At 38.8% G+C, this 268,777-nt stretch overlaps 2 protein-coding genes across 34 annotated transcripts; both read right to left on the bottom strand.

The window, feature by feature from the left end:
* Nucleotides 1-9,920: 9,920 nt before the first annotated feature.
* On the bottom strand, nucleotides 9,921-66,462 carry CGNL1 (cingulin like 1). 11 transcript variants are annotated; one of them, XM_065075984.1, is made up of 22 exons: nucleotides 66,005-66,449; nucleotides 64,947-65,101; nucleotides 64,060-64,175; nucleotides 55,308-55,431; nucleotides 52,807-54,403; nucleotides 52,179-52,273; nucleotides 51,140-51,233; nucleotides 50,014-50,115; nucleotides 49,164-49,312; nucleotides 48,517-48,652; nucleotides 46,253-46,465; nucleotides 31,554-31,760; nucleotides 31,150-31,254; nucleotides 28,093-28,245; nucleotides 27,265-27,435; nucleotides 24,860-25,021; nucleotides 23,288-23,377; nucleotides 17,456-17,539; nucleotides 15,540-15,664; nucleotides 14,883-14,991; nucleotides 13,808-13,971; nucleotides 9,921-13,226 (listed from the first exon to the last, which is right to left on the bottom strand). In XM_065075984.1, the coding sequence occupies exons 5-22, from the start codon at nucleotides 54,382-54,384 to the stop codon at nucleotides 13,088-13,090; spliced, it is 3,876 nt and encodes a 1,291-aa protein (XP_064932056.1). In that variant the 5' UTR covers nucleotides 54,385-54,403; nucleotides 55,308-55,431; nucleotides 64,060-64,175; nucleotides 64,947-65,101; nucleotides 66,005-66,449; the 3' UTR covers nucleotides 9,921-13,087. The 11 variants fall into 11 exon arrangements, 7 of the variants coding, with proteins under 7 accessions (XP_064932056.1, XP_064932054.1, XP_064932059.1 ...); XM_065075982.1 differs by lacking the exon at nucleotides 55,308-55,431; XR_010475239.1 differs by lacking the exons at nucleotides 55,308-55,431; nucleotides 64,060-64,175 and having other exon boundaries at nucleotides 24,841-25,021; nucleotides 66,005-66,462.
* Nucleotides 66,463-98,919: 32,457 nt separating this feature from the next.
* On the bottom strand, nucleotides 98,920-258,866 carry TCF12 (transcription factor 12). Of its 23 annotated transcripts, none has more exons than XM_065076967.1 (22): nucleotides 258,695-258,866; nucleotides 257,461-257,559; nucleotides 256,555-256,627; nucleotides 217,259-217,332; nucleotides 215,932-216,000; nucleotides 205,234-205,336; nucleotides 169,881-169,945; nucleotides 151,909-152,044; nucleotides 148,858-148,910; nucleotides 128,346-128,451; nucleotides 127,001-127,140; nucleotides 126,536-126,680; nucleotides 124,992-125,056; nucleotides 120,761-120,839; nucleotides 116,052-116,125; nucleotides 115,068-115,139; nucleotides 114,158-114,364; nucleotides 107,323-107,437; nucleotides 106,334-106,505; nucleotides 104,856-105,088; nucleotides 102,845-102,998; nucleotides 98,920-101,220 (listed from the first exon to the last, which is right to left on the bottom strand). In XM_065076967.1, exons 2-21 carry the CDS (start codon nucleotides 257,533-257,535, stop codon nucleotides 102,856-102,858), a joined length of 2,199 nt encoding a protein of 732 aa, XP_064933039.1. In that variant the 5' UTR covers nucleotides 257,536-257,559; nucleotides 258,695-258,866; the 3' UTR covers nucleotides 98,920-101,220; nucleotides 102,845-102,855. The 23 variants fall into 23 exon arrangements, with proteins under 23 accessions (XP_064933039.1, XP_064933040.1, XP_064933041.1 ...); XM_065076968.1 differs by having other exon boundaries at nucleotides 104,856-105,085; XM_065076969.1 differs by lacking the exon at nucleotides 258,695-258,866 and adding an exon at nucleotides 257,926-258,083 and having other exon boundaries at nucleotides 104,856-105,085.
* Nucleotides 258,867-268,777: the final 9,911 nt, after the last annotated feature.

The raw sequence follows: 268,777 nt of genomic DNA, 5'->3' as shown, positions 1-268,777 counted from the left end.
ATACACAAAAAAGAAAGCACTAAAAGACAATTGCCCTACTTCTGCTCTCATTTTTCTAGCATCTGTCTGATAATAACTGAGAAGTAGACGGAGGTGCTCTGGATATTAATGTGGGTTAATAGAATTAAAGTAGTACAAAGGAAATATCCTATTGGTTTTTATAATTAACCTGGAGATCCATTGCTGCTGCAGGTCACTGAACAAAGAAATTATAGCGTTGAAAGAAGAGAAAAATACAGATATGTATACAGGATCAGGTTTGGGTCAGATAAAATGGTGAGCTTGCTAACATGCCATGAGCCAGAGCTATCAGTGAGGTCTGCCCCATGGCCAGCAACAATCAGAGGGACTGACAGGAGTCACTCCTGTGACACAACTGACACTAGCTGTGGGGGGAAGGAAAGGAGGGGATTTGTCTTCCTATGAGGCCCTGTGAATTTGCCACTGTTGAAAACAGGATGTTAGACCATCACTCTGCCCCTGGAAGTTTCTATATTCCTACCGTTTAGAGAAATATTTACCAAATGATTAATATAGTAACATGAGGTCAAATCTTCCTCCCTCTAAAATCAATAGCAAAATCCCCAGTGATTTCTACAGATGTTACACGGAGACTACAATACATTAGTACATTAATACACTAATAGCATGCACTGGATACATTGAAAAAACCTTATGGTTGTTCATTTTCTAGGTTGATTTATTTGAGTAAACCATTTGGGGGAGTAAGAAACACTCTGGAAATCTTCAATCCGCTGTCTTACGACACACAGTGTACTTTTGCTGAAGCATTAGAATGAAAAATACACCAAAATATTCTGACAGCAGACAGGATAGCAAGATCTTAAGGATAAATTTTAGTACATTTCCCACTTCTCATATGACTGGAGTTATAGAGTCTCCGTGAATTTTGGGGTTCTCCTGTATTTGTAGACACATTTAGGATTTTGATAAATTAACAAGAAAGATAAAATCCGTAGACAAAAACTTCCTATAGAATTAAATATTGGACAAAAACTGTTGAAGTGCCCCCTGGAATTGTATTCCTGCTGAGTAGTTCTGTCCCTGTCTTTAGGAAGACAATGTTGAAGCATATTTCTCAACAGAATATTGTTTTTCTTTGCTTGGCTTATGCGAGGCACAGTGGCCAATGTGGGCATAAATTGCACTTGGAAGACTTTATGAGTACAACCCAGTTGGCCAAATCTTCCTATTTATTGGTATACCTTCTCTACATAAATCTGTTGTAACTATAAACAGGATCTTGTCCTAAGATTTGGAGTAATTTCAGTATGAAGGTGATTCTCTGATAGCAATGTAAAAATCTAGAAAAATAATGAGTTGAAACATACTTGGATATTTGGCTGAAGTTTTGACCCTGATGGGAACCTGACAATAACTTCCACATTTCTAGGTTGGATTTTTGCAGTGCAGGACAGCCACACAAACACACATACAAAGGAACAGCAGCTTTAAAGATACCTGAAATATAGTCGGGGTTTTTTGCATGCTTGCTGCTGGCCCACATCCACAGATTTCCTGAGTGCATGTTGTCAGCCACACAGCTTTAAGATCGAAATCTGTTTCTGTATTGTGAAAATAGCACTGCTGGCATAGTTCAAATACCTTTTGTTTGTTTCACCCATCTATAGAACCTATACTATTTCTTCAGTTTTTAGCCTTTTGTGACTGATGTTGTTTATTAATTTTCTATTAATACCGCAGTTGTTAGGTGTAGTTTCCACAGATCACATCAAATTATCTGGAAAGTTTTCAGCCTGTGGTTAGATTGCTCTTTGCCTGACAGTACCAGAAATAGCTGCAGCTAGAGGTCAGATTCCTAGACTACCTTTAAGCTAGTATGTTTGGGTACCAGCAACCGCTTTGCAAGAGCGACACTAAGGTTATAATTCATTGTTATGTAGATATAACTTGAATTCTACTGTTTCTGTAGCCACATGTGGTCTAGACACTTATAATTGCTTTGGTTGAATTTTTAGCTGTCTTTTGGTAAATACCATCTGATCATTTTAATGTAAAACCTTCCAAAAATATAAGGTTTTCCCTTTCTAGAAATTCTGAGGCTTTCCTTAGGCTAGAACAGCCTGATTTTGTACAGAGCTTGGTGATATAAAGTGGGGAACCTGTTCAAGTAGAAATTGTGGTCTCATTAACCTACAAAATATTGCAGATTCCTGATGACATAGCTAGTGTAGGCCACCAGTAAACAAATCACAGGCATTTCAGCACAGTTCATTCTGCCCTGTGTGATTTCTGGAAAAGTGGATGAACTCTTAAGGCCCATACTGTGAAATTGTGACTAGTCAAAACTTATTAAACTGCAGACGTTGTATTATGCATGTCTCAAACAGTATCTCTGCAACTGGTCTTGATGCATATTCCAGTAAGGAAACAACAAACAGATCATGTTTTCAGTGAAAGATACTAGGATCTTACCAAGTCACATGAAAAAAGGGAAACTTCTGAGAAAGATCACAACAAGAAGTGGAAGCACTCCAGTCCCCAAAGAAAGCATGAACATACCTGCTTACACTTTTCTTACACTGTTGACATCTTCCTTACACTGTTGACAGCTTCCTAGGTCAGTGCCTGAAGTTAGGTGGAATGAACCCAGCTCTAAAGTAGTATTGAAAATAATTTGTTTGAGAATACATTAAAATGTCGAGGCAAAAGACAACTTGTTTTCGGATAAATTCTTTTTGTCAAGTCATAGTCCAGCCATCATCATTAACTACCTCATAATGCCTTCCAGGTCATCACTCAGTACTAGGCAGAGTAGTACAAATGCCCAGACTGCATAGGAGCTGTTGTCTGTCTTGTCTGTCAGCAGCCAGGATTTCCTGTTTCAGAAAGACACGCAAGAACTTCACATGAGATAGATGTTAATTATCCTCCCACTCCTTCCAAATATCTCCCTGGATTTCTAATAATTAGAGACTGATTTACTTCCTGAACAATATGTTTAGTAACTCCTGCTGACACATTTTCACAAATTATAGGTGTTCTTACCAGCTATGAACTTTTATTTCTCGCTAAATTATCAACATCAGCACCAGCATGTTTCACAGTCTAATCATGATGTATTAAAAAGTACCAATTTTGATTCTCCTTGATCCATTCTGGTGATTGTCTCCTTGATACAGTGTTACAAGATGGTAGAGTAGATGCTATCTATGCTTTCTCTGTCCTTCATAAATTAATTTATCCAGATGCAAGATCACTCAGTTTTCAGTCCTCTTAGTCATGCAATAGTATCTGAGTACTTCTCACAGCAGCAGCACTTTTATAGGAAAGCACCATACACCTCACATCAGCCACTTCATGCACCTTAACATCTCAAATGCTATTTTAACTGTGGCTCTATACTGAAAAAGATCAACCTGGCAACATGGCTGTTCTGTATTATACTTCATTGCTAGGGAATTGATATCCAAGGAGGATTAAATAATTTCCCTCCTCTTACAAGAAAATTGTACTCTGGCATGAGCTCAGTCTCAAGATTCCAAAGCTTCAATATACCATTTCGCTTGTCAATCTCTCTTTTAGGTTGGTTTATAAATGAACCCTCTTTGCAGAGGGAGCATCACAATTGGCTCCACACCAGTTGCTGCCTGGGAAAACAAGACAAAAGTTGCACTGCTAGGGTGTAATTAAATGAAGTTAACAGGGAGAGTGCAATACCTCAGCTGCAATGACAGCCACAGCAGGACTTGCTGGCTGCTTAGCAGTGCAGAGGGATGAATTTTGCCATTCTCACTATATTGAAGGACGCAAGCAATGAAATATGGTGCCACTGGGCAATTTAATCACCCCCATGGGAAATGGTCACTAGCTTCATGGATATAGGTGTGAGATTCTTTCCAACAAACTACTGTAGTTTTGCACAATGCATACAGTCATGGTATACAGAGGGCATTGCGTAATTAAACACAATTCAGGATGTATTAAAACATATCTGCAACGTGGCACTAAGACCCATATTTGCAGGAGGACTTTTGAGACTAAGGCAGGAGCAGCGACATGGCTGTTGCCACCCACCCCACATGGCATCGCCTGCTCTCTGCTGCCAGCTGCAGGGCATGCTCCCCAGGCACCTTGGGTGGGAAGGGTGACTTCTCTTGGGCATCTCAGTCGTGACTGCAGTTCCCATGTTTAAGACAGCCGACCGTTTTCTGTGGATAGCCCTTCTCTCTCAAAAAAATTTGCAGCTTTCCCTTTTTGTGGCCTTTTTCTTTTTTTCATCTTTCCCAAGAGCCAGAGATGCCAAGCCTGCTAAGCACAGAAAAGCTTCAGACGAACAGCAAAGTTAACGGGTATCAATCTCCCTTTTCCCTTCCATAATACTTTTAAATTTGTATAAATTATTAAGGTGATTATAACAATTGCACTGACTAGATAAAGCACCAAAGTTAAAACGTGCTCCTTTTATCTGACTCTGCACTCAGTTTCCTCACAGCTCGTCCCTGGCAGCCATGCACACTCATGTTTCTGGTCAGCATCACACATCACAGCATATACGCTTCAGGGAAGTGTTAACTGCAGTGTGTCCAGTGGCTATCACCAGTCTGCTCTGTGGCTGGTTGGTAACCTTGTATTATTGAGAAGAAAATCGAAAATGACCAGACTTACAGAAGTTTGTGGTATCAAAGCTCAGTTACATGATATCTGATGCGCTGGGCTTGGCAGGTATAGGAGATACAGGTCCTATTTAATCCCTCGGTGTGGAGACCTACTCTGTGAGTTACTCATCCTGTGAACTGTTGGTAAGCTTGACACCATGTAGAACAGATCTAGACAGACTCTCTGCTCCACCAAGTTTCCAGGTATCCGATTCCCTCCTGCCACCTGCACTGCAGATACTGCCTGCCTCTCACTTTACTTGTGGACAAAAGGTAAGCTAAAAACATATGTAAAATAAAATCCCAAACATGCAGTCAAGATTTCATGCACAAGAGAGTACAGACCTGGCAGACACCCAGAGAACACAATCAGGAGAGGAACCTCCCCAGTCTCAGTTTTATGTTTTGTTTTTGCTTTGTTTGTTTCCTTTGATCAAAAGAAAAAAACCCACTCACCCCCCCTCCCAAAATGCCAGACTTGCCCCCAAAAGCAAAATCTTCCAACAGCCACCTATCAAACAGCTAGACCTTTCTATCAGCATCTGGCAACATGTGTTTTCTGTGAATAAACTAATGTTAACCCAAATATCTGGTGGTCAGGAGTCCACACTTCCTTTATGCCCGGGTGCACCTAATGCCATGCATCAGTGTCTGCACTTGTCACTGACGAAGGAAGCACCACAGCTGGGAAGTGCAAGAGAGACCATCAGCCAAGTACCAAGTTAGAAAGCCCACCAGAGTGTAGCACACATTGGTAGTCCCAAGATCTTACCTGCACCTTTGTAGGGCTACTGTGCTGTAAGCAGCTGGCCCAGCAGGGCCGGTACTGGGGCTTGCTTCATGGCAGTTGTCACAGGGCAACAGATCTGATGAAAATCCAGTTTTGTCTTTGAAAAAATACTTTAATGGGACCCACTGCAAACATATACTTGTTGATATATACATGTCTTCAAATTGAATCTGTTTCATTTTAAAAACAAATAGTTGAGCCTGTGAGCATTTTGAGCTGGTTTGCTGTGTAGTACAAACTTACAGCTACCTTTCTCCTGCAAACAATACAAAAGACTCCAGCTTACTGAGCAGGGGTTTCCCAGTGCCATTATAGCTCATTTTCTCAGTAGAGCAGCCAGCAACAGCAATAAGGACAGAAGAGGAAAGGAGGTTGATTAAGTAGGCTGTGGTTTTCCTTCTGCTATCCCCACTCCATATCAATAGCACCATTGTGGTACATGCATATGAGGCTTATCATGTACATACCTGAAAAGATTCCTCTCCCCTTATACAGGTAGAAGCTGTAGTAGCCTTATTTCTTACTCATCCTACTCTGCTTATCCCTTGATGCTTATTAAATTCAGTCCATCTGAAAAAGCTTCCTAGCTAGAAGATGCCACGCAAACTGAAGAGATTAATTCTCTTGGGCCCTCTAGGAGGCTCACACTGCCCTTGGACTTGGTATTACATACAACACCACAGAGACCATGGTTTTCCATTGTGACTCTCAGTAATGCTTAAGAAGTTCACAGTTGCGAGAGGCATTTTGATCTGAATTGTGAATTGGATCTTACCTTTAAAATAGCTGGATACCACACACAGTATGTACTGAAATAGCAAGGCACAGAGAGTTTTGTTTGAAGTAAACGTAGTCTGATTCAGGAAGCTTCCTTTCCTTGGTGGGCTGATGTTACAGCTTTTACATATTTTTATTGGATTTTATTTTTTACTTCCCTCTTTCATAACCATTCTACCTGTTACAAAGTAAACCATTTTCTTATTTCAAGATAAACAAATTTGAAACTCCCTGTAAAGCAAGAAAATCTAGACTTAAGGCAGTTGTTCTACAGCAAAGACACTCCACAGAGCCTGCTGGCTACTGCAGAGCCCACACAAGACCTTCAATATCAGATGCATGGCAAGTAAAATAGCTCCCCCCTTGGAAAGCATTGCAGCATCTCACAGATGGGGAGTGCGAAGGGCTAAACACAACACAGAAAGCAGATTTGCTGAAAAATCAGATCCTTGGCATTTCCTCCCAACATTTTCATTCAGCAAGTTTCAACACAGACACAATATCAAGTTTTCAAGGTCTAGTTTTGTGCTCCATTTTCTAGGCATCTTGACAAAAATATGAGGTGGTGAAGGACTGAAGCAGCAGCTCAAATGGATTAGAAAACAGAATCTTCCTGGTTCTCAGTGCTCTACTTCCAACTATTAGACCACCCTGCCTTCTCTGGATGGCTCAGTTTCCTTTGTTTTCCTTTTGGTAAAGTGTTTAAAAGACAAATTAAGAGGCTTGTTGGGACTCTGTCAAAAAGCTCTTTTACAGAGAAGATATCCAAGAAAATGCCAGAACCCAGATGAAGATTGTCTCTGCTGGGAAGAATTTACAGTAACTACATAGCCACTGGATTTGTGCATCAATTTTAAACAGGTTTATGTTTTCAGACAGGCAACAAACCAGCTGATACAGCACTTGAAGTGATGCACACCCATCTTTCTCTGCCTTCAGAATGTGTGTATGTGCACATGTATTTGCTCTTGCATGCTTTAGTCACAAATACCCAATGAGTCTTTCTTCCTTAAATAGTATTTGCTGTACTTTAACCAAAAGACTTGAAGAACAAAATTAAAAGTATACCAATCTCAGTCTCATCTGTAGTACAGAAATCACATGCTAGCAGCCTCAGCCAACTCAAATTCCAGGTCTGAGTCCTTACCTCCCAGGAAAATAAAGGTCAGGCTGGGCTGAGAAGAACCAGTTCTGTGTCTGGGGGAGGCAAACTTCTAGTGAACAGCTCAGCTCTCCTGTGCACAGTGGAAATGCTTTCTAGAAAAGTACATTTCATTTCTGGCACAGCCAGAGTTTTCCCAGGGATGAATGCCAGACAGTCTCTTTCCACTCCAAAGACAGCGATGTTTTCTTTCTCTCTCACAAAAACACACAGAAGTAAACACATCTTTGACAAAAAAACAAATCCAAGGGAAAACACAGAACTACACACACAATTTCTGGAAAAAAGATAAAATGTGAATCACACAAAATAGACATATCTGATACTGGCAGGCACTTGGTTATCCAAGGTTTGAAGATTCTGAAAACATTTCTGCAAAACAGAACTAGCCGTGCTGCACAAGGGAACGCGACTAATCAGTCTCCATTAACAGAGCAACCACAGAAATATCAGAAACATATGCTGCTCCTTTTTCAGCACTATCATTTGTCTCAGCTGCACTCTCTTGAGAATCTTTGCTGCAAATGCATACAGGAAATAGGCATTTCCTAGCACAACTTCAGTGTGCTCCCCACCATCCTGATCTTGAACCTTCACAGTCTTTCCCTGGAAATAAAACCTTACATCCATCCCAGCCCAAGTTAGGTATCTGCAGGTTTAAGATGGCTTAAACAATATTCAGTGCCAGGCTCTTTAAGAGGAGTGAAGCGAAGGGTCAAAATCCAATTAATCAGAACTGGATCCTGCATTTATCTTTCTTACCATGTATATTTTCTCTATTCACATTATGCCATTGGTAGGTTTCATCCTAGCCAGACTGCATGCAACCAAAGTAAAAGGACTGCTTGAAACTAGTGAAAATAGCTTTGTAACTCAATATATAAAATGTTGGTCAGAAAGCCCATTCTGCCGAAGAAGTACACAGAAAGCATAGAACAACTCAAGTTACCTGTAATGGGTCCCTTTTCTGCACTCACATCAAGTGTTCCTACAGTTTTCCTACTGTAGGAGGAGGAACTTGGAGAGCTTAAAATTTAATCATCCACCTGTGCTCAGATTTTAAGTAAATTTGTTTTGCCTGTTCTTCTGCTAATGGCATGAAGCTTCAGGATCTGAATAAAACAGCAAATTATTATAAGAAGTGGAGAAAAGATCAAATGTTCCCTCTTACATAAAACACAGTCTCTGCTGACCTCACATGAGGCTCACTGGTAGTAACCACTAAAGAGCTGTCAAAATGCTACTGAGGTAGGTGAGCCCAATTCACTACCGCACTTGACCTTTTCTGTTGAACTTTACGCCCCTTCTTATTAAGTCTTTCCTTTCTTACTTGTTAAAAGAAAACCCTATAATACAAAACTCACTTTCTATTCATTTCTATACCTTTTTCTTGATAGCTCAGTGCTCACAAATAAATTTTGAAATAACAATTAAGTTTTCCCCACTATAGCATAGTAGGGTCAGAGGGTTAAATATGTGGCCTAATCAGCACCTTATGCAAAAAAGAACAAATTAAATGTGCTATAAACCCTGGCAATCGCTACAGAATGTTGCTCTTTCAGCAAAGTCTTTGAACATTTTGCAATGTTACTTGATAACTGCAGTTGGTAGAAATTAAGCAGCTGAAATGTGTAGCTCTACTCATAGGACAGGAAGCTCCAGTAAGCTAAAAGCATCAACATTTAATTACTGAAATATGCTGTGTGATCCAGAAAAGGCCTAAAAGCTGAAGTTGTTGTACTGCGAAGCTCACTCAGCAAAGCACACAGCTGGCCTGTAAAAAATGAGGAATGCACATGGCTTCTGGAATAATTTAGAAAATCGGCCATAAATCAGAACAGAATATTTAATCAGGAAAAAGGAAAGAATTAAGAAGAATGAGGATAAATTGGAGGAATACGCAGATTAATCAACAAGTTATAGTCTCATCACCAAGAGACTACATTGTGTGGGGGAAACCTGCCTGGTGATTGAACAATTAACAGCAACTGGCACTGCTGAACTGAGAAACTATTTGCATAGTATAGGATTTTCCTTAAATGAAGTACAGCACAAGGAAGCAGGTACAGCAAGAACATGATGACTCTTACTTTTTCTGTCTCCATGCACGAAAAAGAGATATGATGTCTGAAAGACCTTAATGCTTTTATGAACAGAGATGCCTTCCAAACTCCAGGGCATTAAAATCCATTATATGTGACTACCATCCCTAGTTTTATTACTTGAACAGTGAGTGAGGAGTCTATGGAGGACAGAAGGATTTTCTTGTTTGTTTTACATTTACACATTTTGCACTGTATAGCAATTGCCACTGAAAGACCTTTCGAGTACTTTCCAAAGGTTAGTGATATAAAACATCAAAACACACCTGTAGAAGTTACCTTGTATTCTCTTACCTACAAAAGTAGGCTCAGAAAACCAAGATGTGCCAGGGTGTAACATATTAGTGAAAATGCTCGAAATGGAACATGGGTTTGATTCTCAAAACCAGGAATAAGTCTTCTTAAGGCATGAGTTGTCAGGAATTGAATATAGCAATCTTACACAGCTGTTTGAAGAACATGTATATTTAGGCAGAACAAAATTTATAACAGGAAAAAATATTGTTTTTATAGAAAATCTCTCACCACATAAAAATGGTCAAAATGTCAGTGGGCTATGAAAGGCCATTAATCCCAGAGATGACAAAAAGATCATTGTTCATTATAGATTACTTACACTGAGAGAAAAGCACCCACTATGTAAGTCATCAGGTCAGGCTTATATCAAAAGTGATTTAGCTTCAGTCTGTTTATGAGATATTATGGTATCATCAAAGAAAACTGAAGGTCTCTATAGCTCAGAATTCAAGCCATGTCCCTCTGTAATACGCCAGAAATTCTGGTATTTGTACGAAGTTCTAGGGACTGAATGTCTCACTATCATCTTTCTTCACATATTCTCCATCTTCCTTCTTTTTATGGAGTAAGAGCTTCTTCTGAAATTCATTTATTAATAGAACTAGATTACACAGAAATATCAGGGAAGTTTTTCTAAACTAAACCTTGACTTAAGATGAGTTTTGATCAAAAACTGCCATGAGATGGAGTAAACAAATCAGACATCCTTAAACTATTAGCAATGTTTTTTCATGACAATCAAGACCCAGACCCTACCCTCACCATAGCTAGCATGTCTCAAGAAGCACAGCTACCGACTGGTTTGTGAACGATTTGAAGTACCCTTTTCAACATCTTCAGATTTTATTTTGATTTTACTCATATCATTTGAGAACTCTAAAGAGGAAATGCCATTTCCAAGCCTAAATGAACAAAGACCAGTTATTTTTATGAAGACATGGGGGGAGGAAGGTCTAATAAGCAAGATCTTTCCCACTAGGAGTCCACAACAATGTGTCTCCTTCCTTCTAACTTATTATAAGTTCAAATGAGAAAAGGAGTCTTCTAGATTTTATACCAGCGACCTGCTTTCCAAGTTACAAAGAAAGTAGTTATCCAAAAAGAGGAAAATGCAGAGACTTGTTTACAGCATCAGTATTCCCCAGATTATTATTTTCTTTTATATTTTAAACACATGCATCTTCCATATAAAATTCAATTGTCATATCAAGCTATGTGCACGTACAAAGAACAGAAAGAGCTGACTGACCGTTTATTTTAAGTGAATTTTTCTTTTACAGTTTAGTAACCAGAGGTAGATGTAATATTAAGTGACTTTCTTCCAGTAGTTTGAAATAATAGTCATCTGTGAACATTAGGACAGAGTGCTGGAGGTTGGAATCAGTTGTTTAAAGTTAAGCCTACAAAAACATGCAAATGAAGCAACAACAAATAAATCACAGCAGGCTATATGATGATTATCAGTACAGTATAGTGCAGACCTTCTTCAAGGAAAGGTTGTTTCTGTGTTGTTCAAATAGTAAAACTAGTACTGCAAAAAATTATATGATGTCTGCTATTTGAAAATATATACAAGGTTCAGAGACAGAGTATTACAAAAATGCTGTTCATATTATTTCCCATATATCTCAAACCACCAACACCAAGTTGAAGGGAATTACACAGCAGAAGAGTCTATAATCTGCAATGTATGAGCATATTTCTGATCCTGCAGGCAGGAGTTTCATTTCATATAATCATATGAAAATGGATACTGCCATTGTCAGGACTTTTGCCTTAACCAAGTCCATCAGCCTCACTTTCAGAGCTGTTTAATTTGTCCTCTTCAGTAGATGCCTTTGTGGGCATAATGGAAGCTCCCAGCAACTTCAGTTTAAAGTATTTTTTACAGTGACATCCCACTATGAAGTGGCCCACTAACCTCTAACTGGGGACAAATACTAATAATCAGATAGCACCTAACTATGCTTTCTTAACAAAATTATGTAGTAGTGCCCTTTACTTAGAATTCTAGATTTGTGAAGGAGCAAAAACAGTCTGGTGTAATATAAATTACAAAAATATTTTTAGCAATAAAATGGTAAATGCTTTTAAAATAAAATCTGCAAAGCTTGGGGTTTTTTTCCTGTTAAATTTCCCACAAAGTTTGTTGAACGGATGGATCACCCAAAATGGAGATACTTCTGCAAACTGAAATACTAATATATGTCTGCATATATGACCAAACACTGCAATATACCACAAACTGATGCTGAAGAACAGCTTAGAGAGAAAATATCAGATTACATACTTTGTTTCCTTGGTGCAATTTCTTGCCAGGTGCATAAAATTTTGGGAAATATTAACAAATAGATTTAAGCATGGACCTAATTCAAAGACCACAAGTAATTTTACAGGAATGAGTGGAATTCCTTAAAGACTTTAAGATAAGCCTGCCCTGATGCCCTCAAACCAGCAGGCCTATAATGTCTTGCCTCTGGCAATATGGAGTCCGTTTCAGGAAATGAAAAGACGCCAAGTAATAACTGACCTCATTCTCACCCTCCCCGACTACAAACAGAAAGCTTCTTAAAGGCAGTTTACAAGAAAGCTGTAGGCAATCCTCACTCATCACGCAGATGTGATGGTCCTTTTAAAGTCAACAGGCAGGATTAACATTTGGTCTCTAATATAGGGAATACATACAATAAAACTTGCACTGGTTTTAAAATGGGAATGTTCTTCCGGGCTCAGGACCTGTGAATCTGCTCTGTAATGCACAAAACATATTAATTTTGTTTTCTTCTTAGACAAAACCCAAATATAGCATTCAGTATAAATTTAAGTACTTTACATATGAAACTGATTTATATAATATTAAAAACTTTACAAAATAGTACTAGGCAATAAAAAGATCAGATTTTAAATATTTACATTTTATACATAATTTCCCCCTGCTTACAATCATTAAATAATCTCCTGTGTTTTCTTTAATTTTAGGGAAAAGCTTTTAATAACTACAAACTAATTTTGAAATATTTTCAAATGGCTTTTTACTTAAACAGAATATTAGCAAAATCACATTTCCATCATGAAACATTATCCCTCTGTTTTCAGTAGCAGTTATATATATATATATATATCCATGTTTTATAGCTGTTTTATAATGCAATCCTGTTTTCTATAATAGACAGTGAAGATCTAAGTAAGAAAATGGCACAGTACGGATGGAAACATTATATTCCCAACACTTAAATCCCTTTATGTCATTTGGCTTCTAGAACATCTAGTTCATTGATAATTTTCAGTACTTTCGAGGAATCAGAGATTCAATACTTATTCAGATTTTTGTGTCATCATCTTTTGAAAAGCTATTCCCTGAAGGTACTTCACAAAGACTGTCACCATCTGTGCTGAAATCGTCATCGTCATCATCATCAGAATCGGCCAACACTTTACTTGGTGACTTCTTCAGTCTACTAAAACAAAAATACACATATCTTTGCTATTAAAATTGCACAACTACTTGCAGAAAACTTATGCAAAGCTTAAAACATTGACAGGCAGGTTTTTCATTTTTAAAGGATGTTGAAGAAACTTGTGCTCCAATAGGGTAGTTTATCATACACTGTATCTTACATGAAAGAAACATGCAATAGAATAAAGATCAATCAATCATATTTTCAGGCGCCTCTAACTAAAGTCACAGAGAGGGGAAACTGTGAACTTTGCATACTGAGATGTTCAAAGATGGCTGGGGAAAGCTAACACAGGATAGCTGTAGCAGGAAATTTTTATTACCACCAAAAGAGTGTTGAATGCCTTTTTCCATTTTTTTCTTCCCTGCCTCAATGACTTTATTCAGCAGGAAAGTTGGAGAACTTTTGCAGAGAAAGGAAACACAGAAGAGTTTCACAGGTTTGTCTCTTAAATTCTGTCTGCTTATGACAAACTCAAAGTTTGTTAGAGAAGCCCTCAGTTTATGGACTAAAGGAGCAAAAGATCAGTCTTGTGAGTGGTGGTGTGATCCGTAATTGTAAGGTCTGACAAGTCATCTTACCTTAATTCTTTCTTTGCAGCATTAAGCTGTCCTTGCAATTGTTCATTCATGTCTAGCTGCTCTTCCAGTTCCCTCTGGAGTTTCTTTTTAGCACTTTCCAGTCTGTCTATTTCTTCTTCAGCTTCTTCAACTTGACGTTTCATTGCTTTCAAACGCAAATTCAACTGAAATATTTACATGTCAGCTGATTAGAGGACTATTTTAATAAAGGTATTTTATTCTTCCAGCATCTATGAAAGGGAGAATAAAGACACAACTTTGCCAGTGTAGTGACACTGTAATGCTATGCTTCAGAAGTATTTGAAAAATCAGCATTAGACTTTGAGAAAAGTGACGGGATATAATTTCTTAAGTAAAAACAGCAACAAGCAAACATACCTTTGGTAGAGTAAGACAGCACTATGTGACAGCAAGAACTGTTTATCAGTTAGGGAAGACTGGAGCTATCAGTGTGTCTAAGGTAAGCAACTTTACCAGATAGATACTATAAAATATATTTTAAAAACCCATAGGATTTCAAAAGGTCGTTGCTTGAAGAGATGTTTGAAACAAACTGTTAATTCTCTAGGCAGAACATTAACTATTTGTCTCACACACTAAAACAAACCACGTTTGAAGCAAGGAATCAACAAAGACCACAGGAATAGCAGAGTACATTGCTATTACAGTATCAACTTATGCTTAGTACTTATAGCCTATATTCAACAATAAACAGCTTATTTCTTTAAACAAAATTTTGTGATGGCAAAACAGAACATATTATTAGTTGGTGTATATATTTATGGGATCATATGCTGGTGTATATATTTATAGGATCACACACAGTCTGTTATTTGCTTTATTTCTTAAAATAATTATAGCATTGTTTTATAAGTGTTTGCTTTTCATAACTTTAGAAATTAATAACAAATACTAGATTAAAGAACATCATGACAATGGGAACAGGAATCTCACTAAATTTGAGTTCATAAACAAGAAAGTAATCAGTTATCTACCTCTATCCTTCTGATGTCTTTTATATATGATGAATTATGCTAGTAGGATTCATATCAGATATTAGCATATTAGTCTTTACCTGGTCCTTTTGATCAGTCAAGGAGAGATGTTCATCATCTACTTGCAACATTAACTCCTTCACTTTTCTCTCAAGTCTGCGGTTACTCAGTTGTAAATTAGCTCTATCCCTATTAAACAAAAGACAGGCTTGTAAAAAAAGCAACTGAAATACTTCCAATCATGCTGACATGATTCCTTAGAAATCTTGTAAGAATTCAAGAAATACTAATGGCCCCTGCTTTGATTTACTGATTCCATGCAACATTTTAAGAAATTTGTTCAAAAGCATGAACCACTAAAGGGAATTTCTTCCGGCTCCAGAGCAACTCTTAGAAAAAAAAAAAAAACATTCCTCCAGGATTAAACAATGAAGTGAACAATGAAGTTAAACAATGAAATTAAACAATGAAGTGTTAAAATATAGCTAATATTTCTAAGACTGTTATTGATATTAGACATTAACGTTAGCACTGTGCCCACTTTTTAATTTATAAGGCAACTTCCAGTTTACTTTCAGTCAAAAAGGAAATTTGCAATAGTTGCATGAAACAGTAACCATTTAATTTGGTGAGAAAAAAATAACCAAGTTAATTGTATTAGAGACTTAAATATTAGCAAGAGGCCATATTAACAAACATAAACATGCATGTTTTGATCTTAAAATAACTGGTTTCACCTCTCTTCATTTTCAAGTCGTTCTTCTAGCTCTGTGATCCTCGCTTCCATTTGAGCAACAAGTCCCTCTTTACTGGATCGGTAAGAGCCCTCCAGGTGAAGGATTCGGCTCTTCAAGTCTTTGTTCTATGGTTAGAACATACTTGATTACTATATACATGCTCATATTAACAAATACTACCTTAACACAAAATAAATTTCTCCAGGCAAACATAAGGTCATCAGTATCTTTTTAATTTAGTAAATACAGAAAAAGAGTCAGTGACAACTTACTGTTTAGTACAAACAAATCTTCCATTACTGTGCTTTATTTAAAATAATTTAGTGTTTAACAGGAGTCAAAATTTTAGGCTTAAACAGACCCTTGAACTTTGGACAGCATTTTTTAATAAGCCAAAATTTCTCAAATAGCCTTGGATCTGTCTTACTCTCCACACAATTCTTTTGTCAAATTCTGTATCCTTCCCCTGTCACTCAGTAGTGTACAGCTAAAACAAGTAGACAAAGAAATTACTTGCATCCAATATCACTTTATCAAAGCTGTTACTGTGGGGTTTCCCCCCCCTTTCTTAACTATCCAATGCTACTCCTACTACATAAATAGTTTGAGAAGCTTTGCAAGCTGCAGTATTTATGAAAACAGACTTCTTCCTCAGATACACAATTTTATTTTTATGAGGCTAGGTAACTGAGGTTTTCAATGGGGACCTAATGAAGAAGTTGCCAGAAAAGAAGAGTTACATGAGGAACAGAAACTAAAGCTCTTTGTTACAAACTTCAAACCATGATATCAAATCATAAATAGTAAAAAATCTATGATAGAAAAGTCAGAACTAAAGTATAAGGATACGCATCAGATATACCAGTAGGTGGCATTCTTTATTCTCAAACAATTAATTTCATACCATCTAAGGCACCAAATTAGGTGTCTGGTATAAACATGTTCTCATTACAATTTGTTTTATGTTCTTGAGACTGTCAATAATACTATGACTTGTTAAGATAGCTTTCCTCTGGATCTCAGTGGGGGGTGATGATGATAATCTTGCTTTCAGAGAGCACTGGGAGCAGAATAAAATGCTGCAAAAAGCTAGAAAGTATTTTTAATGTACTTTCCATCACAGATATTGAAGCATATGAATAATATTCCCTTCCAGAAAACAGAGTAGAAGTTCTCTACCAAATCTGTATCTTTTCTTTCAGAGGCATGTCATTTTTTCACCTGTTTGCTCCTGTAGAAGGAAATACTCAACGAAAATTGACTGGAAAAAAAAAAAAATCACTAAAATTGCTTGAAATTATGATCTACCTTCAGCAATGTTCCTAAAGTACTGCTAAGAATTTGAAGAACAGCTCCTCCACAAGTGGTCAAAGGATTTACAGCTAAACTGGATAACAGTGTCTTTGATATTCTATGGTCTTCTATATAAGTGCTTTTTAAAAGTTTCTGTATTGATATTCAGTTTTATTCTAAAACAAGTGTACCATATCAGCTGTCACATTTCTTATTTTTAATTTCTTTGATCCTCAAACATATAGACAGAATTGTGTGGTAGAGAGATGCCTGTGCTCACTACAACAAAAATACCTTATTATATAAACAGATGTATGCACGGCATGAATGTTTAGTATAGGAAATATATAAACTATGACAAACCTCAAGCTAGAGTGGGGGGGTATAGAAAGAAAAAATACTAAGAGAAGACTTAATTCTGAATATAATAGTTTGAGTATAAATATTAAGATACTCATGGTTTTTAATCTATTCTTCCTAACACATACTACCAGCAGCACACTATGGTAGGAGAGTGTCAGCTACCAAATACTGTTTCCTTACATGTTTATTTGAATTTCCTAATGAAGGCAGACACCAAGCCTATTACCTTGCTAATGTGATGATATGTCAGCCATAATTACCTGTCTTTCCAATGAAATCTTGTCACACTCCAAATCTTGCTTTATAGCTCTTTCTTGAAGTAATTCTGTCCTCATTTGTTCAATCTATTACAGAAAGAAAAGATTAAAAAAATAAATAAAATATTTAATTTACATTTATCTATATTATACATGTGTATATACATATACACATGAAGTATTTATACCTACACAATGAGAAAAAAAAATTGCTTTTTCTTAGAACTCAAGACATATGCATGATTTCAGATGAAGTTTACAACTACAATCTTCAACACTTTGGGAGGCCCATGTTATTCCCAGTGTTTATTGTAGGCATTTTCCAATCACAGTGCGCATTGCTGATGTTCAGTATATATATTCTGTAGCAGGGAACTGCACTCTAAAATGTTGCATGTGACACATATCGTGTGGCAGGGAACTGAGTTCCAGACCATCCCATCATTCTTCAAACACCTTCTACCATGGTTTTCTTCATACCTATGTATGAAGCTCTGAAATGGCACCTTACCTTTAAGCTGCTCAGTAGTCTACTTTAAAGTTTCATTTTGTTAAACACAAACTAGTAACTGCAGAGAAGTGTCTAGAACTCGAGACACTCTACAGACAATTACAGTTCTTTATGTCTGTGAGAACAGTAAAAGCTCTTTTTCAACAGACTCTGATGCATACTGGCTATGAACATTGCTTCCCTCCTCCAGTCAATTTTATGTCTGTCATACCAGGAGAGCACTGACTTCAGGATTTGGGGAGGAGGTGGTTTTTGTTTGTTTCATTAAAACACATGTTTTCTGTAGTTTCTGGAAATACTTCAGTTCCATATTCAATAACCAAAAGGAAATTATATTCTCCATCAGTAAGATGTTAAAAAATGACCTGATTAATAAAGAATCAAGACAAGAATACAGAATTAATTTATCTCCCTATTGGACTTGACTGGAAGAAAAGAAAGAAAATTCTGAGGATCCAAGAGAAACTAAACTGCCTAGAAGCTGCTACTGAAAATTTAGGGCTGAAGAAAAAAGTTCCTAGTGCCCAGATACATTTCTTGCTTCTCATTCCTGCTGAGGCTGCCCTCAAGTCTTCACAAATGCCTTTCTACTCACAGGCAATGTTACCACAGCATTTGTGCTACTCCCTGCACAATGTTTACTATGATGAATATCACCCGGGGAACACAGTGAACCTCTATGCCAATTACTGTACCTCCAAAAAGACTGACAAAGGTTTCAGTGGTCACAGCATTCTTCCCTGCTTTACAAGAGTTACACATGGACTTGCATAAATGCACCATCACAGCTAAGCAGCTCTAAGTTACAGATTTATCTCACTAAAGGTATTTCAAAAGCCACTGGGAATTCTTGCATACAAAAAAATCAAAAGCAATGCTAAGAATGTGAAGGTTAAACAAGTACTGCACATGAAATTTTACCTTAGGCCTTTTTTTTACCACACCATAATATTAAATGATATATTTTTAGTTAATCACATGTTTAAAAGAAGTCATCTACACTGTTTCTGTAGCTTTGAAATGAATATATGAATACAAACAATGGCAGCAATGCATGCAGTTGCATATGTTATGTCACAGTATAGTTTCAAAACAGTAAAAGGCATTCCTGAAACCTAAGGTCATAACAGTTACTGTACTACAAACGTTAGCAGGTGGCTGTGCTCTCAACAGCTGGGTAATTTCCTAAAAGCTCTCATTGTCACATAGAAACCTAATAATAATAACGGTGGTTTATATGTTTTATAGTAAAATATTATTTTATATATAAAAAAATTGAATCACTCATATATACAATAGCTGCATTTATTCATTAAATATATGAAAAAGTTATAATGTGAGAATTACATAGAATTTATTCCACTGTAATCGCTTTAGCTATTAAGACAGACATGGGGAAAAAAAAAAAATCAAGCAAAATTTGTAGTAAAAGGAACGACTAATTAAAAATGCAACTGTTAACTGAAGAAAGGGTTGTTGTTTTATGTAGGAACTTGCCTAATGGACCACTCTGAAGTTCTACTGTGCTCTCACTGTGCTCAAAGGCTGTGACAAATTTGTGCAACCTTCCCAAGATCTCACATTAGGGAATTATTTAGAGGACAATTATCATATTTCCAAGATGACTGCCACTGTTGTTGGACATCTCATGGTAAAAGCAACCTCACAGAAAAACAGTGGGAGAGAGAAAAAGTACTGTATCTGATTAGGATCAGGAAGCTACGTGCAAATATATACAAGATTATAAGAAGAGAAGGGCAGCAGGACACAGTTCTTGCTGCGGGAGGTGGAAACTGTTTTCACTTATCCCCTTGCACTATTCATTAGTAAACACATAATTAGTATGCACAAAGGAAAAAAGCAGTTGTCTGCCAAAATGTGCTCAAACTTTTCACAGCAGCTAAGATAGGCTCTGGGTATGTACCATGTGGGACTTTGTGCTGCACATTCTACCTTTCCTATATCTAATACATTCTCTTAAAACAATAAACCATTTCTGCAGCTTAAGGCAACAGTTATCACAGTTGGATCTGAAGAATGCTAACGACAAAGAATTGAGAAAAGCAATAGTATCAGGTTTTACAAAGGTTTATTAGACATAATAGTTCTTTGTGCCAGCTTTAGGATTAAAAGCAGCTGTTGAGTTCATTATGAGTGAATGTAATTTGAGTTCTAATAATATTTTAGATGCTATCACCTTTGCTTACCATCTTGCACTAGGTTCACAGCCTATGTTGCTTTTTAATATCTAAGTGTGGGGGGGGGGAGAAATCCATCTGTCTATATTTATATAGACCTACACACACAGTTCTCAAGTATGTGACCAAAACCCCTTGTGTTTAGCAAACAAACAAGCTAAAGCCAAGCTAAACCCCTTTGATCCTTCCTAACTAAAAAGCAACCTTCATGTCCACATTTTCATTTGTCTGCTTCCCACAGCTGGTACCAGCTAAAGAGCAGGTATACAGCTGGCCATTGGGAACACTTCACCAAAAGGAAGTGAATTACAAGGTCACTACATTTTTTCCGTTCTGTATTTATTCTAAAATTGTCACGGAAACTAACTAGTCCATTTTTCACACTTATTGCAAACAACTCTGAAGTCAATAGACTCATGTTTGCATTTTCACAGAAGACAAGAATTTATGAGGGTGGTATCTTAAGTATTTTTCAATTATGTTTGCAAAAACAAATGGCAAGAGGTACTTCATTTCACTTGTTTGTAGGAAGAAAGCCCATCACGTAATAAAAAGTGCCCTGTCCTTGCTCACTTTGAGACACAAAAGAACAGCTGAGCGCTCCAGCTTTCTGTGTGCGTGTGTATTGTCTGTTTGTTGACCATTTTGCTCTTTCCACAGTTGCTAATACCTTATTGTTTAAAAACTAATAGAATATGATCCACCTTTCCCTCCAATATTTATTGTTATTTCTACTTGCTTGTGGTATTTCTGGAGAATGAGACAGGGAAGATGAGAACAGTGTCTCACGCAGAAATTCCCAGATTCAAAAGGGTGTTTAAATTAAAAAGTATAACATTTCATGGTAAATGAAATGTGCCAATGTTTATTCAAACAATTAACTTTATATAAAATAGAAACAGTTGTTTCAATTTGTTTTTACTAGAATGTTGAGTATTATAGTTCATTATCAGTATATTAAAATAACACATTTATAATAAAAAAATTACAGAAATACAGATATTACCAAAACAAATCCATTATGATTTCTCATGTCATTATAAATGCTTAGCAGACCCTGAAATACTTTAGTAATTTGACTACTTAGTCATTCTGGCATGAAATCAAAACAAAGCAACCCTTGTAACTCATGTGTGAAATGAGGAACTCCAGACCTCAAAATAAACACATCTTTTACCCATTATGTAACATTTTGGTCACCCATCTGTATTTTAGGGTTCCATTCAGTTAGCAAATTAACTTGCCATAGTACCCACTGGTGCGGCTATGACTAAAGTTCTTTTATCCCAGGCTTACAGCACAGGGATAGACTCCAGTATTAAAGGCTTCCTAAGTCAACAATAGCATGACCCCACATTGTTATGGGTCCTTTACGTTCTATTTCACTCACTGACTCAGAGTCTGTACAATATCAATGGAATAAGAGCAAAAAGACTATATGGCGATCAAATAAAATCTCAGTAACCTGAGTCCGAAAACATAGTAATGGTGCCTTGCTGTTTGAAGGATGCATGAGGAAAGCTGAGCTCTAACTCACTTTAAAACTCTCCAGCTGTCTAAGTGAGAGATAGAATTTCATTGAAAAGACATAGAAACAAAGATTTTGCTCTTGGTTCTCCCTCTGAAATTAAAGCTATTAGAAAGAATGTCAGCAATTCTTGTTTTCTGAAGAAAGAGAGATAAATGAAAGCAGAACAGACTACTATGGATTGTGCCTCCATGCAAACTGCCTCCTGGACTTGCAGGAAATTACTAATGAGGTACAGTACTTAAAGTAAAGCTACAGTAGTAGACATACTGTAATGAGCTAGGCATCAGTTTCACATCTTTCAGAATGTAAAACTAAGGCAAAGAACACTGTCTAGGCTGTGATATTCTAAGACAGCCACATCACCATATTCCTTTCCATGCACTTATCAAAAATTTGCATACTGACTACTCGACCATGGATGCTCTTGTTACTTTTTCAGTCATCAAGCCTTATTCTCTACTTTTCTGGTTTATTATAAGTCTTTTTTACAGAACCTATAATTTCATATGTCAGTTCTTTCAGAAATCTTTAATGATATTATTAAAGGCCTCTTTCTTCAGAACTATTAGCTCCTAATTATCTTAGATATTATGATTTCCAGCTCAACAGTCTAATTTCCACCAGCCCCACTCCACTTCTTCCCACCTGCACATTCACTAGCCTTACTAAGACAGAGGCAAAATACTAGTTTATTTCAGGAGGCATACCTAGCTTACTTTTTATCTTTATTGATATCTCATCACAAGTTTCCACAACTTCTTTCTTCCACTTATACAGTCAAGAAGCTTTTTGTTACTTGTTTGAATTACTATGATAGGTCTTACTTAGCTTGGCAAATCTCACTAAGACACAACCCATGATACACAACCCTATTAATAAATCCTTCTTCCCTTCTTTCTGGGCTATCATATAACACTTCTGGAACTAATGACTGATATTTTTATGTGGAAAAAGCCTTCCAACTGTCTTACATTTGATAAACCTTAATCAGTCTGCCATGGTTTATTCCCACCTTGCCTTAAATCTTGACATCAGTTTTTATACTTGTAATGAAAATAAAGGTTCCCCTTTGCTGAAACCGGCCAGCATCTTCACTTCAGCTGACTTCACTAATTAATTCCACAATTTCTTAAGCTCCTTCTTCACAGAATCACAGAATGTTAGGGATTGGAAGGGACCTCAAAAGATCTTTCTTTGAAATCAAGATTCTATTATGCTGGGCTAGTTTTCAGTAAGGTTAAAAAATTGTGATCTTTCAGTCTAAGACTTTCTCTGATAGCCTCCCCATCTAAAACCAAGCTTAAGATAGCATCATCTCTGCATGCAACAATGATTATGTGAAGCTCACTGCAATCTGTGTCAGTTTTCCAGTTAGGAAAACAGGAAAAAAAGACTCTGTGATGACATGGAGGAACATATTTAATAATGTTTGTCAATCTGTTGTTTGTTTTTGTTTTTTAATTTATTTACATACTCTGCTTAAGTATAGAACATAAACACCATTGCTAATCATTATTTAGTTAATCAATATTGGTTTCAATCCTAATAACACTGTTTCCTGATCATTATATAAGTCAGAAAACTTGAACAAGTACCTGTTCTCTGCATCTACTGATCCTCTCAGACAGCAAATCTGAATTAGTCTTTTCTTCATCAAGCTCAAGTTCCAGGTGAGACAACTTGTCCTAAGTGGAACAAAGAAAAGTAACTTCAACAAACTACTTTATCTTTCTTTCTCTTCAGATTGCTACCAGAGTATTTGTTCTTAAACTTCAAGGACTTAAACTGTCTGAAAGACTAGGCTTGAAAAGTGAAATGCCTCTGAAAACACATACAGAATCTAGAAAGAGAGATGGCAGGCAAATAAGCCGTTAAAGTTAATATGTTTGACTGAGAGAAGTAAAAGAGGAATTTCATTTCCTTTTTTAATAACTCCCACCATTTTTAAGAAAATAAGAGAAATTCTGTAATGTTTCTAGAGACTGTTTTTAGAATGGCTAAGTAACATGATATATTTGGAAGGCAAATTCATTTTTATATGAGTACAATGGTATAAAAGTGTTTGTTTATGGAAGTCAAATGACAGCTTGGTTGAACTGAACAGTTACGAATCTAACCCTGTAACAACATAGTTAGAATAACATTGTTATTTAGGCTCCTGAAATGAATCAATATTAGACACTAAATAGAACTTACACTTCTAAATACTTTTGAAGTTCTTAGTGATGGGATGTCCTGGTTTTGTTAAAAACAAGTCTCTCTTTTAGTGAATTTGCCTGCCAGCTAAAGCCTTCATATTAGCTGCATTTTCCTGGAGAACCAGATACATGTTTTGGTAAACACAGCAATGGAATGCAAACTTCTTGATAAGCACGGATGGACATCTCGCGAGAGGGGCAACGAGAAACAGGTGACCAAGAAACTGACCAACTGTATATAACATTCCATTCACGTGAATACTTCATATAAAAGTGGGAGATCACAAGGATCTTGTCTGTTTTTTTCCCTTTTTGCTTATGGCCAACATTAGGAGAGGACCTTGCTAGTCGTCCCTGCGAACTGAGACCTGGTGAGAGACTGAATCCAGCTCCGATTGGCTGCAGAGTCCAGTCCAGGACTTCGGGTGCAGTCTCTGCAGTTGCTGAGACTTTCAAGATTGGTTTTGTATATTTTGTATTACTTTCTCTATTCTTATTAGTAGCATTAGTAAAACATTTTTAATTTTTCCAAGTCTCTTCTCTCTGTCCTTCTTTTCCTCCCGATCGCCTCTCCTTAGTGGGAAGGGGGGAGAGGGAGGGGCAAAAGGGGGAAAGGAGGCAGGAAGAGGAGGTTAACAACACATCTGCCAGGGTTTTATTGTCACCCCGCAATCAAAACCCTTGACATGAGCCTATAAATGAAAAGAATACAATTTTGTCTGATAAACTCTAGAGAAAATGAAAAAGTTAATTAAAATTATGAAAGAACAACTGCATTTTAGAACACATCATGACAGCAAATATGCTAACAGATCACCTTTAGAATATGCCAGAATAATTTCTGTAGTAGTATTACATATATTTTCAACATGAAGTTATTTTGTTACTTCCCACACAGAATACATGTGAAATATCAAAATTATTTTAATCAGTTCTAATAAGATACCAACCCTTAAAAATATCTTTTACCTCCATTAGTTTGATTTGTCTTGCACGATCATCTTTTAAGTGGTTTTTGGCTTCAAGTTCATACTCCAAGCCTTTCACAGTCTGTTCTAGCAGCTGAGTTTTTGTTATTGCCTCATCCTGAGCTCTCTGGTGGTCCCTCAAGTTTTCTTCCATGAGGCGCATCTAAAACAAGATTATGGTAATACACTTTATACTGTGCTTTCTAGAAATAAGTGATGTCACTAAGGGGACTGACTACATGACAGATCTGGAAGCGTGACAAGGAATTGCAATCAGTTATATGCTCTTCACAAAAATTTTTGGTTTATCCACAAGATGGCACCAAGAAAATAAACTTGGATTAAATATCAGACCTAAAGAGTTACTTCACGCTACAGGTTTTACACTGACAATTATATATAGTGGGTTTTTTTTTGTTTATTTCTTTTTACCCACTTACAACAAGCCAAAGTTTTTACAATTTTCTAAATGGTTCTATCTTTGGAACTTTTGCAATACTACTCCTTTCCTTTTCAGACTACCAATACTTTACCTTTTAAATAATTATGTAGTTTAGATGTCTGAGGTGTTTTGATGACAGAATTTTATCTATTTTATGAATTGTACAATTGATAACATATATATATATATAAGTTTTAGATGTAGTAAGGCTATCTGCTGAGGACAAAAGCTTGTTATTCTTACAACAGCATATACTCAATAAAATTATCTAAAATCTTCACAGTACTTTAAAAAAAACTTATATATATATATATATAAAAGTAGTGAAAGGGGTTTTAGGTGAGACTGTGATCATTCCTTATTCTTGTAACACATATATATGATTTTGTTTTAATTCAACATACAGTCTTCCTCTGTTTAGTTAAGTGTTTATTTTAGTGATGAAACTAAAATAACGTATTAGTGACTGTTTACAGGGTTTTCTACCCACTGCTAAGTCCTGACATCAAAACACTGGACAGCTGCATGACTTGGTGAACAGCTAGGTAAGGGAGACATCTGTATATTAATAGCATTTCATGGGCATTAAACGTTTTGGAATGACATGGGACTGCCAGCTTTCAAGACTGGTATCTTTCATGTATCCACACAGAACTTCCAACAGGGGCATCAATGAAGAACGCCCATACTGCCTTGCAAGATGCTTTCATAATTTTTCTTCTAGAACAAGAAGATGATACTCATGTTGCCATGATCACTACAATCCTTGGCTTTTGATGAGACTCTCAGAAAGAATGTTGTGTGTACTATGACACCTACCCAAGAGGATTTTGACAGACAACAGACTCTTTCATGTTGAATGGAAGAACTATCTATTTGTACTTCTTGTTAAACACAAAAGAGGAAGAGATAATGAAGACTTTCAATTATCCTGAGTATTTAATCTGTACAGAAAGTCTGCTGTTTCACCTGCCTATCCTATATTTTCAGATTTTGTTTCCTCTTTGCAGTTTGTTGCTGTACTACATTTCTAAAGCCCAAGGATTTTAAATATTGCCTCACAGGGATGTAGAATTCCACCACCAGTAATATTTTGTCCTTTATATACTGGTTAGATTATCTTTTTGTCAAATAACAAAGGTTTATTTTGTTCTGAAATTTTTCTTTGTTTTGTAGTTGTAATAGATAACAGTAGAAGTAATTTTCATAGCAACTGTAAACACTGTGTATACATATTTACATACACACACACACATTTTATTTAGGCTCTCTATTCTAATTTAACCAACTTAAAAGCCATTTTCTCAATATCACAGCTCTATCTTTCACATTTCATTATGAGTCTTCATCCTTTTACAAAGGCTCTGCAACCCTGAATGGAATGAATACAGAAGGAAGACAGAATAATATATAGGAACTATACTTTCTTCTATTGCTGTTCTTTTAAATTGAATTACAAACAAGTTTGTTAAGGGGAGAGGGCAACATAAGAGAAGTTCTGAAGTGGAAATTCAAACTATTAAAATATTCTACCTAACAGAAAACAGTGTATTCTCATAGCTTTTCCAATTGCAGAACAAGTATATGCAGATCTTTAAAAGACTGGATTGCCTTTATGGCAAAATTTACATTCTAAGAGGCAGACATTCGGTTGCAGACACCTTTGTCATTTAAATCTGCAACTTGGCTCATACGAAGCAAGAGGAGAATGTATGTCAGATTCTTTAGAGATGGAATTTGGTGGGGTTTTTTGGTCCTATATAACCACTGGTTCTTTTTTTTTCCTAATTCAAAAATATTTCCACATTATCAATCCCTTCAGTAGCAGGCATTAAAAGAGCAGCAGAACATCAATGGAATCCTTGTCATATCACTTAAGATACATCTAATTGTCAAACACTGCATTTATCTGTCATAAGCAGGAAACTCCATTAGAATTTGTTACTGAACTTAGGAGTTATTACCTCATCTTGCATTCGCATGGTTGTCAGGCGTGATTTTTCTACCTCAAAATTTTTTTCTTTCAATTGTCTCTGCACATCTGCAAGTTCCCTGCGATTTTTCTCCTTGTATTCATCAAGCTGGTTCTGAAGCTCCAGGGTCGATGTTCTTGAGACTTCTACCATTTCAGACATCTGGGAAAAAAGTACATATAATTTTTTTCCTAAAATAGTGCTACAGAAGGTTCTAACATGCTTAATACATCAAAAGGTTTTTACCTCCAGCTTTGATATTTGACTCAGTATTTTCAAATGGAAAATTTATCAAACATGTTCCCAAACAAATGAATTTCTATGCATAAGTGTGAGAACACAAAACAGTAAGGTTATTTACTAATAGTATGTGACAGGGCTCTTCTCTTAGTGTCTGTCAGCAGTTCTTCCAGCTGACTGATGTAATGAACTGCACAGTCACACTTCAGTACATCAGTATTAAATTGTATGGTTTACCTACAGATGGCAAAATAAATCTAATGCAATAGCATTTTCAGAATTGTCTGTAAAACTCTGAAATATTGCTGTACTGTATATTTGAACTGAACTAAAATCTAGGATCTTGTTTCAACAAAACAGAGCTGTTTTACAAGAATACTTTGAGATAGCAGTGTTTCAACCACTGTTCCAGTTCTGAAAGCTTTTCTTGATAGTCTCTAGGTTAAAGAGACTAATAGTATAGTTTGCATTTCACTTTGTTTTACACATATTAAAAAAATCTTCACAATTTGGCAGCTCATTTGCTTCTCTTTGTTAAGATATTCAGATTCCTGCAGCCTCTTTGGAATGAACTCGTACCTCCTTCTGTAACTTTTCAACAGTCTTGTTCAGTTGCCACTGTTCATTCTCCATTTCTCTCTTTATCTGCTTCAACTGTTCCTTCTGCTGAGTTTCATCTTTTAGTTGCTGAGTTAACTGTTGCTGCTCCTGCGAAAGGCAACGGATGTTCTCCTGCAGTAGATTAAAAAATATAGGCAATGAAAAGTAGACTCTCTAATGCCTTAAAGGAATGTTTTGTAACGCTCTCTGTGCACCAGGAGTATCACCAGCTGTTGTAACATTAAGACAAACTTTAATTTAAAACAAAAGGAAAAAAAAAAAAAGTTACAGTTTGTTAGCCAGTACAGGACAAACACTATGTTAGTGATGCAGTGAGTGCTTTATTCTTCCTATAAATTCCTAAAACACTGTTGCAACATTCATAGGACAAAATGTAGACCCTTTTCATGATTTGGTTACATGCAGAGCATACATACATTCCTCTGCAGTTGCACACGTCAGTAAATCCTACCTCCAGCACAAGGTTTGAAACAAGTCTGTTTCTATGATGAGTGAGAAATAACTAGTGGAATTTTTTTTTCCATTGCTGTGCTTCTACAGCACCCAGAGTCCCTAATCAAGATGATGTCTCATTGTGACAGATGCTGTGCAACCAGAACTTTGCAGCTTCTAGCACAGAAATCCCCTTCCTGAAAGAACTTTTGCCATTAATGTTGAAGACAGAGCTTTATTATCCAGATTAAGTTTTGAATGAACTGCAGAGCCATGCTGCATGCTCATTTGTGAGGAGCTCCAAATGTTTCTGCTACCACATTCAGGATGCTTAAGAACTTACCACTCTCCAACTTCTAAATACTGTCCATCAGCAGAATAACTGACTCTCACTAGTTTGTTGCAATACAAGAAAAACAGCTTATCTTCCATCTGCATGTTGGGACTCTCACCTCTTCCTTGTCCCTCCATAATAAAGTAACTTAATGGCCTTTCTCCAAACAGATACTGCAAGACTAGAAAAAGGCCTTGTTTTATGAAGTCTAAGAGGTACCATGAAATTGATTAAAAACAGATTATGGACAGCTTAAATAGTTCAAACAGAAAAATACAAATAATTTAAATCACCATAAATTATAAACATAATTTTACGTTTTAATTTTGGAAATATCTAATATCTATGATGCTTACTTCATTACACTTAAAACACAGTAGTATTTCTGTAGGTAACAGAGATCAGAATCTCAAAAAAAAAAAAATTCCATTACAAGAGAAAAGAAAGAATATTGTCAAGTGCTAGAAATTTGATATTTCCTTATATTTGTTGCCTTATATTTGTTTTGTAAAACCTAATTCTACTCCAGAATTGGTTTAGCTGACACCGAAGGATTTCAAGCACCTTGAAAAGGCTCAATTTTAGCACTTTGGTTCTAAAAGCTGCAAAATCTTGGGACCCTGCTAATCTGCATATTTGAACAGGTTATAAAAACCCCAGGTGCACCCCCTTCCATCAGCCTTTCACAGATCATTTAACTTTACTGTTTGTTTACACATCCTTGAGAAACAAACTGTGCAGACACATGTCAGTGAAACACATTGTGGCAGAATAATGGTGCCAGCAGGATGCTGTTCTGCATTTCCAGTGTGCTGAAAGGAGAAGCAAACATCAGAGCAAATTCGGTCACGCTCTTTACTGCAGTTATCAATGAAAACAAACAAACCAACCACAAAAAAAATCCCCCAAACCACAAACAAACAAACACCCCCACACAAACTAAACCACCAAACAAACAAAAAATCAATCACTAATATGAAAAGAAATTTCATCTACTAACTAGGGCAATTTCCAAAGTAATAATAGGTATGAATAATTACAATATTTTAAAAAAATAATATTAGGGGCTTGATGCAAGCAGTGGATCACCTCAGTTTTCAGATATGTAGCAGACTGAGAGAACAGACTGAAATCCAGATTCTTCTCCTTTGAGTTATATTGTGGCATCCTGTACTTGGCTCTTACCATAATCAGCTGAACCATAAGAACATGCTGGTTAACACAAACTTCCCTTGGTTAATAACTCACTTATGGACAAGTTTCATTTTCAGATTTTCAGAACAGTAACGTAAAATTGTGTTGAAGACAACAAGGGAAAACATCTGTTCAATTTAAAAGGGGTGGTGACAATGTACGTGTACCTCACTTTTGAGTATGACTTGGTTGATAAGAGTCACTTGAAAACTTTGCTTCTAGAAGCAAAACAAAGAGAATTCTAAACTATCTGATACTGTAGAAACAGGTGCTTATTCAGTATATGTAAATGATGAATTACAAGATTAGGTTTGCAACTTTTTCCAATACAGGATATGACGTCAATAAGAAGAGTTTTAAGATTTATACACATTAATGTCCTCACCGAACATATCTGAATTTTTACTCATACACAATATTGCCAACATCCCTCTCCACCACTCTGAAGTAGATGCAGTCTCCACATGATTAATTTCTGGGTTAATCTGAGAGAAATCATAACCTTTCCTGGATACTAAGTATACTACGGAGCAAGGTGGAAAGACAACGTCATACACAGTTTAAGAGGCTGCAAGTCCTAGTGACATGTGTTAAGTTTTTTCTGGTTTTGTGATGAAATGTACCAGTTCCATGAAACGCTTGCAAATAAGACAGGCTTGTAACAATAAAAAGCTTATTTCTGGACATTTGTCTACTACCACTATTTTTATTTATATTCACGTGCCAGATTTTTATTCTTTCACATATAAATACCTACACAAAATTGGAGTTGAATGATCATTCAAAAATACTAAACTAGATTTATAAAAACTTAGTCAGTTTATTTTGTAATTCACCTCTCTGAAATGTTGGTACATCCATGAAAGACAACAAACTAAAGCAAACAAAAAGCTTCAGCAAGAGAAGTATTTTAATTAGATGATGCTGTGCCGTGGACTTTAAATCAAAGTGTACTTTAAAAAGAATGAGACGTTACTCTGCAGAAAGCAATGGTGACTCAGGTAAACAAACTGAAAATTTAAAATTTAAATGTCCCAAATTGCTCTTGTTCTTACCTGCATATCTTCTACTTGGCTTTCCAAAGAGCTTTTTAACACTACCAATTCTTTTGCCTCCCTCTCAGCATGTTTCAAAGCTTGTTCTAATTCTTGCTTCTCTTCCTGCAATGACACAATTTGATACCTTCAAAAACAGTGGCAAGACCTTTAATCCGACAAGTAAACTGCTATGAAGCAACGTTCACTTTGGCCTATCACTGATGTCCCCTGTTCCAAGCTATGACTTGCTTTTACACTGGGGAAATCTTTCCCATCCACATCAGCAAACTGCATCTTGCTTCTTGAAAACCTGCTGGCTTTGCTCAGCCTTCCCATTCTCCTCTTTGTCAGTTTGTGCTCTACTATGTATGCTTTGCAAATAGGAGGGAGACTACTTAAAGGGGCTGGTTTTCTTCACTTACCTCATATCTCTTCATTTTTTCCTTCACTGAATTTTCTTCTTCTTTCATATTACCAATTTGTTTGTGCAGCTCTTCAATTTTACTCTCTAGCTCATCAACTGTTCTCTTCAACAGTTCGTTTTCCTCAGTCAGCTCCTTGACTTGATTTGCTATACTGTTTCGCACCTCTTGTGCAGTGTTTCTTTCACTGGCAAGGACAGCAGCACTCTAGTGAAAATAAATCATGCCACGCTTAAAAAAATAATACTTGGTGCTGTTTTCCAACAGAACTTTCATATGGTACCACAGCAAATATAGCTAGGATTAAACATTAAAATAACAACAATTTAAACTAAACCCTGTATGCATTACAAACATATATTTTTATTATTCATATTACTGTGGGAGGACAAGGAGCATTTTTTTTTTCCCCAGGCATACCTACATGGTAAAGTAACACACAACACCTGAACAGTCTCATGCCTGCTGTCACATATTTTCACTAACAACTTGCTCTTTATTGCCCTAAAATATTTCCATTACCAAATCTCACTGTTAGGTAATTCCAAGTAATCTAAAAAACTTAATGGACATCAAAAGCCATATGGACTTTTAAGGAAGAACATATTGATGAAGAATGTTTTCCACAGCAACATAAAATTTAGGCTGTCTCATCCCACTGTTTCTTCCAAGCACTAACGTAATTTACATCCATGCAACTATTTGTGGAGCTGCCGAGTAAATCAACTTAGGGAACACTATCAGCTGTAATATATATTCACACACACATAAAGAGATCTGGACACCAAGAAACAAACAAACAAAGAAGCAAGTGTGGGGGGAAGGTGCTACTGGGAAAAAAGCCCCAATTTGTTTCCAACCACAGTGCCATGGAGAGCTGTGCCAGCACAAGAGAGCAGATCACACAGCCCACCCCTGGGGCTAGACTTACTCAGAGGTTCTGCTTCGTTTTCAGTTACTGCCTGAGGATGGAAGGAGTTTAGCTACTGAGTTCAACTCGTATTCAAAAAGATACACTGTGTAGTTTTTCAGAAATTCCTACAAATATACAGCACAAAGACAAATTATAATAAACTTCTCATCACAATTTACCACATCTGCTGATGGATTTTATTATTTTGGCAGGGCAACTGGCTACAGCATGCAACTTCTCAGAGCTAATCATCACAGCCTCACCACTTACCTTCCCTAAAACACACTAGCATTTATTATGGAAACCATGAGTGAGAGTACATCTATCCAGTCCTAAAACTACATTCAGACCTTTGAAGATAACTGCGAGGCCAATGTGCTCCCCAGCAAAAATGAGTTTGACACCCCTGACCTACACTGGTAGACAAAGTATGTACTTGTAAACATAAACATTTAATTTCATGGAGTAAAGTCCTGGAAGCATTTAACATTTGCTCTTCACTGACACTTCCCAGTGAGAATCCCCTCCAAAAAAATCATAAACTAATCCAAGACATCATTTGTTGTCACTGCTCTTGGGCATTCAGGGTCCGACACAAAGTAACACTCTGTGCAGAGACGTGGTTCTCATGTGTATGCCCACTGCCTCCTACATTAAGACCCTAAACAATAGTAAGGACACCAGAACAGACATACGAGTCAACCTAGACCAGTATTCTCTCCAGTGGCCACAGATGATGTTTATGGACAAAAAGAGGCAGAACAGCTATAGGGTGAGCCTTTCCCCACCACACACAAACAGCTCTCACTGTTTTTCCTCCATGAATGTATCATCCATTAATTTCTCTAATCCTTTTTTAAACTATTTGTGCTTTTGGCCTCTACATTATCTGGTGACAATAGGTAATTACACATTAATTACTGAAGCATAATATTTTTGCATACAAAACTGTGTTTATCTGGCTGAAAAAAAAAAAAAAAAGAAATCCTACAGAGTAAGGAAACTAGGCTGTAAAATATTTCACAAAAGCAAGAAAATCACTTTTCAGTTATGCTCTTTTTCATTGTAGCTCCTAATTTTTTCCTTCCCATCCCCCAAAAGGAATGAGGAAATTGATATAAAAGGCTGTTTACTAAGTGCACCCTCACTAGATTGTTTTCTAGCAAGCAACAGCTTTAAAATCATGCAAATTAGTTTGATAAAGCGGTAACTCAGAAAACACTCAGACTGTCTACAGGGTCAATGAACTTATTATACAAAAACTGGCAGCCGAAGTAGGCTGACAAGTTTTTGAAAATACTGAAAAAACTTGTTCTTCTAAGTACATGACTAGTTAAAAGCTCTGAAATAAATCTCTGTTGATGCTTTATGTTCCCACATACTTAAATATCAATAGCATTTCTATATTCCTTTAATTTTTGCTTTTTGCATACAGCAAAGTTTTACTAATTAGCAAGCACTCCACCAGTGGCTCCTTTTTGTCTCATTTCCCCTTTCTGGAGCTGAGTGAAAGCAGCTGAGGCATGCCGGGGAGTTCAGGGAAAAAGGAATGTTGATTTGTCTGTTCTTTTTCATCCAACCGCCTACGCAGGGCTGCACAGTGGGAGAGGACTGCAGCCAAGACACACTGTACCTGAAGATTCCGCTACCTCATCTACCATGGTTTGTTCTACTTTCCCAACACAGAAAGAATTATTTACTTAGAAGTACATGCACACACACAAAGCAAACAACCAAACAAAATCCCCAGATCGACATACTTAAACATACACATAAATACATACGTATGTATTTAACCTAACAGGTTCAAAATTGAGTTCAGTCTACAGTGATGTAGTCATATCTAGAGATCTGGTCCAGCCTGCCTTTTGCTGTATATATCTTAGGATCCTGTTCTAGCCACAAAAATCAGACTAAACTGGTATTTTCTCTCCTTTTCGCTATGTATTTCAACAAGTTAGCAACATGTTACGTGAACACCTATGAAAGGTAGAGAAATATAAATGGCAAGTTGCAAGTATTATCTTTATGGACCTAATTTAAAATTTTGGAAATAAATTGGGTATATAAGTAAACCTGCCTGAAGTTCCAGCTGCCTGAGTGACTAACGCTCAATCCAGCAGACCTCCACAGGTCTCTGATGACCCTGGCATCATCACAAGGGTTACACCTTCACATGAACAAACTGTTACCAATCAAATTATCTAACATATTAAGTACGAAACTCCTTCCCTTTCACCTGCAAGGAGTATGTCTTCAAAAATACCAACAATAAATATATACACGCACACACTTTTTAAAGATGATAGGAAAACACTCTTAGTATATATGGGGAGTTTTCCTGTATTGTAGTTGGAGTGGGCATTTATATATCTTCTGGGGAGAGTAAGAGACATTTTCTTCATAATGGGTATTTCACTGTACACTACTGTTTCAACATGTTTTCAGCTTGTTTCAGATAAGACTGAACAGAAACACAGGAGTATCTAACCTATCAGTTTACGTTGCACAATTGTACTACACACATAAAGCATGGAAGATCACCTCCAGGATTTCATTCAGGAAAAAAACATACACAAGTATCTTCAATTTAATAGTGAAATTTAAGCAAAGTCAAACCACACAAATTTGGTTTTGATGTTCTTTGAGTAGAAAATGCACGCATAGCATTGCTTCTCAAATAGTGTCAGATTACACAGCTGAGTTTAGATATAAAAAAGCCTATATTCATTTGTCCCCAGTGTAATGAGAACTGCATGCAGAGCATGCATACCGGCATAAATGAATCTTCCGGATTATAACAGCTCTTGGAAACACATGCCATACCCTTTAGAATATTGCCACAGAAAGTTAGGATATCAAAAAAGCCCACAACTCTTCCCTTCTCCTATTCTCCACTGTTAGTCTTATCTGGCACCCCATGACACCTTCTACCTCCCCTCCAGGTCTTCTCTTGGGAAGACAGATGAACATGATAGAAAAGAGCCTGGGTATCTTTAGAAAGGATATGCAAAGGAAACAAGCACTGAAATGTAGTTTTGACAGACCTTGTAGCAACACCATTAGGGTAGAACCCAGTGGAGAGAGATCCTCATCCATATATTGAACAGTTATATAAGGTTCACGCCAGCAGCTATCAAATCATACATGGACGCTGCTGAAGCAGAAATAGATTGTTGCGTCCTTTGACTATGGAACTCTACCACAGAGGTGGTGTACTCAACCAGCCCTAGGCAACTAGAGGGCAATATTACTCATGTAGAGACCATACGTTAAATTTACCACTCTGTCGTTAGAGATGGCCCACTATATTCTGCATAAAATTCCCCTAATAAAAGATGCCAGTAGAAGATATGAAAACCTGTGCACTGACATGACAGAGACATTACTATGCACACTGATAAATTTTGCATACCAGTTATTGCACTTCATAGGCTAAAACTGAAAGTGGCAACAACACAGTTTAAACCATACAACAGATGGTATTTGCTAACTGTGTGGGGCTCTGAGCAACCTGGTCTAGTTGAAGATGTTCCTGCTCATTGCAGGGGGGTTGGACTAGATGACCTTTGAAGGTGCCTTCCAAATCAAACTATTCTATGATTCTATAATCCTAATCTCTTTGGTTCTGTCTAAATGAGCAAGAAAGCATAGTTTCCATTTAAAATTCAGTGACTGGCTCACACATTCAAAAAAGGAGTTGAAAACTGTTTGCAAAGACATTGGAGTTAGAGTGGGTTAGAGTGACGAGCATGAAAGCAGGGGGATAAATCAACACTAAAGGGCATTAAAGTACAAATCAGGAGGAAAAAGCCAGACAGGGAAAACTCACATGTACAGATTGTGCTGTGGATCTATATCCTTTAGTCCACACATGACTTCTTTGTAATGGTGCTGTACATAAGCAGTTTGAGTTACCAGATGGTCCTTAAGGCTTAATGACACTACATCAATTCATTACTACTGTTGGCACCCATTCATAAATCCTTTCTATTGCTACATTTAATATTTGGGGACATTGATAAAGCTTCAGCAATAATTTAAACTAAGTTTATATATATTGAACCTATAGTAATAGAACTGCGTAAAGGTCACAAAGTAATGATTTAAGTTGAATATGAAACATAAACAAACATGCTGTTAATATAACATGATCTTTAGTTCACAGAATTGTGGGTCAGCCTCTTCCAAGAGTTGAAATGAGATTACGTATGTAAACACATACATAGCACTTAATTGGTTAAACAAGGTTCTTCAAGACAAAAGCTGGAATGAAATACTGTATATCCAGATATATTTGCCACACAAAAATCCAAACCAAACAAACAAACCAACCAAACAACAAAAAGACCCCATGAGCTCCCCAAAATATGGGGAAAAAAAAAACATGTATCAAGCACTGAAGTGGGCTCTTTGGATCTTAATATATCTCAATTCCAAGAGTGCAGTTTCTTTCCCATGACCTATAGAACATGCTTATTTCTTTTCACTTCCACTTCCAGTTGTGGCAACATGTTTTGGTAAACCAACTTTTTACTATATTGTATTATGGAATTATATTTATGTAAGGTAAAAACCCTATAGCATTTTCCTTGTTCTCTTTGTTCGCCTGCATTTGCTTTGACCCTCCTTCCAATCTTTCTGCCTTCACCCTGTCTTTCAAGGCATTCAATGCCTTCTATTCCCTCCATTTAACCTGTTTCACATTCAGACTTCCACCTCTTCAATCTGTAAAGGAATAATATCCTCCTCCTCTTAATACCCACATCCTTGTAGACTTCTTAAGCACACTCATAGCTTCTTCTCATTTATTATTTTTGAATACCAGATGTATTTTTTCATGTTTAAACTCATGATTTAATACTGAGCAACCCTTATCAGCAGACTTAAGCTACAGACATTAGGTGAAAGAAGCTGGAAATGGGTTGCAAATTTCTGAAAAAAACTTGAAAAAAAGGAAAAAGATGCCTGTCTAGAAGAAAAAACCCCCATAGCTATAATGATGAGGTCCCACAATAAAATGTCCTCTGTGACTTCTTGAATATAAGCTTCTGCATTCTGACATGATCACTGTACCATACTGCACATGCAGTAGCTTTACTTATTAGCCCAGCAGTGGACTCAAACCACCATGAATAAAACAAGTTATCAAATGCTAAAAGAAAGGTCCACTGCAAAACATCAGTTTCTGACCACAAAAACAGAACAAACATGGAGGAAAATAATCTATGGCAGTCAATAACTTCTGAATTTTTTTAATAGTTCTCATATATTTTAATTCTGAAGCTGAAAGCATTGGCAGTTAAAGCTTGAAAACAAGTCAAGAGTTTACAGTGAAAGAGGCTGCTGCTGCAGAAATAAAGGAGTGCTGCAGAAATTAAGTGAGGCAGTAAGAGAAAGGATAGTTTCACAGCTGAGGGACCCAAATACAGCCCTAGAGATCTGGACTCCATTCTTGTCTCTACCAAAGAGCTCCTGAGGCACACGTGACCAAAACTGTCCCGTGGTGATCAGTAACTGCATGCTCCTCCACTTCCTTGGTGCTTGATTTGATTAACTAGGGCTTGGTTTCCAAAGTCTTGAGTGCACAGTTGCAAATGAAATCAGCAGAAATGGTACCCTGAATATATCAAGGACTATATAATGGTTAACATTGTTAATCTAGGCAACTCAGTTTGAACATCCACAACTAATGGATCCTTCTGACTGTAATCTCTCTACCCCTTACTTTCCTATACTTAATATGGGGAGTAACATTAGTCATGAGTTTGCAGCTATTCTGAGAAAATAAACTGAAGTTTGTGAAATAATTGATATAATTCTTTCTTCAGAAGTTTTTAATAGTGTGTACTGGGTGCAGGAACAGAACAAAGTCTGAAAAAGTTATAAATGAAATAATCTAACAGGGTGTCAGAGTACAAAGCTATTTTTGTCACAACAGATGGATGAGAAAAAAGAGAATGCATGCACATATAGATGTGCACTCTTTGATTTGGTATGTATATCACAGTATCACAGTATGTTTGGGATTGGAAGGCACCTCAGAAGATCATCTAGTCCAATCCCCCTGCCAGAGCAGGAACGCCTAGATGAGGTCACACAGGAACATGTCCAGGTGGGTTTTGAATGTCTGCACAGAAGGAGACTCCACAACCTCCCTGGGCAGCCTGTTCCAGTGCTCTGTCACCCTCACTGAGAAGAAGATTCTTTTCAAATTTAAGTGGAACCTCTTGTGTTCCAGCTTGATCCCATTACCCCTTGTCCTATCGTTTGCCACCGAGAAGAGCCTGGCTCCATCCTCATGGCACTCACCTTTTATATACTTATAGACATTAATAAGGTCCCCCCTTAGTCTCCAAACTAAAGAGACCCAGCTCCCTCAGCCTTTCTTCATAAGGGAGGTGCTCCACTCCCTTAATCATCTTTGTTGCCCTACGCTGGACACTCTCCAGCAGTTCCCTGTCCTTCTGGAACTGAGGGGCCCAGAACTGGACACAATACTCCAGATGGGGTCTCACCAGGGCGGAGTAGAGGGGAAGGAGAACCTCTCTCGATCTACTAACTAGCCCCCTTCTAATCCACCCCAGGTACCATTGGCCTTCCTGGCCACAAGGGCACAGTGCTGGCTCATGGTCATCCTGTTGTCCACCAGGACCCTCAGGTCCCTTTGCCCTACACTGCTTTCTAATAGGTCATTCCCCAGCCTATACTGGAACCTGGGGTTGTTCCTGCCCAGATGCAGGACTCTACACTTTCCCCTGTTAAATTTCATCAGGTTATTCCCCACCCAACTCTCCAGCCTGTCCAGATCCCGCTGGATGGCAGCACAGCCTTCTGGCATGTCAGCCACTCCTCCCAGCTTAGTGTCATCAGCAAACTTGCTGATAGTACACTCAATTCCCTCGTCTAAATCGTTAATGAATATATTGAATAATATTGGCCCCAGTACTGACCCCTGAGGCACTCCACTAGATACTGGCCTTCAACTAGACTCCGCACCATTGACTACCACTCTTTGGCTTCTCTCCTTAAGCCAGTTTGCAATCCACCTCACTACTCTGTTGTCCAGACCACATCTCCTCAACTTATCAACTAGGATGCTATGGGAGACTGTATCAAACGCTTTGCTGAAGTCAAGGTAGACCACATCCACCGGTCTGCCATCATCCACCTTGTTACATTCTCATAAAAGGCTGTAAGGTTGGTCAAGCATGACTTACCCTTAGTAAAGCCATGCTGACTGCCCCTAATAACCCTCTTATCCTTGATATGCCTTGAGATGGCACCAAGGACAAGCCGTTCCATTACCTTCCCAGTATACCTGATTTATAAAGTTTTACTTAGCATAGGTCTGCTTATCTGAGCCCACATAGCCACAGCCACTGGAGTTCATATGCATGCAGAATTTAGTTTTCAGCTTTGGGCCTAAGGAAGTTAATCTTCACAACAGAACTTCAGTAGTGAAATGCAATTCCCTCACTTCTCAACCTGCTCCTTCCAGGTATTTTTGCCTAACAAGGAATGAATTTAATAAAGCTTGGGTGTGAGTACTTGTATATACTTCTGTATGTGTCCAAAAATATTTTAAAATATATTAAAATTAGTCAACACCAAATATAAGTAAGGAATAAATATTGTTCCAACTCATTTGTTGCAGAAATCTTGGTAAAGCAAATATATTTATATATTATTCCACTCTCAAATTTGGTGCAAGCAGTGAACAGATTTAAAGAATTGGAGATGAAGCTCAGTTAGTACAAAAGGCACCAAAATCCTTCCCACCACCCATTATCATGTATAGCCAGAGAAACTGGACAGAACACACAGTGTTCTTGAGATGCAAATATTCTATTTCAACCTGAATACAGCAAAAAACTTCTTGAATAGGAATGCAGAAAATGTTCTGTGGCTCCACACCTTTTTTTACCACACCCTCAACACTGGCAAGGACATGAGAGTGGTTGTGTAACTAATCATTAAAAAATGGCTTTGGCTGACTTCAGTGTTTCAGCTGGTGAAATTCCCCTTTGGCAGTGACTGCACGGCACAGAACCTTTAGAGTCCTTTTACAAAATACAGGAAGACTAAAGTGACGGGAAGCTAAATATCTCATGCACAGCTTAATAGAATTGTTAAATTTTGGCTAGATTGCATTTTTGTTAAGCATAACTCAGCCAATTTTTCTAACAGCCTTTACATTTCCTTTCAGAATCAAGTTCAACTGAGTAACATTGATTTCAACCATCTGTCCTTTAATTGCCATACTTGAAGTACAAATCTAAAGAATACATCTCCATTCAAAATGAGCTAGAGCACAAATAGAAGGGTTTTTTAATATAAAGAATGGAATTTCAAATATTCTTTCTATATTCATACTTGTGGAATCAAAGTAAATGGCAAAATTCCAAAATCTTTGGAAAGAAAAGGCAATGGTGTGGCTCCTCACCTCATTCTGTTCCTGGTGTGGAATACTTAAGGTATCAAGGAAAATATTGTCTGCTGAAACCAACTTTAAAGTCTCATGGGCCACCTTTTTAGGCTGATACTGGACTAGCTTAACTTCTTGAACTACATGTAAGAAGTTTCATGTGGCTTCAGGGATTCAGATCTACCCAGCTCCCTCAGATATTCCTGAAGAGGTAGCACTGATAGAGATATCAAATCCCTTTCTATTTGTTTTTGTCTCCTTTTTGTATATAAACAAATCAGGTTTAAATAAAACAACTACACACTGATTTCCTTGATTAACATGCAGGTGAATTCCAAAGAAAGAAAAAAACCAAAACCAACCTACAACCAAAGACTGACACCCAAGGTAAAGAGACATAGACATACTGATCTCAGCATAGGGACAGCCCTTTAATTGTAATCCTTATTAGCTCTTCGGTAAAGAGTGCTTCTGAAACAAGTATTATTCAGGCATAGTCATCTAGTTTTTAAAGCTCATGAACGTAAATAACAGGTCTTTATTTCTCTTTGTAGCTCTGTTTGTAGTTCCGGTTTTTTTCCCCACTGTGTTACCTTTAGGCAATTCTTCTAAACTTGACACTACTTCTTAAAGTAGTTGGAAGTCCTGGGATGAATAACACAGTAACATTGGATAGGATGGATAAAACAATCTCATATCTCTAAAAAAGGAATGTGAAAACTCCTTAAAAGCAAAATGAAGTGTTAGGCTACCAACCCTGCCCTGTCGAAACCCCAAAAAAGCAAAAAATCCCAAGCTTCTGCAAAAGAGACTAAGAGACCTGAACAGCTTTACTTACTACTTTTTGACCTTACACTGATTATATTGTTTCCAGCATCTCAAACTGAGGCCAAGCCTACTTTAATACACGGCTATGCCTCTGGAAGTTAACTGTCATTAGTTACCTATTAAAAGGGTTAGCGTGTTTTTATCTCTTAGTGAGGTATGCTGCAACAAACCTAAATCCTCAACTGTACTTCAAGAGATTATTCAGTAAACAAGTGCTCAAATACACAAGCAGGTCAGACTGTCTTTTGTTCCATTTCAGCTAGAGCCATTCTACTAACTGGTTAAAAATTACTCACTTGGGAGAGTTTAGAGAAGACTTGTTTACTTGTAAGGCCATTTTCACTGATCTAAAAGGTACCACATCCCTAATATTATTTCCAAAACTATTTAGGTTTTTACTTATGAGATGTAATGAAAGATTTAAATCCCTACATTTTGAAACCGAGAATGCACCTCCTTTTTTACATAGAATGTATTAAACAAAATTCCCAAGTACAGACATGACCTAAAATTTACAGTTATAAAATCCAGTGCCAGGAAAGTATTAACCTCACAACCAGTAGCTCTATCAATGCCATATTATCTTCTTAGCTGTGTATCATCACATACTCAGATTGACCTACAGTAACACTTTTTTCAAAGTCAAAAGTTGTTGCAAAGACTAGAGTAAAATATTAACTAGTTCTGTGTTCATACTGTACTCCACCAACTGCACTTACACAGTCAAACGCTTCACACACATACATAAGCATATACTTTCACATGACAAACCACCTGAATGTACATATACCATCTTCCGCTGATAAGGACTAGAGGTCCTCCTGATGCCATTAAACTATCTCACTGTACAGGCTCTGCCCAACTTTCAGAAACAAAAAAAATCCACAAGCAAACAGCTCCCCTTTCTAACCCAAACAAACTGAAATAGTCCTGGATGAATAAGGTTGAGTGCTCAAAATTTAGTATTATTTTCTTATTTTAAAGAAGTACACTTTTAGTTCATAACATGTGCAGAAGTTAACCACTGTCTTCTGCTGTTCCTACCACTTGCTCTGGTAAAATTTCTCATTCTCTTCAATAGTATCATGTCTTAGCACATACATATCAGTTAGAGCTCATGTGATGACAAGCTTGATTGAATTCTTGAATGCATTGATAAGTGAATCAACTTCTGAACTCTAAATGTCTGTTTTATCAGTTTGAATGCAAGGTCAGAAGTATACAATGAACTCTGAATAGATCAGTCAAGGTCAGACTTAGATAAACGTCTTCATAATGTGCCAAAGGCAGCTTTTTCTGAACATTATTTGTGCAGACTGCTTCTCAAAACATACATATATTTGACAGTGCTGTGCAGTTTGCTGCTGCACTCTCAAGCTGACACAATTTCAGTGGAATTTGAACAGTAGTAGTTGCAATTTGCTACAACCTTTTACCTACAGTATTACGTTCCAAAAGCTATTTCCAAATTTTGCTGAAACAGTGGCACTTCATCTGCAGTGACAGAGCACTTATGGTTAAGTAGCATAATTCTGGCCTGTTGTGTTGTAGGGTTGGATTAAATAATATAGTTTTTTGTACTACATTAAAACCAGGAGGGGACTCACACTCATTTCTGCTCTAGCACTTGTGGTAAAGGAGAAATAATTCTTTAATTAGAAATGCATCATTAAAAAAATTACTATTAAAGGCAATTATTACCCCACAGCGGTATGTTATAAAAGAGTAAAACTTTTACTGTTGTTACATGGAAATAGTCCAATCTAAGTCTTAATAAACAATCAATGACGTTAAGAACAATCACAGCCATCAAGATCACCACAAGCAAAAATCATACCACAAAAATGAGTTTAAAAGGTAAACTGTAACAAAGAAAATTAAAATTTTAATATCCATGACTTTCTAGAACAATGTCTAACTAAAAAAAAACTCAAAGCAAAACAAAACCCAAAAACAACCTACAACCACCTTAGTGAGCATCAGAACAGAATTGCACATGACAACCCCGCTCTGTTCTCCAATCAGATAACCTTGAATATGTTTTAAATGTGATTTCAAAACTGATCTATGTGGCATTCTAACCACACAGATTAAATGCACTGTACATTACTTGCCAACCTATCTGATGTTTCCAACAGCTGAAAAACTGTTGATTTAACATTGGCACAAAACCTACTTCCTTTCTCCCTCAATAAACTTCCTTTTCAGTCTAACACACATCACAAAACATTTTTATTCAGTGCACCAATTTGAATGATATAGAAGCAACACAAGAATTAATAACCTTTTACATACAGTCTCCAGTATATCCTGATCTATCAAATATCAGTATCCATATTTTCTGTATGATACGCTACTATTGCAGCACTTACACACCTATTTTCCTCATAAAATGCACCAGAATGGCCCTTTCCACTGATCTTTGATGTAAATTTCTTGTATCCCACCATCCAATAGAAATCTTTCCAGCTTGTAATAATAAAAAAAATAATTTAACAGGTCAAGCAGCTTCAGCTATATAAAACATGATTTTCACACACACTGTTGGGTATTCCATATTAAGACCAATAATTAAAAACATATGTAAGACCACAGCAGATCACTCATCTAACTCCCTGCAGAGACTGATTCTACTTTCCTCATAGATGATATATCAAACTTAACAATTAATCTCAGCCAGCAAGCGCAGAGATAATGCTGGGCTTCGAAAAATCATTAAGGGTAATAACACTAATAAGATAAAAAACCCCCGACACCTCCCAATTAAGCATGATGTAAGTTTTACTGACAATAAAACCAACGAAAATTGCTTGGAGTAAAATCAGGACTGGTGCTTAGAGCAACATTAATTAATTAAATTTAACTTTTGAAAATCTTATTAAATTTACTATCAGATAGACTATGCCATGCAAGTAAATAAATGCTATTTATAACTATCTCTAAGCCACAACAACCCAGTCATAGAGCCATTTCCCAGACTGTGTCATTGTTATGCCAAACAGACTACTCTTTCATTTCTTGTCAGTTGTAATTACAGTTCCATAATTGAAATACGGTAAATTACCATGCAGTAACTTTGAAAGATGGTTCACTGAGGTTAAGCTGTCACTACAATTACTGTATAATAAAAAATTATAATTTAAATGTTCTACTTTTCTCTCAAAGGAAAAAATGAATTCAGTTCAAGCAGCTCAGATGAGTCGAATATCTTCATGATGATGTAAACAAAGAGAAACAACACATTTAGGCAAAGCCAAACAATCTCAAGTAGAAGTCCTAGACTGCATAAAGAAATCAATGTGTGTAAATTTTTCTAAACCCTGAAGAAAATTGCACATTCAAGAACAATCCTTTAAAAGAATACTCTTTATCAGAATTCAGACATAAAATATCTATCCAGCACCTTCCATATGTGCTCCTACTTTCCTAATAAAGCATACAAAGTTTTGAAAACTTCTTTCAAGTTTCAAGCTTGATTTTAATTCAGATCCACATTATGTTTTTGGCCACAACCAGTAAGATAACTGCAACTCACCTAATACCAGTGAGGTGTAGCTAAAAGATACAAATTAGCATGACATTTCTAAGAATAAAACTGGGCCTACAATTTGACTTACATTGGTAGAGCACAGCTTGCCTTCAGAAATTTTCTCAAATGTATGACAGAAACAAAATGAGGGAAGGGGATATGGAGAAGACACAAATAACTGTCATTGTAAAAAAAAAAAAAGAGAGAGAGAGAAAATTTTCAATACTTTCCTAACGGCTGTCTCTGCAAAGATAGCTTCACAAAGAATACCTTTGGAAAATATTAACAAATATGTACCTCTGAATACTGTTCCTATTCTCCCCCTGAGAAAAAAATCCTGCTGATGCTGGACAAGTCAACTCCTTCAGTTTTGTTTTCCTCCTGTCTCCTTCCAGACACCCACTCCCTGCTGTTTCCCTTGTGCTGGCATTCATTTAACCATTCAGTAAACAAGATAAGCGCAATAAATGAAAAGGACACAGAATAAAACAAAAAACCCTACTATTAAGTAGTTGAAGAGACAAGGTGGGACAATGTAACCAGGGACATGACACAAGGAGCTGAAGGCAGAACACTGGGCTGCAGAGAACTGCAAAGAACTGCTAGAAGCTCCAAAATTGTAATTTCAACAGCATCACTGGCAAAACACACTGGCACTCTTTGGGACATCCTCAGGGTTTCAGTGATTCCATCTAACCCAAGACAAGTAAATAGTGCTCTGTACTATACTCCCATCTATTCCTTCTCAAAGTCTGCAACGAAGCAAACGTAGTAAATAACCGATTGAAGAAAGGGCCACAACTGCAGCTGTGACAAACAATCAATACATTATATAAGTACATGAAACAAAGCTCATTCTCAGCAGCTAAGAATCTCCTAGCCCAAATCTTTACCTATTTATTTTGCTAAGAAAATATTGGTATCTGAAAGCATCTAGTATGGGACATCTGAGCAAGATATGATTTTTCCCTGTAGAGCTTAACTGTAATCACTAATTTCACCTCTGTTGCTTTCTCCAGTCTCTGTTGTAGATCAAGCAATTCTTTATCATGTTGCTCTTTAAGTTTATCCATCTCCATGTCATGGCTAGATACTTCTTCTTTTAGTGCTCCTTTTAAAGCTGTAAGCTCTCTCTCTCTTTTTCTCAAAATCTCTTCTTGTTGATCTTTGGCTATTAATACTTCTTGCAGATCCTGCTTCATTTGCATCAGCTCCTAAAGAACAAAATTAAACACAATTACATGACAAATAGCTCCAATGGATGTTCTGTTTGTGTTTCAGAGAAGGAAAGCATCTAACAGAAGCTCCCCAAGGCCAACTTCATTTTATATGATTGATGTATTTTTTGCAGCTTACATAGTAAACTAAAAATTTACTAAACCCTAAGATTATTGGAAGTACACGTTTTATATGAGTCAACATATCTGAACCTGCAAAATTATGAAAATATTTTGATGGCATATCTTACACTGTATGTAAATAAAGCAGGAGTCAAACTAAGGTTGCAATTTAACAACTCCCTCAGTCCTACCTTCTGTAGCAAAGAAATAGATAAGAACAAAGAAAAACCTTTGCTCCCACACTTCAAGAGAAGTGAACCCAATGATAATTTCTTGTTGTCTTTTCTGCTGGAAAGAATAAAAGGAGTTGCTTCTGAAAGTGCTGAAGACAAAACAAGTGCTGAAGACAAAACAAGTGCTTCCCAACTGAGTCCATGCCTTTACACACTTCTTCCTCCCAACGTGTTCCCCCTAGAAGTCATTCCCCCTCTCCATATTGCTGGGAAGGAAGTGGGTAGTCAGTAAATCTGAAGAATAAATACACAAATGCATGTATACAAACTCAGAATAAAATAACAGCAACAATCAAAAATGTACAGCTTCAAGAATTACCTAATTGGTATTTTTCAAGCTGTGAACGATCACACTTTCAAAAATATTATAAACTTCCCCTGCACTGAAGAAGGATTAGCACACCTAAACCATTCCTTACACACCTCATCTATCCTGTCCTTCAAAGGCTACAATGAACAGGATTCTAGTATCATCCCAGATAGCCATGTTCCACTATTTAATTATCTATACTGACAGAAAATGCTTACCAATACCTAATTTAAATCTCTGCAGCTAGGTCTCTTATTTCTTACTTCATCCTCACACAACATAGAAAAAAATAGTCGCTATCTCCTTTATAACATTATATAAGATGTGCTTTTGACTCTTGTCTCACTTCTCCATTCAGATTAAAGCTGTTCTTCATAGGTAATGTTTTTCAGTACTATCACCATCATTCCAGATATTCCCCTGCTTATGTGCAACTTTAAAACTGCAGTGCCTGAGATTTAAGACAGTAATTTAAGGGAGTAATCAAATCTCACCTACACAGACAAGGTTATTCTACTCAGCATGTCTTGCACACGAACATCTTTAATATTCCTGAGATCTATTGTGTATGCTTTTGCACCCTATTCTGCATTTTAACATTTAGCTTCCATTTCTTAAGCTAGTTCTTTGCACTACTATTAAGAAAAGAAGTTGTTTTGGTTCTACAAAGTATTAAGATAAATTTGAAGTCTAATCTTCCTCTTGAATCATTATGCACTGATACACAACTTTATCAACAAAATTAATAAGCAGTGTTCTCTGTTTCATCATATTACTATAACCATGTCTACAGCCAATTCCTGTTTCATCCTAAAATGACAGAATACTCACAACTCTTTTGCTCCTCTTCATACTCTATCCCTTCTCTCCCTGGTCGCATCAATAAATAGTCAACAATTTAGAGACTGCTTTGGTGGTTTCTTTTAATTTTCTTAGTTGAATCTCACCCGGCCTTGCTAATATGTAAACTTTCTCTAAACCGATCTTCCCTGTTCTGAACCAAAATCCTATCTAATTGTTAAAACTGACTGAGATGACTCTCTGGTAACAGTGAATAACTCAGCTGCCTCTTAACCATTATGCTATTTGTTCTCCTATTCTATAAAACAATGGTACTTATATTATGTATTTCTTTAAATGTTAATGTACTTGTAACATACTTTCCTTGGTCACCTAAAAATGATATATTGTTTTGGATTGATAGAAAGGGAAAAGCTAAGGCCTGTATTTCTTCTATATGTATTTTAGTACCCACTTTTTATGCAATTCTTCTGGTTTGGTGGTTGTTGTAGTTGTTGGGGGGGGGGTGTTGTTTTTTTTGTTGTTTTGGGGTGTTCGTGTTTTGTTTTTCTTCATAGTACTTCTGGTACTTTATAACTAACCTCAATCAGAACCTCTTTCTCTCCTTCTTCAGTATGTTTTGCATTATCCAGTTCATCATGCATCTCAGAGAGCTGGTCTTGAAGATCTCTGATCTCAGTCTGGTGTTGTTCCTGTTCCATCTTCACTTGAAAAAGCCTCATCAGGAAAAATCAGACAGAATTTTTTAATTTGTAGAAATACTAATTTGTTCTTTCAAGTACTAAAAAGATACAAGTATCTATTCCCATGTTCCCCATAAGGGAATGGGATATGAGGCAGAAAAAGGAAATGTCAGAGTGGCAAAAATGAGAACTCTTAAGTAGATATTTTAGTGGAAAGTTGCATTTTATTTTAATCCTGGTACTATATTTTTGACTAAAGCACTCAAGCGTTTCCCTATTTTAGAAACCTGAAGTTACATATTATGACCATGAAATATTAAAAACAATTCACACTAAGAAGAAGACTATAAATTGAAATAATCTTTCTTTTCCTTCCAGATATGCTAAAAACATGCCTTTTAAAAATGGTAGGAACATTTCCTGCAATAACAAACATCAGCCTGTCTGATTCCATTAACATATTCTAAACATACAGGTACTTTTAATCTGAAAGGTTTAAGAAAAGGTACAAATTGTAATTAATATCTTTTCTAGGATTAACTCACTCCTCTAGGTTTTGCCTGAGTTCCTTCTCGCTTTCTTCCAGTTGCTTTTTTAAGGCTTCTTTTTCACATATACTTTCATCAAGTTGCAACTGAAGATCTTTCAGACTTGCTCGGGTAGCATCTCTTTCCTCTTTGGAATTCTGCTGATTCTGAATTTTGTACACCAAAAGTTAAATAAAATAACAGACTAAGTATAAATGAATAAAAGGTTTTTTTTATTATATGAAAGAAGACATTTCAAGACTTTAATATTTTTCATTTGTAGAGGTGCTTATTAATTTATGAATATTAAAATCTTGGAATGTTTATTAATGCATACAAAGCACTGCTTTTTGATTTTTATTAGAAAAGTGAGAAATGAAGTCTCAGTACTATCTAGTCAGTTTCAAGTATATCGATTCTTATCACAGACTCAAAATGCAAACAGAATGAAGCCAAGCTGTCCTTCTCATGTCTCCAGAGCATGGCTGTACTTAATTACTTTGAATTTGGCACTAGAAAAATAATGCTATAATTAATAAACTGCAGCTACATAAGAAATACAGTTTGTCTCTCAGTCCATGTCTGTCTCACTGCAGTCAATGGATTAACATTTAACCCTGCAAATACCTAAGAAATTTTATGTGCATGTGCCTAACATCTTTATTCACTGCTCCAAGCTCCTCTTCAAATACCATGCTATGAGCAAATACACTTCAAATCAAAAGTCTTCTGTAAAAGCACAGGTATATCTGGATTAAAAAAAAATACACAGCAAAAAAAAAAGATTCAGCTAACTGATTAGTTGTCACTTATTTCAAATATAATTTTCTAAGTAAGTCAAAAGCCTTATAATAACAAAATGCCATACCCTCATTTCTAGATCCAGTTTTTTCTCTAATTCTTCCACTTTCCTTTCAAGTTCTGCTTTTTGATCCACCAATGCTTTTACTTCAGCCGAAGAATCTGAAACCTACAATTAAGCAGAAATGTTGATTCACACAAAGCCAAGATGTTCTTTGACAATTATTTTTTAAAATCTAGAGTAAAGATATGAGCAAGGCTAATGAAGTGTAGCATCAACTGCCTCAGCTCACCAGGGCCTCTTTGTACATGTCAAGCCAAGCTAAAATTTTCGAAGGAATCATGATCTGATTTTCATTAAAATGTTAGTAATTGCTCGAGGCATGTTGTCAATAATACAGAAAATACACACCTAAACAAAAATTCAAATTAGGTCACATATGAATTAAATCATGAGTGTTCGGGGCCAAATTTGCATGAGATATCACCAGTTACACAAAATGGACATAAAAGGGATTCATGCTCATATGTCGCAACAGATTTTTACACACCGTTTTTTGGTAATGTATTAAAATGTGTTTAATATTTTTGTTTTTACTAATTATAGCCCAGGATAAAATAATCCTCAAAAGCAAGCATTTAATCCTTCTTATGCCATCAGTGAAACAACTGGGCATTTCTTCACTTTGCTTTAGAACTGAAAAAACAGTACACCGCATAACAGGAAACAAAAACTTTTCAGTAGGCAGACTGTCAAATGCTATTATTGTAATACGGCTTTAAAGCAATATCCTAGATTACTGCTTTTCTAAATTACAAATTAAAATACTCTCTCCACTTAGATATCTGTTTACATCACTACAATGAGAAGATGCTCCACCATCCTTTTTTAAAGATATTTATGACAGCTTTTTCTTCAATCCAACAACCTTTTGATGTTCATGTTAAGCTTGCATTTCTTTCCTTCTAAAATGTAGAAGCTTTCATGGTAGATGCCTTTACATTGCTTTTCGATTGTTAACCAATAGATTTCCCATAAGTCAGCTCAGTGCATGATTAAAATTAAGCTATACTAGTGGAATGTTTATAAGAATAGTCTAATTGAAGTTAGTGAGGGGATTAAAATTTTTGAAGTCCTGTTCGAATACTGCATCACTATGAAACAAGCCTAAACAACTTAAGAAATTACTTACCTGTGTCTTTCCAGCAGCTCTTGACTTTAAAGTCTGAATTTTCTCAAAAACCAAGTTGACTTTCCTTTTTGTTGCATCATCATTATCAGCACTTCTAAAACACAGACAGTACAAGTAAGCAACGACATGATCAAAGGTACTATTTTGATAACATCAAAACAAATTCAGTGTCTGAACTACTGAAAATCATTACCATTAAAAAAATCTAATATGAACTAGTCTGAAATTATCTTAACTATGATTTCATTAAACCCTTTAAAGAGAGGCTGTTAAAAAAATCATATTCCAAATGTTTTCTAAAAAGAAAAAAAATAAATAAATCACTGAACTCTTTAACTGCTACTCTCTTATACAAGACCATAGCTGTGGAAAGACAGGTATTCAGCATGTATATTATTTAAACATACTGAAATTAGAAGTAATTAGTACTAGGTTTCTCAAGTCCTGACTACTGCACCATAAGTAACACTTCAGCAGCTCCCAGAACCTGCTACATCAGGAATGCAAAGAAATTTAAGTGCATAATGGTATAATGTCTATGTTCATTCATTTATCCTTCCTTAATCTTTCAATAAGTTATCATTAGAAAATACCAAGTAAAAGATTTACAGGTGGATAAAGGATTAAATGCACAGCAACAAGAAAGCTTCTGTCAAAGTTATCAAGAGACAACACTTCTTTGTTGTTGTTTAAAAATATCTACAAGCTTAAACTCCCATTAGGTATTATTTGAATTCTTCATGAACCTCCACATCACCTGAAGTTTAACTCCAGAAGTATTTAATAGACAAACATATTCTGATTCACAAATTTCAGGTACATATCATCAAATCCTGTACAATACTTTCTAAAAGTCCAGATTGCCTGTGTGTTTTGAGATCCTATAATGCCTTAAAGGACACAGCTGCAAGACAGAATTATGAAACAGACATTTCATTTACTTATAGCTTTGATTTTCAGTTTCACATTTTAAATGTCATAGAAAATAAACACTGAGAAAGTATAGACTCCTCTTGAAAACTTAAATATGTTTACTAACCCTTCCTTAAGGTAATTGTAAAGTATCTGTTTAGCAGTCTCTTCATTTGTTTGCTGTGCAAGATCTTGCTGGCCTTTTAAGAGATCAGGAGTTGCCTAAAAGGACAAGACAAAACATCAAAAAAATAATTCTAAGAGGGCTGTAAATACAACCTGTACACTAGAAGTTCTCTGTTCTTTTCTATTATGAAAAGAATAACGTACTGTGTACCTAAAGTTCACAAAGATCCACTGGAGTTTCGGCTTACTGCAAGAAAAAAGCATACTCCATACCAAAAGAAAGGAAATATAATTTTGTATGGAGTTACATACATCTCAGCGTTCTACTTTTATGCATTTGTGCTTACAAATCATCATAACATCATCTACAATAATCTTCATTGGCCCCAACATCTTCCTTCACTCACATAAGAGTAAGCTGTTTTACAAGCCATGTTTTCTATACCTGCAACTACAGAAATAATTTCTGTATTTATATTTCTCCAGAACGATTCTGCTATCTCATTGTACGAAGTATTGTGTAATGGGAGTTCATTGTAATGAAAAGCAGAAAAATATGCACTTAACAATAGGACAGTTGTAGTACACTTGACTGCAAAATACAACTTCAAGAGTAAATTCAAAATTACCTGTGTATTAGGGACAGATGAAAATGTTTTTACAGAAATTTTCTTGGCTCCTGAATCAGGTGGAATTGTGATTCGGTTTGGCAACAATAAAGTAGAGGTTACTGTTTTAACTTCCTCTCTCTTACTCTGTCCTGGGAGTGTAGATGACCTAAACATAAAGCTCTCGGTATCAGCTCCATTTTGTTTATGGTATTGCAAAGAATTGAAATTACTGTTCTGAGTGTCTTTATCAGGCATTTGCAGTTTTCCAATATTTCGAGCAGAAATCTTCATCTCTTTGGAATGTGACTTTTCATCTCTGGATAACTGCTTGTGAAGGCAGACTTTAGACGGTTTCAGCAAGTGCTCTGTTGACTTGCCCAAGCTTTTATTGAATTCACCCAGATAATCTGAATTTACATCATTCCCTAATGACAAGGCACTATCAACGCTTCGTGATCTTTTACGATCATCTGGATGAATTCGGTTCCTTTTTCCTGACCTACCTCTCTTATCAACTTTCTTATCAAACTTTTCAATTAGCTGATCTACTCCTGGAAGTGAACCAGTGTCAATATCACGACCAGTTCCAGGCAAAAATGGGATATATCTTCTGTTTTCATGCCTATTAACATTGTCTGCATAGATGGCATATTCCTGGTCATCAAGTAAAAATCTGTATAAGGAATTTGCAGAAGTGGGAGTAGCTGATGAGGACGATGATCTTCGTGAGTCATCCAGTACTGGCCCAGCTGAATCCTGTCTGCGGAAGGGAAGAACATCTGGCCGAGGTTTTCTTGTCTCTGGATAAGCAGTGGGACTAATACACTGGGATCCTCCTGCAGATGAAAACGATTCTGAAACACACCCTTCATTGGGGCTGTTTGTGCTACTGGGACAATCCAGGAGCTGCCTACTTTGGTCTTCTACTGACCTGGTCAAATATATCTTTTCTGAATTTGCTTTGGCTGGCTCTGCAAGATAAGTATTTGTTTTCTGTAGAGATACTACTTGAGGTGAGGAAACCCAAGGCTTTGCTTCAGTTTTATCTTCATCTGCCAAAGATTTCGATTTACTGCACAGAGAAGATTGGTAATTATCCAAGTTCAAGTTATTTTTTTCAGGATCATAAGGCTGTAACAGTTCAGGATGTCTCTGAAAGTTCAACAAATTGGAGGATTTCATTGTTCCATCTTTAACCTCTGATATTGTATTTTCCTTTTCATCCAGGTTGGTTATCTTCAGGCTTTTAAGCATACAGGGTTGCATGTGCTGTGTTCCAGGAAACTTTGTGCATTCACTGTTTTTGTCCTCCAACTTACAAGCAATATTGGAGTCGGTGGCTGGCTTGCTTGCAGTCTGAGAAATGGCCTGCTGTTCTTTTCCAGAAGGAGGAGGATTTTCTGACAAACATCCTTCTGTATTGTTTAGTATTATGTATGGATGTCCATCAATTCCTTGGACTCTAATACTGACACCATAAGACCCCATCCTAGAATTTTGTGCATTTCTAGTTTTTTGAGTCTCCTCACTTGCAAGTTCAAGAGTGACTTCATAGTCCTGCTGCAAGTGCTTAAAACCAGCAAAATATGGCTCCATGATTATCAGAGGATTATAGCTGAAGAAAAATTACAAAAAAAGTAATTGTTTTAAATACTTTAGATTATTTCATTAATTACTTTATTCTACCATTCAGTATGACTATGAAGACTAACAGTAATATGCGGATAAATAAATATACAAGCTATACGAAACCTAAAGTGAATACATTGTGATACGAAGACAAATGACTGATTCTTAATCAATGTAATGTTATTTTATGACTGTAAATGTTAAGAAATAACAGTGGTTAAGATCACCCACAGAGATGGTGTTAGTTGCTTTGGAATCTAGTTACTTCAATTATAAGCAATTCTAGTACAATTTTTGAATCCAAGCAGCTTTTATTTTGGGTGTCTCCATTATATTTACTAATAGACTGTATCCTTCACAAATCAGTGATCATTTTGTAGCCAGCAGTTAGTATCAGCCATATTAACATTTAAACATAAGCTCAGGAGAGCAAAACACAACCAGGCAGTTTTAGAACAAGTCCAAAAGAACACAGAGTTAAAGATCCAGAAAACACAGTCAGGCACAAACAAAGCAAATTCACTCCAGTAGGTAACTCATTAAGTTTTACAGATATCATTGGAGTATATTCACTGTATTCCCCAGGTAAGTTATTTTATTTGAAATTTCATCAAAAGAGTAATTTTCAATCAAGTATCTCCTGGAAAACTGTCAAGAGCTGAAAGAAAGTGACTTAATGAGTTCACTCTAGATTCAGCCTGAGCCTCCAGGTCTACATTTCTGTAGCTACATAGGCCCTTCCTCATTCTGAAGCCCCATGAACACTGTGTGTACTCCCTGTTCGGTCACATCCAGTTTATCAGGCTACAGAAGGAAGTTCTTTAAAAAGTTCCAATATGTTGGTTTGAAAGATGCTTACTTCACTTCAAAGGTGTATGTTACTAACTTACTTAAAAAATGTAGGCCATAACACAGTATCTCCAAAAGCAACAGTTCCAGCACCCTGTTATTTCAGCTTGTAAAATTCTCCCTGTTCCTTTTGCAAGCCGACAACCATACAGCCACACAGCTTTACTGATAAGCAAAAAAAAAAAGAGCAGCTTTGTATCAGATCAGCATGTAAGGCACCAGGGAATGATGTGATCACCTATTCTGGCAGCAACACAGCCTTGGACCACTTGAGCAATCACAAAATTCAAAACTACATATGTGTTTTAACTCTATTTTCATGGACAATAACCTTTAAAAACTTCTGTGAACAAACAAATTGGTACTCAAAGCTGATCAGGCCTTTCAGTTTTGGGATTTCTTTTTAAAATAAGCCTTCATAAAGGTGTTTAAACACTCATTTTAAATACTGGCCTCCAGTGGGAATGAAAGTCCCATAATTTATCATTACTCAGACACGGTTTCATTTTTCTGAACAATTTTTTTTTTCCCCAAAAAATAAAAACTATGACATTTTTGTTTATAAAGAGAACTTGTCAGCAGAGCTTCTCATGTCTGAAAATCTAATACTCTGCGTGTTCTTCTGTAGCAGTTTGTTCTTCAGCATTGATACAATACCTTAGAAAGAGCCACAGGAGAGGAATACTGAAGGTTTAATAGGCCAAAGCCATTTTCTTTAAATGCTTCCAAAATATTGCCTTTCACAGCTATTTTAAAGCTAGATACCAGGAGCTATTTGAGACCCGCTTCACAAAAAAAGAAAACCCCTGTCATTTGGAACCCCAACTGCTTTCCCTGCCAACATGAGCAGAAAAGAGTGCCTTTGAGAAACATACTCCTGTGCCAGACACGGCTGTTTCTTCAGGCGCTCTGCAGCCTTCCTAACATTACAGCATCACAAAGGCATGGAACTGTGTCCACTCATCCATTTCAGTTCTTCTTTAGCCAAATCTACAAGTCAGATTTATTTTAAAAAAATGCCTTCCCAATCCTGCTAAATGCCAAACTCTGCATATGAAGCTTGCTCTTCTGTATCCTCTCTATACACCCCTATTACTAGGCACGCCTCTAACACATCTGCAATAAAGCATCTCACACTGTCTGCTTCTAGCACACGAGCCAAGTAGCTGTACTGGACAGACAGGGCTCCTGAGACAGATAAAAAAGGCAGAGATGTTGAACGGCATGTGGGGGGACACGCTATTCCCCACCAGCGATGTGCTCCCTGACCTCCTTAAAAAGTCGCAGATCCATCACAGCTATTGTCTCACATTACACGTGGGCTCCTTTTGCAACACCTGCTGAAGGAATATGGAAGAATAGAAAGGATCTGACTTTTTCTATGGCACTAGGACTCCTCCCTTGCTCTCTTGATGACAGAAAAACAGAAACTCCCTCATATCCAATATAATCCTGAGACTCCTAAAACTGAGTCAGCTGTAGATATTTCATTAAAGGAATATTAGGACATGCCACTATCTTCTCTTTGAAGGAGTACACTTTTAGAATTGTGAAAATTTCAAGCTATTAAATGCTAAATTATCAATTTACATTTAGTTCCGTGGAATTTATTTCCAAATTTTCTTACAAAAAAAAAAAAAAAAAAAAAAAGCCTGTATTATTTCATCAGTGCCTCTTTTTTTAAAAAAAAAAAAAAAAAAAAAACAAGAAGAGGGATGTCATCGTTTATGGATGTTTACTCCAGATTTTTCACACATACACAGCAAAATGTCAGGAAGGAACTGTAAAATTTGTCCCCTGGCTTTACATAACATTGAGCTTGCTCTCCAAGCTAAATAACGGATTCTTGGTGCAGCTGACTATCGAGAAAATACCAACAATATCACAAGACAAAATGGGCGTTAGGTCAATAATAAATCACAGTGCAGTGGAAAAATGACAGGAAATAACTTTAGGAGAGAAGAGGAAGGAAAACTTACATACTGTGAGGGTGAAGAAAAGGAAACAGACAGGATGATTCATGGAAAGACCAAAACTGTTATGTTTTTACACTTGGTGGAACACAACCTCACAAACATGCCCTGAAAGCATGAGGAGAAATTTCATCACAGTCAATCCTACCCACAATCTGAGGCTTCTGCAAGAGGAAAATGGGTCTGGGTTGCCGTCCTTTTCAGACTATATGGCAGATAGCTCTGCGGTAGCTGAGTTTATGTGGTGTACTGCTTACAGAAGAGCACAAGAGAGAAAAGGTAGATTTTAAAGTTCCAGATTTGGGACTGCTAAAGGGGACAATGAAACCCATTTAAGAGCAAACTGACAATATACAGCAACAGAAGGACATCTGAAACAACGAGTTTGCCATCTTTCCAGTAGATTCCTTATCCCCATTTAAGATTTTTTTCCTACTTGAGGTATATTTTTTGTCTATATAAAATTACATTTGTATCATATCTGGCAGTCACTCCCCACACCTGTTAGAAAGAAAATCATGATAGCTACAGAACATACTAAAACTTCTGCAGCTATTTCTTCTTGTCCCTGTACTGTCTGTAAACCACCACGCCCTGTCTATTAGTCAAAACTCTAAACTTTCAAAAGGCCTATACAGAGGATTTTCTATACTATATCATGTCATAATTCAGTGTATGAAAGCTCTCTGCAGGGGGGGGGGGGGGGGGGGGCACAAAAAAAAACCAACACACAAAACCAAAACACCAATACAAGAACAATACACCCTGAGATTTATTTTATTGTTGGTCACCTTTTCTGACATCAGCATTGAAGACCCACCCAAAATTTCTATAAATGAAGAACTGGAAAATAGACCACTGACTTTCAAATATTCATTCCCTTCAAAAGATGCCTGAAAGCCTCATGCCCTACCTCTTCTTCCTACCTGTTGGAATGAGAGACTGTAAAAAAATTCTATGCTTGAAAAAAAAACATGAGTTGCTGGGAACCTAAGCCATATGGCATGTATTATTCACAACTCCATACACCAGCATTACATCACAAAGTCTTATGCTTGGTATCACACAGACACAAGACCAAATCAAGGTATCACTTCAGTCTCCAAGACAGGGCTGACTTATTATTACTACGGGCAGAATTAATCTTACATATTTCATAAAAAGTAATCTAGCAATTGATATTCTTCTAAAACCACTGCATATAAATGAACTGCACAAGCTATTTCTAAACTTAGTACTAGATCCCATCCACCACCTTAGATACAGTCCCTGCATGAATCTGCATCACCAACTGGTACAGTGCAAAGGGCCAGATTTTGACCTGCTGCATTCCATTATGGTCCCAGGACTGCATTGTTACCTGCAATGAAATTCATACCCATTACCAGTCCAAGGGGTGCATGGTGCCCATGCAAGTGGGTTACTCAAGCCTCCCTTTGAAAGCAATAATTCCAGCCTCCAGGAGCCATGTAGGCCTGTGCCTTCCATAAAGTCAATGTTGTTTGTTTGTTTTCCTTTGACCAAGTTGTGATTAAATATGGCTTTGGGTGCACAATGAAAAATTAAGTCGAGCCAGGAACATTGACCTGTACAGGAGCCTGGGGACAGAAGGAAGCATGCCATCACGGCAATACATTTTAGTAGCATTTCAAGATTTCTGAATCAGTTACTTTCATTCCTATTCTGTGAAAAATATCATTCTCTGTTCTGATTTTAGATGGCAGCCTAGGGATGACAAGTTAGAATTTCCTGCAGGATTAAACTTCCAAATAAAACCTTTCTTCCGTAACTATTAATCATAGCAAACACACATGTTTAGGTTACACATTTTATCATTTTCTTCTGAAATACAGTAGAGCAAAGGGGGCGAGTCTTGGATTTGCTGCCTTAAAGATAGGATTTCCGTTTCAGTTCTGCCCAGTTATTAAACAATCTTATTCAGATCCTCAGCCAATAAAATAATATTAATACCCACCAGCTTTTCAAGGGCAGAAAGATAACTGTACTTAAAAAATACTGTCAGTAGAAAGAACTATTAACAGCAGTTAGAGCAAAAGATACTGTTCACTTGCTTACAGCTTGGTTCATACTCCCTCTGGCTGAAAAATGCTGTGTGTGAGGAAGTCTCAGTGTCTCAAATGTAAAATATCTTGTTAGTCCTATGAAAGTATGTGCCAAATCAGCCAAATGCTTGAGCTATGTGACAACTAGCAGGTTTTGTTGGTGTTCTTGATTGGTTTTTTTTTTTCCTTCCCAAAAGGAAAATATGCTTTAATGGCTGTAAGTCAACAACAAGACATTTTGGCAGATCCTCAGGTCTCATAAATTGTCAAAGTTTGATGGAAGACAAGGACATAACCTATATCCCTTTTTCTTAACCTGCTATGTATGAATTCATACAGTCATAATTTTACCGGATTTATCCCCAGAGGAAATACGGCATGACCTACTAACTTTGCTTAGTGAGTAGAAATTAAAGCCTTAATTTTTGTTAATGATAAAAATATTTTAAAACCCCCACATTTCTCATATAATATTCTAAACTATTACCACTGAAATATATCATTTGTATTATTATTAAAAGCTCTTTTTCTTTATTAAAGTAATTAGTTTCCAGACTCTCCCAAATCATAAACAAAATGGAATCAGAGACAAAAAAACACATTAAAAGTATACTACACTAGAACCGAACCTATATCTGAAATACAGTTCCAAGACACTAATTGATGTCATCTGTCTCCACTAGTCCCAGGTCGTATACACTGTGGTACTAATTAAGTCATCAGAGGAAGATGGAGAGTTACGTTTGTTTATTCGAAGTTATGCTGGTGCAAGCTTTATGTGGATACAAATACCTGCATAAGTGTACTTATGCCATTATACTGTTTTGTGAGCCACAAGGCTCTTATATGCCTATACAAGATATTTTTTGCCCCCAACACAGAATCCAATCTATTGGAGTTATCTACTTGCACTTTAAGTATCTTGACACCACTGAAGCACAACTAACATTTATACACTTCAAATACAAAAAGCAAATTAATAAAATCCCATATAAATACTTATACACACGTGATATGACCACACAAGTTTCCTCACTCTTATGACAAACTAACAAATGAGAAGGTTAAAAAAAAAAGGTAATAAAGTCACCAATAGGAAATTTTATTTCATATATGCTATTCTAGTTTATCAGATGTTCATATCTGTTGAAGTATTGACAGAAACAACAGCTGAGTGAGACAAGGATACTTACAGATTCTAAAAGCAGTTTGTGATTTCAAATGCAATGTCAAAATATCTGATACAGTTACACTCACTCCACAAGAGATTCTGTGTTGTTTCACTACATTTTCCTCCAATTGTCAGTGTTAGAAACTTTGTATTTTGTTCCAAAGGAAATTATCTTAATACATCCCAATGATATCATTATTGTTTAAATAGAAGAGAGTATCCTGTTCATATTTTTAGAAGCTCAGGAAAAAATCTCAAGTCTGTTATAATAAAAAGTCTCAAATAAATGGAAACAGAGGGCAACCTTTGTTGAAAAGTTTTGCCAGTGCTTCAGGAACACAACATTATTCATAATATTAGCTAAAATAAATAAAATTATTATCCTAGTCCAAGAATTATTCCTTGGCTTTAGATGTGCCATCTCACTGGACCTTATTCTCAGTATTCTCACCACAAAAAAGATAATCTTGTCTACAAAAATTACAGTTAACAGCAACACAACAGACACAGCCAGCACAACCTTGATTATATAAATATAGCTTATTCCTAAATGAAATTCGGGATGAGTACAACTGTATGCAGAGACCAAGGTCTCTCCTATATGAAGACACAGAGAAAAGGGTTAGTCTCTATATCGATGCAAGCATTTAAGTACAAAAATTGCATGTAAAATAGACTTTAATAGTCATGTTTACACAGCCAACAGAAGGCCACTGCTTCATGCATATCCAAGCCGGCTATGGCTCCCATTTTTCTATTGTTAAACTTCGTCTTAATTACATTGTATTCTTTAAACACTTGGCTTCACACCCATCTATTCTCTTTCAACTAACTCAACCATGCATTTTAATATTTAAATATGCAGTAAGAACTGCAGGCCCTGAGCCCAGCCAACACGAGACAGCAAGATGATATCATCACACTCAGTCTGAGAAGCAAAAGCTAAGTAGAAACAGGCTAGATAACTCCAGAGAGGAAAGGAGCCTCATGGATGTGCTGGACTGTTCCACCAGGAGATGCATCACTTTTAGCCTATGCAGCCAAAGCTTCCTGGTGCGGGCCCTGCCTGTACACTGAACACACATTTAACCAGCTCCCATAAGCTGCCACTCTTCTCACCTTCACACTGGAATAGTGTAATTACTGGTGGGAAATGAGGGAGGTAGGCTGCTTCTTTATGAAACTTCAAGTGCTTGTGGAATTACAATGTAACATTACATGGCAATTACCCTTGTAAATAAATGCTGCTACTGCTGAACACTTGCTCCCTGCATATACCACCTAGTGGTATGCAAATGACTGCATGAAGGTGTACCCCAATCCATTACCAGTTTGAACAAGACCTAACAAATATTCTGAGCTTCATTCATGTCACTGAAAACACTACCCCATCTCTATATAAAAGCTCTAATTTTACACACCACTTTCGCGTTATGCTTTATGTTGAAACAGATCACAAGTCATCACTCACTTTCGAGTGTGTTGATGTGCATAAGATACATCTTCCATTCTAATAAACTTCAACAGCTCTTAGAGATATCTTTCAATAGAATTTAAAATAGAGTTGAAGTCCTAATGGCATTCAGCTTCTGCAAGTGTCTCTGAGAGTTTATGTATAAACACAAAAATACATAGGCACATATGCACATGAATGTGTAAGCATGGGCAATCTAGCCAATAGGTCTCCTTTTCATAATGTATTACGTAGTTTCCACATCAACATTTCAGCTACATTTAAATGGTGTGTGTGATGTACATCTAAATAAAGAACTTCTGCAAATGCCTGGAGTCAAACTCTTGCCATGCTCAGACTGCCAACAGTCAAGCAGCTATTTCAATGGTAATGAATTTGTGCCTGGCCACCCTCACAGAAAGGGGCTATTGTGGTAACAGTCGAGACACCTCCCATTCTTACCAATCTCCCCAGTGTTTTTTTTTAAGTCAAAGTACTTTCTGAGGTGTTTCTCCAACCACCTTTATTCCTCATTGCTCTCTGTCTTTACCAAAATCAAGTAGAATATGAAAAGGTTATTATAGAATATTAATTTTAAATCCGAGACTGTCAATCTGGTTAATGCATCTCAGAAATACAAAAGATGGATCCATTTAATTTCAAACAGTTAATCTGGCTAAAAATTTAGAGGCATGCATGGAAAAACTATACTATGTACTTAAAGTCTTTGGCTATGGATTTTGTCATCGACTCTCTTTCACATAAAACAAAAGGTTATAAGGCTACATTTGGATAAACTCCTTCAAGGAGTATGCCAGCTCTGTTGGCAGAGATAACACAAGGTCACAGCAAATACACTGAGCTCTAATCCCAAACAGTGGTGACTCCATGACTACAACTTCACTAAATCTTTAACATATGCATTCCTAACATGTTAATTTCTCAGGATTTAACATTAAATTGTCATACTTGGCTCTACTGAAAAATATTACCATTTAGATTTAACTCCACTCAGAGAGTCAAGGACAAAGCAGTTTCTGAAATGTGTTAATGTTTCCAGATAAATATGCCTGGAATGAACACTCCATGAACACGTGAAGTACCTTCCCTCACACAACCTGGTAATGTAGCATTCTCAGAGGGAGGATTCTCCATTCTTTTGCCAAGTAAGAACAGAAATTACAAACCCAACATTTTTGGTGGTTTTGCACATCCTTCCAACACAGCATTCAAGGTGTATTAGAAAAACCTATAAACTACCACACCTAAGTTGAGGATGCATCAAGTCAGGGTCATATTCCTCAGTATGCGGCTTGCTGAGACCTAGCAACAAAACTGGAGAAATTCCAACATCTTCACCTCATCCTGGCCATTCAAGACACAGTTGTTAATGTCTATGTTGTAAATATGTAGTTTTTTGTAAAGCCCAGCTCTGAATCCTATCACCAAAACAATCAGGTAGAAGATAACCTCTTCCTAGCCCTAAAAAGGAAGAAGAGGGGCATACAGAAGAAAGTACCACAAATTTCTTAAGCCTGCTTTATTTCTGCTGCTGTTCAGAGTTGCAGAAGTGGAACAAATGGCCCATCATGTTAATGTTCATTGTAATTTCTCAGAATCTACTAGCATCAGTGATTTTGACCAGATTCTTGCTAGTTTCCCTCTATCAACACAGGCAGACACTGCTGCAGGCCGAACATTGTTTTGCATAATCAGGTTCATGCACTTGATATTAATAAGCACATTTTCAGATTATTAACATAGTAAAAAGGCCAGATAATAACACCACCATTATCATCATCACCATGACTTCAAAAAGCAGAAATGGTAAACCAGCAAGCTACAAAACGAAATTATTTGGAATTTGGAATTATTTGGCCTTCAAAATACTTAAGTAGCTAATTTTAAATCATAAACCGCCCACTATGGTCCAGGCTGAACAAACTCCTTGCATATATGTTAATCTCACATTGCTCCATGACAAAAGATTAAAAAATTCAAGTTTGAGGTCATGCCTTTTCACCTACACATTTCAGATGACACTGCAGAGCCTAGACAAACCAGTTTCACCAATACTCCCAGAAAGATCAACTTCCTATTACACAAGATAAGGCAGAAGAAGGAACAACATACGGTCACCAGGTCTTTTTTTCATCTTTGTCATCCTTTAGCTGAGGTAAAATTCCTTACACAGGACACACCACAGACCATTTTTGCAGTGAATTAAATCCACATCTCCCATATATACCCTGTCAAGGGAACGTAAGTGCATTACCAGACATTTTACTAGTGACAGTAAGATCTGATAACAAAAATTAACAGAAATTAAAATAAATTGGTTTGCTTGGAGGAAACTCTTGCAGCCTAAACAGTCACCCCATGTATTAAATTTAAAACCAAAACATAACTAACCCAGATTCTGAGAATAAAAACAGTTGTATGATACACTTAGGGAGACAACAGGCTCTTCGGAATATCACCACAAATTCTGTAACAAGAGGTTCATAGCTTTGTATACTTTTATATTACAGCAGTAACTGTATTTGGCTTTCTACACACTGTAAGCATAACCACATTTATTCTGGGTCTAACATGAGAAAAAAATGAAACAATTCAATTACGTATCTACAGAATATAATCACTAGTTAAACAAGTTCTTGTAAACTACCTTGAAAAAGTAATCAGTGTTTTGTTTTTGTCATTTTAGTTATATTTTTCTAAAAGTTTTAAAGTTCTGTTAAAACCAGCTCTATAAAGAGATCCTTGACATGTGATGGAGTCAGTTGTCAGAATACGTATCAGACACTGAATTTATCAAATTCATATGGGTATACCACAAATCATTAAATCCTAGGAGCAGGGGTCTGATTCCTCAACAGGATTCATCTTATGTAAGTGCACACAGGTCAAACACATGTAGATGTTCAGATAAATCAGATAACTTTCAAGAACAGGTTTCCACTATTTTTGCTTTGATAATTATTCAGACTATGTTGCAGTTATTTTTTTTAAATACTTACATGCTAAAGAGAAAAACAGGAGAAAGATAAAAGCTGTAACAACTATTCTTCCATCAACTGCAGATGCTAATCCAAACTCAAGTTTTATCGTAGCACTGATCTCCCCGTAAAGTTGTCATCATATGGGAGGGATATAAATTATATCAGATGCAAAGCTAATTGGGAAGAAGAATAAAACGGCTGAACTGCCACTCTAAGCTTTTCCCATGAAAAAGAACACACACAATGCAGACACACCCTTTTGCAAAAACACGCTAATTCATGGAATAAAAGGGAGATGAAGAAGTCAGAGTGCCCTCAACTCAGGAATGCCAGGAATCCCCGGAGGAATGCGTGCGGGCCAGCGGCCACGGCGCCCCCGACTCACGGCGGACTCGGCGACCCCCGAGGGCTCCCGGCGGCCCGGGCAGTGCGAGCTCACCTGAATCCACAGGCCGGCAGCAGGACCTCCAGCTGAGGCACCGCTCCGGACAGCCCCGGCCCGTAAACGCACTTGGAGAAAAGAGCCCCCGCTCTTCACAGCCGCGAGAGAAACTAAGAGATTTTCAGGTTTTACCGGAGTCTGGTTTTCCGGCAACTCGCTCTCCCCTCCGCGGCCGGCAGCAGAGCTCCCCTGGCCGCCGTTCGGCACGCTCGCCCCGGGGCCGGCACAGCCACCGCTCGCCCGCAGGAGCGCTCGGGGTGAAGGCCTGTCCGGCCGCGATCCGCCAGCCTCTCACCAGCTGGCCGTGCGGGGAGAGCCGTATTGTTCTCTCATCACGCCCGGGAGGACTCGGCGTCCTTGGCCTTTGGAAAGGAGCGTGTTTAACGGGGCGAGATGGACCAGGAAAGCCAGCGACCCAGCGCGGGGAGCCACCTCCATAGCCGCGGCGTCCCGCGGCGTGCGACAGCCCCTGCGGCACCGCACGGCGAGGTCTCCCCAGCCCACCGCGCTCCGCTCAGGTCGCGCCACAGCCCTGCGCCCGCCCGGCCATCTCGGCGGGGAGAAGCGGGCGCCGCGCTGCCCCGCCTCGGCTCCCAGACCTCCCGTCCCCACCGGCCGCCGCCGCTCTCCTCACCCGTCCCAGGCCGCCTCGCCCTCTGAGGCGGATCCCGGTCAACTTCGTGCCTCTCCCGCCGCCGCCCCGCCAGCCGTGCCCGCCGCCGGAGCCGAGCGCGGACTGCCCGCCCCTCCAGCGGCCAGGGAGGAGCCAGGCGGGGGGCGCTCCCTCAGGTGAGCGAGGGGCTTCCTCGCACGCGCGGCCGTTTCCCGCCCACCGGCCTCCCTGAGGGGGAGCGGGGCGCGCGGGGTCTCCTCAGGCTTGAGCCCCCCCAACAGACACCCATAAACCGCAGAGGGGAAAAACACCCAACCCCGCCGTGGTTCAGGCTGCGGCCGACGGTGCCAGGACGAAAGGGGTTGGCTGGAACAATCCTCTGAAGAAGAAACCCAGTCCCGGGCCCGGGTACTGTCAGCTCCAGGCCGCTTGACAGCCGGGTTTGTTTCCCGCGCGGGGGCGGCTGGCGGGGTTCCCGCCCGGCGGGGAGAGCCGAGGCAGCGCAGGGACGGGACGGGACGGGACGGGACGGGGAAGGGCGGGTGGAACGGGGGGCAGAGGTAGGAAGTGAAGAGCCGGACCGCCGCACGATCTGGAGCCAACAGGGCGGCGTGCCCATACAGCTCTGAGAACAACGTCTCAAGCCCCCTGGGCACACCTAGGCCGTCTTCAGCGTTCTGGACGATTTTCACAATGTCGTACAAAAAAAATACAGTCACTATAAGCGTCTCACAAGAATTGGGCCTCACTTAATTTCTTCCACCCTCAGAAATTTGTTCCCAAGATTTAAACCCCCTAAACAAAGCAGCATCGTCAGGAAAAAAAAAAAAAAGTTTTAGTGAATATACAGGGGAAAAAAAACCCACAACAAATTATGTAGGTCCATGTCTAGAACAGCAATGCAAGGTAGTGAACATGAGAAGGAAAATTTCAGCGTATAAGCCATGAGAGCCACTTACAGTATTGTTTTACAGGAGTATAGATAGCAACTGACAGCAATATCTTGTAATAAAATACCATACTAATGGTTAATCAGTAGAAAGAACTGTGAACTGTGGGATTTGGGCAAATTGTGAACAGTTCTAAAGAGCCAGCTAGTAAGGTGTTTGCAGACATCGAACGATGTTTTCCTTTGCTAAGAGGATGGAAGCATTAGGTGTGGCAGGCTGTAAAGACTTCTGTTGTGGAAAAAGGCGCCTCTACATAATGTACTAAATTAATCCCCAGTGGTTCTTGAGAGGAAAGTTGTAGATATATGGATTTTTCTGCCCTTGATATTAAGTTGACTTGTCAGAAAAATACTCATGAGACAGAACAGCCCGAACTTGTGTTGCCATCTTGGTATTTTACATATTTTGCCATTTAGCATTTGCTTTTCACATACCTTTTTCACATAACCAGAGGCTATAACTAACCCTGGGGGTGTTTAAATAAAAGATTTATACAGTGTGCTTAGCTCCTTTCACTGTAGTTTTCAGAAATCACATTAAGTTTACCCCCCTCCCCCCCTCCAACTGGTAAAACTAAGAAACATGGAATGGAAAAGAAACAAATTAATTCCCCCCCCACCTAGTTACCTGAGCTATGTGACAAAGTTTTCAGCTGAACTCAGGCACACATATAAATGGCTGTATTTTACTACAGTTAAAGTGTGATGAAATATGCTGACAGTTCATTCAACCTCCTACTGTAGTTTTGTAATGTATGAAGAAATTGAACTTAATAGAAAACAAAATGCTTCATTAGAGGTATATACACCTATAATTTTCAGTTTATCGTTAGAGGTTAATTAAAACAGGTCTTAATCAATGGTGCTATACAATAACACATTTCCATTGCATTTGGAAGCAAACTAGAAAAAAACATAGAAGATTCATTTCTTGCTAAAAGAACCAGGCTATGATGACTACTAATCATTATTATATAGTCTATAATTAATTTTTTTCATTATGCTTTGCCTATCAGGTGACATTTCAGGAGATAATTCAGTTGCCATCTGGCATGCTCAGCATTAAACTTCCTAGAAAACTGTTCTCTGCTCTATATTGAGTTTCAGAAAAAATGTTTCTTATGGTAATTAGGCCAAGGCATTTTTCTTTCAGTTTTTTTCTTTATTTGAAAAAAAAAAAACAAACCAAAACAAACGAACCCACAAAACAAACAAACAAATTCAAAACCCACCAAGCAACAAAACAACCACACAACCAACAAAGACAGGAAAAAATGGGATCAGCACAATTGCTCAAACTCTTACTGAAAAAGAGAGCTTTGACTTGATTTTGACTCAAAGCGCTATCCTGCACTTTATAAGCCTTCGAGGAAAGTTTAGTTTGAACCTTTGAATTCTTCTTAAAACTATAGTTTAAATCAAACATTTTGTCAAACAGTTTCTTACAGATCTTTGGCATATTCTGAACATGAGCTTTAGAAATACTTGGTATAATAATGCTACAAACATTGAGACTGTTCACTAAGAGCCATAGTCCAGCTGGAATACTGCAAAAATGCAAGGTTGTCCAGTGAGGTAAGAATTTTTTGAAGGAATGTATACAAATTCAGCAATAAGCTAAAATTGGATTGAAGACAGAGTTAGGTCATACACAGAATATCATCTCAGTGCAGACTACCATTTCCTTTCCCACCCCTCATCCATGTACTGTTCTCTTCCCCTCCTTTTAATAAGGCTTTGGCCCTGTTTACAAAACTGGCTCACACTATGATTAATGTCTCTCTGTCCAGGCAGTGTTTTATCAGGCAGTTGTGAAACACAATACAAAATGGAGTATGCAGCTAAAGCAAAAACAAACAGTAATGCCCCAGCAGCTTGTGCAGTAGATTAATTCCAGCTGCTAGCTACTCCAGCATACCTCCAGTACTGAGTAACACTCCCTAAATTCAGCTCTCCTTTTGCACTGAGTAAGACTATTGAAAGCTTTGTTTATTAGTGCTATGCTAGGCTCCTAGCAAGATGTATCTCTGCCTCTTTCCATGCAACTACACATTGCACTGAATTTTGGCACTTTACTATAGTCCCCTGATTTCCTTGCAGGGAAGGATCTAATCCCATAATCACAATAGAAAGGAAAAAAGAATTATTTTTTGCAGTGTGTAAATACTTTGAAACACTGCTTCTGACTCATCTTTTATGGTGTATATTGCAAATTTTCTCACATTATTGTAAAAGACTAGGTATCTGTTGCTTAAGAAATAACAAAATTGTCCCTGTTATTACTGTATTTAGTAAGGTATTAAGTAGAATTTTTTTCTTATTTCTTATTTCAAGAAACACAAACTTCAAAATTCAGGTCTTCTTTCTAGTCCCTACCAATATTTTCACTGACTTTTTTCTCAAAACATTTTATCTTAAGCAGAATGTTTACGGAGTTGATTCTAAAATTACAAGACTTCATAACCTCCCATTCTTATCCTTGTACAACTTTGGGCTATATCCACATTTCTTCCTTCACCTTAACAACAGAGTGTTGCTCCTGATGGCCTTATTCGAATAATCCTAGCAATGACAAAAGGAGGTTTTCCTGCAGAAATCCTAGGTAGTGCACCTCCATTGAAGTTCCAGAGACCATTGTAACTGTTACCTGCTCTGCTGTGGTCTGTGTAGCTTCTCCATGGTCAAGTTCAGCCTGCCAGGTTTTAGCTGTCCCCATGCTGCAGGAATAAACTGTTTTTTTGGGGGGATAGCATTGACTGAGTCCCTATTTTGCACAAATATGTGAAGTTAGTAATTTGTTGGCATTGTCAATGTATTTATTTGAAGAAAGCTTAAAGGTTTCAGTCATTGCAAATGTGAGCATTGATTAATTAATCATATAAACAGTAATGTAGTCAACTAAATGACTCATGTCCTTTTTATGCGTGTAGCTCTTAAGAACTATTGCTCTTATCTATTTTATAATAATGCCCTCAGTATTAGGACATTGTACTAGGCACTGTAGAGCTCCATGCAGATACAGAGCCATGCCAAAAATGCTTTACAATCTAAGTATACAAAAGAGATCTGCGTTCTGTATCTATTAATTAATCCTTTTAGTCACATAAGGATTTGTAGACATTGCATCTTATATTCAGTTTTCTTAAAAACATATGTGTGTGTGTCTTTGATGAGAACTAAGGCAAATATCCATTAAAGAATTTAGGTTCCTAATTCCCACAGAAGTAAAATTATTTCAACAGATATGAAATGATGAATATATTCTTGGGTTTGACCTAGGTAACTTTTGGAACAGAGATAAAATCTTCACTATCCCATGTAAAATGCATGGGTATCTTAATTATTGCCTTTCCCTTTCCTCCCCCTCCCCGCTGTTGGACAAAGATAAGGCAACGTTTTCAAGCCTTCGGAGGTCTAAAGCAGCATCTGACCCAAAACCTTTCTCCTAACTTCGTTTTGGTACGTTGGCCAGTATATCCTGTTATGATGTTGTGCAATAGCACCACCTGGTGCCCATCACTGTTTTAACCGTTCGGATCCTTTGACAAATATAGAGCTGAGTAGCTTGAGAATAAAAGACCAGGAAGAAAATGGATTATCTTTAATATTCTTAAGGTTGTTTTTATCTCTAGACAGTTTTGTTAACCAGATGAGGTACTACGATTCAAATGGTTTTGTCAAGCAATATTTTAGAAGAGATATAAACATTTCACTAACATCCCATATAAGAAACTTTAGGGATTGATTTAAAAATATATTGATCCTTCTGCTTTAAAGGTAAAGTGCCAGCCCTGATTCACCTGCAGTGTATTAACTACTGATGCACTGAAGACTTAAACTATCTGTATCTTTGTAAATTTAGACAAGACACTGAAACACAGGTTAAGAAAGGTTTTAAAGGACTGGAATTTCCAACTTTTATAGGTTTGTTTTGTCAGGACTGATGCAGAAAACTGCCTAAGCATGTGTTTAACTTAAAGTGCCTCCTTATATTCTACTCATTTCAATAGGACATAAACAATTATTCAAAATTAAACATGGAAAAATGTTTAGAGCTTAACATACCACTTGGAGACCAAAGCAGGGAAAGAGAGGGAAAATGAATGAGTGATCCGGAAATCCTTTGCTTTTTCTTTTTAAGGGGAAAAAAATAAACAGACATGCAACTTGGTTTTATTCATTTTGAAAGGTAGAAACCATAGCAGAATAAAGTAAACTCTTTCCTAACTGAAAAAAAATATATCCAGTATATATTAAACAAACAAACATACAAACAAAAACAAAACAAAAAAACCCACAAACCAAACCACAGAGAAAAAAAAAAACAATTTTAACCTATTAAAAAAAAAGAATTACACCAAAATAACAACAAATTGTACTACCATAGTGTCAGATTCACCATGTAAGGAGCCAGTAGAAGGGTCTGCATGAAACTGAGAGGTTGCTCAAAAGAAGCGGTGTATGAAGATCTCGGAGGTACATACTGCTCTGTGTCTCCTCACTTTGAACCTCCAGGAAGGAGTTGTTATGTGCTTTATGGGAGCTGCTAACCAAAACCCAAATCAAGAGAGACATAAGTGTTTGCACAATAGTATGTACATGTGTATAATAAGCATTTCATGGAAAATTCAATTTTTAAAAAGTTTTTCAGTTCCACTTGTGAATTAAGTAGTTGTTTTGCACAACTCTTACAACAAGTATTCTGAGAACTAAAACCGAGAAAAAAACAAACAAATGAAATTAACTCAGGGAAATTAGTTCATCCTGGCATTTAATATGGCTTATTCCTTGCTTTCTTTTGAAAATAACAAACACCGTCTTGTCCTGCATTTCACATCCCACAACTATCCCTTTTCTTAAGAGAAGTAGTTTACAGTCTTATGGGTCAGCCCAGAATACTTGTTTTAAATCCTCAAATACGGAGGCTTCAGTGATGAAATAGGTTCTATCTTTGGCACTTATGCAAAACCTGCTCATCTTTACTGGGGCTTAAAGCACCCACGGAGATATGTTCATATAGATTTGACACTATACTGATAAACTAAACTGATACTCCAGTTTCCAGTTAATACTGTTTTCTGTAAGTGGAAGAGCTTTTCCTAGTTAAATAGTGTTTTGTGACTGTAGAGGGTGCTCTTAAAATACTGGTGATGGCAGTAATATATGGAAATCAGTTTTTCTTTCTATAAAGCTTATCAATGTTAGGATGCTTATACTTAGCAAATAAAGTTGTTGTACAGCTAGAGTGTTTTATTTTGGATATGGGCAAGAGTCACTATCCACATTTGTATCCAAATATATCCCTGGAAACTTTTCTGGATTTAGTTTGTTTTTGCAAATATGTTTCTACCAAACAGTGATAGTATCTTCTGAGAAAACTATTGATGTTGTCTAAAAACAAGTTGAAAGAAATACTAAATAGAGTGTATTTTTAGTTGCAAGGCCATTCAGAGTTGGATAAGAGCAGTACACTTCATTCTGGGTTGGAGATTCTACTACACAGCAAAACATCACAGTACCAAAGCCACTAACCTGTAACCACTTATAAAAATTACACAACACATTCTAAATTGCTCCACCTTTACTGGTTCACTTTTTAAAACAAACTCTGCAATTCTAGAAAATCTTAAAAGCTTAGAAAGTCTTGCATTGTACAGTACTTGCATATTTCAAGCGGTGAAAGCAATAAATGATGCACATGTTGGAATGACAATAAGACAAATGGAAGCTTTCATTGGGAAAATGCAAACCAGAAGACAGATAGCTTGTTTTGCTTTAGGCAAAGCATGAATGCAAACATTTAAACTGGAGAAACTCCCCTTTCCTTCTGTGGGCCCTCTGAGCCATTATATTAATTATGTAGAACTATTTACCTACTTCCCTTCATTTAGGCCCCAGGTGCAGCCACTCTGGATACTGAAAATTATTTTCATTCTTTTCAGCAGAGTGAAAAAAACAATATATGGAAACACTCATCTTTTCCTTTCTGAAATCCAGGACTGTGAGGAAAGACGGCATCCTAATATATATTTCATGCTTGCATGTTTTTTAACACCCCATAAGAAAACATGACAGTGGTAGGGGGATCAGTGATGTTTCTTTTTCAGAGTGCAATTAAAATATTTGTTTAGTTTTGTTACAATAGCAGGGGCAGCTGGCAGTGTTTGCACTTACATGTGTCTTCTAACCCTTCACTGAAGAGATACCCCTAATCTTCGAAGAGAGATAAATAGCTCATGATGCAAATGTGCTGACCTGTGTGTATGCAGTGGCTCTGACAACCTTCATTTGTGATCAAAATGTCAGTGTGTCTTTGAAATGTGTCCTTAAAGTATGACCAGCCAGATCCAGGTATTCATTTTTCCATACATGAAGCTAGGGAAATAATGGACGCATTAAATGTTTAGGAAACAAACAGTCACATTAGAAAATTAAAACAAACAAACAAACAAACAAAACAAAACAACAACAAACACAGGAGAGGCTCAAAGCCTCTAAATTGGCAGCAAAGGGGATCAGTCTCAATATCTACACTTCTTTTTGGCAAGGTAACTATGTCTCAAAGCTCTTCCTTAGTTTCATCTCCAGCTTCCCTCTGGAGAAAAAAATGAATTAAACCTTTTCTTGTGCTCTTACTGAGAGTTCTTCTGCTCTTGGTTATTTTGGAATACAAACAACAGACTGTGGGACACTGTGTAGATGTCTTTAAATAATGATTAACAAAATCTGTGACTATTTGCACAAAGTATATTCAACTTCTCCCTTCCCCATAAAGAATATTGGTCAATCAAGGGTAGCCCAGGTCATCAAGGGGTGGCTACTGAGTCTGGCTCCTCCTGTCACAGCTGCCTGGCAGCGGGCCCACCCTCAGGAATAGCCAGCTGGCTTTGCTGTGCATTTTGGCTTCCTCCAAGTTTGCATGTGGACCTGTGAAGCAGCTGAGTTTATTTTGCCTGATTGGCTTATTTGTTGTCAACCCAGAGAGTTTTCCTATTGCCATGACTGCTGATGATGCAGTCAGTTTGCACTTGCAGTTTTCAGCATAGCCTCTCTGCTCCTTCTGCTGGTCTGCACTGGCTCTTCGGAAGACCAGATTTGTTTCACAGATTTTGTTAGTTTTTGAGTCAGTTCAGCACTTCTCTGTTCTGATCCAATTGCATGTCCAGATGCACAAGTTTGTTTTCTCAATCTGCTGGCTTCTGGCCCCTAGCAGTCTCAGACTACAAGAAAGACTAATCATTCCTCTACTTTCTCTTACATTCCAACTGCATACCTGTGAAACTATACAAGCTACTAGGGTGACCCTTCATTTAGAAGATCTTGTTAGAGCATAGACACCTGTGTTCATCATTAATGATATACATCAAACTTCAGTCAGAAATATAACTCCCTCGTAGAACTGTGACTAATAACAATGGAAACAAAATCAACCCATTCTATGTTCATTTTCTGATGTCAAAAGAAAGATATAAGTAGCATCTACCATAAAAACAAAACTTTGAATTCTAGGGTGTAAATTGGTACATTCAAGGATTTTCAGAGACAATCTTAGGAGTAATTCACTGTTAAAAGTAGGAGAGCACACTCAGAATAAGAAGATCATTTCCCAGAACATTTTTCTTTCTTTCTTCAAATTGAAAATACAATGTATGCTCAAAGTACACAGAAACTTTCTATCTATTCCCAACTAATCATGAAGTATTATTCTATAAAAGAAAGTTATTTTGCCTAGTGAATATAAGACATTGTAATTAAACTATTTAGTCATATTTTAAAATCTCATTAGATTAATTAATATCCTGTTGCAGTTGTTACCTAGATTAGGGAGATATTTTGTAAAACCCTGTTTTGTTATCTGATCTTTTTTATTGTATGCTGTATTCTTATTCAACAGGACAGCACTAAAGATGTTTGTAGTGATATTCATTGCTTTACATAACCTCACAGTCTTAGTTACTCACAGTCTTAGCCCAGTAGCGTGAGTTTTCACAATTCTGTCATATGAAAGTCTCTCCAAATTGTTTTTAATCACTCTCTACTTGACTTTTTCTGTGATTGCAGTATCCTTACTGAGATGTGAATTTGAACAAGGGAAAATGGTCCATTTCCAGACTTCCATATAAAGGGGAAATGAATTTAAGACCTTGTCGTGGATCAGTGGCAGCCTCTCTAAGCTGCATTACTGGTAAGTCCAAGAGAGATCATTACTCCAGCTTCAACCACTCCTCTCAGATTTAAACAATGGTATTCACAGGTATAGGAAGAGACATTAAGCTCTTTGAACAGCTATTTCTGTTCACTTCTGAAGAGTGTTAAATCAGGTGCAGTCATGCCTACTGGCTAGGTGGTATAACAACCACTTAGCCACACAAGCCATAGTTATCATCACACCTTCACATTGCATACTTCCTTGTAAAGGCACGAACAAATTTAATTCCGTTGCTCTTCTAAACCACACTAGTTAATAGAGTCATCTCATTCAGTATGAATTATTTTGTATTCAGTTGGACTCAAATTCATCTGCTTTTATAGGTTCTTTGTGACCTTCCCAAATCTTGTTGCCGCTTGTCAGGAACTTCTTCTGTGAATGTAGGCCCTGTCAGCAGTTAGCACACTAAAATTTGCTGGCAGGTAAATTTGTTATGAATGCAGCCTTGTTAGGATGGCATCTGAGCTTATGTCAAAATTATGTAGGCAGAATTACTCAGATACTTGAAGCTACTGATACTATTCCTGCATAAGGACCTTTGTGAAATGGGCCTCCATCACCGGTAAGGATGAGCAGCTGCTGAGCTGAAAAAAATGTAGACAAATCCTCTAGCATAAAAATCTGTTTTACATTTCCTACTCAATGTCTAACATTCAACTAATTCTACCTATACTGCATTCACACATTCCAATTTTAATTCCTGTTAAATATGGTGTCTGAAAACTCAGACAGGATTAGTATGAAAGTATATGAAGCAAATATATTTGAGAAAGATATATTTTAAATTATAATGTTGTGCTTGAGAGTTTGTGATTACATTAAGCATGAAATCTGTGTGATTCATGATTATTCCTGCTATTTCTGATTTTGCTTCAAATGGAATTGGACCAGTTGTGAATAATGTTACTGAATTATTCTGTTTCTTTAAAAAGGAAGTGGGAATTTTTGAGGGAGGTAGAGTGCTATCACTGTCATAGTATTTGAGGGCAGGCAGCTAAATTGCCTGAGAGATTCTCTTCCATAAATACAGTGTTCTTCAGGCACAAAGACTTGGGAAGGAAACAATTCCTTCTAATTAGGAAAGTAATTTTAAGCAGAAAAAGATGTAAAAGCTTAAGGACTATTCTTGTCAGAGAGAGATGCTTCTGAGAAGAATTAGGGCAATAGAGGATTATTGTTTTGTTAAGCCTTTGATTGAGATCTCAGACTTTCATCAGTTTTGTAGCAATGCAAGCAAGAGATCTAAGGCTCAAACACATCTCCAGAAAAGAGATCTTGGAGAAATAAAATAAAAAAATATTAAAAACACTAAAACAACCAGACTAGGATTTAGCTATTGAGTATTTATGACTCCCAGTTGAGAGCCAAGAGGAAGTTTTTCTGTCATCACCCTGTTACTTTTAAAAACAGAGGGGGGAAAATTTGCTTTTGATTTCTCAAAAAAATGGTGTTAGTTATTTGAAAAATTCCAGACCAAAGCATGAAAGATCCTTTAGAGGAAAATTCTAGAGTTGTTGTTTAGAGGCTGCCCTGAGTATAATCAAGATTAAAGCCTTTAATGAAGGCAAAGCTTACTTATCTGATCAGATCCTAGCATAATGGTCTAGCATGTGATATTATTGTGTATAAGTTATATAACTTTTTAAAAAGCGCATACTTTACCTTCGGCAGCACAAACAACAGTTTTAACCTGTTCATATCCTTGAAAAATGCAAACAGATTTGAAGAAAAAAGAAAAAAAAAGAAGAATATTTGCTAACAAAAGAAAATTGAACCTTTTTGTGACTTGGTTAAGATGAAAGCAAGACGGGAAACTAATAAAGAGGATCAGAGAACCTGGAAATACATGTTGACAGGCTTGTGTGCTGGCAGTTTAAAAATCACATACTATTAAGCATTAGCTTTCTGCTTAAGTGTTTGCCCACAAGATTGCCTTTCCCTAGTAAAGGCTAGAGATTACCCACAATTCAGTTGTGTTTGCAGGTTTTCTTTGAGTATGTGTGAGTACATCCTACCATTTATCAGCCACAATGCGCTGAGGTCACAAGTCCCCTGCCTCATTAAAAGACAGTGAGCCAATTGAAAAACAACTCCCTCCTCCCTTGGTGCATCTGAACATATGGTGCAGGAGTAGTATGCTTAATTTTGAAAAAGTCAGATCTGGGAAGAAGCTAAGCAGTTAGGCAAAAAGTAGGTAATAAAACCTTGGGTATACAGAGTTACAGAGTTTTCCTGTTTTGAGGGTATACAGAGTTACAGAGTTTTCCTGTTTTGACAATGTAATTAGTGGCTTACAGCTTAAAGCTGACACACTGAGAAATAAAGCTTAAAAAAATTCCAAACAAACAAAAACACCAACCAATCAAACAAACAAAACCAACAAAAAATCGCACAGCAGCATGACCCAACTTCAATGTGGAAATGCCTCAGAGCTTCACAAAATCATTAACTGAATACAGAGTGCTGGCGTACTCAGCATACCATGGTGTAGGAACATTGTATCATTAGGGTGTTTGTTACTGTCCGAATACCTAATGACAGAAGAGGAGGTGGTTGCTTGACTCCTTATATGTCTGATATAATGCAGACCTTACGAGTTTTGTTCAAAATAGCCCTCCAGAGACGACAGTGGAAACAGTATCTCTTGAGACAGCAATGGATAAGATTTCATCAGCATTGAGAATGCAAATATTTGTTGCTTCTGTAGCCAAGTAAATGCTCGCTATTCTGTGGCACAATATATTTGGTCAAAATAAAATCACTTTATCTCCCCAACTGCCCCCCAAGTTGTCACATTCACTGCTGAATATTAAATGGATTCTGGTTCATCAGAAAACAGTAAAGTTAACCAACACGGAACACGACTTCATTGCCAAATAAAAGCACGCTCTTCTACTGCATCATGATATGGTCTCATACTGATATAAATAATGTAGTAGATTAGATAGCTGCACTCTTCTGTCTGTAAATGCTACGAGTTCAAACTTCTGTATGAGGAAAAGGTGAAAAGAGAATGTTTAAACAGTACTTAAAACTAACTTTCATTTCTGTGTCAGATATATAAGCTTTTTTTTTTTTTTTTAAATAAACTAACGAGCTGGAATGAGGCTTTGGAAAGCTTTTCCTACCATAGTTGCACACTGAAAGTATAATAAGCAGCAAGAAAGTGTTTCTGTAATGAAAGAAAAAAAGGGAAAAAAATAAAAAAGACAAGACACCATTTAGGTAGAATAAATGGAACAGATATTTCTATCTTCTTCTCCTTCACCAGCTGTACAGAGTGCTGGGATAGAGAGTACCACATTCAGTTACTTCCTTCCACAACACACAAAGAAGCAGAGTAGCCAATTTTTTTGTCCAGCTCCAGAAACAGATGTGGTTTGAATTTCTACACACATGGGCACAAGTGCATATGCAGACATATGTATATGTACCATGCTTATTTTCATGTGCTCACACTTGATTGAGAAGGTCCACCTGTAACTTTTTCAGTCACCCACAGCCTGTAAGCAGTACAAGCACAGCTCCAGAGCCAGGGTTATGCACTGTCACCAGGAGAAGGGCTGTGACAATGCATGATTAGTCCAAATCCCTGAGAAGAAGCAAGACAGCTGGGACTACTAAACCTGGCATCACTGGATTGTAGTGACAGAGTTGTGCACTGGCGTAGGGAGACACCTGGAAGCCATTTCCTGCTTGCGAAATGATCTCCCTCCCCCTTCCTTTCAAAGATAAATACATGCAATGTGGCTTTTGGCCACAGTGAGGTTTTTTTTGTTTTGTAACGTCAGGAAGGTTTGCTTTAAAGGCACAAATCCAGGTCTTTCCTTACATACAAAACTTCAAAAGACCAGTTTTCCCTCTCTGATGCCTTTTTTTTTTCTTCCAATCTCTTCTGACTTCAAATTTTTCTAACTTTGAAAAAGCCTCTGCAATTTCATCTTGAAACTGGCAAATGAACTTTAAGAGGCTAGAGATGGTGAAGGTACTGGCTTGAGCTTTCATGCTGCCAATGCCAAAGCCACTGATTGTTGCTTTCTAGCTGTGCCTCACTAACATACAACAGGTTAATATTTCCACCCTACCCCACTCTTAAATACATGAAGTTTCCTTGGCTGTGCAAAGTAAGCACATATTTTGTCCATGAGCATGCCTGTGAGCAGTATCTCTTTTGTAAGTTTGGTTTCTCTTGAGCATTGTAATTCTTGCCAGGAGCCATCTCCTGACTGTTTTTTTGTCTCTGGAAACATTTCATTTGGCAGGATAGTTGCTCTGTTTTAGCTATTGGGTAAGGTGTTTGTCCCCATGAAATCAACAGGAGCCACCAAATTCTAAGTTGCCAGAATTTTTCACCTCTTATCTTTAAAACCACTCAAGATGAGAAGCATGCAATGCTTTGTCAGTTTGAAAATGCTTCAGCCTTTTCTTGATATTTTTCAATTAAACTGTTGGTCTCAGAAAACCTAATAGAAGAGGTGGAACAGGTTTATAATCAACCTCCAAATAATTCATTTTCCTTTTGTTAAAAGAAATCTCAGTTTTCACAACTGAAATCTAGAAATTTTTGAAAACTAATTAAAATTAAGAAAAAAAAAAAGCTGAATGTTAGGAGACTAGTAAAAAGAGTTTTGTGAAGTCTCATACAAAATGCCACTTATAAATATTTTCAAGGTTTTGAGAAAGTTAATTTTTACCTAAAGGCATTTGTTTTAATGCTCAATTCATTAGTATTACATTATCATACTGTTGCAGTAGTTGTAAGATTTTAATTATTTATTTTCATCTCTTAAGCAGGGATCTGTAACAGCAAAATCTGAAAGGAGGCTTAGCCTCCAAGTCTTGCTGGGGAAGGTAGGACTTTATAGGAAAGTCACACTCTCCCTCTTCAGAAATATAAATGATAACATAAAGTATAAGTGGTCAGAATACTGCAAGGGCTGTTTCCTGCCAAGGGAGCCAAACACACTACATACTACAGCCAGCTTGGCCGAGGCCTCACCAGCCAGGGCCCTGTCCCACAATACCAGCACAAGAGAGCAAGGAAGGCTCAGTGGAGGGAGCAGGTGTTAAGCAAAAGTCCAAATGCCAGGGAAGTTTGAAGTGGCAAGACAGGTCCAACATCAAGGGGAGCAGGCAGCCTGCAGGTCAGAGTCAGCGCGGGAATCATCAGGCAGGACAAAAGCAGCAGCCAGAGCTGCGATGAAGCCGGGAAGCCAGCCCAGCTCGTGATCTGATCAGCAGGAATCCACAGCCAACCACAGGCACACATAAAACATGGCTCAAGTGGGGCTTGGAGGCAGGGCTGTGGGTGGAGGCCCCAGGTGAGGGTGGTCAGGGCCATTAAATCCTATTGGTGCACTCAGCCCTTTACATAAGTTAGTAGAACATCCAACCTCATATTTTTATGCATAAGCAAGAGAGGGGAGAATTATGATTGTGGTTTGACCTGTGCTGCATTTTCTGACCCCTGAGTGCCTGATTTCTCAGTGATGATATTACGCTAATGCTATGTCTACTCATAGTTTATATAAACACAGAGTATGTTAAACAACTGACTTATGATGTGTTACTTTTGTTTCCACTGAATTCTAGACCATCTGTGTATCAAAAAATTTTCAGTCTTGGAAAGAAGATCTGATCTATTCAGTTGTTTCACTAAGTAGTTACAGATACTCCTGGAGTCTTCTTCTGTATTTGACATTTATATTTCATTCCTTTTTTCATTGCAGTTAAGCATCTGTTGGATCCCAAGTCTTGGTTGATACTACTATACTTTTGAAATGTCTCCTTTGCTCATCTTAACCCTTTAATAACCTCTGTTTATGTGTTGTTCAAATTATGAAAATTAATACAAGCTTTTTTCCCAAGGCTTAGAGTTACTGTAGCACAGTTTCAGATTACCTGATTTCTGAGAAACATTTTGGTCCATATCTGTTGATAAGCAATGTTTTCTTTTTCATCTTTCCTAGCTAAGGTAATATATATTGCTATCTCATATTCTGGCTGACAGAGCAGGGTGTCAGCAGAATTGCAAGATACAATTATAACAGGCACTCTGTACTTTGAGTAACTCCTGATCAGTGTGTAAAGTGTCCACCTGGCTAACTGTATCCTCTCCTCTATAATTAACAAAATATAGGATTCTCCTGTTGGCAGAGAGGAGATTCAAAACATACCAACTTCATCAAGTTCTAATGAGGGAAATTCAGACAGAAAGGATCCATTGCGGTGCCTCACATAAAGGGATCTGATCCCAGCAGATGTTTCAGTAGTTACTGCAGCACAGTCTTTTGCTTCCCTAGTTTGGCCTGGCCAGGACTAGAAGCAAAAAGAGAAACAACAGGTTTTGTTCCAGGTGAGAAGAGTGAATATGTAAGAAGTTAAAAGCACCTGTGCTGGGTCAAACCAAAAGTCCATCTAGCTCAGTATCGTATTTTGGACAGTGGTTAAGGGTGGGTGACTTGCAAGACGGAAATGCTTTTCAACTTTTCCTTGCAAAAATTATTTCCTCCACGCCTCTTCTTCAGAGGATGACAGTGGGCAGGACAACTGCATAAAAGCCAGTAATTCATGTTTTGTGCAAGATAAAAGAGACCCTGATCTTGCTGATATAACAGTGCTGTTGGCTTAAGTGCCAATTATTTCTGCTGAGGATATTACCTAAAAATTTTACACAAAAAGAACAGTCTAAATTTAGACATTGTTCCAGTAACCCTATCAGACTTCATAATCTGTCTACTTTTGATGTCTTCTAGCAGACCACAGCACTGCTTTGTTTCTAGTCTGACACTTTGTTTTGATTTTAAAAACCTAATATGAATTAAAATAGCAGGTGCATAGCAACACCTCTTTAGAATGAGGAGTGTTTCATGCTACTAAGCATGTTTAGACAAGACTTTGCTGAGCCATGGCTTTCATCTATCCCCATAAAATACGTATATGATAAAAAACAACCCTTTAGCTTCTGGCTAAAGAATTGTGAAAAGCATGTATAAAATATCAACACAAAAATTATAGATCAGTGAAGTTATGGGAGATCACTAGGAAAAGAGAGAAGATTCAGTGTGGTCACTTGAATAATATCACTGTAGCCTGTATTTTTAATAATAATGATATCAACATTGGAAAAGCTGGACGTGGTCTGATGATAGACTGATGCATCTAAAAGGAACCAAATACTAAAGAGAAGGACTCCAGTACAACATAGAAATGAAAGAAAAATGTGAGCACAGACACAAGCATACTGCTGTTCGCATCTAGTGGAAAACTGAAGGCTCTCTGAACGCAAGGGTTAATGAAGGGATTACAAGAATGAACTCCAGGCAGCCAGTGGATTCAATTGCCCTAGATTGTTGGGACAACCAAAAGCTGCATATCTTTGTCTCTTGTAATTGCTTTGTTCATTACCCTCCTAAATCCCCAAAACAAACAAACAAGCAGCTAAACCCTCCCCTCACACAGACCTACTCTTGCTATTACAAAGGTTCCGCTTGTAAAAACTGCTCTTGACTATTTCTGTGCTTTTAAACGTTTTATCCTCTTACCAGGTTGAAGGTCAACAGAACTCACAAAGAAATTATTGTAATTTGTTTCACTAGCAAAGTAGTACTTTAGTGGAGACATATACTGTACCAGACTGTTATAGTGAGTGCTTCATATTTAACCTGAGTCCAATTTAGAATTCTATAAAGACAGCTTGGTTGGACTTAATGATCTTAAGGGTCTTTTCCAAACTAAGTGATTCTATGATTCTATTATGTATTTCTGTTACAACAAGTTCAATCTATCATTTAGTTTTTCTTCCAGCTTCTGGAGTAAACCCTACACAGTAAAAATTTCTCTCATATGTTATCAAATAGTGCAAATCTTTTTGCATTCTTCTCCAGAAGTTTAGCAGTGCATTTGTGTCTCCCAGGCCTGCTGTGTAACTTTTTTTCTCTACTCCAAAGCCAGTAGTTCACCAGTTGCCATCCTCATGAAGCTGCAGCTTTAGCTGAGGGAAAGTCAATAGGCTAAGTACCATTTAAGGCCTGATAAGCTGCCTCTCACCCCACCTTTTCTTCATTTTACTCTTTTTTTATATGATGCCTGAAGTGCAGCCACCCACCAGTACCAGCTACCAGCCATTTCAGAGATTAGTAGTCAAGCTCCTAATTTGTTCTTCAGTTTGTTCCCTTTTGCAGCCCTGTGATTCTGTGATCTTCCCACAGAACCATTACAGTTAGACAAGGAAAGCAGACTGATGACCAGGACAGGAAGTGGAGCACAAGGAAAAAACTGTGTGAGTTTTAGTCACAGACCTCTTTCTGGAGAGGAAGTCCAGCATGGGAAGTTGTGCTGTACAGATTGGGTCCAGCAGTGCAGACATCTTGCTCATAGTGCCGAGACTGCAAATGGCAAGCTGTCAAACTACTGCATCGGCAGAAGTGTCCTAGGTCCTCTATGATGGAGAAATTTTCTGGAGATTAGTCAAATGTCTGGTGATTTCAATGCCTCTCAGAAAACCAGCTCAATAAAAGAAGAAATTATTTAATGTCTAGAAATGGAGAAGGCAAGAGTGTTAATTATACTTGACAAAGTCTAATTCTACCACAAGAAGAATATAGAGAAGTGTTTCTCTTATTGTCTTAACCAACACATAATGTAAATTCCGTGCATCACTGGAGTTTCCAGTCTTCTCATGGCTTCAGTACTTGAACAACATTTCACATCTCTCATTCTGAATCATCAAATTCTGCACCTTCTAATAGAAAACACCAGCAAAATGGCAGATCTTAAAGAGAAATCCAGCCCACGTGACAGATGAGAAGAATTTCTAGAAGAAGCTTATTAATTTCTGTTTTTTAAATGTTGTTGGTCTCAGACATGACTTAGTGTTAGAAGTATAATTACATTCATTCTCAGCAAGGAAACAGAATTGCTTATGTGAACACTTCCCCCAGAGTTTTCTTCTTTGGCAATAAGATGTCTTGATTTAGTTTCCGTTTGGATGAAACTGTTAACAGGCTGCATTTTGCACAAGTTTCTACTAATCTGGTAAATTTAGATGCACTGCATGCATAGTTTACATGTGTAAGCTTATGTATTTGAAGCCAGTGAGCTTAAACTGTGCAGCTTAATTAGAGGAATGAGCCTCAGGTTGCTTTGTTGAAACATTCTTTAATTGCTGGATTTTAGGATTATTGGATTAGAAGATTAGATGGGATGCCTGGAAATCTTAATATGGAGCATCTATTATAGTAAGTAAGACTTCTAATGAATCAGAGTTACAATGTATCTATAAACCTCATAGTTTGTATAAGTTGCTGCAGTATTTGTTCAAAGACATTTTCCTGCTAGGACAGTAGGATACTAACTGTATTTTCTCTGACCTCCCTTCTTTTCTAACACCTCTTTTAGTTTTAAGGAACTTACTAACTTTTCTCCATGAGAATCAATTGCCAACTTTTATGTAGCCATGGGTGTTACAGTCACTCTGAGCACAGTCTGTGAATCACTAAGCTTCCTTATCCATATGTTCCTAAAGGAATCCTGCTATTGACCAGCCATTGCATGGCATTCACCTTGTAGTGTATGTTTATTACTTAATTATATTATGATCAGTAAGCATAGCTACATTTTTTGTGGCATTCTTGCCTTTACAAGACATACTCTGTTGTCAAAGTGTTTTGCTTTGATTAAACAGTGTCTCTAAGTCTCAAAGAACATGGTAGAATACAGGCTCTCCTCTTTTTTTCTCAGTGCAATAGAAGATTAGAAACAAGTGCAGAGTCTTCACACAAGGCACACAGAAAGCTGTTCTGTCATTCTATCTTATCTCACTTCCAAGGGGATTTAGTACTTCACTCCTAAAAGTTTCTGTGATAAAGATTTCTTCAGCTGCTGGTGCTCTCCCTGCTTTGTCCGACATGTTGCATACTGCACATATAGGTGTGAAAAAAACGGGAGAGACTGTCTATATGCTGTATATATGTGTGTGTATGAGTAGAGAAGTAATGCCACAATGATAGTTTGCAAAATAGTGAGGGAAACTTTGGGCTCTGGTTCAAATCCCTCTTGAGGACAATACTATGAAGTTTGACACATCAATATTGAGCAGAAATGTCTGGTGAATTCTGCTGGGGGTTCTCCACCTATAGGTTTAGAGTCCAGATGTTTCAAATGGGACAGTTAATGTAATAGTACTGTCTTGCTCTTTCCTGAGATGGTTTTGTAAGTATTAGGAAGATTACTTTAAATTAGTATATTAAAGAGTTTCAAAGTTGTTACTAATACTTTGTCATCGAGTTTTATGAAGCAAACAGAAGAGGACTTCTGTTCACAAGCAATGTGGAGAATGCTGTGCTAGCCCTATTCCCGCACCGTTAACAGAATTGTCATCAGCACTTCAAAGCACCGTATTCCCGTGTCACTTAGTATTTGCACTGCTAAAATGACAGTATCCAAAATAAAAGCCAAAACACCGAAGTGTCCGAGTATGCTAAAGATCATGACTATCTGAACAGAGAATCAATTCAGGAAGGTATAAATATTATTTTTATTTTCTGGAGTTAAAAACCAAACTAACAATCAAAACAAAACCATCTTTTAAAATCAACTGGTATTTTTGTCACTGATTTCTACAAGAACAGAACTGTGGGGTTTGTGAGCTGACAGTCTTGTCAGGATTTAACATACCTGAATTAGCATAACTAAGTGTAATCATAGCTTTCCTATTTTCAAATTGAAACTGTAGGAATAAAAAGATAACACTTTATAACTTCCTTCTTTGGTGACAGAGCTCTATCAGAAATAAATGTTTTCACTAAATTCCCACTAGTTCAAAAATTAGTGTCTGAAGTAGCACAGAATTCTCCATCTTCCTTTAAAATAGTGATTTGTGTTCCTGTTTAACCCAGGCACTGCTACAAAATGGCTGTGCTACTGGGTAGAATAAAATAAGGAAATAAATAGCTTAGCAGATGTTCAGTGGGACTGGGGGCCTTGAAATCAGGAGAAATCTCTGGCCTATTCTGAATTGCTCTCACAGGTAAATATTATCCCCAAAGAGCATGATACCAACCACACATGATTTGCAGATCAGTAGAACCACTGCTAACTTTATGTCAGTCAATCGTTTCTGCGTGCCACTGGCTCTAAAAAGCCAGTTGGCTTTTTTGGCTTCTTTCTCTCTTACAAGATATACAAAACATAGTTCTAAAGGTTTTTGTATTCTTAGAGATTTACAGAAAGAAAGAAAATTGCAGAAGGTTAGAGTGCGTGAATCCTGCCATTTAGATTATAGAAAGATTTTTGTAATCAAAAATATCCTTGCCAGAAACAGTTTCAGGTTTCTTTGGTATTTATAAATCCTTTGCTAAACAAAGTAAAAATGAATGATAAACAAAATCAAGTTTCCTTTCAGCCTGATGTTCTTGCAGCTGCACTCCACTTCTAAGAGTAACCCTTAGCAATTAATTTAGAATGACACTGGCAAGCAGTCCCCACACTTTAATTAACGTCTTTCTGACAAGCTCATAATCTTTCTAGTTAATAAAGTCTCCCTTAAATTAGTGTAACTCTGATTTCACTTAGCATTGTAAGCAATCAGCATCAAATCTAGGGTACTTTACAGTACTTTCTCATTAAAAATGCTTTTAAAAAGAGAATTTACAGTTACATTTTACAGAGCAGAAACAGCACTTGATGAAGGTCACCCTCAATCCAGTGGCAGAGCTAGGAAGTAAATGTAGGTTCCTGAATCCCCTTCTGTTGTTCAATTGACTAAGAAATGGTGCTGTCTCCTGTCTCAGTATCTTACAAGGAAAGGGTTAAATTCTGATTCCAAGTTACATAATTGATTGTTTTTCTTTATGCCAATGTCAAGATCTTAGAAAATTATAGTAAAATAATGTAACCATAATACAGAGAATTATTGTCTGTAAAAGTTACTTAAATAAGAAGTATAGGGCAACTTAGGGGTCAGCTTAAATTTGTGGTCTTAATGTATGTGTCTACTTTTGAAAAATTTTGACTTAAAATTCTCTGTCATTTTTACCCATATGTCTCAAATACAGAACCAATCTACATAAGGATGTTATCCAGCCCCATTATTGTGTCCTGTGGAACAGGAGATAATACTGTGAATTGGAAAAGACGCTGAGATAAAATCTTCTTTGACCTCTTGGCAAGTCAACAACTTTTATATAAATGTTCTGAAATGTGCTATACATGTGCCTGTTGCATATGTGTATTACAAGGAAAAAAAAATCATTTACTCACTTGAACCCATTTTCTTACGTAGACACTGTAATAAGGCAATCTTTTATATGTAAGATCACCTCAACCTTTCTTTCTACTTTGCCTACAAAATAAACCAAGAGTTGCACAAGTTACTGTCAGTCTTTCAGTTTGATAGGCATTTTTTCAATATTTAGAAAACTCCGACTATCAGAGTGTAAAGTCTTAAACTGATTACACCTACAAAGAAAGGAGATCTTATCGGTTTAAAGCTAATCAGTGTTTTGTATCTCACAGACAACTGTAAGAAATATCTGTCTAAGCACTGGATGACTCTTCTGTAACTTACTCTCATGGGAGACTGAAGAAGGATTGTTTTTGAAAGTAAGTTTTGCCAAGTGAGGATATAACAGTTTTAATTTGGTGACTGACCGGGATGGCTTGTTCTAATTTTTACTTTTCATGTAAGATGAAGAATGAGTTGAAAATGGGGTATGAAAAAAACCAAGGTCCACTTCTTAGTCTCCTCCATCTTAAATAAATGTAAAAGCCTAATTTAAAAATCTGTCTCATTAACAAGAACTAAGATAATGGAGGTGGCTGAGAAAGGTCAGTGATGTTATGAGACTTAATTGGGATCCCAAGACCAGAGGACATCTGGCCGTCTCTAGAAGTCATGTACAGTCTGTTTGTGCACTCCAAAGCTATTTGTCTAGGACATGTAAAACTGAAAATAACATGTCCCAAACACCCTCTAGAACAGTAGTAGCAACAGACATCAGCTTGTACCATGACTTTAGGATACTAACTTTGCACAAAGGAGTTATTTTAGTTTGCTTCTTTGTTCTTTGTCTTTTCTTCAGTCAACAGTGGGGGAAAAAAACCTAAAAAAATACATGAGACAGATACTAGCTAGTGAGGAAAAGTGCAAAAAATGTTTTCAATCAGCAGAGTATTCCTCAGCTGAATTTCTACAATTTTTCCTTAATTGCTTGCTACTTATGTCAGTATCAGCCGAAGTGGAGGCCTTGGTGCTATGGCAATTCCTATGTTTCTGTGGCAATGATAATTCCATCCAGAAGCCACAAATTAGAAAATGGTTTCTTACAATGAAACACCAAATGAAACACAACATGATCTTCCTCCTTTCTCATGCATGTTAACTGTAAAAAGTTTCTTTGTCTGGAATGTGGCTCTGATTACATTTCTCTATCCAAAAATAAACATGGTGCAAAAGAAAAGGATATAGGGAGGGGGGAAAGCCTGTCAATGGGCCACCCTCAGGAAAACCTCACAAGATCTACTGTCTGTCTGTGCAAGCCAGGGAAGAGCTAAGGAAGTGATCCCAGCTTGGTGGTCTTATTTTTAATTAAAACAAATGAGGCACTTTCGGCTGCTGCAGATAAATATTTGATGAAAAGAGACAGGGACAGATGTCAAAAAACTGTAGTAAATAAAGAATAAGACCAGAAGAGCAAATGTTACAGCAGCATTTTATATACAAAAAAAAAAAAAAACAACCAAACCCCAAACCAACAAAAAACTAAGCCCCCTTACTTTACTGATTTCTGTCAAATATCTGATTTTATAAGATCATTCCAAAAGTGGGAAGACTATTTCTTCATATTTGTTTTGACAAAGCAGGATAAAAATACAAATGCATATAGATAAAGAAAACTTTTAAGGTCAATTTGTTACACATTATGTGCTTATACAAAAGGGTTACTTGTTGGGCCATTGATGAGAGAGAAGACTTCAAAGTCATTTGTATACTTCCATGAGAGTTTATGTTGATTTTAGATTGACTAATAGAGTTTTGTTCCAAAATATATGTTAAGGATGCGCGGTGAGAAGGTGCCTGCCAGAATATAATAGAAACATCCATATTGCAATAATCTGTTGTAACATTCGTAAGTCATATCCTTTATGAATGGTTAATTTTAAAAGGTCAGTGTGGTACCATTCAACCTTTTCCTGTAGTAGCAGTTTTATTTACGAGTACACTTGGATCTATCTTCAAACTTCACCTTTTTCTTAGTGGGGATTTACACAAGATGACCTCAAAGGGTCCCTTCCAACTTCAGTTACTCTATGACTTGATAGTATTGGGTCCAGATTTAGTTTACCTTTCAGCAAATTTATTTATACCAGTTTATGAAAAAAACTATTTAATGGAATTAACATAAAAATAGACCATAAAAGAAAGCTGAGTGATGAAATAGAGGAAAAATCTCAGTAGTTGGCTCTTTCAAGATCCAGGTCTTCATTGTTAGCATTATATTGGTATTGCCTGCTACTTCAAGGTCTGATCTTGCCATTCCTGGGTAACTTGGATATTTCCATTGAGTCCAACATGCATTATGCATCTGAGTGTGAAAGAACTGATTTTATAAGTAGATCTTAAAAACTGTATAGGGAGTGTGAACCACAGGAATTTAAATGGAAATATAATGTGACACCAACATTTAAAAATAGCATGGTGATTCAGGACATCAGGAGCTGGATAAATTGGCATAATCCAAATTTCAAAAATATAAATACTAGAGTTATGAATGAATGCAGTTCTGAAACATATACCTGATTCTGAAGATGGTTAAGAAGAAAACTTAAAAAGCTGATTTACTGCAGTGTGTAAGGGTCTACATTTGTATACTACGGAGCTGTAGAATCCAACAATAGGCACAGGTGAAAGCAGAGCAACATCTGATAACATAAACCAAAAATGAAACAAATTCAGATGAAAGATAAGGAACAACTTCTAAACACTGAGGAAAAGTAACCCTAGATTGCAGTGAATTTCCATAACTGGAGGTAATTAAATCAATATAGAATTCTAATGACTATGTATTGGTTAAATTGAGAAGTATGGACCTCTTTAAAAACAACAGGAGGTACTTCTTAGCTTGCAAAAGGTCAAAATAAATTATCATAATTGTCTCTTCTGGCCACAGCACCTGTGAATTTGTAGTGTTCAGCGTAATATTGTACCCCAAGCCTCTTGAGGTTTTCTGAAGCTGACAAGAAACTCCTAATACATGGGTAACACAAAATACCTGCCCTTTCCAGTGTTGTGAATTTCAGACAAAAACATGGAGTGGTAGTCTCAAGTGCAAAACAATCAGACAGGTAAATTTTAATTTGAGGATCAAACATAAAGAACTCAATAGCAACCTTGCTTGGCACAAATTTACTTGTGATCTGGTGGAACCAACCTGAACCCAACAAGCTCCCGGAGATAACAGTTTGTCAATAGCTCATTTCAAAGGCAGTGTGATAATTGGAAGCTGCCAGATATATCACATGAAAATCAAACTTGCAGCAAACCGCAAACTTTCTGATAAAGGCCTGAGCCTAGTTCCATTGAAGTCAATGACAAACCCCAGCAGCTTGTAATAGAAGTTGAGTGTGGCTCAAAGTGAAAAACAACTCCAAGAACAGTTATAATCAACTCAGTTCCCAGTTAGGGCAGAAAAAAAATGTGACAGGATTCTTTACGAGTGCTGCCTGGGTTGAGAATTCACAAAGAGGGAGTTGTAAGGGTCTCTGACACTGTGCACTTTAAGGGACCCCCTGCAGAATCCAATAGCATTTGGCAAGGTCAGCATGTCCGCAGCTGGCATGGCATTACCATGCCTAGCTGAGAACTTACAAGGAACATGACAGCAGTTACCCTCTTTATTTAGCCTCAAGCTATCTACAGGCTGTCAACACAAGCTGCAGCCAAACTTTTGTACTGGAGTGTAAGCACGCAGAGTGTGGCTGATGAAGAGATAAATAAAATAAGTGGGGGGGGGGGCAACAACTTTGCCTCTGTTTGCTAAACAAGTGTAAGGACTACAAAATGTACAATGCCAGATCTATGGCATGTCTACTGCAAGACATGAGAGAGGCAGGGAGTTGATATATGTTGATATATATGCTGCCTCTGTATGTCTCTTGAAGCTTGCTGCAGCTAGAATGTTTTTCAGCCTCAGACCAACAAAGGTAATGACTACACTGGATTCACATGCACCAGTTGCAGATATGAACACTTGAAATACCCGTACACCAGTTCTATGCTATGTCCAAGCAGTATTGTCATTTATACAGGCAGAAAATGAGCAACTTTTCTAAGGAACTTCCCTTTTATTTTTCAGAGTGCAATGGAAATGGACAGAAGACATGTTTGGCGTTCCTAATCATCAGTGATGTGTTTTATAGAGATCCACTTCTGTAAAGACATCTGTACTGGGTGACATACAAGCAAAGAGGAAAAAACCAATTTTTTTCCAATTCCTTGTTTAACAAGGGAGGAAGGCTCCATAATAATAATCACTCCTTCCTCTCATTTACGGATGAAGGCAGACAGAAATGTAAAGACTCACCAAGGTTATTCCACACAGGATTTAAACTCAGAACTTCTGAATCCAATGACAGTGCCTGAACCACACAAACATTTTCTTCTCTGTATCTCCCCCCCGAAGTCTTAGGCCATGTGGCCACTATTGGTGGAATGAAAAACAGGTGCAGATCAATAAACAGATGGGAGAGCAGTCCTGGCTGATCTCTGGAGGATAATACAGGGTTGTTTTCCAGCAAAGAGGATTCCAAAGAACCACAGAGGCAGCACCCCTGCCCTAAAACTGAAGCTGCTCTGCTTCACACTGAATGTTATCTCCACCAGCCCAGTAAGTGGGGGTTTTGAGGCATGGTCTGTTGTCTGTCAGCAAAAGACACTGCCTTACTGACCTCTCAGACTTGCGATATTGACATCTCTGTTTTTCAGGCATGCCTATAAAGATCGTAGAAAGCTAATTGCAATTCCATTCTTTGCAGTAACTACAGCCAATGTTTCTAAGTTGCTGAAACATGAAATTTCTTCCCTTGAGTAGACAACTTTGGAATGTCTAACCTTCAAAAAATGCCATTAGTCATATGCAGAATCTTTCTCTGGGAAAATCACTAGTGGTATGGGACAAATCAGCCAGGTAAGATGAATAATATATTTGTTTTTAATGCATAAGGACAGATTTACTTTTGATTTCTAGTTCACAGGGAGCTGAAGGCTTATTCCACAATACGTGGTTAAACAAAGAACTTGGACTGCTTTCTCAGTGGGAGAGTGATGGTAGACAACTAACAGGGCAATTGCCCGGTCCTAAGCACAGGATGGAGCACTAGGCTGCAAAGTACTTCTCTGCTTCCTGTGACCCCTGCAGATGTCACCTGACACATCAGCCAAAAGTATTAGACAGGCATGGCAATCCTCAGTTTCCATAGATCTGCAGTGCACACATCAAACCTGAGGACAGCACGTACAGGAGGATGAGGTATGTTTCATCTTGGATACTACTGGTTCCAGCCTTCTTATAGGTCTCTTTTGCTTCTTCCAAAACTATTCTTTTAGTGCTGTGTCTGAGAGAGATTAGTTGTCCTTGCTAAAGCTGCTTTTACAGCAAAAATGCCTGTCCACTTGTGCCAAGGAACTTGATTAAGACCTGACCATTTCCTTAGGCTCAAACTGGGTACGCAAAACCTGATTTGCAACAGTAGGCCAAAACCACACTGTTAACATACATGTGTTCTTCTCATGCTAAACTGTAGATCAAGTTGGTTGGGAAAATCTATCTTATCCCAATTTTAGTCAGGTTTTAAAGGAAAACATTATCTGCGGATGACACTAGTACAATTTAACAGCAAAGACCACCCAGGACACTGCTTGGCTTCAGGTTCTCCGATTTGTTCTTCTCAGCTTCGTGCGTGTTCTTTGAGAGACAAGAAAGTCCATTTCCTTCATTTTGAACTTGGATTGCTCCTCCAGCTGAACATTCACAAAAGCAGCTGGTCCCAGAGGTGGAATGTTCCAAAATGCAATTTGGAGCCAAGGACGTACGTTACGGAGTCGGATGTGACACCACTTTATAGAGAACAGACAATGAGTTTTGGATCTCATAAGTACCTTTACTCCCTGCAGACACGTCCCCTTCCCCCATTTTTTGGAAACATCTCAGTCTGTATTGGAAACAGAGGATGTAATTTATTTTTATCACCTTCCCTGTCAAACTGGCCAACTGCCACAGGGCTCTGCTTTCAGATGTAGCAAGACACAGGAGAATCACAATGAAGAACCATTCATTTCAGTGGCTCCTTCTCTGTTCCCTTATCTTATTTTGAGGCTACCTACTGTGCTATCTTATCACTCTTTCTAATCCTGCAAAATGTCTCTGCAACTTGACCCCTCTGCAGAAAGAGCTGACCTGCTTAGACCTCCCTGCTTCTCTAGTCCTGCTCCCTTCCTTCACAGAGCAAGTTGCTCCTTCCTTCATTACTTTTGGACTCCTTTTCACTGCCTATCTTACCCCCTCACTCTTCCTTTTCCTAGCCCATTACATTGCATTACATTTCCTGGCTGAATGTACATTCAGCTGTGTGGCCTCCTTGGGGTATGCTTCATTTCTCACTGTCCGGCCTGTCCTTTGATGTCTGCTGAAGAAGGATACATCTTCTTTTCCCTCTCTTCACATGTGCCTATTAATTACTCTCTTCAGAGAGACTGTTTACTGACTATCACTCTGTTTACAGTTGAATACAGCTAAACATTTGGTCTTCACAGTTCCCCCCTTTTACACCACCCACCCAGCTTCTTCTCAATTGTTGCAAAATAGATGTCCCCAAATCACTTTATAAAGTCACAGATGCAACGTACTTGCATTCCCACACCCAGCCTCCTGCTCTCAAACACTGTTTTTCTTCACTTACAGAGAAGTAAAGAAAGCATTTATATTGGTATTTTTGTCTCCAGTTCTGTAGCAAAAAAAGAAGCAGTGATGCTTGACCATTTGACCTTTCTGTTGCACATATTCCTACCTTGGGTATTGTACAAACCCCAGAAAGATCCGTAAGCATCAGACTTCTGACCTGTGAAGAAATAATACAAACTCAGTATGAAGTATAGAAGTATTCCCACTGAAATGAGAAGGGCTATCTGTGCATAAACAGTACATTTGCCTTCATGGCATCAAGGGCCTTTGGACAGAGGGAATTAGGGTGCGGAGGGAATAAAAATTACTCTAGCAAATGTGTAGAAGAGAAGGATAATATGGTTATAATGCAGCAGTTCTGATCTAAGAAGAAAATTCCTCAGATGTCCTTCTCATTCCATATGGAGCTTTAAATATTACAAAATAATATGAAATAAATTTAAAACAAATGTGGGGTAAACAATGTTTTTTCCAATGAACAGATTTTTGTCAATCTTGCCTTAAAACAGTATTTATGAAAAGGAAGGAAGCACCTCAAATTGTTTAGGAATTGATTTATGGCAAGGTGTATGAAGCTCATGGAGTGCAAGAATGAGCAGGAGGGAGTGACAGGAAGGCTGGCAGTAGGAGGGTCATGCACTTGCACAGTTCAACAGTGGAACGACCTAAACACCCCAGACCATTTCGTTTCTGTTTTGGCACTGCACCTTTGTCTGTACAGTTTGAGATGGTTACGTTTCTCATGGGTGAGGTTGCCTGCTACTTTCCAATTTCAGCTCCTGTTTTTAGTGCCTGTTACTTTGCAGCTTTTAACCATTGGAACAAGTTTTCCAACCTGAAAATTTGGGCTGAAATCTTCTAAGATTTTTCAGCAGAAATAATCTAGCCTTTTTAATAATTTGATTAAGAACTGCTGGTTTGTGCATATTCCTTTTTTTGTTACTGAGGAAGTTTACTGCCTGTAAATTCACTGCTCACAAATTAGAACGCTAACAGAGTCTGATACGTGTTTGTAGATCCTTGTGTCAGGAATGTTCCTTTCCACTGAAAATTGACTAAAAAAGCTACTGGTTTAATAAGCGTATGTTCAGTACAGGCTTATTAGATTTGGGTTGAATGAGACTCCTCCCAGCCCTCAAGGTGAGTGTAGCACTGCGTGCTGGAACTGAGGAAAAGCACTCGCGCTCTATTCTGTCCCTGTTGCTCCCTTCTGCATGCTGAGGGAAGGGCCAGCTGCTGCTTTACCTAAATGAGGCTGCTCCAGCTCTGAGCCTGGAAGGAGCAGAAGCCAGTGTGCATCTGGCTGGAAGGAAAGAGAAAGACCAGACCTGGAGGTGTGAGTCTGAAGGGACAAATGCTCAGGGGTGGGCAAGTAGCCAGGCAAGAAGTGGCGCAGGTAAGGGAGGCAGAAGTGTCTTTGACGCTGAGCTGTGGATGCAGAAGTGACCTAGCATTGTTGAATCTCACCAGCGTTCTTCATGCTGGAGCAGTAAACCTGCACCACGCTAATCATTCCATTAGTTAATTAGCAGAGGTATGTAGCTGGAAATAAAGAATTTTAAGCTTGCTTATAACCAATACAATCTCAAGACCATATATCATGCAATGGAAACAGGAGGGTGTAGCAGGGCAGGGAAGAGGGAGAAAAAAGGTCCAGGAGGCCTGTGGAAGCATGTACAGACAGCTCAGTTTACACGGCCTTCCAGGTGAAAGGTCAACAGTTACAGAATCTGAGGAATTAACCAGCCTGTGGTTGTGGTTATTTTTCATCAGTTATCTTGGATCTGCAAAATAAGCCCCCCAGAAAAACGGATAGCAAAGTCTATTAGACACATCATTTTTGGTTTAATTCACACTCTTCTCCCTGATGCTGCTGATACTTCTGTAAATGCAGAATCTGTATTTATATTAAAAAAAACTTTATAATGAGAGCTTTATTAACACATTAATTATATTTCTATATAACAGGACCATGATGACCAGCTGGCTACAGATAATGACAGGCACTAATTTATATTGGGTTAGTACCTTCATAGTCTGCAGTCTGTCACTTTTTTTTTCCTTTCCCATTTTTAGCATTCTTGCCCTCTTGTGCTTGAATTTTGTGATGCTCACATTTACTATTCTCACACACTAGGAAAGGAATGAACATTTTAAAAGCTTTATGTTTAATTACACTTTCCGCTGTTCATTAGTTACATAAACAAATTAAATGGACATTTAATTGTTACCCTTTTAAAAGGGTAAACTGGAATCAGAACACATAGACTTAAAACCGGTATTGCATGCATTTATCTTAAGTAGTCAGGTAGGCTTAGGGATTAATGTATTTTAGCTGTTATGTTCATAATCAGATACATTAGCACTTATGTCTTTGTAGCGTACAGAAGATGAGTTAAGATGTGAGCTCTCTTCTGCTAGGTACTGTACAAACAGAACCTAAGTGTATCTGCAAGACTTCCTTTCTTTCTCACCTTGAACAGAAAATATTGTGATACCCTCTTCAGCTTTTGCAGGTGTGAACTGACCTTTATGATGACAGATAAAAACATGATCCAAAAATTTCCCCTACCTCATTATTTTATATTTATAGATAGGATATTTCTCTCCTATAAGTGCAAATTTTCAGTGTTTTGAGATGAGAACTTCTAACACATTGAGGTTGTAGTGTACGTCAATGAGGCTGATACAGTAAATATCAAGCCCACAAATGCCCCAAAGAACTCATCTGACTTTGAAAGCAGCTATTTCAGTGGTCAGAGAAAAAGTCATTTTGGATTAGTCTGGAGCATCTAAGCTGGATATGCAGCAAACAATTGGCTATTTGGTTTTTTCCAACAAACACACAAACTAGAGCTACTGATTAATTCTGCTTCTGTGATAAGCTAATGCTTCTGATACTGTGCATCTCTGCATGTTTATGCATGCTGGGGAGTAAAATGTGGAGCGATATTCAAGACGTTTCACTCCACAGATGAGTTTGTAACCTTGTGTTTGGAGAACTTATTTTTATAATGATTGCTACAGACTCATTAACATTCATAAAATTTCTTTAGTTGTATTTGAATGTAAAAGACTAATCTACAATTCCACCGTAAGTATTTTTTTCCTTTTTTGCATCTCGGATAGAGAGGATGTGCATTTAATGCAACATTGTGTGTCAGAACTTCCATAAACATAAGAAACCGCCTAATTTACTTGTATATAAATAAGTAATCTACCAAACTAGTATATTGGTCTGTTTTGTCATTTCCAGGAGTCTTCCTTAGCCATTACGATACAATGAAATGGGACAGAAAAAGACTCAGTACAAAAGTAAGAAAGTAGCGCCAAACACCCATGTTACCAAGTTGGCAAGACACTTGTGTTTGTTTTGTACAAAAATTCAGTGTTATGTATGTTTACTTTGAATAATTTCCTCCTGGATTACTTTTTTTAAAGAGCTGAATTGTTGAGTTTTCCAAAACAAATGTAACTTGGTATGTAATTCAGAGCTTTGACACAGAAAGCTCCAGCTATAGGATCTGCATAGGTTTCTCATGCTTTAGTTCTAAAGTCCAGGACTAGCAGAGGTCTACGTCTAACACAGACTTGATTTTGAGTTATTGTGAAGAGGATGAAGGGCTTCTGATCAGGAAAGCTATGCAACCAAGACAGCAGTATAGTAAAGATGAAGAAGGGGAAAATACCATTTTTCTCTCTCTGAAAGAAGTGACCAACTTGTAGTAGGCCTCATTCAGACAAGGGGAGAAGAGCGATGATAGAAGCTCGAAGGCTGGATTTAGAATTATTACTGGAGTATGTTAGAATTGAGAGTGTGTGCTGGGGAAGGTCAGCTCTTCCACAGCTACTACTGAAGAGACACTAAAAGACAGATAGATGGCTGACTCTCACTTCTCATGTTTGGCTAGACCACGTTAGAGATTTGCCTGTGGTAGGAGTGCTGGCATATTAGAAGAACTTGTCTATATATGCACACTGAAAGGTCTTTTATGATGTAAACTAGATCTCAACATATAATCCTTAGCCTAAGGTTGCAAAGGACATTTTCAAGAGTTGAACACTATGCAGGACACAGCAGCCATACTGACTGACATACATCACATTCAGGTAAATACCCTAAGTTCATATATATAGTATCTCTATTGGCTTTAGTCTTGGATGTGCTTTTCCTGAGGGTATTTATTTAGAGTTGAAAAAATTAAAGCTTCTACGGAGTCTGCTTGTTACTTGAGGTTTTTGGCTTCAATAGTTGTGGATTAGGAATTGCATGAAGGTTTCACCACTGTCTGTGTATGCCTTGGAGATGGTACACTTCCATTTTCTTCTGTTTGCATTTGCAGACAGAAAAACTGTAGAAAATGTGAAATTTTAATTCCAAACTTAAACTACAGACTTCCCTCCCTTTCTTTTTCCATAGAACCTACATAGATGCATCAATCAATTCAGCAGTAACTCAGCACTGAACTTCAATGCACAAAAGTGGCATAGATCTTGGAAGGCTCTCTCAAGGAGAGGCAAGGTAAAGGGCCAAGGTGTAGCAGGAACACACTGCGGGATGAGCTCCTGCTCCTGCTGTGCTGCTGGCCTGTGCAGTCCCATCTCTGGGGGGCAGGCACTGCTCCCCCTCAGCTCGCTGGGCATTTTTGGGTTGGCTTCCTGTGGAGCAGCAGCAACACTCCTTGTGTCTGCAACTTACACTGTGTAGCTTGAGCATCTATGTTAGGTTTTATTCACATAAAGGCGGAAGCTGTTTTTGCTGGTGTTTTTCAAACAACACATGACCTATGAGGAGAGAGAAATGTAAAAAACTCACTGATTTACCATGTTAAAAAAAGATGGCACATTTATTGCTACATAAATGTTATATACATAGTGTTTTCTGTTACATTGACAGAAATTTTTTTGAACTTCTTGCTGCTGGTTGGAAAGGTTTATCAGCAATACCTTGAAATTTGACACAGGGTACAAATCTGCAATAAACCAACAATGGAAACTGGAGAACAAGATGAGAAGCAATTCATCTCGGACAATTAGCTCTTACAATACTCCATAGGTACTACACGGTATGCTAGAACCCTACTATGGTCTTACAATGCTATTGTAAATTTCTGATATTAATGAACAGGTTATGGTAAATAACCCTACATTTTTACTACCTAATATAGTAAAATAAAGTAAGAAACTTTTTACTGAAAACTTTTTCGATTTCAAAAATCTAGAAAGAGTAATATTTAGAATTCAAGAAATTTTCTTACAAGATTATTGTATAAAAGACTAGCTACAGTGAAAAATAAGCCAAATGTTTTTTCTTTCTATTTTATGAAGGAAAGCTTCTGGGCATACTGCAAAGTCTAATATAGCCAAAAAGACAACAAGCTTAGAAGGAAAAGGCCAGGCAGTGGCACGTGATCACTTTCACACGTCATAAGCAACAAATTTGTTTAGCTGATAAACACTGAAATGAAGAACAAGGCCACAGATATAATCAGGTGTTATTTGATGATATATGCAAATTAAAGTAACAGAAATGAGTCCACTAATTCCACAAACTGTTTTGTTAGGAACCATCCAAAACATGAGCTTAAATTCATTAGTTTATTTTAACAATCCATCTTTTGTTCTTTCAAATTAAATGACTTCATAAAAATTACTGGTTTGTTCCTGTTTTGTGTGTGAACCAATTGCCAGTGATGAAAGATGTGCTATATAAACAATCGCTCAGACAACCTTGGCTTAGGAAATTTCCTCCCATGGTCATTGCAGTGGAAGACACTTTCCATGGAAGTTCAAAGGGATTTTAACCATTTCAACACACCTGTGACAAAGGAATACTTACGGACACTGTTCTGGTGGAGAAACATTTAAAGGTTTAATGCTAATATGGCTTGGGAGGGGGGGCATTTGTTTGCATTTGATTCACGCTATTTTTTTCTCCACTGACAAGCCATACAAAAATGACAAGATAATTAATGTATACAGTAAGGAAAAATTGGTGACCATTGCTCTTATATTCCATTACATAAGTAAGCCCACCTTACTGGTGTTTATATCATCACACTACCTGCCACGGTGAATTTAGGATTTTAATATTCACCAAAATTACAGCCTGAAAAAAATCTCGTTTGTATTTTAATGCATTTTGTGCTTACGTACAGCTAACACTTTACATGTACTATATGTAGTACTTACTGCTCGGAAAACAAAGCAACTCTAACAAAGTAGATTCTCCCCACCCAATTTACACTTCACGTTACAAGCTTTACTATGAAGCCTAGAAGCCTAAAAAGGTTTTGTTTATAATTAGGAAAAAAAAAAAGTTTGAGGAAAGTCTGAGGGAAAATAAAAATAACTTTTTAAATCCAAGAAACGTTATGGTCACAGTACTACTGTCCTGCCTGCAGCCTTTATGAGGCCTCGTAGCGGCTGGCAGCGCGGAGCTCACTGTGGAAGGGTAACTATGGCCATAACTGTTCAGGTTACCAGAGATCAAAAAGAACATAAAAAAAAGCTATACCAAGGAATAGTTTCCTATTGCATGGAAAACACTAGTCATATGGCAAAAGGAGAGGAAAGGACAACAAAAGACTTTTCCCTTCCTTTTTTAAGACACTAATAGGTATGCTGGGAATGCTACGGGTCGACGGTTGTCACTGCTTTGTTCTCTGAATGTGAACAGCTTTAGTAAATGCTGGCATCCAGCTGAAATTTTATCAGCTTTTAACATGTTAACTTTTCCCTTTATATGTAGACCTTTACAGTTCCATAACAATAAATAAAATTTGTAGTTACAATGCATTTGTCAATTCAGTTTAGGCACAAGGCAACTTCCACAATGAGTGGAGAGATCACAACAGTCTCTGATTGTGCAGAAGCGACACACTGCTTGCAACAGAATGATATGTTCAGAGTATTTCATGGGCTGAAATTCTGTCTGAAGATCTTGTATCTTCAATCCTGATGCAGGTGTTGACCAGTAGCTTTGATCATAAGATTGCATTTGGGTTTCTTGCTTCAAGTGTTTTCTCCTGTCAGGTTTGTGTCTTCATATAATGTTAGTTGTCTGTGTCCTTGTGAAGAAAGGTCACCTTCTGTGTATCCTACCAATAATTCTGGAATTCTGGAAAGAAATTTGGCAGAAGAGAGGGGCGTTAGGAAAAGAATTGGTAAGAAGCATATCAACACTAAAGAACTAATTTCACCTCTATCTTAAGGCATTTTCAGTCAGCTAAGTGCAAGAGAGGATCACATTGAGGGGCCTTGAAATCCTCCTTCCCAGAGATACCTGTATCGAGTACGGTCTATCAAAGAGTTTATTCTCAGAAACATTCTATTTCGATTCTCTGGATGTGAGAGAAAGAACAATCTACAAATGTCAGACCTTTGATTTGTGTTTGACTTTATTCTCTAGGCAAGGGATAGTTTCTAATTTAATCGCTACTGCTGCAGGTCTGCATTGCCGTGTACCTCAGGAGCCTGTACAGCCTTTTCACGTCTACATCACACTTCAGTCATCTTAGAGTTACTGCTATCAAAAAAGCAAAGATATAACAAACCTTTTGAAAGGTGTTCATTGTATTAATATGGCAAGAACAGCAAATCAATAATTATCTGGCAATTTAGAAGTAGCCTATTGCTCTGGTATGGCATAAAACAAATTAAAGATATCCAAAGCATCTTGTTTTCCTAAGAAGAACACCCATTTCTTTTATGAAGAAAGAAAAGCTACCTATAAGGGATGGGGAAAAAGTACTAGCTTGAATAAGGCTTAGCTTAAATGCCATTTTGCTGCTTTCTAAGGAACACCAGGAATAATAAACTTCCATGGGATATATTCTGGCAAGATACATGCCTTTTCCTTCAGCTAAAATGGAAGTGAAAGAGTCTATATATGCAACAACAACTCCGAATATAACATTTAGTAAGTTTGTGGATTAAAATAAGGGCATCAAGCCCAACCTCTTACTCTTTTTGAAAGCAGCAACAGTTCTACTGTTTTAAAAGACATGGAATACCCAACATTTTTTCTTCTCAAAATCAAGTTTTTCCCAATTACTTAAAAAACCCAACCAACATCACATAAAAAACCCAAAAGTCTGGTGTTCCTGTAAGGCCTCCCCATCTGCGTGTTTTAAATGACCTATCACGTGTTGAATACACGGAGCTTTTGGGAACACTGATTTATCTTGTAAAGCTGAAAATGTTACTCTTAAAATATTAACTATCTTCACCAATACAGATTGTGAATTAAGGTAGTTGGCAGTCTCTGTCGGGCAAATGATACGAGTTAGAATGACTGGCCTTAAGCCAGGCAGCAAAGCTCTGAGATGAGAAGTCCCTCTGACTGTTTGTACCAGCACTAGGAAACAATACATGGATTTTTAAATGAACTAATGTGATATTTAGACCATTTAAAGATGTATAATTCATTTCTATTGTGCTTGGCTCATCCAGCAAGCTGTTAACTATTCCTCTGATGCCATGCCAAGAAGGCCACCTGAGCCAAGAGATGGAGCCACTGGCAACAATGCAGGGAAATGACAGGACTTCAACAACAATTTCTTGGGGTTTTGTTTTATTATAAAACTACACAAATCTGTGTGCTTTTGCTTATGCTCAGAGATAACAAAGCACTGAGCAGCATAAGGAAGTTTGGTGCTAGTGGCAGCTCAGTAACTAAAAATAAATGTATTGAGATCTCCCAAATTTTAGCCAATAAAAGCAACGACAGCCGAGACACGTACCTGGCTGGTGTTCACATATGACCCATAGGGTTGGTAGCTTCACTCAGGCCAGGGTGGCTTCCTGGGTGTGGTGTTGGCGGCTCTGCCGATACGGCAGAAACTTTTTCTTCTTCCCTTCTCTTAAGGCAGGCTGCTTTAGGGTTTAGGTTTCGTTCTGTAACAGAAAAATGATTCTTAACATCACATACACTGACAGCAAGGGGAATATCGGCACATTTAACCGCTGTAGTAAAAGTAACTATGCAGCTCCCCTCTTCTGACTACTTCTGTGCCTGTGTTACAACGCCAAGTGTTTAAAGCTGCAAACAAGCACTACCGAAAATTCTACCAGGCATCCCTAAACTGGTAATTAAAAAAACCCAACCAACCAACTTTGCCAGCGGCCTGCATACACCTTCAAAAAACTATAAGAAAGTGCCTCTTTGTCACCAGGAGTTGCTAAAGTGCAAAATGAGAACTGTCTGTAATTTACGAGGTAATAAACCAGACATTTATGTGTTTTGTTGGTATGCTGAAGTCATACCAACCCTACTGACACACACTAGTTTTAGCAACGCCACTGCTTCTTTCTTCACCTTAAGTATTATCCTGCTGTTAGAAGAGGGGAGGTAGAATACCCTAAGTCTATAGTTCTCTTCATAGCCTCAAGTCTCTGAAATCATCTTGTGCCCATCTTGCTTAAATGAAAAGACCGTGATGACAGTCACACAGAGCAGAAGGGTTATTTTTTTTAAAAAAAAGGTATTTCCTCTCACATTAAAGTCTACTTTTAAAAAGCCAGGTCTGCACTAGCTATCAAGAGATTTCCACCAGTATGTTTCTGCTTCCCCAACGAGCTTCAACAGATGTAGATTTGGATCTAGTTTTCAACCAATGACACATCTGCAAAAAGTCAACTGCTTCTGTTCTTCCAAATGGCTTTTCATAAATCAAAACCTAAGAGATGTAGACTGCAATGGCCAGAGACAAAAGCTCTACAGTATGTTCTACCAGCGCACACTGAGCTTAATCAACATCTTGCAGTATTTTTCTTCTCTTGCACTGCGCAGGTGCCCCTCTAGTAACTGCAGTTTGTGACCCCTGCACATTTTACAAGGGGTAGAATCTCACTAATCTGACAGAAGTAATTTTGGACAGATTTGCTAACTCTGCTTTCACCCAAGGCACAATCAACAGCCTCCTACTGCATTCCCTACGGATGAGTACTCCCCAAGAGCCTACTGGGAGAAAAACATGCTAACTTTAAACATGGCTTGCCTTGAAGTTTTAAAGATGATTTAATTTTGTGGGAACTTTGAAAGGAAGTTAATTTACAGTGATTTAAGAAACGGAGATAAAAATGACAGCCTACAGTCAGAGCTTAAAATCCAAAACGTTCATTTTGAATAGCACCAATCACAAAATGAGATGCTTCATTACCGGCAGAAGGAGGACATGGTTTATGCAATTCTGTAACGCACTGGTGAGAGCTCCTCTGGGCACTCCTGTCACTCACTTTCAGGAGCAGGTGCAAAGAAAAGAGGGCTGAGGTAAGACAGGGAACACAGGCACAGTGTGCTTGGGACGGGCTGGGCTTCCGCACACACACCGAGCAGGAGCTGACACGCAAATGTGAGAAGGAAAAGCTCCTTTTGCACTGCTGGAGAACAGGTCCAATTTAACTGTAAATACATTCAGATAAAGATTCCCGGAGACATAAGGTTTGGAAGCAACCTCAAACCAAGGCAAAACCATGGGGTTTTCTGTGCTTTCCAGAATCCCCCAGAGCAGGGAGACGGACTTGGTGGTTTTTAAACACTTAAAACCATGCTTGGTTCACGTTATTCTGACTTCTTCATAATATTCAACCTTATCTTCCAGATATCTTTTCCTAAAGAACTCCAACATTGTTACACAACAGCAAACACACTTTTAGTAACCTGTGCATCTAGTTGTACAGACTTGAGGAGACCAACCCTGTTCCCTGAACGAAGGCAGCCTGCAGACTGCCAGGGCACGACAGGCGACTGACCTCTCACTTGCTGCTCCAGGCTGAGGATGACGGCCACAGCCTGGTGAAGAATCAGCAGTTTTGTCTGTGGTTTTTCACTCTTCAGATGAAGCTGACACATACGGCCAAGTTCTTTAAACGCCTCATTAATATCTCGTACACGCAAACGTTCTCTAGCGTTATTTGCCATTCTCCGCTCCTTTTCTCTTTCTATTTTCTGCTCGGGGTTTAAATCCTCATCTTCATTAGTACTGCTGCAAGAAATTACAAATAAAAGTATATTGAAATATCACTAGTATCTCAAACAAGTAATCCGGCTGCTGGTTCAAAATTTTCAGTTGCTAAAATTAAACCTTCTTCCCACTTAATTTACTTCATTTAGATAACTAAGAAAGCGTTGGATATCAGTGCCTAAGTATTCAAGGTAATTCTTGCTGTTCCTGCCTCTTCCTAAAAATAATTGTTAAATGGTTTCTGCCTGAAGAATCTCCACAGAATATTGCCAGCACACAGCAAGCGCCTGCGGGCAGAGCAGTGGCAACGCGCTGCCCCTTGAAGCAAAAGCTGCACCCAAAATGCCACTTAATTACTGACCAATGTTCCAACAGCTAAAAGAGAACTCAGCCATCTTGTCAGCTGAAGAGTACATCTTCTTCAACAAATAGTTTTGCTAGTTTCTAATATATCAGCTTATATGAAAAGGCATTCAAGTAATTTTCAATTTTATGCGCTTATTGAAAAGTTTTAGTTCTGTTAAAGACCTTCCTAGCCGATTTCAGAATTACTTTGTGTTCTAATAGCCAGTGTAGAGCTAAAAAGTTATAATTAGAGCTCTAGCATCACTTAAAATGATTATATTAAGTTGCATAGCCTTTATTTAAAATGTAGGACTGTCCAATTAAGTCTAAAACTACAAAACCTCTGCTCTACTATAATGTTGTTAGACACGTGATGGTAAAGGCTCTGCTGCCTCTGGCTGTAAAATTCTGATTTTACTCTTACCTCACTCAAATTTCCATGCTTGTGTCAGGCCTAGCAGGCAGACGCAGAAGCATTTAACCTGGTATCAGCTCCAGGTTTTTTGTCTGTGGCTTGGGAGGGGAAATGTTTACAAAAGATATTTACCCATCGTATTCAGCCCAGCCTGCTGCTCCCCATCACTACCGACTCATATTTAGAAGCGCAGCCCTGGCCCAGGTACAAAGCATCACAAATTCCCACCATCCTTACAACTATGCTGGGCAGGGCCCTATAAAACTACTCCTAATCTGCACAGGCAGGTATTAGGCAAGGTGCTAATGTAGGAGAATGCATACATGTCAGGTGATTTTCCCAGAAAATACTTTATCTTATACTTAAATAGATATAAATACTCTAAACTGTCTATTTCAGCTGCCTATTTATACACACACTGAGGTAATACAAAAGCCTTGACAAAGATTTATCCAGCTGAAGGACAACATGCTACAGAGCTTCTCTAGGTCATGTCAGCAACCCACCTTGTTCTGCCTCTTGATGAGACCTTGATATCCTTCTGGGAGGACTCATCATCTGATTTCATGTCATCCGATGAGGGGGGTTCATGTATATTTTCATCTTTCTCCTTATGTTCAGACTTGATTTCTGTTGGACCTATAGCCACAGACTGGCTCTGTAGGCCACCTGACAATGCTGCAAGCAACCAGAGATCAGTGTGAGCATCCCAGGGCGACACATTCAAGAGAATCTCAAGCAGGTACTGGGGATGGGAGGCCAGGGCTGAGCAGAAGTCTGAGAAGATACCAGGGGGAACTACACTCTGGCAACGGGAACAAGAGAAATCCTGGGGACGCTGCTGAACTTGGACATGTGTAACGGGTTGTAAAGGGATCGTATTTCATAGAGCAGCCTCACCTAAGAAAGACACTGCTAAAGACAAAAGGACATTTAGCAAAGTAAGGAAATTTGCACCTTGTGTCTGGGCTGCAAAATGAGGGGTAGAGCTGCACTGACATTGCGGCTTGGGCTTAGGCCAAATGTGCACCACACACCTTCCTAAATGGTGCAAGCATGCTAACGAATAAGCTCACTTCTGTTTTCTATAGCTCACTTCTTTAGGCTAAAGACTGAGGGAACTGTAAACACTTGTGTGGAATGACTTCCTTTTACCGGCCAGACTGAAATGTGTGCGCCGCAGCCCCCACGGCCCTTTGGAAACGGCTGCAGTGCTGCAAACGGCATCGCGGCTCATGAAAACAGAAGAATGCGGCTGCGATGCGCAGTCGTCTGCTTAAACCATATTGGGACAAGTCTGACACAGGGATGCTCTCAAAATTATTGCAGGAATCCCTAACAGTGGTGTTTTATAGGAATTATCATTAACTTTTATTTCTCAACATTATCTATGTCCCTGGCCCCTGTGTTGATGCAAGTTTACCAAGATCGACAGCCCTGTTTGCTCTGGATTATTGCAGACCCTGTCCAGCGTTTAGCACTGCTGGGAAGTTACCTCTGTAGCCTTCTTGTGTTTTATGATTCAGTTCTGTGCTCTGAGCAGACACTGTACTGGGAAGAACTGAATGGTTGCTGTTGAGGCTGACGCCTTCTTCCCGATGAGTCCCAACCTAAAGCAAAGCAAACATTTTTATTAAAGATATGATTCAAAGAAACAGTCCAAAAATAGAAGTTTAAAAGGTTTAAAGTATTTGCTGGATTAGAGACTGGAGTTAAAGTTCCAGCTCAGTAAAGGAAAGATTTAGTTGAAAGATGCTGTTACACTAAACCACTTGACCACACCAGACTGCCTCGAGCTCTGTTCCAAGCAGTGACCAACACCTGTTTGGAATAACGCAGCAACCCAGCAAAAATTTCATCCAGTGTTTTCCCACAGAACACTACAGAAATTTCTCCTTGATTTATACCTGAGGGGCATAAGATTTTATTAACCTTTCATTGCTTTACACTAATACAACTGTCATCTCTAGCACTTATTTTGATCCTCAAAAGAAAATCATGGGGAATATTGGACTTCACGGCATGTGACAGGTCTGTATAGTGCCCTGTGCTCATGCACGCACATACATACACACCTGTGTTTATAAAACGTATCAGTAACATCTCACTTCCTCACAACTGGATCTAATATAAAAATATTATTTTACTCAATTCAATAATTCTCATTTTCCTCCTTTCGCAGCTAAATATTTAGTTTAGACCCATTCCAGAATCTCATCACACAAAAATAACCGAGGCATCTATCTATTCTTACCACCGCTCTCAGTATTTTCTAGTCTACTTCTTCATAATCTATCACAATTCCATTTCTAAGCAGCGAGCACTGAGATGAAGAATTTTTAAAAAAATTCCAATTTTCCATAAACTTGAATTAATGATACTTATGTAAAATAGCGATGAGTGCACATATCTAGCTTGAAGGGGCGAATTTGTTAACAAACTGCTGCTCTGTACAGAATACTGTTACCCGTGCAAACCTTTGAAACAAGAAAAGGTAAATATACACTGCCACTGCCTGCATTTGAATGCTCTGCAACGCAAATAATTTAAAGCTTTTCATTCCTAAAGACACAAAAGTCTTCTAAATATTTATAATATAGCCAACATAATACAATTAAACTGTTTAAAAACTGAACAAAGATGAGGGATTCTACTATTGGTATAGTTACAAAAATTGGCTACAGATGAAGCTTTTTATTGGAACAGTAGCAAACATGTCAACTAGAAGATTAAGCCTTTAATTAAATAGGTTTATTGCCTGGAGTTACACATGAGAACCACTGTTTTTCAATAAATCCTTCAATCCTAGTAAACTGCTGAGCTTTGAATCCCTCTAGAGTAATTAATGCAGCTTTTACCTTTCATGTCTTACTATGGGTTTTACCCAGAGAGAGATAAATACCCTTATGCAAGTTTATCCTTTGTTTAATATACACTCGCTCCTGTAAGCCAACACGCAGGAACAAGAAAGGAAAGGGGGGGAACCCCCGACAACCCACAACTCTTATTAGGTCATCCCGGGCTGCTATTTGTATCTATTGTTCTGCAGAAAATCCCCTCTTGTACACTGCGGAATATCCGTTGCTATTTGAAGTATATTTTATCTTCCTTTGTGTCTAACAGGCTTTGTTGGTGAGAAGTTCTACCACAGGCACAGTCACCTCGGCTCTTGCGAGCGTTGTGGATTTGCCGGGGTCTTTCAGTCTACAAGACAAAACTCTTCACAAAGGGAACGTGAAACTCATTCTCCACACTGCACTTCCAAAAACAAGCCCTTCCCTCATTCTGCCCCGCTGGTTGTGTGTTTTATTTGATTCTTCTGGTCATGCTTACTCCTGACACATGAGGGTGCTTTTATTCAAGCTACAGACTATTAATCACTTCAGGACCAGGTTTGTTACAAAACCCACTTCTTAAAAAAGGCAAAAATTTCTTAAAGCTGTGTAAAAACGGAGCAGCTGCCAGAACCCTGGCGACTTCTAAACCTAGAACTAATCTAAAAGTGACAGATCAGCAAATCAGTTCTGATAAAGGTAGAAAACAGATTAGAAATAAAAACTAAGTTCAAGTCCATGTTCCAGTCCTTTGAAACAGGCTTAAAAATTCAAAGCATGTAATTTAGATTAACAAGATTTATACAGAAATCCTAAGAGCTAATACGTTACAACACTGACCACAACATGAATTTTTATCTCTGATCTATGATGTCCTAGAGAATCCGAAAAAGGCAAACAAAAAAACCCCCAAACCAGACGACTTGCTGCAATTCACTGTATCCCACACTAAGGCCAGGAGCTCTGTTTCCTTTAAACACAACTTATCGGTGACTGCTCCAAGGGACCAAATTGGATCTTTAGTATCTTAAAACACTGAGCTCAGAAAACTTGGTTTGCTTTTCTTTCCCTCCACTCCCACTTCACAGAGAAAGAGGCTCTCCCCATCTGCATTTCAATGGAGCACAACCTTGGGATTCCTTTTAGATCTTCTGAAAGGCATTTTACACCATCAGCTCTGGCGCCTTCGGAACAAACAAGCTTGTGACATGTTTTATTACTTTTATTTTTAAGTAATTCTCTCTCAGCCAAATGACTTCCCAGCGCTGAGGGCGGCGGGGCGGTGCGTGTCCAGCGCCGCGGGCAGAGACCTCCGTGCAGCCCCACAGCTTCTCCTCGGGCGCTCGCAGCTGCCAGGACACTTCACCCCGCGGGTGCTGCGGACACTCCGCTACGAACGCTTGTGAGGCACCTGCAGCAAACCCGCGGGAGCGGCACGGAACGCGCCCCGCGCCGGGCGCGCTCCACCCTCACCACGTCGCGCAAACCCCTTTGTCCCCCGCCCGGGACACCCGCGGGGGCGGGGCGGGGCGCGCCTCATTTGCATACAGCTGGGCGCCCCGCCCCCCGCGCGCGGGCCCGCCCCGCCCCCGGCGCTCAGCACCGGCCGCCCCGGAGCCAGCGCCCCCGGCACCAGCCGGGAGACAAAGGGAGCGCGGGGCCCGCAGCGCACGGCACGCACCGGCCACACGGGGTACGAAATCAGAGGGGCCATGAGCACGGACACCGGGTTAGTTTGGAAAACGTTTAAATCACTCACCTTTGCGTGTTTTCTCTATGCAACGGCAATCTAATATATATTCAGGATTCTCAGCAAATCAAAGTGATAAATCAGTAAAATCACAGTTTGAGGAGGACAGCAGTCCTGTATATAAGACTTGTTGTGTATAAGATGTTGTAATTTACCAGGTGAACTGCACTTATCTCTATGCGTTTCACGAAAGGTTTGCACATAGGACAGTCTGCGGCCACTCTCTGACTCAGAAGTTTACAAAAAATGAGTACAGAACCTATTTCAGTTGATTTAAGTGATAACATTTGGGATCTGAAACCAGAAAACCAGTCAAATACTTTTGGCAACTAAATAAAAACTGGACAAAACGTGGCAACCGCTGAGACGCCAGTGCAGGTGGGAGAGCGAGCGACCCGTGGGGACAGGGCCAGCTCCGTCCCGCTAACGCTGCGGCTGCAGCTCACGCTTCAGCTTTGCAATAAAAGCTTTTGAGAACTTGGGGAAAAAAAGAAGTAATCAGTCTTTGTTCATATTTGCTATAGGACTTATCTAAGCATATTAAAAACACAGGCACGTTTCAAGCCATACTAGCCGGTCAATTTGGCAGTGGCCATTAACATCATTTTAACTAGGGTGAGCATAATTAAGACAATGAAAAGAGCTTTAGAAGCAAGAACTGTGCAGTGTGGACAGCTCAAAGTCATTCAGTGGGAGCACAGTCTCGGCAGAGAAAGGCGCTGACCGGCCGGGCCGGGCGCGAGAGCTCAGGCTGGTGCTGGCGAAGCAGCTTCAGCCGCGCAGACACCGCCGGGCAGGTGGGGATCACCCGTTTGCTTTGGTTCCTGTTATACCTGCAAGAAACCCTGCGACTTAAGGATCGAGTTTCATCCTTAACTGAGTTTCCAGGCCTTTTATTTATTTATTTTTAATCAATTCAGGCTGTTCTTTTTCCATTGTATTATAATGACAAATAAAAAGCAGCTTGAATAAGAACAAAAAGAGTATTACTTCTTAACTTTTCAATAATACATGAAATAAAATACAAATCAACTTCAAAGGCCACTTAGCAGATACTTGGTGAGTTTGAGATATTAAAAATCTATTTGAATAAGTCTAATGGCCAGCCCAGCTAAAAAGAAAACAAGACCATTTGGAGAGAGCAGGAAATGAAGTCAACTAGAGTTTTAAAATAAATCTGGCTCAAAAATTAAGCAAATGTTAAAATGAAACCATGTCTGGTTACACTAATTACATAAAAAGGAGTTAAATTACTCATTTCCTAGCTCCTTCTGCCAATATCATCTTCTTCAAGAGAAATTCAATTTATTTCTTTTCTATTTTTTTCCCCAAAGAACAGAAATGTTTGGTATAAAGATCCTGCTGCCCTCGACAAGGAAGTTTCATTTAGTGCTGAATCCCAGTGAGCATTTCCTGACCAAAAACCCCTACGATCACGTTAAACAAAACCAGGCAAACAGCCTTATCAATGTTGACATTGCTCACTATGTAAGCCAATACTAATTGTTTTCTCAAAATTGATCAGGGGTCCTCTAAAGCAAAGTATTTTTGATTTCTGAACAACATCTAGATCCTATAGTTCAGATTGTGTGTCAAATTCTCTGCTCTCCTGCATTTGCTATTTCCAGAAAAACAAATAGTAAGTACCATTTTAAACTAATTGATCATTGAATACTGTAAGATTTACAGCTCATCCTTGGGTTACTGCAACACGTCGTCACTACCAAACCCCTCAGCTCCCACTGGAGCCAGATGTGCCAACCTCTGCTCTGTGCCTGTTTCAGGACCCCAGCCTAAGTCACGCTGAGCTCCTGCAATCGCAAGCGATGTCAAAGGGCGCCCTGTGGGACCGGCCGGGCCGCGGCAGGACGCCTGCGGGGGAGCCAGTTATTCTGATGTAACAAAATTAAGGTTAATCCAACAAATCCTTTAGCTGACTCACTTTTCAAGCCAAAACTGACCTGCAGGCTCGTTTCACCCAGCAAGGATGAAATATATAAGCAAATACTTTTTTCATTTTCCTGATCTAAGTTTGGTTCTAACAGACAGCAAGTATCCTGCGATCAAAACTGCAGGTCAATCATCAGATGACAAAACAAGTCTATTCTACGTTTAAGTTTCACAACTACATTAAACTACAGCAGGTCAAGGAACCTTCATTCATTTTGGAGAGAAATTTTCCACTGTTGCCTATTTTAATCAAAACTGAGTTGATCCAATATTTATCATAGCTTCGAGATTTTTATGTACATTTTGGCACTATCTGGCTTGGCAGTATTGGAAAGTTCCCCAAGTCACCTAGAGAACAACACTGTCACTGCAACTTCAGTCTCTCACTTTACCCCACAACATTAAGACCTAGGAAAGAAGTTTTATTTTGTATGACTAAATTTCAGGCTGCCCCAGACCACTGTAAAACGTTCCCTTTAACCACATTCTTTAAATATGAAATATGAGGCAGTATTAAAAAAATTCTAAAGTATTTTTGCATCACTTCCTTCATTACTAAAAGTAACTGTGAACTTGTGTAGAAACCTGAAGCTGGATCTGCATTTGGAAGGCCCCCCCTCCCCAAGAGCCCCCAGACACACGCAGCCTGTAGAGAGTAACCAGGTCTTTTTGATGTTTACTGCAGTGGTTCTGAAATTAATAAAAATGGATGTGTGACGTGCAAATGGGAGAGCCTGGAACTAATTCTGCTTTATAGAATACAAACCCTTCAGCAATTGGGGTACCTAATTATTTTGATGATAGGTGAAATTTTGCCTTGATCACACAGTGCCCAGCTGTGAATCTGTTTTATAACAGAAAATTTCACAGCGTGTAACTGGTCTTTAAAATTATGCTGTAAACATGCAAACACATGGCACCACTAAAATAAGCATGTTTTAAAAAGCACTTTTTCCTTTAAGCTCTTTTGAGAACAGAGGAATGAAAAGGAAGAAAAAGGGAAGTGAGCAACGCTACAAATAGATTTCGTTTACTGGATAATGCTTTTAACATATTCCTGAGCTATGAAAAGCTTGACTACGTTTTTTCAGAACAGTTCACATTTTTGAAGAAACTAGACGAGATGGACTGAATTATTTCACTCTTCTTGGGGATTAATGTAAAAGTTGTTTCCTCTTCATTGTTACTCGCACTACAGCTGTGCTCAAACTCCTTTTCATTTAGAAAAAAAGTTTAAACGTTGAGCCTGCGCACACTATGGTTCCACATTCCAACAGCTTCCTCCCAGTCCTCTGCCAGCATCTGCTATTGAAGACTAGTTCCAATTTACAATAAACAGCTTTTCCAGACCAGAACACTTGAAATTCAGTCCTTCTTGACTGCTTTTCCCATTCAATCTCCCTATTCACCATTTCAAGGAGAAAACTGTTCTGCCAATTATTACACATCTGGAAAAAATGCATGTATAAGCTGAAATGCTCTCAGCAGAAAGTTTCAGCTTTCTGCATATGGTCACAGCAGGATTTTATGGGCCACTGACCAGGCCAAAGTCTAAGTTTTCCCATCTTCCTCCTCCCCCTCATTTCTGCCCACCCCCACCCCAACCCTCTAATTGGAAACCCACAGCAGGTGCAAGTTCTCTGCCATCTTTTCCTCCGCAAGGATCTCGAGCAGTTTCTTCCTGATTAATATTAATCTTACAGTCCAGTTTTAACTCCCTGGGCTCTACGACAATTTAAACACATCAGCTGTAATTGCTTTGCATAAATGTACACACGTCTGAAAAATATCCTTACCATTGATGCTTGTCTGGTGGCTGTTACAAGGCTGGATGCTCCATAATTTGAGTTCAGGCTTCCAATTGGCCCATTGTGGGATGGTCCCAGTAAACTGTGTATGTCTCCGTGGCCACCGGAGAGGCTCGTTGAAGGCCCCACGGCGTGATTCCGTAGTACATGGATGGCATCATCGAGTCTGTCCAGGCGATCCTCCATTCGAGACTGCTGTTGGGGTTAAGCGGGACAGGAACAGCCGTTACCAAGCAGATCTGCAGCCTCATCCTACCGTAACAGCTTCTACCTCCGAGATATTAAAGACAGAAGGTGAAATGCGGTATCGAAAGACTTTGAGAGCACCTACCAGCACTACAAACAAACAGGAAAAAGAAGATATCTGGAGATTTTGCTTGAGATAGCACTCATTCCACAAATAGGTGGCAGCTTTTGAAGTGAAGCTTATTATAAGGTTAATGTTACTTAGCTTCTATTACATGGCATGAACAAGAAAAAAGGAAGTGCTACAAAATAAGCTCTCTAACACAGGACAAGAGAGAATGATGAGAAAGTTGGCCTCACCACATTGGTAACAATTAAGAGAGGCAGAGGCTTTTTGAGAACCTGTATTACAAAAAAATTGGGCCAAACTTTACCATTTTCTAAATTGGATCTTTAAACAGACTAGGTATTTCAGAAATAAAAGCGAGTTCTGTATGCTACTGCAGAAAAGTCTTTAAATTACTTTTCTTTAAAAAAGGACCAAAAAACCCCAAAGCAAAACCAATTCTGATGCTGCAGCTCTCTAGAAAATGAAATAGCAGAGTGTTGGGAGTCAGAGGATGGGTCATACACTACACTACATTTTTAATGGGAAATCTGAAGGAAGCATTAATTGAAACACAAAAAGGCACCATCTAAAGTGAAATAGTACCTCACAGACATCCTTTAAGAAGGACATTGCATCTTGCAAATGCTCGTGAAGTTGCTGTTCAACTCGATTTTTCTGGCAAAGTCAAGACAGAACAGGAAGCAAAGCACAGGTTAAGATTAATTCAAAAAAGAGGTGAGGAAACAGCTGATGTGCATGTCAGCAATAAATTGTTAGTGAAGTTAATGCAACAGAGATCTGATTATATTAAGATAAGAAAAGGCCAATATTTCACACTGCAGTTAGGACTCTAAGATGTACATATCAATCATATTTAATTGCAAAAATACTGAAGAAAACTGATTTAACTTAAATTCATTCTTGTTAGACAGAAAAAATGAAATCACATCTGTGGAAACTGGAAATATTAACAGGTAATCAAAACCTTCCCGCAATTTTTTCCCCTTCTGGATGCTGTATCAGGAATTTAAGAAAGAAGTCAGTAAATTAAATGCTCTGCTGAATATCCGAAAGAAGAAAATTTACAGTGCTGTAGATTATTTCCTATGTGTTTTTCTGTAAAACATTTCATTAATTAATAAATGAACATTCCCCAGTGACAAATAATAACTACAAATAAAAAATATTAATACTTTACTGACAGTGTAACGCGAACAGGCCCAAGAGACTAGCACTGCGGGGAGAGAGGGGGAAGGACAAGCAAATGCGAAGGCATGAAGTCTTTATCTTTTCTCCAGACTGAACTTTAGATAAGAATTAGCTATGGATTTGTGAAAAGGTACCAGAATCTCATAACAGCGCTTTAGCACCAGCTGTCCTCAGCACAGAAGCCTGATGCCCGAGGAACAGATGGTGAAAGACACACCCTGCACGTCTTATATTGTTCCGCTGAACAGGCCATTTGTTAGCGAAGAATTCATTTGTAATGCTATCCTACTGTTCGCTTTAATGAGATGCAGGATTTACACAAAACCAAGCCTTCAACCCTGAAGTAAAAAGCACTGTGTTGCTTTCAACAGTTCTTACCAAGGAGTGCAGAGAGTTTTCATAGTTGGGAGATGAGGGGGCTTGTCCTCCACTCCTAGACCACTGACTGGCACCTGTCAAAATCGTCCAGGTTAACGCACGGATTTATGCAGTGTAAGTGGGAAGCAGAGACACAGTATTTCTCAACATAATTAAACCAACACATTCTGCACACAGGTAAGCTAACATGGGTACACAAAGGAGGACAAATTCCTTCATTCTGCCTTACTGAGGGATAATTTTTATATCCTGGCATCTGTCGGGTTAGACATGTTATCAATGACAAAGCAGCAACATCTTCAAAGTGCTTCAACATCAAAAAAGTGGCCTAAACGCACACGCACCGTATCTGAAACACCTCCCTTCTGCCAGCGTCACCATAACAAGATTGCGGAATTCTTTCTTCTTCAGATTACGTTCGGTATGTGTAGGTATATCTTTAACAGTGTTAAAATATACAGCAAACATATTTAAAGAAATCAAACAGACACTGAAACGAGGGTAACTGGACAACAATTCTTACGACACCTCTCTTCTAAGTAAGATCTAGGTTTTAAGTCTTCTAAAACCTTTCTTTATCTTGTCTAGTTCTACGCTGTATCGTTTTAGATTATAATGCATTCCAAGTTTATTAAAGACGAGTTACTCCCATTTGTTTTTTTTCAGATATATTTAAGGTAAATTGGCAGATAAAGAATCATTGACTATGCAAGAAATCAACAATTATATCCATATTACTTATATACTGCAAATTCAAATACATATCCATTCTAATGACATAAATACACCTAATTACTATGTAAAATTTAGAAATAATTAGATGTGAAATGCAATAACTAATAAAGCAGTACTTTAAAAAAAAAAAGCCTGAAGTACTACAACATGTATTTTTCTCACCAACTAATAATGCATTTTTTATAAAGATACTACATGAATTCTATGTCCATTAGAGACAGCTTCCTTTCAGCCATACAAATGTAATAATAAAGCAATTACATTAATAAATTATGGACATACAATCCAAAGCAGCTCATTAAAGGAAGAGCCTGTGGGCTTGTTCCTTCAATAAGAGCCAGAGCTGCATGTCTGGAAAACTGGGAAAAGGTTTAATAACATTACAGAGCCTTTGTTCAGAGAGCTGCAAGTAGTTATCTTTTAAAGAAAGGGTTTTATTTAACAAAAAGAGTACAGCTTGCATAGCTATTAAAATACCTAAATATTTCCTTTCTAATTAAAAAAAACAATAAACCATTTCAAATTTCATAAAAGCCCAGAGCTGCCGTAACTGTGCAGCATTTCTCTTTAAAAATATAACGACATTACCGAGTAAGTTCATAATTACCAGTTTTCACTTCACACAGCTAGTCTGGGTCTGGATTTGTAGTCTCCCTCCACATTATTCTCATTCCTGAATCTGGGAATAATGCTTGGAGTTCCACTTATTTTTGCAAAGAATTAATGCAACAACTTCAGAATATTTTGGCTCAGTGTAATGTTCTAATTTTTAGCTGGTCAAACCTCAATTTGTAGAGACAAGACCATATTCAAGGGCTTAACGAGCGCTCACTACTAAGAGGACTGAGTGTACTACTTCCTACGGCAAAGCATCAGCTGAATATTAAGCAGAGAGGAACCGGTTACAGAAAAGTGGGGAGAGAAAACTCAACTCCTTCTCTCAACCGAGCAACCCGCCTGCAATCTGCAGTTTTTGATCACACCTCTGGTAACGCTCGTGCTCTTCCCGAGCGGTGCCTGCGCAGGTTGCCAGATGGCACCGGTTCCCTGCTCGCCTCCTCCCGCTCCCCCTCCTCCAAGTTCGCGCATGAAATCCACCCATTATGTTAAAAAGCATCCTGGCACCACAAGCCCTGCAATTAACAACTGCAGCTTTTAGTGCAGCACCAACACAGCGGCATGAAAAAACAAATAAGCCAGGCAAGTGTCAGGATTTACAGGGGTCACCGGCAGTAATCACTGGAGTATTGTTCTTCCTCTCGGAGTCTCCCCAGCACTAATCCCCCGGCTGCCCGTCCAAGCACGCACTCGTACCGCGGTCAGCAGAGGGCTGGTGCTGCATCCTCAGAACCCACCCAACCCTCTGAACCACGCTGATCCTGGGAGAAGGATTCTTAAAATACCAGGGCTCCCGCCATTCGGATCTGTAGATAAACTTCACATACGTATACACAATCATTAGCACGAAGCTAAGCTCTGGGCTTGTTTATGTACAATTAGAAATTAAGTGAGGGCAGGGAGGATGAGACACACTATTGTCTCATGATACTTGGGGGTTTTCATCATGTTGTTCTCAAAGCTTTTACTTAATTTAATAAAGAAATTTCCTTAGTCCTTATGCAGTAACAGAACAGCCAAACACGAGCTCATATACTTAAGCGTCTCCTGAAGTGACTCTCTCTCAATGCTTTAAATGACAAATAGAGTGGTCCTACTGTAATTTACAATTAAAGGATAGGTAAATTATGACTTAGTTAAATATAGAATAGTGCGAATGCTAAATAAACAAAGAACTAACTGCCAACGAGGAAAATCACAATGAAGGCTAAAAGTCTCCAAAATATATTATTTTAGTATACATAAAACATTTGTTTTATCTGCAATAACTTTTTGGGTCAGGACAGAAAATGGCTACCAGGAGTATAAAATAGCAATAAATATACTAGTAACTACTTTACATTGTGCTTCACTGTGTTCTTAGTGACTCATCTGGGAATAAAGATAAAAGTCCCGATTCATAAATGAAGGTAATTAACTACTGGAGCAATTTACCAAAGGCTTGATAAATTCTGTATCACCGGAATTAAAGGAGGTGAGGTGGGAGGGTATAATTGTAAAGCAGATGCCAAGTTTGCGCCTGAGAGGGATTTCCACATCACTTGCTTGTATGTACCACTGTCTTAGCCATCAGAATCCAGAATAAGGAACACAAAGAGCAAATTCTGCAGAGTTTCACATTTGATATAGGTTTCAACAGACAAAGGCATCAACGGCAAAGAGAAAAGCCAAATTTTAGGGACTTGAAATTTGTATTTTAAAGCTAGAAATTATCTGGCGCTTTCACGCTGTGCTGGTCTTGGCTGGGATAAAGTTAATTTTCTTCGTAGCAGCAAGCATGGGGCTGTGTTTTGGATGTGTGCTGCAAACAGCCTTGCTAACACAGGGATGTTTTAGTTACTGCTGAGCAGGGCTCACACACAGCCAAGGCCTCCTCTGCTCCTCAGTCCCACCAGCCAGTGGGCTGGGGGTGCACTAACAGTTGGGAGGGGACACAGTGGGACAGCTGACCCCAACCGACCGCAGGCATATTCCACACCATCTGATGTCATGCTCAGCAACACAAATCTGGGGGAAAGAGGAGAAAGGGGGGACATTCAGAGCGATGGTGTTTGACTTCCCAAGTAATCGCTACATGTGATGGAGCCCGGCTGTCCTGGAGATGGCTGAACACCTGCCTGCCCATGGGAAGCGGTGGATGAATCCCTGGATTTGCTTTGCTTGTGTGCACGGCTTTTGTTTTACCTATGAAACAGCCTTTATCTCACTTTTACTCTTTTGAGTCTCTCCCCCATCCCAGTGTGGGGAGGGAGCAAGTGTCCAGTAAACATGAGTGAAGTACAGGTGATGAAAGTTTTCAAAGTGACACACTATATACAGATATGCATGTTCACGCACATACACGAATGCATTTTACATGTAATAACTTTACTAATTTGTTCATCTAGATTACAAAAGTGTTCAGCTAAGCTCATTCTGTACACCTTTCAATATAAGTTAATCATTTTATAAAAAGCAAAACACCCTTGCAAAAAAGTGACCAACAGCCAGAAGTCTGCAAGAATGTATTAATCAACAGAGAACGGGAGAACAGACTGCTGTATAAACGTTAAATAATTTAACAAATTGCACTATCGGAAAGAACAGGGTTAAAGTTACATCATCTTGCTTGTAATTCCAGTTCTTTGTTAAACAACAAATTTAAGTCAATGGAGCTTTCACAGTCCCCTCTATATGGAGAACAGCTGTTCAACTTTTACTAGACAGCTGAGGCCACAGTGTCTGTGAAAGCTGCACTACCCACTAATAGCAGCAGGCAGCTGCCCACAGCTCATCTCCACGCTGGAATGCTGCTGCCCACATCCACACTACAAACACACAAAGCACAGGTGACAGAGGTGGCTCCAATACAGCGCATTCAGTTTGAAAAATGCCAGAAATTCTTCTGCCACAGAATGAAAGCATTCATGAAAGATATGAATGAAAAGCTATCCTCTGTAAAAATTGGACAGTCTCATAGTCTACTATATTTTCATTAGAGGGAACACACATCTGCTGTGTTTGTCACTAAAAGCTGCTGCAGAGTTCTAACATATAGCTTTAAAAAAACCAAACAAATCACTCTTATTTCTCTCCAACGGTACGGATCTTTATAGCTGTGATAGTATATGGTCATTTGATGTTTTCAAAGATTATTTTAATAAGCTAATTTTCAACGCCAGTTGCCAGGATTTAAGTGAATGCTCATAACAAAATATTTAACAATCTGGATTTATACATCTGGGTTTAGTACAATGGAAAAATAAACAAAACACAGAAGTAATTATGCAAGCAAGCTACTGCTGATTTCACTGTGATTCCAAACAGGATGTTTTCAAAACAACAAACAAGTTATTGACAAATGGCTGGGCCTGTACCTGTAAGAGGCGATGGTGATCCAACTGGTGTTGACGGATTCGATGGAAAACTACTGCTGGTATGATCAGGAGAATAAATCTACCAACAGACAAAAGAGATTGTGTATCAATAAACATCATAACACACAGTAAAAAAACAGCTATCCTTAATCCTTTTAAGTGTCCCTCTTGGTGCTGGATTGATTAAAAAAATACATAACAATTTGATCCTTCAATCACAGCTCTGATTTATTACACTTAATGCTCTAAAATGTCCAGAGAACTTTCATTTTCCAGCCACTGTCAAAATAAGCACAGCCTGTATTTGATAGCGACACAAGTTCAAAGCGATCTCCCCTTAACAGTAGCAGAAATTACAGCCTTTTTTACCATTGAAGGGGAGTGCTATATGCAAGAATTAACAGTACACCAATAATTATAATAAACAAAACTTCAGGAAAACGCAGAGGAATAACTACTTCCCAAACTTCAGAGACAGAACAGATTTTAGCACTCAACGTATGTTATCTTCTAAAAATTAATCCTTCACAAGAGAAAAATATCAAGCCAGCAGTCAGCTCTAGTTACTATTGGTACCTATTAAACAAAAACCATTTGAGATTTTGTTGCTCTTGCTATGTATTGCAGCACATACCATTTTTCTTCCTCCTCCTTACACCAATTGCTCCCATAAGATATTAAACCTCAACTTGCAACAATTCACTCCTTGCTATTAATCTAATTTAAAAGTATTGATGAACAACACAAGAAATAATGCTTAAAGCTTTAATTAAAACTTAAAATTTCAAGATTGTTGGAAAAACTAATTTTGTGAAGGGAACTGAATAGGTTTAGAGGCTGACTATGGACTTCAGAACGTATTTTCACAGGTCACCAATTCAAACCTGTTTTACTTGAGCAGAGACCAGGGTTTGTCAGTCATCAGATGGTGGTTAAACACCCTTCACCGGCAGTGTGCGGTGGGTGTCTCCTCACAATATGCCACCTCAGCACTTACACTGACAATAAACTGGCACTTGGTAAAGCTGCCTACTCTGTTTTTTGAATGGACAAAACCACGACCCCATAGACCACATGCTCCTTCCTGGCCTGTCACACTTTTTCACTAGAAAAGCCCATCAGTTCCCTAATGGACATGCCTCCTCCTTTTCATACATGCTAGAAAGAAAATATATTTAAAAGAACAAGCCATCTCAGAGCACTGTAGGAAATTCATGCATTGTGCACAAGTATCAAAATAAATCTTGGGTGTCAGTGTGGGAACTGTAGAGAGTTCCAGCCAGAGAAGATACTGAAAACTAAAATGATGTCAGAACAAAGGCCACGAAGTTTCCTCTGAAACTGGTTGTCTACCACCACTCTACCTGCTGGCTTTATTTGCTGTATTTTATAAGAGAGAAAACCTACATTATACCAAAGCCCCAAGTGAAAGACGAGGTCAGAATCCATTCTGCATGCAGTCCCTGGCCGCTGTGCTGTTAAATGACCAATGATGAACAACCCTGACACCTTCTGCCAGGCTTAAACGGTAACATGACTCATTTTACTGCAACAAATGAGGCTCCTCCTCCTATCAGTCATGGTCCATTCCAATCAGCGGGGTGCCAATATGCCAGGGTCTAATGAAAAGGCTCTTAGACAAAAGCTGCACAATTGAGAGCCTGCAGAGCCAAACCTCGGAGCTGTTAGTCCAATTTTTTAAACACTACAGTGTACATTTCAGTTAGGCTTTGTTATGTTAATGTTATTGAGTCTAAAGCAACAAAGAAACTTAATTCATGAATTACTTTTAGAAGTCAACTTCCCTACATTTTCTCTTCTTTTGTGAGCGGACCAGCGGCTATTTAACTACGAGACCGTACAAAGGCCTTTACCCTGGTTCTGAGGTAGGAATCAAAACATAAGTTATCACAAAGAGGTCTGATATAATCAACAAAGTTAAACAGTCCTCCTGTTTGATCTCCTCTAAATTAAAGACCAAGTGTTTTGATTTGGCATTAGGCAATGAAATAAACCAGATGTTTCTCCTGCCATATAACCCTCCATGGGCACAATCTTAAAGGGTTATTGTTTGGCAAATGTTCAGGGAAACACATTAGAAATGGCACGAATACCCAGATTTTCTATTCTTTCTATCTATACTAGTTCATTATCCAAACTAATGCATAATCCACAGGGCTTTGGGAACTTTGTGTAAATACTTTCATGTACAATTCTCTTTCTTGCCTACCCTGAGATTAAGACCACAATTATCCAGGCTTAAACCTAAAATAAAAGAACCTTTGCAAATGTATTATCTGGCCTTACATGTTTAATCACATACTATTCTGTACGGTCCTTAATACCTAAACTGAAGAACAAATGTCGTATCCTCTGATGTTGCGCACATGAAAGGCCTATTGTGAGATGTACATCAACAGAATTTTAGAACTAGAAATTCCTCTCAACAGTTGCAGTGCTAGCATTTAAAACCCAAGCAGAAAGGCATACAGCGATGTCCTTGGTGGGGGGAGGAGGGAAAAGTCAAGGCAATCGCAGTATTTAAACAAAACTTTGTTCAAACAGAAAAATATTGCTGTTTCACTAGCCATCAGAAGTGGCGTGCAGCAGCTTCACCTGCCGGAGAGCCGGCTCCCTCCTCCCCGCGCCCCGCGAGCGCGAGAAGGGTGCGCGGGGGAAGCAGATGGATGAGGCGAGGGATTTGAAGTGTGCAGACTATGGCATGCACTGATAGAGCAGATGGAATGCATCACCATCAGCTATGACAGAAATGATTTATGGAATGACCTGGCTGCTCCTGCCAAGCAACAACACGGGATGACAGAAACAAGTTTCTATGACAACCAGAGCCCACCCACCAGTTAGATTAAACATTTCTGCCCTGACTTCCACTCGCAATATATTTAGAGTTTTTCCTCAAAACATCAGCCTGGTTTTCTCAGCTATTGACTTGGGCAAAATTACCTGAATGGATGAGAAAATACTTCAAAAAAAAAAAAAAGCGTACTGGAAAACACACCAAGTCCCACAAAAGTCCAACTGGTCGGTGTGTCAGTCTTAACACCAGAAATCTTGGTCAGGCTGCAGAAGTGCAGACGTCCCAGTACATCTGTGGAGTAGCGAACACCCTGAAGTACGTAAGCACTGCTATTTCTAGGAGTCAAAATGATCCCAGTTCTTCTCCGACAGGTCTCAAACAGACAAAAAGAGTGTTAACTGCCCTCTGGACTCATGAATTGTTATCTACTTGCTGAATCCCCCAAACCAGCAGGGACAGCATTTTTCTCCTCAAAGCCAGTAGGTCAGAGTTCTTCTACCCAATATGGACATTACAGACATTATCAGATCTGGTAATCTTTTAACATATGACCCTCTGAGGGATGCAAGGGTAACAGGATCTGCACAATATACACATTTGCCTCCCCTGGTATGAGGCGAAGGATGCAGAAACCAACCCACGAACGGTCTTTCAGGGCTGCAAAGCAGTCATTTCTATCTTTTAAATCAGACTTAGTCTCCTTATTTGCTATGTACAAGAAATAAAAAGTGCTCCCTCAGGCACCACTCCTAACGCTGAAATTTCTGCTCTACAGTATAAATTACTGTTTTATAAAAAAGTACATCTGACTGTATTAATGCAAAAACTAATTGGTGGGTGAGCACACATGCAAACAGAGCTTTCAGTAGACTGAAAATAATTGCAACATTTTACATTATCTACATTATTCCAACAAGAGTTAAGAGTTTAAACTTCATGCATATACAACATTTTAACGGCTGTTCCATAAATTACAGCTACACAACACAACATTCAAAACCACTGTTTTATAAGGCCACTGAAAAACATTTTAGGCCTTGAGGCAGGATCTGCTCTAAGAGTAATGTTAAAAATATTTAACTAGAACACTACAGAAAAAAAAATCAAAACCTAAACTTTTTATGACTATCTTTTACTTCGTTTAAAAAACTTCCTAAACTATATCTTCCCTAAATTTTTGCATCACCTGAAGGAAAAAAAGGAAGTCAGAACAAATCATCTACGAATAAAAGCTTTTTCCACTTGCTTTCTATAGGCATTCAACATTCTATATGATGTTGTATAATAGTACAACATTTTAATGTCATACATGAAAACTCCTGATTTGATACTGTAAAATGAGTGAACACATAAATAATGGATGCAATGATCAAAACACGTCTTTCAGATGTGAATATTCTAACTGCTACTTACAGATGCCAATGCCTTTCCAAGCGCATCACCTGTCTGTGAGCTTCCAGCACCATTTCCTCTGTTTCCTGTAATGTGGAAAGCAAACCCAACACTTATTTTTAAAGCTGAAATTTTATTTACTTTTATTATTTTATTCATCACGTACAGTTGAGCAGCCACTTTTAAAATGGATATTCTAAGGAAGCCAGTGTCAACAGAATCAGTTCTCATTATACTTAATAATTTAATTAAAACAATTAGATTTAAAATTAAGATGCTCTCCTCTTTAAAGTCAAACACAGTATCACCACGATAACATAAGGACCAGCAAGTGAAAGCAGTTAGAAAAAAGACTGAAATTATTTTCTAGGGTCACAGGGAAACTTCAATGGATTGTAAAAAGAAAATAAAAATCAGAAAACTATATTATTGGTAACAGTTTATAAATAAGATGCTATAAAGTGGTACACATTTCATTAATTCTCGAAACCAAAGTCACTGAATAGTTCCTTGTGTGTCTCCTTGCTCCCCCAGCTCTAATTCCCTGTGTTGTACTCTCATCTTTATTGTACAAAATCCCTGAAAAGCTCTTATCCACCAAGCTGTCACCCCTGCTCTTAGCTGCATGTCAGCAGCTTTGCAAGCCCCTTTGCTCCATAGGCCATCAAGCCAAGAGGAGGTCTGCAGCCCTGCCAATCGGAAACACAGAAAGGACCTGAATCCTCTGAAATATCTGCTTTACTGTAGAAGACAGACCCTTTAAAAGTGAATCTCCTTTCTCAAAACATTTTATTTAATATGAATGTAAGCCATTCACATCAGAAATCCAAATCCTGCAACACTCGTCGTTTCAAGTTTGTGGCAAATGTGGGTTTTCCAGCCTGAATTTCCCATTCTTAAATATCTGAGAGGAAAACTTGTTCCTAAATCAAAGGTAACGTACTCAGTCTAACTAAATTCTGCTTACTTAAAACAAAGCTAAGTGTAAATCATATCAAACCGACAGGGGGTGTCTACAAGCATTTAATTTCTACGGCTGTATCTTAAGATGTGCAAATACATGCAAGGAACAGATGATTATCCTGTATTTCCAGCTTTCTAGGTAAGCACGGAAAAGACTCAACCAGCCACCCTACTGGCTACTCCGTAATCTCTAAATCAGTTAAGAGAGGAATTTACGATGCAGTTTATCAAGCTCCCCAAAGAAACAGTCTTCCTTTCTCCTGCACAGTACTTTGGTGATACAGGAGCTCTGAAAAAAGTAACACCAGAACTACCTATATGAACATGTACATATACTAAACAGGATAACTGCCGTTAATTTAGACGGATACAGTCTCCTGAGCATAGGACTGGCTGTGAAAGCAAATAAACCAGTAAGTCTTAGGCTGACTGCAAAACCATTTGCCTCATCTCAGCCATAGTGAGGACAGAAGTGTCACAGTGGTACAGCATCCCTGATCTACAAGCATCCCATAAATTAAATCTTAACTAATTACATGCATCATGCAGCCCTACATTTAATTTTCCTATAAAATTTTTTAAAAGTAGGAAGAACTTTTTACCCAGAATATTATCTGATCCATTGACGGGTGGAGTGTGCGAGGCAGCTACATAAGGTGAACTGCTGGTACTGCCGCGATGGAAGCTGGACATCGGAGGAAGACTGGCATTTATATCTGTAGGCGAGACCGAATGCGGGGGATAGCTCTAGAGAGAAGAAAAACAGACATAAGACATTAAGTAGTCTTTAAATAAATGTTGATATTTTAAGGTACCAAATATACAACACTCAGATCTTTATTAAAGAGACTCATCTATCCTCTGAAGAGACCACCATACAGCCACAGATTTTTTATTTATACAACAGACATAAATGAGAGGACACCGAAATCTAACACAGTAAGTTTTTGACTTCTGACAACTGGGTTTTTAACTGACACACACGAGCAGCAGACAAGAAATGAATTCTTGTCAGTCAGATCTCCGTATCCAAGTACAAATACATTAACCTGTGCTGCACATCTTACCAAACGGTCGTGGGCGTGCAGGCTGCCGTAACTGCCAGACTGGGACATGTGGGAAGAGGAGCCTCCCAGCATCCCACCATAGCCAGGCTGGCTCATGCCATTGGATGAACTCCAGAGGTCAGAAGAATTGTGGGTCCCATCTTTTTTTTGGTCGTTTCGTTGTTTTTTTAATAAAACAGAAAACAAGAAAAATACATTCAAAAAAGAACAATACAGCATTCTACTTTCATTTACAAAATAATCTTAAAATACAGAATTCAGCTACTTAGGCTAACATCAGCAGGGAAACTGTGACAAGTTTATGCTGTGTCTTCTATTTTCATGCCACCACACTATTGCTATATTTAAGAAATAAATATATATTAAAAAAAAAACACCAAAAAGAAGACACAAAAAACACCACCCCCCTCCCCAGTCAAAACCCAACAGAGGTTTTATAGCTGAAATCCAATCCAACCACAGCTGAGAAAATACCAAGTACTTCTGCTAATTACACAGACCTCCAGTAAGGCCAGATTTATATCAAGAGGGTTGATAAAAATTCCAAACTGAATGACACGATAAAAAAAGGGGGTGGAGGGGAGAGAAGTTTGGCTAAGTAGAGCTCATCATAAACATACAGTGCAAAACAGCTAATTATCTAAAATAAGCAATTTATAGTCTAAAAGACCTTAGTACCATAGAAATATAAAACCATTTCATAATAGCAGGTTTAAGTAACTGAAATGACTGACATAACTGAATGACATAAGGCTTAAACCCGTGTGTCAGTGCAATTTTCCCTCTGCAGCACAAACTGAAGCGTTCTGTCAATTCCCATACCATGACTATGCTTTCAATATGCTCCAAAACCTCATCAGACTACAGTACGAGCTAACTGAATGACGTGAGGCCGAGGAAATGAATTCTGCTCTCGTTTTGCTCAACGCAAACCCCTTTCTTTTGGCATGCTGGAGATACAAGCATTTGAGAACTTAAGACTGTTAGCTGATATTGTACAGTCAAATTCCAGAACAGTCAAGAAGCCCTCACCTCATTTTTCTCTATCACTTCAGTGTGCTGCTCTGAAGCCTCTACAAATCAAAGGATGGGGGATTCTGTCCATCTGGCCTGGTGTATAATCCCCTTAAATTTCAGTCAGCAATTAATGTCATGAGAAAAACTTTAAATCAACAGACAGCTCCCTTCATCTAACTGTTTTAAAAATATATAAAACTTAATCATAGGCTCTAGCACAATACGTTACCTTTATACTTCCTCATTCAGTGCAACACTGGCTGACCGCAGATTTCTGCCTAAAGGACACGTGACAGCTACCCATATACCTCAAAGTCATTTTACCCACCTTGCATAAAGAAAGTGCTAGCAAACATACTGCTCGGTGGCTTGGGAGACGGGTAACTTGGAGATTCTCTGTTGAAATCATCAGAACTCGGGGATGGTGCATACACCTAAACATTGGAGAGCAATAAAAGCAGGTTAGTAATATTTGGGTGTCGCGCATTAGAAAAAAAAAAACAACCCATAACAGCATACAGACACGGATAAAAAGCACAAATAAAAAAAGAACAGTGTAGCAAGCTGCAGCATTTGTTGCCCTTGTTTTATTTGCTTTTTAGCAAGTTGCCACAGTACAGAGGAACTTCAGCAGAATGATCCTAACAACACACTTTCTGGTGTGCCAACTCAGCCAGGTGGCCTGATAAAAGCCTGAATGCTGATTTTGCTTTCTGAGTGCATGGCTCGCACAGACTTGTTGCTCAAGATTAAAAAAAAAAGAAGAGCAAGATAAAACAACTGGGCCCCAAAGAAATTTTATTTTAAAACAACTGCATGCCTGTTTGAATATTTAATTAGCTGGCATCCCAACAATCAGAGAGAAAAAGAACATCCAGTGACAAATGGAAAGATTTTAATGCACCCATTGTATCACCCATTCAGAGACCTGCACGCCTTTGTACAGTCATCAAAAATAGATGTAATGCAAGTCCTGAAGAATAATCTTAAAACTGCCAACATCAAGGAAAATACTTTCGCGCTGGCCTAGCATTAAAGAAAACCAGCTTCATTCTTTTTCCACTGTAACACCACATTAGAATGACCATTCTCAACTTGCAAACAACAAGTTTTCTTAAGTTAAAAACTGTAAGATGCCAAATAAACACAGTGATTAGAAGTCTTTTACTGCAGTGACTCTAAGAAGAAATATAAAGTATATTCAGGAATAAATAAGTCAAATCAATGAAGGCAGTATGCACAGACTCAAGGACTCTCCCATAACATTAGCTGCTCTAAGCAGTGCTGCTACTTCGTAACAGTATTTTGGTTCATACACTGAATGTTGCAGTATGACTAGCGTATGTTAAAAATATTTTTTTAAGTGCAAATTTAACTAATATAGCAGCAAAGTGTATGAAAATGTAACACTGAAACCAGAGCATCCTTTTGCTACAAAATAAAATATGCAGTATTTTTATTTTTTAACCATTCACCTTACTTGTAAATGCATAAGGTTTCATAAACGCATATATTAAGAATAATTTTAAAACTTTAAAGCCTGCATAATGCAACTTACAAAGCGTACTATGTGCTAAAATTCAGCAGTTAATGTTTTTATCCCTTCCTCTGCAAACAGAGGCACTCGAGGTTTCTGCCACATTCACGGCTCCCTTGTCTTTTTGCGATGCTGTTTACCAAGCAAGAGAAGGGCCAGAAAACCAAGCCGGCCAACAAAAAAGCCCAAGTTCGCACAAAGCGAGAGCCATTGTTCTTTGGGGCGACTGTTCTGACACGGATATTTAGCAAGTGAAGTGAGCAAGTCCCGCTCCATTTGCATCCATCCCACCAGCCCTCCTCCCTCTGCCCATCGCTGCGTCAGAGCAAATGGCCGGGCATGTGTCTGCAGACGCTGCCGCGCTGTCAGAGCCCCATCCACCGCTCCCGGGCCCCACTCACACCACCCGTTCCAGAAACATCTACCGAACTGCGCCACGACGGAACCAGGACACGGGCACAAGCACTGAAGTCAGGCCACAGCGGCCCATACGAGCCGTGCAAGGCAAAAGGCAGCAGGTCAAGAGACACCTGGTAAAAAGGAGTCCAGCGGAAAACTTGCAACTTCCGGCTGCATACTTGTTTTAACATTATTTTTTACATAAAAATATATATATATATATATATTTTTTTAGCACAGAAAGCCTTTTAAGGAGCTTTTGTTCAATATTTTACTTGCAAATTTTCAGTTTATGGAATAAATGTGCTTACCAAACCTGAGTGACAGAATGACAATACGTTATAAGCAATGTTAACAGTACATATGTATTTACTATATGCGATGAATGCACGTATATTCCATGCCTCAGACATATTTTAACAGAAATGTCACTCTGTCAAATGGTAAATACTTGCACTCATAAGACTGCAAACATATTAGGCAAAACTGGGCTTAATTTACAAGTTCTCTGTTGTGCGGAATAACACGGCATATGCTATAGCTGATGGATAATCTATCACTGTCACAGGACAGCAGCGGAAACAAAGCTTTATGACATTTAGCACTGCCATGGAGATGTACACTGATTAATGCAGAATCACCTACAATGACGAATTATAGTTCTTTTAAACTGTAACATTACCAATAAGATTTGTAAACACAAGCTCCAGTATGAAATTTTAACATTTTACATAATTGGGCGATTTATGAAAACTGATTAAACGCTATAAGGGAAATTAAACGGAAAAAGTCCTACAAATGTATCATTTACAGATACACATGTACAAGCCATTAACATAATAAAAATGTTATGAATTATATTAATGTAAAAGAGGCCCTTCCAAACAGCTACATGAAAGTCCTAGCACAGACACATAACTTTATATAGTTTCTGCTTGTTTTGGTATCTTAACTATAGCTTGCAAAAACATAGCTGCGATGTTATGAAGCTGCACTTGCACCAGTCTAGATTTTTCAGATCAAAGGGTTCTTGCGGCAAAACACAACTGATGTGGTCTCAAAGACTTCATTAACTCCAGATGTGGGGAAATAGCCAGCCAATTCCACAAAAGGAGCAAGTCTCTTTTAGTTACAATCAGAACTACCCACAAATTAAAACCAGGCCTCTGATGTCATCTGATCACCTGCAGATGAGTGCCAGGCTTTTTTTCTGGTTAAAGACCTAATCATAATTTTTATGTTGCGTTGCTACAAACAAAATTTAAAAGCAAAAGAGAAAATTTACTAAGATTAACCTAACGTCCATGAGATACAAAATACAAAGGTTTAAAATGACTTCTTTAAAGGATGAAATTCTATTTTTAGGTTGGGAAGACCAGCGTGTTGGCTCTGAACGCCCCGCACGCCCGGGGAGCCCATCCAGCAGAGCGGAGCCGCGCTGGCTGCGCTGCGGCTCCCGCGCCGCGTCCCAGCTCAAGGGCTTTCTCTGCTGCAACAGCTGAGTAACGCAGTTATAAATATGACGTGGCTGCTCAAGGCGGCCTCTTTTAGCTATTAAACTGATAACAGTGACATCCAGGAGGCATCAAACCAGTTCTTCCTGGCTGACATTCCCACCAAGACACGGAATACTGTTAAAAGGTCAGTCTGTCTGCAGTCTCCTTGAAGAGGGTTGTCTCCAGCAGGTAGACACGAGCCCATCTTCTAATCCCCTGAAAGCACCGCGCCCCAAGGCATCGGATTTGTCTCCACCCTGACAAGCAAAACACTCTCCGATTATGAATGGGAAATTCCCTTCTGATAAATGCACGCCAAAACCATTTTTTTTAACATGGCTTATCAAGTGGATGACTCGACTTTTTTGGAGCTGTGCTGGAATATCCATCAACCCTAACGCTACAGCTTCTGAAGGGTCGATGGCCCCTATGGAGGGAAGCAGGACAAATGAGCTGCAGAGGACACCAAGTCAGAGACCCGCATCAGTCTCTTCCACACCCTGACCTGGTTTATGTCTCTCCAGTGGGAAAGGCACGGTGACAACCGAGACATTTTTTTGAGGGGTAGTGATGGGAGCTGACTTCAGAACAGAGCTGAGAAGATATTATCTGTACTACATCAGGTTTAAGCAAAAGAAAGGCATCACCCAGTTCTCAAATCTGCCCTTGTGATTAACATGCATAATGAACACTATCATGAAAGTTACCCAGACCTAATTTATCTAGAACACATCAAAAGATTACACAGTGTCCTTCTGTTTACTAACACAAGTGACAATAACATGAACATTACTTTGAAGATCTGGGTTTACCAAATTTTATCCTAAGTGAAATTTCCAAGTCTCATTCTATAAATGCGTTTAATAAACAACACCGAGAGTCCTCCTGTTGGCATACTTCCTCCTAGGCAATTTTCCTGTAATCTGTTTCAAATTCTTAAATATTTATCAATGTTTATATCAATGTCAAAATTAGATTTAAAAAAAAAAAAAAAAAAAAATCAACAAAGGAACCAAACCTTACATCTGATAAGCTCATACTGTCTCAAGATCAAGGAGCCCATCACACACACTGTTTATGGAATCATTAATTCTGTTACTCATTTAAGCCTAGTTATTAACAATTCTTGGGAATTCATGAAAATGCTTATCAAGCTTCTGGAGACAGAGAATTTTCTGAAACCAGCAGAGATGGATAACCTATTCTGTAGCTTGTACACTCTAACTAGCCCATCTACATTCCATCAGCATCAGTCATGCACCAAGCAAGTGCACACTGATGAATGATTTGTACATGTGGCAAAATTTCACTGTGTATTATCTTCAGGTTCTGTGGCAAAAGCTAATTCTGCTGAAAGGCAGCTCTGGCAAAAGGAAACTTGTTTTCATGTTTATTACATTTCTAACAAAATCACATGCTAAAACTTTAGGAATGTAGAACAGTAACTATGGTTTTCCACGTTCCTCTTTACAGCAAGACAGAATCTGTCAAAACAACAAAAAAAACCCACCTCCCCCAAATTTTTGTTTAGTTGATATTTAAGCAAGATGATAAAATGAAGACCCCTAGTATCCTCAATTATATTGTTTCCAATACAAGGTGTAAAGGCTCATATGTTCTAAAAACTCTTCTCACAACCCAGAATGAAAATAGAGCACTCCTTTAAGAGAACAGAGAGCATCAGTCTTGTCTGCAAACCCAACTATAATTTTTAAGGACGGTATAAACTTCAAACTCCTTCAAGTCACTAAACTCCATCTCAAAAAAATGTTTTTGCAGTTTAGGCATGCCATACATGCCTATTTGGGTACTTCTGAAATGCAGAATCCCACTGCAACGATCCATAGCAGAAATATTTACTAGCTTCTTACCCATCAAATGACAATTTCCAAGACACGTTAAAAGCAATAGGCCAACTTACCAAAAACCCCAAATTCAGTATATGGAAAATTTTTGGTCTGCTCTTATGACTTTATTCTTTTTTTTACTGTAGCATGATGCAGAGAGGGGAAGAAATAGAAGGTAAGGCATCAGGAACAACACCAGAAACACATATATGTATATAGTGCTTGAAGATTCTTTTTCTATTTTATTTGCTAAGCAAAGTCTCTTCCCCACACTCTTCAAACTATGCTGTTACTAAACAATGCACACAACTAAGTCTTCAAAAATTCCTAATTAAATTTTTAAGAAAACAAAAATGGAAAAGTTTAAACTAATCAGCCTGTTTCTTAACGAGTTACTCATATTTCAGAAGGCTAGTCTGGCTGTGGTAGGAATCCCTGCCAGCAGCATTGACCACGGGAAGATGCAGCAGTAGACAGAACACTGCCTCTTGCATTTGTTCGTCTCTTCTCTGAATTCAATACTACTCTCAGTTTCTGTATCTCCAGCACAGACTATTATATTTCTACAAACAGACTTCAAGACGCACGTGATCCTGAAAGCAAACACGCTGAGCAAATGGGGGTGTGTTACTCTTTGGTGCTCACATTTTGAGAAATATAGATCGGTCCAATACAGCACCTGATCCCCTCTGTAGCTGCTTTCATTTGCCCAAAGAAATGGACGTAACCTTCACTTTAAAGCATCAATAAAGCTTGCTGCAGACAAGCCACCCTTCTGGCAGGGGACCACCGCTCAGCAGACTGGCAGCTCAGCTCAGCCCAGCGAGCGGAGCAGGGAAAACTCTCCTGGGCCGGGCCTTTGTAACTCAGCGTGTTTTACTGGGGTGGGGAGGGGAAGGAAAAGGGTGAGGAATGAGGGGGGAAATGCAGCCGACCAATGTTTCCTACCTCTCTTTATTCAATGTCCACAGCCGTGCACCCCTAGAGATTTTCCACATGATCTTATATTTGTCCTGACTTACAAATGTTAGCTTTGACCTTGCCTAAGTTGCTGTGGGCAGCATATGGCACGGAACAGCTTTAATTGTACTTTCCTCCCTGTATACTAACTGGCCCAATACTAATAAAACCAGAATTGAATCTTTCTCTGTAGCACTTGATTGCTCCAAAATTTACAAACTGAAAACATTTCACGTTGATGTTAGAAGACTCAGCACATTATTTATTGCTTAGCAGCTACAGAAAGGTGTGCTGTCCTGTCACCAGAGCATCGGGCAGTATTATTGAAGTGTTTCTCTGTGCTGTAACTCAGAGCGATGGCTGCAAGACAGGCATTCGCTCCACTAAAAATACGCAAATATACGCATGTATACTCATAACTGTGTGCATTTAGTCATCTATAGACACGTGCCCATACATATCTGTACATGGATGCACGCACAGGGCCACATTTAGAACTAGCCTTTTACACTCTCCAAATTCTCAAGAAAATAAACAACACAAACCAAACCCCAAACCCCAACATTTTATAAAAAAATCCCAGTATAAGGTAGCTTACAAAAAAAAGAAATCACAAAGTACTACATATATACAAAATACCTATATATGGTGGGTTTTTTTTCCCCTTTTTAAAACAAGCATTCTAGAAATTCACTGTGAAAAAAATGAGTAACTGCACCTTGCAAAAGGGCTCAATAAAATCCCAGACTATGCTGAGAAAAACAAATATTTATTCAATAATAAAAAATATTCATACACAGAGTGATATACCAAATTAACCCATATAATGCGCAGAATGCAAGAGAATTCACAAATATATTCTCTTATGAAATAGCAGTCATAGGCAATATAAAATCAAATATAATCAATCTTGTTCCTTAAAATTAATTACCTTGGTGATAACTGACATATTACTTTATTGCAATACATATAAAAGGAATTCTATAGTATATTTAGAAAATAAGCAATTTCTTTCTAAACTTGCAGGTGAACTGAAAATCTTTCAAGTCTATATTTTATTCTTTATGCAGAAACAAGATATTAAACTTGTATTACTTACATATTATTTTGGTGCTACTGCAGGTAAGACAATTTAAATGAAAAGGCCCTGCTGAATGAAGTAGTTTGCTTAATTATTTGTCAAAAAAATATCAAAATGTTTAAAAAGTGTAATTTAAATTTGTGCTATTTTTTCTATCTGAACATTTTGGAAGGTTTTTTTAAGGGGGGTTGGGTGCTTTCATTTTGGGGGTCTGCAGCATAGTTAATGAAAGAGAAGAAAAGGTTAAACTTTAAGGATAGATGCAATTTTTAACTATAATTTTTTTTTTCACAAAGTTCTATATTAAAATTTCGTAAACCTTCCATAAACTGGGACTAATTTCTATAGAGCAACAGGTAAAGGGCAAAAAAAAAAAAAAAAAAGAGGAAATCAGGAAAAATGTTCCAGTTCAGTGCAAGTACTTTGTCTTCTTCATTAAACAGATTAAAGTATTTTTTCTTTCTTATTTGGTGAGGCTTCTTGAAATATATATTTTTTAATAAAACCTACTACACATAATGTTAACATTTTACTCCTTAGCAAGGGATTTGTATTAAACCACTACTTTTCACTTTCATGTGACCCTCCTAAAACGTACAGAAATTATAACTGAACTTCTTCTAGTAGTAAAATCCCCTGACTTAATTTAAAAACTTTTAGTTTATGTGCCAGCACACACATGACCATCTATTGGGGTGCTTAGATACCTGCTTTTCAGCTTAACATTAAGCTTTCTTCTGGTTTACAAATTTAAGAAGTTGAAAAGAACAAAACATATTTCATAAAAAGTTTAAAACACATGTTTTCTACATATCATTTCCTGCTTGCTTTGTGTGTAAATAAATCAGATTTCATATACATCAGCAGGTACCACTGAATGTCAATATCCAAAATCTAAATAAATTCTCAAACAATAAGGTACATACTATCAAATACTAATTGGCCAAACAATACAAACAAAACCAGCAAGACATCAAAATAAGTGTATGTACTGGTCTCTCATTATGGAAAGGTTCATACAAAGATCTGGCACAGACACCAAGATGTGGGCTTCAAAAACTGTAACGCAAACCCCACCCCCCCAACTTCACAAATCCTCCTTCTGCGTATTTAAACTAGTAATTTAGTACAACTTGCAGAATTCCTAGGATAGATACTCCTAAAAGCTATTAAGATGTTTAAAAAAAAAATGCATAAAACCTTGGGCAACATGATATAGGATCATCATATGATTTGTCATCTATTTACTAACTCTTCGAGCTCATAAAGGTCACCTCTGACCCGTAACAGGCACATGCTATCAATTTTCAAGCCATGCTCTCCTACAGTACCAGCACTTCCATCTACTATATGCCTGGAAATACTTAATAAGATCAAAGCCTTTTTTCCTGCTACAAGAACAAAGAGAAATGTTGTAATAGAGTGATCTGTGCTCTAGAAAGAATAAAATCAAAACTCCACGCAAGTTATATTCCCTTTGCTTCAGGGGTATTGTATAGTTAATTTTACTTAAGTCTTATATATATCTTCACATAAAACTTCAAACAGATTGTTTTAGCCTAGGAGCAGAGATGAAAGAAAAATAATTTCATATTTGAAAGACAGCTGGCATTTATACCAAAGGAAATGAAATAGAGACCAAGCAATTTTACTCATTCCACTAACCTCTCCTCTAGTATCTTTTGTTGCTCAAGCAGCTCATACACAGTGTCTTTAATGAACATAAAGATCCATAGTTTAATTATCACTTAAAAAAAAAAATCTTGGCAAAAAAGTTTACTAATGAAGGCAAAGCTCACACAGGCCCATGAGAATAGAAACAGCAGTAAAACAAACAAACCAAACAGGAAAAAAAATCAATATCGGTATCTCCTGTTTTCCCATTTAACGTTGTTTTTATAATGGAAGCCAAAACCGCATAAAGAGACTGAAAAACATACACTGTTAAATTTACCGTTATATGCTAATTTTTATACACAAAAATCAGAACTGTTGTCATATGAGCTTATAACTTTTAAGTATCAGCCACGAAACAGAAATATCCCATTCAATTTCCAGAAAGTTAACCTACAGAGAGGTGATCAGATTCTGACTTCCCCCCCCGCAATGGTCGTAGCAATATTTCGATTATTTCAAAGTCCCACAAGTGAAACGAGCAGCTCTGGGCAGGACACGGTCCTCGGCCGGCCCCGCTGGGGAAGGCCGCTCCGCAGGCTTTGGGAGAGCAGAGATACGGAACCCCACAAACCCCGCACCCCAACGCGCAGCCCGCGGTCCGGGCGGGAGCGGCCCCGGCCCCTCCGGGAGCGCCGCCTGGCTGCGGGCTGCCGGACGCGGCCCTTCCGCACGCAGCTGCGGACACTTTCCTCAGCCCCCGCTGCACAAAGCGGCCCGCGGGCTCCGGGACAGTTTCTTTTAAATATCGCTGTTCCCCCGCTCGCTCCGGCACCGCCGGCGGGGAGCCGGCCGCCGCCCGGGAGGCGCCCCCGCCTCACAGGAGCCGCGCCGGGCTCGCGGGGGGCACCCCCGCGCTGCCAACTTCTCTCGGCCCGGCGCTCCGCCGCCCCCGAACAAAGCCGGCCGCGCTTACCGTCTTCCCGTTGTAGTAGTACATGAGGGAGTTGCTGCCCACCCCGGGGACGGGGTACGCGCAGTACATGGCGCGGCTGGCGGCGGGCCGGGCTGCGCTGCGCCGCCTCTCGCCACCGCATCCACCCGCCCGCGCGCCGCCCGCGCACATGGAGCGCCCCAAAGGCGGCTTATGCAAAGCAGGACTGAACCATCTCCGGGCGGGCGCGGGGGTCGGGCCGCGCGCGAGGGTCCCCCCCCGCTCCCCCGCCTCTGCCCGCGCCCCGCCGGGCGGCACGGGGGGAGCAGCACGGGGGTGCGCAAACCGGGGCTGGCGCACCGGGAAACCGGCATGCCCGCCCGGGAAACCGCGCGCCACACGCCAACCGCGAATGGACGCGTCCGCAGCGAGTTAATCTCCTACTTTTTGGTGTAATTAAATTAGAGCACTTGTGGCGGTGGAGACGCTGCTCGGTGCGGCTCCAGCCCCGCGGCCATCTGCCTCTGCCCAGAGTTGCTTCCAACTTCGGCAAACGCCTCCCAAAGCCACGGGGAGCTGCTGGGCGCGAGTCCCACGGGAAAGCGGGAGCACCCCGGCAGCCGAACCCCCCGGGCAGCCGAACCCCAGCGCACCGAGCAGGGGACAGGCTGCCTGCCCAACAGGGGAGCGGGGGTGATGATACGGCTCTAAAACAAAGACAACACGGAACCGTGGTGCTTGGCTTTAAAAACAAATCAACGCAACAAAACAACACCACCACGGAACACGTCAATACCATCCAAAATCACTCTCTAACATACAACATACCATTGTGGTCCTTCAGAAACATAGGCCCTGACTTCCTTTACATTGTGTAATACATTTTTGTATTAAAAAAGTAATTCTGTGCCCCTATAAGAGAAGTGACAGAAGAAGGGGGGAAACCCCAACAACCTTGGCACATTACAAAAACATGAATGATACAATACAGTAAATGGACTGTAACTTCTAGCACAAAAATCCCCCAGTGTTTGCACATTATCTATGCCTGGCAAGTCTTTTTGCTCCTTCAGTGAACAGCGACATTTTAACTAACGTTCACTCTTAATGAGGTGTACTTTTTTTTACTTTCTACATATGAACGCAGCTGGTTAGTAACTGAGCTCCTGATAAGCCAGATACGGATTTTGATCCAGGAAAAAAAAATTTAAAGCCAAACTGCATTACTCCACCTCTAACTGCATCAGCTGCCAATGCTGAGAATTCTCCCTGCCTCCTCCTGACAAAAGCAGGAAAATACTTCAGGATAAGGAAAAAAAAATGGGCAAAGTTCAATTCAGCAATTCACACGGAAAGCAAGTTACAGAAATTTGGTTCATTCTGCCAAGCAGCTTGTATGTCTGGGAAATCTGGACTAAAAAGATCTTAGAGGGTGACAAATTGGCTGCAGTGGGATACTATGGTCAGATAAAAATCTCGGTGGTCTGTATATAATGTCTTATCTCAGGACATAACTACTGTAGTGTTTGTAAAATATACAGAATATACGTGTACTGACAAAAAATATTCACACCTCCAGCTTCAAATGCTTTTTCAGTTAACTCTTCCAATCAATCAGGATACTACTGTGCTCAGAGTATGTTGGCAAATACATCCTGACATTTCCACTGGCTTAAGAACACTTGCATTTTTACTGCAAGTCAAACTACATCTCCAGAACTACAGGGTGTTTCATAAAGGTGGACCCAGTTTCACGCGGTAAGTTTCAAATTGGGTCCATCTTTCTGAAACAACAGTATTTAGCTATGCAACTAAGCTAATGATATCTGAACTGAACTCCAATACAAAAGGCGCAGCAGCAGCTGCAAAAAAGAACATCACTGTACTTCAGACTATTAAACCGCCAGGCCCGCAGAGTGACTTGCGGCTTCCTTCTTCCCCCAGGGACCACAAAGACCCATTTCAGTCCCGGGAGAGTCGGTAAGCAGCTTTGATTTGCAGCTAACAATGCCATTCCTTAAAGCTTCTCGCTAGTGTTCGGGACTCTACAGATGAGATATGCTAAAAGATCTTCAGATCTTTGCATGTGCTACTTCTCATAGTGCACTAGATTAAATTCACTAATTCAGACTAATGCACAACGTAGGAAAAAACCTAAACACTGGAAAAGGCGCTTTCAGCTTGCAAGATTTGAAGAAGTATGAGAACCCTTTCTGAAGTAATTCAAGCACAAGCACACAAACTCTTAAATAATTAAAAATACTTTGAGTAACTGGAGTCGGTTCTTTGAAGTAAAGACTATCAACATAGTTGTAATTGCTACTGTATGTCCACTCACACATGCCCAGTTTTCAAAATAGTTGTATTTGAGGTGAAGAGCATGATAAAGCCCCCTCTCAAATAATGAACATTTTCCACTTGTACTACACCAGCAATTGGAAAAATGTTAAAACATACAGCAGACAATCCCCCTAACTTTACCATGTAGCCTTGGCAGAGGGGCTGCTCCGCATTTCAACTGCCCTAAATTTGCACAGAGCAATATATAGGTGATATTAACTGGTAATATTTTACTAACACAATTAACATTTATCAGTACAAGGAAATTATTGATATAATTCACCATCACATGGATAAGACAACAGCAACAATATGATCCATAAAACTGAGTAATGCCACTGCAAATGCTGTCTGTTTGTAGACAAACTAATTTAAAGACTGGTACCTCCATGGTGAGTCAATAAGTGAATTTGCTCCTGAGTTACTTCCCCACAAATCGAAAGGATGACGATTTCATTTTACAGAAAAGGGAATTAGTTGTCCTACCCTCAGTTACATCAGCAGGAATACAATTTTAGTGTACAAGACTTTAAATTTATCACTGGACCTGCTGTACATTTACTGTATGAAAACATTGTTTCTCACAGGACATTTGCTAAATCGATTCACAGGATCCACCTATAATTCCATCAAGCATACAAAACTTTAACTCACATAAGTTTGCTTTCACCAGAATAGATGAAAAATAAACCTAAATGGAAGAATTTGAAAGACTGCACAAAAAATGGCGATGCTGTTACCAGTAACTATTTGCAGAACTACTACCAGACAACTATTCCAAAAGCTCCTGAAGTCCAAAGTAAGTTTTTGTTTTGTGGTTGCAATTTTTATAATCCCCATTTAAGCCAAGCAACAGCTGCTCTGAAATTTGTTTTCTTAAGAGAATCATGTTACAGTGAAATGAATCATAGCTGGATCAGCGATACTGTACTGGGTACAGTTGTTTGCTCCATTTTTCCTTGGTGACAAGTCAAGGGTTAATCTTATGACTCAGCCTGACAAAACAAGGCAGCTGGAGACAGGGCCAATTTTTTAAACTTGATTTCAGACAGACATGCCGTCAGCAGAGGAGCACTGAACTGACATGCACTTTGTAGCCCGAATTGTTTCCACTCATGACCCTGTACTGTGTGTCAAAAACAATAAACTGCCTGTTTCTAAAGTATGTAAAGAGATTATGAAAGCCAACGCAGAGTGATATACTGACCTAATAATAAACCGAGCTACCTGTAGAAGAATGTTCTCAAAAATCGCTTTAACACTAAGAGATTTTATGAATGAACCACATGTTCTCCCTGAAAAGAAACTTCTATGTGAAATACGTTTTTATACCATATGAAAGATAATTATGTAACTGTCTCAGACAAGGGCCGTCCTCTGGTCAAACGTATTCCACAACAAGACTGAAATATCAAAATACTTTTAAAAAGCTGTTGCTTTTTGTCACTGTTTTATTATTTTAAACGGTTCTACTGAAACACAAGCAGCAGCAAAACCTTTTACCATTATTTATATGCCGCTAGAATTTTAAGTTCCTTTTTCACCAGCAAAAGTAACTGTGATGTGTAAACCCCAGTATCACGAGTTTCCTGGTGAAGAGCTGGCTTCTATCCTTCTGGAAAAAAATGCTAACTTGGTAAAAACCCAAACCTGTTTTCGATGGGGATACCAATTCTGTTGTTCTAACTAATTTCAATTTAATTTCTTAGGAGCTAAGTTAACCTGCTATCTTTGTAACGAACGCGAAGGCAACTGCCCTAGAAGTCTCCCCTTTCATCCCCACTCTGTCCAAGGCTGGAGCTTATTATCAATTCCAACCATATTTGACAGAGGAACAGAAGTTCCACAAGTGATTAAATTCTTACCAGTTCTAAGAAAACTGGAACCTGAACAGGGGAGACAGATCTCAACTGCTGCCCCACTGAAATAAAGGCAAAGAATGGGGAACAGGGGATAAAAGACAAATTCATAGAAAATTAACCCAATACGGAACCACCTGCTACTAATTTAAATACACACAGAACTTCAAGCTGCTTCTCTTGCAATAATTCAGAATGACAACAACTGTAGAGCTCCCAGTATAACTTATTTTAAACCCAAATATTTATAATGATTAACCAGAGCAAGGGCAGAGTTGTTTTGAGTTTTGTTTGTTTGGGGTTTGTTGTTTGTTTGTGTTTTTAATTGGAAACCACAGCTCGGTAGTTCCTCTTTCTGTTGTTTTCCAAATAATATTGAATTTCAGATGTTTAAGTTTTTACATAAATATTTTACTAGAATGGAATCAGGAAGAAAGTGCTATATATCACATTCTTCATAAACAAACACAAACCGATTTAAAACTTGTTCCAGAATCTTTCAAATACAACTTTGATAGGATATTGCTCAAGTTCAGAAAGTTTTGTAATTTTGCTGAAAATATTAAGCACTTAAGGTGCTTAATGGCTTACAAATGGCTTAACTACCCATATCTGTATTTAAAAGGAAATAAACATGTTTATTATCCTGAGGTGATAAATTATCCCATCAGAATCCAGAAACCTACCCAATCTAAAAATGTGTACAGACCTTCAAAGAATTTTAAAACCTGAAATGAATTAGCAAGGCTGTGTTACTGAAACTTGCAGAAGACTACCTGAATTACAAATACTTTTACATCAACTCAATATGGCCAAGAAAATTTATTTGAAAAATTAAAAGTGATTAAGGGGTCCCTCTGCTGGTCCAACCTTAGTAGCATTTAACTTTTATTTCATTACTGAAGTTCAGTGTATTTTTCACTTTCTCCCCTCTCCAAACCAGGCAGCTCCACCTGCACTTGTGTGAGCTCCCTGTAGGTGGCTCCATAGTCAAAACCTGAGCCCAGCCTAATGTATCAATACACACACACACTTCTGAGTTTATTAAACATTTCAGTGTCAGAGAAGCTTTAGAAGATCGCGCATCAAAATGCAGAGCGCCAGTTGTGCCTCAGCATACATTTCCTGGCATCTCCCCGCTTCTTCTGTACTCCAGCTTGCTGCTCAGAAAAATTATTTTGCCAATGAAGGAGCTATCAAAAGCCAAAGTGCAATCCTCCTGTCATATGCAGTTCGGAATCCACCTACTACTTCCTTACAGAAAGAAAAAACGCTCACATCTAATCCTTGCTATCACTGCAAATGGTATGCAATCCCGTAACCGGATCTCCAAGACTGTACAACTTGCTTTAAGTCTTGACATCACAAGAAACTGTGGCACTCAAACAAGATAATTTAATTAAATTTCTCCACTTCAGTGTGCAAATACTTATCGTCAGCTGAAATTTCATTTAAAGATTACACAGGGCTTTAATTTTAGTACCATTCTTTTGAGAAAGCAAGCACTTGTGTCTTGCCGATTCCTGACAAACAGCACAGTCACGGGCAAAGCAGCCGGCCCAGAACGCGGCTCAGCAAGTGACTGAAGGGACGTACCTCTGGTTAACAGCACACTGAAGTCCAGCAACACAACCCTGCTCACTGTGTTCGCAGCTGACTTCAGGTATTCTAAAAGCCTTCCCACCATAAACATGAGTATTTTAAAGATATTAGAAAGAGTCTTCAAGAAAGCTTTTATCCTTATCTATTGTTATAAAACATCAACTAATTTATGGTAGTGGACACATTAATCTTTGAGGTAAAGCAGAAGATGCAGCACTTCCATATAACTTCTCCCTAAATTACATGAGCTGCACTTCAGTCACGTTATTTTTTCAGATATTTTGAGAACTATGCTCAAATGTAAGGTTCTTTTATGCAGATCTACACTCTAATTTAAGGGCATCTAATATGCTCAATATATAGCGAAAACTTCAAAAATTAAGTATATCCAATAAATACAAACACAGAAATAATTTGACATCATTATATATCCCTGATATATATATATATGGGATTTTCACAGAGAAGATCTCTCAGTTAAGCAGCCTCACAAGAGGATAGTTCATTTGGAAAAATGATCTGATTGCCATAAAAAGGTGCTATTAAGAGAGGGTTACTGAAGTGTTTCACCCTAATTCAGTAAGAACTCAATCTGAACTCTCACAGCAGGACTTTGCAATGGACTGCTTAGCTGTTTAATGACACCTAAACGTTCTCGTGTAGCAAAGAGCAGGTGCGATGCTATAATCTGAGGTTACTGCTGTTTTCATAGAGATTTAATATAAAGGTCATGTTGAAAAAAAACCCCAATAATCTAACCAGAAAACCAGGTCTTTTTCCTAATGAACATAAAATCTCAAAGAAACACTTTTACTTGTTTTGCAACATAATTTAGGGGTTGGATGTTTTATATTTTTGTTCAAGGTCAGAGATGAACATGTGCTTTAAAGAAGTATAGAGCAAGTCTCTATAAACTTTATCCTTTGAATCATGTGACCAAAGAACGAGCATAAAGCAGAAGGGAAGATGGAAGGCTGAGTCATAAGGAAGAAAGGCCAAGTTCTGCGATACATTACCCATAAGGATTAATTTGCTTAGTTTCATTATTTAAAATTGCCTTCTAAAACACAGCACAGCATCAGATGCAAGGGTCAGGCCAGTTGCTGCTGCCTTTGAGAGCGTTAGATACTAAAGACGAGAATGACAGTTGAACATATCACTTGACTGCGCAAGGCAATTCAGAACAACTCTGAACAAACTAAATGCTGCTTTTTACATTCTGACACCATTTCTGGCCAGTGGGAACAAATCTTACCAGAAAAGAGTCCCACTAGAAAGTCACTTAAACACAGCATCACAGTCAGTTAATCATCACACAAAATACCCACCCAGGATGCTCCAAACTTTTCATTTAGAGCCAGAGACTTCATAAAAGTATTCCAAGGATGTTGCTTTACACCAGGCTACTTCAATACATGTTGAACTTGCTAATATTGAGGGTAATTTTCTACAAGTCCACTCAGCACCGTGAATGTTGTATTATTTTTAATACAATCTAAACATTAAAGTCTCAAAAACTAGGTTTCAGGTGAACAGAGGACTGGATCCTTTCCACGCCAGCATTTCAAATAATCTCCTTTCACCCTTCAGGAGGGATGGAGGAAAGAGGGAGCAAAGAAAGGAGTAAGATCTATTCTTTTTCTTTTCATACCACTGATATCTTTGAGACATCTCTTGAACTGCATTTCTCAAGCTCAGTCTTAAAAGACTAGCGTGATACCAAAAAGAAAAGTGCCTTAAAGGTCTGGGAGGTAGTTCTATGCATGCAAAGCAAGTTTTCTATAGCCTTGCTTCATAAAGAATTTTTGCAATATATTAGAACCAGTGAACTATATGCAAACTATAGAGGTGATGTATGAGGAACTCCTACATAATCAAGCTATAAATTGTCTTAAATATATTGAAAAACATAATGAGTTTCAATTTAGAACGAGCTCTCTGGCATTATAAAATATTCATTTAACAATCTATCATTAAATAAGTGGTAACCTAAAGCTTAATATTAACTGATAGTCTCAGGTACTGTGGAAAGTCTAGAATACTCAAAATAAGTTACTAGAAATGGCACTACACAGAAAACAAACAGATATTTGTGCCTGTGTCACAGCTGATTTTCTGAAACAAAAAATCAACAGACATTATGTATTTCAGGTTATTCTTCTGATATGAGACTAATTAAATGGCAGAAGAATGATGACAGATGTTCACACTATTTTTTCTTAGAATTATGACCTCATGATAGCTACTGATTATGGTACTAATAAATAATAGTTTAAATATTTTCTGACTACACATGTAAATCATATGTTTTTGCTCACAGCTCATCCACAATCAGAGGGAACTGCCCCGTCCATTTCGCAGTGAGCCCCCTCTTCTTGTCCTCCTCCTGCAGACCGAGCCGCGCTTTGAAATCCTGACACTCCGCTCTGCCCCTCCGCTTAGTTAGAACTGGTTTCTAGTCACATGATGTTATTGGTTTCTTGGTTTAAAGTAACTCCTCGAATCAGAAAAATTCTCTGAAATACAACAGTCTTGAATCTCTGAGGGTAATTTAACTCGCTGAACAGTATTTCCCCCCTGCTATAACACAAACAGCACATCATAATCTTTCTGTTCCCTCAAGCATGGCTTGAGCTAATAGTGAGAAAAAATAAACCACTCATTTTTTAGTTTCTGTCCTCCCCACGAGGCTTTAAATTTAGTAGTTGTAGTTCAACATGAACGCTTGCATGGCAACATTCAAAGTGTTTTGGGCACTGACTCACCACTTAGCAACATGACAGGAAAACTTTAAAATGCATTTGCCTGGTGCATTTAATTTTCACAGTAAAAGGATAAGTTCAGATGAAGTTGCATTCCAGAAAGTAACTGAACAACTCATTAGCACTTTTCTCTATAACTATTTTTACTTTAGGCCCTGATAAGAGCACATGAAGACAGATAAACCTCAAAACAAGTAATTTCAGAGAATACCGTACAAATCCAAGAGAAAAAGAAACAAACTAGAGGAATATTTTTAAAATAATTTCTTGAAAGATTGTTATTAAATTACAGTTATCTAGGAAATCAAATTACTGTTGAGTATCTGTTGACGTGGTAGCCCTATACTAACACAAAAACATCACAGAAAAGTCTTAGAAAATGAAAATTTAAAAAATACAGGTTTGCAGACAACATTTACATAATTATCTACTCAATTTAAATTTCCTATGATATTCTCTGAAATTTAGTTTGTATCATCTTCCGAACACGTAATACCTCATATAACTTTTTTGTTTTTCTTCAAGGCTCTCTTCAGCACTGAAAGCACTGACACAGAGAGGCACGGTACTTAACTATTGCAGCATCGCAATCATTGATCCTTCACAGGAGCTGCACTTTATTGACACAAATAAAATCTATCAGCATTTTGTTGTCTCCACTCTTCTTCACAGAACAAGAATTAGATGAAAACCATTTGAAAAATACCGCTTCTTAAAATTAAAGCCTGGTAAGATATATGAGAGAAATTTTTCATTTGCTAAATATGATTCCTTTACCTGGCTGACACTACTAAATATTAAACATGTAATGTAAGCTTTATTACTCACGTAGAATTACAGTAATAAATTACATGAAAATTGCACTGCTATGTGTTTTAGCTTCTCTGACATGTTAAATATATTTTTGTTAATCTAGCAGAAATCATCTGCTAGACTGTAAAGCCACCCTACATAACACGGAACTGTTAAAATGTAAATTGCCAAACTATTTTTAGCTGCTGCTGAAGGGGAAAAAAGGGGGGGGGTGGGAGGAGGGAAGGAAGAAGAAGAATATTCCTGGCCTCGGGAATAATGATTTGAGGCATTGTGTTCATTTTGTTTATCAAGCAGCTATTCAGCCTCTAGTGGGGCCCAAGTGCTTATGCAAGCGAAAGCTTTGAGGAGGGCGCGCAGCTGCAGGCCTGGCTCCCAGGTAGGCTGCAGGTTGCGGCACAGCTGCCCCGGCCAGCGCTCCGCTCCAGCTGGAGGCGGCTGAAACGGCACCGCAGATCCTGCTGATCCCGGCCTGCGCTGGCGCACCCCGAGCTGCGGGGAGAAGGGAGACAGGGGGAGGAGAGAGCGGGGGAGACGTGAGGACTAGAAGACGCCACCCGTACTTCAGACTTCATAGGAAATAAAAAGCTCGGGCCCATTTTGCTCCCGCTGTATTAGTGCTGCCTGTGCAGCGTGTTCCATTCAGGCTCCCAGCTCCGAGTTATGACTCATCCGAGTGCACCTGCGCCCATGTGTTAAGCGCTGCCAAAGAAAAGCCCAACAGCCATTTCCACAACAAAGAGCGGGGCCCCCCCGCCTGCTCCGGGCAGGGAGCATCATCCTGCCCTCCTCTTCGCTGGGGATTTTTCACTGCACGCGGATGTTTAAATGCAATACATTTATAAACAATTTTCTTCCTTTTAAGAATAAAGCATGTTTAATACCACAAAACACCCCTATAGCATTAGATTATCACAGCCATTAATGATTTTTCCACCAAAACCCTTCCAACCTTTTTCATCAAAGCCCTTTATTCTCGAAGGATAAATTTTCAAGCAAAGAGGGATCAACAAACTAGTTGCTTGAAAGCTTTCCTGATGCTAGGCTGAAGTTAGGAAAGGCTTAATGAAGGCTTTAAAATCCACCAGGGCTTCACAATGAACATCTGACTCGGTGATTTATGCATATTAATAACCTCAGTCCTACTGAGGCAAGCTGAGCTGTACATGTCCTCCGAATCTTAATGTCTTCAGCTCCACTGGGATTATTACAAATGTAAATTTCTAAGATTCTCAGCTATTAATCTCTGTCTGTCCTCCTGTTCAGCAACATAATGACTAATTAAACATCAAAAGACCTGTACAGGAGATCTTCTTTGACAGCTCCTGGCCCAGCTCTCTTCCCAAGAGAGGAATTCAAATGACAGGGACAAGTGGGTAGGAGCATATGAGCAAGCTACAAATCACTGCTGTGAAATCTAACAATTCCACATCAAATGTCTGTTTAGCCCTCCAGAACCACTCCCAGCTCCCTAGCCTAGCTGTGCGTGTCCAGCAGATAGCCCAGCGCTGAAGTTAAGTCATTCGTATGTGTCAGGGAAAGAGAGTGCAATCTGAGCCCAGCTTGTTTAGGATAAGTAAAATATGTAGTACTTACAGAAGAAGGCAAACCAGGGGGCACCTTTCTTACTTTCTTTGTCTGTAGAGGATCTGTACACAGAAAAACAACATTTCATCAAGTATCTACCTTACAGATGAAAAAGAATAAGTAGCTATGCTATTCAGTTCTTTCTTTCCACAATGGAATTCTTATTTTCCAATTACATGCATTTTTTATTCTGTCCCAATGAAATTTGTCTTTCACATCAATACAAGAAAGTGTTAAAACATGTAACATTCTCATGTTCTTCTCTAAAATGAAGCTTTACTAAATAACTCCATTCAATGCTTTCCATAAGGAAAGCAGCTATTCCTAAGCACACCAACACTGAAGGGTACACTGATGCCCTCACACACTTGCTAAGAAACAAAGTGAGATTTTGAGATATATAAGCAAGAAAATGGGACTTAGTAGCAAGAGCAATGCTTTCCCTTCTCCTACTTCAGAGTAAAGACAGAACAATCAAAAAGGAATTTACGACATGTTGAAGTATGACATACTCTTAAAACACTAACACAATGTAAATTTCTACAGCTTTTAGGTTGTAAATAAACAGCAAATCTAATGGCCTAGTTACTTTTCTTAAGTAATAAAGGCAATACAATGCAAATTTGCACTTGGAGGTATGATACCTGCTTCCTTCTACCAATAATTATTGTCACATCACAAAAGTACCCAGCAATTTAATTACCGAAATCAAGAATCTGCACCAGTTTAGTCAGCTGCTAATAAAATTAACCTGAACATCATGCAAATTATAAGTTAGTGGATGTTCTGAAGATGAGTGTCTGGCAAGATTACCAGTTCTACAGATGACCGATTTAATCTTCAATTAAAATACAAAATTCCTATTCTTCTGTTTTAATCACAGTTTTATTATGCGATATGACGAGATAAAGGTGATAATATCTGCTGGATATCTTTACTCTGATCATTCCCCACAGCACACATTTGAAAAGAAAAAGACTTCTGGAAGAGATATTGACACTGCACTCCAAGTGGCACCTGGAAGGGAACACTGCTTGGTTTCAATGAACTTTAGTCGCACATTTAGAGAGTTTGTTAAAATCCTGGTCAGGCAAGTCCTTTTGGGGGATAAACCAGCCACAATTTGACTTTGCTTTAAATTCTCAGGCAGCAGTTTTGTAGCATTTGACCAGTAAATTTCAAAAATAATAATAATAAAAAAATCAGACAAGCTTTCTCAAGCCATTGAAAAGAAGACTCAAGATAAAGGTGTGTTTCCTTTTCCTGGAATTTCTGGAAGAACATTTCTGTAAGTCTGTAACCATCACCCGCCATGTCCCCAGTTACAGTCCCCCAGATTCAGCCATGACAAAGAGGAATGTCACACTGTTACTAGTTTAAACAGGTTTATACCCCTTGAGCTCCTCTTTCAAGGAAAAAAAAAATAAATAGGAACACTACTCTAATAACGCTACACTTAGCTTGATTTTGTTGAGTTTAATAATATCTGGAGCTTACCAAACTCTATGTAGTTTGCACAAGAAACTAACTTAATCACATATTCAAGTATCTTACAGAAATCAGACAGTCTCCCCAAGGACTGTCCCTCCCCGACTGCTTCTACCCCAGCCTTCCTGCCCACACCAGCATCACCCTCCGCCCAGCACCCACAGCCATGGTCTGACAGCCCCAGTACCCAAAACTGTCGCAGGTTACTATTATAGTTGTTTCTCACTAAAACCAGTTCCACGGAGGCTAAAACTTAATGATGACAATAATTTAAAACCCCAACTGTTTTCTGTTAAAGCTCAAACACCCTTCCAAGTGGCAACAATTTCACTGAAGTCTGCTCAGACTGTTCCTGTTCTGAACGAGAGCTCAACAACTGCTGCATTTGATTCTTGCACTCTGAGGAACATGAGGACTTACAAAAATATTTGTAAAGAGACAAACCCAGATTAAACAGCGGATATCTTGACAACAAGTAAAGTTAAACAATAATATTTTTATAATTAAAGATTTTAAAACAATTTCAAGCATGTTCGGGACTATTTAATGCCTACAGAGTTTGTAGTTCTAGTTAATACTAAAATTACTTCAAGAAACAATTTGCATTTGATGAAATCTTATTTTGGGTTAAGTATGGTTTAAGTTATACGGTTCCAACAAACAAGATTCTATTATGGAATAGAAGTGCAATACAGAATGAAGGGCATTAAAACCCCAAACATATAGCCAGAGTAATCCTAATGACATAACATGCTAACATTGAAATATGGTAGCTTTTAAACTAGAATATCAGGTTACAGTCTCCCTTTTTATACCAAAAGCATTTTTTTAAAACCTGCACACCAATTATTTGCAGTATCCTTATAGCAGAAACGGTGGAACAGCTGGCTCATTCTGGATTCCCTAATTCAGCAGACACTCTTCAGAGCTATGAAATATTACCACTGACTATGACCAAGTAGGAAAATTCCATTTATCTCTAAGTATCTCCAGAATAAAATATTAATACTGTCACAGAATTATAACAATTTTTAAGCAAGTTCCTACCTGGATATTTTGCAAGGTAGTTTGATTTTAGGATAAACTACTAGTCTCCAATTGCTAGGAAATTTCAAGGCATGTTGAAGCAATTACAATGAACTATATATTGCCCTGAATAAAGTTACTTTTAGCATATAAAAGGATAATTGTTTCCCCTTTATGTCTTTCCCCTACTAAATAATGGTAATGACCTCGAGGTCATGCATTTCCAGGAGTTAATGATGGCATGGGTTAAGGGCACTCAGCTGGTCATCAGCTCCTATCCATCTGTCATTATTGCTTTTGCAATTAAGGGTTTTATTGGAGTTTCTTGTTTGTTTTATAAGCAATGCTGACCAGTGTTGAATCCAAACTAGCCTCTCAAAGAAAACACTACTAATTCTGGTTTATCTCTTACATAGCAGTTTGCTGTGATTTGAATTGCACAGTACAGAGCAACCTCCAGTACATAAAATGAACTGTCAAACAAAATAATAAAGTCTGCAGAAATGCATCATGAACAAAGGTTTAAAAACTGTCTGTATTACTCACCAAGAGCTGGTGAATCATGAAGTGGTCTCCGGCGTTGATTTGTGCCAGAAAATGGGTAGTAGGGTGTTCCAGGCTTTCCCGAGGATGACAGCTGACCTGGACTTCCAAGCCCCATGTCTGACCGAAGCAGACTAGACTGCAAAATGTACAGAGAAAAGTAAAGTTAAGCTCTATAATAACTCAGCTCTTAATATACCAGGCTAACAAACTATTAACCACACATACGGCTCTTGGCATTTATAGGAGTTTATTGAGCTTTCAGTGAAGGTCTTAGAGTTGAAAAAAAATGTTGACTTTTAAAGATTGGTACTCAGAGAATATACTATAGCATAATTTAGAAAAGCAGACCAAGTTTGGCTGTGAGCCTTGGAAAACCATAACCGTTTCGGTTTAAAACATTTTAAAGAATCAATTTAGACTCAAATTCTAAACAAAAATCATAATACTTTGTTTAGTTTGTAATGTAACACCTCTTCCATTACACAATATAAACATAATTGATAAAACAGCTAAGAGTTTATAGTGTGACATTAGGTTTTAGCACATACTTAGAAATCTAGACTTATATTACATTCATAAAAACATGGAATAAATATAAAAAAAAAATCAAACAGAAAAAAAGAGAGAATAGATTAGATTAATGCACAAAACATAAAAATTATGACATTTTAAAACCTTCAAACTAATCACATAGTTGAACCTTACCCTTTTTGTTCCCTTTTCATGCAGGAAATACAAAAACATTCTAACCACTTAACAAGTGCATTATATATTGCTTGGCCTCACGTTAGTTGGATTTCTTCTGTGAAACTAAATGAATATTGGTGATTTATGAGAACATAGTTTTTCCATGGTTGACACTATGCTTAGCCTTGCTTTAGTCTGAAAATACCCAGACTTGGAGTGAAACTCACAGAACTGTTTGTACAGAAAACATAATGCTACCAGGCAGTAAAAATGCATTTACTGCCACTTCACTCCTGGCTGCTGCATACAGCTTTCCTCATTCTGTGTCACACACGGCTAAAGACACTTTGCTTTTAACATTTGCAAAATCAGACTGGTTTAAGGTCACCATGGAACCAGCAGCCTTCCGAAACAAGTGATTTGATTCTTCATACTGGGTTATTACGTAGTGCACTCTTTTCGTTTTAAGGGGGAAAGCACAGCTGCGGGATGGCAGGACCCAAGTTATGCTTTGCCAACCTTCAAACTGCACCAACATTTCCTTTGTCAGGTGATGCTAAGGCAGGAACTGCTGACTGGATCAACTTTTATACCAAACCAAAACTGAGGTGCCACCTCGTTAAGGTTTCTCCTTCAGCCCCATTGCTCCCAAGCCAACTTTCCTCCTTCCCTCAAAGACGCGGCCCCGGGTCCCAGCGGCTGTTGTCAAACAGCACCCGGGTCCCAGCGGCTGTTGTCAAACAGCACCCGGGTCCCAGCGGCTGTTGTCAAACAGCACCCGGGTCCCAGCGGCTGTTGTCAAACAGCACCCGGGTCCCAGCGGCTGTTGTCAAACAGCAGGAGCCGCCTGCTCGGGCTGCAGCAGCCCAGCAGAGCCCATTGCTCCCGGCCCCCTCACCCTCCTCTAAGGCCCAAACACCCTCACTCACAAACAAATATGTTTTTTGGATTACATTACATCATTCAAGCTGGTTCTTCCGCTGTGATGATTTGTGAAAGGTGATGCTAACTCACATGGCTCTCTCAGCAAGGTCCTAAATCCCTTCTAACTTGCAATGCACACAGATTAGCAGAAAATCCAGAGTTTATCTAAAATTATGGACTATACATGAAATAAGCAACAATGTCAAGTGTGTTTTTCCAGATAATTGGTTTGCATCATATCAGTATTGAAATTTGTATCTTTTACTTGTCTGATGACTAATTTGAGCATGAAAATTTTACATTTTTATTGGAAAGAGTGGGATGTGAAAGAGTCACCCTGTTACAAACTAAAGGAGGGCCCAGAAGTGTTAACTGTTTCTTACAAATCTATCACACACTTTGAAGAACAAAGTTAACAATGATCAAACATGTTAAGGCATAAAAATAAAGCTTCCTCCTCAACTCAATTTCTTCCTTCTTATTCTTACAATAAAACAGTCTTTAAATCAGAACTGTTAATATAAAACTCATATTGAAATGAGATACCCTTGTAAGGAGTGAGGTGATCTTCACACAAACTATACAGAAAACACAGGGGGACATAGAAATCTGCTTGTAGATTTCAATATTTGCTAATTTTGCCTTTGACAAACAGTTAAGAGTTTATTGTTTTGCAGAAAACATGATGTTTACCAGAATTTCTGGCTGACATAACACAAGTCTGAATTTAGCAAAGGCGCTTTCTAAACATTTATTAGCATTTTAGTGGTGAACATCATGCAGGCAAACTGGGCAATGTTCTGTGAAAAACAGTTCCCCAAACCAACACTGTCCAAGAGAAGAAGGGAAATGAGCTCTGCGCTTAGCCCAAGACTTGACCTTCAGCCCAAGAATATCCAGGACTGAAGGGAAACTTCTTAACGTAGCACGTGGGGAAGGGGAGGAGGTATTGTGATACTTGTCGTTTCAAGCAGCCCAAGCTGGGTCCCCTCACACAATCCCAGAACCACTGAGGCTTGGAGGGAACCTCTGGAGGTCGTCTGGTCCGGCCTCGGCTCACTCAGAGCAGCTGTCAAACACAATTACCAACTACATCATGTTCACATTACAGACAACCCTTCCTGCTCCCCTCCAGCATCTCCTTCTGGTCACTGGCAGGGATTTTGGAAATACAATGGGATCCATACAGACACCTCCAAAGAAAAGAGGCGGGAGAGTTCTTAATTCCCCTCTTCCTCTGTTCTTTAAGGGCAGCGGTAAAATAATCAAAAAACAAACCAAACACCACCAAACAGTAAAAACTCTTAAATTCACTTTTACCAAGCCATTCCAAAAGGCATGTGTCTATATCTTTTCCAAACTTAACCTCCAACCTTCACCTCATGATATTTGCCACTCTTACTTTTGTCATAAGCATTCCAGTTCTTGACACTTTCATCAGACCCCAAATTTCAAAGCATCACATCTACTACATTACTTATATAGTAGCAGAAATACAGTAATGTAATACATGCCCAGTAAATCTCAAGCTGTGCACCATACTCCGAAGAAGTTTTCTGATCTATATTGTGTTTGGGTAAGGATTTTTAATTAAACAAAGAGAAGACCTTTCCCCACCCCTCTTCTACCATGTCCACAATCAAATGAAGCATCTGTTTAAAATTTTATAATTGTTCCTCAGTCTTCTAAAATATAAAAAAATAGATGTCATTAGTTCGGGTTATTGATTTTTCTGCCTGTCTGAACCAATTGAGAAGCAATATTGATTAGGACTGATCCTTTCCTAAGGGCATCTGATAAAGAAAGGAATACAAAAATACCACTGAGGATAGCAAAAAAAGCTTTGTATTATCAGCACCAAGCTTCTCCTGACTAAGTGCCTGGGGTCCCTGCACAGAGGCGGATCACTTACACACAGAGATCGCAGCATTCTCCGCAGAGAACATTCATGCTCACTCCAAACCTCATCTGCCAAGCATGGACCCAATTACTAAAGAATAATCAATGACTGGTTATTCTCCTGAACGCCTCTGAGTCCTGCCTGCATTATCTTTATATATAAATTATAAATTGCCTCTTTGGATTTTATAAAGCATATCTTCAGCTTCAAAATAAGCAAGATTTTATTTAAAGCAATATTTTACCTAATAAATGTGTGTATGAAAAACCAACCCCCAAAAATTATCTTTTTTTTTCTTAAAAAGGCTTTTATTACAATTGACTAAGAAGACAGCCAGTCTGATTCCAAAGAGAACAGAGGAAAGCAAGTAAACACGGCTGCTTTACTTTTCAAATTTATCCCTTTCAGCCAAACTAAGAAACAATTTTGACAGCCCCAGGGGAAATGGCATGGCCTGACCCAACACCTAAGGGCTTTTACAAGGGCCACTATCTAGACAAATGCTTTAAAGAGGTCCTTTTCCTAAAAAGTATTCTCATAAAAATGAAATGCAGGGGAGTCATCTATTCAAACACTGCCGGGGCGAGGGGGTTGAAAAGAAGCATATCTCCATATGGCGGTGTTTGTATTTATTCACCTTTGTCACAGAAAACAAGTAGCTTTGTATTGCAGCTGCACTTCCGTGCACACCAAGTTCGCTTCTGTTCAAACTCAGCAGCTCATCAACCACACGCTTACATCTAAATGGTTTGCCTGAGATGAAACAAGCTCCTTACTCAACATATTTTAAAATGGTTTTAAAACTGATTCTTTCAAAGAATTTGAGTATCAAAGTAAGAAAGACTTTGACTACTTTGGAAGCTGTCTTTTTTCTTTAGAATCCTGAAGACACAATTTGATGCCAAAATACTGCTCTGCCTTCAATGAACTTCTAGGACACTGGCCAGCAGAATTTTAATATGTTGGTAAACACTTCTTTGATTTTCTTACTTTGATATAAAAAAAGAAAAGAGGACAAGTAAAGGCCTACAGATGTCCTTATGCAATATTCCTTGCCGCTCTCTAACATTTACGCTACATGTAGATAGGAAAGCCAAACTATCCTGAAAAATACACAAACGTCTTTAACAAACACACTACGCTACACTACTGTATAAAAGGTTTTACCTTTTCAAAAACGTATTTGTTATAGGCAGTTAGGCTTGTGTTTCTTGGCCTAAATCTCATTCACGTTCATTTTTTAAATGCAAATGTATTAGCAAACACTTTAAGAACTCAGATTTTCTGGTGTAGCCATAGCCAAACTATGCAATAGTTCCATCCAAATACAACCGCGTGCCTTTATATTATTAATTATTTGCTATCAAAAGAATAATATGGTTGAGAATAAAAGCATTAGCCCATTATATGCCACTGATTATGACAGGGCCAGCAGAATAAGGCAGAGCTGCTGCGGCAGTGAGATGAAATGCTTAGTTAAAAGTTGAGAGCTTGGATACATTATTTTGTAAAAGTAAAGTAATATCACAGCACTCATCTCAATCAAATCCCCCCATCATCCTGCCACACAGTTGCAGACAAACTCACTTTGCATCTCTCTATTTCTCAGAATTATGCAGAGCAGATAGTAACTACATTCCTTGCCTTACTCTAAACTTGAAAGGCTGCACTGAGTAGAGCTAAGTTTCACATACATGCCCTTTTATTCATTGGGCCATCTGGATGACTTAAAGCATGTATATAACGAGTCTTAGTATTTCCCATCTTGCCTTATAGACAAACCTGATGATTTGCATGAGCTAGTTCAAAAGCATGTAACAAAATGGAGACACCTGCAAAATCCCCCAGCTAAGCTGTGTACATTGTTACAGTGATTCCAAAAGAAAACTTAGCACAAAATTAAAACCTTAACAAATAATTGCTCTGTGAGGTACTGGTACAGTACAGAGGTTTGGGCTGCAGTTCCACGTCATGCAGTTCAAGCCAAAAATATAACCAAGATACCAAGTGCTGAATTTCACTTTACTCAAGTCTTCAATCTTTGGAAACCGTAGTGAATATGCACTCCAAAATCTGAGCTGAATTTGGAAAAACACTGACACGTGATGTAAATTCATTTTAAATTTAAATTCTGGAGATATGTTTGCAATTATCAGCATGTTGTTAAAGAATCCCATCCTGAGAATATCAAATAGTAATGTGAAATACAGTGTTACCATTTTGAGAACAAAGGCACCCTGAATGAGTAATCAATAGCAACTGGCAGAAAATGAGGCATTAATTATGATCCTCTCTAGTGTTTTGTCTCAAACAAGGTTTCATTAAATATATTGTGCTAACCTGTACATCTTCAAGCCACTACCAATAGATTTGATCAGATACATTTTTGGTCTGTTTCAGGAGGAACATATCAGAATTTAAAAAACCAAAAACAACGAACAAACAACATCTAAAGTGTTATATGATAACTTGGACATTTTTTTGTGATCAATTTAAAGGAAATCAGGGGTTGCTAATAAAACATCTCAGGAGAGGATCCTCTAACAACATGCTGATAATTGCAAACATATTCCTCATTTTCAAAAAATACTCAGATCTTATAATCTCAATGTAGTCTCTTGAAAATTTAATTATCATCTCCTATACCTAAAGTATCATGCAGTTTTGAGAAGATAATGACAGTCATCCATCAACTGCATCCTGCCAGTGTAATCAGGCTAATCTAGCTCACTGGAGTAAAAACCAGCTACCTAAGGTACTAAATACTGAAGTGATGCAACATCATAAACAAATTAACAAACATTTAGTTTCACTGTCTTCCCAATTAATGTTAACACTGAAAAACACCGAGGTATCAGTATATTTTCTTTTTACACCAAAGCTTTTCTGGATCACCATGAGCTGCTTATTTGATGTGTATACCTAAGCAAAATCTGCTAGTGTGGCTAATTCTGTTTATGTGTCAATACAATGAAACCGAGCACAGCGACAAAGGAAGGAGAAGAAAGAATTTTATTCAGAATTCCAGATATGGTTTTTTGAGCAGTGGGAGGAGTAAAGATTAAATGCAAAGGGAAGGAAACATTTTGTATTCCTTCTGCATCAAAATGGCTTTAAAGCACCCGATTAAGACAAATATTTTGAATGAGGCTTTTCCTTCTCTTTTGCAACAGTGGCTTTCCTGCACTGATACCGCATATTGGCAAGACTACAAATTCTGCCTTAGCTTCTGAAAGCGGCACCCTGCTGATGTTGGTGTCCAATCCCTGAGGTTATGCTGGCTCAGCTTGTCTTCGCTCATCCCCCCGGGCAAGGTATTTTTGCGCTGACTGAATTCTAGGAAGGCATTACTAAGCATTGTGATTACAGGTCAGGCTCCCCTCCCTTTGCCTTTGAATCTTTTTGCTACATTATGAAAACAGTAATTTGAACAGCTTCTTTACCGTGATTATACAAAAGCAGAAGGTTTATGGAGAACTGCAAAATGTCAGAAGAGAAGCAGCTGAGGGGTTATTCATCTACGTTTTAATTTTTTGGTACCAGCCTTCCTGCTTTTCTCTACAATTACAAGCATGAGAAGTCACATTATAATAAAACATTTTATGCTGAATCTTATTTACAGAAGTCAGACTATAAAGGATATTATGAACCTCAAACTATCCTTGCATCTGTTTCTCCCTCTGCATTTTCAGCAAAATGATTTCCAAATATTTCAGACCATTAGTAGAGTGTTTCATGTATATGGTATGGAAGCTGTGCATCTCCTCTCCCACACAGCCAAGAGAAAAATCTCACTTTAAGCACCAAGTAAGAAAATGCATAACCTAATGAGGGTTCAACAACTATCATTAATGTAGCAACCAGATATTTGTTAGGACTTAACATGGAGGACCCACGTATTTTCACATATGGTCAAGTGAAAGCCAAGTCCTGTACTAGGGTGCTAGTAAACACATGGATACGCCCAGTGAATATCCTAGGCTACAATACCCTCCACCTAATAATTTTGTCCTTCTCTCCCTGTTCTTTACAAATCAGTGCCACCAGAAGCGCTTGCATTTTGAAGAGCACTCCACAACATGACTTTAACCAATGGCCAGCTGGATGGTTTTGTTGCACGGAAGAGGAAGCAAAACGGCAAATCTGTCTTTCACTCCTTTCCATCCACTATCTGCTCAAGCCAGTGTCTCTCCCAGCCCACCCCAGGCAGCAAACGCCAAGGAACAGGTTGCTTACCCCACTCTTATCTCCCCCTTCCCAATTCTACTCAGTGCCTGTATTCATCCTGAGAGCAGGAATCTGCAGATGCAAAGTCTGCAAAGGGACTTTATCTCTCTGTGAAGTAAAAGAGGAACGTAAAAGGGGGCTCAACATATTAGAGTACTTATAGACAAAAGGAATAAACACATCTAGAAAATCCAAAGGGCCATCTCATTCAAACAGACAGGTATGGCTGAGAGAACTGAGCTGATCATTTCCCCTTCCTCCAGTAACACCATCAATTTGTAATTGAGAAGCACCCAGCTTTGAGGCAGTAAGATTAGCTGGAGACAAATAGTAATTGGCCCAAGAAATTGTATCTGTGCTCCATGGTATAACATGCTTTTTGATTCCTTATGCAGCTATGTGTAAGATATCACATATATATATTGATTCACAGGATATTCATTACCTTAAATACAATCAAACACAACCAAAAATCACAAGGAAGCAAGAAAATTTGCCAACCCTATAGAGTGTGAGAAAAAGAAGGGCGAAGACAAGTAACAGTTTGTCTGCTTAAGACATTCAAAATGCTCCCCTTTTATAAATAGCATCCCTCCCCCAACTCTAACTAATTCCTAACACCTGCTACCCACTCCATTCGGGGGATGTCTTCCCTGATTAACTTCAGGTGGTCACCTCCAGCTCTGGAAAAAGAAATCTAGCCTGTGCACAGTACATTTTTACTTTCTAAAACAGTTCTGCAGGCTCCTTATCTGCTGAGAGACAGGAGATATTTCCCCAATAGCACAATAAGTAATTCACTTCTAATCAATCACAATCAAGAGAAAGTTAATATTGCTTGATTTTACTTGAGAAGTAAAATGGAGCAAAATAAACTCAAGTTTGGACGTTCCATCTGCCCTTAAACTATATATCCCTGTCCCCATCTCGTCCTTTTAAGACGGTATCAGCTGGCAGAATCCAGAGTCGCTGCTCCCGTTAACATTGTGTCAGCCTTTCCTTCAGAAGCCGCGTTTCTTAAAGATTGATAGCTCAGCTGTAAAAATCTGCTTTAGGGAGACACCTGATATCAAAGCTGTCAGAGGAGAGGAGATTAAAAAGAGAAAATTTACAAAAATAAAATCAGTTTGTCAGCTTTAAAGTTATACTGGTATTAAAAACCCCACACGTACAAGTCTTACATTTTTCTTATACTTCCATAACTCAGTATTACTGGGATTTAAATAGACAATATGTTCTCCACTGTTTCTAAAACTATGTGAGGATGGAAGAAAAGCAACTAGTGCCACTACTTGTAGTCTTTCTAAGGCTCCACAGATAAGAAAGGTCCAGAATATCATGTATTTTTCTGTCTCATTGAAAAGATCCATCTAAAGCATCTTCAAACATACTGCCAGAAACCCGCAGGAAGAGCTTTGTTAGTGCTCTTTAATAGATGTGTTTAAAAAGGGGAAAAGACCTTGTGGGTCTATAGCTAATGCAATTTGACCTCTTTCATTAGCAAAGTAAATTCTAATTATTTTTTTTAAAACCACAAAATGGTAGCTCCTCTCTAGCACCTATGCATTTTTATAATTAGCATGTTTAAATTATGCATAATTTTCCTTATTGTACAAAATTACATTGAAGTGTATATTCTTGAAGGGCTCTGAGATGCACTAGATGGTTTAGCCTGACGTCCTCCAGAGTTATCCACACTCTAGCATCCCTTTTGCCACAGTATTACTACTTCTACTGTCTGCCACTTGGGCGTGACCTAAATATGCCTATTTCCAACTATTCCTGAGACAAGCTATCTACATTTTTCTATTAATTTAAACCCTTTCATTAGTTTCCTATTTTGTTTTAAATCTTTTCAATGACACCACAATATCATAGGAACAGATGGCACATCCTCAACACAGAATAACTATCTAATTATTTCTCTCAAGGATGCCAAGTAGGGATAGAAGTCTTAGAGACAAGCAATAAAGAAGTTTCAAGATATGAACAGAATTCCTGCAGGAAGAAATTAAAACTGCAGAGATCTGAATGTGTGTGAGTGAGCTTCAACATGCAAACTGCAGACACATATCAGGCTGCCCAAGAAGAAACTATGAAGTTGTCACTGGCCCTACAAAGAAACACCCAATATATTTGTTCTACACAGCTACTCATTACTTAATTCATCTTCCAGCAAGACATCCTGTATCAAAAATAGCGTGGTCACCAGGACAAGGGAAGCAATCATTTCCCTGTACTCTGCATTGGTGAGGCCACACCTGGAGTATTGTGTTCAGTTCTGGGCCCCTCAGGTCAGGAAAGAGATTGAAGTGCTGGAACGGGTCCAGACAAGAGCAACACGACTGGTGAAGGGACTTGAACACAAGCCCTATGGGGAGAGGCTGAGGGAGCTGGGCTTGTTTAATCTGGAGAAGAGGAGGCTTAGAGGTGAGCTCATCACTTTCTATAACTACCTGAAGGGAAGTTATAGCCGGGTGGGGATTGGTCTCTTCTCCCAGGCAGTCACCAATAGGACAAGGGGGCATGGGCTTAAACTCTGCCAGCAGAAATTTAGGCTGGATATTAGAAAGAAATTCTTTCCAGAGAGAGTGGTCAGGCATTGGAAAGGCTGCCCACAGAGATGGTGGACTCACCATCCCTGGAGGTTTTTAAACTGAGATTGGACATGGCACTTAGTCAATGGACTGGAGTTGGACCAAGGGCTGGACTTGATGATCTCTGAGGTCTTTTCCAACCCAGTCGATTCTGTGATTGTGTGACATCCAGAGCTCACTATTCTGTGACACATAATGCCACAGTAAAGCGTGTTAGTGGTGCTCTAGTACAGCGGCCCTTGCACTGAAGGAATGACTTGTTAAAAACGTGGCCAAGCACCCACAGAGCAACCGCAGAGTCGTGCTGCTGTTTGGGGCTACACCTGCAGGTCGAGAAAGATTTGTTTGGAAGCTTCCATACACATTCAAAGAACAGCCATGCTTTAAAATGCAATGTGCTACAAATACCTTTTTCTTCCTTGACTCACACATTTAGTGACATCTCAGCTGTCAGATACCACTAAAACACTGCTCTATTCCACTACCGGCAATCACTCATTTCTTTCAGTCCTGCCACGTCCAAGTGTTTTGTTCTTACAAAACATATTTCAAATTACATTTTTCATACTGTTCTTTGCTTTTCTATTTTTGCCAGTAAACCTCATTTCTGCTTCCCACACACATTTTTACACACTCTTACCCCCTAACACTTGCATTTTTGTCTGTATTCTTATTCTTCCAGCTGTTTAATGTTACCCGATGCTTTACTAAAAAAATCAAATCAGCTAATCCTCTCCATTTTACTATTTACACATCTTACAATTATATGGTTTATGAACAAATTAAAAACGCTTTTAGGTTGGTGCTATTCAGTTCTATCAATTTTTCTCTGTGCAGCAAGCTGGTATCTATGTCCTACTATCAATACTTGTTTTCACTCTTCCACACCACCTTACCAGTAATGTAAACAGCTTGCCATTTTTGCCTGTGCACAATATGAGCACAAGCTTCTATGTTCTCCCTACACAACTCAAATTTCTGGAGTTCTACCCTTATTACAGTTCCTCAAGCTGTGAGATGAGCTGTTCGAGAGCACGTGCTCTGAGACACTTACTCTCCCCAGCATCACAGGACAGTTCTTCACATTTGCGTTCAGCTCATACCTTAAAGTCTTTTTAAGTTTGAAACAGGCAAATTACTGACTATGCAAAGGCAAAGTAACATACACTTGCAAACATTTCTTTTGCCAAAGTGATCATCAGTTAAATTGCCCAAGAAATTGCTCATAAAGGCATTTTGTGTTCTTACAGTGTTAGTTGACCTACTTTTTTTTTTTTTGCACAAAAACGAAACAAACTTTTCAGTTTATAAATGATATAACAGCTAATAAATATAGTTTTCACGCTTGTAAATTTGTTCTTTAATACATTACTGATTTTGCAGACAACAAGATGCAGCTTAGCTGGGTAAAGTTGTTTTCAAGTCAATAAACAAAGAAAGGTCACAAATTTTTGCTAAAAAGCCAACAGTATGAATTGCAGTTGCTCAATACCTATCCGGTGTTAAGTTCTGTAATATTTTTCAGCACAAGTGAGGCATACACAGATCTGGCTTTCTCTGACTTGCACCCAGCTGAGGGGAACGTTTCTATGTTGAATCGTTGCAAAGGTGGAAGGTGGATGAGTTTGTCCCAACTTTAACAGTCAGTGAGAAGTCAGCTATTTTTTTTATCCAAGGCACTACACAACTAACAGTATGCATTCCAAGTAGTTTAAGAAACACCAAACGTGCTCTGAAAATGCACAAAGGTCACTACATCTGTCTTAATATCCCAGTGAAGCTTTTTTTTTCCTGATAAAGAAGAAATTGGTAAATCCTGAAAAGTTGTCTGAAATTACGTCTTAATATGTTTACTTGAAGTATATTCCCATAAGGAGCACTAAGTGTGGTGCTAATGTGCATAAAATGTTACTGTCATACTGCAAAATTCAGGGTAATTTAATAATGCCTGATGTGCCTTACATCATGTTGCAATGATGCAATAATATGCTGCTAAATGAGTCACCTCACATTAGCTTCAGAGCAACAGCAGAGCTGATGGCTATTGAAGGGAAAATGCTGTAGCAATATTACTGGAAACATTGATGAACCAGCTTTCTATTGGATTTTTTCTCTTAATCCAAAAAAATAAAGATTCTGAAGCAGCCTTATTTATTGCCAATAGGCACAAAACTTACATCATAATAGTACCAGAAATTAGTTTAAAATTCATCTGCCACTACTAAATAATATATATATTAAACATAGCATATACATTCTTCATATTCTCTCTATGCAGCACTATTTCATACTGCCTGAAATATATAGTAGCATATGTATATATATCTCATGTACTGTACAGAGTAGTAGGTATTTTATGCAGTGTTATATATATAATTTTACATAGACTAAGATAAATGTATTTAGTAAATATAATTTATAGCTCCTCACAGTATTCCTGTATTCTACAGATTTATCAAACTTTTAAAAAATGACTCTCATAACATTTAAAGTGTCTCATCATCTTATAGAACATACAAATTAGTTAGAAAAAATAAATTAAGATATGTGTCTTTATAGGAAGGAGGTTACACCCTAAACAAAAACTGGTGAATGTATTTTTAGTTCTTGCCTAATCTCCACTACATTTAGCGCTTGATTTTATCTCCTTTCTTGCACATAAGATAGTATGTGGACTTGAAATTATTATGAAGGCAGGGTAAATGTGTTATCTTCACATGTCAAAAAATCCATGATGTCTATTTTCTGTGCGTGATTATTTAGAATTAAACCAGAATATAAAGGGGACAGTCAGAAATCGTTTACTATCTTCAGCCCAGCGATGCCAGCGGGCAGAGCCGGCCTCGGCCAGGCACATGAGAACAGGCTGGGCTCCCCGAGCGGCCCCCGCACTGCTGCCAATTACCGGGGCGCTTCCCGGCTCATGGGGATACAGTCAGCTTCTGTGAAGACCCACAGAAACAATTAGAAGAATTAGTCTAACGGCTACACATTCATTGCACATTTATCTCAATTTCACTTTGAAAATAGTGCCGATTCCTGGCTTTCTTAGAGCTCAGACCTGTCAAAGCAATGTGCAGTGGCAGCTGGGTACCTTTTTGATGATATTGGAAAAGGGAGCCATTCATTCAATATCTGATGTCTAATCTCATTTCTTTTACATAAGCTACAGTTTTCAGTATTAAATTACACAACTGTAAAGAAAACCCTTGTATTACAAGAATCTCTCTGAAAACTTAATCTCTATCTGATTTAACATTTGTGAAGAGATGTCCTTCCCAAATCTGCAATGACACAGCCAACAGGAAGGGTGGACTCCCCCTCAAAAAAATCACAATCAATCCCTACTACTCCCATTCAAAGACACAAATAGAGATGTTTTGTCAAGCCCCATAGCATTGCATTTCATTCTGATAGCAAAATGTAGTTTTTACATTTCTTCAAAAATCTGTCAATTCCTTGTCCAGGTAAAAGTTTTGACGTTTATCTAAACCAGCTCTGCATAAGCCTTGATTTGTCATCTTACCCATCCATTTAGAGTCTATATACTCTGTGTAAAGATTGGAGAGAAAAAAAGGCAGTAAGAGTTGGAAGGGTGCAGAACATAGTGAAGACCCATCAGAAGAAGAGTATGCAGTAAAGTACAAAAAGCCAAAAAAAAGGAAGAGGATTCAGAATTTGATTGTGAAGAGCTAGACAAGCACAGGTTTTAATGTAGCACACAAACATACACCATTAACCTTGTTAACACTAAACCACATAAAAAACCACAGCATAAGACAAATGCAACTACCTTACTCAACGCTTATTTGAATGAATGCGCCCAGTGCAAGACTTATACTCTAGGATGCTCCTTCTTTTTGGCTTGCTTGAAACACCTGATGGAACTAAACCCTGAAAGTATGCACTTCTGGTTTAGTAAAATATTAATCAATTAGCCATATTTACATTATTGTGACTAAATGTTATACCTGAATCCAATTTTTTTTACCTAAGTTCCTTTGATTTTTTAAGCTACACTGAGAAATCAATCACACAAACTCCTACAGCCTGTAGGTAGCTGACAGTCCACACAAAACACTGATTAGATAATTTTCAGTGATGGGTAAGAAGTGATAGTAAGAGTCTTAAGCATTTCAGTTTACAGCAATCTTGAACATTTTCATTCCACCCCTCTGTAAACTTAATAGGAGGGAAAAATTAAAATTCATCACACACCAACACCACGTTAGTAATACCATTTACACTAATGACATATGGAAAGAACTTTAGTAAGAGAAGAACAGATTAGAGAGTATTTGGAGAAGTATTTTCAGTTCATTTGTATCCAAGAAAATACTGCAGAGACTGTCTCTTGCCATTTCTGCCATTTCGGAAACCTTAGTCTTTGAAAACTCATGATTTGGAGGGAGTGCAGAGATTGGGGTTGGTTGGTTTGCCTGTTTTTCCAGGGAGGAACAAAAGCAGTGGCTTGTAATTCCTCAACTATTTAAATTTCATTTTTTGGAAGAATATTGGAAGAAATAGACTGCAAATGCCAGATTGCAATGAAGAAGTGATATGGATTCAGCTGAAATAAACTACATAAAAACAACCTCATTTCCCTCTCAGCATAAGAGGTGTTTTAACAAGGCTTAACTACTTTCCTATTTCAGACGAACTGAGGAACCAAGGACAACTAATAGTACTGCTGAATACTGTGTAAAAAACAGTAGCTAGGAGTTCATGATCAACGCTGGGTGAATGTATTAACTGAGACTTTACAGGCATCTGTTTTGGACATCATTCAACCTCTTAATTAGTGACTGGAATGAAAAATGAAGGCCACATTTACTGAACTCGCAAAGCAGATAACCCAGAAGCATCTACAAATGCAGTACAAGCCTGGAATTCAAAATTGTACTGACAAATTTAGAGAAGGTAGAAGCAACGTGTTGAGAAGTAAATACATTTTGGCATATGGAACCTGTAAAGTGAAAAATATAGGCTGAGGAATGACAAACTGGCCAGCATCATCACAAGAAGGTATAGGGAAATTTGAGACCATCACCAATCAAACAAGTATCACAGATTGCATATTGGTTATGAAAAAGGCACATGACACATGGCAAAAAATTACAAGTATTGTCAGAAAGATCCAGGAAATTTCTTTTTGCCATAATGGTAAGGCCTTTTAAAGTGCATTTCAGTAATAGAAAAGAAAATCCAGTGTGGTCATGCAGTCTCCTCCATCTCTAGAGGTTTGTAAGAACTGACTATACGAGCATCCGTCAGGAACAATGCAGCTGGTACTTCATTTGGATTGTCAAAATGACATCTCAAGATTTCTTTCAACCTTCTTTTCTATGATTGCTTTCAAACATTGTAGCTACAATGAGAGCTGTATTTCAGGCACTGCCATCGATTTATGAAAAATATAAAACAAAACCAAACCAAACCCCAAAAGATCCAGAAATCCCACCAGGTTCCAAGTTAGCAAATGGTTTCAAACACTCTCAGATTTAACTGATAAGACCAAACTGAAGTGCAAACTGTAACTTATCACATAAATTTGAATAAAATGAGGATTTAACTGAAAGTTAACTCTATGATAATTTTCTATTATCCTGAATATAAAACCAGAAAAATATATACCTACAAAAACATTTTCCCATATACTAACAACATTTAAGAAAGAAGAAACTATGGGAGAAGAAATAGTAGGAAGCATATCAAAGGAATAAACAGAATCAGAAGTGATGTTAAACAGAAACAAATATGTATAGGAGTCTGGCTTTAAAACAGCTACATGTAAAAAATTAATATTAAATGGTACTATATAAAAACAATTAGGAGACATAAAAGCATCTTCCTCAGTGAGAAGCCAAACAACAGAAATTACATTCATTACTGCAAAGCTAAACAGAATTTTATGCAAAGCTAACATAAACCCATTTTCCAATATAGAACATTAACGTAATGAAAGTAACATAGAAATTAATTTGCTCCCAAACTAATATCAAGTTTAAGTTATCATATTAAAATACGGTACATACAGAGTTATTTGAACAATACTAATAACATTAATACAATATTTTACTGTCTAGACTGGCAATAATGTGAAGTCCCTAACTTGAACTTAAAAAGCTATACTGCTTTTTTGTGAGAATGTTACTGAAAGCTCAGCAGTAGTTACAAGTAAGTCTTTGTTTACACAATCACAGAATGTCAGGGATTGGAAGGGACCTGGAAAGCTCACCCAGTGCAATCCCCCCCGGAGCAGGAACACCCAGATGAGGTTACACAGGAAGGTGTCCAGGAGGGTTTGAATGTCTCCAGAGCAGGAGACTCCACAACCCCCTGGGCAGCCTGGGCCAGTGTCTATCACCCTCACTGAGAAGAAGTTGCTTCTCAAATTTAAGTGGAACCTTTTGTGTTCCAGTTTGAACCCATTACCCCTTGTCCTACCATTGGTTGTCACAGAGAAGAGCCTGGCTCCATCCTCCTGACACTCACCCTTTATATACTTGTAAACATTAATGATGTCACTCCTCAGTCTCCTCCAAGCTAAAGAGACCCAGCTCCCTCACATTTGTGTTGCAGAGAAGCAGTAAAGGCTGTAAGAATAAGCCTTTCTTAATAGGGAAGCAATGTTAAGTCTGCATTGCCACATGGTGCTGCCCATTTACACTTTCCAAACTACTAGTTGAAAGACTCAAAACCAAACTCATATGCTAAGTTTTATCCCCCAGAAAAAGGATATTCCTGAACAGATCAGTTCAAAGCAAATAGTCTACTTACAGTAAAATTAAAGGAAAAAAAATCCTCTTTGAGAAAACAACCATAACAAATTAATTTCTTAGAATTAAAAACATATTATTTAAATCTTTGTCAACAAAAACAGAGTGTAATCAAATGCTGATTATACTTCTTAAACATTCAAACTTCCTGTACATTCAAAACAGACTTTTAAACAGTGATCAAGAGTATCCTTAATGTGGCTCATTAGAAATAATATGGAAGAAATCTTCACTCTACAATGAAGATTTAGAGACAAAAGAAGAAAGTTTTCTTAATTAGAAAAAACAATCAAAACCACAAAATAACACAGTATTACACTGGATAACCCAATTTTTACAAACTGAAAGCCTAGTAACACCGTTTTTCTTAAAAAATGCATATGATCTCCACTAGGAGACAAATTGTATGTGAAAAATCAGTATGACAGACTAATCACGATATGCAGTCAGCACTGGTCTGCAGTTCTGTTTAAAAGACTTGGAGAGAGGAACAAATAACTACAAAGGGTAGGAAAACTCATTTCACAATTATTTGTAGGAAAGTTGTGATACTCACAACTGAAGCACATTGCCCAGTGCGCTCAGACTAGTAGCAATCTCCCTTTTACTACAACATAGGACTTTCTGCTCCTGAGCTACAGAACCAGTTCCATGTGCACACGGCAAACGTGCCTCCTCTAAGTGGATGTATGTACATGAACACAAGGCGATTTGACCACACACAACCCAGAAAATTTGTTCTTCAAATTGTAGAACACATTCTTGTTTATGACGTTTGGTAGCCTGACATATTCAAGTAACTTAAACTAAATTTTAGTTCAGATTATTACATTTGCTTTCAATCATCACTACACTTACTTGACAGCCTGGTAACCCCGTATCTCTGCCATACAAGGGAAACGGACCTCTATCGGAGGCTTTTCCTATAAAAGAAAGACATTTGAAATTAGGTTCTTTTAAAATCTGCAAGACATCTGCATCAGTTGTCCTTATACATGCAATTCAGAAAATCTGTCAGCATCACAGTAAATGTACAAAAATTAAGTTGCATTAGTAGAAGTAGGTTTCTATACATCTATGTTTAACACACTAAAACAGCACTACTGCAACAGATGACATACTCGCCTAATTCCATTTCTTATGTAACTGATCAGTTAAAATAAAAAAAAAAACTACTGCAATTTTTATTGTTATAAAATATCACTTAAATAAAAAGGGCAAGGGTCCATTTTCACTTCCATTATCAATGAGCAATAGGGACACTTTTAGACATTTCTCCAACCTACATGAAAGTAACACATAGCTGGCGTCATCTCGGGTGATGAATACACTAAGCAGTAAAATAAATCCAACAAAACCACATGAGAAGTGAACAAAAACTTCAGAAGAAAAACAGAACAAGGAAACCTACACCAAACTTAAACCATGGCTGAACCATTCAGAGCTTGACACTCACCCCTTAAATCCTTAAAAATCCCTTCATTTCATGTACATTCCAATTGGGTACAAAACTCAAGCAACACAACTGGTCAAGAGAGCAAAACAGACTCTTCTGCCCCACAAGCAGTATTTGTCTGTAGGTAGCACACAGGATGGCTGCCCTCTGATATTGCTCGTGTCTCAACGTATTTGTCAATTCCAGAAAAACTACTCTGTGCTGTGTTTGTTGGTTATGCCACCAAACTGGCAGGTTTGTACGTTAAAACTCAGGGTGAAAGTTCTCCAGTAGGGCTCAGAAGTTTATCAATAAACATGTAAAAAACGATCTTGAATAGAAGTCTCTGCTGAACAATGGCAAGAAACAGACAGTCATCAAGTATGTGCATAACAGAAAACACCAAGTACATACAACTGCCCTAATTATGACAGAGACTAAGAAATGCCTCATAACACCAATCCAAAGGTAAGCACTAACAAACCATGATACCTATCTATTTGAAAAGGAATGTCATCTTACCCCACCAGGCATTCCCTTTCCTAAGCAATTCGTATGGCATCCAGTCCTCACAGGAAGAAAAAGCAGCCTTTCTGACACATTCCCATTTCAGTGCTAAATAGCTCCATGCTACTGCAATTGCACTTCTAGAAAGGGACTTCCTTTGCTTTTGCTGATTTTTTTATCTCTTTACCAAAAATCCCTAAACGTCATTCTGTAAGAGGAAAAACTAAAGTCTGCTTATTGTTCATTTTAAAAAGTACATGTTGTATAAGCAGAGAGGAAGAGGAAGTCTGACTCTCTTGGAACAACATCCCTGCCAGATTATAATCTTGATAACTGCAAGTAGCCTGGTCAACAATAGTTTGCTTGAAAAATGGCAGCTCTGCTGTAACAAAGGGAGGAAAAAAGTTAACATTTTTCTGCTGAAGCAATTTGCCTCTCACAACTATCAGGCACGAAGCAAATAAAATACCTAGCATGCAAAATTATATGAAGTAGGATGAATCATGCTGTTCATATTAAACCAGACTCAGCATTTTCCTTCCAGAAAATGAGAATCTTATACTACATGATAAACAACTTTGACTGAAGTATGCAGTATTTCAGGCAAGCTTTAAAACAAATATTTGTACAAGAGTCAATTACAGGGGCTAGAAAAATTATGATGTAAATTATGGTTTGTGTAGCAAGCAAGAAATCGTCAGATAAGAATGCATAAAATCATGTCATTTAAATGTTATAATTTTAAAAGTTTGGCAGGTTCATACTAAAAGAAAAAAGCTGACTAGAGCAGCCCAATCTAAAGTATTAATCAATTTGGTTCTCAGAAATGATTGAGAAAAGTCAAGGCTGCCTGAGACTGTGCTGCCTAAATATTTATCAAGAATTAGAGCTGCAGGAAATGAACATTTAAGCTGTGTTCAAATGGCTAAGCTTTTCAACCAAGGGTTGGGAAAGTGACCTAGGATCAAGTTCAGGATGGTGTCTTTCATAGAGTCTCTAAACACATCTCCAGGGCAAGCACCGAGATATGCCTCTCAAACCTGCCATAGTGTCCCGCTGTTAAAGGTACCCACTTTTAAACAACAACAATCAACAGGCGCACACTCAGAAACACACGCTGAGCCCACACTCAAGTCCCATTCCCGGTTCTCTCGTGTACTGCGGAACCGCAGCCTGTTGTCGCTGTGCTGCAGCACATCCTCCACCTGCACACAGCGCGGGGCTGGGAGCGAGCAGGTGAGCTGGCCCAGACAAGAGGCAGCTCTCCAGCAGCAGCCCCTGAAGCTTCACTGATACTACAGCAAGAAAGGTTTGCCCGCATCATGCTCTCTGGCAGTTTCGCAGCACGGTTTCACTAGCAACACAAGGGAAAAGTGAAAGAGTATTGATGACAAATCACCTGTTGTCATTTCATCACACTTCAGCTGCTCCAGTCTAGGCACTACGTTCACTATTGAAAGCCTTAAGCAAGCTGTCACAGGTACTGTTTATGTATCCATAGAAAGAGAAAACACTTAGCAACTACTCCACTTAGTGACTCAAGTACTTGAAAGGTGGGTAATATCAAGTTTGAGAAGATGACACTTCCACACTGGTTTAACTGGTAGGTCTCATACATAATGTCTTATCAACGTGTGGGCAGTCTCTGGCATCTACTGAAGTTCAAACACACAGCCAGATATATCAAAGCAGAATCCCTTTGCTTCTTTTAGTTTATCAAATACTTTTCTTAGTTATTCAGACTCTCTACAGATTGACAGAAGAGCATAAAAATGTGGAGGCTACTGTAAAAACCAGAGCAGACCACCGGTGTTTATGAGCACGCAAACTTTAAAAATACAGTGACACTGAAAGCCAAAGCAGACCCTAACATGTCTTGCAGGTTTACTCCACCATATTTGCTGTTGAGCATGTTATACCTGCCATCTGATCATATCCTCTCTACCCTCTCTCAAAAGGGTCTTGTTTCAGTGCTCACTACACAGATGGCAATAGTATCTTTTTTATTATAGCCGGCAATTCAGAAATATTGATGCTCAGCACTAAGGAGACATGAGGAAACTCACTACAGCACCTGACATGAGCTGGAAGAAGAAGAAGAAGGGTATGCAACAGCACTATTAAAAGACAAAACCCTTACTGAACGTTTAAATTTGCATGGCCTTGTGTAAACGTGGCTGTACGTTAGTGTGTAGACATACCAGCTGGGAGGGTAAAGTAATGCCCAACTGAAGCTTATGTCATCCTCAGATCCTATATTTTTCCACAAAATACTCATGAGAATTAAAGCAACTTTGGCCAGTTTTCTCAATGCCAACATCTCCCAGAGCTGCGCACTAGGGCTTCCTATACAAGGCTATTGTGAATCATCAGCTCCTTGAGCACCTTTTATCACAGGCCTCCTAACTCAAATGTTTCAGAAGTTATATGCAGTCATTTTAGAAGCAAAATCTATGCCTTGCTTACAAAGAAAGTAGCATCATGGTAAACTGCTCTTCAGGTTACATATCCATGGCTCTATATCCCACAGTTTTGTCATCTAACCAGATTCAAACTAAAGCGATGGAAATTTAAAAAAATAGAGGTGTTTATATACAGAAACCTTCAATCTGCACAGATCAACTCACAAGGCATTCAAATCTTTTAATAACTTGGAATGAGTTTGTATTTTATTTTCTTTTAGTAAGTTTCATGTGTTTTCATCAACAAAAACTTCAACGACCTAATCGCTACGTAACAGGTTTAAATCCCAAGGACTATGGAGTTAAAAGAAACTAAACCAACAAAATCTCACTCAGCATTTTGAACCACAAGTATTTCCTAACTTCATGAACTTAAAACCTTGACACATTCTGTACCAATTCAAACATTAATAGGCATTTAGTAAATAATTACCTTTCTCTTGCATTCGCTTGTCTAAATGTGATATGCTCACCACTTAATATAGCTTTTCAATACTGCACAAGGAATTGTATTCCATGATAAATCTGTGTAACAGCTGTGCAGCCTAAATACTCTTAACACAGAATGAACTGAAACAGCAAGATGCAAAGTGATAGCGAGCTGAAAACAGCAGCACATTAACTTGGATGAGGACTACTTCAGAGAATGTGCTATAAATGCCTGCCAGTAGTAAACCAGCCTTTTCCCACTGCTTCTAGATAATGCTTGGTTTATAAGAGGATGATAGAACATAACTCTGCAAAAAATTACTTAAAAGTCCCACAGAATTAACTCTTCACAGACTAAAGATCTTTCTGTCTACTGCTAAGAACTTATTTGGTTGGCAATGTGGAAAGTACCGGGATTTTTTAACGGAGCAATGTTTATCATCCAGCATGAATACTACAGTGACCACAGCTGGCAGCTGCTCTGCTTGTCAGCCATGAAGTATGTCTGCCCCGCTTGGACAGAGAATCATCTTTCAGTCCATCTTCAAGGAGTTTTCATTGATAACACTGTTAACCCGTCACAACTGACCTACCCAAAAGTCAGTTTTTAACAAAACCTTGTGGACACCTTTCAGGGTTGGTTGGTTGGTTGGTTTTTAAGTTATTAAACCGGTATTGGTAGATTTGGCTAGAAATCAGTTTTCATACCGTGTTCTCCCCATCCACATCCAGTAACAAAGTTTCCAGCAACAAAATATGTGTCTCTGCTACCCACAGAAATATTACATTTGAATAGTTTTGCATATGCAGATCCAATCTAAGAAGGAACAAGCTGCAAAAGCTATACTCACAGGCACATACGGATGATGCAAGGAAAACATTCGTCAAAGTAAATATTTTTTACAACTCTTAATATCAGTTTCCAACTTAGCACAAAGTAGAAAGAAAGTATGCAAAATGTGTAGAACAACATCCTTGCTGCCTCCAGTACAGGCTCGTTCTTTATTTTTTTAAATTTTGTTGGTGTTAAGAATTCTTACTCAGTCCGGTGAAAAAATTTAAGTTAGATTAAAACACAAAGCCAGCCCTGCTCCTACGATTTGGTGTGCTGCCTTCTTCTTAGAGGCACCACCAGCTGACACACACAGCCGTAAAAGTTTTACTACATATCCAGACATTTCCCGCAGCACCTGAGGAATCATTTCTTCCTCTTCTACTGCTACACAGCCCTACTCAGTAATAGAGGCCATCACAGTTTTAATATGTCTTATGCCAACAATCTCATGTCTAATATTTTAAAAGTACATAATACATATGTATATACCGTGAATACACAGAAGAAAATTGCACACCATTTTCCTTATAATACTTGTGAGTAAAACTCATGGACATGAAACAGAGATCTGAAGCAACACATCTTGAAGAAAGTGCTTAAAACGAATGACCTCCTACCCTCTTCAGACCAGAGCAGTGCCCCTGGGCTGTGCAACAAGGCAGCGCCAGCGAGTGCAGCTGCCGGACTCGCACCCTCCTGCTCAGCCCAAGCCAAATTACTCACTCAGCTACAAACAATGAAGCAGCAACACAGGAAAATGCCAAGTGCAAGTGAGATTAGTGATGAACTACAGGACTCCTACAAAGGTGAGTGATTAGCAGGTCCCCAGACATAATCACTTTCCTAACCCAGCCTTTATCTCATCGCACACTCCATCTTGGTTCAGTCCCTTCTGACTGCAAGCAGCTTCCCAATCAATAACCCCTCAAGTCTCGCAAACTCATCCGCGCTGTCTTACCTTTTAGTAAAGCAGTCAAACCTACATCATTTTAATTGTCTGCAAACTCCTAACACAAATTTTGAACCTTAAGACTAATAACTAACTCACACATAACAAATCACGTTATTGGAAAAATTTGTAATACTGTAAGAGAAGAAGAAATACAAACATTTAACCAGGAATGCCATGTCCAAGTGAGTCTATACAGGTAATCATGAGAATGTTGGCCTGTGTGCTCTTGAGGAATGGATAAGGAAATGGCATGTACAGGCTGTGACTAGTAGAAAAAAAATTGCATTATTTTAGATGGGGGGGCTGGCGGTGGGGTGTGTGCCAAACTGTGACATCTTCTAAAACAAATTTGCCCAGACAGAGAAGAAAAGGTTTAGCAAAGCTTGATTTTAACACCAAAGATTTGCCTCCTACTCCTTTCTTTGGTCAAAATTCTGAAAGATCATGATCCTACAGAACAACTCTAACAATCTGCAAGAACTAAAATGTTATGATTTTGAATGAGATTTATGGGATTTAAGTGTCCAGTCTCAGATCTGCCAGAAACCTCCTAGGATTCTCCATTCCATAAATTCTCATTTGGAAGGTAGCATTATACTTCTATCCAGTCCCATTACTTACTTGTCTCTCTTGGAGCAAGAACTGTTTTTCATATCTAAATGATACAAAACGTGGAAATTCTGAAGCTGGAATTACCTGGAATTCCGACTTTTAACTGCTCCAATTTAGGAACAATGCTTAAGGCAGCAAATGCTAAATTCTTGCTCTGTTGACATTTGGACGGGATCATCCAGAAAAAAAAAAATCATTGTGCTTTCCAAAGATTAGAAAAGTTCAGAAGTTCTTTTATACTTAGAGCTGTGTGGGCACTGCAGATGTCTTTAGCTGTAAGAATTCTACCGATTGAACTGACCAGGCAATAAATCTCAGCATACATCTTTTAAAGATGTTAAACACAGAAGTCAAGGGATTTCTCACAACTTCTTTAACGCAATATTTTAAAAAGAAATAATGTCAGTGTGTGAAGTGGTATTAAAGAACCTGCTTCCCAAAGACATGCTTTTGACACTTTCATACCATTGATTTGTACATACTTCTAAGAAAATATGGAATATTTTGTCAGTTTGCAGAGCACTGCACAGATCTTGTGCTATAAAAACAATTTATTAATGTTCTTACATACTTCACATACACAGGAGGTAAGGGTGGACTAAATTCCACATTATATTTGGATTGACTCTGTGAACTTGTAATTTATACGCTCATGTCAAACGAACATTTCTGTTCCATAGTGGCTGATCCATGATGGCTCCTTCCTCAGTGCTATTCCTGTCCCTCCACTTCCCAGGCTTAAACCATGTGAAATAACAAATCTAATGTTCACAAGGCTAAAAGGGACTGAAGACTCTGGCAGGAAGATGCACTTCAGTAACTGAAGGCAAGAAGAAAAGAGGGAGTACAAACCTCTTAAATGAAGAAAGAACTTGTTTCTCCTCCTCTCCCAAGCCTATGTGGGCACGTATTTGTGAACCAAATAATTCTTGAATAGTTGTTTAGTGTACTTAGTTTCCATCCTCCACTTTGTCTCCCCTAGGCCAACCTTACCGTAAATAATATTACTGCTCTATTAACCTGTTAATGTGTGCTATGCACAGACAGATTATCCAGTGGGAGAAACAGGCTAAAAATTACCACACTAAAAATTGACTCAGGATGAGGGAAATGAGGGATATACAATATCCAGAAGACAATAACCAAATTGAGTATGCACATGAATACACACACATACCACACAGGTGACAAGAAGGCATTTTATCCCATGCAGTTACCCACCTCCTGTATTTCTAGAGTACCCAAGTGTTTTCACTTTGTCTATTAAAATATTTCTCCCTTTACCGTCTTCCTCAGCTCATCCCCAAGGGATCTAGTTAAAATTTTTAAGCAGCTAACAAAGTTGCTACTTACAACTAACTTGAAAAGCATCCTTTGCTCTCCTGGTGTGGAATTTGTCCCAGATCTAAGGACAAAAATTACTCATCTTCTATCAGTGACTTTAAACATCAAGTGCATTCTTAAGTCTAAAGTCAAGAGGATTTTATAATTGGAAATGAATAGAGAATCCACACTTTACAACAAAATGCTACACCTGTTTCTGATTAAAAGATTATTTTGGTGACACTACTTGCTACAAATTGCTAAATTATATATATATGAAATTATATAATATTTTTAAAAGTTGCTTATGTAGGCATCTACAGCTCTTCTCACCATCCAAGACCTATTCATTCTCATTAAACTTGAAAAGCCAGCTTTGTCAAAAGAGAAAGATTGTCCTCTCACCCTTTCCCTATATAAACACAGGTACCAACACAGCAACCATTTATAACCATCCTCCATAAGGCAACTGGCATACAACAGTTGCTGTACAAAAGTTCTGACAGCTCTTATCTGGATGAGTTGCATAACTTCTCCAGCTTCACCCCTGGCAGGCAATACAGGCGTCCCAATAGCACAGAGACACAAGTCTGTACATCAGGTATTCCCAGAGTGTGGTCTGCAGCCAGGCTGCTAGGCTAGGGGGAAACAAACCAAACCAACCCACCCACAAAACCCCAACCAACACAAAACAAAGAAAACCAAAGCCCAAATACCTATTAGATGCTAAAACAGATTTCAGAACAACACAAAACATGTTAAGTGAGTGTTTTCCCAGTATTATTGCTTCAAGAGAACAATTTCTGCAGGCACCACAAAGTAACCAAGTTATCTGTTAAAACAAGCGGGAAATTCTCACAAGACAGAGCCTGAAAGCAAAGCAGCCACCTCCTGTTTGGGGGCTGGAAACTCCTCGCTACTCACATGCACTCTATGCAAGCACACCGAGCCAAAAGAAGATGAAACAAAAACCCCATAAAGAATAGTTAGATAGTCTAAATTAATACAAAGCACCTAAAATGCTAAGACTTTAAACAGGTGCTCTTATTTCAGTAAAAAACTGGTATTTACAGTAAGGGACTTTAGAATATCCAGAGATGGAAAGCAATCCTACCAAGCCGCAAAGCACTGACGGAACTGCACAAGAGAACAGCACCGTGCGGCAGAGGCAAACTGGCTACCCAGAGAACCAACTGCTAACTATCTGCTGAAAGACACTCCAAAAATACAGATCTCCCTAAACAAGGAAAACATGAACGTGTTTACTTTGGGAGGTGAGACAAGTGGCATTCTTGATAAAGAAAAAAAAGTCTTCAAAAGAGATCACAGCAGTCATGGGAATGTGACTGAAGAAACGTTAACAATAATATCGCAGGTCCAGACACAGTCAAGGTGAATGTATATCTTGGATTTAAAAACATCAAGGAACGTGGTGTGCCGTTCAATGAATTAAGGAATAAAACTTTATCACAGATAAAGTTTTCTCTGCTTGGCTACCCATGCTGGCCAGAGGTATCACTGTGCTGCTTTTAATGACCTAGAGCAGATAAGGAAAACACTCCTCAGCACGTTAAGAACAACAGGAACACTCATGGCAATATTGGTATTTATTTTATAGAAATGATTAAATAAATAAATAAATAAAAGGGGGTTCTCTCAGATATAAACACTGGTTTTTACTTACTCTCAGAATACTCAGGAAGTACAAGATCTCTGGAAGAAAATTCATTTTGTACAATATTTAAAATAAGCAAATGGGATTACCAAAATAAATTATTTCTCAGATAGCAAATCATAAATAATGAAAAAAACAAAATGGAATTTTATTAATAAAGGATTAGGTAGTCAATGACTATGCTCGTCAACCTGAATTTGTGGGCAAGGAGTCTTTTTACACTAAGCTGGCAGAATGCACTATCACTGTAGCTGATTTTTTTAAGGTATATGATAAAATATTTCGACAAAAAAAATTAATTACATTTAAACAAATAATTTAAAGGAACAATCTAAATATTGTTTTAAAATAATAATGCATTAAGGAAGTGAAAGCCAGGCACCAAAAGGTTTTAAAATGCAACTGTAAACAGACAGTCACCACTCAATATTTTTCAGTGACACCAACATGACTCATACCTTGTCCCCAGATTTAGTCTCTTGGTTGTTTTTTAATTTTAAAATCATCAACCTGACAATCTAAATGTGTAACTGGAAATGCAGAGCTTGCTGGCAGACTGAAACAACTGAAGAGAAGTCACTGACCTGGAGCGCTCCGAGCTGCGTGCAAGGAAGCAAACTTCCCTTTTCCTTCAGCCAAGTGCAAGAAGATGCCTTCAGAACGGAGACAGGGCCCCACAGCCCCCTGTTCTTTAACCACATTTATCCGGGGGAGGAGGGTGGTGGCTCTGGAAGATTTCCATGGGCCACCATTGTTCTGACCCTTCGTGCCCTGCAAGAGGCCCTGGGCTTTGCAAACCCACAGGGATCTCCCCAGGCACGGAACAGGAAAGCCCAAATGTCTGCCTTGGGGTTAGGAATGTGGTTACAGTACCTGAAAGTGCTGCAAAGTGAAAACCTTCCTTATAAGACTAAACGGTATTAAAGAGTGAAAGTGAAAACCACGTGGGGTTTGTTTCTTTTTATCTATTTTACTTGCTTGCACTTCAATTCCTTGCTCTAGAGAACAGGAACTGTGGAGCTTGCATATTATTATAGAAGCCTTTTATACATAAACTAGGATTAATTTCAAAGACACTTTCTCATTTCATATCTAGCCCTTATCTCTGCTGTAAGCTCTCAACTACACATTACTCCTTGATATTAAATAGTCATAAACACTTATAAAAAAGGCTTTTCTTGATCCTGCCCTCTCTTGATTTACTCATCCAAGTCTCAGCATCTCAAGCACTTATTTTACTTCTCACACATTTGATTTGCAACCTAAATTTGTTTTTACCAACCTCCTTGCATCTATAATTTTGTCTTTACCAACTATACAGCGCATATGGAACCTGTCCTGCTTAATGTCCTTACCAGTAGCCTGCAGGAGAAGACAGAGCACATCCTAAAAGAATTTGCAGAAGACCCCAATCTGGGAGATGCAGTTAGGATGCTTGAAGGCAGGACCCACCATTCAGAATGATGCAGACCATCGAGATGACTTAGGCCAACAGGAACCTCACATGTTTGCTCATGCATTAAAAACAAAACAACAAAACACCACCACCACCACAAACAAACCCAAATCCAGCCCTGCACCACACACTATTTATTCCAGATCATCTTTCCTCTCTGCCTGTGAAAGCACTCTCTTGGATATCCAGGCTCTGCAGTGAGTTTTACAATTTTTGTTATGCTGTAAGAAACAGTAAACAATACTGAATGATGACCACAACTATTCTGCTTCGAGCAAACTATTTGAAGAAAGGTAATAAAAAGAATTAAGACTGCTATTGAAATGTCTGGACCTCTCCATTTTTAGATTAAAAACTGCACAGTTAAGTAAAACATCGAATCATCATAAGAGTTCCATGCTACAGCTGTATCTTAAAACTCTCGCTACTTCTATGTTGATTTAATTTACATGTATATTCTAACGGAAAAACAAAGTAGTACTGAGGTGATTTAAACAGTTGCATTTTCAGGGTTATATTCACAAAGTCTATTTTAAGAACTGCTTTGGAAGCATCTGGTGTTTTATGCAGTGAACTGCTATTTTCCCAGATGAATAGAATATCCATTCTTTGGCTCACAGTTTCCACGACACTAAAAACAAAACATTCATCGGCACCAGCTCGGTGTTTGATGGTAAATGCAGCTGCAGCTCGCACCAGCCCGCCGTGTACCTCAGCCCCAGCACAGGCACTGGATTTCCCCAACGCAGTTTCACTGTTTTACAGACAAGCCCTTTCTTGCCAGACTCAAACATTTCAAACCCTGCTGGTGTTCTGTTTTGAAATGAGAAGTTATTCAATTCCGTAAGTAATGATACTAATGCAAAGTCTTTCAAATCACTGAACGAGACTTTGGTAACAGTAGCATTTGTCCCACAAAGAAATTTTTGGCCAAAGAATGTCAAACTTTGCTCCCTGTTACAATTCCAACCCACTTCCTTCAAGCGAGTTGTTGAAGAAAAATATTATGAGGACCATTTTAAAACTGGTAAATGGAGAAAGTCATGTGGCAATTCAGAGACACGGAACAGCATTCAGCTTTTGGTGCTGCTGCCTGTGCCAAAAGGAGCATTAAGGCAAACACCTCTTCTCAGAATGAAAGATATCATGAGAAACAGTCTTCTGCTTTAGGGGAAGACACAAGACTCCTATTAGCTGACAATTTAATCCTGACCCTTATTAGCTAGCTTTTCATCTGTTTGGGAACCAGTTTAAGTACATGGCCACTCACCTTTCCACAGTGGTCCACACACCTTGACTTAAACACACTTCTCTGAGTTTAAAAGCCACATTGAAAACAGGACCTAAACAATACTGCACATTTATTGGAAGGATTTTTAGGCTGCAACTTAATAAAGCAACTAAGCACATATGTACTTACAAGTGTAAGAACTAAATTCAGCAGGGACTGTTCATAGAACTTAAACTACACATTAAGGGGCATATTGGTGGGCTGCAGACTGGTTAGAGAAATCTGACAAAGAAGGATGCATCATCTCAGTCTAAGTGTAGTTTTTAAGGAATTCAGTCAAAATTTCTGAAAATATTGAAAATGTAACAGGTCAATAATAAGCAATTTGCAACTTAAGTGAAGTGCTACTTTAAGCTAGAAACTGATTTCTTTAAATTGTACGGACTGAAATCCATTTCTGGTTTTGCAATAAAATTTAGTAACGGTATACCCTCTCCAAGCAAAGAAACCAAGTCCTGGCTCACAGCATGCACATGTTTAAGGACAAGAATGGAGACAAGCATCCACATTCAATTACTGAAATATTACTAAAGTAACTTTCCAAGAAGAGCTGGAAACGGACGGGAGCCGGTCGCTCATTTCCAGCTCTCTCAGGGTGCCCCTGGAGCCCCTCCTGGCTCTGAGTGCCCCCCGGCCAGCTGCTGCTGTGCTCAGAGCTCCCCCTCCTGTTGGCATGGGCTCCCATCACCCTGCACATGGAGCCACCCACACACACAGCAAGCAAACATCTATAGGCCTTATAAGAAATATCTACACCATTACAAAAATGATCAGATGGGAATATAACCTAAAGGCATTTCCTTACACCAAAACGGAACAAGACTCCCCTTCCAACCAAGCGCCTTTAAAACACAGCTCAATCAAGAAAAACATTAATGCAAAGACCGCAGCAATACTTATTAATAAATCACTAGCAAAACAAAAATTAAAAAATTGCTCTCTGCACCCAAACCACCGACTTCAAGTTGAGATTCAGCAGACCCTCCAGGATCAAAGAGTGCTACAGCAGTTTACTGTCAGGGGCCACTGGAATTCACTTTCAAGCATTACTCTTAATAAATTTTTATTGATGGCCTTTCTACTGACAACCTACTGGACTTTTACAACATCCTTACACTAAGCCATTAACAAGACTGGATCATCGGTGTGCTCCCCACAGGCCACTACGGATTACAAGAACAGAAAAAAGTGAAGCCTGCATTTGTAGCTTTTCCAGGAGCTGAATAAAAACCACATACACACACACATAAAAGCAGCTTTCTTATTGCCAACACAGCATTTACACATTTGCAGAATACTAGTAATGGGAGCGGAATCTATGTTGCAGGTAGTCATCACTGTAACCTAGGAGAACATTCATGTTATTGTGCAAATATCATCCTGCAGAAGTTCCTTGGTGGGTCAGTAAATGCTGATACAGGACAAATGCTATCTTCAAAATTTCAGTTTTATTAAGTGTTTGCTGAGGTTTTGACTCTTTATTTTCCTTCTGAAGCCAAAAAGGAGACAAGAAGTCCAGAAGCTGGTAGCAACAGTCAACTCCCCTTACAGTTCCTGGAAAGAATTTTCTTATCTACAGATTTAAGTTCTTCAAGTATATTGCAACACTGGTGCACATTTCCCTATCCTGGTGTTTCCCAAACAGCGGGCAATAAATCAGAGAGATCTGCCAGCTGCCTGGCATACTAGATATGACATCGCTCTTCCTCTGCTTCAAATACAGTGCAAGTTTTATTACGTATATTAATGATAAATCATGCGTTTTCCTAAGGCTGTCCTTATGCAACTGCAGTGGCAAATAAGGGACTTCATAGTAAGAATACAAGCAACAATGTCCTTAAGCCCATAGTAAATTTACACCTGGCTGTGATTATCATACATACAGCCTGGTATGCAGAGGAAAGATAATGAACCCAGAGAAGCTTTTTAAAATGTAATTTGCAGCATGGAAACCTGAAAGAAACCCCATATCTGAAGCTAATATAGGTTCTTCATTGCTCAATAGTTAGTGAGGTTTTTTTTTTCCACCCCTTCTCAAAAGCAGATTCCTTCTAGCTGTTTACTTTCTGAAACTTTGGATAATGATTACAGACACTAAATTGGGATGTCAGCCTATGAAGTCAGCAATGGGGGAGGGAAACTGGACAGACAAACAGTGTCTATTACAATCACAACCAGTATCCCTCTTCCCCAGCCATGAGCCATGTTCTTCTCCATCGGCTCCAGTACGTACCTCAAGAGCTAACAAACAAACAAACAAACAAAATCAAGGAATTTATACTCATGTGACGGTGGTTCAAATAAAAAGAAAATGACAGCAGCTATTTGGAGTATGGAAAGTCAAGATTTCCAGAGTCTCAAAAAACCCCAGTGTTTTAAAAGAATCTCTGAAACTGATTCCCGAAAGATGTCTGCTTTTCAAACAGCAAAGCACCCAGTTTTATTTGGGAGTGTAACTCAATCACAAGTGCACAGGAATGCTGAAGCCATCTCATGTAGCTCTGTTTAAAAGCCTAAATATGGATTTATGGCCCTGATCCTTCAAACAGCTACATACGTGCTTAATGGGATTATACGTGCTTAAAGTCTCTTAGATGTAGAAGTATTTGTAAAATTAGGACTTACCTTGGGCACGCAGATCATTCAGTAGGGCGCATTAGATTTATACTGACTGCTGTTACACTCCAAGCCATTTGGACGCTTCCCATTGCATCAGGCAACCACAGAAGTAAACAAACTAAACTATTCCACCAGCATTTTGTTTCCTTTATTACAGAAAGCTTATAACGGTTATTTTTTTTTCCTTAAAGAAAACACGGCACCATGAGAGCATTACCAAAGCACCAGAATGCTAACTAAGTGGTCATTTTCCTTATATAGATTAAAAAATCATATAATTAAATAAAAATTAGAGATTTGTTTCAAATAGCTTTTTTCACACTATCCTAGAACATCATGTGTTTCTAGAACTGGGGCTGTACTGAAATCTTTGGAAAAGAGAAACCACTTGGGATATTATTTGAACAACCTTGTATGTGTATATAAGTAACAACACTTCACCTGTGCTTCAGTGTTACCAAAACAGCTCAGCCACATATATACACAGTTGCACTGAAATTTTTCTTCCCTGAATAGGACCTGTTCTTTGTTTACTACTTTTCATTCTTTTTTAAAAGTCTCTCCCCCCCCCCCCCGCATTACAGGCAGGAAATAAAAAGAAATGCAACTCTTTTATGTAAAGTAAATCCATCTGGATGTTTGCTGCATCCTATATTATAAACTTGTGATCCCCAACCAGAATGAGTTATAGTGAAGCTGCAGGCAAAATTGTCTCCATATACCACAATCCATTATCCCTGTCAAGTTAATGTTCCATGTTGAGCCATATGGCGTGGGTACACACTCAACAAAGGAAATTCCTTAAACTTGTTATAATCAGCACTTACAGTCATCCAAAAAAACTGACATAAACAGCTTTATTGTGTTTTGTGCATTTCAGTTGATATCCATGACAAAAAGAGGAAGCTTCAGGAAAAAAAAGGAGGGGGACTAAAGTTGCAATAATAAAAAGGGAGGGGAGAGACAGAGAGAGACTGTACATTTCATAATTACACAACATTTTCCTTAGCAAGCAATTTTCAATTACAATAAAGCTCAAGCCTCCTGACACTGATACACTGTGCCAGAATACCAAGAAACAAACAAACAAAAAGCAGCAAAAAACCCCTACATCAATACCTCATTTTCAATGCAAATAAGAAATCCTATAGTTTCCAAGTGTCTGACTCGTGTAAAAGATTCTCAATTAAAAAAAAAAAAAAAAAACCAAAGAATTTTTCATTTTTCTGACTTGGAGAGAAGATTTGCCTTCAGTTGTAGCACAATTACCAGAATATAACAGTCCTTCATTACCAATACAGTCATTTAAGTAAAATATCTTTCTATGCATTAAGTGTAGGTCACAGCTGAATTAAGGACTCCCAGAAGCCTCTGCTACCTGGCACAACCCATCACATCAAGCCTAAGTCAAGGTACAAGTAGAGCAGAACTTCATTCCAGCCCCCGCAGTGACAACAATAAAACGCTGCGAAAACACACTATCAAATACTGAACTCAGCATCAATTTCTGTTAATTACAGCCTTGTCAGCAACGTGATTATTCAAACAGCTCATGCAAATGTTAATGAGTCCTTATTTGCATATTTATTTTTTCCTTTGTTGAAATGTCATTGATTATTACATTCTACAATGATGAATGCTGCTGATGATGTGCTCTGATATGTAATTAGTCATTAAGTGGAATGAATAGATCAATTATGAAAAAGGAGTGAGATTAAGAAATATCAAACAAGACCGCCCAATGTAACTATAGAATTTTTTTTAAAGGAACTAAAATAATTTCTTGGCATTTAAAGTGCAACATCAGTAGTTTTCAATAAATAAACTACTACTTTTCTGAGGTTAAATAAGATCTTCCACATGCACTGCTACTTGGGTAATCTAATTACAATAGCAGAGCGCTTTTGCAAAAACAGTAAGAAATCTGCAGAGTAACACGTAAGTTTCGGGGTTTGGTTGTTGTATCCTGTCCCTCCCCCAGTTTTGTTAGAAAAGTTATAGAAGTCCCGAAGCTGCTCACGAGCACAGACTCTCAGATCTCTGAGCAGAAATGAAAGCGGCACTTGCTGCGCTTGCAGCAGCCCCACTTTGTTCTCGAGGCAAAGACAGCGCTGCCTTTTGCGACTGCCCGCTCCAGCGGCCGGCCAGCGCTCGCCATTTGCAGATGAAGGGGAAATGGGAGAGAAGAGGAAGGAAGGGAAAAAAACCCACCACACACACACACACACACACCACAACAACAACAAAAAAATCACATTACTGCAGACCAGATGGGAACATTCCACATGACCAAACCAATCAATCACCTCGGTGGGGCGCAGGTGCAACACAGCCGTGTAGCAACACACCATTTCACAGTCTATCGGGCACAAACACATGGTCACCAATCAATGGCACCCCCAGGACCTGGGGGGGAGGCTCTCTCGAGCCTTACTGGTCCATGCCTGATGACTTCATAATCACACATCATTTCATTCACTGGAGGATACAAACCAGCATTCTAATAACCTTCCCCCGAAACCGGTCATGTTGTGCATATTAATAGAGTGCCGGGTAGAGCTGAACCACCAGCTCGGCGCTGCAGTCGGAGCAGAGCCTGCACCAAGGAAACAACCTGAAGCAAAGAACTTCTGCCTGGGAAAGGAAAGGCAGCTCAGACCCAGATCAATGGCAGCATTATTCGTTTTGCCAAAATAAACCGTGCACCACGCTCGCACCTTTCACAAAGCAACCCTTAAACAACAGCAAGCAAGCTGAAATGAAGGACAAAGTGGGATGAAAAAAAAAAAATCAATGGAAGAATGTGCTTCTGTACTCGGTGATATGTTAGACAATATTCTGAAACAAACAGGCCCACCGGTAACAAAAAAAACACCACAAAGTAAAAACTATTAAAACAAACAAATCTATGTACTTGCAAATGCTCTCAGTGAAAGAAATTATTTCTTTTAAAGCAATAGCACATAGTAGATTTAAACCAAGCAGATAAAAAATTATGCAACATGATGTGATCATACCACACTGAGACTTGAATCAGAGCACTTGCTGATTTTGACCACATTTTGCAAAGTATGTCAGTTACAAATGTTACTTTATATTTGTGTTATTGATGACTTAAGAGCATAATAAACATCACGGACACAAGGATATGGAGACATTTTGGCCAGAGCTTATCACACTATGCTATTAAGCACCCGCATTGTTAAAAAGATACTCAGGAAACAAACACGACAAGCAGCGCATCTTCTCTTGACTTTACGTTATGCCTTGGGGCTAAAAGGCAAATGAGTTGCAACTGAAATGTAAAAGACTAAAACTATTAATATGCACTTTTCCTGTTTAGAATGCTCAAGTGCCCAGGGAGTTCAGGGCTCCACCACTTGGTATCAAAACAAAGAGCTTAGTTTGATTCTATGAGGAGCAGACACCTCTGAATTATACAGTTAAATCAGGCAAGTCTAACATCTACTGAACTGCCTTGGCTTTGCTTTCAGGCATAAATTGCCAAGGACTACTTGGAGAAGTAAATATAGGAGGTACGATAAGTAGAGTTGTTGGGTTGCACTCTGTAGCACTACATGTTGCTTTAGGTCAATGGCAATTCTTCCTTTGCCGTTCGGGGGCTACACAAAGGGACTACAGCACAGCACACTCTAACTCATGAATACAAGCAGCGGAAAAAATAATGCCAGAAACAGAAAGCACTTTTTAAATAGTTAGAATCCAGATCACTTGGCGATTTGTACTGCTGCAGGCCCTTTTATCTTCTTTCCTTGGCTTCCTCCGTTCCCTGTCTCAAAGATGTCAAAAAATGCACAAAAGCATTTGTATTTTGCTCTCAATTCAGAGCCTTGGTGTGATTCATCTTTTCACAGGGCCAAATTCCGAGTCCTGTAATCCAAACCCTCCCCACGATAAAAAGGTGGCAGACTTGGTGTAGTTAGAGGAGCACAGAAGAGTTAAAAACCAAACGTAATATCCAAGGAATATTCTCATCCTTTTGCAGAATTCTGTTGACCAGCAGCAGATGAGGAAGTGTTCTCCCTCACTAGAATACAAAAATTGTTAATCAATAAATCATTAAATTAAGGCCTGATGACCATTTCTATTCTGAGCACTTGCAGAATGCTGATTACTGTAGTATCTGGGGAATGTACAGTGTTAAAATCAGTATATCTTCTTCAATAAGATCAGGTTTTTAGATTAAATTCAGCTTTTTTTATTTTGAAAGCCCTTGAAAAGAAATGAAAAATGTCAAATAATGAATTAAGTACTAATATTAGTCACACTTCATACGCAACACGGGGCAAGCTGATGGCTATGCTACGGACTTGACATCTCTTCAGAGGCAAAAAACGGCTGGTGACATTCACAATGGAAAGGGCTGTGAGGAGTTTGACAAAGAATCTCATCCAAAATGAAAAGGCCTCAATAAAGCTCATGCTTACCTGGAAACATTAAGCAAGAGGGAGAGCAAGGGGACAGTCAGCACAAGTGTCCAGGCCAGGCTGGGCACCTCAGCTGCCCTCCCCGCGCTGACATCCACCCACAGGCAACCGGGACAGACACGTTCCAGACACCGAACCCCCTCTGCTCCTCAGACAACACAGAACCTCTCTTCTCATTGACTAAGGTAGGAAAGGAGCATGGTTTTGCTTGCTTGTGACATAATTATACCTAAAAAAGCTAAGATGCAGAAATTGAGGGTTCAGCTCAACACGTGGAAACTAGAGCACCAAAGGGTAAGATTTATCAGAGAAGCACCAAAAGAAAGGCTTTTCTAAGATGGCAAAACACGTTACTGCTTGTGAGCAAGAGGATTTCTGCAAGGACAGCATGAAATGCACCAGAGACAAATCTTAGTGAACTTCTGAACACAATTTTTAAAACCTGCATGGCACAGGTATCAGGGAAAACAGTTGTTATATAAATTATAGAGACTATAAAGACATCAGGAGAACAGTAGCAGATTTTAATCAGTTTGTTCAAATCAATGAACGAGCCATGTCAACACTTACACAAATTTTAATCCATGAACAAAACAATACACAGCTCCTGAGACATTTTCTACAAAGAACTCTAGTGATAATTTGCTTATACTGTGATTCTTACCCCTAAAATACAGAGAAGCCAAGTTATCAATAAAATATATTTAATTCACAAGTACATAGTGTATAAATTAGTAAACTCTATCTTGTAAGATATAGCTTTGATTGATTCACTCACTACAAATTAGACAAGCAGCGCTGTTTGGAAAGAGGGAGCTACAACTTAAGGAACCATTAAAAACAAACAAACAACTTAGCGTGTCAGCGCATGGTAACTGGTTACATGGTTAACCTGAGATTGATTTCTGCAAGATATATTCATAGTATCACAAATACAGAAAAATTAGTATTTACAATCAACAGAGGTAAAAATGGGTTGGAACTTAGGACAGTTGACAGTGAAGACTGAAAGGGTTTTATGATTTCTTGAGAAAAATGGTTAAATGAGGTGTAGTCAATGCAAGCAAAATATGTGTATTTGCTCCGTATTAAAAAAAAAAAAACACTTTATAAAATGATTTCAACAAATAAAAGTGCAAACTGAAAACATAGCTAAAATTAGGTCTGTACTTCCCCTAGTAAATGCAATTCTTTTAAAAATTCAAATCCAAAGAAAATCTGTAACACTACTAAGAATGTTCTTTAACAACTATAGAAACATTCAAACCCAGCTACAATTGAATACTTTCAAGTTTAGATAGAAATTATTGCTTAACTGGTCCATTTTATCTAATCATCTCTGCTGACGTTAGTCAGCTTTATCCAGGGTCAACAAAAACTATTCATTTTACGTTTTGCCTAACGAGATTCCTTATGATCAGCTGTTGGCATCAAGCAACAATGTCTCATTTCCATCCAGGCTTAACAGCTGGATTCATTATAAAAAAAAAAAGGAATATTAAACCTTGAGCAAGAATAACTGGCCTTGACTTCAAAATAGGTGTTTTTGTAACTAATCGTGCTGTACTTCCAGGTTCTAAATAAAGTTTTCATTCCAATACAATTTTTTCAGACTACATACATTTCAGAATTTGCAGTAGCCGTCAAAGTTGCAAACATAAGAAAGCCAACAAACCCCACATTTTTAATGAGAAATCAAAAAAATCAGGACAAGGAACAAGAATTTATCAGTGAAAGCCTCGTTGCAAAGAAGAATTGGAATTACACTGAGGCTGAGGAAGGTTTTTAAACTGTTTTTTTAAGGTACGATCTATGTTCTGTGTTTTGTTTTTACAGTAGTTACTGAGTTGTTTTTAAGGAATTGGTATCCTTTATATTCTCAACAAAAAGCAGGATTTTTAAGTTGCAACAGAGAGAATGTCTACGCTACTTTGAGCTATTCTATATTTAAAGGCCATTTGTGATATTACAACAAAAATATTTTTCTCAAGATGGATAATTATCTTAAAAAAAAAAATATCCTCGGGGGAAAAAAAGAGTCTGTAGGTTTGTTTTTTTTTTTTTTAGCTTTACCTTCCAAAACAGAAAAGAAATGAGCAGCTCTCCCAACTTATTTAAGCAAATATTTGAAAAGCATCCAAGTACAGAAAGGAGAAAGGCAGCGTAAGTTATAAAAGGTGTTTCTGTGTAAAAATCCAAGACATGAAATCTAGTCATCTAGTAATTCACAGTTCCATTTGCACTCTCTTTAAATCACTGCAGAAGTCTGCTCGTGAAAACAGGTGGATGTTGTCGGGGAGGCAGCATGGGAGGCAAAGGGGCCACCTCCTCCAGCTCCACCTCCTCCCAACAACAGGCCTTGGGTGGGTACGCAGGGAGCGCCGGACTCTCCGATCACACGGGAGGGGGAGAACACAGGAACGGACTGTCAGAGACAGCCCAAAGCAAAAAGGCACAAAGGGTAACAATAGAAATCATTCAGAATTAAGAAAAAAGAAAAGGAAGAAAGAAAACTCAAAATAAAATTTACTTGCTGTAGTTTGCCACTTCCTTGCCACAACAAAATGCATCTTGCCACACCAAAATGGTTGATGCATATCGTTTCAGATCACTGAATTTGAAAACTGAACAGCCAGATATGCTACAAATTTTGAACTAATTTAAAGAGCATGAATGCCATTAAATCCTAAAAACATTAAGATATACTTCTAAAATGTTCTCCATAGTGTGGTCCCCCAGGCTCCCCATAGCAAATTTATGGAGCCCTGAAAGGAAACAGCTGACCAGATATCTACTCAGTATCTTGAAAATTCAGGCTTTAACACCAGCTGCCACTAATCCTGTCTTACAGGCCAATACAACCAAAGAATGTATCCAAAGAGAGACACAATCAGGAAAGCTACGAAATTCATCACACACATTGTTTTATTAGCTATTGAAAAAAAGGAAAACAAAACAAACAAAAAACCAAACTAACCAACCAACCAAACAGGAGCACACATTCTGGACAGTATCCTGCAGTTACAACCACTTGACATGATTCTTGTAACAAATTAGATTTCTAAAAAAACAAAAAACAACCTTCAAACAAAAGAGTTTTAAAGTCATACAGTCGTTTCAGAGCCAAACTAGTTATCTTTGTGCCTTATTTCTGGTTTTGGTCAGCAGTGTCCTCTGCGTAGGCGTTTATATGATGTGACCCCTTTTGGCATTTACAAGTGGAAATAAAATGTGATAAAGTTTGGATTTACTACTTTCTAAAGTGGTCACGGCAAAGTAAGCTCAGATGGCTGGTTGAACACAACATCCATAGGGAGACAAAGCCACCCCAAAGGTTTTGTGGGCAGAAAATCTTTAGGCAAAGTGATTCATCATGTGTAGCAAGATGACTCTGACATGCAAAGATTCTTGCCTTGAGCAGCACGGTACATGCTACAAGGCATCAAGTGTGCTGAAAAGCATCCACACGCATCTCGGAAGCTTCAGTAAGAGATGTTTTAAATGACAAAATACTGGACACTAAAATGTGTATGTGAACTAGCTTTTTGCAGAGAAAAGCTCTGGCATGTCCTTACCCATGCTGTTGACCTAACATAAATAAGCAAATTTTTACTAATTTTACATTCAAACTCACACTTTCAGGGTCCAACCAAAGGATATTTTCACATCTGGCTCCTATTCCTTCTTCCAGTGTAACTAAGCCATAGCCTTGCAGGTTTGTTTAGAAGTTGGCCATCAATAAATTATTATTTTTCCACTTTAAAACATATTTTCCTATACTGGCTTTTATTATCCACTTATCCATTCACTACAGCTTCTAGCCCGTCTAACAGAGGATCACAGAATGCATTGCTACAGCTCCATTGCAATATGAGAACAAACTGTTTTTACCTTCCAAATCTAGTGCGCAGTTCTGTGTCCTGTGAAGGGAACACTCACTGTACTACACTGCACCCTGGGTAGAATCTACACTCAAACACCACTCAGCAGGTACCGGGTTTGAAAGTACAAATGTCGCGACAAGAAGCAAAAAGACCCACACTGGGATGGAATCCCACCAACAGCACTGGCCCGTAACAGGGGCACAGAGAAAGAACCATGAAAACACAGAGCGGATGCGAAGAATAATATGCTCTGAATTTCAACGGTCAGATGTTACAGCCAAATAAGTACCACACTGTAAGCAACAATGGAGCACAACCAGATTTAAAACTTTATTTAAGATGAAGGAAACGAAAGTAATATCCACAAGAGCAACACATCTGCACAAAACCACAAAAAAAAAGGCCTTTCTTAAAACAGTCAAAAAAGTCAACAGACCAAGGAAGCCAGACCAGCCAGGTAGAGACAGGAAAAATCCCAGAGCGCAGCCGAGCGCGAGCCTGATGGAAGAGCTCAGGTGGAACCGCGTCCTGATCCAGATGGGTGCATTCGAGGGGCAAAAATACAGGTTTAACTGCACAGTAAAACTACACTAAAATTATACTCGATAGATTTGAGGACAGATGATTCTGTTGATGATATTAGTGTAAATTAAAGTTTTCATTATTTTCTACCACTGATATTATGGCATTTTTCAAGGAAATAAATTGGACCAGTGACACGTAATTGCGTTGCGTTAACAAACAGGAAAGCAACAAAAAATACATCAAGAAAATAGGAGAGATTGGGTAGAAGGGCATGTGACAACTTTAAAAACATAGCTTTCAGTTCAATAGCTGTGCTGAAATCGATTATCAAGGGAATGAAGATGCTTCAGAGCACAGGTTAAAAGAAGAAAAAAAAAGTTACTGGGGCCTGGATAATATTTTCTCCTGATGAATCACTGCCTTTCCATTTGGCGATTTATTTCCCACAGGTTTACTGGCATTTGCACCGTGTCTCTATCAGACCAGGCTGTGCCTGTACTGGGGGAGGCACAGAACAGAAACTCGGAGTACAATCGACAGGGAAGCTCGCCTCCTTCGGATCACAGAATGTCAACCAGGCACTAAAGACCCAGTTAAAAGTCGGTATCTCGAGTTCAAGGCATTTGTGCTCTCAATTTTCTTCTATGTAGGTAAAATGAGACAAATCAATACAGAAAATCCCCTGTTTAAAAAACTGTTCTTTACCTTTAGGCCTGTTCTAAATATACTGCTAAAAGCCCATCGTTTATTGTGTATAAATAAACAAACTATCCTACGTAAAATGGTTACCAAGTGGAGAAACACATGAGCTGTTTTCTTCTGCCAACAAACGAGATTCCTTTTCCTAGTTCGCAACTGTGCCCCTGAACCAATGAAAACTAGCCGTATTTCTCCTGCTCCAAAATACTGAAGGAACAAATTTATACTCAATTCATTTAACAGCTTTACAAATTTGTTGGGTTTTTTTACCACGTAAATTTTGAACCACATTTCTAGAAAGAGACATTTCTAATCTAATAGCAAAAAAAAATGAATGAAATAAAGAATATACACATATACTGGGCAAAAATATTCATTACAATTGTGCATGTGGCTTAGTGCCAGAGAGCTGTCAAACAAAGGAACAAAATCATACAGTTGTTTGGCACGCAAGGCTGAAATCGTTGTGAAACATGCACTGTTTATAAATTGTCATTGATGAATAAAAGCAGTGAACAAAAAAATTAAAGGAAATGCAGCCAAGCACCAGAAAGACAAGCCAATCACCGCTCCTCCTCCCACCGCTCTCAGTAATCAAACAACACTAAATAACCCCCAAGCTCCCACGATGCTGGGCAAGAACAACACAGCGCGCAAGGTCAACTGCGCATCGCACCCACGAGTGACGACTCGAGATTGTGCTCCCGTAGCTTCACCCAACGCACCCACACAAGTGACGGATTCAGACACCTGAGAATAAATGGCATGTGCTTTCCTTGGCTTTGTTATTTATGAAGTAATATTTTAAATACTAGCAGTATGAATGACATTTATCTTAATCTTAAAAAGATCAATCCTAGAAGATGTAAAAAAACCCAAACTTTCAGTGATGGTAAAATATATTAGCAGATCTTTTACCACAAAACACAATGCTGCTGAAAAAAAATACTATCTCACCTATCATTCAGGAGAAAGACTGAATTCACACCAGGTGGAGGGATAACAGTTCTTTAACTTCAAACTAAGACAGAATTGTATTCCAGAAAATAAGCAAGAGCTCAGTTTCTGATCTCACCTATCTGTATCAATTCCAGTATCTTTCAACCCCAAAGCTGTACAATAATGCAATACATTGATAAGGAAACAAAATCTGCTCCAAAATTAAAGACAAAATAACTTATAAACGTGCCAAAGAATTTTCATTTCTTGACTGATATATAGAATATTAAGGTGTGCTAAATGTTTTCTATAGTATAGCACACATATCATCTTCTGCAAACTCCTGTGAAGTTCAGGTGATGTGATCAGAAGATTCTCTACAATATTGCATATGGCAATGCAACTTTTGAGATAGGTAAGGCATATTGAAGAAATATGGTTCTGTAAATAATTAATTTTTGTAAATCTCTATTCAGGCAGATCAATCAGCCTGTAGTTTAAGTTGGAAAGTACTTTAAGACTCCAAATAAATATATAAATAAATTAAATCTTAGGTGGCAGCTTGTAATGCACTAGCAATACATGAAACAAATAAATGATGTCATGGGAAAGAAATGAAAGCAGTCAGAAACAAGCGTTATTTATCACAGCAAAAAAGGCAGAGTACACTTTGTTGGTACGATGCAGAAAATGTACTTAAAACTGCAGTACCCTGATAAAGAGTGTACAAGTACACGCTTCCCTATCTCTGCAGAACTTTTTTAAACATGATATGAAATTATTTATGATACAATCATGCACTTAGGTATTCAGTGCAGATCCCAGGGATCAGCCTTGAAGCTTACGAGCCTGTTAACAAGTCACACATGACTCTCAAGACTTCTGCTCTCTATGTTCCATTGTATAAGAGGAAAAAATTTCCAAATGTCTTATTTGTATTGCATTTGTGCCTAAAGTGCCAGGCTTGTTTTAGAGCTCCCTATTACACTGAGAAGTGAACTGAAATTTTGTTACAGTTCTTGTGACAACAGTACTGGTTTTGCACACGGTCTGTACAATCCCAATTGGAATTTACAAATTTTACATTTACAAATTACATATTCTAGTGCGCTTGGATCCCAACTACCCTTAAGGCTTATGGCCAGACCTCAGCAGTTTTAGGAAAAACTGTCAGTCTCAACTTATTTCTATAGTAATTGCTGTGTTTCTTCCCGATTCCCATTTCAATGAAGCCTTTTTATTTCATCACTGAACTTAAGGCTACCACTTCCTTTAAAAGGAATCAGTAGCAGTAATCCCCAACCCCATCAGTTTATTTAATCCCGGATATAACACAGCATCACATAAAATGACGTATCAACTCCTATTTCATCTTCATATGGGGGACCTCTGTGTCTTCCAAAACCATCCCCAATCAAATAGCATCCTCCCTCCATCAAATGCCATTCTGGTAAAGCTTCCACAGGCAAAGATAATGAGGTTTCTTTTTCTCAAAGTGACCCTCCATCTGGATGCCTAAGAAATAATCCTGCAGAATTTTCAGCTGACTTCCCAATACACATATTAGAGTGTTAGAGTGACAGGAGCTGAACACCCATCTGAAAGCCACAGTGCTGTTAGCCTTCAGAAAAGCGTAAAGAGACAGCAACTGAGAACGCCTCACAGGTACAGCAAGATAGTACCATCACTTAACAGGAGTGTGCAGAAGAGCAGAGAAACTGCAACCCATTCTGTTAAAATCATTCCTGCACTTTTCAGAAACAAAACTGTGGTGCAATATTGAACTTAAGTGAAAGTGTCCAGACATTATTAGCAAAATCAATTTAAAAATTTTTGATGATACTTGTTTCATTAATTGGCTATACATAGGCTCAAGCATTGCACACCTACAGCAGCTTAGAACTCTAGGGAAAATGCAGTGGCCACCCAGGCAACTCACAAAACCAACAGTGTTAGAGGTCCAATGCCTTCATGCAATCTAAAACCTAAAATTGCATCTTTAACAGGCTCACTCATTCCATTTCTATTTCGCTTTCCCCATCAAGATGTCCATGTATCCAAACAAGGTCAGGTTTCCAGCAGCAACAAACATTTGACTCACTAAAACCCAGTCTCTGAAGAAAACTATTTACGACTTCAAATCATATTAATGCAAATACTATGGTGCCCCAAATCACAAAAGCCACTTGTTTTGGCACAATCAGTCTAGTTACAACATTTTGGTTGATCAGTTCAGAATTTAATCACTGGATACAGGCTGCTGCATTTATTAAAAACTGGACCGCTAGCAACTGACAGGCTACAGCTACATGCACACAAGAATTATAAAAAAAAATTAATGGAATGAAATAGAGATTAAGTAAATGATTTTTATGCACCTGGCGATAAGCAAACATCTTTATTGCAAAACAAAGACAAGCCATGAAAAATTACAAAATTATCTTTTAATCACCAGTGAGCTTTCTCCTGTCTCCTATTTGAACAGGATAATAGTTATTATGTAGATCCCTGAGCAACTGCCTCATGGGGAAGTTACATCACCAGGATGGGCAAGAATCACCCCCTCCTCCCTTCTCCCTGGGAAGGAGCTTGGCGCCTTCAGACAGACTGAAATGTAAAATCCTACCGCTTCACCCAGCTGATCCCATCCACTGCAACACATCTACAAGTGCCCAGGGATGGCAGGAACCACAGGAGAGAAATATGCCCTTTCAGCATTTCATGCACTGATGAGCCTTGTAACAGATAAACATACCCTACAGCAGCTAAACTGACATGTTATAACAAAGAGGAAGTGCAAGACTTAAAAATTTCATCAGATGACTATTTATTCCCCCTTTCAGAGGCAGAGTACACTGTGAATAAATCAACACTCAAACGTATCCGATTGCATTAACTAAAAACCAAGCTCTGCAGAACAAATGTTATCAGAACTAAAAATATCTCAAAGTTTAAAAGCCACAGACTTGCATGTTTAAATTCCCAGACTGGCAATTCAGAAGTACATGGTACGACCAAAATTCTGGGTTTAAGCATGAGAGCTTTTTGAAGAAGGCAACATTTCATCTTCCTCCAACACATTATAACAGTAGGTGCCATTTCCTTTTCCGATTAGCGCACAGTGCAAGCAACGCTCCTGCCCAGGGGCACCCAGATCTGTAATTCTGCTTGTGGGACACGCTGCGGATTTGCAGAGACTCTTACGAGTCCTGTGACAGCACCTGTGGCACTGGTAGTACCCAGTGAAAAGTATCAGTGACTCTTCCTGGTATGATGTTAAATCATATCGTTCAATAAATTGTCAAGGACACACTTCTTCACTTTCTTACTTGCCAGAAAGAAAACCTCTTTTCCTTGAAGCACAGCACTGCAGACTGAGTCTGACAATGACTGCAACACTGATTTGGAGACAATAAAAATCTACTAAACTTGCACAGTACTACCCATACTCTTTAAGGATAAACTCCCAAAACACTCCGGCACACTCAAGTAGGGGGTGGCTGCCCAACAGGGAGGGGGACGGCCGACCCCATGTCCCTGCTCACCGGGGGCGCCGCGGGCGGGGAGCAGCAGCTGGGCCTACCTGGCAGAGCCCACCTGAGCGGGGTCGCTGGGCCCCTCCGCCGCAGCTGCGAACCAGGGCGAGATCAAAGTCTCAAGGGGGAGAGCGCACAAGCCGACACCTGCTCCAGCATAACGTTACAGAGGACACGAGCTCCCTGCTGCATTTGTAGAAAGCCTTGAGGTATTACTGTATTTAAAGAAACGTTAGGAAAGCTATTTGATTGAAATATTACTATAAACAGAAGGGAAAACCAAGCTTAACACACACTCTTGTGAGCAAAAACCCAAGGGTAAAAATGCCGTGCACTTAGCACTGTCACTAAATGACTGTGTAATTTAATTTCCCAGAAAGCCATTAGCTTTCACAAAAGGAAAATGAAGAGCAGACGAGAGCAATTCCTTGGTGTGAGTGGAATTTATTTATTTAATGTAATACCTGGGGGGAGCAGGGCGGGGAAGATAACCTGAAAGTGTGTGAACCGATGCAAAACATCTCAGCTCTAGGAAGCTTCAGCCTGCAGATGGGTGGCTCTGCACCAGCAGTAACCAGCATGTCAGGTCCGAGATTTTACAGGTACGAGCGACCTGAAGCTGCCTCTGACCCGCACAGCGCAGTGCAGCCAGGGCCAGGAGCATCCCAGAACAAAAGAACAACCTCACTGCCAGCATGAAAAAAAAGGGGGGGGGGATGTAGCTAAATTTATTTAAGGAGCTTTTATATATTCATATATGAAGCAAATTATATGTATAATTACCTGGAAGAGAGGAAGAAACCATTGAAATTTAACTTAAAACATTACTCTGGGTTCGAAATTTTCATTAGAAACAATAAAATACTATAAAATTCACATTAGGCTTTTGGTCCATCTATAATATATAAAAAGCATCAATCAAGCAACTAAGCATAGTGACGTGCCCCAAAAGGAAAAACAAACATTCTTAGAAGGAAATTGAAATGTGAAACATCCATTTGCCATATTAATGCTATGCAATGATTTGGGGGCAGGGAGGGGGAAATATATATATATATATATTTAAAGGAATAAGCCTATCTGAAGCAACCAAACATGAAACTTTATTGGTGTGAAGCAACGGCAATTCTTACTTTGGGAAAAGTAGCCATGATGTATTACCTAGAGATCAGCTGGGACGTTCGTATTTTCAGCTTCAATAATCAAAACAATAACTGATTTGATAAAAGGTAAAGATAATGCTGTGAAACTCCATGATGCCAGTTACCGTAAACTGAATTTCAAGGAACTTTTCCAGCATGGGAAGTTTACAAGCTATGGCTTGTGGTGAACCTGTGTCTTAGAGCAGGAGACTCATACCCCTACGTATTGTAGCTGTGGGTGATCTTGTAGTTGCATCTTTTTTACTAAGAGAAGTTTTTTCTGAACTCTTAGCCTACAGTAATATTTGACAGATAATTATGCACTATGTGAAGCCTATCGGCTATCCTTTTAAAATTTTCTTTCAACTTACTGCCCTACCCCTGTAAAATGAGATGAACTGAAGCACTTGTCATAATCTTTATTGTGGCCCTATTTTGTAATTTTCTTCTTTTAACATTTTCCTCTTTCTTCCTAATGAATTCTCTGAAGGATTCAAAATATTCTGTCCCCAACATTCTTCAAGTTAATACTGATGTCGCTGCATATAAATTATTTCAGATCAATCTTGCCATTAGTCATGTCTCTGGAGATCTCTTCCATTGTGATGCCTTTTTTATTCCATGTGTTCAATTAGTAATGACTACAGAAGGCAATTCAAGGAAATCTAACTATTATTTTGGACAAATACCAGGTCTGCCAACTCACTATTTGCATCTGCCCTCTCCTTTCCTAAAATGTAATTAAAACAAGATTCCTAGTAAAAAATACAATGGCATCGTTCTTAACGTTTGCCATTTTAATAACTATTTACCCTTACTTGCTTCCTGCTGTTGCCTTCACCATCATAAAGTCATTTGATAACAAGCTCTATCTCTCTGATTCCAAAATTCCTTTACTGAAGTGCTACTGAGGAAGACAACTAGCAGTTTTCCTGAAGATTAGTTAGATTAACTACAAAACAATTCCGATGCATGCTTCCTTTTAATTATCTTTTAAAGTTCAAAAGCCTCTCCTTTTACTGAGAACAACCTTTCCCAAATTAAGGTTTAAAAGGCTTACATAACTTGTTCAAGAACAATATCACTACTGGAAAGCTTACAGAGACTTCAGCTATTTACCACATTGCTGCAAAGATGCCCCTAATGTTCATCTTACTGATGTCTTAGCTGCAGTGCAAACCTACTATGTTGGTTCTTTCACCTTTTTATTTCCATCAGGACAAGAATCAGGCTTACCCTTTATATTCACCAAACAAATAGTATACAGTATAATAAACTATATTTTGAGTAAGAATCTGAATAATTTCTAGCTCTAGTTACTGTAAGAGGCTTCTACTCCCTCTCTCATAAATACTGACTGATGCGTTTTGACTTCCCTGCATTGTCAGGTCCTCCATACTCTAAACGCTGGCCATAAGAAAATCTCATGGCCACACCTGGCATGAAGTGGGTTTGTTAGGAAGAGGAGCACCAAGATACTGTCTGAGGTGTGTTAAAACATCAACAGATTATATTAAATAAACTAGCAACTACACCTCTGCAGCTGGTCTGCTAGAGTTGGTGAGCAGGTGAGACCAGGAAGATGCAAATGATCTAAAATCCTCCATTCCCACATGTTCAGTTCCTGGTTATGACAGTTTCCAGTTACCTTAGCTGAGAGATCTTCAAACCCTGTGGCTAGCCCAGGAACATCCAAAACTCTAGATTCAACCCAATTAAAACTGTAAAGCAACTAGATACAAACAAACAAGCACACACACACAATGAAGTATACCTGAAAGAAAACTTTGAAGAATGATCTGTCTGCTTTAAGGGACTGATTTCGACATCGCAATCCAAGCACCACCTTTTCACTCACTACTGACTAAATATTTTAATGACTTTTTATCATGTACAAGCTTGTAGAACTGTATAATACACAAACAACAAACACAGAGCACAAAATTTTGCCTTTATCCTTTCTACCTCTTGTGGAAAGACAGACACACAAAAGAAATGAAGTCACCCGCTTCAAATTTTCAAGGAGGGCCAACAAAAAACCTCTTTAAGCTACACAGTATTTCAAAAAGATGGACCCAATTTCAAAGCAGCAGTGATTTCAAACTGGGTCCATCTTTTTGAAACAGCATGTATATTCAAGAAAGATCTGCTTGCTTTCTTCTTGGTCAGCACAAGTAGGAAAGCTCTGTAGAAGCAAGTCCGGGGAACAGCACAACAGAAGAGACAACACCACGTGCTTGATGGGTCCTGGCAAAAACTGACCTCCACTTGAGAGTGCAGAGAACTAAAAGGCAGCGTAATTACAGAGAAAAGAATCTCATATCCTTGTGAATAGTCTTCTAGAATGTAATTAAAACAGAAAGTGTTGAATAAGCAAAGATTATCAAGTCTAAATGGAGCTACAATACCACCAATATATCTTAGCCTGATTTTCTACGTATCTCTATGGATACTAACAGACTACATTGGTGCCAAGAGGATTCAGTGGTTTTACTTAAAATACAAGCAACAGCCCTTCTTTTTTTATACTACCAAATCAACAGGATAATTCTGGAATTCATTAGGGAAGAACACTAACCAATCCAACATAATAGCTTTACTTCCTCTGCAAAACACTTCAAAAAATATCTAAATGAATATGGAAATGCATATTTCTGTGGCAAATTGTTCATTATTGAATCATTATCAACTCTTGTTAGACAAAATTTCTCTCTTTTGCAATGTACAAGATCATTAAAATGTTTGAGAGCTCCATCATGAAAGACAGTGGCACTTTATAATCCACTATCTCTTCAGGCAAATATGCTTACGGCTGAACATAATACACAAAATAACAACATCCCCTTGACACACAATTCTTTCTTTTAATGGTGCTCTTAAGTGTTGACAGCAATGCTGAAATATGTTGCTGCTCTCTCTTTTTTTTTTTTCCAATAGCTTTTAACTATTTCAGAGATATATTTCAATCGTGAAAAAGTGTTGGGAAGGGATGTGTTTCTTAGCTGTTCAACACGGAAACCCAGATACTCCATCGCTCCTGCTAGCCTAGTGAGATATTTCCTGTAAACTCATATCACAGAATCATTTTGGTTGGAAGAGACCCTTGAGATCGTTCTTAGCTTCCAGGTCATTTTAACCTTTGAAGATCACAGAATAATCAATCAATGCATTAAATATCATCTACAGTAACTAACAAAATCAATGTTTTCATTCTGTTTATGGGAACATGCCCACAATTTGATATTAACTGTGAACATTTTTTTTTGTCTAAAAACAACTTAAAAAGAAATCTATTTTTCAATAATCTGACAAAACCAAAACAAAACCTACACCACAACATAAACTGATACTGGTATTACACAGAAAACTACTACTCAATGTTTTTCTGTAGCTTTTATCATTCCTCTCTCCAGACTTTCAGCATCAAGATAAGCTGCAAAAATTAATGACATGAAAGTATGATATATACAGAGCTGCATCCTATACTGTAGCATAAGTAAAACAAATCCAATTTTTTGCTATGACAAGCCAAAACCCACAGGTGGAATACTTCTAAAGTCATACTTCTGTAGTTTTGAGGGGTACATTTCTTAGAGATATGGACTGAAAGCATTCAATAATTCTTTGCTGCATATAAAAGGAGAAGACATACTATTGCTCCAACCAACCAAAATCTGTAAGAACTGTTAGCCATAAAGTATTACAAAGCTATTTGAGTTCACAGCTGCTTTGGGTGACTGACACATACACATCTTGCAATTCATTAATTCTCTCTCTACAAAACAATCTCAATGAAGGCACCCTCTCAATAAAATTATATCATTAACACAGATCTATGGGTAACGGAATCACCCACTGATCTCCTAAATAAAACTAAAAAACTAAGAAAAGGTAGTTGCACCAGTTAATTTCTTCATATATTTAAAGGCATATATTGTTTAGAAATCAGATTGCTCAAAATAAAAGCATGAGCAAATAGTCTGCCTTTGGGAACACAGATTATTAAAAACAAACAAACAAACTTTGCCACGTAGTTTCACAAATAAAAATAGTATCAGCTACAACGCCTAAAGCCATTCTATACATGCTACTGATCAAAACACTGCAGAAGCAACTGAAGTAATTTGTCTTCTTACTCTTTTGTATTAAAAAAAGACAACATATTGGAAATAGTACTGGGGGAGGCTCTACTCTGCTTTACCAAAATAACTAAGGGAAACTACATTTTAGCTTTACTGTCTTCAAATATAAGTATTATTGACCAATTGACATATACTATCTCTGAACAAGGACTACAGAGACTGTATTTTTTAAAAATACATCTTTTTCAGGTTCATACCTGAAGGTTTAAAGGAAACCCTGGTTTCAGCAGTAGCTGTGCTTTGTCTGCCTCTATTTCAGGGGAAATTAAAGTAGTAAACAAAGACTGAGCAAAGTAGAAAGATTTCCAAAAGAAATTGCAGACCACCAGGATTTGGATTTAGGTAATCCACTTAGATTACCATGGCTATGTCTTAAAAGGACAATACTGAGATCACAAAATAGGTCATGTCTACAAGACACAGAATATATAAGTGAAACAATGTCAAATGTACAAATTTAGAAGAAACATTCCGAGTCATCCTCAAGTTTAAGATACATCAAAAAATTTGTCCCAAGATCATGTATTGCAAAACAATAAATATTTTGAAATCAACATTTTATGCTCCAAACTGGAACAGGAAAGAGCTTCAAACGATGCCATCAATACATTAACATGTTTCAGGTGACACAAACGTGCGGGAAATGAAGAAAAAGCTTTCAATACCTAAGCCCACAACAGAACACACATTTTGCTTGCTTGTCTTTCCAGTTCCAAAAGCAGAAAATGTTGGACACCCACAAGCCTGGAAAGCAGTAAGAACATTTGCCTGCAAAACGGGAACTCACTTCTATTTCTTAGAAGTGACAACACTTCTAACACAACAAATATAAAAGAAATTAGAAAATTAAAGATAAGAGGCAAGCCCTCAAATGATTAACTGAAGAAAAGCCTAAAGTAACTAGTTCAGGAATCAACAGTGTTAGAAAAAGAATATGTATTTTTCTAAATGCACAAATTAAAAATTGCCATAGATGTCTTCTCAGAAAAAGTTACGAAAAATTCAGCTTTAAAATAATTTAAAATTTACAAGAGAAATGTAAAAATCAAATAAAAATATATCAACTTTCTAGATCAACTTGAGAAAAATCTAGATGGTTCCTTCTTCTAAGAAGTCCTGGACAACGGCCTTTGAGGAATTTGCCAAACATAAAAAGATTTAAACAGGAAAGTCACTATTACTATAAGAAACAGAGCAACTTCCAGATGCTTGACATGTCAGGCTAGACAAGGGAATGAAAAATGTCTCCTTCTGACCAAAGAGGCTTTGAGGGGATACTCGTAAAGAATTACCTACTTACCCATCAGATTTGAGTTCATGAAAGGTGTCGGGGACAATCCTTCATGGGGCCCTAATCGACTGTCATTCAAGTGATCACTGTAATGAGGACTGTCTGCAAAACCCTAGGGAAAAAAAGACCAGAGTATTAAACAGATTATTTGGCAGTCCTTCTAATTGAGTGTAATGACACTTTCCTAATTAAATGTGCAGAGTCACAATTGGTCATTAATCACAAAAGTTGGCTTTCGGGTCTCTCTCACAGAAATCACTCCCTGCTGCATTTTACTTACTCTCCCTCTTTTCTTTCTCCCCCAAAGAGAAACCACATAATTTCCTAATATGCTGCATCCTCATGGACAATATTTCTAAAAACTGAACAGTACTGAGATGTTTTCATGTGTGAATCCTCTTAGTGCTAAGTTGCTAACCACTGGGACAGTAAAATCAGTCTGAAGAAGTTGAAGCTCTTTTTTTTTTTCCTAAGGTCTCTCTTTGTATTAATAAAACAACATAGTAAAAAGATCAGGAAGAGTCACTTACATTAGGAAAAAATGTTAGTGCAAATAAGAAGAAATTCCATTTCCCTTTGCAGCTTGCTATTAATGTTACAGATAAATAGGCATTTTGACACTATCACATTACCAAATAGCATAGCTCGCTGACCAAAGGTTTACTTCCCAATAGTGATTAAATAAACAATTTTGTCACCCAATTTGCAAACAAGCACTCAAACCAAAATGCTGGTTTGCACTTTTCTAGCATGAGTAGTATAGCCAACTTAGCAGGCTTGGAGTGTCCTTCTGCAGTCAGGAAACACTGGCTCACTGACAGCTTGCACCAAAGGTAGAGAGACAGAAAACACAGACGTCCCAGGATGCACATATTATTTAATTACTTAAAATTATCTTTCGTACATTTCAAAATGCTTTCAGCTTTTCCATATAAAGGTATTTGCCATTCAGACTGATCAGATGTTCACTGAATCACTTATTCAGTACCAAAACATGACAGATCCGGCCCTCATAACTGCACGTCCTTTGTAGCCAAAGTTTTGAAAAACATTTTGTAAACCTTGTCTTACAATTCTCACTTACTCACTTCTCTAAGTCTGGTAGAGGTAGAGAGACACCTAAAGCTCAGGCCTCATTAAGGGAGGGGAGAAGATTGTTCACAGCTACCAGAAACCATCCCAAGTGCCCTGGGACTATAAAATCATCAATCACTGAACATTTATCATTTTTTCAGACCGCAGGCTCACATTCAAGACAACATTAATGGGGCTGAAACAGGCCTCCCTATCTGTGCAGGCGCGCTGTCAATTCCACCAAAGGGCTGGTAACTGAGGGCTAAAGAACTGTCAAATCCCTGCCGCTGCTTACGGATGCATGTCACAACTCTTGCCGCTGTTCAGCTCTAACAGCAATCTTCTGGGAGTCCCAACTCCCAAATGAATCTTTGGCTGACTTTATCTACTTCAGAATCAGCGATACACATGTGATAGGCATTCAGAAACAATCTTAGTGACATTTACAACTTGGTTATGACCACAAGGGTCCCCTCTGGTAACCATGACCTAGCCCCGTCTGTCAGACAAGCAGCGTGGAGGAGCAGCTGCCGAGGAAACCGAGTGGCTCCTAGCTAAGGTCACCACATGTGGTTTATTTTTATGCTGAAATGAAACAAAAAAGAAATTAAATCTGCTGAATAAAGAAACAAAAAATTTGCAAATAGAGGGCCAAAAAAAATAAAGCTCCTAATCAGGTAGCTTCCTACTCGGCTCTCTCTTTTCACTTGTTACCAGTTTTTTTTTTAAACCATTTTTCCCCTAAGACAATACTTCAACTCTATTTTATTTTTAAAAGAAAAAACTAGGAAGGACACTATCAGCGATGAAGGGAATCCATATCTCGGATGCTCAGAAAGTGGTGCCCAGATGAGCCCCAGAAATGGCAATCTTCAAAAGATCTTTATTTACAATATAAATAATAAAACAACTGCAAATATAACAAGAATAAGACTCATTTCATACGTGGTTGCACATCATGCAACACCATCTACCCAATGCACAGGATTAATAATGCTCCCCCCCAAGGTAATATTAGGTAATATTGTATATTGCCCCCAGAAACAGAAGTATTGGAGAACTGGGTGAGTAGTTCACATCGAAAAGAATGTTCTTCCTTCTACTGTCAGAATTCCTTCAAATAATCCTTTACATCACGTTCTTTCCATATGTCTGCCCAGTTTCCCACAATGTACTTCCACCCAGTCACCACAGCACCAAAGTCATGTTTCTACACCACCAGACCAATCAACTTCTTTATCTACCTGAAAAATGCTCTAAGAAGTCCTTCACAACACTAAAGCCATTGAAAACACAACATTTAATATAAGGTGGAAAATGTACTACGGCATATACAAGTTTTTTAAATAGATTTGTTTTTTCTGTACTTGAATTCAACTCCAGAATAAAATTGTCAGGTACTTCATTCTTTGCCATGCATGACAGATTGTACACTCGTGCAGAGTGTAACCTCTCTCAGCCTTCATCCACAGTGCACCTATGTAAAGAGGCCTTAACTTGGCCACTATTCTTGACACCAGTTATTCAGAGTGTTAGCAATGAGTTCTGGATTATCAGCTCAAGCAGCAGTTTTGTTTGCAATTAGAAAACCCTCGGCTGATTCCCACATATAACTCACCCACACTAAACGAACACAAAATAAACACAAACGCATGCAGTTTTGATTTAACAAACTTCTTTTGCACTTCACAACAGCAAATTAAGCAAAAGAGTTTTAAGGACAATGTTTTAAATTACGCAGTTATTTTAGAGCATTCTTCACATTTAAGCTGTACTTCAAATGAAATTGCATTCCTGATACCATTTCTTGCTTTTACATCTGTATCGTTAACTTACATAATAAACAGCATAAAGTTCTACTGAGAAGAGCTGTAATCAATCATAGATGAAAACTTCAGAAGCTTCCAATAGCTTCTGAGAAGCCACTGGAAGCTTCTAGTCATACAATCAGGGCTTAAAAAAAATGTCTTTAACAAAGATGATGGTGCAAATTGACAACACTTGTTTAGTGCTTACAGAAGAATGAAGTCAAGAGCCTTAAAAAAGTCTGCAACCCAAATAAAGGATAGTGGTTTCTTAAAAGGTGCATCCCACCTGGGTGACTGGAAACTCAGAACCATCTTGTGTGTTCCACCCTTACATAACTACTACAAAAGTAAGCTTTAGCCTACCCAGAGGAAGACAAAACTTTTCTTTCTGCACTGGTATAGCCCAAATAAAGCTTAATGGGGGCTAACTCTTCCCTTCTAGCAGTTTGTAATGTTGTCACTGTTCACTTTGCCATAGGCCTCTCCCTGGATTTCAGCTTCACTGCCTGTCTGTGATCACAAAGTCAGACACGTCTACAAATAAAAGCAACAAGTATTGTCTACTAATAATACCCATCATGAAATGCACTTGAAAGACTGCTGCTAATTAGCACTACAATTTAACCGAGTAGAAAAAGGTACTCTCGACATTGATTGCTCAGGTATTTTCAGGTATTTCTGTGGATTAGAGTGAAGTTCTCTAATAATTCTAATAAAATAAGTCCATCAATTAAACAAAACCAAACAAACAAACAACCCCCCCACACACACACAGTTTTCATTCCCACCTCTTTTGGCTCAGATGCCCAAAGTGCCCAAGGCTTTATCTATATCAAGGGGATTTTCCATGCACAGGTAGACTAACACAGCTAAACTAATTAAAAATCTGAGACTATTTACAAAATCATAACTAGTAGTACACAGTACACTTGGACATTATCTTAGAGGATGTATTATTCTAGGAGACCTAGAGAAGGACATGGGAAAACACAGAAGAAACACTCCTTACTAGGTATGTTTATCCTACCAAACCATAGGGTAGGCCTGACAAAATGAGTCTACGCCCCATTCTACAAAATAAAATGGTAATTAACCTCCTAAAACTCAATGTCTTTCAATAACAGTTAAAGTTCTGCCATGTTGGTTTAAGTCAATCACAGAATTCACCTAAGAACAAGCCAAAGTGCCTCCCTGGCTCCCTGCTCCTACCCCTTTGCCTTGCACTGGCTCCAGGGCTTCTGGAGGATTCATCCCCCCCATTTGGCTTCCACTTCAAAAGCATAAGCCCATTACCCCTTGGTAAGTATTTCCTGAAGTCACCCCAGGATTTGTTCATACACAGGCAAAACTGTACTCCTGACCCTAATTCAAGTTGTGATTTTTTTTTGTTTTGTTTTTAAATAAGTGAAACATCCTATTTCCACTTCAGGGTAAAACTTGAAAAACCAGAAGAGACACTGTAACTACACGGCACACAATTTTCCCACACATTTATTGATGTAATGGAACAACTTCTCCCTATATGGTTAACTACTCCACAGCGTCCTATTTGCTCAAGTCCACTAAACCAGAGAAAATAAGCTTTTTTTCTTTGTTTCTCCTCCCTTCTCCACAAGCCCTCTCCTACACAAGTCCCTGGGAATAGACCAAAATCAGACTGCGATGTGGCTCATTACCAAGCTGCCACATCAGTAAGTGGGTATTTGCATTTTAGCAACTTAGAATATAACGCAATTATCGCCTTTAAACTTAATACATTAAAATTCCACTAAAATGAATGGTTGACTTCACAGTTTGACATGGCCACAGACCAAAAGATTAAATTTAGTAATGCTGCTTCTGATTGCTTGAGTTTTACAGTTTGGCTGACCTTAGCTAAGAAATATTAATTGTTCAAAACTCAGGAATACTGAGGTCCCCTCCAAGCTAAATTTGGCTGTAATCATATGAATCAGGCAACTGTCATCAAAATGACTAATGCGTAAATGAAGGACAGTGAATCTACTGCTGAAATCCACTTTATTTTGGATTATCTGCCTCTCCAAACTAATCTGAGAGTTCTAAAGACGAACAAGAGGAGAAAAAACACAAGGGGGAGGGGAGCAGGGGGGGAAAAAAAAAAAATCGAGATGCAGAGACAGCAGAGACAGATAGACAGAGCCAGAGAGACTGACTACACCAGGAGCCTTGCCGTGGGTGAGTCACCGACTGAAGATTAGACACAAGGCTCTGGGCAGCAGCCATTCCAAGGTGTCCTAGCTAATTTAAAAGATTATGGATTATGTGATCATGTATGTTTCCAGAAATAAACCACCATTTTGTTTTGGAAAGAGTCTTTCCAGTCACTGAATCTACATATTTGTCAATGGCTCTTGGAAGAAAGGCTCTAGAGCCAAAAAGCTGTCTGGGTCTATTGAACACACAGATCAGGAAGAATCTTGCAAAATGAAGGCAAGCTAAACACAAATCCAGAGAAGAGTACAGAGAAGAGTCCTCTTCCTTTTTGTCTTGAAGATCACCTGCTCTGTGTTCATTTATCTTAAACGAAAACCAAGAAACATCACATTCTCATAGTTACAACTCCATTTAAATCACTAACAGTCTTGCAGCAAACTCTTAGGAACACTGTTGTTTCCAAACAGTGACCAAAATTCTTTTACAAAGTATTCACCTGAGAAGAACAGGGAGAGATGCAGCAAGACAACCAAATGTATACGCTCCCCAGTATACTTCTGACAAGTACTGAAGCACCACAGAGACCCACACAGCTATATTTTAAGAATCGAGTCCAGCATTTTTAAATAAAGTACTTCATACAATTTGAATTCCTTTTAGTCTGACAATACAGAACTTTGAATCAGCTCTACAAAAACAAAACAAGTTAAGCCTGAAAACTTACTTTCAAGTTATTTATACACAACTATTAGTTCATGTGTTGCAATTGCAACTACACTTGATCACGTTTTGTAGCTCTGTGGACCAGAGAGATGCGCACAGGAACTTCTCTGTGAGGGAGCGGGGAATTATGGGATAAATCAGTTTCCAGCTGAACATTATTAATCAACCATGTATAAAGCTCCCATGCAACAACATCAAAAAAAATTAAAATAAATCTAGCCAACCGGCATTATGATCAAAAACGAAAATGAAAATCAGCTTTTTCAATAACCAAATGTTTTCTAACACAACCAATAATAAATACATCCAGCAACCTGCTTTTCTGTGATATAAGTGTACCAACATCCTCCGTAAGGACAACACGCAGGTCTGTCACACATCATAAAGAAAATTACCTTGACTTTCTAAACAGGGAAAAATGGCGGGTGGGGTAATGGAGCAGAAGGACGACAATGGGAGACACCCCCCACTCCTCCGACCATGATCACCCATGTTCCCACCGGTCACCTGCTACAACCACAAGCTAAGAGACCGAGCTGAAGGCCCATCTGATGTGCCAGGAAACAAACTCTTCTCCCCTCCACAGGCTCTGTGTTTGCCACCTCCCAGACACTCAGCACGGGCAACACTTCAACCCCATTGCACTTTATTGGGCAAGAAACTTGTATAATACTTATTAAAGAGAGGAAAGAATGCCATTACCTGATGGAGATCACCCAGAACCGCTCTAGAAACAAAGAGCTGTACACTTTCTAGTTTTAATCCTGATTCCCTTTCGCTATCAGCAAGTTTCTACCTTTCACTACAATATCCTGAAGACAGAAATGTCGCTTTTTATATGTTACCCAGGTCACCTGCTAAATGGGGTGAAAAAAGCAGATATCACTACCTCGGATTTCAGGTAGTATTGGGAAAAGTCAAGAGAGCAAGTACCCTCCTTGTGTCACCTCCTTGTGTGGTACCCCAAGTACCCTCCAAGTGTCACCAGAAGGTACCTGCTCTGTAACACAGCTCTAAAACATGAGCTGCTTTTCCACATATCTAGTCAAAATAGACTAAAACTACGTGTGCAGGAAAGGAATATGAGAACAACTGAAAACATTATTTGTTTATTTATTTTAACCTGCTAGAGCTTTGGAAGGGGAAGGGTGACATAACACATCAAACAGGAATCTATTGTGAAATAATCACCATTTTCTCCAGGTCTAAGTCCATTTCCAGGAAGTTAAACCAAATGGCCAATTATACCTCTCTAAACTCATCTGAGACAAATACCAACATGATATGTAACAGGACAATTCCCCGGCCACATGGAAAACTCACTTGTAAACAGATTCCAATGCTAATTTCAATATGATAGGGAGTTGCATATAAAACAAAAAGCCAACCAAACAAAAAACCACAAATACATCTCCAACATAGCTCCTATGACTGGAAACAGATTTTTCTAGCTCTTATCTAAGCTATAAACCAGGAAACAAAACAAGTGTGGCCAACATGCTACCAATAAATGCTCAAAGACAACACTTAAAAACCTAACTAAAGAATTCAGAGCTTAAATATCAGAATTTGCTTTGAAAAGTGCTGCCCATAAATCAAATTATAAAGTAAGCAGCATTTCAGAGAGTGTCCTGTGTACTGAATATGGGATATTTAATTTAGGCTTTGATTTCACACTGAATCACCTGCTTACTTATAGAATACATCAGGAAAAGCAAATAATCAGAATAAGAACGACCAAACAACATCCCTCCCCGCACAAAAAAAAAAAAAAAAGGACAAAAAGGACACAAATACAACAGACTTGATAACACTTACTGTATTTCTGTGTCCCTCTTGTCTTGTTTTGCTATTTAACAGCTTCCTTTCTCGTTATGTACCTGAGATTAAGAGGTATAAAATACTATTTCAAAACCTGCTATTACTATTTTTGACTTCTTTTCAAATTAAAAGTACTACTGGGGGCAGAGGGGCAGAATAGTTTGGGCATGTAGTAATATAGTACTTCGGGTTCCAAGTCACGACTGAGTATTTTACATACTATCAAGGGCATAAGCTGTTGACTGATGCTACAAAACCACCTAAATCTCACGGTGGTATCTCAGTCTTTTCAAGCCTGGCCTCCAGCAGGTATTCCACAGAGTTATGGAAATGAAAATGAGGATAAACTGCATACTCAGTACTGAAGCTGGATTCTGTTAAATCAGGTCAAAATGTACACACTCAGCTTTTGGTGCCATATACATGCTGGAAGATACTTAAACCACCCCCAGTGCAGATTTTGGAAGAAAAATACCTCAGCTAATTTATGCTAAATTTTTAACAGTTAAAACTATTATATGAAAAATATTTTTGGATTTGCTTGATTTGGAGGCAGCAATCTAACCAGATGAAAACCTAAGCTGCTCCTTTTATTGCAAAGACATGTTACAACGAAATCGAAACAATGAAAGAAAACCTCACAGAGCATTATTCTTTGTGAAATAAAAGCAACCATTAGCCACACTGTAATAAAAAAATATGGTAGAAAAAAAGTTTAATTAAAAGACAATGCTTATCCCCCCAAAAAAGTAATTATACCAATTTGTTGCTAGGCTATGAGTATAAATCACAACTCTCAAAGTGGGAAAGCTAAAAAGTTCAGCAGCATCTCAAGAGGAAGACAAAACTTTCAAGTGCTATGGGGCAATATGTTGTTGTGCAGTAAATGTGCAGCTCGGTTCAAGTGCCTCAGAATTTGCTTCTAAGAGCTCAGAAGAGCGTGGCTTTCAAAAAGCATCTTCACAGTCCCCTGCAACACGCACTAAGATCCAGCTACTCTTCTAATGCAAGGGATCATGGACACGTGCAAAAATATCTTTAGCTCTGTATCACTCAGAAAGGAGAGGGACTTGCATACATTAGCCAGAAGATATTCACAGGAAAACCACCACTGTTGGACATATAGAAGTAAAAGCAAGATCAGAGAGCTTGGAAGGAAAACAAGCACCACAAGAGTCAAAGTTTTGACCCAGTATTGCACATGGACTTCAGTGCCACCGTTCAAGACCGAGGCAGACCATCAGCACTCTGTAGAATTCCACTGACTTGCTAATTACCGTTCCTGAATTATTCCTCTAAAAAATAAAGCTTTCCTACTTTTTTCTTTTTTCCTCACAATAGATACATTTCCAAATTATTCAATTTTATAACAAAACACTCAGCCTATGCAAAGAGATTTTGCCCACTCATGTCTCAGTTTGTACCTTTTCACAAGTTTAAGATCATCACGGCCAATTCTTATACAAATACGCACTGCCCTTTCAGTGTTAGAACACTATTGAACATCATTCGGTAATCGAAAAACAAGGCTCTTGTATAAGGTTTTCTCACGTCTTCAAAGATTCTCAGCCATCAATGTTAGGTCAAAACACCATTGAAATAAGAATATTTTAGTGTTTACTAAGGTACTATCAGAGACTCTTAAACTAAACTGCTATGGCATATAAGAGAAGGATATTTGTGACCTAGCTATTGATCAAAAGATTAAAATACATGAACACCCTGCCCCAAGCACAAGAATATACATCCAGTTTTCACAGTGAAAAGACGCTACCAGTGTGTTTTCCCCACTTCCCCAAAAAACTGTATTCAGATCAACGTTCTTCAACAATTCCATGAATAAATCAAAAAGAGTGGATGAACAAAGATATAGTAAAGTTTGCTGATAATAAAAATCATTTTTCAATCATCCTAACTGTTAGTGCAGAGTTGCAAAGCAATTTCTCCAGGAAATTTACAATAAAACAGCCGATAAAATTTTGTGTAAATAAATGCAAAAGAAACATGTTAAAAAATAAGTCAATGTCATAACAATGTGGTAACTACTCTACAATGTATGAAAAATATCTTCTTTTTCTACACAGTTGTTGAAACAATATCGCTCCAGGGCTCAGTGACAGTCAACAAAGGCAAAACTTAGTAACGAGTAAGAAAGGAACAGAGAAAGCAAGGATCATTATATCATGCAGAAATTGATGCTATACCCTCACCTTGACCACCGCATGCAGCCATAATCTCCCTGACTCTTAAATTATACAGAAGAAGCAGAAAGAACTAAACACAGGTTAGGAGAAGATACTATACAAGGAGAGACCAATAAATTACGATTCTTCAATTTGATTGAGGAGAGACATACAAGTGGCATGTAAAAGAATAATGTTTTGGGAAAAAAAAAAAAAGAATTATGAAGTCCATCAGTGACAACCAATCATTGCTATTCAGAACACAGGAACACAGTGGAAATCAGTTAAATCACTGGTCAGCACACTTAAGACAAAAACATTAATATTTTTGCCGCAAAACACTTGTAATTATTGCCAAAACTGTAACAAAAGCTAGAAAAATTCACAACTTGCAGAGAATGAGTCCACCAATAGCTATGAGAACAATGCCAGACAGGTTGGCTCTGTTCAGGACACGTCCTAAGCCCCTAAGTGCGGAGCTTTGCCAGGGGAGTACAACAGTAAAAGTGGCAAAACGTTTGCCCTCTACTTACACTCTTCCCTTAAGCACCATTGCTGGACACAATCAGACCATCCATACTGACCTGAACAGACCTTCAGCAGCAGTTGGGAAAGGGCAGGAAAGGAAGATTTCCTTTGGCCAGTCTTCCACCATCTTACTTAATTAGCCTTTAACAAGTATGTACTTAACTATCGCCAGATTCCAATTCTACTGAATTGGAAATTGCTTATCTTTATGTACTTTTGGAAATTCCAGCCAACAACCTAAATTCTTCAGTAATTTGGTCACTGTATTGTGACCTTTAAAGGAAAAGTCCAGCCGTAAGCTGCACGTAGATTTAAAAAAACCAACCAACCAACCAAACACCCCACACAAAACCAAAACCACACAACACACACAAAGTAAAAAGAATAAGTGATACCTCTTGAGGTTTCAACTTTTCTATGTCTGTGGAGAGGTCTGAGCTTTTTCCATGAAGACTACCATTTTCCTGCAAACAGGCAAGTAGTAAGAACAATTAGGACAACAATAAAATTAAATATTGAAACTATGGGAAAAAAATCACTGCATTTTGAAGTTAAACAGCGCCGCATTTTGAAGTTAAACATGTAAGACAATTACTCTATGTGTTAATCACCACAAGGAATAACCTAGGAATTTTGAATGCAAAGTGCATCACCATATGATTATATGATTAACCACATATATATGATTAGTATAGCCACACAGCAGAGGAATCACAGACTCAAATTCCAGTCAGGTCAGCTTAACTCATGAATTATTAAAATTCATCAACAACATTGTAAATGAGTTCCAAAATACCAAACACTATAAGAGTATGAGTTACTTAAATCTGGATAATAAGAATCCATTTCAAATGTAGAAAAGGCATCTAAAGGCTGGGCTTCACACACAATTTTTTAAAGAATGCCCAGTTTCTATGCTGCAAATGCATACTTCCACAATCCATGAAGTTCTTCTATATTTTTATTATTATAACTTATTTACCAATGATCAGTGGAAAAATCAGGACTCCTAATGCTCTCTTCCAAAGTCAGAGGTTTTAACAATATCCAGTGAGCTGGATCTACCCACTTCACTCCAAGAGAAAGCTGCAAAGGTGCGTGAGCTAACTCAGCTCTCTGGCTTTTTAGGGAGTTGATATTCATGCAAGTTAAATAGAGTAGATGAAAGGGAATGTGATTTACTAAGCGGAAATTTTGCTTTTGACCATCGAGTTGGGTTTTTAAAGAGCAATATTATTTTAGGATATAGATACTATCAGAAACCTTTAGCTCAACAAGCAGGACGGATGAAGCTCCAACGGGAACAGGAGGAAGGTATTTTAAAAGAGAAGCCTCTCTCCAACATCATGACACAGCACATACTATAGCTGGCTAATGGTAAGGGAAAGGCAAGCATTCCCTATACTACCAATAAATCGGCTCCTGGATAAGTAACATGACTTCTATTTTCATTTTCTGACCATGAGGTAAATAAAAAGCATGCTCATCATTCAAGTATACACTTATGTATGGTTTATTTTCATAAATTCTTAACCTATATATTTTTTAGTCTTTGAAATCTGAATTGCTATTGCGGCACATCAAAGTCATTAAAGTCTCTAAATGATGCTAATTTGTGTATTTAAAGGAGCTTACCCTTCGAAAACATCACCAAAGCATCTGCTGATTTTCACTATACATTCCTATAAACTTTCACTATGAATTACTGTGTGGGAACCTTACCCTTGAAGATTCATATGAAGGACTTGGCTGACCACTTGTTCCCCAGGACGTGGCACCTGTTCGCTCATCCATACCTAGCAGTAAGAAGAAAAATACAGACATATAAGAAAAGATAGCAAAAGCATAATGTTCTCTGATGCAACCTGAAAGCAAATTATCCACTTCCATAGAATTAAAGGAAATTCATCTGCTTCTGTATACTTAAAGCAGTATTTCTAAACATTTAAGATGAACAGTTCCCCTGTTAACGAAGCTGACTACAAAGCAACCTACTCATTTGGACACCTGCAGCTGCCAAAAACAGGAGCATAAAAAGTCAAGAAGATTTGCCAATCTGCAGTGTCTGCTCTATCCCATCCATAAGAAATTATAATGAGTAACAAGATAAGCACAAAGATATTAGCCTGGCTTTTTGCACAGCCAGATTCATCCTGCATCTTAAGCACTGAACATTGCAGCAGGTACTGTGAAACGCATACTCGTTATCTACTCTTTGCCCTTATGTCTTGCTGGAGTATTGTAAAATGTGCAAAATTATTTCCCTTACTTGGTATTACATGCAAGATATTTTAGCATAAGGGGGAGAAAAGGCAAGACAGACTGCTTGTATTTCGATGGCTTAAAAAAAACCCACAGAGACTCATGGTGTCTGCCCTACTAAACAGGAATCTTTTTTAACTCTGTAACGGTTCTTTTAGAATCAGTTCCCTTTATGCAAATTCAGGCTACAGCTCAAAAGAGAAAAGGGAAGGAAAAAAATAGGGAGATCTTTAAAGTCGATATCTACATACATATCTCATGTATTATCAAGTCAACAATTAGAAATACTGTTGCCAATGCTTTCTCTAACTACTTTATATTCAAAGTTAATTAGTAAAACCATCCTTAAACCACATTCCAAAACAACTAATTGCAAAAGTACCTGAATTCCTACAGCAAATTCATTCATATAGGATAAGGTTACTATTCTAGTAACTACATTCCTGATTATCTGTATCACAAGATTTATTTTTTTTTAACAGATGGAAGACTTCCATCTGGAATTGCAGGACTTCCATGCACTTTAACCTACAAAACACAACTCATTAGTTGCATGTCACCCAAATTTCTCTCATAAGGAGTTTTAAGTAGAGCATAAATTCTTTATGTGATTGTCCTGGTTTTGGCTGGGAGGGAGTTACTTTTCTTCCTCGTAGCTGATATAGTGCTGTGTTTTGGATTTAGAGTGTGAACGATGTTGATAGTACACTGATGTTCCGGTTGTTGCCAAGCACTGTTTATACCAAGTCAAGGACTTTTCAGGGAGAAGGCTAGAGATGCACAAGAAGCTGGGAGAGGGCACAGCCAGGCCACCTGCCCAAAGGGATATTCCAGACCACCTCACATCACACTCAGTATATAATTTTGGGAGAAGCAGCAGCAAGGGGGAACATTCAGAGCAGTGGCATTTGTCTTCCCAAGTAACTGTTAGGCGTGATGGAGCCCACGGTCCTGGAGATGGCTGAACACCTGCCTGCCCATGGGAAGTCATGAATGAATCCCTTGTTTTGCTTTGCTTGTGTACACAGCTTTTGTTTTACCTGTTAAACTGTCTTTACCTCAACACACAAGTTTTCCCATTTTTACCCTTCTGATTCTCTCCCTCATCCCACTGGGGGAGAGTGAGCAAGCAGCTGTGTGGGGCTTAGTCGCCTGCTGGGGTTAAACCACAACAGTGATGTATATTTATTAAGCTTTTTAATATCATATTTTATAAACGTCACAATTTATAAATAAGAGCCGAGTACAAGTTACTCCATACAATCATCCCAAAACCTTAACTTTATCTTGCAACTATAAATTTTCATGCATATATGTCATACTGGCCACACTACAAAATAAAACGCAAGGAAATACTATAAATAACTACCTACGGAATAATAGCATGCTAGCAATTATTTCCTTAAGAAATGCGTTTTATGAAGCTAGAAAATACTGTTTTGACGAAGACAGCCTGCAGAAGTCATGTTAAACTTCGAGCACAGTACAACCACCCAGATAGAAACTATAGACACCTTTTGTGTACTGCAGGAAGGATGCTCAAGGCTGGAGAAAGCTCTTTGAAAATGCAAAACCAGCACTATATCGAGCCAGCAGCTTGTGGAAGTTTGCTGCATTTTGCAGCTGACAGCATTGCTGTTTTATTGTAACTGGTCCAGGAGCTGAGTAAAAAGTCATGGCTGGCACTGACAAAGGCAAAAGTAATCTTTTGGCACAACTGACTCTTTTCTGCCAGAAACAAAAGTGCTAGTAATCCAGTGATTATCATAACAAGTCTTCCGTTGCTCTAGTTTCAAAAGAGACGTAGTAGGAGGCAGGGGGGAAGAAAAGAAAAATATTTTACTGCAAGACAAAGTCAATGGGAAAGTCTAAGACACAGTACATTATAGCAACCCATTTAGGAAATACGTCACTAGATAATGGATATGTGTACTGTTTAGATGCATGACCCTTAACAGTCAAACATGTTACTCACTTAAAAATTTGAGTCAGTGGGACATAAGGACTTATGTTAAGGTTCTGCTAAATCAGCTCCAGAAACCACTAATTCATCACGGATGTGAAAGGGCGCAGGAAAGCTGTGCCAGCAGAGCACGGGCACCGGCTGCGCAGGAACGGCTGCCGCGGCTCAGTCTGCTTAACCAATGCAAAAAAGGGGGAAATTCAACAACTGCGTGTTATAAAGGTCTAATAACACAGACACAGGCAGAAGTATGATGAGGTTCTACCCCCACTTCCTTTTTTTAGTAGGCATTGAGGATGGAAAGTAATCAAAATGACTCATGAGTTGATTTCATAGTTCTCAATCGAAATGGGCTCCTTCTCCAGCAGACAGGCCACAGTGTAACTAGGGGTTAATTCAGCGAGCTTGATCTTTGTTGGAGCGACTCAGCCACAGCCTGGGGCTGGTTTTGGCTCAGCCAGCACTGTCCCGGGGAGGACGGCAGGACGTCCCCTGCCCTCGGCCAGCACAGACGGGGCACAGCCCAGAGCCGGGACCCCAGCCAGGCCGCAGGAAGGGCCGAGCACTCCTCACCCACCTCGGGAAGATCGGGCCAAGCAGTCACGAGGACGCTTCCTGGCTTTATGCACTGGATTCTAAAAAGGCTTTGCTTAATGTCACTTTCAAGATGGCACTGTGAGCATTTCAAGCTCTTCTAGAAGAAAAGCTAAAGAAACCTGTTGCCTCATTGCTTCAACATATGTATTCATTCTAAAGGAACAGGTCCAAACATTCACCTCATAGAAAAAATTGGAACTTACAATCAAGTTGAAATGAAAGTTGTTGTTCTTGCTGGTATAAGACACAAACAACCATATTTAAAATTTATTTCAAGAGACAACAGCTCTAATGTTCATGTAAACAAGATAATATACTTTATAGGGTCACCATCTGCTATGATGTTGATCAAATAAATGATTTGACCGAAAAAATCACATTGTAGATTGTTACACTAGGTACTCAAGGTATGAGTTTCTATCTTTTATAACTTCTTTATCCAATTTTGTTTCAGAGTAATGATATTCCTTCAGATAAGATTCAACAACTGAAATCAATTGCAAAAAAACCCTAGACCACAAACCATAACAGCGTTGATTGTATTTTGCATCTTAGACACCCAAACAAATCAAATTACCATTAGGTCCTATATTGCAAAGGTCTACTGTGAAGTATGATACGTCTAAAATTATATTTTAGGTCTAGACTTTCTTGTAAGGGGATGCAAAGAGAAATATTATTTGATGGAGAAATACTATTTCAATTAAGATTTTAAATTTCAATAGGTTAAGACTAGCTCTCAGCATCTTCTTGTTGATTCCAAATAGAAATATTTCTCATTTTATAGTACACTTAATATTTTTAATAACAGAGTAAAATAATTTAGATTCTAAAAAAAGTACCTGAAATTTGCAAGTCAGATAAACAAGTAAAGACAAGATACAGTTCCACACATTTATTACAGGGTGGAGGCATGGAGCATTCATAACCAAAAGCAGCTTTGACAATACATGTCATGTGGTGGGCTTAAAATATACAAAGCTAAGGGCATTAATCAAACTGAGAAGAGAAATGAAACCAGGCAACCTACCAACAGTCTAACCACTTAAGTGCCGTCGGCATAAATTCAGATGTAACATTCTAATATAGGTAAAAGACAAACCACTTTTATTTCAAACTATATAAATAGAGGGCTTTCTCTCCACCCGCCCCCAAAGGAAAGGCAAGGGGAAGTACCACACACACACACCAGATGAGAAACTTCGAATCTCAGTCCATACTGTTTCTTGGAGAATGTACTGACTGCCTTACAGCATATGGATATTGATCTCCCCCATCTCTCTGCATCAAAAAGGAAAGATTGCCCCCAGCATCAAAACTGCTTTTAGAGGCACCAGTGGGAGCAGCAGAGCAGTATCCTTTTTTGTACCTTTTGCTTCGGAAGATGAATGGAAGTGCTATGGATATGTCACAGAAACACTGTCTTGAGTCAGAGGTGTCTGGTACAAACTCCGGACTCCTCAAATCCTTCAGAAAACTACCCAAGAATTTTATTAAATTGCACGATGCTGCTCACTCAGTTCTCCCTGTATTGAACCACCGAGTCACAGATTGAACACGTAATCCATCTTGGGGTTAACTATTCATTTCAATATCTTTGCCCACCTGCCCAGTCAGGTTTATAACCACAAGAGCTGAGGTTGTTAACCACCACCCTCTACTAGCAGACCTTTAAGGGAGCAATGAAGCCCTGCAGGGACTGAAGCCACCCCGAAGAGGCACCGCTTATCTCAATTATTACCCATAAAACACTAGCTTCCATTTGAATATTTTTCTTTGCAACCACCAGTTTGTAAGATCTGCCTGAAACATCAATAGTGATTATTAATAGCAGTAAATAAATCAATTTACATTTTTGAAACATTATTTATCCTGGAGAATCCCAGAGCACGATTGGCTGACATTGCAAAGAACAAACATTCGTTATGCCAGTTACTGTGGAAATTATGTTAAGAACAGGCAATAAGTTATGCTATACAAAATTCATTTCTATCCCCAGAATAAGCAAATGACAATTAAAACTTTAGTAGAACAAAATTATTCAAATAGGAGGAATGTACACAGCAAGTATAAAACTTGCCTGGGCAATAGCCAAAACATAGACCAAAATCAGGATTGACTGGTGTTAAAAATTAGTTGTAACCCAAAATGTATCAGCAAATAGAATTGTCTCTTTATGGAAAGCTGTTTAAAACCTACACTTCCATACAGAAAATGACTTGCAAGAACAGTATTTTCTTAGGTCAGAATACAATTTCACAGTGCACAGTTGAACTTTTCTTAATACAACAAAATACTTACATTGTATAAAGTCAAAGGAAAATGGAAAAAATCATGCTCATTCAGGAAAATTGATGAAAAGCTTAAATATGTTTTAACAGTGTCTATTAACATCAAAAGTCAGTACCGGTAATACAGTTCCTGTATAACTATCAAATATGTTTTAGATTTGTCTCCACTCATTACCTAAATACAATTTGCTATTAAAAGAAAAAAGAGGCAATTACTACTTTTAACTTAATTTCACAAACAATCCTATTCATTTCTTGTAATAAGGCCCATGTATTCCCTGAGAACAGCAACATTAAGTTATTAATTCCCGTAACAGCAGCAGCCTTACACGTCAGAAGTTACCCACTTCTCCTTCCACGTATTCTCTGCTTCCTAGACTCCAAACCACATCAACGCACTGAGTGACCTGGCATGACCTGGACACTTTGCATACAATACGACCTACTCGAAATAAAAGTGGAACTGGCATTTCCCACCCAAACTGTACTAAACCAGAAAACTGCAGATTGCTACACCCACCTTGCCAGAAAAAGAACATCAAGTACAGTTCAAAGAGGAGAGCTTATTTATACCATATGTAATATGCTGTATGCAATATATTTGTTATTTGTGTAGGTTTATTCATAGAGTTCAAGCATAAGTTAATGACAAAAAAAATATAAGAATCAGCACTTAACCTAAGTTTTTTGGTTTTCTTTTAAAAAATAATTTCCTTACAAACACAGAGAGGTGCTCAGAGCACTATGCAGTAAAGCTATTCTTCACTCCTGAATAAATATTTCCCGTTATTAATACAAGATTTAATGTTATTCTTCCATCCAATATAAGGTTAAAATTCTAAAAGAAAAATTAAAATGCTCATCTTCACAGATTACATCCTGTATATAAATAATATTTACATGTGTGCATACAGAGAGTGTATTTTGAAACCTCCTTGGTTCCAAAAGTGAATAAAGCAAACCAGCTTAGAGATCAAGCCTTTAGCAGGGATACAAGCCAGAGCTTTTATTCACATGCAAACACACACACAGTTAAACTGCTATTAAACTGCATCTTATTCTTCTCTCTACACTGAACGATGAAGTATCAGACAGAACGCCTATAACAAGTCAGTCTCAGCCCTACAATATTCACTATCATAATAATCCATTCTACTGGCAAATTTTCCTGTGGTTACTTCAGTTATGACTCAACAGCTTTATATAACTGCACACTTTAAAATATACATATATTTTTATATACACCTAAATCAAGACCAGTGTCACAAGACTGCACACACCAGGCCAAAAATATTCAAATACAGCCTCAGTCAACAGCTACTGTTACCAACTGTATCACAAGAGTACAGGAAACTGCCGATTCAGGCACCACAACATAATACAATCCGAGCTCTGCAGCGTGTAACTGAGATGCAAACTCTCATGGGCAGAGAACACACTCCAAGTGTGACAGATGTTCTAACAATGTGTCTAAAAATGTTAAGAAAAAGTGCTTTCAGTCCTTTACTGTATCACAAGGTGTCAAGCAAACTTTGACCCTCTTGAAAACAAACTCCAAGATCAACCTGGGGTCAGTATTTGTTCACAGTGTTAGTGATTGTCATGAATCTTTATATGTGTACAATTAAAATTATCCAGTTGCAGCAAATTAAAAGTACTTTACTCATATTTAGAAGATCACCAATGCATTAATTAACACAAAACCAGGACACCTTTTAAGGAAAAAGAGATCTCTGATGTACCAACCAGTTTAAGAACAAAGAAAAAAAAAAAAAAGAACTGAAAAAACACATTTGTGAGAAAAAATAATCTATTTTGAATTTCTGAGTTCACGTAGGTGAACCAGAGAAATAAATGTATCAGACAAAAACACAGCACCTTAGTGAGCCACGATTTTGAACTTTAAGTAAAATGGCAAGTATAGTACACAGTATAGCCAAGGAAATGCCAACGCAATTCCACTCTTTACGCTGGAAAGGAAGATACGCAGTCAAGATCACAGAAGTCTTAGTCTGATCTTCAGAAGATCTAGACCAAGCTGTTTCCTAAAAGCATGGGGGAGAAAACCTTTACTTTGCTAAGGTACATAGTATCTCTAGATCAGATTTTTGGCTGTCCCACAGTACTGAAGTCTAAAATCCATTAACAGCAGCACAGCACCTCACATTAAAACAATAAACAGGTTATATTTTTCATAAAACAAGCACGTGGAATACAAAGAAGTTTGAAAAGTTTTCAAATTTACCTCTAGACAGGCATATCATTAAAAAGAAGATTTCTTCTGATTACTTGTTCTAAAGAGCACATTGAACAGACTCACTCACAGGACTGAGCTCTCATTACTGAACAAAGCAAAAGTTACACATCAAGGTTGCGTGAACATCGGTTCTTTGTAAGAGAATTCCGTCTCTTTCAATTCAGCTGGGGGAAAAGTGTCTATTATACGAACATGTCAACATTAAACATAATCTTTTAACTCTAAACCCAAAGTTTATCTGCTCAGTATTTAACCAGGGAAGAATGCAAGCACTGCACATCTGTTCATCTAAGCCAGAGATGTGGTAGGCTAGCTCTCAGTTACATGTGAAAAAGCAATAGAATAAATATAGCAGATGTTCTCTTAGGTAATTATTACAACCTGGTTCACTTATCTCTGTCCTCTTTTGCCAAAAATGAGAAAAAAAATGCTCCATGCTGCTTCATTTTCATTCAAGAAAGAAGCTTTTGCAAGGTATGGGCTTTACAATTTGCCCTGCAGCACAATGAAGTGCCCTGCTGGTTTGTCCAGAGGAAAGATAACACCTCTTCCCTCGGTAAAAGAGACGCCTAGAGCAAAATGTGTTTTCTTCTATTATTTTAGGCATGAAGAAAAAAAAAATAAAGTAAACTATCAAAAACTTTCAAGAAGCATCTCCACCTGCATTTACACAGTCAAGCATTTGAGCTGACGCAAGTCAGCCTTAGCCTGCACTATCACAGATGACTTTTTCCAGTATGCATTTTGTCCTAACTAGTGCTCCATAAGCTGGCTGGAATGTAGTAAAGCTCTTGCCAGATGTTCTCCTTTTGCAGAGGCCCAAAACCAACAGTTCTCAATAATTCCATTAGTTCCAAAAGTCATGGCCAGAATCCAGTCTGAACAAACGATGGAGATCTGGCACAGCCTGTGCTGCCAGCAGGACCCTCAGACACCTTTAAACAAATCCAACAAATCCAAACAAAGAATAAACCCCAAGAAATCTTTTTTTCCTCAACATTGAGACATTTCTTACAACCACTTCTGCGACTGACAGAGATTCTATTTGTAAGAAAACGTGACATTCCCTGTCAAAGGAGAGAAATCTGTCTTTAAATTTCCCAGATATCATTATATCTGCCCAAATATCCAGCTCCTTGCCGCCCGGGCTGTTGGCTGCCTGCTGAGTCAGGCAGGCAGGCTGCGCATTGGCAGCTCCCTTCGAGTGAGTGGCAGTAAACGGTGTGCCCACGACGCTGGAAAGCTGCTATGATAGTTCCATCTCCGACACCAATGAACAAGGGAGAAGGAAGATTGCTGCCTGATGTTAATGGGGCTTGTATTAATCCATAGCCACACTGCAGCAACTAAGATGGCTGAGGGAGCCCAGTTCAATCCCCAAAAAAGTTTGGTTTTGTTCGTTAGGTGTTTCCACTCTTCCCCTTTATTTAAAGAACCATTGAACCAAGATGTCTCATCACAGGTCACTGAAGTAATAAGCTGCCTGACACCTGTATTCACTAGTTTCTTCTTTCATAAGCAAAAGGTATTACCTGACCTACTAATTTCTGCTGCACTTTGAGATCATCGGCACTTCAACATTCTTCTACTAGCACATCCATGATGTTACTGTTGATAAACCTGGAAAGGTTACCTTCCAACAACAAAGTTACACAGGGGATCCATAACACAAAAGTAACAGCTCTAGAGAAGTCAGGATTCCCTGTTCATATGCTGAGAAATAATTATAACAGTTTAACATTGCTGGTTAAACAGAAACATCCAATTAGTCTGAAAAGAATGTAACTTAGTATCACACAAACAAACACACAGACAGACCAACAACAGAAAAAAACCACCTTTTCTATTCCAGAAAATAACTACTAAATCTGGCAGGATCTGGGTCTGGTGGAAATGAGTCCCGAAATATCTACATTTGCTAGCAAAGATGTCAAGATTTTTCCAGTTGTACTTCTTAACCAAAAAACACAACTTCTTTTTCCTGTTTGAAGACTTCACTTCTCTTCCCTCTATTTGTTCTGCTAGCTTTTCATTTAATACTCCATAGGCTGGTTAGACTGTGTAACGTTTCTCCTTGGCTTAAATCCTAAATATCACACTTTTTATAGAAATGTGAGTCTTCAATGCTCTTCTTGTAACAAGTGTTACATGAGCTAAAACACTCTTAATAAAATGCACTTAGAAACCATGCACGCTTCAGGAGCAGAACTTTGATGGACAAGTTAGAAATGGAATTTATAGTCAAGTAACCCCATTTTAAACTGCCTTAATTCTCTAACATTACAGCTGGAACTGACATACCTGTTGCTGTTCAAGTGTACTCATGCCCTTGGTTTATTCTTTTTGTTTGGTTGGGTGTGTTTGTTTTGGGTTTTCTAATGAGTAAACAAAATTTGCTGCTGCTGCTTCTCAAAGTGTGCTGGTAATGCAGTTCCAGAAGTTAGAACTAGAAAATGCTGAAAGCCAATAAAATGTAGTGGGCAGTTTTTCTGTGGTAAAAAGCACCCTCGCCTAGTAATTATCCTTCCTACAATAATAATACAGTATTAAACACTTCCAAACATTGATTTGAATAGCCTTTTGTCAAAAAGCAAGTAGCAATCAATAACTTATTATTTTTTTAAATTCCTCCTCCCAGGACATTTTCTAAGTCTCTCCTTCTACAAAGGCATCAAATAGCCTCACAACTTCATTCCTATAAAACTTACACCTTAAAATTAAGAACAGATTTCTATGGATATTTAATAAGAACACAGAGGCTAATGATTTTACACTAAAATTAGGACAAATGTTGTAAGTTTAGTATGACAGGTGAGTAAGAAAAAGCAGTGGAAGGGTAGTGAAGAGGAAGGGAGCCGGGCCACGCAGCTCCCCGCAGGCCCGAGAGCCACCACGCGAGCTGCGGCAGCACAGGCTGTCCCCATGCAGAGGAGCCTTGCAACAGCAACGGCACTCACCAGCTCCTCACAAGGGATTTTGATGCAGGAACTACTGCTGGCCAACAGCTTATGAGTCAGGTTTTATGTACGCAAACACAAGCCTGTCTTACTAAGAGCTCCGGGCTGGCTGCCACCCAAAAGAGGCCACCCCGCTCCCCTAATGTTGCCTTGTCCCCACTGCCCTGCTTTTACCTCTGCCTCCCTCACACTGGCACCAGTGTTCTGCAGGGTCCTGCAGTAAAGCAGTTCAGGAAGAAACTAGTAGAAAACGGAACCATAAAAAACCCCCTTGTTGGTTTCTGGCCAGGTTAGCTCACAGAAGCATTGTTGGCAGAGAAGAAGGGCAGAGCACGAGAACCGGACAAGGCCAAAGTCAGGGCTGCGGGAAGGGCAGGGGAGCCAGCCCAGCACTTCCCGAGTATTTGCCAGCTCTGAGAACGGCTGTATTTTAAAAAGTCATATCCTGGGGGGGACAAAGAAAAGACATCCCTGTGTAGTAATGCATAAAATCCTGCAGCCTACTTTGGGACTACTGGACTTATTGGAACATTGATACTATGCTCGTGTGCTGGAAAAATAACTGAATAAATGCATGTTTGAATTACATTGAACACCAATAAGCTTCATAAAATCTGAAAAGTGACAAATCTGCTCAGTGTTGGGCTAGAAACAGGTTACCAGGAAGTTCAACACTGCCAGAACACTCACACACAAACTTTATTGTTCACTTGCTAGAATTTTGGCCAAAATTTAGAGGAAGAGTAAATTGCTTCAAAGTAAATGGCAACAAAACCCAAGAATTTTCCTTCCCTCTGTTTCTTCTGTAATTAAAAAGACAAAAAGAAAGAATCTTTATTTAAAAAAATCATGAGTACACTTTGAATTTTAGCCAAAACAAGTCTTGGGTTCCATGTGCCAAATAAGTTGCTTCTATAAATTACTATAGCCCATTTTCTCTTTTGTATTTTAGAATCTTAAGCATTGCCAAAACAAACCAATTTGAACACATTGCCTCCCCGGGTGGTGACTTTAAATGCTGTTGGCCTTGAACCCTGCATTGGGTTCTCTTTATGTTACTGATTTTAGCACTAGCAACAGCTTCCAGACTTTGCTTCACTTTGTACTTGACTTTTTCATTCTCCAATACAATGAAATTTGTAGAAGTGCCCAGCTTTGCTCAGCCAATAAAAAGAAAATGCTACAGTTCATAAGGATTATCAAATAATTTCAATAGAAGGAAGACCCTTCACGTTCTGTTAAATATGTAAAATAACAAAAACGAAAAAAGTTTCTGCTTTTTTGAAAGAGACGACCATGACTCAGTAGCCGGGAAAGAATTTCTTATATTCCAATCACAAAGAACATTATTACCCTTCAACATACTGTCACTTCGGTATTCTTCAGATGACACTTTGTGAAAGGGTAATAAGGTATCAAATGTCTCTTCACATCCCAATTTATATGTGAAAGATCTACTGACATGGGTTCAGAAGAAACCATCAGCCTTCCCTCCCAGATGTAAGAGAACATCGTGAAGATTCACACACGTAATCAGGCAATTCAGAATCAACATCACACACAGCTCCACAACACACACTCACACGGACTAAAAATGCAGAGTCTATTCCTTTAGAAAAACTTGGCCAACAGACTTTTAAGAAAACTAAGAAATACCTGCAAACTGAAATGAATTCATAACTACACACTCTTCACCTGAATGCAAACAAATGTGATATTCTCACATAACTGAAAGGCTGTATTTGATGACTTCGTGTCCTTTTGTGCCCAATCCACAGACGCACGTGGGGTTCTCCTGGCAGCCAAACTAACACAAGTACTTTATTGAATTTTCACAAGTGATATGAAAGCCCAGTGAACTAAACACATACACATTAAGGCACCTGCCAGGATGCATGTGAAAGAAACGTAAAAGTTCAAGTACAAAGAGCTTCAGTAGCTCTGTTCAACTCCACTACACATATCTTAATATGTAAAGCTTATATTTACAAGGTCACTCAAAGGGAGTAAACGTGCACATCACTCAGATATGCGTGTGCAATTTAGGCTTTTAAAAAAATTCTGCGTATATCGCTGATTACAATATTAACTCTACATTTGAGAATATGGATTGCCCTTAGGATTTTATTCCTTGCTTGTCTTTTCTTTAAAAAAAGCAAGAAATAAATCTGAAGCCACTTCCTTTTACATTTTCAAGTTCACTGCTGAATTTTTAAACATCAGGGGCATAACTTGCCTTGAGTAAGACATATATTAACCAATTATCAAGAAACCATAACATTGTACAAGCTTCAGCCCCTAAGATCTCTTTAGCCTAGTTTTCATTTTCCTAAAGGACTCGGAGTGTATCATTAACTTAATGCTGAATCTACTACGGGAGAAACAAGAGAGGAAAAAAACCCCCCCCACACACACCAACAAAAAACCCTATGAAATATTACACTAAAAAGACGGCAAAAAAACTGACAAAAAAGCATGGAGAAACAATCTATACCTGCTTTCATTAAAAAAAGTTGAAAGTGAACAAAAACTTCACACATGGTGCGACCTCTTAAGATCTGTGAAGCCTCTAAGTTATCAAAGGACTAATTAGATTTTTAAGAAGTTTTTAAAATTTAATACTCTGTATTTGTACAGGATTTCAATTGAGTATATGTTCTTAACACTTTCATTGTAAAGCCAGAATTCAGTGGTTTACAAGAGATTCTAAAAATACAGATGGAGCTAAGCCACTTCATCTTATTTTCCATTAAGAAGGAAGTACATTTGAAGCCAAATTCTATACTCACTGCACTCAGTTAAATCCAGAGTAATGCCAGCTCTAATGCTAGTTACAGACATGTAATACAAGAATCTGATGTGGCGCCTGTATTGATCTAGTGTTGTACTTCACACTTTTTCTATTGAGAGCCAATTAAATCTCCTTCACACCTACATCCCTCATTCTAACACAAGGTTTACAAGACTTTTCTTAAATCATAAGTTTTCTGCTGAACAGAAAATAGAAAAATTATAGAAGGGAACATCTGTATTTCAAACAGGTCTATCAGACTTGACATTTGGCCTAAGAAAAACACTGACTACAATTACCACAATGTCATTACTGTGTGCATGCCATCTTTTACACAAGAAAATCCACTCAAAGCCATTTTTAAAACAGCTCCAAGATTAGAAGTCTGTAACTGCAGCAATCTTAAGGCTGCTAAGCTTCCAAACCACAGCCAGTTCATAGCAGGGCTGATCAGCTCAATCACAGCACCTGGTTAAGAGCAGCTGAGAGCTCCAAACTCGGTCTAAATCACATCAAGCAACCCAAAGCACAGGCATAAGTACTTTACACTCAAAGCACCAAGGATACTAAAATAAAAAAGGAGAGAGAACCTACAGAAGTTCGTGGGTTAACTAAAACCCTATGACACATGTTTCCACAGACAGTAATATTTCAACAACAACCCACTTAGAACAAGTCTAGAAATCCATTTCATGAACACTCTTAAACTATGGAATATTTTAATGTTCTGTCTAAACTTAGTGATGGCAAAAGTGGCTATAGCACCAAAAGAAGTTGGGGAGTGGGAGGCAATATGCTGTTGATGAGAGATAGGGGAAAATAAGACCCAGCTGCTCTGGCTGGGTTTTTACTAGCTCGCTCTTTGTCCCCTGATGATGTCAGCCTCATTGGAAAGGAAAAATCTCTCTGCAGGCTTTGTTTTGTTTACTTTGCAAATGCAACAGAAGTAATTCAAGGCCATCAACAGTCTAAAAGGGAAGAATGAACCACCTGTAGAGGTCAGTATTCTAAAAGCATTACAGTAAAAATGTAGCAAAATAAGTCAAATTCTCTGTTTAGGAGAAACATTATACTCTGTGTGTTGAACAATGATGTATTCTTCTCTGTCCTTTTAACAAATAGCACAGGAATAATTCTGCTCTGATTAATACAATGTGGAGGCAGATAAAAACAAACAAAATTCCTGAACTGGTTCATCACAGGAGTAATACTTGAATAAAACCAGCTTCCTATGGCAGAAAAGAGCCACCACTGGGATTAACTGTTTAATGAATTTAATGTCAAGAATTTCTATAGAGAATTGCCTAAGAAAACAAATACATAGATGGCACAGTCTGCTTTCAAATGTACATTCAAAGCTTTCCATATTAAATCAGATGGTAAAATTGCTTCCCACACAACAAAAGTTTCACTCAACTCATATCACAAAACGTATATGTTTTAGTAAAAGGTCTTTCTGGAAGACTGCAAAATACATGCTCAAATCAGTTCAAAAACTTAAAATACATCCTGAACAACAATTAAAATCTCTTTTACTAGGTAATGAAAATAGGTTAGATATAAATAACATATGTATTATTAATATGCTAAAGGGTGAAAAGGATCATGAGAATTTCAGTCATCGCACCTTTTCTTTGAAAGTGAATGAGACACACACCAGACAAGATACCAGGTTTAATCAAGAGTTTCTGTTGATTTCAGCAGAAAACTAATATGGAAAACACCTGCTACATAATATCCCTGATTGGTTTCTTTTGGTTACAGGTAATACTTCTATGTTAATCCAGGAATTTCAGGTGCAGTTGTTCCTTGCGTGAAGAAGAAGAGAGAAGCAACTTGATTTTAAGTTATGAAACTGAAAGGCTTGCAGTCTTTTACACACACACAAACCTAATGAGCCTCCAAAAATAACATTAATGCCTAATTCATGTACAAAACTTTGGTTTGGAATTCAAAAGAGTTTTTAAAAAACAGGCAGTTGGGCACCAACACTATGAGGCAGGAGAAAGTTACCATATCTACTTAAGCAAGTAGGACACAGAAACCATATTTTTGCTCTGAAATGGGTCAATATTAACAGACTAGATTTAAACAGAATTGTGTTTCACCCTGGAGTGCTAACTCAGTGTTTTTTAAATACTTTAACCTCATTCTCTTATGTTTGTTTACCATTGTATTTCATCTTTAAGACATGCTACAGATGATTATTTATTTCCTGATTGCCAATCCTTCCCTCTGGGAAACTGTTTTTCTCCAAAGTCCTCCAAGTTGCCATCCTCTTCAATCCGCATCCAGCTACTGTATTTGGATCTAGCTGTCAGCTACACAAACAATTTCTCTCTGGACAGTCACTCACCCAGCACAGGCTGGCAGCAATGGTCAACAGGTTGACCCAACAAAGCATTTGTTCGGGAACCTGCTCCTGCCAAGTCATAGTGGCTGTTTGAAATTTTTCACATTCAAAGCAAGGAATCCATCTACTAATCCTAAACACTCACGTTACCCAACTATGCAGACAAAGCAAGCAAAAAGTTCTTCAAATAACATGACCTGTGAGACATCCCATCACTAGAACTCTCTGCATCAAGGAGCTCTGCGCTCTTCAGCCTATTTAAGCAGCCAGAGGGTGAAGGAATTACTTGAAGGCATGATCAGAATATTAAATATCTCACACTGTCCAGATTCACAGTGAAGCTATCAAATAACAGTAACTACTTCAGAGCAAAACTTTTGTGCTGACTACCACCACTGGTGGTACTGATAACAGCAGCATCCTCAGCTTCACGCCATGCTCCACACTACTCCAAATTGTCTGCTGCAGTTTGGGAAAAGCACTGGTACAGCTGGCAAACATCATCACAGTGTACATACTGAGACAGTAGCACCTAATGCTGGGAAGCACTGAAGTACTCTGCCATTTCTGAGAGCTTTAAGTGGATTGGCATTTGTTAAAAAACTTACTTGAAATCCTGTCTCTAAAAGGATGTCTTCTGTAAGTCTTCAACCAAAAAATACTTGCAAGTCCCTGTGCTAGAAACACCGCAAACCTCAGACAGAAGGTACAATTTCCTTGTCAACAGATTGCCACTGCATACCCACATCTGTAACACGTGGTACCAAAATTAGGCAAGAAAAAAATATTGAAAGAAAATTAAAAAGTCAAAATGGTTCCACGGTCCATAAAATAATCATATATGTGTGTATTTAAAAACACACACAGAAAAACACCCTGAACTATCATCCAAATAAATTGCTACTTTCTTCAGCCATCCCAGTTCAAGAACCCAGGTTAAAACCAGAAAGAAAAAGCAAAAAGATCCCCAAATTCAGAAGTCATTTTAAGACTGCAAAAGTAGGGTTTTTTTCTGTTGCAATTGCACAGAAAAAGTATAGATATATTCAAAAGATAAGCCCAGCAGAATTTCAGGAAATTTGATGTCCCTGGTGAGAAACTTGCAGAGTTAACCATGGAGATTCATCTTAGTATAAAGTTACTAATTTCTCTGAGAATACTGTTGATTCCAACGAAGTGCCGATAGGAAAACGCCAAGGCTAGGTCTGTCTCAGCATTCCAAAAGAGTGAACCTGACCAAGCAGCTTCTTTACAGCAGTTAAACATCTATATATTGATACAAAAAGGTATATACTGCAGAAACCACTCAAAAATTGATGGTGTATCCTTTTCTAGAAAAGGCACTAGAGAAAATATCTCTTCTCAATAAAGCACAATATTGCAAATGTTCTACTGAATGACTGATTATAATATGTATACATGAAATACTATGGAAGCCTGTTGAAGAGGTATAAAAATAAGGGAGATGAAAGAGCAGAGAGGAATTCTTCCGATGTTAGACACCAGACAGCAACATCCCAACTTTTAAAAGGAGACAGCCACAAGGAAAGTACAACTTTGTTTTTACTTCAAGTTTGACCTATTTGTGTCTGTGATGACTCATAGATAGAGGAATTTGAAATTTACTCCAGAAATAGTTTAATTAAAAAGGCACTACTTAAGGTTCAGCCACAGATGCAAACTCAGTAATTCTCTGTGCTGAACACTACACTCCATTACCACAGGTAAGTGTCTTCTGTTACAGATGTTCCACAAGCCTGAACATTTTCTCAAGCAATGTATTTTATATTCTCTACTGCCTGCATCAGAAAGGAAAACTTAAAGAAAGGAAATGGGTATGAGGACAGCCACTCTGTCTGGAAGCAGCCTCTTGGAAAGCATCAGGGCCCTTGTTCATGATGGGGTCTTGGGTTTGGAGTTCCCCCACCCAGGTTAACGATGCCCCCAGCACTGGGCTGGGTCAGTCCAGTGTTTCACTGCTGTTCATCTCTTCCCCTTGATCAACAGCACAAACTACTATACAGCTGGAAAACACAGCGAAACCCAAGTTTAGCCAGGTAGATACCCATCATGAGTTCAGTTTAGGTAACTGACACGCATATTTAAGGCTATCTGAACAAAACGCTGGCCAGAATTTCAATAAAGACTTAAGGAAGAATCCTTAGATACTAGAAAGGTTTTATATTTCTTTTAATTAAACATACAAAATGTGATCACTTTCATATGCTATAGCCTGACATCACACTATCTGTTTTCATTCTCTCTTATCTAGTTAACCTATTATACGAACTGCAGTTTCGTTCATGTGTACTAAGCCACCACTACCCTTTCTGTTCAGCTGGAAAGCAAATTTGACCAAGATTCCTAACTTGATTTAAAAGTCATGAAGTCCAAAACCAGGGCTGTTTTTAATATGTAGACTTCCATTTTATTTAATTAGCTATCCCACTCTATTTAATCCAGGACCAGTTACTTTCAGTTTCCTTTCATGTTTTTTGGTTTTTTTTTTAGATGCCTCAGCTCTCTTCACTTTGCACTTTTCTATGGCACTAGCACATATGCAACCATTTGCTGAAACACTAACACTACCAGCAGCAGTTTGGCTTTTACACATTAAAGCCACATCTCCAGCTTCCCCCCGTGCCACCTGCTAAGAGCTGCTGCTGCAATGGGTGCAGGAGTCAGTCTCCTCCTCCTCCCACCTGAGCAAGACTCCACTCTTTCAGATGGCAAACAGGGAAGGTGGCCTACATTACTACCTTGAATAGATTTGGCTTTAAAAATAAAAGAACAACCCCCCCGCCTCCCATTACTAGAGCAGCCATTACTTGGATAGATTTAAATAAAAAGGACAAATCTTCTCAATAGCAGGCTCCATTCTGCCATCCAGGTGCCACAAAAATACCCATTTTCCAACTTAAAGGGAGTTGATCATGTTACAAAAGATCAGATAACATTAATAGGCAACATCAGACTATTAATGCCACAACCTCACAGAACAGAGAAAAGTATTTAAGCACGATATTGACTCTGTAAGATTTAAGATACCAGCACACATGCAACAGCCCATCCTTTAAGACACTGACATATTGATATTAAATGGCTGGATAATGGATGACGAAGGAGCAATGCCATAAATTAATTCTCAAAGTTGCTGAAAAAGAGAAAGAAGGAAAAAAAAAAAATAAAAAAAGAGAGAGCTCAGCATTCTAGAAGTATCCCCAGGGGAAAGCAGCAGCCGATCACGGCACACATTACCTCTGCCCCTTGTTCATCCATCTGCTGCACCCCAAGGAATGCCACCGGGGAAGCAAACATGTGGAGCACAGCTAATAACAGCAATTCTGTCCATATTAGAAACTAATTATCACCCTTCCTATCAGGATCAGTGCTTCCAGAATTATAAGCAATTTACCCTACTAAATGCAGTCTAGAATTTAACACTCAATAACTCAATAGCTTATTTTTAAAAAATGCTGATCTGGACCTGTGTATAATACAAATTATATTTCCTGTCTTTCCTATACAACCTGCTCTCCTGCATCTGATTTTTTTTTTTGGGGACGGAGAGAAAGGAACTCTGCTTAAACATGTGCATTTTAACTCTCAGCTCAAAACTGCACAATAGCTGTGATTAAGCCTATGTAAATCTAGCAAAAAAAAAAAACAAGACAAACATTGGGTTTGTATTGTATTAGCAATCTTCTGGAAATAACAGCATGAAATCTCATTGCTCCCTACCAAATATATTACTTTTCATTAGATACACAGACCATAAAACTACAAAATGAGAAAAAGCTGCAAATAGCATTTTATATACTGACCTTGCAAATAGAAAGTTTTTCCTTGGTCTGATTTCATTCTACCAAACTAAAAATTAACAACTTAGTGAATTGCTGAGATCCCTCCGCATTAGGCTGCTTTAAGAAATTATTTACTTCAAAATAACCAAGACAATATTGTTTTGTTTTAATTAGCATCATCTATTGTGCAAACGAGTGGTCCAAACATTCTGCAGCACAACCTAAAGAAATGGGAACACCAAGGAACACCATACCATGGGTGCCAAGACCTGAATAAAAAGCATCAGGTATGGATCAAAAGAGTGCTTCTCTCCCAAGTACCTTAATTTCTATTTGTCTTCTATCCATCCACTCCCTGAGCCAGGTACTTCTTTAGCACTCACAACACCGAGTTTCATACCGCAGCCTTCCAAGACCAAAGTACTCTCTTCCCAACTCCCTCCGAGCCCCTCCTGGATCGCCAGCAGGTGCCACGTTTTTAAGAAAGACAAGGTCAACGCTCCCCTAAGGATGTGAGCAAAATGCCTCCTGGAGCGAGCAGTCTGGGATCCCAACTCGGTCTGCTCCTTGAGACTGCACATGCTGGCTCAACGCCTCCGGGCACCATGTCAGGAACTGTTAAAGAAGGATTTACAGAAAAGTCTCAAGGATGTAAGTGAAAAGCATTCTAATGGAAATTACCAAACTACTTTGTCTGTACCTTTGAAGAACAGACACTGACATAACTGTATAAAACATCTTTAGATGGAAACAAAACATTAATTCAAAAGTAAACAGAACTTAGAGGCAGATGCTGAAGAACTGTAAATACAACACAGAGCACTACTTTTTGTACACAGCCAAATGTAATACCAGTATACATTTGAAGTACTTTGAAAGCTTTCTTTTTTTAAATCAAGAATACTCAAGACTACATTTAGGAACAACTACACCCTTCAGCATGAAGGGATACAAAGAACAACCCTAACGTGAAACACCAGCAACTTGCCTTAATAAGATTACACTACATTAAAAGGTGCTCATAAGCATTTTCTATAAATGAAATTTAAAGCCCGGTGACTACATACGAACCAGAAGACCAACCTAAGCTCATAAAGAAGATATTGTGGCAAAGCTTAATACCTAAACACCAACAGAATGGTGTATTTTTGATGCAACTGAAAATTTTACATAGATGATAAAAAAGCCATGTTCAAGTGACCAGTTTTAGGGTGGCAATGCTTTAGCTGCCATGATTTAGTTATAAGGCCGATAATACTGAGTTTACCTAGTAAATAATATTATTCCTTCCTGCAAATCTCACTTCTCAAGATGACGGCATTTTTACAGTGTAATAGTACATGGGTAGAAAAGCCACATGTCAAGCACCCCTTAAAGAAATGAATACAAAACAGTTTACTTTTCTAGAATGCAATGAAAAAGGGCTCTTATGATCTTCTATGGGAAAAGCAAAGAGGCAGACTAAATAAATACCAAGAATTGTATTCAGTAATTCATTAAGTCATGGCAGCAAAAAGAGGGGGAAAATCCAGCCTCAACACCCCTGCATTCCAATCCCAAGTGGCCTCCAGCAGCACACAGCACCAAGCACTGCAGTGAATCGGCATCAGGAAAATTTGGGTTGGTTTCCTCACCTTTGCCATTAGGAGCATGTTTAACCCTGCGCCCACCACACACATACACAGCTATTCTTATATCATCGTCTGCATCCCTCCAGAAAAGAAAACAAGCCCACAGAAGATAATCTAGACTAGTAATGACACCAATTTCCCAAAACAGATTTGTCAGCAGCAATGCGAAACAGCATATAGACTGTTCTACTGACATTCCACAAATACTACACCAGCTACCAGGAAGAAAATTAACTATCTTGGTCAAAACTAGGACATTAGTTATCTCATTACTCCGAGCTAGATTCAGTAACTAAATTTACATTAATTGTACAACTCTACCTCAGCATAAAATAAACACTATGTTCCATAATATCTCAGCATGAATCCACCCTAGGCTTAGGGAAGAATAAAAATTAAAAAAATAAAAAGCATAAAACATGAAAGCTAGCATCATGTGACTTCACACCTGGTTACCTGTCCAATCAAAGTATCAATTAAGTCAGCACCCATTAAGGTCTTTATTTTCTATGGTTTGAGATGTCATTTAGAGAAAGTTCCATTTTATTCAGTCACCCATTCTTGCTGCCATGTCCAAAAAAAAATAATCCTTTCTATAAACTGAAGTAGCTAAAAGGTTTTTTCTGTTTGTTCAATTATATTATTTTTTTATTTGAATTCAAAAGACACGCAGCCCTTCCAGTAGATGACAAACCTACAGCCAGGTGTCCATTCCTTATAATTCTCATGATAAAAGCAGAGCTTCAAGTACCCTTCCTTTCTCATAAAAACTAGCAGCTTGTCCCAGGCCACAATATAAAACCAAAGGGCAAACTTCAAAATCAACTTATCACTCCTAGAAAGCACAGCTCTAACTACAGACACCTAGATATAGAGAGCTGGAGCAGAAATTGCACAAGAAAAAGGGGTTTTTTGTTGTTTTTTAATAATATGCAGCAACTTAGTACATGTAAGTACCTTCAGTGAGCACTGGCAGGACAAAAGGGCAGTCACAGTCACAACTGTAGGCACTTCCAGCAAGCTTCTATTTTGCAGCATCTACACTTCGGTGACACTTCTTTCACTGCAGCGCACACTGCGTTACCATGACATTTAAAGTTTTCCATTCCCAGCTCCAGCCACATTTTACAGAAAATAATTCTTATGGACATGTGATATTATTAAATTTTATTTGAAACAAATGAGCACAAAAGCCTTTCTAGGACTACTTTCTCTAACTCTAACGCTAAGGAGCACTGAGGGCAGTGCTAAGAGAAACCATCAAAATCCCCAAACAGAAAGGCCAAAGACAAAAAGGCCAAAACGTGTTATATCCAGCACAGATTCAAACAGAGCTCCAACTTGAAGAAGTATGTAAGAGGCAAATTTATAAGGGTGTACCCTACAAACAGAGGCAGCTGCCAGTCTCAGGCCATCCGCACGGCCAAAAAGCAGAAGACGAGCAAAGTAAAATCAGCCTGAAAAAAGCAAGTTTCTTAAATTATCAAGACGGATAAGGTATTCTAAGAAGCTGTGATAAACTGGAATATATTTATGTAGAAACAGAAATACTAACACTAGATTATCTGACAGAGCTTAAGACAAAAACCCACAAAATTACTGTAGAAGTGACAAAGGTAAAAAAAATTAAAAAATATTACTAAATTAGCAAATGCTTACTGAAATTCCACATGCAACAATCTAAACACAAAGGCTAAAAATGTTTTGGATAAAGGAGAGATTCCTTTCCCTGAGAAATGAGATTACGCCAGAACTGAAGACTCAGAACGCACGGTACAGCCTCGGCCCCTTTGCTGCCGCGGCAGAGCAGGATCAGGGAGGAAAGGCCGGTGGTATTTCAGTGCTCACAGGAGCGGGACGCCAGGTGCCACCGGTGCTTTTGCACTTCAGTTTGTTCATTACTAACACTGTTACAGAACACAACACAGTATCTCTCATATTTAAAAGCCTAATTCTAGCCCCATGAGAATGCAGAGTCTCAAAACACTACATCTGCCCCTGGTTCGGGGTCCCTGCGGAGAGTGCTGTACCTCCCAAGCACATTTGCAGTTGCACATTCCCAGAAATACACATGTGAGAAGCAACTTTTTAAAATGAAAAAGATTTTACACTGCTCAAAGGTGATTATGGCAATCTTCATTTGAGGCATTCTGGAAGAATACACATGTATAAAAACTGAATCAAAACATATTTCAGAGCACAGTCATTATTCTTAGTATTTATGTCCGCACCACACTCCATGTATCATGCATTCTTTCCTTGTACACACACACAATATCACTCCTGCAAGATACAACTGTATCAAAAATCACAGCATCAGGAACAGCAATGACAGAGAAAGTTACTAAATTGTCCCTGGGCAGTTTTTCTATCAAGACATGTTAGAAGGATTAACTGAAAGTGAAAAACACAACACAAAACACAACATTCAGGACTTGGCATTCATTTGGTTCCTACTGTATACATGCCTGGAGGAGTCACATGCTCCCAGTAGCAGTTAGCTGTACTAATGACATGGATGAAACCAAGCCTAGGACAACGCAAATGACCAAATCCAATTCAAAAATTATTAAGCATCAGCTGAACATCCAGATAAATTCAAATCTACCCTGTGCGAAAGAAGTTAACTTCGCTGGTTTTCTTGCTACCCGATGGCAATTATATTAAAGTTTTAATTATGACATCAATATTTATTGTTATAAGCCACACCACTAGCAAACTGTTACAAAACCCAATGGCTCTTTAACAGGTCATCTTAATTTTTCCTTGGAATTGAGAAGTAAGTTCATATTAAAAAGAATTAATTCAGAAACTGAGAAGTATTCCACACCAAGGCCAGAACGAAGACATCCCCAACTACCAGTAACAGAAACCTGGCCATGCACAGCAGAGGCACATGGGAATGGACGTGGCCACGTGCATGGAGAACGCCAAGGGCACTGTAGTACAGTTCTTTATTCCCCAGCTTCAAAGGTGAACACTACATTTACAAATGTTGATGCTCTTAAGCTTTAAGTTGTTGGATAACACAGTCCTGCCAAAAGAAATATGAAAGTTGCTTTCATATTCTGTGACGTTACCTCTTCAACACAAGTTGGAGAAGACTTCTATCTACAACAACAAAACAGTGAAGGATCAAACGCAATACCTTGCACAGCAAATAAAGTGGCAAGAATCCCTGAAGTTTCTTGCACATCAGGCACATGGAAAAGCAAATTACCTTCCTACACTAACAGTTTCAACCAGATCAATCTCCTGGGCTCACCTGGAAGATGCTTCTACCTCCTGATTTCCCCAGCTTTCTGCATCTCCCCAGACACTGGCTTCAGCGCAAACACCCTACTTCTAATAAAAGCTGCTGCGAGTTTAAAATAAGTACCTCAAATCACTTGAACTACAAAAAGATGAGAAAGGAGACGTGACTTCAAAAAAAGAACCTCACAACAGTAGCATATTCAGAAGCCGCTGAAATGTAACCTATAAACTGGGGGGAACAGTTAGTTCATTTTCCTAGAAGAACGTTTAATTCCTTAAATTGCTTCACACTCTCTCCCCCTTCAGTGTACTCTAAAACATTGTTTCTGCTAGTTATATCAGAAATTCTATCAGAAGTAAGAGACCTGGTTCATTTTACTGAGGTTTATAGAATGTAAAATAGCTTTTTTTTCTTTCCCAAAAGCTAGAACCAAATATAAAACAACAGTCATAACACGCTAGTTTGGCAGAATACACTAGTTTAATTTCACATTACAATGATTGTTTAAGGGCCAAGGCACTGTTTTTCTCTTAAGGGATATTTACATACAATGTAGATTTTACTAGTCAAATGCAACAGAGACCAAAGCACACTGTTAGCATGTAATAAAGTATTTGTTTTCAAAATATCTGTAGTGCTTGAAGTCTTCCCCTTTGACATGTATTTACTCATCAGTACTTCTTAAACTTCCCCTCGCACACCAGAATTATGACAGAAGAACCATGTATTTCACAAAAGGCTCTATTTAACGGTATACAACTATTTTTATGACAGAAGAAACAAACAAGTTCAAAAGCACTTCAGGGGAAGGAAAAATTAACGTTCTGAAACTAAGTTCTTCTCCATCATTAGGTTAGATCAAATTTGTTTCATAACTTGAAAACACAGGCTGCCGTAGCACCATTAGCTTTTCCACCCCTGTTAAAACACATGTTCTGTCTACGACATCCCAAAGAGTATTTATGAAGAATTCACAATATAGGCACAGTAGCAAATGCAGTCACATTTAACACAGCCTCATTTCTTGTTTCAGTCAGAGCAGGTTTTGTCAGAAACCCACTTGATTACTGCATCTTTTTAGACGACTTGTTACCATATCCATGATTATTAGATCATGGCCATAGGCTAGACACTGGTACATATATCCAGCTGTCAAAGTGAATTTAATCCATTAAACACAATGGATTGCTATGGACAGGGCTGTTTTCTGTTTACGTATCAGGAAATCTTTTTAGACTAGTAATTTTCTTCCTTGAAGAAATTTAGGCAAATATATTTATCTGCGCTTTCTTATTTGAATTAGATTCAAATAAAATTTACAGAAAAGAGAAGGATATGTAATCTGTGAAGGTGTGCTCAAACAGTTTCTAGAACATTGCTATGAGTCCGAGACTGAAATTTGCATTTCCACATTTTTAAATAACAGAATTTACATTTTAAAAGATGTGCAGTTGATACAGTAAGAACTGAATCAAAAAAGAAAAACCAAAGAAACTTTATCAATGTAAGCAAAAGATTGAATTAAACAAGCAGAGGCATAGAAATGACATGCAAAAGGAGGGAGTGGATATTAACACTGAAAATACATGCAAGCCAATTTAACTCTGCTTAGGTCATATGAAATTATTCCTATCAACCCATTCCCCGAACTGAGAAAGTTAAACACCACTGTCTCTTCTACACTGTGAACACCCGTCCTCATTTTACAGCAAGGCAGCTCCTCAAAGGACGCAGGGACTACGCAGCAAGAGGTGAACAGAAGTTTTGCATCTTAGCCACGTCCTTTGAAACTCAAGATGATCCTCTCTTCACTATGCAATAATACAATCTTGGCAAAAGATATTAATGCCTGCTTTAGCTTATTTAAATTACAAAAATAACAGCACTAAGTATCAGGTAAGTAATAAGATCTCCTGGGAATTTGCTATTTCTAGTTACGAATTTTCATGAAAAAAGTCATTAAGACCAAAAAAAAAAAAATCACATTTTGAGAATTCTGTATTTTGTTCATAATCCAGTATCCCATATCCCTATAATTTAGTGGATCTGATAAAACAGTAGCATAGATGGAAACAAACCAGAGGATATTGAAAAGTATTGAATATATCTCAAGATGGAAGCTTGTTACATGAATTATGAGAGCTGCTCATTTCATTTTGGAATCACTCATCCAAGTATAAAATTCTTTCAGAATTAGAATTTCAAAAGATAAATACCTAGCTGCTCATACTAGACTCATTTTAAATGTTATCTTTGCTAAGCCTGACAAAATCAGGCCACTATTAATACATACTTACATATTCAGAGCACAATGAGCTTATCTCAATGTATTTCAGTGAACCTATTGCCACAATCCCAAAAACAGTGCCCACTCAATCAGCATTCATTGACTCAAAGGCTAAAAGGACACACAAATGGAACTCTTCTTGGAGCCATGAAAGGCTTTTATTCCCCAAACATGACTTGAAACCTACTGACAAAACTGTCGGAGGCAGCCTGGGTTATTAATGTTGCGTTCGATCCCAAGGACAGCTTAGAGAGCTTCAGTACACATGTCCGCTGATGCAGCATTAAATTTGCTTAAAAAGGGAAAACAACCACAAGCAGACACCTTGCAGAGCCTTATTCCCCAGGTTCACACTGCCAGTGTAATCAATGCTGACCCCTCCTTGGGACAGGAGCTGGTCAGCATGCCAAGGTCACTTACACCACCACTTGGCCCCCCAGCTTAGACCCACACATGTAGAAACTGCAACTAACAAGTCCTGTCTAAACTGCTTAGAGCAGCGGCTCAGTAACGCCTCCCAAGGAGCAGCTACAGCAAGCAGAAAGTTATTTTCAAGTGCAAATAAAGCATTAATTATTTTATTCTTCCTTAACTTCACTCGGAAGGAGAAAAACAATATAGTTCTTGTTTAATTCTCAGGTACATCTACTATTTGAGAAAAAGTGATAAACCTAAAAAAAAAGCTGCAAAAGTTGGAGCAAGCTATACGGGTAACTTAAAATTCTTTTCTGGAGGCTCTTTCAGTAATAAAAGAACTCTTAAATATGGAAATCCCAGTTTATGTGAAAAAAAAATGCTGTACAGTGTTAATCGTATTAATTGTCTCCTGGAGACTTAGAGGAGTTTCCACTTTTTCTTTATATTCCTCAGTTTAAAAATTGTTTGATCTTTTAAAATAAGGAAAATCATAATCAACTCCATCCTCACAGCACATGTAGAAACGGATGTTACTGCTGTCTAGGGGATCTGCTCTACACAAGGTGCCTCTGAACTCGGACATTTTGTCTCAGGGAAGAAAACCTAAAAATGTATATACCTCATGGGACAGAAGACATTCACAGTGCTTTCTTAATTTGATAACAATGCCACACTCTGAGGAGGAAATATTTACACACAAAGATCTATCCACATTTGCTGAAAAAGGGATCCCACGTAAGGTATATTTTCCAAATAAACAGGGAACTATACATCTTCACGAGTGATTTTCCCCCATTAGTGTCACATTTAAGGTTCTTCAACAGAAATAGTATGGGAGCAAGGCAACCATTTCACTTAGAAAAAAGGAAAAGATGAAGTTGATAAGCATTATGAATAAAGCAGCATATTTTCACAACTGTTTAGCAGTAATCAAAATCATGGAGGAATCTCTCTAAAAAAATATTTTCAAATTACTAAAATGGACAAGAACCACAGGAAACTATGAAAGTCATACATAGCTTTTGCAATACACGCTACTTAGTTAAGACAGCTCAGTCTATATATGCATTCAAGCTAAGTATGTTAAATAGAAGAATTGTTCACAGCGTAAGATATTTTTAAAGCTGTAGCTTTATGGACAGGGGGTTCAACCAACAATTAGGTGTGAAAAAAAGAAAATCATGTATTTTAAAGAAATCGCTGCTTCCCGCTCTTTTCACTCCAGCTATGTGCTAATACTGACAAGGTACTTTCAGATCAATGCACCAAGCGCTTTAGGAGATGCAACAGCTCTGCCAAGAATCCTGCCTTTGAAAGGACTTCCATTGCTATGGCAACAGCATGTTCTCCAGTATCCAATTCGGAGACAACCTATGACACACACATGAGAGATGGCCCAACTCCGACTGATGCCTCGCTGCAGCAGAAGCCGCACTGTCAAACACGTACCACATTTCACTTGCAGAAATATAAGGTACAAACCAGGTTTTTTTGATGACACTTTCACGGGGCACTTAAGTTACCTACAAACAAACAGCTGCACCTAGGAGAAAAAAATGCCTGTCACTTCATAAAACAAATATAGGCTATTCAAAGGCCAAAAAGAATATAACCATTAGCACGGAACATAAATTGCATTACACAGCATCTCGCATATGCAGGCATTTACCTCTTCTCCGATCCCAACTTCCCCTAACAGGATGGGGGAAAAGGAAAAAGGAAGTGTTGGTCCATAGTAAATAAGCAGATGATTGAACTCGTTACTCAGTACTCAGCAAGTATCTTGGAAACAAAGTGGGTTTAATGAGCATAACAGATATGCGTAAATATAAATCTTGGTTTTACTGCATCATTCAAAAAAAAAATTCTCTTATAATGTTTCACCTTCCACACATAAATGTATTCACAAATGACAGTCTTGACATGTCTTGAAATTTAGTCTAACATATAGAGTTTTAAGCATCCATGCCATATATATCACTCTTATAAGAGTTAATGTACTACTACACAGGGACTAGCCAGTAATTCAAGCCATTAAAAAGGATAAGAAGGAAATCTCAGTTACATATCCGTTTCTGCACTTTTATTACATGACAGCTTTCAAAAAAGTTGATAAAAACCAGCCTCTTGTTCCTCACCCAAGTTCATTCACCCCAGATGGTCAGATACATCTTTCCTGTAACACAATGAGAAACGTAACAACGTGGTTGCATTCTTCACGTTCCTGGCAACCCTAAAATAGTTTAGCAACCTTTAACGTTACTTCTGATTGTACAGTACAGCACTCATATACTGAGGACTAAGAGAGTGGCAGAAAGTTTTTGTAAAGAATCACAATCTCCTTTAATATCTTGGCAGAAGGAAGAAGATTAACTTTTATACAAGTTGACTATTTCCCCCTTTAAAGGGGTTGACTTACAAACAGGGAAAAATAAAAGGGCCTTTTGCTGATTAATGAAGGCCTGAAAGCCCATTAGAAGAGTGTGCTCTGGAGAGGACACAGTCTCCCAGCCTTTAAAGCCTGTCCCTGCTTCTTTTTGAGGTACCGGGCACTATCCAGCTTGCTTTGCATGTAGTAATATTACACATTATTTAATAATATTCCAAATTAATAAAATTAACAAATGAAAGATGGGGGGGTGGGGCTGGTCTGTTTGGGGTTTTATTGGGGTTTAAGCTTTAGGAAGGTTTTTTGGTGTGTTTCGTTGTTGGTTTGGTTTTGAGTTGAGGAGCTTTCTAAGTTCAGCATCTTACAAGTGCTTGCAAGAAAAATATCTAATTCAGATGTTCTTGTCATAAGTAATATCGACAAAGTTCATGCTCCGTTTTTTTGTGTGCTTATTACTGTCCTCTGGCAAGGGAATACGATATCAGAGATATTTTCAAGGTTACCAAAATAAAAGCATTACACAGAGCAGAGAACACATGGCAGACATTACATGCATTTATACACATAAAGTGGCAGAGAAGTCCATTTCTCTTCTAAAAATCAAATCAAGGGAAAAATTTCTGATTTACTGTACCATTCAACAACCTTGCATCTATGCATCACAAGTAGTAATCTCGCAAAGACATCCTACAAAACACAGCCATGTGAACTCGGAGCAGTGAACACCGTGCATCGCTTTTAGAAACATACAAAAGCTTTTCATTACTCCAAAACTCGGTCATCTTCATTAAATTAGCATCTCTTCATAAAAGCCTTGGCTTCATTTAGCATTCAGGAAGATGAAAGAGTAGCTACCCTCCTTATGGATTACTTCTCTATTACAAGAGAATGTTTTGCACGTCAAAAGCAAACATTAAAGGATTAAATGATATTGTCAGTTCTGTTCTTGTTTATTTGCAGTGGGCAGTGAAGAGAATTGCAAAGAAACAATCACTGATTATTTTAAGCTGTGTTCTTTTCAAGGATAATGACTCATGAAGTTGCTGCATAAAGAAAGGGGAACGGGATAGGTGTCGCATTGAAAATCATCAAAACATCACCACATAAAAAATGTCCTACAAGCAAAGCTGTCTGGATAAATCATTTCACAGAGTAGCCACAATAGCTCTTGGGATAACACCAAGACAATGGTATCTTGCATTCAAATAAACAAAAAACAAAAATATAAACAGCAAACTCCATTATCCTACAGACGTCTAAAACTACTTCAGGATTTTTTGAAGGATATTTACCTCCAACAGCATCCCATTAACACTAATACAACAGAGTAGAAAATTAAAGAGATATTTGGTCACAAGGCATCCCTTCAGCATGCAAAATGCAAAATTCAATGACTTTACCATGGAACTATCTACATCTTATAGGCTTCGAACATGTTTTCCAACAGAACTAGAGAAAACAAGCTTGCAAAGTGATGGGTTTTTTTAAATTACACTCTTCACATTTTTCTCACACGTTATATGCTAATAGTACAAATCACACTCAGTAAGACTTACGTTTTGCTCAATTTTCTGTCTGGTTGCCTTCTTACTGACTCATTCAAGTAAAAAAACAGTTTATCTTGGACATTTAGATAGATGTTAAAAATGCAGATAGTACATACAAAAACCACCAATGTGCATTCAGTTTTTATTTTGGGTAAGGCTTGGAACCATTCGATACACTAAAGATTTTGTTTGTAAAATCTGAACATGGAAGAAGATGGGAGTACTATAAATCAATTCACTCTTCAAAGAGAGTGAATATATATGATACATATCATAATATAGCAATATATTGTAGTCATACTCTAAACATAATAAATACAAACACCAGATAACACTACAGACCAAGTTCCTGCTTATATCGAATTAAGGGTAAACTTTGGTTTAAACTCAATTTAATTTAACATACAGAACATGCATGTTCATGGTCTGATATTCATCGGCATTTTACCCGCAAAATGTATACAACTAGAAATGACCCAATCTGGATTTTGTTTTACTGGGTATGTTTTTCTAACAATTAGTTCTGCCTATCCATCTTTGTATTTAAAAAAGGGGAAAAAACACAGTCTAAAATGTAATTGTCACAAATCAGGGCTCAGAACACAGTTGTATATAAAACTCCAACCCAGACTAACTTAAGTTGCTCCATGTTACCACTGCTTCACCTTCAGCAGCAGCAAGAACTCTTTCAGAGACAAAGCACAAACAAATGCTTCCTACAGCTTTGTCCATGCAAAATAAAGTTGAACAGCAAAAGTAAGTGATTCAACCTATTGCTAGTACTCCACATAACTAACAACCTGACAAAGCCATGGAGATACCATCATTTCTGCAGCTACAACTGGTACAGAGAAAACAAATCCACAATACCAAAAAGCAGACTTGAAAACATAACACAAATATCTCACGTGCTCACAAAAAACAACATAGGCAACCTCTCCACAACTTCAGGAGCAAGAAATCAGGCCCACTGCAATAAACAAGATTTACTTCAGGGGAAAAAAAAAACCACACTATTAATTCAAAACTATCAGTTATACGTAAAAAATATCTACCTATTTTCCACTCAGCAATAAAGAGAAATTGTGTGTAATACCAGAGATGTACTTGTTACTCTCCTTTTTAAATGCAATTCTACAGCACACACAGTTTCTGAGGTTTGCTGTAGCACTAATATGGAAGCACACAACTCCCCTGGCCAGGGCAACCCTTACTTAGTTTCATGCTGAGGTTTTACTCGTGTTCCTAGAGAGCACTGCCCTCCTAACAGCGCTTTAAAGTAAACCCTTTTTATCAAGTCTCTTCCTCTTCCAACCCCCATTCCAAGAACCTTTTTGAACACACCAGTAACATTTTTTTTTAATGTGATCAAGCGAGATTTTTCTGAATTATATCGGTAAGAACACAAAGTTTATTTCATTTAAAGCAATTTCAGCTCCTTCTTGGCGGGGTGGGTGGATGGGTTGGGAATCACATCTCCAGCATACAAGAATAATCTAACAAAGTCCTAAAGATTGATTGGGTACATTTTAGCCTGATTATCCAGTGAAGACAGTGAGATATTATTAAATATAACAAAAGCTGCTCTTTCTGATCATTCTTGGTATTCAGTTAACATCTTCACCAAAAAAGTATGTCCTTTATGTTTTTGAATGTTGTGTTTACAAACACGGCTTTGTCTAACAAATGAAAAACACAAGGCGTTCATTCAAGACATTAAAAAAAAATGTATCATTATCTCATCTTAGACTCATCATAGAAAAAAAAACAAAAAACTTGCCCCTACAACCACTAACAAATAAAGGATTACAGTATTTTAAAAGTCCACAAGTACTTCCAAATCATCACGCTGAGGTCACAATAGAACTGAGCGCTTCTGGATTTTCATATTAATAAAAAACCCCAAAAATCAAAGGAGTGGCCATCACTACTTAAGACAGAAAAAAGCAGAGTTTAAAAATAAGTTTCCTGTCCTTTGAATGACAATTCAGCACTATATTATACTTTTTCCCCTTTTCTTACAATGCTTAATAACAAAAGAAATCATTAGGGTGTATACACAATTGAAAACTAGTTATGAATATTCAATAACAATCTCCATCAAATAATTCACATGCAGAAGAAAACAGTGCCTTTCCTTATTTCTTTATTTACTATTTAAATTCAGTGACTGCCTCACATGAGAACATACAAAACTAATCAAGTTTTACTATCCATTTCTGAAAAAATGCTAATACATTAAATTAGACAATGCCTCTAAAAAAAGCTTTTTAGAGAACATACTTTACTCAGTGAAGTCATTCATTGAAACTGACTTTTCAAATATTATAAACTCATATTTATTTTGAAGCAATTTAAGATAGAACACTCATTTATTATATCACAGATATCACATCTGGCTCTATAGGTAACTTAAGAAATTGTACAGAGCTTCTAAAAATCCTCAATGCTATTCCCCAAAACCATAATCCTCCAACATTAGAGCACCAAAAAAAGAACTGCATCTCTGCAGTCAAGAGACGTCAGCTCAAGAGACCTAGTAGACTATTCAAGTTTGTGCACACCTTTCAAGTTTAGAAATAGTCTCCACAAACTCCAGTCTTACTAAGTGACATGGTATTATTAATATATTAGTGCCTTAAACAACCTTCTGTTCATAAGTTAGTAGACACAATTTTCAACCATGGAAAAACTACATTATACCTTTAGAAACTTCAAGAAAATACAGTTTACTAAGTGTATAGTATATAGCAGATTAATATAAATCATATAACAGTGTCTATATGCTCAAGTATGGATAAAGTAGAATTATCTGAGACAAACAGTTGTCACACCAACTTGATAGCAAAATGACTAAGGGGTTAAGTCATCTTTGTGTGACAGCTGGAAAGAAGCAGGGGGAAGGGAAACTTTGGCATGTACGGATGAATAACCATAAAATTCCCTTGCCAGAGACCAAAAGAGACCACAAACAAATAAAACCAAAAAACCCAAACCTTAGCAAAAGCTACAGACATAATAAAAGGTCTACAGTAATTAAGGGACTGAGTGCAAGCTCAGCTGCCACTAAAGGACACACAAATATATAAGAATGTCATTTATACTTCTCATTAAAGAGGAGAAATTCCTGAAATCTTCATCTCACTTGGATTTGGACCATTTGAAGAGTAATCCATGGGTCTCCCCTACAAACATCTAGAGCAGAAAGAAGCTACAGATACCCTTCTGCTTTCAAGCACAAGGCTTCTGCAACTCTTCCCTAACAGCCTTCAGAAGAAGACGGAATTTAGCATCCCTCAGACCCAAGATGAAATACAAGGCTAACAGGTCCACTGGTTCACTGTTAATGGAACTAGAGGACAAATTAGATATTAAAAATAAAGATAATAAAAAAAGTCACACAGCTGCATGACCTAATGTTTGTTTTAACAGGCCACCCTAGATTTCTGGCATTTAATACAAAATAAGCTTATCTTCTTTTGAACAGCAAACAAAACCACAGAGGATCACAACGTTTTGGATGACAAAACCAGAAATACAGATCAAAATCCTGAAACACAGCTCTTCCACTTTTAAAAAAGATTTATTTAAAAGAGCCTGTCATGACCTAATACACTGTAGGACAAGACTATGTGACTACATAATACTTCCCATCAACTCCTTAATTCAGGGATTAGGAGCAGGCACTAGGAATTTCCTATACCTCAATGGGAGACTGCACCAGAAACACATTCAGAGTGACATCAGAGAATTGATGCTTCTTAGGAATCACAGTTCTGACCAAAAAAAAAGAAGAAAAAATACTGTATTTTGAAAGGTTAGGAACACTAACTTGTATACATAACAAGTCTCATCTTTCTGCAGTTTTCTCCAAGGCTGTGATTTGGCTGTCAGAGTGCCTCTTCAACCCTCGCTGTAGATTAAAGAACACAGCATTTAAAACAGTGTCCATCCAGTGCCCATCCAAAGATTTTTGCTGAGGTTTGTTTGATTTACAAGGAACTACTGATGCAAAACTAAAAAGGAAATAAGAGTTTATGGGACTGACAAACACTACTCAAGTCAGGTTTTGCTAATTTTGGAAACGCTGCTTGGTAACTTAATAGACCTACTGCCATTGTGTCCATTCTCAAGGCACACGGCCCTAATTTAGGGACACTGAAGTTAATGGCAGGCTATCAACTTCAATGGTCCTGGCATCAAGCTCCTAATTACTGGCCTATCCCAATCTATCCCTTACAAGCCCAGTAGATTTGTAGACAGAAGTGGAAAGGGCTGCATCTTAAATTTGCATAAAAGGGGACCAAACTGATACAAACATATCTGAACAGATACATTCAGCAGTTGTTTTTGCAGGTAGGTCTAGTATGAGGAATGTCTGGGTACACATGAGATTTGTGCCCAGTGCTGCCCACATATGCATGTGCACTCATTTCTCATTGACTTCAGAAGAATTGTAGAGGCAAGAGAAGTGTTATATTTGGGCAACTTAGCTCTTGAACTGTAACTCTAACTCTAAACTCCTACTAGTTTGGGTTTTGTTAGACATCCACATTATCTTCAGCCTTTTCACTGATACCTCACATCTACACGTGCAGAGCCACGTACAAAAATAATGCTATTGGTACAATGAGGAGGCTACAAAAATTGAAGACAGTAAGCCACGTAGGAAAAGACTGTCTCATATATTCTTCTTTAACATCAAGAAGTTCTTTGCAATAGCAAAAGAAAAGGGTTTTATTTTAGAGTACAACACTCAAGATTTAAAAAGTTTCAATCACAGGAAAAACTGAAATTGAGATCAAACCTGCTGGGAACCATAGGAAAATTGTACCATTATTGCCTGTGGCAGGCACCTGAATATTGTGGTTGCATTTTAATGGAGCTACTGTAATAAATAAAGGGCATTGGGCAAAATGGGTAACCATCCAGGTTTGTATTGGCATATCTTTCGTTGTTTTGACAAACACAAAACAACGCAAAATTTCACTGTAAATCATAACCACTGCTATTAACCATAGTAGTAACACAGAAGATGTTAATTTAAAATAAGATCAGAAAAAAAAAAGCCAGACTGAAAAGCCTGACAGAGCATATCTCTGACCTTTGCCTGCTCCTTCTACAATTTCTAAGATAAAAATGGTTTTATCTTCACAAGTTGGTTTTGGCGGAGAAAATAACGGGAAGTTCTGTTTTAAAAAAAAGGTAATTACAACAGGTATGACAAGGAATATTTTGCAGCTTAACTCACTGACTTCCATGTCAGGTTACTTTTCCAATATGTTTGTTTTCACCGGTAGTCTGACCAAGTCATTTGACTTTATCAGCAGCTTACACGACTTACTGTCATAAGATACTACGATATATCAGATTAGTTCACTTATTTCATCTGCAGCTTTCGTTCATAACTGATTGACCTGTAGAAAGCAAGCCTGCCCCAACACCAGACTTTTGCTATCTTTTAATCAAAACACAGTGTTCATATGTTAACCCATGACAGCATTTTCTTACAAATTATAGATGGTCATATTAGCTGTTTTATTTAAGCAACCAAGTTACACATATATTTTTACAGCATAATCAAGAGAAACATTGCAGAACTACACCAGGTCAAGCTTATCACATCAGAATTAATAACATATACCCTAGTATTTCCAACACTTCACAAAGCCACAGCTGAAAAACAGAACTCAATCATCTTTGAACATCAATTAGTTTGTCCTTTTAAACTGGGGGCCAGGGGCTGGCAAGGAAAAAGCATCATGAGCATTCCTTCCTTCTATATCAGGTTTCCCAGAAACATACAGTCTTAAGAGCCATGCAGACAAGCAACTGACTTCCACTTACATATTGGGGGCCACCAGGCTGCATCTCTAATCACTGATAGGTTGCGGGGAGGCAGGGAAGGTTTTTTCAGATTTAAGTTTCAATGAGAAAAAAGGGGTGGGGGATCTACAATTACAAACAATAAACACATTCATATTCCAACTAAGAAAAGGAAAACGCTTTCCTGTAGTATGCTTGTAAAGACATCAGAAAAATAAAACAATTGAGTTTAACAGGAAAGATACTGAAGCAAGCTTCACCTCTGTAATTGCCATCAAAATCACAGTGTCTCTCTAAGAAGCAGCATCATTCTGCATTCAAAGGAAAAATTTTTAAAAGTGGTTTTTAAGAATCTGTGTATACTGTGCTTTTTGGTACTGGATACCTCCTCCTTTCGTGTTTCTCTTTAAAAAGCTGCCTATAGCAGCAAAAAAATGAAATAAAATTTCAAACATTGTACTAGAAGTTACAGAACACTTGAAATTAAAGCAAGATCACAATTAAATCAGAGTGCTAGAAACCAAATGTCTATAATTCATCACTGATCTTAAGACAGTCTTTCTACAACACTTAACACTGACTCAGAACACAACCAATATAGAAGTTTGTCACATCTCACTCCTGCAGAGTAATCCCCCTAGGTCAAGGCTTAGGTCGTAACATTTTAAGAATTAGGACATATAATCCCACTAACCAATAAATCTCTACAACTAGAAATGTTTTGAATTAAAACCCACAACTATACACCATTATCTTTTCCAAAAGTTAGAGTTTAGCTTGTTTGACAGCTGCAGTGTATTGCTCATGATTGCTATCTGTGTGATGATAGACCATATTGGTAGAGAAATTCAAGGGGTCAATAACACTCTCTCCCAAAAAACTAAGTATTCTGCCATTGTCTCTTTTTCTGAGCCATCCAAGGAAAGAAGGGTAAACATTACCTACAAATAGGGCAAGCTGCATCACCTAAGAATTATTCAAAACCTAAACTAAAAATGAAAGCTTTATTGCTTAACAGAAAATTATTCTGCTCATGCAGGAAAAGCAAGGGGAAAGGGTGATTAGATGGTCAGGCTGTGCTCCACACAGCAAGTTTTAGCTGTCTGAATGTCTTTTAAAACAAGCTTTTGAGAAACAGCTGTCTTGAATATTTGTATTGTTTTAAAAAAATTAACTATATTGTATACAAACTTGCTCTCTTACTATTGCAAATAAATTTAAACTTGATATACTTTCAGAGAGCAAGACAAAGCCAATTATATATCTTAGGAGAGAAAAACTATAATGCTTCTTCAAGTATTTAGCAATGACAACATTTGCTACATATTTTCATCAAATTAAACGTGAGAGATGTCTCTGAAAAGTTTGCAAAATTATACAATTCAGAAGCTTTAAGATGCTTTGAAAAACAAAAATTCAAACCCATCACTAAAATGCAAGGTGTCATCTGGGCTCTCAAAGCAACAGCTCTGACAATGCAAGAAGCAGCATTAGTGCACAACTTCAAACAACTACTTCACTCCTCTACTGGCATCCTAAAAACTTATTTTCATTAACCTGAACTAAGAACACAAGCATCACTTTGTTGTATTCATAAACAAAAACATCACTGTGTTCACAGAAAATAAACATTAATAAGAAAGAACAAAACACATTATCAAAAAGTTACTTTAGTTTCTTTTTGTAAGTAGAAATAAACATAGCCTTTACAAGAATGATACAAAGTATCTGTTACAAAACTACAATTATTTCCTTTTAAAGGCTTAGCTTAAAAGTCTCTGGAAACAGCTATTACCAGGACCTCAATGGAAAGACATTGAAACCAAAAACCACACGTAACATTTACTCGCTTTTCGTGTGCACTGATGAAGACTCAACATGAGAGGATTATATTTGTTGAAACTCTGAGAACTACACAGTACTACAAAATAGTATTAGCCCTACATTTTCCTTAAGATCTGCATTTTCAAACATATCCTTGAGTCAGGAGCATTTCATTATTTGGCATTTTACTGAAGTGCTTCCTCCTTTCATACACAGGCTATGAAATACTTTAACTGAACAGGTAAGTTTGATTTTATGAACCAAGCAAAAACAAATAAGCTATTCATCTTTAACATTGACAGATAAACAGCTTGCACGCCTGTACGACTGGAGATACTAACATTTTGCTGCACTGAGACAAGCAGTCTAAGGCACATAGAGAAAAACCGTGGTTAAAGCTAACAAAATGTGTTACAGAGATCAAAACAGCACATCTCCAATTAATCTGAATGTTTTATGAGAATACGTAGAAATGAAAGATTACCATACTTTGAACACATGAAGACTACACTAAAACATCAAGACCTAGTTACTAAGTGAACTTTATGTATCTTGGCTGCATCCTACCTGATCCACTGAACTGGCTGCTTCCTAGCGTAGTTGGTCTGGTTTTCCCACTATTAACAGGTGGAGAAAACATCTGCAAAACAAGAAAAAAAAAGTTGCGTTTAAATTAGCTTTGAAACTCTGTGCTAAATTAGTTATGTCAATTTAAATAAAAGTTAATAGGAAACAGATATTCATTTTTCTGCTAGGAAATAAAGAAAACATAAGATGCATGTTTAGACACATAAAAATCAATAAGCTAAAGTATTCCTTGCAATCTACTACTACAACTAAAATCTCCTTCCTATGCCAACACAAACAACTGAAACGAAAAAATAAAAGGAGACCTAATACTACTATGGCAAACTAAAACAGTTATATATCTTAAGTTTTGCTACTCAAAATATATTTCTTACTGATTTGTAAGTTTAAAGTCACTAGTTAAAGTCTGCTTTTGAGAGGCAGTAGTTTCCTACTATGTTTATAAATAAAGCACCTTTCTGAAATCTGTTAAAAGTATCACACAGAAAATATCTATAATTTTCTAGGCCAAAATCACTGTACAACCTATCAATGAATAACTCCTGTTACTTACAGGCATTAAGTTTTCTTTTGGTTTGTTTGGTTTTTTTGTTTTTTGTTTTTTTTTTTTTTAAAAAAAAAGCCAAATTACCAGTCCCGCATGCCAGCTTAACAAAGGTTAATTATTAGATTATGCCATCACTGGGTCAGCCTGATTTTAACCAGCTAAACCAATTGACCCAGCTGGTATTACAGTATTAAATCTGGAAGTCTAGACATTACATCAAAGTTCAGGTGTCCAACTTGGCTGGGACGGACCCAGCCGAGCCCTGCGTGCTGCTGCCCCTACTCCTCAGCTGGCTTTACCGCGCAGGAGTCACGGGAAGATCTCGGAGAACATCCTACCGCACTGAAATCCAGCAAGTCGCTCAGTTCCTTGTCGGTTCCTATAGCGGCCATCCTCTGCTGCTGGGAATTCATCTTCCTCCGCTCCTTGATCACGTCCTGGGGGACAGGGAGAGCGGCACGGGCAGCACCTCACCGCGGGCTGGTACCGACCCCGGCTCGGGGAAAGCGGTCCCGGGCAGAAGGGCCGCCGGTCCCTGCACCCCTGAGGCGGGTTGGGGAATCCCCGGGGAGCCCCGCTTCACCGGCGGACTGACGGAACCAAACTAGCCAAGTCTGCTCAAGTTTGCTCAGGCTCCCTTTCCTCCCTCATTCCGCTCCCCCCCCCGCCCCGCGCAGAGCACACACACACACCGCGGCGGGGCCGCCGCCGCCAGGAATTAGGTCCCCCCAGGCAAGCGAAAGCAAATAAACAGCCGCGGCCCGGCGAAGGCCGGAGAATTAGCGAGAGATTAAGTGACTCACTGTCTCGGCAACAATGGGGCTGACAAGCGGGGCTGGCCGCGGCTCAGCAGAGCCACCTCCGCCGCGGCATTATGGGCGCTGCCGGCTCCCCTCCGCGCCCCGGGCCGCGGCTCGGGCTCGGGACCGGCGGGCCGGGACCGCCCCCGCGCACCGCACGCGCACACGGGGCCGGGCGGGCGCGCGCGCCGCCGCCGGGCTGGGGGTGCGGGGTGGAATGCGCGTGCGGCGGGGGGGCGTGCGCGCGCGGCGCTCGGGGGGAGCGGAAGGAGGGGCGGCGGGTCCGCGCCTTCCCTTGTGCCCGCCGGGCGCCGGGGGGAGCGGCGGGGGCGCTGCCGCAGCCCCGCTCCCCTCCAAGTTTCGGAGCCGCCGGGGCCCGGCTACGGCTGCCGCGATCCTTTATGAGCGCTGCGAGCCGCGCGGCGCGGAACGCGCGCCCCGAGCGCCGCCCGCGGGGACTCGCTCCTGCCCGGGGCCGGGAGCCGCAGCCCGCCCGGGGTCCGCGGCCCGCCCCGCCGCAGATCCCCGGCACGCCGCGCCACTACACGGCTGGCCGGCCCCGGCTGCCGCCCCTCGGGCTTCCCAGAGGCGCCTTCTCCTCTTCCGCGGCCTCCCCGCAGCCCCCGCGGCGGCCCCCGAGCAGCCCCGCTCCCGCCCGGCCGCGCCGCCCTGCCCCTCGCCGCCGCCTCTGCCCCTGCGAGCGCCCGGCCGCCGCTTCTCTCCCCCCCACCGTTCTCCCAACTTCTCCCGGGCCCCCGCCGCCCGCACTTACCTGCTGCCCCCCGTACGCTCTGGTGACCAGGACCGGGCCGGCGGCGGCGGGCGGGCCGCGGGCTGGGTGGGAGGCGACGAGCCGAGCGCTCCCCCCCCGCTGGAAGGAACTTGTGGGTTTCCCTCAGGCAGACATTTTTTTGCTTACAGAGCCACAGCACCACGTTCACGGCTCCGGCTCCGTATCCCTCCGCGCCGAGCGCCGCCACGGCCTTAACCCTTGCCGCGCCGCTGCCGGCCGGGGGCGGGCGGGAACAGCCGCGGCGCTTGCGGCGGCCCCACGGGCACCCCTTGGAGCCGTCTCGGCACCCGCCTCACCTCAGGGCGCAGCGCCGGGACGCCCCAGCAGCTGCGGGATAGCGGCGGGGCCCGGCCTGGGCCCGGGGGCCACTTGCACCGCCGCGCAAGAGGCCGGCGGGCGGGTGTCGGCGGCGCGGGGAGAAGCGGGAGCCGTCGGCCCCCGGCCCGCTCAGGGGCACCGCAACGGGCACCCACTAAACACGCACCGCACGGGAACAGACCCTCCCCACCGCACCCCAGCTCAACCAAACCGCCAGCACAAACCTCGACATGTAGCACTGACATCAACGCACGTGCCCCAAAATGCTCTGAATCCACATACCCTAAAATGTGCCTAAATACTTTTCCCATACCAATATACAGTCTGTCTTTGCAAAATAAAGTTGCATATGAATTAAATCAAGGTTTTAGCATTCATTAGCAGCTTCCTCTTAAATACATACAATTAAAACTGTAACATGTCAAAGCACGAAGATGTGTATGTTAATGCAAGAACACACATCCACGTAAACGCTGCAGTTCTCCCAGACGGGTGATGCTACAGGCGATTAAGCCCAATGATTGCCGCGCAGGAACAGGCACCAGCGTGCGAAGAGCCCGCGCCCTCACTTGGGTCCTGCCACCGATACAGACATCACTCTTCTGTGCTCCATCTCCTTCCCCATAAAACAGCCCTACCAGCCTGTCCTACTGCTGGGACGTTCATTTCACGTCTGGCAGCTGCTGGGGCACCCCGGCGTGTACGATTCTTCTCCCGACGCCGGGGGGGCGACCCCTTTGCCGCCCCCGCCCCGCGGCTGCCGAGCCTGCAGAGCCCCCAGGCGGCACCGACCCGCCACCGCTGGGCCCGGCCTGCTCCTTCCCGACCCTGCCCTCTGAGCGTGAGAATCGAAAAATAATAGTCTCTGCAGCTACTGGCGTGTTATTATTTTGGAGCAAGGGGACTTACAGAACACAGGGGCAATGCAAAAGGATGGTGAAAACCCCGGAGAACCTAAAACGCTCCAGGGAGGCAGTGCCCAGTGCAGAGAGGCACGCTGTGGGGAGGAGCGCTCGCCACTCACAGGCTGCTGCTTGGTAGCCCCCCACGTTTGGAGAGCAGCGGGCTGTACAGAGGGCTCTTTGGCCCCACGCCAGTCCCTTCCAACTCAACTCTTCCCACCCCCAGACCCCGACTGTGACATCTTCCGGTGGAAGGAGAGAATGATAACAAACTCACCACCCCCAGGCAAAGGCAAATTGGAGATTCTGGCACCTTAAAACATTCTTCTCCGTTTTTCTCCCATATATGCTGTGTAGTGGATGATCATCTGGCCTTGTGATTCTATGAATATTCATATATTTGCCACTTAGAAATGCAAGAAGCAATTTGTATGAAAATATCAATGCAATGACTTCCATTCTCTGTGCCTGTGAGGGACATAAACATGTACTTTTTCCCTTTGATGTATAAATAATACTTCTCTTTAGAAGAAAGCACCCAGTGACAGAGATCATTATACATTTCTTGAGTAATGACCTTTAACATATTTCAGTTACAAAGAAGTTCCCCTATTTAGATACTGTGAAAACATTGCTGTTTGTGTTGAAGCGTTACTTTCTAACCAGTACTGGTACCCAGTATCAGTTAGTACAGCTGCACACTGATCAGCATTGGTTAGGAACCTGACTAAATCTAAAAAAGGTGGAAGTAACAATGCTAACAATTATTTATTTGTACTGATGTGTTATCATATTAAAATTAAAACTTATTTTCCAACAAAATACTTTTAATTTGCCCTCTGGCCTAAGGTTTTAAGGTTCACATTTGTAGGCTTTTATTTGCAGCTAGAAACTCTTGAGTGGAAGATGTTGTACCCACATAATCCATGACACAGGGTTTAAAGATATACAAAATACCCTAAGATATTCCATTTGGTCCAAGACATGTCACTTTCTCATGCAGTTGCTGGCAGTAAACATGGTCATTACCAAAAGTCACATCATAGTAGCCATTCTTCTGCATTACAACTCCATGGGCTGACTGTCCTCTTTGAAAATTTCATTTCCAGGCACCTGCAGAAAAATGACTAGAACGTAAATGAAGTTTCCAGAAATTACGCCAGAAAACTTAGCAAGCACCCAAGGCCTCAGGGCAGGTTTTGCTTTGGCCCAAAACATACTGTGAGTCTGGCCTAAAGGAGATTGCTCTGGGAAGCCAAAATTGTAATAAGAAATTTCAAAAGAAACTCGTGAATGCAGCTTGACTAAAACTGTTGTGGAAGATGAATAACTATCACCTCCTGTATTACAATAAAATTCTAAAAACATATTTAAACTAATGTTTTCCAGGTACTGAACATCAGCTGATACGTTAGTGAGACCTGGAATCTTTAAGCTATTCAGTTTTTAAACCCCCTTCTTGAAACACTGACCAGAATTAACATGTACACTCGAAACATCAAGGCATGATAATCTATGCCCATGCAGTATTGTCTTTCACCTGTTCTCAGAATCTCCACAATCCCTTTCTTAAGCTGCTACTTATTTAGTATCCTTTCCTTCTCTGCCACTCCCTATAAATTCTTCCTGCTCACTGCAAAGACAGGACTTAAAAAATGCGTTGCACATCCTTATCCTGTCATAGTCATAAACAGAAGCTGAAACAGAAAACAGTGCGTTCAACATTCAAAAAACAAAACAAATAAACTCCATGCTTTTGTCTTTAGAGATCTTGCTGAGAAAATATAAACATTTGAAACCATTTGAAGAAACATGTATCTGAAACCTGGTTCAGTCAACTACAACAGTTTTCCATTTGCAACAAAGAAAAAACTTCTAGTTTCATTCCTGCTTCAACCCCTGGTCACAGTTTGTTCCTTACACGTGTGTGAATGCAGCAAACATACTACACAAATCATACAGAAATGAAAAACTTACAGCTTTGCTGTGACACAGCAGTACTTTCCTTGTATATTACATAGGAGGCTGAAAATGCTACTGTCTTCTGCAACTGTCACACCGTTTTTTCTTTCACTTCTTTAAAAATACAAGGTCTTCACTAACTAGGGATCAGATGGGTAGCACAGGAGCAATTCCTGAAAATGCTTTCCCTATCATATTTTCATCAGTGAACTTTCTATCAAGATAAATGAATTTAGTAGTCTTGTGGATAAATACCTTTTCCTTAAAGAAGCCTGAGGTCTGTCATGCAGTAGTGCAAGTAATAGGCAGGTAAACCCACGCACACAAAGCAATCAGTGGACTCCAGACTCTGACAGAGCATCCAGTACAACTGTAAATCTTTACAGTAACAGCCCTGACAGCTGATCTACCAACATCAATATGGTCAGCTACCAACCTGAGCAATCAGGGAATTGCTAGTTGCCAGATGGCGACAACAACATTCTTCTGCATGCTTCAACATGACCGTGAAAATGAAGAATTACATACAGGACATAAAAAAATTAAGAGGAATATAAAAACCAAATCACTTGAGCCCAGCCCCCAGCTCATAAGCTGTTTCCACAGCCTTCATGAATTGCTTTCCACCCACTCCTTAAAGGAAAAATATTTGATAGAGCAGACAGCTGTTGTGCATTCAGGGATGTGAGAAAATGTATTCCGTATTACTATTTAATGTATCATTCCCACATGAACAAAATAATTAAGCTTGCATGTCTCCTTTTTGTTTGTTTATTCTTAAATTTACACACATGGAATTAATTCCCCATCACCACCCAAACTGTACGAGCTCCTAGGGTGTTCCCCAACAGAGCATTTGACCCAGGATGGAGTTGTCACTGGAATGGCTCCTTTAAATCAACACATATGTGCTCAGCCTGCATCCACAGGCAGCAATTTATCCATAATAAATGCTATTGCTCAGCAAATCTATAGCCCTGGAGAGAAGTCAGCAAACCTCCTTTCCTGCTCCACTTTTTTTTTCCCCCAACAAATTCCCACCCTCACCTAAACCACCGAATCCTTTCTACTGCTTCCAGTACAGCCAGCAATACTCATTTGGAGTCAGCAATAAGGAGAACACAACCTCATTTCCTGCAGCTAGCACAAAGCAATTCCATTTTCTGACTGACTTGCTCCTGGGGTCACCTGGAATCTGACTCAAGCCAAAAGAAAATTAGAAGATTTTTGTGTCATGCATGAAAGTTTTGGGTTAAACTCCTGGGGAGGCACTGTGTTCTTCCTACAGCTCTTCCTTCCAAAGCAAACTTTGGAGAAGTATCCTACAAATGAACTTACAGCTATATTCCTGTGACCAAGCCCCATGATAGCGCAGTGCTTGCCGTTATCAGTACAGCCCATCTTACAGATAACTGAATTTGCTGCCTCACTTGCTGCCTGCTATATTTACCACACAGTAATTAAAATTACGTAACATATATATTATGTAACATATTCTACAATAGGAAAGATTTAGTACATTTTCAGGAGGCTACAATAGTGAAACCTCTCACCAAACAGCATTACTTACGAGGGGACCAGAGCGAGCACACAGGTTGACTGCTAGAAAGTCAAAACCCGTTTGTGTGGGGACGCTGATGGCTCCGCTTGGTTTAGTGCTGCTGCAAAATGCTCACTAAGTACTTCAGGCTAAGCGGGAAATGGGTAAAGGCTTCAACTCGCCGTAAGGGACAATCTTCACAAGAGAAATTATTACAAAAGCAGAAAGTTGACTTGGGGGAATAAGGGGCAAAAACCAACCAAACCAACCCCAAAAAATACGCCTACAAGAAGAAATCGCGGCGGGAGGGCCCCACGAGAGGCGGCCTCTCCCGTCCCCACTCCCGCCGCAAGCCCGGGCCCTGCCGCCGGCGGCACCGCAGACCCCAGCGCCAGCAAGGCCGGACAGGTCACTGCGTGCGGCGGGGAAAGGGCCGCTGGGAGGCGCGGAAAGCTGCGGCCCCGCCAGCCCACCCCGCCGGCAGGTCCCTCGGGCAGAGCCGCCGCAGCTCCGCAGGGCCCCCCACCTCCGCTGCCCCCCCCGGGTGGGGCCCTGCGAGCAACGCGGCGGCGCCTCGGGGCGCGCAGAGCGCGGCACGCCCCCAGCACCGCCCCGGGCGCGCCGAGCTTCGCGGCCCCGGGCCGGCCGCCGCGCAGACGGACAGCGGGCCGAAGTTGGCCGTGCCCGCCTGACTTCCTCCCTGCCCCGTTCCGCGGTCCCGCGCGCACGGTCAACCCTCGGCGGGGCCGGCGGCGGGGCGGCCCGTCCACCCGCCGGCCGACAGCGGCCCCGCGCCCCGCCCGAAAGTTGTGCGGGGCCGAACAATGCGGAGAGGACTATTTGTCCTTCCGCCGCCCGCCTGTGACGGCGGGGGAAAGGGAGCGGGGGCGGAGGGGGTGGTGCGACCCGCCGCCGAGCGGGAGGGGCCGGGGGCCGCTCCTCGCCTCAGCTCCCGGGGCGGGGCGGTTGACCCTCCCCGGGGCCGGTTATGAAAGCTGGAGGGAACGCAGCCCAGCCCTGTCCCACTGAGGCGCGGGGAGCGGTTGTGCTGCGCTGCGCCGGACTGTCCCGGGGCGCGCCGAGGGCCCGGAGCAGCGCCTGCCGTGTCCTGTCCCGGCACCGCCGCCCCGCGCCTTCCGCTATGGGGCTGCCCGGGCGGCAGCACGGGAAATAGCTCGTCCCCGCACGGGGGGAACGTCTGCTTCCCCGCATTCCCTGGTGCTGTCCTGCCGCCGCCTGGAGCAGCAAGCTCCGCTCCCCGTCCTCACCCCGCCCGGCTCCCCTCTGCCGGGAGTTAAACACGAGCACACGGTCTCCATGCGAGCGCGGCACAGCGCGTGGGCCATGTGTGCGGGAAAGCTGCTCACTGATCGTAGTTCCAGAAATGAACCTGAACTTCATCAGTGGTAAAGTAAACACTTTAAATCAAAAAGTGACTTTAAATTCACACAGGAGGTGGTCTGGGTACTTATTTTGCTTAAGCCAACCTTTTAAAATTAAATAGAAACAATTAACAAGTTTAAGCTAAAAGCAAGCATAATGTTTTCTTGCTTTTACAGTACCTTGCTACCTAAAGAGACATAAGTAGTCACAAGAGATTTGCACTTAATCTAAAAATACTGTCTTCAAAGGTGACTTTAAAAAAATCAGTATCCTACGAAGCTTAATTCAAATAAACACCTAAACATGTTTTTAAGTACAGCATTAATCACATCAAAAGCAGACTGCTATCCCTAGAGAAAAAAAAGAGTTACTCTTTTCAGTGTATCTCAACCTTTCTGCTCAGGAGTACCGGTTCTTTCTACAGGCAAACGAGACTTTGGCGCCGGAGGGCCAGCACTGCCCAAACTGCTGCTGCACCACTTCATTTTGACAAAACTCATCTATAACCCAGACGACACAGATTACAACAAAGAACCACTTAACTGAGTTTATAAAAGGGAGTTATTTTCAGTGAGAAAATACAAAGTTCTATGTTTCCTATGTAAACTATACGCCCGACACTACGAATTTTTGTGATTGATTGCATTATGCAGTTCAAAGTAAGCAGTTTTGAAACATCCCTAGGATAAGCATCGATGCTGAAAACAATTGGAGCAAAGCATCTTTCACCAAAAGGGGTGTCACACTGAAAGATGTTGGCTAGATAGTCAGAATGGTCTTAATTTGCAGAGAGGATAGAGCATGAGTATCCCCATTTTTAGCCTGGTTTCCTAGGGACACTTGCAGACAACTCCATGGTGTTCATGTGGATGGGTGCATTTCCTTAATAAATCCCAAACTTATTTGCTGATTTCAACCAAGGAAAATGATGAGATCACATTCACACACATTTAAGGGGAGCAGGGATTCAAGCAGAAAAAAGGTGCACCTACTGAAGAAAAGACTAGTTGAGGTCAGTCCCTGTCAGCGACCAAAGAACAGGGGATGGTAACTTTAGATAGTTCCTCCTCTGGCAGAACAATTTCTGGTATTCTGCCTGTCACCAGGAGCTGGAACAGCAATCTGTTTTACACAGACCTTTTTGAACGTTTCCCCATCTCCAGAGTTTCACAGGAGCCAGGAAATAATTGCTTTAATGCAATCAAAAGCCATATAACCCACAGATACTGATTTCCATTCTAAAATGGCTTGAAAGAATGTAACTGCAGTCTGAAGACAGCCATTCCTCAGCCAGTCGCAGAGATTCCAACCAAACACCAACTCCCTTCTTGGCACCGAAGGGAACAGGTTCTGTTCCTCACACAGCTAATGAGCTCCACAAAATACACCTTGCTCCCCATAATTTGCCCTTATGTGGCTCTTAACACAATGAAATCTGAGGGAGTTGACTCAATTATTGAAGATAGTTGATTATCCAAGGACCAGAAAATCCTGGTTATCTGTCTCAGAGTGGAAAAAAGTGTCAGAAATAATGTGCTAGGATTACTGTGCATAGCATATCACTATTTTGACCATAATGTGTTTCCATGACAGACATGCAAATATTCAAGGCCAGATGACTTCTCTTCAATGGCACCCATGCTTTTGATGAACTAGTTTGCAACATCTCATCTGATCCCCACTTTTATCATTTGTAGGTGAGACATCTTATGCATTCACATGGTTTTGACATTGTCACACGCAGCTACTTATTGCAACTATATAACTTGCAGATCGTACAGAACAATAAGGATCCTATTCGAGTCCAACAGGAATTTTGAGAGTTTCAACTAAAACTAGAAACTAACATAGAAAATTATGTATGTTACACCATGTAGTAGGTAGTTCCATACAGGTCATAAGTCTAGAGCTAAAGTACACTTCAAAGAAAGTGAATTTTTTAGGTTTTAGCTTTACTTTTTTTTTGAGAGAGAGAGAGGGGGGTTTACTTTCTGAACAGCATATTTCTGCTTTCAGTTCTTCTGTGCTTACACAGCACTAGTTATAACTTTCAGAGCATAAATCACAGGTAATCCTACCCTAGCTGCAGGTCCTGGAGAGCTGGCATGTGTCAAACAGAGGCTTCTGAATGAAATATGACCTTTAATCAAGTTTCAACAGCTTATAAGAACCGAGAACATAAGAAAGGCCATGCTGCTCAGACCAAAGGTCCACCTAACCCAGTAGCCTATCTCAAAAATAAAAATACAGTATGGTATCTATTCTTTCCAGTTTAATCTCTCATGTGCTCTCGATGAAGTGACTGTTCAGTGGGATTCTGGAGAGCAGAGATGGGTTTGGCCCTGTGCCCGTTCCTGGTATTGCATTGTTTCCAGAGTAATGAAAAAGAACAATCATCAGCCAGGACGTGATGCTCAGGGAGTATGTGAGAACCAGGCATGAGCAGAGTCATCCTGTGTCTGGCATATTCTCCCTTTTGCCAATAAGAAAATTAGGAATTTCTCAAGCAAGAAGTTGCATTCGATTATTGTTCTTGATGTCTATTGAGGGCTTATCCTTAATGAATTTCTTTGGTGCATATTGAACTATTTTAACTACTCAGGAGCTGTACATGCAGAGATCATGAAAAATGAGTCAGCAAGTAATTAAATTCTTTAATACTATCCATGGGGCAAACACATTCCACAAGGGCAACTCTTTGAAAGTCAGTAAAGCAGATGCAAGTCTTGAGGGGGAGAATTCTATTTGTTCTCCATCAAATAAAGGTTGAATATACTGCCATTGAAAGCTGTAAGGGCCAAGACTGATTTCTGGTAAAATACGAGAATTTCATCAGTCATTTTACATTCCCTGTGTCACCTTATCTCTAGTTGTAAAACTAAGGTTCTACAATACGGAACATACAGTGATTAGTCCAAGATTTCATGGTTCGTATGCTACTCTGTGCAAGCTATTACCTCTTGGTTGCTGGGCAGACCAAGTAGAATGGTTAAAGGTCAGTCTCCTCCTGCATTTGCCTTAGTAGGACTCGGAGTCTTCTACCTAGATTCTTATTTCCATGAAAGTTGTAGGGATTTAGTATCTTTGAGTCAAGTACCCTCTGTTAATTTTATTTAAATTGGAAAATACATTTTACAGTAATTGGAAAGACAGACAAACAGATGAACTGGTAGTGCAACTGCATAAACATATCCTCCATAAAGAAAAAACAGAATAAAAGCAGTTATAAGCTATATTTGCCATAATATTGTTCTGATTTAATTTGATGGATATGAAGCTATTGGCTTCAAAGGAGGACCAAAGTATAGCCTGTCTTGTGTCCCTTCAGTAATATTGCCAGCACAAATGTCACAGCCTGTCAAAAGAATTCATATTACATGTGGGAATTTTTCATTAAGTTCCATAAGAAAAAATGTTATTTCAAAGTCGATTTTTCTTTCTAACATTGTTCTGTGTTAAGCCCCTCTTTTTCAAACTGCACAAAAAAATCCAAATTAGTTGTGTAGCTCAAGGCAATTCCAAAGTTGACATTCATTGTGGGTAGTGATTGAAGTAATGGTTATTAGAGACCTGAGCAGCTGCATTGCCATCAGAGTCCTGGCTCAGAACTGAAAATGGAGGCGTTGCTGAGCACAAGCTGAAGTTCAGAACCTACTTTTATCTCTGGGAGGCAAGAATTACGGTAATGTTTGCAAAGGTTTTTTTCAATGCCTGTTTAAGGTTTTTGAAAGGCTACTGTTGCATAAATAAATTTGAATACTGCCTTCCACATAATAGTTTTAAATATTACAATCCTGTTCTTATTTTTACTGGTAAGAAAAATATTTTAGCGGCACAAATAGGAAACTTGCAACAGAGTCTTGCCCTCCTGAGCCAAGTTTTAGGTTTCTCCTCAGAGGAGCTATGATTTTTTCTCTGAGCTTTCAACTGTGCCAACAATCAAGGAACTTTGTATTG

The sequence above is a fragment of the Columba livia genome, chromosome 11 (genome assembly GCF_036013475.1).
Source record: "Columba livia isolate bColLiv1 breed racing homer chromosome 11, bColLiv1.pat.W.v2, whole genome shotgun sequence".
In the NCBI taxonomy this organism is placed as follows: domain Eukaryota; kingdom Metazoa; phylum Chordata; class Aves; order Columbiformes; family Columbidae; genus Columba; species Columba livia.
Note: the sequence above shows the minus strand (reverse complement) of the source record. Positions and strands in the feature narration are given on the sequence as shown.

Bases quoted from the DNA above. Each gene is read 5' to 3' on its own strand.
- CGNL1 (XM_065075984.1), bottom strand. From the start codon at position 54,384: ATGGAGCCATATTTTGCTGGTTTTAAGCACTTGCAGCAGGACTATGAA. The intron at 46,466-48,516 runs GTTAGTTATAAA...TTTGTTCTTTAG, and splicing joins AGAAAGAGGTTCTGATTGAG to GAGCTGATGCAAATGAAGCA. The intron at 31,761-46,252 runs GTGAAATTAGTG...TATTTTCACTAG, and splicing joins GACTGGAGAAAGCAACAGAG to AGTGCTGCTGTCCTTGCCAG.
- TCF12 (XM_065076967.1), bottom strand. From the start codon at position 257,535: ATGAATTCCCAGCAGCAGAGGATGGCCGCTATAGGAACCGACAAGGAA. The intron at 127,141-128,345 runs GTGGGTAAAATG...ACCAAAAAAAAG, and splicing joins TAGCACTTTCTTTATGCAAG to ATGGGACCCACAATTCTTCT. The intron at 116,126-120,760 runs GTACAGGCCCAG...CGATTTTGACAG, and splicing joins ATCACCATCGCCTCTTACAG to GTGCCAGTCAGTGGTCTAGG.